Source organism: Podarcis raffonei, chromosome 8 (assembly GCF_027172205.1).
Source record: "Podarcis raffonei isolate rPodRaf1 chromosome 8, rPodRaf1.pri, whole genome shotgun sequence".
In the NCBI taxonomy this organism is placed as follows: Eukaryota; Metazoa; Chordata; class Lepidosauria; order Squamata; family Lacertidae; genus Podarcis; species Podarcis raffonei.
This window is the reverse complement of record NC_070609.1, coordinates 27,933,780-28,205,994: the sequence shown is the minus strand read 5'-3', so window position 1 is coordinate 28,205,994 and position 272,215 is coordinate 27,933,780. Positions and strand designations below refer to the sequence as shown.

Below are 272,215 nucleotides of genomic sequence, written 5' to 3'. Positions count from 1 at the left end.
AGAGCACTAGAGTTCCCGTGACTGTGGGTATTGCCCCTCTAACAGAGGGGCGCCTTCAGATGCATACCATTTTCCATGAGCAGAATTTCCTCTCTATCCAGTGGGCAGTTCCTCTTCACAACAATCAGAGCTAGAAACATGCCACTGTTTTAAAATTCACAGGCAGGAAGAGTTCTTGAAGAGAAGTCATTCAGGCTCTTCCCCACCCCATCACTTCTCTATTACCATAGCTCTGCCATTTTCCTTTCATTAAAACTCATCCTTGTTTCTACTACCATTTATTATGCTGCCTGGGTAAAGAGGCTTCAAATTTGCATTAAACATTGATCTAGGAGAGTGGGGAGCCAGGCATTCTGGCTTTCTTCTAAGCCATGCCCAAACCTGGAGATCACTGCACAGAGCCACTTGGCCTTTCTTCCTTTCTTCACCACCACCACCACCTGCTCGTCTTCTGACTGCTACACTTCGATCTCTAGTATACCAGTTCCATTCACAACCAGAAAGGTATAGATGAAAATGTAGAGCCGGCATGTACGCAGGCTCGTTCCCTTTCTTACATCTATAATGATTAACAACATATTAAAGTGTCATGATTGCAGAGTTTCTGTGAGATTCACTTACTATACCAGGCATACTACAACTCACTTTTGTTTTAATGTGGAAAAAGATGGTTCGAGTGCTGGACTACAACCTGGGAGACCAGAGGTTGAATCCCTACTCATCCATGAAGTACACTGGGTATCCTTGGGTCAGTCACCGCCTCTCAGCCTAACCTACCTCACAGGGTTGTCGTAGGGATTAAATGGGGAGGAGGAAAAGTGTGTATGCCACCTTGAGCTCCTTGGAGGAAAGGCAGGATACAAATGTAATAAAAACAAACCAAGCAGTAATGAACAGGATAAATATCTGGAAGTGTGTGAGGACCATGGGGGTTTTGCACTCATGCAGTACTTAAATATTGAGCATTCACACATACCACATCTTCAGAATCAGGGTCCAGGTATATAACCACTTGGTTATAAGAGCTTCATGTAAACGATGACATTATATTGAAAAACCGCATATCAGCTGGATCCCTGACACTTAAAAAGTCAATGCTTCCCAAATAAGTCTTTGCTCAGACTTGACATGGCACTAATAAATGATAGGCCCAACAGACTGACTCATGTTGCAGGGTGTGATGTTTTGTGTTTTTTCTTGCTTTTGTGGTGGGAGCTGGCATGTTCCAAGGACTATTTTGCACTAGCATCTTTAAACTGATGGTGTCTGGCAGGCCATTTGCTGCAAGTTGTTCACTCATTTGGCTTGCAGTGCCAGCTGAAGACCACTAGAGGGCAAGATGGATCAAGCAGCAAGTTCGAGAAGATGAATTATTTATATATGGAAGGCATTTATTTAAAGCTTAATATCATTAGCATCTCTAAACTGTACATAAAAAACCATAGAGAATAAAACAATAAAAAGATCAAGTGTAAAACTGAACATAAATCCAAGCTCTTGCCTGAAAATAACCTGCTGAAATAAAAAGTCCTTGTCATATACCTGAAGTCCAGCAAGGAGCATACCTTTCTAATCTTGACTGGAAGGGAGTTCCACAGGATTGGGCTCACAACACTGAATGTACAGCTTCTAGTATATAAAACAGGCTTTCAAATAAGTTCCACTCGGAGTAGACCCATTTAAATTACTGGATTTAAGTTACTATGGCTAAAGTGTCCACAATCCAGCACTTATATAACGTATATTGAATTGCAATCAGAAAACATCAGTTAGCAATGCAATTCCAGAAATCAATTGAAAAACAACAAAAGCCATTCATAAAGCAGTGATCCATAAAGGAAACATCAGTAGCCACAACAAATGAAACAGATGCACACATGAGATCTGTGCCTCGACACTAAGGACATTCCACAAAGTGAGTAGTACAATGGGAAATTCTACTCATCACAGCCTGTCACACCTCAAGAGCTGGATAATCTGGACCAAGGCCTTGAGCAATGAACAGCATGTGGAGAGGAACACATGCAGGAAAGCAGGCCCATGCGGGGGGGCAGGCAGCTGTGTACATTTGCCCCTGGCCTCGGAAGGCTAAGCTGGCTCGGGAGGCCTGCTAGGGACGGACAGCTTTTTTGTTTTGAGTTGTATTTTCTTCTAACAAGGAACTCGGCTACATTAGTAAAGAAACAATGATTTGAATGCACTATAAACATGCAATACCAGATGGCGCTTTTGTAAACAACCACAAGGCACCGTACAAAAATGGCAGCCAGCGACCACAAATAATCCATAAATATTGGTTGGTAAAAACAACCTTCATTTCAAAGGCCTGTCTAAGTAATAGGTTTTTTGGAGATGTCTCAAAGAAGGCCAGGAGGATTCCTGTTGACACTTTACTGGCAGGGAGTTCCACAGGGTAGGACCTGCCACCTTAAAGGCGTGATCCCTATTAAAGGCTGACTGAAACTCGGAGATATGGGGAGCCCCAAGAAGTGCTCCATCAAAATACTGCAGTGATCAAGGTGGAACATAAGGAATCAGATGGTCCTTAAGGTATTTTTGGGCCCAGGTGTTTTGGTTCCTTTGTGAATTAACCTTAGAATATTGAACCTGTTCCAGAAGCAACTTGACAACCAGTGCAGCTCTCAGCATATCTTAATGGATATCGTTGGCTGTTAGCGTCATAAGAAAAGCTACTCTCTGAGCTATATGGGACTTTAGTCAGTTGCCTACCATCATGAACTTCCAGGCACAAATCAAAAGATTTGATTCTATGTTTTCTTGCTCATTTTTGTAGCTGAAAAGCTCTGTTTCTCTCCTGACTATTAGGGCATTGTAGATTGAAAAGAAAACCTTCCTCCGTAAAGCTACTTGAACACCCAAAACCTACTTATATGGAGGATGCCTGGGGATTGCTTTTAAGTGCCGCTGGTGTGAGTCAAACCTATTTTCTTTCTGCTTTTATTTAATCAGAACCCACCGACTGTGCAATGGTCTAGCTCTACTGAAGGTTGGCTGGAATTCCAACTTAAACTAGGGCTACGTTAAGTACAACTAAATGCAGCGCTCATGAATGGATCAAGGTTGGGGAGAATTGTTATTATTCAGATGTTTTGGTTTCTTTTTAAGAATTTAAAAAGGTTTTTCACTGTAGGACCTGAATTATTCTCAGGAGGGAGCCAGCTGCCCAGCAGAAATAACGGCATACATACAAGTACATAATGCATTATTTGAGATTAAAAGGCCCACACCTGAAAGTTGGTGGTTATTGTGTGTCCATCTATGCTAGTGTAACACACCAGCACATTGTTCTAAACCAGGAATGGGGAACCTGAAGCCGTCCAGATGTTGTTGGAGTCCAATTCCCATCAGCCGCAGCCAGCGTGGCCAATGGTCAGGTATTTCTTATTAGAGGTTACCGCCCACACACTTCTGCTGCGCTTTCTGCTTGTGTGGTGGCACCTCAGTAAAACCTCATCTTACTGTTTATAGCAGAGTATTTCCCTGGTGGCAGATGACAGGAACAGTAGTCACAGACAAAGTCCTCAGTCAAGAGCTTCCTTTTTGCTTGAATGGTTGCACAAGCATTTCTCATAAAATATATACAAACTATTTACATGCCTTCTATATCTCTCCAGCACAGCATAAACTCAGCATGTATGTGTGCTTTCCTTGTGCTGAGATTGCATCTCTAACTGACACCAATTAAGCCTTGAGTGCCACTCCCACATACTGAAGAAACTTCTGGAACGCTTTTTAAAGTTTAAAGGAACTATTACTCTGTTTCGTGAAGAATGTATTCCTAACATTTCTTTGATTCCATTCATTATTGCTTCCCATAAAATGTCTCATAGTCAACAGAAACCATTTTGGAGCAGACCTCCTGATGAGATGGTATCAGCAGGAAGCCCTCTTGATTGGTTGGGTATATAAGGGGTGAGGGGATCTTTTAGGTATTCTGCTCATAAGCTTTGTGCACCAGAACCAACAGTTTGCTAGGAGTTGCAGTCCAGCAACATCTCCAGAGGCATGAGCAGTTAAATGGCAAAAGGCACTGGGTGAAAGAAGCCAAACACTTATAAAGTGTGATCTAATAAATCAGAGGCAAACATTTTTTTCAGAGAACGTGCATTCCTCTTTCCTTCGCCAACAAGCCAAAGTAGCTACCAACAGCGCTTAAGTAAATTTAAGCAATTCTAAAACAATAAGAGCAGGGCAGAGGGGACCCATCAAAACAACAACCCAATAGTGGAAAATAATGAAGTAAAACTAGCAAGAAGATAGCAAAAAACTCCAAAAGCAAATACAGTGGTACCTTGGGTTAAGAACTTAATTCGTTCCAGAGGTCCGTTCTTAACCTGAAACTGTTCTTAACCTGAAGCACCACTTTAGCTAATGGGGCCTCCTGCTGCTGCCACACCACCAGAGCACAATTTCTGTTCTCATCCTGAAGCAAAGTTCTTAACCCGAGGTACTATTTCTGGGTTAGCGGAGTCTGTAACCTGAAGCGTCTGTAACCCGAGGTACTACTGTAGTAACAAACAATAGGCCAAGAGCAACATACAAATTTGTTACCAGGTGCTGAAAAATAAGAAATGAGGAGGCCAAATGGGTTTCTCTTGGAAGGGACATTTCAAAGGAGAAGGAGAAGGAGAAGGAGAAGGAGGAGGAGGAGGAGGAGGAGGAGGAGAAGAAGAAGAAGAAGAAGAAGAAGAAGAAGAAGAAGAAGAAGAAGTCACACCTGAAAAGGCCCTTTTACATTTGGGGTGACATAACTCCAGCCTGCCTCCTGGCTTCCTAGGAAGCCTCTTGCCAAAGAAACATGTCTAGGTATTTCCTATCCCTCTCAGCACCAACATCTACATCACTCCACCTCCAAAGTTGAGCCACCCACCCCTCTGCCCCCAATGATCCTGCAGATTGTTAATTGAGGTATGTGAAGATTGCTACATGCCGGATCAACCTGTGGGTGTGGCTCTTTCAGGCTGCCTGATTAGAGCATTTGAATTCCCCATCCTTTGGGAGAGTGTCACCAACCTCCATAGAAATACCTGGGATTGGTTGTGGGGGAGCCCAGGGCATGGTTGGTTGCCTTTGGTTGACTGCAGCAAGATTTGTTTGCGTGTGTGAGGGGGGTGGGTTGTTGGGTCAAGTTGGCCATATTGATTTGTATGCTGTTGGTGGGTTCTTGTTGTCTTGTTGGGCTCTTTCTCTCCACCTCTCCCAACCTTATACTGTATACAACATTAATGTCTCGCATCACATGCAACTGATCTGAAGAAAAGACTCTATGACCTGAAAACAGAAACAATGCACATACAGTGGTAACTTGGGTTAAGTACTTAATTTGTTCCAGAGGTCCGTTCTTAACCTGAAACTGTTCTTAACCTGAGGTACCACTTTAGCTAATGGGGCCTCCTGCTGCCGCCGCACCCTCACCGCACAATTTCTGTTCTCATCCTGAAGCAAAGTTCTTAACCCGAGGTATTATTTCTGGGTTAGCAGAGTCTGTAACGTGAAGCATATATAACCTGAAGCGTATGCAACCCGAGGTACCACTGTACTTTTGTAACCCAAGAAAATCTAATCAATCATTCTCATTCCTGGATCCAGCCTGGTAGTGGCCCACTAAAGATGTAAGGAAGAAAACAAGGGAAAGGGGGCTTTGAGCCAGAAAACAAATGGGTAGGGCCCTCCCCTCAACTCTTAGATAGTTAGAAACACAAAGTTTGCATTTTAGAGCAGAGTTTGTTGTGATGTGACCTAGAAGCAAAGCAGGAAGATGGAAAGCAGAGAGGTGGAACAATGATTGATTACTGTTTGAATCTAAGGCTGCAGCTATGGGAGAAACTAGACTGTCTTGGGGTGTTAATGCTGTGAACCCCTCCACTGTAGGGTCAGGTTGTATAAATGTGTAAAGAAACCATATATCATAAAGACACCACAGTCTCTGCTGTGCTTCACTCCCAAAATGAAACACAAACCCTGGGTAAGCACCTGAAACCCCAGGAATCTTACACCGCTCAGAGATTGGGATTTTGTGTTGTTCTGACATTTTTGTTTCGACCTGCTTCCACACTTGGGTGAACAGGTCTTTGCCAAGGGAGTCTACTTTGTATTGTTTAAGAATCTAGCTGCTGTCACTTTTTGAGTTGTTTTTTAAATGTTTTTTAGCTGAATTTATTTTGCACATCACCTTAAGACATGTGGAAGGCCCCGGTGGGCACAAGTGCCACATTGGCGACCCACAGATATAAAGCAATAAAATAACAAGAGGACCTTTGAGAAATGTCAGTGCCCTCTGAAGAAGAAACAGAAACCAATTAACAGAAACTAATTGGAGATGCTCTCTTCCTGAGCAAGTTTCAGAAGCATTGTTAAAACCGGCTTTTGGAGGTTGAGAAATGAGGAAATGCAACTGGGGTGGAGGATTTTTCGCAGCACTTTGCCCCACTATAATTTGGCTGACAGGGGCCAACCCTACAATTAACTGCAGTGAGGCCACCTGCCACCCCAGGAAGCAGCAGTGGAAGTCCCCAGCCACTCCTATTGAGCCCTTCTGTTAGAGGACAGAGCGGAGTGTGCCACATGGCCTGTTTTCCACCTCCCAAGATAGCCTGCTTCCCTCAGGTGCGGTCAGAGCAGGAGGCTGTCCCATTGTTGATGTGGGAGTAAGATTCAGCTGCCAGTCCAACTGGCTTCTGTATGCAGAATGCAGGACAGAGTGGGTGGGATGCCTTAGGCAGCCAAACCTCTTGGGCCAACCTGGAGAGAAGTTGAATTTGTGGTTCTGCAGCAGGGGTGGGGGACCCCAGTCCTAGGGACCCACTGTGGCTCTCAAATACCCTCTGTTTGGCCCTCAGAACTATTCCCAGGCCCCACCCATCACCAGTCCTGCTTCACACCCCTCTTTGAGTGTTTTTGTTTGGCTGCAGTATGTCCTTGAACTCTGATAATGCCTTCTGCTTGCTTGGAGGGCAGAGAAAGGTGAGTGAATGTGAGTAGAAACCACCCAACCATACGAAGGCAAGATTTACACGCATTACTCCACCTGCTTTAGCATGTGGCCCCCGAACGGTTGCCCAGAAGAGAATGTGGCCCTTGAGCTGAAACTGGGCTAGAAATGCAAGCCCTATGAATAAATGCCATTTTTTCCACTTGGTCTGATGGTCACTCTGAACTTCTGGTGCACTGTGCCCTCCTTTCCTCTAGAGGAGTGTAAGCATATGGCTGCTTGGGATAGGGTCTGCTGCCCTCTCTGCTGCCCCTGGATAAAAACAGGAGAGTCGTACTGTATCGGGCTGAAGGTCCAACTACTGCAGGGCTGTACAGGGCCCTGCAGGGTTACATGATCTCACCCCTGGGTGAATTTCAAAGCCCTCTGCAAGCAGCCTTTATTACTTAGTTAGCCAAGGGTCAGGAAGCCCCAAATTCCATTTGACCCTCTGACTGCTCATTAAACTATGTTAAGAATAGAACCCTACAAAATCCAGATCCTATGTATCTGAGCCACTACGATATTATAATAGGCCAAAGCTGTGGGGTAGTGCCTGCAAACCAACCAACCAAGATCTTGCTAGAAATATTTGGTAGCAGTTAAGCCTGATTAAATTAACAACCATGCTAAAAGAATAGTGACAACTATCAAAGGCAATTAGATAAATGGAGTCTGTTAACTATTCATGTGAAAAGAGAATTAGGAATATCAAGTGTTGGTGTGGATTATTTATTTTTATAAGCCCCAATAGTGTAAAACAAGTGAGAGAACATATGTTTGAGTCTTTGTTTTAAGATACTGTAATATAACTGTATTATGAAATGGTTTGGGCATTTGAATTTTTATACATATTAAAATAAATATGGAAAAAAACAACTCCTTCTAAATGCAAATGAACATTGCAAATGAAATTAAAATACAATAAATATCTGTTAAAAGCAGCATAATTTCCAGAAAAAACCAAGTTTTTATTTTATTATGTATTTTATTAAAGATTTTCTTGGTTTACAAAAGTATGTGCAATGTCTCTCTCTCTCTCTCTCTCTCTTTTTCCCCCCAAGTAACATTTTTTTACAGATCAGTTTCATTTGTTGAGACATTAGGAAGAAAAGGGGGAAAGAGGTGGAGAGGGGAAAGGTGAGTGGCGGTGGGGTTGGGTGGTGATGTTTTTATTATACTTAATATATATGGGGTTCCAAGTTTTTATTTTAAGAATACCTCACAATAGACCTCACATACCACACCCCTAGCTGGTGGTGGGAGAAAAATTTGCTTCAGTTTGCATACAAAGGCAAACCTACCTAATTATTGGAGAAATCAGCATTCAAATGCTGTGAATTTTCATGAGGCTTTTAAAAACGGATTGCAGACTGATGTGATGTGGAAATGCGGAGAATTGAACTTAAGTCTGGAAAAACAAGAACCTGAGAGGAACTGAAGCTGACAGAGTCACTCATCCCTATCCATAGGACAGGTAATCCCCAGGCAATCATTTGTCAGAAAGCAAACATCTACAAAAAATACTGTTTAAAGTTTAACAGGATACACTGCTTAACTTTAAAGACCCACACCTTATTCTTAATATTGCTATAAGGCCCCCCCCCCACCGCATCACCCTCTTCTGTGGCACACACATTCACTCATGTGGTTGGAGTCACCATTTGCCTGAGGGGGGAAGTTTATTTGACTAAAACATCACACACACACACACACACACACACACACACACACACCACTCTTTGATCACTTGTGAGATGCTCTTCCTTGGTCCTTCATGCACCATCACCAGGTGACACAAAATGAGATTATATTGTCACACAAAGTGCATGAGCAGCAAAAAGAAACTAGAGCTAGATCTTTCTGATTCATTTCCTCTCTTTATAGCTAGCTACTGAATGACTTTTATTATGAATGACTTACTTTAAGACTGCTACAAACAATAGCATTTTGTAGAACCCCCCCCCCCCTTATGCCTTCAAGATATACTATATCAGTCACTTTAAGAATAATAATATTACTGGATGTGGGTGGGGGTGGCTGTGTCTTTGCTTAGACTTGCCTAGACTTGGTTACAAGTTCAGTTGCAGTAGGTGAGTAGGATATGGAGATTAGAGGGCTATGCCAAAGGCTTACAATGCATGTGTAGATGTGATGTGAATGCCCAGGTCCATGGAGGCTGATACAAACACCATTTATGCTACCAGGGAGATGCTGTAGCTCAGCGGTAGAGAATGGGACCGCTCTCTCGTGTGCAAGATTAGCTCTGTTGATGCTTCCAAGTTGCCAGGAGATGCCATGAATAATTGAGTAAGCTGGAGGGCAAAAGTAACCGTAAGCAGGTAATGGGGCGGAGGGCCTGAGGGGTCCATTTCAATCAAACCATCCTCATTCTGAAGTCTGGCTGATCATTTTTCTGTGTAGGGATTGGGAGCAGAATAGGCATAATTTGCACCAAGGCTGGATACTCTGGGTAAAGGTTACTTGTGTGTGAATGTGATATGTATGTCTGTAGAATGAAGATCAGGGCATAACTTGAGCTGAAGCTCAGTCTTGAAACTTGTTTTGCACACCATAGCGCTATCTCTTTAAATTGGTCCTCCTTGTCATTCGTAGCAGATTCATGCCAAAGCTACTTTTGATAGGGTATTAAGAGTGCAGGCCTAAAAGAAGTGGATACAGGGATAAACTGGGAAGTGATATGCAGTGGTTTCAGTTACTCCTGCTTAGGCTTTGTTTACAGTCTCAGTTGCTGTGAGGCATGTGGGTTGTCCTAAAAGCCAAAATGGGTCCAACTGCATTTCATAACTCTGCTTTTGCAGAATGTGCACAACAACTTTTCCATGACACAAGCTTCAGAATGCCTACCTTGCAAAAATCTTCACCGTGATCAACTCCCACCTGGAAATCTATGTCCCCACTGTGAGAAGATGTGCGATCCAGAACTGGCCTTCATAGCCACCCATGAACACACTGTTAAGTCCAGGGGTCGGCAAGGTTTACCTCACCTGGGCCAGTTCCCTCCAGCGGAGATCCCTCCATGGGCTGGATTGTGCGTGCGTGTGAGCATGTGTGAGCGCGATTTCCAGTGTCGGCGTCTGCACAGACCCAATTTCCAGTGTTGGTATTGGTGCAGACACGATTTCTGGCACCGCGGAAGCAAGTCCCCGCACCACGCTGTGCCGGTTTAGCGCAGCGCACGGGGACTCGCCGAGTGGGTGGCTCGGTTCGGGGGTAGTTCGGGGACCGGTTAAACGACCCTTGTGGGCCACTTGTGGCCCATGGGCCTTAGGTTGCCTACCCCTGGTTAAGACCATATTCATGGAAGGCAATCTTACTCAGTTACGAGTGATTGCCAAAGAGACAAGACCATGTAAAATTACCTCTTTGCCCTCTTCTTCCATTTATGAGAGAACCGTGAACCATTACAAAGTTAGACAGTTAAGCTGAGGCTTGAGAACCAGCGTTGGTACCTATTTATATTTTTGATAGCTCTTTATCACCTGCCCTGAGTCGTCGTTATTAAAATGGGGCAACTCAGACCCCAAAATATTTTTGAATTAAAATATGCCAAGTATTGTGAACACTTGCTCAGTTGACACTCCAATGGACAGCTCTAGAGGGTCAACTGTGCTCCCCCACAATGATTTGCAGCTCTCTGGGGGATTCCCAGATACCTATTATTTGCATCTTTTCCCTACTTCTGTGGGAAACTGGCAGCTAAGGCCCACCCCACCCAAACCCATCAAATGTAAAGGGGAGAGGATGCTTCCATCTTTTCACTGCCTCTTCTCTTTGATTCAGGGGTGTGTGTGTTGGAGTTGACAGATCTTCTACTCTGTTTTTGCCAGCCAGACATGCCCCACAGCTCTTCTGAGACTCCCTCACCACGTGAAAAGCCTTGTATGCTTTTGCATTTAACTCAGCAAGAAGTAATAGCAATGAGAGGGAAGAGAGACAAATTGAGGCAATAAAGAGAGGCTGAAGAAAGAAGAGGGGAAGAAAATACAGGCTGGGGTGCAGACCTTTGCTTGTGTGGAGACACAAGAAAGCACATTGTTTCCCCCTGCTACGTAGAAAGGCTGGCCCTGGCCTTGCTTACAATGAAAAGCAGACAAAGAGGATGGAGAGAGAACAATGCAGGGGGCTGCAGAAAGGAGAGGCCAGAAGTGGCACGGGGGGGGGGGGAGGCAGCTAGCGGATGGCAGCTGGAAGGCAGTGATGGCCACCAGCTTCAATGGCTTTAAAAGAAACTAGACAAATTCATGGAGAGGCCTGATGACTGCTACTGGCCACTATAGCTATCTTCTGTCTCCATGGTCAGAGAAGCAGTATGTTTCTGAATGCCAGTTGCCAGGAATCATAAGGTGCTGGTAGTAGTAGCGGGTTATAAATAATAATCAGGGGGCTCTTTGTATTTTCTTTTGTTAATGGGTGAAAACAAAGACCCTGGATTAAAATGGAAAGTCAAAAACAGAGTCGGGGGAGTGCTGGAAACTGTGTGGCAGCTAACTAGTGATTTGCTCCTCTGAGGAGAAATATGCAAAAGCAGGCCTTGGTGTGAGTCGTGATCCCCTGGTTGTAGGCCTAGCCTGTGGCATCACTTCGAAATGCTGCGTTGAAGACAGCCATCTTTGTGTTTTTTTGAATTCTGCTATTATGAGCTCACTTGTGGAGGGCCTGGCAGCGAACGCTGCAGCTGGAAATGTCAACTCCGTTACTGTCAAGAGAGACAAGAGTCCCAAATGCTGTAGACAATGCGATGTTGGCAGATGGGGACAGGAAGACTAGATAGGAGGGAGAGAGAAGGGGAGAGAGGCATTTGTCAAAGAATTACCTCATGCCAGTTCTCTATTTCTCTCTCTCTCTCTCTCTCTCTCACACACACACTGTTATCAGTAAGCCTCTCACTTCAAGCCTCAGTTTCATTTGGCTCAGGATATTTAGGGAGCAAAAAACCCCATGGGATTATTCTTGAGAAGTATTTTATATAGTAATTAAAAAAAATGTTTACAGACCACACTGTTATTCAAAAAATGCAGCAAGGTGGTACCTATACAACACAGTAAATTATAGCAATCAATAAGAACAACATCTAGAAATACCGGTTGGGAAAAACAAATTTCACATTTCAAAGGCCTGACTGAATAACCTTGTTTTCAGGTGACATCTAAAACAATGGTTCCCAAACTCCTCATACAGCTTGCAGGCCACTTAAAAATTGTTGAGGGTCTTACAGGACTACTGAATTTGTCTCCATTGCTGTAGCAATTGCAATGTGCTGTGCTATAGGCTACACTATTTTAAGTGGCATGTTAATTGTTTCTTTTATTTCTTACATGGTATTTTATTACAATTTGAATTCAATAGAATTCAGATTTTAAGTGTTCTTCAGAGACAAGCCTACGAACCAGCCGAATGAAGCTTGCAGACCATCAGAGGTCCCCAGATTATAATTTGAGAACCCCTGGCCTGTATGAAAGGCTAGACAATTCCTGCTGAGCCTCTATTGGCAGGGAGTTCCACAGGGCAGGGCTGGCTTTCCACAGTCAAGGCTCAGTTCCTAGTCAAGGCTGATTGAACTTCGGGGGTATGCAGGGTTTATTCCAAGCTCCCCCCCACTAAAGACATTGTTAAATTTTTCACAAAAGGCAAAATCCCACAAAATGGGAGTGGTAACTTGTGAAGGATAAGAGCCTAAAACCGAGGACTGTCCATGGTAAATACAGAGACTGGCAGCATTGCAGAGGCATTTGCAACAGACTTGGGCCTGAAGGGGCACAGCAAGATGGGAGAAGCTCAGCATGTTGTATAAGCCTATATGCCTCCTTCACATTTAATGCAAAGATTTCCCAGACAAATTATTCAGGAAAGACAGTGGGATTTGCTAGGGGAAGAGGCAGGCCTGCATTAATGCTTCCATCAGCTGGGAGCTCCTGCTGGGCCTTGATGCCAGGGCCCCATGCCCCTAAAGAACAATACTCTCTTTGTGTCTACATCTCCTTGAGTACAATAGGTTGCTGAGCCGAAAAACACATGTTTAACTCTGCCTTGCTCCCTGTGGGAAGCAACAATGGCATCAACGCTTTCCCCAGCATGGTGCCTGCTGGATACTGTTGGACTCCTACTCCCATCAGCCCTAGCCAGCAAAGCCAAAGATCTGGGATAATGGGAGTTGTAGTTCACATAATATAGAGGTCATCAGGTTGGGGAAGGCTGCTCTAAGGATAGCCATATGTGTCAGTGGTGCAGCACTGATAGTTCAAAGTCCAGCTGCAATGAAAACTCATTTATTTGCTTGCAGTCTTTGTTCATTGAATTCAGGAGCTTCACAATGAATAAGTACTTGTATTATGAATGCTGCCAGGTCAAAGATTTATTGACCCTTCTTGGAGAGGGGGCCTTGCGCCCTTTGAGATAATAAAAATATGAGACGAACCCTGCTGGAACCAAGGGCCAACCTACTCCAGCATTTTGTTTCATAGCAGGCAACCGGATGCCTATGAAGTGAAGCCCCCAAGTAGGATGTGAGTACAACAGTGCTTCCTGCACTTGTGATTCCCAGCAACTAGTATTCAGAGGTGCACTTCCTATGATAGTGGAGGCAGAACCAGTGGAGTTGACTCCTTAGACCATATCCTTATCAAGATCTAGGCTTGTGGGCCAAATTTGACAGGTGGCTGGGGCCTGCGCTGAAATTAAGGGCTTATTCAATGTCTGCCTGGCACAAGACATTTTGCTGCCTAAGGCAAGGACAAGATGGTGCCATTCCATCTATACAACTGGAACAATGTCCTCCACTGCACCTCAGGGCACCAGGCTGTTTAGGGGTGTATGAGAGCTGTCCTCTAACAGTAAGGAATACCGTAAGCAGCAGGCTTGGAAGAAATGGCTGTTGGGGGAGGCACCATCATTGCCCTCAATCATATACCACCTGAGGCGTTTACTTCACTCTGCCTAATGGTAGAGCCTGCTCTGCATAGGCCTGCAGCTGTGGGGCAGGGCCTGGAGATTCGACTTCTGTGGAAGGCCTGAGCCTCTAGAACACCGGAGATTCTAGCAGACTATTCTTAACTTCTGTCCAACCCTGGCCGAGATCACACTTGAAATCTAGATTCCACATTTTTGTTAAGTTTCATGTTGGAGAAAGTCAGCACTGCCTGCCCTCCCCCATGCTGCTGCTTTAGAGTGCAAGAGCTGGAGAGTGGATCCGTTGAAAAAGAAAAGGTCAGGCTGATAACAAGAAAAGAGCTCAGTGGATGTCAGAGAAAGTGGGTGGAGAGCTTATACAGCTGGCCAGAAATAATCTGGCTGGTAGCCACTTGGTATGCCAACACTAAACAGATCGTTCTTAAAAGCAGGGAAACAATTCAGAGTGTATATACACCTGCCTGTTAACACGTATGTGGGTCACACTGATCCTATTTTTCAGTGTGTGCTTTTGTCCACTTTTTTCTACACTTGTGCACTTTCAATTGAACTCCAGTTCAATGGTTCCTGTTCACACTAGTTGGTGGTGCATGATGGGATGTATCGCGCTGGCTGTTGTTTGCTCCCCACAACTAGTATTTCTCTGCTTTCCCTGAGTCCTGGAAAGTTGAGGTACATTGTGAGCATGCACATACTGTAGGTATTTCTCTGCCTGTCCACAGGGCCTTTTAAAATAAGTATTTTGATTGAAATAGAAGTTTCACAACTCAAGAGTTGGTTGCCAAAATGTGGAGAACTGAACTTAAGCTTAGAAAAATGAGAAATAGCAAGAAACTGAAACTGACAGTCACCCATCCCTAACTTTCAATATAGGGTTGTGAACGAAAAGCAGTTACTGTTTTGCTACTGAGTCCAGCACTAATCAAATTAGATTGCATAGGGAAGGATTTGCTCATCTCACAGGTATTACAGCAGCTGCTCTGAGCAATTTTCAACCTCAAATCCTGCTGTGGGATGAAGGAGACACAGGAGGAAGTTGGTTTCCTGCCCGCCTTCTTTCCAAGCACAGGCCCATGCGGTGGCTGGTCGCAGACATTAGGTCATTGGGCACTGCACCAGCCGGCTTGCTCTGGCAGTCTATGCTTGTCCCTCCCTTATGTAGGGAAATAAAAGATTTTGCTTTTATTCAAAATAGAAAAGCAAAAGTCATACTCCCAAATTAGCACTGGGTGTGGTATGAGCATGGTTCATGAGAATGGGTTGAGATGCTAAGGCTTGATACTGCTATGGTTAAATTTGCTAGCAGATTTATAAGGTTTGTGGGATGGCATCCATGAACAGTCAGGGGGCAGCGAGTGAACATCAAAGATGAAATGGGACACTATAGTGGTTGCAAGTCAATCAAAATATTATTTGTCACTCATATGTGATCCTACTCCCTCTGAAATTGCATCCAAACTGACACAAATAATTGTATTCAATCTTAGTTATGCTCAAGTAGGCTAAAGAGAGTGGAATTAATGTACATTAATAAAGAAACAATTCATCATCATCATTATTAAATTTGTATACTGCCCTTTATCTGAATATCCCAAAGCGGATGTCAAGTTTCACAAATGGGCCATGTTTCTTTCTTCCTAATGCAAAAGATTACTGTCTTAAACACCCATGTCCTACTCTGAGGTCTAAGTTCCAGAGATGCTGGAGTGGTAGCTGAACCGTTCAGAATGATAACATTTACAGATCAAGCTGAGAACAAGGCTTTTCAAAAAGAAACAAGGAAAGAAAGAAGGAAAGAAAAAGGACAGCATTCTACCAGGGAAAAAGGACCAGAAAATAGGGATTGTGCCTGGAAAATCGGAACAGCTGGAGCATGTGCATGCAGCTGTATTTGCTAAACATAACTCACAATTATCTTTAAAAACCTATTCTACACTTAGGGCATAGTCTTGTCCTTAAGGCAGAGGTTTTCAACCTTTTTGAGTCCACGGTTCCCTTGGCCGACTACATTATTTCTTTGGCACCCCTGTGGGGCTCAGGAGTCCAGTTATGTCACCACTTGCCTGCAGAGCTGGCAGCCTCTCACCCTTTTTCAAACACCCTCCCTTGTAGAGTGTTCCCTCAGCCTCCCCCACCCTCTCCTTGGGAGTACTCTGGGCAGCTGCCCCTGGTCTCTGAGCTGCCCCCTTCCCGCCCCAAAGGGAGGTACAGTGGTACCTCTGGTTACGAACGTTTCAGGTTACGAGTTCCAAGCTCCGCTAACCTGGAAGTAGCTGCTTCTGGTTGCAAACTTTGCCCCAGGATGCGAATGGAAATCGTGCGCAGTGGGAGGCCCCATTAACAAAAGCACACCTCAGGATAAGAACGGTTTCACTGTACCCCCTCAGACTGTCCCGCAGGGGCCTGGGAAGCACATCTTGGACAGCCCCAGAGGCACCATGGGGAGCTTGTAGCCAGGGCTGCTGCAACAAACAGTTGTGCAAGCCTTTGTGCAAGCAGAGAGGTGAGAAGGCATCAGAGGAGGAAGGGAAGAGGGACCATCTTCAAGGCATCCCAGGGTGCCACGGCACACTGGTTGAAAACCACTTGCCTTAAAGTGTTGTTATTAATTAGTATACCACCCTATACCTTCAGGTATGCTGGCTGAAGAGCATAGCGATGGGGAGGCAGTTGTGTGCTGCCAGATGCTGCTGGAACCCGTTTCCCATCGCCAGGGGCTTTGGGATGCTTTGCGGGTAGCAATTCATGAAATAAATAGTAACAATAACGGTCTTAAGTCTATGAAAGCTTATGCACGAATAAATTTGTTAAGAGGCCACAAGGTTCTATGGTTTTTGCTGCAAATGACTGGCGCAGCTATCCCCCTAGAAATGGTTTGATTTTGTGGATTTGTTATTTTTGTTAATCTTTTAATTTGATACTGATTCTGTGCCAAGTTATACATTAAAACGGAAGGGTATGAATAGACAAACACGTGGACTAGAAACTTGTTCCTGAGATTCATGCAAGGAGACCTTCACCCGCACCACAGCCCTCGCTCCTTCGCATCGTAACCCTCCCTATCACCAGCCAAGACAAACGCTCCCCCTGCTCAGCAGCGCGCGCGCACAACAAAGTCAAGCCACACCCCCTCTTTCCCCCTCGCCTGGGTTTAGTCGGGGAGGCTCCCCACTACAGTCACGCCCCCTCTTTCCCCTAAAACACGCCCACCCTGCTCTGGCCACACCCACGTCCATAGGATCAATAAGGTGCTTCTCTATCGTCAGAGTCCCGCCTCTTTGCCGCCGGGGGCGGGTTGATGTCCTAAGCCACGCCTCCTTCACCGCACAGGCCCCGCCCTGGCACCCGACAAATATTATCAGGCGGCGTCTTCCCAACCTTCATCCGTCTGTTTGTTTCCTCGCTTGCTCCCTGCACCCCTCCCGGCGGTCTGCCACGCCCCTTTCGCGGCTCAATCCCCGCCCCTTAGTATAAATAGGCGGCGTCTCTCGAAACGGCTCCTCAGTCGCGGTCCCGCCTTGTTCGACGGCGCTGAAGCCCAGGAGGCAGGGAGAGAGAGAGAAAGAGCGGAATCCGCGGGGCGCTCCCTCCCTCCCTCGCACTCGCCGGCGCGCTCGCACAAGCCGTGAGGGGAGTCAGACGGGCAGGCGGGCGAAGGACCGGCTGAGTGAGTGAAGGGAGGAGTTTTCTCGCTTGCTCGCAGGGCGTCGCCGCCGGTCAGTTTCCACGCAGAGCGGGTGGCCGAGCGAGGAGGACAGAGCATGGCGCTCTCGATGCCGGTCAACGGGGTGAAGGAAGAGGGCGACAAGCAGCCTCTCATCGAGCTCTTCGTCAAGGTAAAAGGTGCTCCTTGGGGGTGGTGTGCTTCCCTCCCCCCCAGCCTTTACTAAGCAGCCCCCCCGTCGGGTAGTGTGTGGTTCATCCCTGCTCCTTATTGAGGGAGTCGACTTGACTCGCCTTACTCCACATCGCCATGGTATTTCTCATGCACGCTCCTGGGTCCACTCTATTATTATTTAATAATCCCCGGGGGGCTTTCAAAGCGGCTTACAAAACATTATGGCAGTAGAAGCCGCATGCAAATTTGGTGCCTGGGAACAGAAATAGCGCGAGGTGCCTCGGATGTGTCATTTCTTGTTCTCATCCTTGGTCTTAACCTTCAGCTTCTACACACTCGGCGAAAGAGCCCGTTGAAGATCTCTGAGGCAAAGGGAGTGGGGGCTGAGCAGCTGGCTTTTAGTCCATGGTGGGGGCCGCTCCCTCTTTTCCTCGTTGAGGGAATCGACTTTGCTTTCTGCAATACCCCGCAGCAGTTCTCAATCTCAGCATTTCACTATGGCGTTCCCTCTCGCCTCTCCAGGAGAGGCTGCTGGGCTGTGTCCAGAACTGGAGTTTGGGGAGGGGCAGTCTGGTTCTGTGCGTGGGTATTTGGAAATAATTCCCAGTGAACTCAGCGGGACTTAACTTCCAAGGAAGTGTTCAGTGGGTTGAGTATAAGACAAGGAAATTGTGTAAGTAGCAAAACAATGTGTGTTGTATCGACAGATTCTCCTCGCCCTTCCACACAGTCATCTCTTCATTTCTGTGCCTTTAAACCTGTTGGCTAGATACAGATTATTCCATACTTTATTATAGAAATGAAGACTAGAACTATATAAATAGCATGGGTACTGATCAGCCTGACACTGACTTCTCATATCCCTCTTTCTCTGTGGGTTCTGCTGCACATTCTTCATAAAAATACAATTCTGTCGTGCAATTTTTCAGTTTGGTGATGGGGTCGGAAAGCTTTTCCCCTGCAGGTCTTTTGATTTTGTGACATGCGTCCTTCCATCCCAACATTCCTCAGCTAATCCTTAGTTGTCTTCCAGTCTAACCCATATATCCCCTGAAGGTTGTCTATACAGTGGTACCTCTGGTTATGTACTTAATTCGTTCTGGAAGTCCGTTCTTAACCTGAAACTGTTCCTAACCTGAAGCACCACTTTAGGTAATGGAGCCTCCTGCTGCTGCTGCGCAATTTTTGTTCTTATCCTGAAGCAAAGTTCTTAACCCGAGGTACTATTTCTGGGTTAGCGGAGTCTGTAACCTGAAGCATATGTAACCTGAAGCATATGTAACCCGAGGTACCACTGTACTTGGTTTGTATATTCAGTCCTCTTTCCTTGTTTGATTTTGGGCATCCTTCGCATCATACATGATGATCTCCAATTTGAAGATCCTATTGTCTTGTTAGCTTTTTTACAGAGGGAGGTCCGTCCCCCCCTGCAGCTAGCCCATCCAGGCACTACCCTACCTACTTCTTTTCAAAGACTCGGTAGCTGTAGACTTAGGAACCAGCTAAATCACATATGTCATAATCTGCAAACTACTTCTTCCAATTTTTATGATGTGTTGATCACTATGTGCAATATTCTGAAAGAGACTCTGGTGTTGCAAAGTTAAGTTATAGATGCAAAACTTCCTTCTTTCCATTCAGTTTCATTCTTCTGTTTCCTGTTCACTTCCCTATAACAAGTTAATAGTGAACATCATTTCAGAGAGGATAAATACTTGGTTCCATAAACATTTCTGGTTTCCAGTAGGGTCGAGAGTACATCAAATGATATATAAAAATGGCCTTTGGGGAGTGTGCTTTGGTCTCAACCTTGCCTTGTTCAGTTTTACCAGATACTCTGGCCTTAACATTCACTAAAACTTTTTTATTATGAGAAGTGTATTTTTCAAAGCAAGAGGTGTTTCCAAGTGCTCCAATAATAAAATCTTCCTGTTTTCTGCATTCTTCCCTGCTTCTGTAATACTCATTCTTAGCTCCCTCTCACTCAGAGCAGAAGTCTTGGGCTGGGAATAAGAGGTGGCAACTTGACTGAATCTGGATGAAGTCATTTTCTTTTGAAATACTACTTCATACAAGCTATGAATAGTCCATTACTCAGTTGCTGTTGGAGATAGTGTAAAAAGTGTTTGCTTGATTTCTTGCTTCTACTTCTGCAATGCTGGTTTTTTGGGGGGGAATAATAAGGAGCTACATGGGATCATTTTAAAAGGCATGGTTCTTTTTAAATATGAAGACACATATTTTGGAGTTTTGAGAGCTTTTGACTTGTAAACAAGAGCCTTATCGCACAATCTGTTCCACACCCTTATTGTGATCGGGGATGTACCAGCCCTGAGGAATCCAGGGACTGGAGGATCACATCTTTTACATCCCTTCTATTGTGGAAAAGTGATAATGTATTGAAAACAGGAATATCCTCTCATTAGCCTTCTTTAACTACATGTCTAGGCTCGTCTCATGACTTTTCAGGGGCTGGGCAATGATTTTTAAAATTTGAATAGAACGTTGTGAAAGCAGCTTTGATCATACTAGCTATGAGAAGAGTCAGCTGGAGGAATGAGTGTTCTCATAATTTCCAATAAGCTATGAATTGTTTGAATCTTCTGTGACACATTACCTGGACTGGCCCATATGAAGAATTTGGCAATGACTGTATTCGGATTGATGCAAATCTTAGCTTAAGGTTGGAAATGCATTAGTTTAATGTAGCTGCTTTACTTTTCTCTCTTGCGTGAGTGTGGAAACAAGCCAAGAATTCAGTTGACCACAGCTTCCTGGTGCATGTGAACTAGTAACCATGGTTTATAGCTTCCAAACAGGCCAGAATAAGGAGCCATGGTTTGGATTTGATATCCCGCCTTTCACTCCCCTTCAGGAGTCTCAAAGCGGCTAACATTCTCCTTTCCCTTCCTCCCCCCCAACAAACACTCTGTGAGGTGAGTGGGGCTGAGAGACTTCACAGAAGTGTGACTGGCCCAAGGTCACCCAGCAGCTGCATGTGGAGGTTTAAAGTTGGCTTCCATATTTTGGATTGTTGGAAGCCATTGTCCATAGTTCCTGGTTCAGATACATCAGGAAGCTATGGTTAATGGAGGCTTCCTGGTTTCCTTACTTGCAGGAGCAAGGAGGAGCAAATGGCTATGTCTGGATGCTATGTCTGGACCCAATAGTCATTACATCAGGCTGTAGCAGAGGAGGGAGGAGAAGTGAGTCAGGGCCACTACATCAGTGCAGCTGAGAGACCAGCAGCTTCTGGCACCTGTGTCTCATCTCCTTGAATTAACAAACAGCTGGTCATTAGAACAACTTGTAACTAAGAACATGAAAACAAGCAAATTCAGGTTTCATCCTCCCAATCCATTTTCTCTTTGTGTTGATCATTTCAAGCTTGAATACCAGGTTTATAAGCTGCTCTGCTAGCCTCTGGCTGAAGAGTAGTATAAAACATTTTTTAAATAAATGAAATTTGTGCATATCTTTGTTCATTAAGCTGAGACCATTTGAGTGTTCAAAGGAAATTGTTACAAGTGTTCTAAGTCAAGTTCAAGATCAACTTAATTATACATGTATACAATGCATGGATTGAATCTATCCTAAGCAAACAGTTTATTTCATTGGGAATCTGTACTAATACCTTTGTTTAAATGCCTGTATCAGTGTGAGCGGCACACAAAGAACAGCAGCAGCCAGGCTTAAACTCGGGAATGAACACGTTAAGTAAACCTTGAACAGAATTTATAAAACAAATTTATACAAACCAACTAGATTTTTTTAGTGGATTATATCTCTAGGGGACCAAAACAGATGGAAGTTGCTAGTTTCCAACAAAGTGGTTAAGCATAATCATTGCAATTTCTGTAGTGCCTGTGAAAGAAAAATATTTACACTGGTGCTGCTATAATTCATGGCCTCTTCCTGCTCTAAACCATGTTTGCAAAGCAAACTAGATGCATAGTTGAAATGCAGCATTGCTTATAGCACTTATGTTGGTGGTCTGCAGTAATTAATAACTTAAGTTTGTGCCTTCAGTCAGTGCCTCTGGTCTGCCTGAAGTCCATGTTAACTTGCAGTGCAAATATTTGCATCTTAGTGCTGATTAAACAGAAGCAGTTAATAGATTTCATTCCCTAAGAGCTTCCTAGCAAAAGCGCATGTATAATTGATAAAGCAGAGTTGCTTCCAATGTCTAGCAGGGATATTTAAAACACCTAAATAGAACCTTGTAGAATTAAAGGCTTGCATATAATGAATATGCGGGAAATATTTTCCTGTAGCCTGTAGAATGTTGCTGAAAAGCTAAATTCCAGTATTGCCCTTAATAAGCACTGTGCAGCCTGGATGGCTATTGTCCATATTACAACCTTGTGAAGGTAGATCATTCTCTAATCCAGGAAAATACCAAAGGGTCTAATAAATTCTTGGTTGAACAGATTTAAGTGCAAGTCCAAATCACTGTCCACCACATAAAACAAGATAAAAGAGAGCAATCCTGGGCCCCTCAATAGGCAGGCAGCACAAAAGTCTCTGGGTTGCCCAGGAATAGTATAAATGCAGGAACCTCTGCCTGCTACTGTTCAGGTTCCACCTTCCACACTTGTGAGCTGAAGAGCCTCCTCCCCTAATTAAAATTTGAGTATGGCCACTCAAGGCCCTGGGCTTGATGCTTCTCACTCCCAAATATGTGACAACCTGCTTGTGTTTCCTAACCATTTCTCAGTCAGGTAAAGCATTTTTATTATTACAAGATTATGCTTTAGTGAGAGAGCTGCACCTGGCATGAGGACGGTGCCTAATGGGATTATTTTGATGGCAAGCCAGACCTCTTGATAAGATTATCTTCTGACAGCAATGCTAGAAATGAAAACACACTGCTTATTTCCTCTCTTGGTGTTTCTTCCATGATTCTGGGATTTATTGTTATAACAAATGCAATTGGTAATATATTGGAGAATTGGAGAATATATTGTTATGTTGAAGTTCAAAAGAAGATACAATTTATGAAGGATTTGGACCTCAGTGGGCACAGCTGCAAGTAGCTGGCTAGGTCAAGTGCCATTATCCAGACAAGGGGAGAAAATACAGCTCTGTTCTGTTAGTCATGCAGGCACACTTGGTTGGTGTCATCTGGTATTTGGTATTGACATTTCAGCCACACATCAGTATCAGCAGAAACTGTAGGAAAGAACCCAACTTCTCACATACGTCCCAGACATTCATGAAGGCAAGGTGGGCAAAAGTGCTGCTCTGTTTTGAAGGAATGTCCAGAGTGCCATATGTGATGCTTGTACAAATGTCAGTGGCAGGATTTGTCTATTTGCTCCTGCATAAAGTCTTTATTTTTGGTGGGCATCCCAGATGTGGAGAACCTCTGCAAAGTCACTCATGAGTAGTTCCATTAACTTCCGTAAGTCTTAACATACACCTGAGCTATGTAGAAAGGTCTCCTGATTGGTTTGCACACATCTATATGCATATAATTTACTTCTGAAGTATGCAGCCGATAGTACATTATGTTTGTACCAAGCTTCTACAACTGTGATCTTTTTCTGACTGTGTAGATCATGGCTTAAGCACTATTGGCCAAGGCTGGCTTATGCCCTTGCTTTGTCTTGCAGCTGTCAAGGAAAGGGTAAGTTTTGCCAGTGAGTATAATTAGAAGTGGCAGCAAACACAGTTTGGGCAGGCTGGAAACTTGGCTGTTCATCTTATGTGAATTGATGAAAAGTGGAGCACTTGTATAAACTGGCTGGCTCTTCTTTGAAGAGTGAGCAGGAGAGCCCATGGCACCAGCTAATCTTTGTGGGCAGCTTGAGATAGTATTGGTATACTAAATAGTCATAGTTGAGAAGGTACTGTCACCTGAAGTGCCTCAAGTTCCAGGTCAGGACTTCTGGAGGAGGGAGCCAGGCTTTTAAGGTCTGGCTTGGAATTTTTTCACCTTTTGACATCCATTCCTGACTTTGATGGAGGAAAAGCCTATTACACTATGCTCACCTGCAGCATCTAAATTAGTCATGACTGAAGCTATTCGTTGTCTGAGTGTCTTCAGCGAACAAGGCTTGGATTTGTGAGGCTCTCTGGTTGCACTTGTTTGGTGTTTATAAAGCAATACATCTAGCAATACAATACTGTCATAGTGAAGTTACCATACAGGAGGTGACTGGAAACAGAATAACATGGCTTGTCCTTATCTCCATAACCCAGTCCTTGCAGAAACAGCAAGTACCAGATCCTGTATAAAGCATATAAATGTTTGAGAAGACTGCTTATTCACAATGGTTTGCATTTTGAGTGCTAAGCTGTAGTTTCCTTTATGAAGAACCTAGTATTAAATTATAAAACCGTATAAGTTATAAGCATGTGATGTCTTATTTCCAGGTTACCTGAAAGTTGACTTGTAGCTTACATCTTTCAGTACTCTTGTGTAAGAATTTCTATTTGCAGAGTAGCTGTGTCTAGTCTCTTGCAGGAAAAAAGAACGGTGACTTATGGCACCTTTAAAGACTTAAGCGTTGGAACCCATGGTGTCAAAATCAGTGGAACAGGCTTCTTCCTACATATCAGAACTTCCCCACCCTGTCTTTCCTTGGTGTGCCACCCAAACTCTTCTTAAAGAGTTAGAACAGATTTGGATTGAGGAAAGGAAGAGGAAGTTTCAGTGTATGGGGGAAAGTTCCCTCACATAGTTTTGGATACTGTCCCAAGACATCTAATCCATAAACATTTATGCTACAATAAATTTGTTCCTCTTCATTTTGGTGCAATAATTTCAGGTGCTTGTGAAACCTTTTAGTTGCCCTAGTTTGTTCTTGCCAGCCTGAAAATGCAACAAATGACTAAGTTTATTCAAATCAGCCATAAAACTATGTAAGTTTCCTTTAGATGGTAGGTTTTTTGGTGTTTTTGTGTATGATCTGTTTGATATGAGCTGACAGTAGTACTTCAGCAAATTCAAAGAGCTTGTGAAGCTGCGAAGAGTTGCTTTGCTCTTGGTATATCCTGCTTTAGTGTTCCTATTTATAGTAGCTTTGTTAATGCAACTGAGGACTCTGTCATAAGCAATTGTTTTTACAGGGCTTTGAAGATGAAGACAATGTTTTCATAGAAAGGGTTAGTTTACCTTTTGTTTGCGGTGCAAATATATTAGACTTGTGCAAATATATTAGTAAAACAATACAAATGAACAGTATTTAGGTGTATGTCATTAACATATATAACCAGTATAGTTTTGATGAGAGCTGACCTACAGTGGTTTGTTTATATCTGGTTTCACAAAATAGTGCCCTGAAGCAGCTTAATAATACGATACAAAATCATGCAGTATCAAATAAAAACTAGACTGCAGCATAAGACAAACTCCAGTAGCTAATGAAAACAATTGCTTACATTTCCATCAAGGAGGGAAAGCCATCTTTAAAAGGAAACCCTGAACCAGGAATGAGGAACCTGCAGCCCTCCAGATGTTGCTGCACTCTTAATTCCCAACAGTCCCAGGCAGCACAGCCAGTGGTCAGGAATGATAGGAGCTATGATCCAATAATATCTGGAGGGCCACAGGTTCACCACCCCTCGTTTTAAGCCATCTCCCCAAATGCATGTAAAGAGCTAGCAAGCTTTGGTAAGGAGTCCAGGGCTGTCATGAAGAAGGCCTTAGATTGAGTAGCCCATAGTGGTGTCTCTGTCAAATCTCAGTGCACAGTAGGGTGCATATAGGAGGATATATCATTTGCTGTATTCATAGTAAGCAGGACTGCAATGGGTTTTAAAGATCAAAGGCAGCACTTTGACTTGCCTGGAAACATAGTGGTGTTCTCTCCCATTGAAACCAAAGGAGCTTAAGTGATTAACTTTGGCTGGGTCATGCCCTTACATTACTATGTCAAAATGTCTTGTGAAACTAAATAAACCTTTACACTTTCTGATATGTGCTTATGAGGTTAGAACAGATGCATTTTGATGGCATTTTATTATATTCAGTCTTCATGTTTGTATTTAAATTTTCAAGCTTCTTTTAATAATTGAGGGCTAGAGAACATGAACTTTAAGAGCCCTGTGTGCTACACAGAAATGCAGAGAGGGTGTGTTTGGATTCTGATGGTGCATTTTGTCTATTGTTCCCCAGTTGAATGCCCTGCTCAACCAAAGAGTAACTAGTGAAAACAGCATTACTTCTCATGACTGCAGGCAGTTGGAGCCTAGGGAAAACAAACTTCCTAAGTCAGTGACTTAATTATAATATGTCGTCCAAGTAGACAGTTCTGTTTTTATTGTGGAGCTGCCTCTGTTCAACTGCTGACCTGGAAATGAGTTTCTTAACCGTATGATTGCCCAGGAGAACTTTGTAGTAGTCTCATTAATTGATTGTAAGAAATTACATTGAGTTTCCAATTTCAACCCTAAGCATAAATCAGACTCACAGTTAATTACAACTTTCTGCAGTTCTTCTCCCTAAAGTCATCATTTAATCTTTCCATTGTTGGCTAAACAAAGGGCAAGGAGGTTTCTTTACTCGGAGAAAGGAAGTAGTGGTATGTCCTGGACTTGACATCCATATTAGGCATAAACTAAATATAGGCGTAGAACTCAGGAGTGAAGTCACATCTGTGAATTTTCAAGACTGCCATGAGATCAGCCACAGTTGTTGGATGGCCTTCTGCCTCTTTCCTCTCCTACTTGAATGCTTTTCTCTTGCCATTAATGTCCACTAGTTTGTTGCATACTTTGTGGGTTTATTTTAAATAAACAAAAGTAGTTTAAAATATTGAATTCTGCTAAAAATAAAGCTGAGCCAAACATGGCTTTAAAGTGTCTAGAACACTTTTCACTGTACAAAGCTTTACAGTTGTGAAGCTAAATAGGTCAGGTTGATATACTGTCTTGCCAAAGGCCACCCAATGAACCTTGTCACTTTATTGATTTAAGTTTGGGAGTCCTGTGCTGCTGTGTACTGTTAGCTATTTTTCTGGTGCAAGAGAAGTGTCTTTAGAGGCAGAAGTCTTTACCTTCCTTAGCAAAAATCTGACTGTATTCTTTTAGCTTCTAAGGGAAATGGTATGCAGGTTTTTTCTATATATAAAAAACATGAATACACTCATGCTCCTTTTCAAAAGTACTGTTGGCATTCAGATGGGTGCTACTGATAGGTGTTTGTAGCAGTTGCACCAATATATGGGCACATCTGTTGCTGCAGTGCTGATTAACACATCTGCATTTTCTTAGTTTTTCTAAAGTAGTGCTTTGACATATTGAACTGTTCTGACTAGGCACTGTATCCTAGGCGCAGAACGCACAGTGAATATGAGTACTTGAGGCTGTGATGGTTCAAGAAAACTGCCTTTGGGTATCTCAGAATATTTTTTTCTGTACAGAACTTTGCATCTAAACTAATTCATGAAAGGTATACCATACTACAGTGGTACCTCAGGTTATATACGCTTCAGGTTACATATGCTTCAGGTTACAGACCCTGCTAACCCAGAAATAGTGCTTCAGGTTAAGAACTTTGCTTCAGGATGAGAACAGAAATCGTGCTCCAGCTGCGCAGCGGCAGCAGGAGGCCCCATTAGCTAAAGTGGTGCTTCAGGTTAAGAACAGTTTCAGGTTAAGAATGGACCTCTGGAACGAATTAAGTACTTAACCCGAGGTTCCACTGTATTCTGTATTAGGTAAAACACATGAAATAACTAAAACTCAATGCCTTAAATGTTTTAAGACTACATTTTACTTGTCTTTTTTCCTATCACCCATATTGATTCCAGGGATAGCATACTACTCACAAAAGAATTAAATACACTAGGCAGACATCAGTAAAATGATAATTAAAAGTGTTATGCTGAAACTGAGTTCAGATTTTCTCTGCCAATTTCTCCCTAGATAGCTACTGGATGAAATCCTTTATTTTTATAGCTCATCCCTCCAAAGTCATGGGAAAGGTTTCTGTTATCTGGTGGAAGTCACTTTCTTAAATTGCTAATTTTAATTTAGCTCTGATTTTTGTCCTGTCTTCACCAAGGGTGAACTAAGGATAACATGCTGGACCTAATCACAACCAGTTTGTCTTTAAAGGTTCAAACTAGATACTGTAATGGCATTATGTTACTGCCAGTTTTATTTTCAATTCTTTTCCTAATGATCTCTAGCATGGAATTTGCCTTTTTCACAACTGCCACACACTGGGTTGACATCTTCATCAAGATGTCTGCTTAAAACATAAAAGACTCCTGTTGAAACTAATTTTCAGTCTAAAGTTGGTTTTAGTTGAAATTCTGTATACCCACATACTTACATTTTCATGAGTTTGCAGTAAATTAATAATGTATTGTCATGTCTAGCTTTGGCCTAAGCAAATGACTCTCCCAAGAGCAGTAAACCAGATTGATCTGCTTATAGGTTCCGTAATAGTTTAGCCTTCTAAATTATTCTTTGTTCACATAAAAAGATTGTAGAAGACCTTCACAAAAGATGTTCTGATATTAAGAAAGCTATAAGGCTGTATGAATAATTGGCTGTATTAATAATTCCCCCTCCCCAATGCCCAGTGGTTCAGGGTGGTGGGAGGAAATTTTCCTTCTCTTCCAATATGGAATTGTAAGCTTCTCTTGCATTTGCAGTGAGTCCTTGGAGGGGAGGGGGTTGTGCTACTGCCAAAGCACATACTGTACTGTGCTAACTAGCTCAAAGGAGCAAAGTTCTTGGACAATAGCTCTTCAGAGCCCTTGGTAATGTGTAACATTGAATCCAAAGTAGCTCTTAAATATAAAGCAAATTTGACAGCAGACAACCATTTTGGCAATTTCATAATCTTTCCACTTGGAACACTGCAGTGTTTGAACTTGAGCTTGGTAACATAAAAGGAGTCTAGACAACTGCTTCATTATACTGCAGAAATGTAGCTCTTCATGGCAGTCAAAAGCCAGATATACTCTGAGGCATTGTGGGACTTCTGCAATGGTGGTAGACTGTGCTGTTGCCATTTAGGTAGGATTATGGAGCGTTGATACTCATAACCACCTTGTGAGCTACTTTAGACGTGAAAGGTATTTGCTAAAGGCCATTCAGTAAGCTTCAAGGCTGAGCTGGAAATATGAGCTCAGGTCCCCACCAACAAACAGGACTCTGGGTACATCCTGGATGGATGTACCTAGGATGAAGCTTACTATAAGCATTTTTATATCACTTAATAAAAAATGGTTTCCAGAGTGCCCCACAAAGAGAAACTATAAAACATTCCCTGCTCTCAGGCTTGCAGCCATGATGCAGAAGGAAAAGGGATTGCGAGGGAGGAGGGAAAAAGCAAGCTCAGGCACTTGTTCTTAGTCAAAGCTCTAGTAAGGACTAGGTGGAATGTAAACAGTTCAAAGGAGAGGAAGAGCCAGAAGTTGCTGGGGTCTCAGCAGGGCTGATGGTTGTAGTAACCACCCCTGCAAATTACTGCATCATACCTATTATCTAGTGTATTTAATAAACATTGTTAACCTGTTGTCAATAAAGCTTTGGGGCTTCTATGAAGTGGTGTTCACTGTTAAACTACTTATTATCTAGCCTGTGCATAGCACTTCAGATGTTACCGAAGTGAAGTTTTAGAAGTGTTACTGTAGAATTTAGATTGTAATATTGTAGGTATACTCCCACTAGCTCCCTTTTGATACAGGATATCATACAAAACTGAGCCCAAACACCAATTGAAATGGATCTTAAAAACCCAGTTTCATCTCAGAGTGTGTGGAGCTGGCTTGAACCCACCCACCCAATAACCTCGCCCAGGAAAGGGACATTAGTGACTGTCAAATATTCCAGATCAATGGAGGATTTCTGAAGGAGAAGTCTTCCCACTGCCTCTTTCAGTGCCCTTTCCAATGAGGCATTAATAATCTCTCTGGCCCAACTGTTTATTCCCTTCCTGCTTAATTTTACCAGTCATGAGGGCAAAGGGCAAGAATGCAAGGGGTTTCCTGCATGTATTCAGGTACCTTGTTGATATCCTTAATACGTACTAGCTGAAACTAATTTAACAATACTGGATCCGAAAGTACTTTCTTGTTGATGGCTGTACTATTCATGGTTTTGCTTCCTTAGGTTAATTTATTCTCCTAAATTGCTTTGAGACTTTTTTGGGGTAGAAAGTGATGGATTATGTAATAATATAAATGTATTTTATTTTACAAACCTGTGTTTTTAGAGAAATTCAGAACAGCAGTGGCTCATAAAAGAGGGTGTGGCAGTGCTGCATTTGAGTTGTGGTTGAAGCAAGGTGAGGTCAGATGGCCTCAGGGTTGGCACCTGTCCTGGGAGGATGCAGTGAGCCTCCTTCATGAGCCACGAGCAAGCTTTTTTAAAATAAATAAATAAATAGCTGATTTTCTCTTGAGACATAATGCCAGATGTTGAAGAATCTCTGTCCAGGATGGCTCTTGTTGGTTTTTGAAGGGCTGTTAGTTGTGCACTGTAGGAGAGCTAGCTGTCTTTCCTAAAGAGTGTTTCCATTGTATTTAACATTTTCTCCCAGTAATTGTATTTCTGTCAAGAAAGTGCACTCCATACAACAAGTCTAGGGCAGCCACGAGTGCTCATCAGAATCTTCCACCAACCTAATGAGTTTAAATAAAGATAATATGGTGCAAAATATCTCAGCAGTTTTGTATATTTCCCTCTACCAAGAATACAAGCAGATATAGCCTCATTCCCCCCTCCCCCCCCCGACTGGAAATGCTAGCTTGGTATAGCGTAATAGTTTTGAGAGCAGTATCACACAGCAGGGAGTAAATGACTACTTCCTGCAAATGTTATTTTAGTAGATACCCCTTCTATCTGAAATGTGTGCCATAAACATATAGCTGATTGTGTATACACCAAATATATATTTTTAAAAGCCTAAAGGAGAAACTGGGGCTCAGTTCTTTCATGTAGATGCATGTAACATTACCCAATAGCTCTTTTTAAAACAGGAAAAGCCACTTCCAGAGGAGTGGCAGGAGGAGGGTTCGCTTTCTTTGTCCTCTTTCCTCCTATCCCCATTCCAAATGTCACTTCTCATCCCCTGTGGCTTTTTGAAAACGTGGGTCCCAGTTGCCTCTGTGCAGTGTCTACTTGGGTCTTGATACACAGGTTGATTTGGCCAAGCAGTATGTTAGATGTATGATATTATTGTGTGTCTATTGCTGTACTGGATCCTGACAATGTTGTAAGTTCTCTTTTCATAATGTGGATAAATGGTAACTCTCCAATGAGATGGATTTGCACAGAGCTGAACCTTGGCAGGCAATCTTTCTGATGTTGTAAAGTATCCATGCAGCTTGCCATCTGTTTCGCTATAAGGGCTGGACCTCTGTTCTTCTAACCTTCAGCTTCCATCTTTCACATTTCAGCAGAGTTCTTGGATGCTTTCAGGAGTATTGACCTCATCTGTCATGAACTTGCACTTTTGTCCTTTTAAAGGGTCTATTGACTCTTTGACTGTTTGGAAGAAATGAGATAGATGGAAGCAATTAGTCTCTTGAAAGCTTGGTGTGACACACTGGCTGCAGAACTGAATAGTGGAACTTGGCACCATCAATAAGTTTTGAGAATCTAAAAATCCATGGTATGAGCAAGTGGCAAGAAGTGCATACTAATGATCAGGAATAGGCGTAGGATTGAAACTTAATAGACCGAAGTTGCTGCAGTCTTATCTAGTGAATTTTACTGCTGTTTATTTGTATTTGACTATAGGGCATGACTAAGGCAACTGAGCAAATGGGCTCTCTGCTCCACTACCTCATTTGCTTTCACAGTAAGAGGAAAATCGCTTCCATTGCTCTGCGGTGATAATAATTTGTAAAAGTTAAAGAGAAGATGCACCAGTCAAAGAGTAAAAAGATTTATTGTACTTCATGAATTATCAGGCATGTACATGAAACATGCATTACTTTATTACCTGCTTTAAAGCAGGAGCAGAGGGCTGCATAAGACCAGCCCCTGGATAAGTTGCAGTGTTTCTGCCTTATATGGCTAATGCTCTGTTTGAAACCCTTGATCCCTTTGTGGGATGTGGAGATGATCTTGGCCACAGGCACAACTATGCATTGGCATCCTGTTCTACTGAGTAGAGCCTAACTGGCTCCCTGTTTTGCCAGTATTGCTTGTCTCCAGTGATTGTGTGACTGGAAGACAGATTGTGCAACCCCTTTTTCTCATTCCCTGCACTCCCAAAAAGCCTCTCCAGGCCTGTGTTGCACGGGATCCTGAAACTGGGTGGAATAAACCTGTGCAAGCTTTACGCTAAGTCACAGTGCCATGATTTGATGCCACCAGTTAGGAGACATAAAACATAAAATCTAGCACTGGCTTTGCTAGCCATATGTCCTGATCAGTTGGCTGCTGAATAGAAAATATTAAAATTGCCAGATATCTTCTTCAGTGTGGGTGAGACGCAGTACTTGAGAAATACTTTCCACCCTTTTGTCAAATACCTTGGCAGGATTACCCTGCCTTATCAGAAATGCTAAACATTTTATTCTTGTTAAGGCATCATTTCATGGCATTCACATTCTTGGTGAGCTAGCATTTGGAAGTGAGGTGGGTTTTTGATTAGGAAATTCAGGAAATTTCTTCCTGGGTTGAACAAATTTTACCTGTGATTCTATTTTGTCTCCTTGATGAAGTTGGGAATGCAGAAGAGTTTCTAGGGTAGGGTTTAACTCATCTAGTTAATTGAGCTTTACAGTTTTGTACAATGTAGAATCTTTGAGCTTTCATCACAGCATAAAAGGCAAGACCCTGGCACAAGGCGGAGGAACCCTCATGGCAACCTATTTTATTAAATCATCTCTTATTTACAAAAGGTTTAAAATGACTAATAAAGAAAAAACAACATATATGTTGATCTTTAAAATGTAATAACCATAAGAACAGCAGAAAAAACCAGTAAAAGTTCACTAAACTCACTAATATCAGAGACCTTCCAGTGATGGCAGTGTTAATATGCTTGTTACACATGATTGCTTGTAAAGTTTCATACTTTTTAAAGTCTCACGTTGCACATCTTAAAAGCAAACACCCAGTGTTAGCGAATTCCCCCACCAATACTCAAGGGGTGTAACGTAGGCTGGGAGAAAATGAGCCGTCATAGATGGTGAGGAATTTGAACTTGACAGTTGCATCTAATTCAGTGTTCGTTCTACCCATTCAAAACCTTCAATAACTTTAAAGCCCTATACAGCTCAGGACCATAAGTACGTCAAGGACTGCCTCTCTCCATGTTGAACCTACTTGGACAGTGTGATCTTTAGCAGAGGCCTTTCTCTCACCTAGTCAATGCTTGGAGAAAAAGGTTCTATCTGTGCATGCCAATAGGAAACAGGCCCCATTGTCTGTGTGCAGTCAAGCCCTGCCCATCAGCTGGCATCAGAGGTGATATCAGCTGATGGACAGGTTGGCGTGGTTGGGTGGAAAATAGCCTCATGAGCCAAATTGGACCCCCTGGCAGCCCAAGGTTGGCCTGTGGGCCACAGGTTCTCTACTTCTTATTTAAAACATTTATATCCCATCCTTTAGCAAAAAAAATATCTCAGTGACGTTCTTTGCTTGTTCCTGCTTTTAATGGGAGCATCTGGGGTGAAGATTGCCTGCTGCTTTTCATATCAGTGACTGCACAGCACATCAGTCTTTGTACTTTCATAATATTGAGAAGCTTCCAGTTCCTGTGCAGGGGGTTCACCATCTAGGACAATATGAATATGAAGTGGGAGAATCAAAATGAGGGTGAGGAAGGTTTTAATGGGAAGTCAATGCAGAAAATGTGAGGCTGTGTTGGACCCAGAATGCATTGCTGACCCCAGAATGCATTGCTGACCCCTGCTTATTAGCTCCTGCTGCAAACCAGTGTGCAGCAAGAAATTCTACTGCTCTAGATTTCCCCCATTGATAGTTCAGTTCTAAAGGGTCACACGGGTGTCTTAAAAAAATTCCCCAACCCATTGTGGGAGCTGTTTTTCCATATGTAGCTCCTGTGTATAACTGGTAGAAAATCTATGTGATCTATCCATTAACATAGATGGCATCCAGTTGCAGAGGTCTCCCCCACCTCCCGCCGAAGCCAAATTTTGCTTATAGAGATATCATTTTCATTATTATTACTTTAGTATTATCAGTGCTTTCTTTTAGGGGGTACTCAAAGGTACGCAGTACTGGGACCTCTTTTGTTGTTGTTGTTGTTGTTGTTAAAAAGTGTGGCACTGACTGTAACAACTTCATGGTGAGTACTGGCACCTCTTCTATTAAGAAAACAACAACAGATTAATTAATTAAATTTATATACCACCCTTCATAAAAAGATCTCAGGGCAGTTTATCCTCTTCTGCTCAATGAATTGAACTGGAGTCAAGCACATGTCACTGTGGTTGCTGCTGAAATCATTTGCTTGGCCTGTGTTGTCTTAGTAACATATGGAACCTCTACTTCTGTACTAAACCATGTGAGGAGGGGGTGGTGAACACGTGGAAGCAGCAGGACTCCCAAGTTTGAACAGAGATTTCCCAGGAAGTCTTCAGATATGCCCCATTTTCTTTTTATTGTCCACAGTAGGAAAGACTTCTGCAAGTGGGTTGTATTTACTCTGCAAGCATAAAACACTCTGGAAAATGGGACTATTAACATTATTGTCTCAGATCTCTTATAGCTGTCGCACAATTTCTTACAATTATGTAGCTCAAATGGCTCATTGAGTTCTCCTTTTTGAACACCTTTTACTGAAATGTGCAATTGATTCTAACTACTTGAGAACCCCTGAAGACTGCCGAAATTCTCTTTTGGGTGTTCTCAGGCTTCCAAAACTCTGGTTTGTTTTAATTTTTGTTCAAACATACTTTTTAAAAACTGCTAGAATTTTTTTGTTGGCATTTTCTCCCCAGAAACTGATGCTAACAAGCTTTATACCTGCCATGGTTGCAGGTATCCTGCAAAAATGGCTCTTGAATGTAGACAGAATCAGTTTTGAGTGCTGAAGCCAATTTTTTCTTGGCATGCCTGTAACATTCTTCTTATGGTTTGTGCTCAAAGTACACTTGGGGAATACAGATGGGGAAAAGGCTTTCTGAGTTCATAAAAATGCAGTGGCTTCCTGAAGGCTTCATATCTGGAACTAGGTCTGGATTATATTTTGGATTCAAGCTATTGTTTTGGTGAGAGGTTTCCATATCTTCTAAGACATTAACATTAAAGGAAAATGCTCATTTTAAAGAATTTAGTTAATGGGTAAATAGTGATCAGTGCAGGGCCAATCATAGTCTAACCCTGAACCTGCCTGCCTTTCTCTTCTTCACAAGGGGGCTCTTTGATAATGTGGGGGTTACCATGGAAGGGATGCATACTTGCAATTCCCAACCTGTGTTGCTTTTTTCATTTCTCTTCTTTCCCCCTTTGGCCCTTGGGACTGTCCTCGGGCCCTGCTTTGCATCCTCCTTGAGTGGTTTTGCCTGGCTAGGATGTTTCCTTGAACTCTGATTATGCTTCTTGCTTGTCTGGACAGAGGACAGAGGTGTGTGTGTGTGTGTGTGTGTGTGTGTGTGTGTGTGTAGAAATAAGACTAATACTCAAAAGTAAAACTGCTGGGCCCACTTTTGTTTCTGGCTCCACTTGCCATTGGCCTGTGGTCCCTTGTAGGTTGTCCAGAAGGGAAAGTGGCCCTCAGACTGAAAAAGATTACCCACTGATGTAGGTAGGAGCAATTGTATTGCTATTGGCTGCCTGGACCTGCTGCCTGGATGTACATACTGTGTATATACTGGGGAACAGGAGTTGGGAAATGTGTTTAGATGTCCCATTGCTAGGGGGGGGGGAACCATAGCTAGGGCCTGATTGCTTTGTGCCAAAATGAGGCGGTGCAAGAACTGGGCTATATCTTTTATTATTAACTCCATGTTTAATATTTATTTTCTGGCAGTATATTGATGATGGAACTTCTGGAAGAATCTCATTGTAACATAGTGTTAATTAGTATTTAGAATTTTAGCTCGCCCTTTCCAGATTATTCAGGAAAAGTATTCCATCAGTATTGCACTAAGTTAATACTGTTTTGGAAGAGTGCTTCTTGGAAACTATTTCACTTAACAAGTTTCAGATTCCAGAGATTCTCCAGAATGCTTTACATCTGCAAGCTGTTAGCATTAAAATAACTCCCTCCCTTGTGTCATCCTGGGATACAAAAGTGCTGCTGTTCTTAAAACTACTGATGTAATTGTTTATGGGTAAAGGATATTTTGTCACGATGAAAAATAATGTGTTACGTTTGTGGGTTGTCAGGTGCTGTGTTTGTCACCTGTTCCTTTGCCTTCCCTACCCAAACATTCGTAGCAGTATTCTCTTCAGTTACCCAGATATACTAGAGATGGCAGTAATTAAATTTGGAATGAGGAAACACACTAAATCCAGATTTGGCATTGTTTTGCTTTTTGCCATGTGTCCTATCACCACCCATGTAGGAACATAGGAAATAGCCTTGTACTATATCAAACCACTGGATCCATTTGACTGGAAGCCAGTATTTCAGGCAGGGGTCTCTGAGCCATACCTAGTGGTCTTGGGGATTGAACCTGGGACCTTCACCAAGCAAATGCTCTAGCACTGAGCTATGGCCCTTTTTTCATATTAAATTTTGAAGTTTTGCATCATCTTATTAGTCCAATTCTAATCTCATCCAGACAATTGGATACACTACAGTTTGCTTTTTAATAAAAGGTTTGCTAACCAATGGCTCATTAAAGCAGCTCTGTATGGATTTAATAAACTTCGTGTTCCCTTAGGAATGTAGTAGCAGCCCATTTCCCAACATTGATCAAGAAGTACAAGGTAGTTCCTGAGAAGCAATTTGTCTCTTGGGATATCAGTAGTAATCTTCATAATGCCTTTTAATAAACATGTGAAATACTTTGGATTAAAAATAGAACAGGAGGCATGATGGGTGGATTAAGGCAGACCTGCTTTCCCAACATGTCACTTCAAGGGGGAAAAGTTAAAATGGAACGAAGACCAGTTGCCAGTTAAGGCCACCTGCTAGAGCAGAGGTGGGCCATCTGTGGTTTTCCAGATGTTGAACTTCAGCTCCCATCTGCTTCAGTCAGCATGGCCAATGGCCAAGGATGATGGGAGTTGTAGTCCAACACCATCTGGAGGGCCATAGGTTGCACACCCATGGGCTAGAATCAGGCAAAGGCAAACTTGGCCCTCCAGATGTTTTGGGACTACAACTCCCATCATCCCTAGCTAACAGGACCAGTGGTCAGTGATGATGGGAGTTGTAGTCCCAAAACATCTGGAGGGCTGAGTTTGCCTATACCTGGGCTCGATGATACTCCAGAGAGATCTCCTTAATCTGGTGAAGCAGGCTAGACTGTTTTGGAGCTTTTTTAAAAAAAGAGAGAGAGATTGCCACTGAAGTAGCAAGTTTGTTTGTTCTAATTGGAAATCTAGAAAGCATTTTCTAAAGCTTTATGCCTTCCTCCTCTTGACTCACTTTGTTGGGGCATCTAGATTGTCCTCCTGAAATCACTTTATTATTCAGGCACATCTGGTTTGAGCAGCTTATTCATGCTACTTGTCTGGATAGTAGTTTGGAAGTGGTTACTTGGAGCTTATGGCTTTATAGAATAGTGTGTGTCAGTGCATGCAGAGAGCACGGTTTGGACTAGATTTTCATGCCCTTTCCAGCCCTTTGGTTTTGGGAGTTGGAAATCCCTGGGTGTTCTTGGCACAGTCATAGTAATTTTCCAGTCTCTGCCCATTTCTTCTAAATTTGTCAGAGGCCTTCATGTTTCTGTAAGTCTCACTTCCCATTTCTCAGTTGCTGGCTGCTTTTTTGCTTCGGCGAAAGCTATCTTTATACAGTGTGGATTTAGACAAATAAGCACATGACCAAAGCAATGAATACCTAAAATAAGGCTTCAGATATTTAGACCTACATCACCGGGTGCAGAGGCACCACAGTATGGTCTGAAAGAAGTGTGCATGTGTGTGTCGGAGAAGCAAGGGCTACCATGACATGACCCCCCCCCCAGGTAAGAGTTTCTGGGTCACACAGTTGAGTAGGCTTGCCTTCAGCACAAGTTGTGACCTACTAAGCAAAATGCAGCCCCTCAGACATGTATTGTGGTTTGCATGGTGCTCTGTATACCTGTTTTGCATTCTTCGGCAGGAACCAAACCAGAAGGTGCCTGGAGGCTTTTCTGAGCTGTGTTTGACTTGGTGGGTCACAAGTTTCACCAGTCTTGATATTGATGCATGTAGAAAGCTTTCCGTCTTTGGACTGTCCTCTTGGACTCACTTTTCAGTGAGCTAACTAAGGCACACTGGTAGGCGGTGAGCTTTATCAAACTGCTTTTTAAATTCTAAAATACTAGTATTACACGCACAGAAATATAGCAGGTTTGGTACAAAAATAACAAAGAACTGGTAAAAAGGAAAGAGAACTCCTCCTTGCTACTTTCCCTCTTTGTTACAAAGGCAATTATGAAAAGACTGCCACATGATATTCCAAGCCCACAGTTTCTCTTAAGATAAGGTAAGTCAGTTTTTCTAGAATAGCAATTTGCAAAGCTGCCTAGCGCCAATGATTCACGGTTATATTGGCTGAGTCCTTCCCACCTTGTGATACCACTAAACAGGCAGATATCACCAAAGGTTTCAATATTAAATTAGAATTACTATCTAGCAAGCTGCTTATTGAGCTGAAACAGTGCTGATGATAACAGAGGCTTCCTTTAATCTTTCAAAGGCGTAAACTTTTTAGTCTCTTCTCTTGGAGGAAATGCTACACAAAGGGCTGATCCCTCCCTCTTTCTCTTGGGATGAAACTACTTGTGATGCAACCTTCTGGTCCTTACCCTATCTACTGAGTCACCTGTTCTAATTATGGGCAGTGATGTGGGATGGAAAAATTTTCAGTGATTTATCTTTCCATTTCACAAGTTCATTCATAACAATGGATGGATGCCAATTGCAAATACAATAGTAGATAAGTCTGGCAGTTTCAAAGTTCTTATTTTGCTTCTTTCTAGTAAAGAAAACTAAGTGTGCTAAATGAGATCACTCTTGGGGGGAGGGATGGGGAACTTCCTTCAGCTGAGGGCTGCATTTCCTCATGGGCAATCTTCCATGGGGCCACATGCCAGTAGTTGGCATGGCCAGAGGCAAAAGTGGGCAGATGGCACACTTTAGTACAGTAGGCTATATTCAATCCATTCTAAAGCCAGTGGTTATCCAACTTCAGGGACACATTCAGTTTAGGCCAAAACACTCAAGGGAGAGGGTGAAGCAGGACCAGTGAGGGGTGTGGCCCAGGGAGACTCCCAAGGGCAATATTTATTTCTAGGCCTGAGGCTTCCTACCCCAACTCTAGGGGATCTTTCTAGGGAAAATTTCTAATTTTCTGATGGAAAACCCCTTTTAGTCTATCTTGGCAAGCAATAATTAACCCTGAAACTCATACAGGTGGTACCTAACCCCTAGGAAGCTGGCAATGATCCATCCTGGCACCACCACATTGCTGGAGGCACTGCCTCACACTTGGTACATATCTCCACATGTGGTGGGAATGTATGGAAATCCAGCCTTTTTGGAATTCGATATTCCAAGAAATTGATAAAACAACAAAGCAACAATTAGAAGTCAAGCCAGAATTAGCTTTATTAAATATAGTTTAAGAAAACAATCTGGATTTATATAATAAAGAATTAATAAGACATTTATTACAAATGGCGAGACACAATATAACCTGACACTGGAAAACCCTTTCTGGTACAACGATAGACATTTGGTACAAAACAGTTTGGAAAACAGCCCTCCATGAGAGATTCACAAATAACCTACAGCTGACACATGGACAGATAAAGAAAAAAATGACTTTACCTTGGTGTTTACCATGGTTTAATTTCATAGCACATGCCAGTATTCCAGAAAATGAACAATACCCCCACATCAACATTTGGCTCAGTCTGGTTGATCTAGATTTAAATCCCCCCCCCCCGGTTCATCAATAGACCAACACTTTATATTGTGTTGTTGGTAACATAATAGGAAAGGTGGCTTTTACTCATACTTAATCTAAGCACAACCACAAGGGCTTCTGATTAGGTTTTCAGCTGTTCAGTGTTGAATGTTATCTGTTAACTCAGTTCTATCCTGTTCCCCATTTGTTTTTGTTTAAACCAGTATACGAACAAACATTAACTATTAATAATGAATCATATGTTATGGATATTACTACTAATGTTTATGCTATTTTTGTGATATACAAATAACATGAGAAGACTTGGTCTTTTATTTGTATCATTTGTTATTCCTATGATCCTTGTTTACAAAATCCAGTGAAAACTTTTTTTAAAAAAATCCTGATGCAAATTTCCCCATGCAAATTACCTTCAGTTTGTAAATGAATTTTTTTCAGTTCAAAACTGTTCTTGAAGCTCACATTACTGCTAATGGGTGACAGAGAATGGATCTGGACATCTGGTGCACTTGTATTAATGTTTTTCCCTCCTCTTTTCGCAGGCTGGAAGTGATGGTGAAAGCATAGGCAACTGCCCCTTTTCTCAGAGACTCTTCATGATTCTTTGGCTGAAAGGAGTGGTATTTAGTGTAACAACAGTTGACTTGAAAAGGTAGGAAACATGACACTCCCTTACATTTCTATTTTATATCTGGTTATCTTTGAGAGATTTAAGTAATAGGGTCTTCTTTCCTACACAGCAGATTCTAGCTGCTGCTGCTGGGAGATAAATCCTGTGCGATTACTTTCTTGACATCTTGAAGATTTATAAACCTCTGTATCGGAGAGTTAATATCAGACATAATAACTGAAGCAAGGATATGTTATGTGGAAAATTGGAAGATGTAAAAGTACTGTGGTACCTTGGGTTAAGGGCTTAATTCGTTCCGGAGGTCCGTTCTTAACCTGAAACTGTTCTTAACCTGAAGCACCACTTTAGCTAATGGGGCCTCCTGCTGCGCTGCCACTGCATGATTTCTGTTCTCATCCTGAAGCAAAGTTCTTAACCTGAGGTACTATTTCTGGGTTAGTGGAGTCTGTAACCTGAAGCGTATGTAACCCGAGGTACCACTGTACTCCAATTCTCTGAATAACCTGCATGAATAGGTGCTGTCAAAAGCTAATGAATTATATTTCTTCATCTGCACAGCCTCTGTGGCATATCCTTTGTAAAAGGATTTTGTCTTTACACCTCACAGAGCTACAATTCCTAGCAGTCTTAAACTACAGTTCCCAAGATTCTTCCTCTTTTTTAAAAAAAGAGGAACGGGAGAACATGCTTTTAAATGTATGGTGTGTATGCAGGCTAGGTTTCTGTGGGGGTAGGATGGTCATGAAGGAGGAAAGCATGCCTTTTTATTCTCCCACCTTCCCCTCCTATTCTGTATAGCACTAGAGAGTTCAGGTGTGGGCAACCTGAGATTTGAATCTTTTACTGCTATGTAGTGTGAGATAGAGGGGTGGTCTAGGAAGGATGTCCAGTATCACTTTTTCTTCCTGAAACATCTCTGTATAGTTCAGAAAGGGCTCAAGCAGACCAACTGCCTCCCTTTTTTCTTCTCCTCCCACTTCTCTGACCCCCACCACAGCTGATTGAATGGGCTCTTAAGTCTACAAAAGCTGATGATGCCGTAACAAAATACGTCAGTCTTTATGATACTTACAAGACTTGGTTGTTTTTATTCTTCACATCTTGTATCTATTAGCATGCAGGATAGCTCAGGTCAGTACAGCATGGGACTCTTAATCTTAGGGTTTTCCGTTCAAGCCCCATGTTGGGCTGAAAGGTTGCTGCATTGCAGGGGTGTTGGACTGGAAGACCCTCATGGTCCCTTCCAACTCTACGTTTCTGTGATTCTATCTCAGCTGCTCTTTAATAATACAGTTCATTTAGAATCTCTTGCCCATCCAACCCCACTCTCTTGGGGCAGATTTCAAAAAGTTGCCTGTAGAGCACAATGGGAAAATTGAGGCTTTTAGTCAGCAGCATGCCTCTCCTCCACCTCCCTGCCAAAGATAGCATCCTGCCTCTGGCATTGAGTGTGAATCTGGAAATTCCACCTTTAGACAATGAAGTGAGTTACTATAGTATTCCTTCTTTAGGCTCAACTCTCTGGAAGCTCACAGGTCCTTTTCAGCCTGTGTTTCCTTCAGAAACTTTTTCCTGCCTAGAGGTTTTGGGTATGTAGAACCCAATAGCTTTTTGTGGGTGGGTGGGGTGACCCTGCTTTTGTTTCTAAATTGATAGCAAACTCAGCTAGTTGAGTGCCTGTTGAAGGGAATGATGACTTGGACTTTAGGAAAATAGCTCAGACTAGTGTGGTTGCCTGCCATGTTTGTACTTCTGTGCTCATTTCATTGAATGATATTTTTATTTAAGGCATTTATAACCCACTTAATATTTTTAAAGAAATGTTACAATCTTAATAAGGTAGCTATTCACAACTGCTCTTCTGCTATGTATTATATTACAGCTCTGTTAATGAGGTTCAAAACTTATTTTTCTTTTGCTAACGAGATCAGGATTTGGACTTCACATTGTGCTGGGCTCTTCCCGGTACAAAAGTTCACAAGCAAGCAATTGTGGGGCACAGGAAAAACTTAAATCTTGCAAGCTTGTTGTTCTGTGACATGCTTTTTCCTTTGTGCAGTCTTGATAAATATAGCGCTGCTAACAAGAGGTTATTTCCAGTTAAATTCTGCTAGTAGCTAAGGCCACAAGCAAAAATATGTGTGGACTAAATGGAGACACACTTAGCGCCCCCCCCAAGTGCTCATAGGTTTTCTGCTTCTCTGTAGTCAGTAAAGACAGAGGCTTCATTCTTTTCCCTCTTCAGGAATGCAGCTTGTGTTTGTGTGCAAGAATTAGACTTCTTTTGTTGGCCAGAGCATAGCTGCAGTGTGCAGAATTTGTTCGAGAATGCAGGGCAAGCTTTTGGCTTTGATTTTTTTTAAAAAAAAATTGCTTGAGGACTACTTTCTTAAAAATGAACTGAACCCCCACCTCCAAAACCCTGAGCAAGTACTTGTCAGATGGTGTTCCAGGAAATCCTGGCATTCCCCATAAGTCTGGAAGCTTCTCTGTCAGCAGTAACATTCAGGAAAGCATGCATGATAGTTTACTTACACTTTACTACATGTTCTTTTCAATGTACATGCTGTATTCTAGGGTGCATTTGGCATGACAAAAGTGCTAAAGTGGAGGCCAACAGGCCTAGCAAGCTGAGAGTGCTCCTAGCAGGATCCCTTTCCAAGTTGCAAGGAGTCTTTGGCAAATAATGAAAGGTTGGTAAACAAAATAGGAACATAAGAGCATGCCTGCTGGATCAGGCCAATGGGGCATTTAGTCCAGTAGCCTGCTCTTAATGTGGCTAAGGAGATGTCTATGGGATGCCTACAAGCAGGACCTGAGTACAACAGTCCTTCCTCTGCATGTGATCCCCAGCAACTGGTCTCCAGAGGCATACTGCCTCAAACTGTGAAGGGAGAACATAGCTGTTGTGGCTTGGGGGCCATTGATAGTCTTGTCATAAAGTTGTCTAATCTTTTAAAGCCACCCCAGTTGGTGGCCATCACTAAATTGAAGCAAGTTTCCTGAAGGTAGAAATCTTGAAACCAGTTGTCTAACCTACTGACTTGGTTCTGTCATTTAGTGATGCTGCTGAGGTGCAGAATTGAGAGGTTCAAAAATGAACTCTTGCAACCCCTGAGCCCATGTTAAGCAGAATCCAGACACCTGATACGAGTCTGACTCTTAATCGGTCAGCCCACATGATTACGCACTGCTGCTGTTGCTGAAGTGGCAATGGGGAAGAATTATGATGAGTCCACGGTAGACCAGTTAGTGATTAGAGCAGGGGTCAGCAAGGTTTACCTTGCCTGGGCCAGTTCACTCTAGTGGAGATCCCTCTGTAGGCTGGATCGCCTGCCCGCCCGTGATTTCTGGCATCTGCGCCTGCGCAGACGTGATTTCCAGCATCTCTGCAGATGCGATTTCCGGTGCTGCAGAAGTGAGTCGTTGTGCTGCGCCGGTTTAGCGCAGTGCGTGGGGACTCACTGAGCGGGTGGCTCGGTTCAGGGGTGGCTCGTGGGCCAGTTAAGTGACCCCCATGGGCTGCTTGTGGCCCGTGGGCCTTAGTTTGCTGACCCCTGGGTTAGAGGAACCATATCCTCAATGGTTCCTGATGGTTAATGGTTAAATGCTCAACCAGAGGTTGCTGGACTGCAGCTTCCATTTCTTCTCTCTTCACTATGCTGACTGGAGCTGATGGGAGTTGGAGTCCAGCAACAACTGGCAGGCCACAGGTCCCCCTACCCCTGCTGTAGACCCTAATGGAGCCTGTCCCACCATCAGGTTAAGATCACTAGGGATTATTGGTGGAGGGATGTAGCTGTAGGTTTGTGGAGAAGGAATTGCCCAACTTGGGTCTGAGGTTAAGCAAGTTAACTTTGCATCTGTTCCAGTGCAAACCTAGTGGAACTAGTCTATTACAAATGTACAACCTGTCCCATAGGCTGCCTTTTTATAACTCTGGCCAGCCTATTGTCTGGGCATTTGTCCAGTGAATCTTAAAAAAAAAAAAAACCACCACCAAGTGACGCATGCTATAATGACTCTCAGCTTGAGCCACTCCCTCTTTACTAGCCTGAAAGAAATGGAAGTTCTTTTTACCAGGGTATTTATAGCAATGTTCCATAGGTCACTGTTGTTTGTTACTTTTTGGGGGCTTAGCAGCCTCCACCCGAGACACACAAAACTTGCTTTTGTCCTCTTTTGGCCATCTCTGTCTTATACTTCACTCCGAGTTGGGTAATAGCCCAGATGCTTAACTATTTTATTAAGTCTCTTTAAGAACTGGCCTCTTGCTCCCAACTACTCCAGTCCATCTTGCTTGCCTCAGGTGAGAGCCAGTGTCATAAGAGACAGTGGATGTGTGAAATCCAGGTTCAAAGCCCTACTTGCTTCATGGAGCTCCCTGTGTGGCTTTGAGCAAGTCAGTCAATACCTAGGCTGAATCTGTCTCACGGGGCTATTAGAAGACATTGGGGTAAATCCTGTATCCTTCTCTGAGCTTCTTGGAGGAAGGGTGGGGTACAAGCTTGGGGCTTTTGTTGCATGTAAATCAGAGCAGGGTTTCCAGTATATAGAACAGTGTTCTTGTTGAGACACGACAGGCACCCACAACCTGCACTTTGCAGAAACAATTGACGACATTTCTGTCCCAACCAGCTTTCCCAGCTGGATGAATATGTCTCTGCTGTGGGTGTCTGCTTTGTATTGTTTTTAAATTTATCTGGAGTTGTTTTTTGTATCTTAACTGCTTTAGCTGCTAATATTGAGTTCTTTACATTGTATGTTGAGGTGTATGTGCAATGCCATAAATCAGGCATAGGCAAACTCAGCCCTCCAGATGTTTTGGGACTACAACTCCCATCATCCCTAGCAGTCAGGGATGATGGGAATTGTAGTCTAAAAACATCTGGAGGGCTGAGTTTGCCTATGCCTGCCATAAATAAACGGTAACTGTGTAAATAGCCCACAAAAGTTGTAAACCTGTCTATATTTGTTGTTGTTGTTGTTTTTACTCACCTGTTAATAGGCTGCATGCTATGCTGGTCACAGAGGAGGATTGGCTGCCTCTTCCATTTGGGGCCATCCCTGGAGAGTGTGTGTGTGTGTGTGTGAATAGGAGCTACTTCCCCAGCCCTGTACCTAAGGCAATGGTGGGACCCACACACTGTGAGTTCCCCAACCTACCACCACCACCACTTGGGGACAGCCTTACCGACTAAAAATGAAATGTAAGCTACTACCTCTGAGCAGATGAGTGAAAAATAATTAAAACAAAAATGACCTCCTAGCAAGCAGACTGATGGAGGGGATGGAGGGGTCCTACTCCATCCCTAGCCAGCCTGCTGCATTTCTATGATGGTTTTGGCACTAGAGGCTGTTTGTCCTTCTGCAATTCTCACAGAAACCATCCCTCCTCCACTGCCAGCTTGCTCACTTCCTTACATGGAATTCAATGCAGTCTCCCACAATGAATTTAAATTGTTAAATACAAGGCTGGTATAGTGACAGTGGTATAGTGACAAATCCCTTCCCATGGATGCACAGAAGACGAGTTAGTAGTTACATCATGGCAGTTGTGGTCCATACAGCTGCATCACTTGCAGCATGGGTGGGAACGCCTGTTAAATGGATGTGGTTTCAGCTGTGTGCCATAGGAAAGGCTTAAAGAGCACTCGCTTGTGGGAGTAAGATTGGCCTCCAGGCAGGGGAGGTTTTTTTGTCAATGGGATGAGAGTTGGCTCTTTCAGGCTCTTGCACACCTATTATGTATACTAGTATCTGTTGGCAGGCAGACTGGTACAAACTTTGCAATGTCTTTGAATTAGGCTGCCAGGCTAAGACATCATGCACACTTTTGATTAATATGATTACTCGCATATGCTTATTTTGCATTCTCTCTCCTTTCCTTAAAAACGTCCTCTACCTCAGCCAGAACAGTACTAGACTATCCCTAGAGATGCAGGGTATGGTTTTGCTATGCTTCTACATAACAAAGTTGGGAGCCACCCACACGGCCTGAACCTACGGTGTTAAACTGGGAGCTGACATTGACCATAATGCTCTGGTGCAGAGTGACTTTCTGTTGTTCTCTGGTTAACACCCTAAATGCTTTGCATTGGAAAGCAGAGTGGAAAGACGCTTCAGTTTTATGCCAGGTGCCAGAAGGATTGGTTTGGAAAGAAGATGCTACAGATTCCTAATAATAATAAATAATAATAATAAATTTGACATCATTAGCACCAGATGTGTTTCGCTAAAAGCTCATTTAGACTGGTGCAAACATGCAACATAAACAGGTGTGGCCAACAGGGAAGAAGGGGTAAAGGAAACTGTAAGGAAACTGACTAGTTCTATTGAGGATGCTTAAGGGGGATTGTGACAGCAATAGGCTTAATTTGCCTGTTTTTGGAGAGGGGGTGTAGTTTGCTAGAAGCCCCACCCCCTTTCAGAACTTGTTTTGACATTTGCTGAGGGTTTGGTCTTGCCTGCTCCCAGAACAGAATGCACCCTTCACACCTGAAAGGTATGATTTGCCACTATTTTTCCCATTTGAAAAGAACCTCCTCTAACCAATGGGAGAAATTGGAGGAGAGCCACTCCAGTAATTTTCTGTAATTATTGTGGGTGTACACAGCAGTGTTTTAATTGAAGCTTAAGCTACTTAAGGTATGAAACTGACTCACAAATCTCTACAGCTTTGGGAGAAGGACAAATTAGGAACACTTTGAGTGTGTGCACACAGTTAAGGGCAGGTTTGTGGCAGCTGAATGTTCTGCTCTTATTCTCTGCCATGAAACAAAAATCTGGGAGAGGCTGAATTGGGCTAGCCACTAGATGGATCAGTGGTCTGACTCAATGTAAGGCAGCTTCCTGTGTTCCTGAATTACTGAATAGTGGTTTTGGTGTAACATTGCACAAAATTCATCTACCAAGAAATGGCATGACTAGCGTGTAAAATAAAGGCCTATTATTGCTAGGCAATACTTTTTAGGTAGGACCAACAAAATTGTCTCCCAAATACTACTGAGTAAGCTTTGGAGTTTTCCAAATTATTAACCAAACTAGCACTCGGGAGGTGGAGGTGGAGGATATGAAAATAAACCCTAACATGCAAAAAATTAAGATGCTGGGTGGAATCCCAAGATAACAGTTGTAGGATGCCTGAATTAGTCCAGTCTCTGATAATACTTGTGTGTATCCGTTTATACCTGGGATCCTGGGGTGAAGAAGCAGTGGCTGATCAGCACTTTTTGATAACTTAAATCTAGCTTTGGCATGGGACACCTTGTTTTATGGAGAGCCCTGTTTTCTCATTCTTTGAAAACTCTAAGCAGATGGGAATAATGGCAAGACATCAAGCTGTGGCTGTGCTTGCTTTCGAAGTTTCCCCTGTTCAGAGGAGAGGTCTGGTGGCTGCCTTGTGTTGATTCTTTTCCCCTTTTAGTTTTGCTTGTTAGTTTATACATCTGTTCAGCCCCCCATGGCCTTTCAGGCCATTTGTTGTACCAAGCTTCTGCCTGTCCTGCTTGCTGCATGTCTCGTTCAGTGCTAAATTCTAAAACTGGTTTTGTGTGAAGATCTTGTGTGCTTCTGGCTTACTAAAATACTGAGTTAATACCCTGCAAAGTGCAGTGCTGAGGTCAGTTCATGATTGACTGAGCATCCCTCACCGGACCTCAAATGTGGGAAAGTCAGCTAAGCTGGACATGAAAGGCTGTACTTTTGTCTTTTGCATCACTGAGTGATTGCCAGATTTTTACCACTGGAATGATGGTGGGGAGGTGGTTCTCTTACGCCAAATCCATGCCGGCAGTTCACTTTACTGGTAGTGCTGTCTCTACAGAGTTTTCCAGTGTAGGTGGTACAGGTCAGATGGGCATTGTGCATGTGCCTCAGATGGGCAATAATCCAGGGCAGTGCTAGACATTATTGTTGCAGGAAGCATCAGCTAAGCTTTATTGTGGTGTTAGCACAACATGCAAAAGTGTGGAAGCAAATGACATGTGTATATACATTATTAAGTGCCCAACTATGTGCACGTGGAGAAATGCAGCTTAATTGGGGTCCCCCCAAAGGGATATATGTAGGGACTTAAAGATGCGTATATACACAATTTACTTCTGCCCTTTGCATGTTTGCAGCAGAAAGTACTGATGTAAGACTGATTCGCTTTGTGAGAACCAGAGTTATTTAGCAAAGGTGGAAAAGGCCACAGCAGTGCCAACAGCTTCCTCCAATGTCTGAGGTTTTGCCCCTGCCTCACAAAACTGGAAGCAGCCACCTGCTGCAGGATGTTGACTGAAAATCCTATTCAGGTGTACAGTATAGCCTGCCTGTTTGTTCCCAGTGGTTAAAGGCAGCTTACCTCTGTACAGGCTCCCACTCTCTACTCCTGCTTTGATCTCCTTTTAAAGCCTTTTTACACCACTGAAAATTGCAACCACAACAATAATGCTCCTTTCACTATGTCCACTAACAGCACCTTTCCTCCAATAACTCCCATATCCCCCCTTTTAAAAAGTCCAAACTTCTCAGTATCTGTCTGATCTCACTGTCACTGAATTCCCCAGTGCACACAAACTTTCAAAGTAGTTTGCCCCTTCATGTAATTCCTTTAAGTCTGTGTTAGGGGAAAGGAGGCCCAGCCTGCCCCAGAAGGAAGCAGGCTTGATGGCAGCTGAGTGTCTGCTTTGAGGAGCCTGGATTGCTTTCCCCCTGCAGGTCTAACTGCCACTACAGTCTCTTGAAATAGGACTGTGCCAAACAAATCCACACTTGCCCTGGGTGGTGAAATTGTTTTGAGCTAGGAAGTGTTACTGTCGGTTGGAGGGAAGATTAATGGCTGGAGCATAGTAACTAAATATTTCCCCTAGAGGAGTAGCTCTAGTCCCAAATTTGATGTCACAACCTGCTATTGCACATTTTGTTAAATGTGTTTTGGCTTAACAGACCAACCCCCACAATGGAGCTCCTCTCCTCATGTTAGCCTGCTTGTGTGCGTAAGTTGTACTTCCTGTGGATCAGAGATTAAGACAACAGAGCCTGTATCAGCAGAATGCAGTCTTTATGGCACCATACAGATGTGTTTAGGTGTAGGTGGGTGGAACCTCAAAAATCCAGTTAGCCAAAGCTGTGCCCCCGCCATGAGCCAGATAGGATGCATCACGTTAAATGTTACCTGCATGCATCTAAGAAATGTGCAATGCAAGACGTAAAGCGAGCTTATGGGTGAATATGATACGTCCTATGGAAGTGCAAGCACAGAGAGCTGATCATAATTTTGCTGATTTTTCTCATACAGGTTTATAAACCGTTTCCCAGCTTGAATAATAAAGACATTTCTAGCTTTCCAAATTAGTTTGAAGATTTTACTACGTAGTCCTTAAAAGTAAAATTGTGCAGCATATCTCTGGTTGGATACGTTGTGCTCTATCAAACCTGCTGGCAAAGTCCTTGGAGTTCTGGATTCCCAGCGGAGCCACCTTCTACCTCAGGGACACCCCCATGTCTTAAATTGTCCTAATTTATCTCAGGTTAAAAATGGTTTCCCCAGAGTACTTGGGCCATAACTGCCTTATGTCTAAAAGAGGATTAGACAAATTCATGGAGGGTAAGGCCATCAGTGGCCAGTAGCCAGGATGGCAGCCCTCCAGGATGGAGGGGAGAGTGCTGTTGTGCTCAGATCTAGCTTGTGTGTGCTTCCTATAGGTAGCTGGTTTGCAACTGTGAGAACAGGAAAGCTGTACTAGACAGCCCACTGGCTTGATTCAGCAGGCTCTTATGTTCTTGATAGCACTAACCATGACCCTGCCAGAATTGCTCAACATACTGAAAGTTTTAATGTAGACAACTCTACTCTTGCAGGAAACCTGCAGACCTTCAGAACTTGGCACCGGGGACTCACCCGCCCTTCATAACATTTAACAATGAGGTGAAGACGGATGTGAACAAAATTGAAGAATTTCTTGAAGATGTCCTCTGCCCACCCAAGTAAGTGTCACTAGTGAGGGGACGTGTATTGCAGAAAGCTGTTTTGGTGGTGGTGGTCTTTGCCAGTTCTCAGGATGGTACTGCTTAATCCTCTATATTGCTATGTACTCTTTATGCAAGTTAGTTGCAAGCTTACTTCATCAGCAATAAGAGATGGCAACTGTACATTATTACAGGCTTAGGGCCAAAAAGCTGTTCCTACCCTATGGTATCTTTGTGCAACAGAGGCGAAATGCATAGGATTTCACATTTCTGACCATGGGGTTTGCTTCAGCCAAGCAGGTCATGCAGCCACACCAGTCAGCTTCTTCGTTGCCTTGACTCCCCCCTTTTCTTCCTTCCCATCAAACTTCTCACCAAACCCCTGGGCTATTGCACTCTTGGCATTGCTCTTTCCTGCTAGAGTGAGCAAGGATCGGATCCGAAAGTTAACTCTTGGTTAAGCATTTCTGTGACCTGAAAATTATTAAACGCAACAGACTGGCAAGCAGGTCTGAACAGAAAAGAGTCTTTGTGTCTTCATTCCCTTGTAAAAGGAGAGACTAAAGGGGATTGATGATTACCAGCAATTGCCATCTTAAAACTCAACATGAAGTTGGCATTACTGATATTGCCGATACTTGGGATAAAACCAAGTCTATCTTCTTAGTTTAAAGTCTTGTTTTCCACAATAATTTTCCTTAGCATTTACAAACTCTTTAAGAGTACGTAGGGGTGTTCTTGTTCTGTTTGAATTTCATAAGGTGAAATGCAGTAGTTTCCACTAGTAACCAATTCACTGTATTTTTCTTTTCCAATATGGGTCCACAAATTTGCCTGCAACTGGTATCTTCTCTTTAATTCTGGAGAAGATCCCCTGAGATTTCTGTCCTCATGCTGAACTTTGGACAGACTTTGAAGGCAATGAGATGCCTCTCTGCATGGTCTGAGTGATTTCCTCCCCCCTCTTCATCCTTCTACTGCCTCATGGGAGGGAGGGAGGAGGGAGTCTCCCAAACCTTGTGTCTCAAGTGGCACAGTGCCAGTGACATCTTGCAGAGCTTTGAGGCTCTCCAGCACCTCTGTGGCTCAGAAGAGGAAGAAAAGTTTGGATTTGATATCCCGCCTTTCACTCCCCTTCAGGAGTCTCAAAGCGGCTAACATTCTCCTTTCCCTTCCTCCCCCACAACAAACACTCTGTGAGGTGAGTGGGGCTGAGAGACTTCAAGAAGTGTGACTAGCCCAAGTCACCTAGCAGCTGCATGTGGAGGAGCGGAGATGCGAACCTGGTTCCCCAGATTACAAGACTACCACTCTTAACCACTACGCCACACTGGCTCTCAGCGCTTGCATAGCCTGATTGCTGGGAGAGAAGGGAAAGAATTTGCTCTCCCAGTCACACTGGGCATTAGAGTTGTTGGCACACCTTCAAAACACACCACAAGCCCATGTGGCGATCACAAACGGTGACTGGTTGTGAGGGTCAGCTAAAATGAGTGGACCCTAGGATGTGAAGGTGGGTATTCAGTGTGCTGGTTGATAGCTTTTTAGAAATCGGTCACTGTTTCACAACTAGCTTAAATCAGAATTTTAGCTGTACCCATATTTATTCCAAGGTGAGTTGAGCAAGGGATTATCCCCCTTTTTAATGGAATAAATACTGAAATTGTCTCACTATGTGCATATTGGGACTTTCTGGAATATAACTTCAGCGCTAAACATGTTTCTGAAGGCTTGTCAAAAATACAGGCAGATCTGGTACTTGGACAAAATTCTAAACGGTTTGCTGCTCAAGTAGCAACGTATTTTAAAAAGTTGCATCCATTTAAATATTTCTCAGGGGAGGGCAGAGCTCCATGTGCTAACTCTGCAAATCTGTGGAATTCATTACGAGGGTAAAGCAGCATTTCTAAGCCACCACACTTCTTGCATAATGTAATTGGCCACTGCTTGCTTTGGCAAAATTTCAGATGGCCTCTGACACTGAATGAATGACTCCTGTGAGTTCAGGCAGATGGAACTCTCTCCCATGTGCTCTGGGAAGGGCACTGGAGCATTATGTTTGTTTCTTTCAGGTGCTTAACACAGGAACAAGGTTGTAGTTATGCTGCCACTGTGCTCTTCCCAGCTTGCAGGAAGGATGAATTAAGTAGCTACAAAGCGATGATGCAAATATATGCCATCAGTAATAAAACATTCTGGAAGGAAATATGCCCAACTTATATGGTACAGTGCCATGCTGCAATTGAAATCACACTGTAAATTCATATACAAATATATATATATGTATATATGTTTCTCTTCAGGTACACAAAGCTTTCACCAAAACACCCAGAATCAAACACTGCTGGAATGGACATCTTTGCTAAATTTTCTGCATTTATCAAGAATTCCAGGCCAGAAGCAAATGAAGGTAGGGAATCTATTTTTGAGTGTGTTATGTGGCATTAGCTCTCTTTGCTATCCATCTCCCCCTTCAGTTTCTTAGCTTGCCCAAGTAGAGGTTTTTCCGAAACACAGACTGCCTTAAGGGCTAACGTCATGTTTTGCAATACAATTCAGCAAAGCCTTGATTATCTTTCCTTAGAACTGCTTCTGCAGTAGCAGAGAAGTGGGGGAGCAGAAGGTGCTCAATCTTTTTCCTGTGCCTTCTGTGTTCCAAATTACCCATACTGCTCCCACCTCCAGCCCCCGTTGCCACCATAAGCTTTCAAATGCATGTTTACAACTCTGCAAAGGAAAAAGTGACTGGTAGCAGAGAACGTGCAGTAATCAGACAGAGTTTAACCCCCTGGCACATGTCCACTTCAGATTGTCTTTTTCTGAACTAGCATTTCAGCAAAATAAAAAAAAAAATGGAGTAGGGGACAGTGTCGTTGGTGTTTTGGTGCATGCATTTGAATAGAAGGTTTAGTGAGGCTTTTAAAGGCTTCTGGACCAGGCATGGGAAGTCTGGTCCCCCCAGATATTATTGGACTCAAATTTCCCTCAGCCCCAGCCAGCATAACCAACATCTAGAGAGCCATAGGCTTTCCTGCCCTATTCTAGACCTCAAGGGGCTGAAGTGGGCGATTCCACTTCATTAATGGCAACGGGACCAACATCTGTATGGCTGCCCTGCCGAGACTGTGTTCAAGAGCATTGTTTATGACTTCTGAGTAGCAGGTGAGTTCTAGAGCAAGGCCAGAAACCTTCTGCCCTCATGTTTGGAAGTAAACAAGGTATGGCTCATGCAGCCTATCTCAGCTCTAATTTCCTAAGTCTGGCCAGTGCTGGAGTCCGAGGCATCAAGTAAAAGCTGGCCCTCTTGCCTGGTGGGATGAGACCTCTGTGAATGTACTTTTGTAGCCAGAGACAAAGGGAAGCATATATCATCTCATGGAGGCAGATTTTGGGTGCCATTGGAGGCTGCTGAATGGTAAACTTCATTTGATTCAAACATGGGGCACCACCCCAAAAAACAATAGTCAGGTGCAAGCCCTATTGAAATGAATGAAGTTCTATAGGACCCTGTGAAATGTTGAGCTTTGTGGTTTTTGTACATGGCCCTTTTCTCAGATAGTCAGTAAAACTGACACACCTAGTTTGTGTAGTCATGAGCAGCCAGTTGCTTCTTATTTTAAAGGCTAAGGCTTGTAGCCAATGTTAGTCCTACTCAGAGTAGACCTACTGAAGGACATTAATTTCAGTGAGTTTCCTCAGCCCTAATTTTTATCCTTGAAATGGGCAAATACGCTTCCTTTGTCATTATGCCTAAGGATTGTCCTTCCATAGCTTCTGTCTTTCACTCATCTGGAAAATACATTATGGTCCTTGGAACTGACTCCCACCTTTTGAGCAAAGGCCCAGCTGTTTCCTCTCTCCATCCCTTGATTTGAAGTTCCGGGCTTTTCACATTTAAAAGATGTGCCAGCTGTCTGCATGTGCCTCATGAGATTTTTGTAAGTTCTGCTGACAACAATGGCCCATTACAGTTAATCATAAAATTGCCAAAGCTGCTAAAAAGCGTTGTAGTCATTGTTTGCGCAACCACCTTGCTTATGCTTAACAGCCCTGTTGCATTCTGAGAGCAACTGTGTATCCTCAAGATAGTCATTCACATCTATTTGTATTCAACAGCACATGCTCATCAAAAGCTAGCAACTTATGTTGCATGGAATTGGAGTTGTTGCCTCTCCGACTTCTGTTTGAATTTTGCACCATAAGTGCCTCTGGCCAGCTCTTGATAGCTATAAATTGGGCTCATGCTGGAACTGCTGTCCAATGATTATTATTTGGCTAGGGGTGTGGAGAGGAAACCCGCATTAAAGTGAAATTGTACAGACACGAAGCATAGAACTGCTTCTGAGTGAGTATCAAAGAAGCCAATTCCATAGAATCTGCTACTACATAACTAAGTTCCTGTGTTTGCAATCTTTTGTGTAGGTTAAAAGTTGCACATCCCACGAAGTGTGTCTGAAAAGAGAGGAAGCAGGTCATCTTTTTTCCAGCCCTTTGGCTTATCTTGATCATGAATTTTTAAAAGTTGGCTAGATTATAATTTGATAAGTCATCTAGAACATGTGCACATCCATTTGCAGTATTGGTTCAGACAGTTAATGTCTTGTTGCACCTTTTTAAAGACAAGTGGATTTATAGTGATACAACCTTAAGTGTACTTGAGTCCCTTTCATCAGATGCACAAAAGGAATGTTCAGTTTGCCTGCAAGCAAATATGCACAGATACAGAAGGAAATACTGAAATATGAGCTCAGTAGGCTGTAAAATGTGTTCATATGTGCACCCGCTTGCTTAGTCTTATGTATTCATGTGCATCTGTTCCTGCTGCTCTATTTTTTCATGGCCATGTGCCCCCACTGTCCACAGCTTTATACGTAGGTGTATTTGTCAATTGAAGATAACATTTATTGCATCGGATGAAGTGGACACTGGTCCACAAAAGCTCGTGCCAAAACAAGTTTCTTTAATGTGCCACAAGCTGTAGTAGACCAATCCTCTGATAGTAAAGAGAGAGGTGAGCAATGGAATCTGAAAGACACTAAGCAATAGCCATGTGTAGGAGGTGGGCAAGGCACTAGACTAGAAAAGCTGAGGTTCTTAGGGATGCTATGATCTACACCAGGAAGCAGATTTTGAAAAAAATTTAGCTATGATGAATACCCCCAGCCAGCTTTTTCCAAGGGCCAGCTTTCCATCATTTAGGAAATCTTTCCTCTATCCTGCCCTTTCCTATCTACTTTCCTTTAACTCAGGGGTGGCGAACATACACTCTTCATGATGCTGGACTCCAGCTCACATCAACCCCTGCCCACATATCCAGTGGCTGGGGATGAAAGGAGCTGGAGTCCAACACCATCTGAAGGGATCCAGGTTCCCCGTCCCTAGTTTAGCCTAAATCTGTCCTTTGTGACTCTTGTGAAAATCTGCAATTTTTCTAGCTTCAGCTCCCCACCAATAATTAGTGAGTTGGCTGGATAATTCTATACTCATAATTTTTATTGCCTGGTGTACCTGCCGTTGGCATTTTCTCTGAAAGCTCTGCCAATTTTTTCCTCTTGTATCAAACAGTGTGCTACCCTTGGTGGTCTAAAAATGGCACTTAAACTGAATCCACAGACCTATAGACCTTGGATTATGTTTCCTGCTAGTAAATGAGAAATCTGTGGTTGCTAGGCGACCTTTTGCCACAGGGACCTCATACAGCAGCTCATTGTAAGGAAACAATATTGACAGCAGTATCTTTTCCATGGTGCATTTTTTTGGTGGCTTTTGTACTCGGTTACAGTTTCTGCTCACTTTCTATCTGCTTTTTTCCTTTGTGGCCTGTAAAATACTGTGCTTAGGGATGGACTGGCCATGTAAGTTATTGCTTAAGTCATTTGCAAGGCTGAGCTACTGATGAGGATTTTCTCAGGCTCACCTTTAACCCTGAATATATCAAATAGTCCCAGCTCACGTATGCCCTGTGCTGGAGACCAGCATTCTGCAGTTTAGCTATCTGTATTTTGTGATCTGTGGAAATCATGTGGAAATGCGTGTTTTATTCTGCATAATTCCGCTTCTGTAGTCCTGGGGGAGGAGCTGTATAGGGCACTGAAGTCCCACCCACTGGCAATCCTTCTCAAGTCTTCACAACCACAAGGGCTAGAAGTTTATTTTTCATTAGAGATTGTTTTTAAAATTTTGCAGCAAGTATCTCATTCTGTGGCTTTTCTGGACTTGCATGGAATTGCAGCATACACATAGCCATGATTACTGAAAATAAATCCTGATGGCACTGAGCTTTGGGAAACAGATATAGCTAGACATTAGTTGGAAGGCAAGATGAAGGCACCGGTACAAGTAGGTTAATTTCCAGAATTCTGTGGAGTAGTCTTTGGGTACGGCAACCCTCTACTGACTCTCTACTTCACTTGGTTTCAGATGATTTGCTTTGACTATAAGCTGGCCTGTTTCTTCACTGTTCTGCCAAGTAGTGTCCTTCAGCTTGCATGCCCAATGGCTGCTTCTCTTCTGAATTGGAGCAGGTGGGGGGAGTATTGCACACACCCAGAGGAGTTTTGCACCAAATGCTCCAAGGATTCTCCTACTCATCGAAGATATTGGGGGGGGGGGGAAGGCTACTCCTGTGGAGCTTCTGGGAGGGAGCCATTGTCTTGAAGTCAAACTTACATCAGCATTGGCTCAAAACTGGAAACAACACTGTTGTGACTAACACAGAATGCATGCAGTAGATGGGAGAATTCCAAAGCAGACAATCCCACAGAATGGCTCATAGTTCTCATTCCAGGCTAAGGGCAATGCTTCTCTCTGAACTGCCATGCAAGATGTACAGAGGTTAGTTGGAATTCATCTCATTGCTGCCAGAGCAACTTTACTCGATGGCACATTGCTCCCACTATGAAATCCGATCTGGGGTTTGCTTTTTCTACATCTTGCAGACCTTCCTGGGTTCAGTGGAGGCAGAGCTTTAAGGGTGTAAAATCTTGTTTGCCCTAGCCTGTAGAAGCAACAAAGCCTTCATTACTTTGATTCATTAGTACTTGTAGACACGGGGTTTCTTTTGACATTCTAAAGTTTAGAAGTCATTGCTTGGATTGTCTTAGAGAAGGAGCATTGCTGATATCCTCTTTTTGCAGGGTTATGTAAATACTTCTCCAACCCTACATTCTTTTTATGGCCTTTCAAACAGGCGGGGCAAAGCTCTCTTTCCTGTAAGGAGAGAAATGTTGGTGAAGACTGCCCTCTGCTGTTACTTCAAGAACTAATATGCAACAGTAATGGAGCTTAATGTTGATGTTAGCCACTCTGAGCCCGGCTTGGGCGGCGGAGGGCGGGATATAAATAAAATTTATTATTATTATTATTATTATTATTATTATTATTATTATTATTATTGAGCAGAAATTGAGTGCTTCATCAGGGCTGAAAGGGCCACATTCTAAACGGCACCCCAAGTGAACAGATTCTCCATTTTTTGCTTGGTGGGTGATTCATAGATTGCTTGGCGCTGTTTCCATTGGGGGTTAGGTACATAGGTTTCAACTGTGATTGATTTATCCAGCACCATCTGGCTTTCCTTCTTCCTTTTTCACTGGCTAACTCTTCCAGCCTTGGAGAGAGGCCTTCTGAAAACTCTGCAGAAGTTGGATGAGTACCTGAATACACCTCTCCCTGATGAGATTGATGAGAACAGCATGGAGGATATCGCAGCTTCCACCCGCAAGTTTCTGGATGGTGATGAGATGACGCTAGCAGACTGCAACTTGTTGCCCAAACTACATATTGTCAAGGTGGGTGGAACTACCTTGAGGGCTAGTTTACATGTGCACACATTTGGCGCTTGACTCAACTGAACGAGATAATTTCCTGTAGTGGCAAATGGGCTTTGGGAAATTCTATTGGGTGCCTGCACACCTACAAGTTGCCACTGATGCTAAGCTTCCTATTCATTTTACAGGGAAGGGGCCATACCCAACCCAAGTTGCATGCAGAAGGTTGCAGGTTCAATCCCTGTCTTACACTGTGTCAAATCACTGGCCCATCTATCTCAATATTGCCCACACTGATTGGCAGCTGCTGTCCAGGATTTCAGTCTCTCCTAGCATTACATGGAAATGCCTAGGATTGAATCTGGGATCTACCACTCTACCTCTGCTTTTACCACTGAGCTCCACCCCTTCCCCTGGATTAGGCAAGATGGACAAGTAATCTGACTTGGTATTAAGCAGCTTCCCCTCTCATTCTTATATGCAGACAAGTCCGATGCTATTTTGTGGTTCTGGTTGCGGTCTCAAAGCACAAAAATTATGGGCTGGTCCAATCTCTCTTTGGACATTGTAAAACAGCTGTTCTTCCCTTTCTTTGCTCCTAGGTTGTGGCCAAAAAGTATCGCAACTTCGATATTCCCAAAACAATGACTGGGATTTGGAGATACCTGACAAATGCCTATGGTCGTGATGAATTCACCAACACTTGTCCTGGAGACAAAGAGATTGAATTCGCCTACAGCGATGTAGCTAAGAGACTCACTAAATAAGCAGTGTTTCGCACACATTTCATAACGAAACGCTTCTTTTAACAGACTGCTCCCCTTTTGTCTTTTTAAGATAGTGATTTACTTTGCATGTACTTGCAGTTATTCAGTGTTACATTGGGTAGACCAGGTATTTTTTCTCTTTCAAAAAATGCAAACCAATGTTATGCCGTTTGCTTTGTATCCTATAATAAGCAAGCTGAGCACAGCAGTTAATGTTGCAGTGAAGCAATTCTGGAACCTGGCCCAGAACTGCTGAGTGGGACCCCTGCTTTTACTACCTGGGCCTGCAGATCATGAGTCTCAATTAGGTAGGACAGCCATCTTACATAGTCCAAGGAACCGAGTGGTAAAGCTTTTCCTGGATTGAGCATTTCAGGTAGTGGGAGTGGAGTGCAAGTTTGAACACTTTCCCTATATTAGAAGGCACCGTCTCTCTCTTGTCTGCACACACTTGGCTTGTTGGGGAGATGGCTTCAGCATGTTCTTCTCCGATAGAATATTTTAATGCGCAGAATTTTATTCATTGCAGAGTGAATACAGCCTCCGCAGCTCCAAATTTAGGTGATTCAGCCTAAGGAAAGGTTGTTGTTTTTTTTACCACTTGCTTCTTCTGATTATATAAAGTGGCCTTTAAATCTCAAATTGCATCTTGGGATTTTCATATTTGTTTAGGAAGCACTTCTTGGTGTGATTTAAGGATTATTTATGTATTTTCGAGATGCTGTTGCATACTTTAGTTCTCCTGAAACACTGTACCTGCTGGTCTGTCTGAACAGTGCACCAAAGCCTCTTACTGCCTCACCGAAAAGAGCTACACGCAAAACCTTTGGGCAAGCATGCCTGCTCATGATGAAAAAGGCACATTTCAACAAGTTCAAATGCCACAAGCTGTGACCCATAGACACCAGGAACCGAATAAACTGTGTTCTTGGAGGTGACAAGGGTTCACTGCATATGCTTGCATTGGGGGGTGGAGGGGGAGTACATAAGTCTCCAACTGATTGGATCAAAAAGCAAGACATCTTTATTGGATGAAGCACAATAATCCAAGGCCATAATAGCAAGTTGCTTTTTTTTTTTAAGGCACTAGGAGGCTTGTCAATATGTGGGATTTATTTCTTAAATAACATCATTCCAAACCTGAGCTGTCAAACAGCCTAAATATGCCAGATGTTTCTACTCAACATGTAACTACTCTTTTATGTTGCTAGCAAGAAATGCTGTGGTTGGGTGCCAGGGGTGCTTTCTTCTCACTGTGCTAATGTCAGATTCCTGCAAGTAACTATTTTTTATTTTTAAATATGTGCAAGTGGCCTTTAGATACCAACTGTTTTGCCTTACGTGCATAATTCCATATTGATGATTTTCTCCTTGGTCGTTTGTAAGTGTGGAATGTGGAGTTCTCAGCCCCTCTTTCAATTGTTTCTCCCTTCAATAAGTCACATCTGACTGCTGCATATGTACCTGATCTATATTTTTTCACATCACAGTCATTAACACATTACAAGGTCCAAGTTGTGTATTTCTAGAACAGCACCAAGGAATAGCACTGTAAAAACAAAAATGGTTTGTGTTTCTGACTTGGGTTTTCTTTAATAAAAGGAAAGGCAAGGATTTGAGGCATGGAGCAAACTTTCTATTTATTTTAAATGCCATCAAAGACTACTCCAGCCAATCAACACTAGCCTTCTTGCCAGCGTAGCTTTTGTAACTTTTACACTGGAATGTACATTTTTAAAGCACGTATAAGGGCTCCTGTTAACAGACTTTCTCTCAGCCCAACTCTGTACATACTTGCTCAGAAGCGAGTTGCCCTGAGTTTGGCGTGGTTTATTCCCAAGTACACGTGTGTAGCATTGCAGCCTGGCTTACTCAGCATAAGTGAGAGCATGGAAGAGGATTAGGGAACCTTTTTTTTTGTGTACAAAATTTCATTTCGGTGAGGGACTTGGTGTTAAGAGCCTTAGGTTTGTGGTTTTTTCTTCTTTTAAATCTAAGAATCATATTTACATTGTGATCTGATCCAATAAGTAGATACATGATTTCAATAATAGCTTTGTATTTGTTATACATGCCTTTGTGGTGCCTTCTTTCTCTTTGCCAGTATTCACAAAAGCCAGTCTTAGGCTTAAGGGTGGCCCCAAAGCATCCTGCAGCTTTGAGACAAAACACTAGAAGGTAGAACCTTTTCTAGCATGTTTGTACCTCTTAGTTTAATTTCACTGGCCTGAAATCTGCTCCAGATTCTTCTTCTTGCTGATTTTGCCTTTAAGTCAGTTGACCAGCTTGGTGTACACATTTGGGGGGTAAGGTACCCAAAGGGTAGAATTGTGTTGTACAGCATGGTGGATCTTATGCACAGGGTGGTTGTCCTGCTAATGCCCACACTTGTTTGCCTTCCAGTTGTCATTTTGCCTGGCAAATTTAAAGTTTCAGATTAGAAGGTAGGATGACCAGTGTGACCAGATGGGATTCGAGGAAAAAGATGGTCAGATGTGGGCCATTAGCTCAAATTCTTGCCAAGTCACTGTCCACATAACCACCTCTTATGTAACTGCTATTTCCCCATCTGGTTACTGGATCCATTTAGTCTGGAACTGGTGCTTGGTGGATTGTGTTTATTTGAAAGCGTACCTTTAATGAGTCATGAAATAACTCTGCACCTCCCAACAGTATCAGTCAAAAGGGAGGAAGCAGCCTGCCAATTTATTTTAAATTACACCACAGCACAGGACAACCTTTATCATTTGATGCTGATTATGCCTTAATACTGTTTGACGAAACCTTTCCGGTTTGAAATGTAGGCAGTAGTTGAATCTTATGCTCTTGATTCTATTAAGTTGGAACAGAGAAGTCATTTGGAAGTACAGTATATTTTACAGAGAAGCATTATCTCTTCCTCATTAATATTGATGTGCATAAATGTTCTTTCGTGTGACCAGTTATCCACTTGGTGTGTAGTAGAGGCAGTTTCTCCGACAAGATAAGGTGCGTAATTTGTGGTTGCAAGTGATCAACCATTTGGTTAACTTTAGCAGCCCACATGGGTGAAAGCATTCAGTTTTCCTCTTGAATGAATAAAGAGGTGGGCGTGTGTTTGTGGATGGGGGGCTTCTGTCATCAAATGGGAAATTTTTTTATAGTTACGTTTTTGCAACAGAAATGTGAAAGGAATTCCCATTAGCTAACCTTTGTTTAGCCTATGAAATTGGTAGCATTCATAAACAGATTAACTTTCTGGAAGACAGAGAAAACCCCAAGTTTGACTTAACGTTTATTCTTCCAAGGTTGGAGAGGAGGGAGTGTGGAAAGACATGTGTTGTACCTACTGTATTTATAGTTTGGGAACTTGCCTAACCTGCACAAAACTGAAGAGTTAATGATCTTGCCACTTGCCAGTTTCTTACAAAATTGATATTTTTTATGTACATATGCATTCTTAACAGAATTTCAAATATTCTGCTTCTAGCCATCCAAAATAGCAAATGTAGGTCTAATTCTCACAGACATTCCCCAAACCCACCATCCTCAGACTTTTGAGCATGGGATGAGAGTTGCATGAGAACCATAAGTGTGAGCAAGAGCAGCTCCTTGTAGCAATTCCTTAAATGTTCCTCCTGTATTAACGTAACTTCCAAAATGCCTTTCCACTCCTATAGCCAAAGATGTTTTAAATTCCCATTCTAGTTGTCAGTCTAGGAGCATTTGAGGAATCACTCCTTTGCCTAAACCCGGGCGGTGGAGGGTGGAATCTGTGGCCCTCTTGATGCTGCTTGATTCCCAGCTCCCAGTAGCCCCAGCGGGCACAGTCAAAGGTCAGAATTATGGGAGTTGCAGTCCAGCAACAAGGCCACAGCTTCTCTCACTTTTGCCCTAAAAATAGGCAGGAGTGTTAATATTTAGAATGATTGAAGTCATCTCAGAACTGGTATGCCTGGGGAAATTCTGTGCATGTATTATTGTTAGCCACAGGATAGTTGTGCCATTGAAAGAGCCTGCTGGCTTGGACCACTCTGAGAGGCAGCTCCTACTGAAGGGGAACATCCCAATTGGCTGCATCTAATGTTACTCTGAGTGCAGAATGCTGCCTGGATTCTGCTTCACAAGTAACAAGAAGGGTTGAGGTGGCCCTGAAGTCCTTTGTGCAAACATAATTCAGGAGGAAAAGTCTTTGCCCTCGTCCTATGCCCTTTGATGTCATGACACTATGGATTCCAATGTTTTGGATGATGCATTGTCCACATGCTCTCTGTTGGGTCATATTTGTATAAGATAATTGGCCATTCTGCTTATTTTGTTTATAGTGAAATAGAATTTATTTTTAAAAGAAAAGCTGTGGGTTATATCCAGTGTTAGTCATGCTCCATCAGAGAGTAGACCCATTGAAATGAATGGGCATGATTAATTTGGGCTCACTCATTTCAGTGGGCCTACTTTGAGTAGCACTTGTAGTGACTACAACCCAGAGAATTAAAATTGCATGACTTATATATCAAGAGATGCCTTTTTAACAAGGTCACTTTTGCTCAGCAGGCAGAGCCTTGAGGAACAAAGAGAACAGGTGGAACACTTCTCTCAAAAGTGTGCAGAGCGTTTGTGAAATCATTACACTTGTCTGACTCGCACACGAACCAGTGTGCCACATTCTGGGCACGGAGGGGTAGGAAAGCAAACCTCAGGTTCCCCACCTCTGTCAAGTCCTTCCTCTGGGACTCCAGCTCTCATGAGCCCCAGCCAGCACAGCTGAAGATCAGGCCTCTGTAACAAAAGTATTTTCTGTGGACTCGGCTCAACATGCATTTGTGCACAAATTTATTTTGTATGTTATCAGCCTAAAGCTCATGGGCCACAGAAATTGGTCTAGCCTATCTTACAATGCTAGAACTATGTGCAAATATTAACAGTGACAAAGAGAAACCAGCTTAGAAATCTGGCCATTCTAGCCTACCAGTGTCTAAATGTAACACACAAAGGTGTTCTAATTCATACTAAAAGTGTTATGTATAGTGGGGGGCTACACATGAGAGCTGAGGTCTGGCTTCATTCCCTAGTGCTTGAAGCATGTATATTCTTTGGGGGGGGGGGTGTGGAACCTTGGTTATCACTCACATGCCTACCTGCCTTTCTATGAAATGTTGCTTTAAGAGGCAATGCTAAATCAACTCTTCATTCTAAAAACGAATAACTGTCCCCTCCCAGCTGTGACTAACAGTAGACATTTTATCCCTTGTTGAAACCACAATTGCTTAGATACAGTCAAGTTCCTTCTTATCCTTTTGAACATACCTGAAAAGGTTGTTCTGAGCAAACCGTGTTTTAAAAATATATATCATCCTGTTTTATCTGCTCAACTGTTGCATCTGGGTGGGCGGGGGCACAGATTCCCAGAATGGACAGGGCATTGATTTGGCATTTGTACAGAGATACCTGGAATCTCTTATGATATATTGTAATATGCTTCTCTTTTCACTTTTCTGGAATATCTTTTACAGGTATACTGGCAAACTGCTGGCAGCTGTTTTAAAAAATAAAATTTATATTTTTCACTTAATATGATCTTGGCTATTTCTTCTCTGGATTTCTGGGGCAGGGGCTATAGCTCAGGGGGTGGAGGGCATGCCTTGCATGCAGAAGGTCCCAGGTTTAATCCTAAAATGGGAAGGGCTCCTGTCTGAAACCCTAGAGAGATGCTACAAGGCAGTGTAATCCAGCTTTCTCTAACCTAGTGCCTTCTAGATGTTGCTGGATTCCAACTCTCATCAGCCCTGACCACCAAATGACTGTAGCCATTACTCCGAATGACTGTAGTTTGCAGTGCCTCAGCTCAAGAGAGGTCTTTCCCATCACCTACAGATGTGATTCCCTACAGATATTGCTGGACTACAACTCCCATCATCCCTGGCCATTGGCCATGCAGGCTGGGGCTGATGGCAGTTGGCGTCAGCAACATCTGGAGGGTGGAAGGTTGGTTTAGGTTTAGGTCAGGGTTTCTCAAACTTGGGTCTCTACTGTTGTTGGACTACAACTCCCATCATACCTAGGTTTTGGGACCCAGTGGTCAGGGATGATGGGAGTTGTAGTCCCAGCAGCAGCTGGAGAACCAAGTTTGAGACCCACTGATTTAGGCAATACCAAACTAGATGGACTCAAAGGGGGCCTGCATCAATATATGGTAGCTTCTTATGTTCCTACATCTGTTTTGCTAGCTTTTGAATTTGAGCTTCAGATGTGGGAAATTTATGAGATTGACTTGGAAGTTGAATTTGAAATGAACATTTTGAAGGAAGCTGTTTGCTCAGAGAACAGCCAAGAAACTTGCACATTAGCTAAGAATTTATCTCTATGCTGCTTTATAGCAAAAAAAATGGCCCCCACGGTGGCTCACAAAGGATGATGCATACCCACAAAATCAAGACAACAAAATCTTAACATATCAAAACTAAATAAAAACAAAAAATCCAAATACATTCATGTTCCTGCCAAATGTAGAGGGCAGTCCCCACAGATATGCCACAAAGAGCAGGAGTAAATCCTACAAGAGGGTGGTTCAGGGCAGATGGAAAAATGCTCTCCTTGGTAGTCCAACACAGTCTCTCCCCTGCAAGTGAGTTATCCAGGCACAATTTGAACAGCAGGATTGGGGAAACGCCCCCTGCAACTAGTGCTATGCTTTCATTTGTCCTGTAGGTGTCTCCCTCCACCATCTTTCGAAAACACATATAGAGCGTCTAGAGAAGAGCACCTGCTTTGCTTGCAGAAGGTCTCAGGTTCAATCCCTGACATCTCCAGGTAAGGCTGGGAAAACCCTTAGCTGAAATCCTGGATAGCTGCTGCCAGTCAGTGTTGACAATACTGACTTGCTGTAAGGAAAACACCTTTTGTTTCTCAAGGGGGATATTTTAATCTAGCAGCTGATAGGAATCTCAAAGTGACCTGTATGTTGTATTTCTGCAAACCTTGGGGTTGCCCTGAGGCTACTGAAGCTTTCGTCTTGTGCCTGCGTGGTGACGTTCTGGCTACAGAAGGGTCACTGCTCTGAGAATAAGTTCACTACTGGTAAAAGTAATTGAGTCTAAATAGAAAACAGCGCACACAGAACTCAGCTGTGAAGGCTGCCTATTTTGCCAGCAGAAAAGTGAAAGAAGTCGTACTTCTCTTCCACACAGCACCTAAACTATGGAATTTGCTCCCAGAAGATGCAGCGATGGTCACCAGCTTGGATGGCTTTAAAAGAGGATTAGACAAATGCCTGGATGATAAAGCTACCAGTGACTGCTAGCCGTGATAGCTGTGCTCTGCCTCTGTGGTGCGAGATGGTACGCTTCTGAATACTAGTTGCTGGAAACTGCAGGAGGGAAGAATGCTGTTGCACCCTTTGCCGCAGTATAAACCCTGAAGCAGGCCTGGAACGCAGCCGTTGTAAGAAGGTTCTTTCATTACAGGCTCCAGGTTTTCAACAGAAAACTGTTCTGAGGCTGGCACATAATTGAAGCCAGGAGGGGAGAGAGAGCCACGTCTGAGATGCACTTTCTCGAGGGTTGTGGCTTTCTGGGCACCTTTTGAAGTGGTTCTTCGTACCTGTTACTTTAGAACCTCATCCGAACACCATTTCAAAGCCAATCTGTTGAAAGGGGAAGACCAGAAACCGTGACCCTTTTTTCTAGATCTTCCATCAGCCTTTTTAGATATGCTGTGTTGCTATGCGTATGCTGTGTTGCTTTTTAGATATGCTGTGTTGCTAGATATGCTGTGTTGGCTTTGATAAAACACCTTCATAGTCCTGATGAAGCAAGCTCTCATGGGTGACCTTGGGCCAATGGTCCGTTTGACATGTTGCACTAAGGATTAAACCCTGTTTTATGTTAACTATGACTTAAGATGAACACCTAGCATGCCGGGACACACTTCTCAACATTTGGAAGGCCACAGGTTAACCAACCCCAGTATATAGGATAGCACATTTGCCCCCCTCATACCTGATCACATTTTAGTACCTGACCGTGCCACTCTCTTGATCCAGCCCCACTTCATAGGTGATAGCATAGATGACTTTAAAAGGGAATTAAGCCAAGCCAAGGTAAATAAGCCTTATAAGTGGTTACATGCATGATGGCTGTATGCAGCCTCCAGCTTCTACCCCTGCATATCAGTTGCTTAGAGGCAGCAGTGATGGATGGCTATTGCACTCATGTCCTGCTTGTGGTCTTCCCAGAGGGGTTGGATTGCGCACTGTAGGATGCTGGAAGGGAAGTGAGGATTGGTCTGATAAAGTAGGACTGCTCTTATATTTTACGAGATGCCCAAGGTGCAAAATTGCCTGTGACCAAGACCCATCACTACTTGATTGTAGCCCATTATCAGCAAAGCCCTCACTCCCAAAAAGGGGGGTTCACAGAGCAGAAAGAAACAAAGGGCAAACTGGCACTGCTTTTAACTAACTACTCTCTCTCTCTCTCTCTCTCTCTCTCTCTCTCTCTCTCTCTCTGTGTGTGTGTGTGTGTGTGTGTGTGTGTGTCTTGCCAACCACTCCCTTCTGATGCTGGAAGTTTTCCAAGGATGGAGAAAAGGCAAACTCATGATCCTTTTGATGGGAGGCTTGTGTTCTTACCACTGGACACACAGATGAATAAACTGGTTTCAAGACAAAGATCAAGCAAAGGAACTTCAAAAAGGAGAATGCCAAATGACATCTCCACATCTTTGGTGCTCCAGGCAGAGGGCTTGGTGGGGCATCATCAGAGTTGTTTTTTTGGTCAGGTTTTCAAAACAAGGATTTTGCTAAACCAAGGCTCTGATGGAAGCTAGATTGCCCTTTGAAGCAAGAATGGTGCAACTCTGGGAGACAGGGGCAGTTTTCTCTGGCTTCTTGGCCCTGCAGCCTAAAGAGTTGGGGGATATATGTACTTGTGTCTCATCTGTATATGGAGGTGTAGAGAGGCTTTGTGGAGATCCTACAGGACGGGAACTCTAAGCCTTCCCAAGAGAGGGTTTCATGTTCCATGAGACTCTGCTCTGGATGACATGACTGAACTTACAGGATTTGGATGGTGGAGTTTCAACAGAAAAATATGTCCCTCCCTAAACATGGGGCTTGTCTTGGGCCTTTGGGGCCACAACCTGCCAGGCGTTTTGTCCTGGTTCCATTTTGGCCTAGCACATTTTGCCCAGGCATTGGTCCCGAGGTGACAATGGTGAAAGAAAACAGCCACCTACCTCTATGTTCATTGGAAGGGCTAGTATGGGGAATTCAGGCAACTTAGCAAGGCTAGATTGGTTTTCCCCACTGCACCCCCATAGCTGCAAGAGTGGAAGCTGGTGGAAGAGTTTGTCACCTTTGAAAACAAAACAGAAATTAGTTTGGCAAATGTCGTCTCGGCTGTGTGTCATGATGGTTGTACCCCTGGGGCCTGACTTGATTCATAATTAGGCTTGACAAACCAAAACATTTACCCACCCGCAAACCAGCTCAATTTTTTGCAGCCAATTTTGAAGCAAAGTCAGAGCCTGCCATGTTCCTGAGGATGGCGGGAGTGCAGAAGGGTCCAACAGTTTTCCTGCCCCTTATAAACAAAACAAAAGCTTATGTGGTGGCAGCTGCTGTTGCTGCTGGTGGAAGGAGAGCAGGGATATGGGAAATCTTCCCATTCATGTAAGGGCTGCCATCATGATTCTGGAGGGGCATTTGGGGTGGGTGGGTTGGAGAATTCCAACGAAAACAGAAATTGGGGCAGAAATCGCCGATCATAGAATTGTAGAGTTGGAAGGGGCCCAAAGGTCATCTGCCCTGCAGCGATGTTTGCTTATTTATCACACGTCCCAACTGGAAATGAACCCAGCAAACATGATCTGTATTCACTGTTCTTGCTTTCAGTCTGCAAATGATACGGAATTGATTACACTCAACACACCATTTGCATTGTATTTCCCTCACATTGAAACGGACGAGGGAATGGCAACAGACTTTACCTGATTATATAATTTCGCCACAGCAGACAGTGAGACAAATAACATGTCTTGGTAGAAGGTGAGCTACAGTGGAGCCTGCTTCCATCCCCATGGAGAGCCCAACTGCCAGTTCCTCCTGCCCCCCTGCCTAGAGCAGAGGATTCTGGAAAGATGGGCCTGGTTCTTGGGGGTGGGCAAGCCCTCCCATTCACTGCCCACTTGTGGGTGGGAAAGTGACTTCCGAGCAGATCCCGAGGGCTCTGGCACACATGCTTGCCCAGCCTTGTTCTGGTTTTATAACCAAGAGGCGAGCAGTTGGCTGCGTGTCAGGATGGTTACAACAGCTCGCCTTTCTCCACGGGGAGGGTCTCTTGCTGCCGGAGAGCAGTGCGCCCGATGTGGCAGGGTTTTCTTTTGAAGTTCCTTTCCACCCAGCATCCTTCTTGCCCTGAACAGCTTTCATCCCTCGCCAACGCTTCCCCAGTGAAAGCTATTAAAAGGGAAACACATTATGTGCTTGATGTGTTTTTCTACCTTCGCTGTTAACATCTCCTGTGGTGAGGATTTCATAATGCTGCCCAAGTCATTGCAACGGATGAGCAAAAAGGCCTCAGTCGGGGCAAGTCCAGGCAAGTTGGAGGGAGGGCTGGAGCAGAGTTATGCATGGGAAGAACTGGGTGGCGAAGGGTTTTTATCCCATCCTACTCAGAGAAGACCCATTGGAATTAATGAACATGACTAATATCATTTTACGAGGGCTGCTGAGTAATGGAGACAACCCACTAATCCCCTGCTGAGGAGGGTAGAGGTTCTGTAGCTATGGTTCCTATGTTGGGATGGAGAGCTACACCTGTTGAATGGTGGCCTGTTTGGAGTTCTTTAAGTTTCTGCCAAAACTATTATTTTGGCAGATTATAATACATAATTATAATATTATGTATTATTCATTTATTTTGGTTAATTCCAGGTGGTTGTTGGTTTGGGAGCGGTGCTCCTTAGGTATGCAATGGTTTTTTTTCCAGGGTCCACACAATGTTGGTATAAAAATGCAACTCCACCCTGCCATTTAATCTGCACTTACCCCTTTCTAGGGAAAATAAGATCAATAAAGGAATGCCAAATGGCCTATTTGTGATATCTCAGCTGCCTGTTTCCAAATCAAGTCCCTGTCCGGAAGCACTCTTGATGTTAAGGATTTATATCTGGCTTTTAAAATTTTTTAAAAAGAAAAAAATCATTTCTGATGCAGCATACAAAAACAAATCTACATAATGGAAAGCAGAAACCGTGTGAAATTACAACAGCAGGTTAAAATAGCAAGAAATAAATTTAGAAGAGCTCAACGCAGTATATTGCCAATTCAATTTATTCGATGTATCTATGTATTACTGAAAAGAAGTCTGAAGCTATTTACAGTACAAGGGTGACAGCATACAAAATATGCAATAAAAATTCCATAAAATGAAACAAAGTCTGACACATTTGCCATCTTTCCTCTAAGAAGAGCCCTGCTGGATCAGACCAAAGTCCTATCTAATCCAGCATCTTTGCTTCCACAGCCACAAACTAGGTGTCCCAATGGTATTCTGGCCACTTCCTTTGCTGGGGAAAGCACTAAATGATTGGAGAAGACAGGGACACTTTTCACTATTGTTTGCATAGCTTTTTCTAAGCAATTCCTAATGTTGGATGTTTCACTGTGGGTAAAATATTTCTTGAAAAAGCCTCTCACAAATTTTGGCTCATCCCTTGTATTTTTTGTGTGGATGCAAGCCAAGATATGGTTGGAAACACTCTCTCCAATCCGCAGGGAAATTTGAGATGAGCCAACACAGAGATGAGCCATAGGGTATCTGCCTTGCATGCAGAAGGCCTCGGGTTCAATCCCTGGTCTCTCCAGGTGGGGCTGGGACTCCTACTTGAGACACAGGAGGTCCACTGCTGGTCAGTGTAAACAGTGCTCCATGGGCCGGTGGTCTGATTCAGTATCAGGCAGCTTCCCATATATTCCCTGAGGTAGAAAATCCACACGGTTTTCATCTCTGTTGACAAAAATAGCCCCGGGCCACTTGTTGCCTTTTAATAGTGCCCTAGAATCAAGGCTGGCTTCCAGCAGTTAGAGGAGGGAGAGGTTACCTCAGTGGGTGGTTTTACTTGATGCAATCACTAGTGAAGAGCTCAGATTGGAGCAAGTGCATGCACAGTAGTCAACAAGGGCAAAAGGTGGCATAGATTTCCATAAAATGCACATATGCATGGCAGCCCTTCAAACAGAGGTCAAAGAGAGGACTGTCCCTCTGTAAAGTAGGAAACATGGCTACCTTAATCACTCTGCCATCACTTTTCTAAGCCTCACACTGCTACTTGCGGTGTAGCTTTTGAGACCATGGCACCTGTCATGTGTGCAGCTTAGCTGATTTTGACCGGATTAAAACATATTTGTTTTGCATCTCTAGCCATGTCTCTCTCTGTGTGTGTGTGAGAGAGAATAAGGAACAACAAGACTATTGAGTAGGATATCCAGAGGATGCCCACAATGGAGACAAAGATCGGACTTTGAGGAGGAACAAATTCTGAGGTAAGAAACCAAACTGGGTTTCAATTTGACACGACACCAGAAAGTCAGGAGAAGATCAAAGGGATTCCCTCTCACTCCTTATAAAATGCTCTTGTGTACCACTTATTCACTAGCTGGAAGAAGGGTGGGTCCAAGCTGACCGCACCGGGTGCTTGTCAACAGATGACTTGTGTTTGCACAGCAGCAGCTGAGAGAGGCCATCAGACAAGCAGGGTGAAGTCATGACTTTGTGAAATTAGTTTTATTATTATAATCGTTTGCACAACACCTTATGAGGATGACTCCCATTAATCCTGGGGGAGGGGAGGGGGCAAGGAGTGCAGCAACCTGGTGGTTCTTGTTCTTGGAGAAACTGGAGGCCTGTTCTTGTGACCACAGGGAAATGTTAGCCGTCCACAAACAGGAGGTAAGATGGGTTGGTTGGGTTAAGCCTAGTAGCCACTTCAAATCGGCCTTAAGTGGTGGCAAACCAAAAATGATCTGTGGGTGGTGTCAGGCAAGGCTGGTTAGTGCCCCAATGAAGCTTCTGCTCTGGGGTTAGGGATGAGATCTGTCAACTTTGGTTTCTCTCAGTTTTTGATTTTGCTTTCTTTAGGGTTTGTTTACAGTTCCACAACAGTGTGTGATTTTTATTTGTAAAAAACCCCCACAAATATTCGTCAGTATTTTTGTGTGAATTTCTCCCAATATGCACATGGTTTTGCGCAATTTTACCAAGTATTATTCATTTCTAGATCTTATTTTCACTTACCTACGAGTATATTCATTTTATACACATTTACTCACCTGGCAAATTGCACTGTAGAATTTGGAGAAGTGTCAATATTGAAGGATGGTTGTGTTTTGGTTTGCACACAGTTTCAGGAAGTGTGAATTGCGGTAGGTAAATTTGCTGCTAAATGTGAACTGAATCAGATTTCTCTCCCATCTTTACCTGAGGTAAACAGAGGCTTGGAGGGTGGGGGATGTGATAGTGGGAGGAGTTAAGCCCCTCCTCATATGTCTGTATCTTGAGCCTCAGAACTCTTCCCTCAACTGTTACTTTGAAAAACAACCAGGCACCACCACCCCATTTTTCACTATTACCCTCTCAAGCAGGACGTGAGAGGGTAATAGCCCTCCCCTGCTGTTGGTGCCCTTTGAGGGGAAGTTGCAACTCATTCCAAAATAGCAAACACCAGAATATAGGCCTCAAACTCCACAGGGACATGAGCTGTGGAGGCTGGTTCATTAGGGTGAATGAGGTACTGTCCCACCAACCTCAATCTGCCTCAGCCAGTCCCTACCTGCCTGTCTATCTTTCTTACAACCAGCCCAGGAGGTATAATTGGCTGTCAGCTTCCTCCTCCTTAGTCTCCATGTTGCCCTCATAGGACTCAACAGGGAAGAGGACGGGGACAAAACCGTTGGCTCTGCCTATCATTGCCCCTGGTTCCAAGCACCCTTGGGCTCTCTGCAGCCTGCCCTGTCAGTCCCAATGGGCACCAGCCCACCACAGCTGCTTCCGATGCTGGAGTTTGTGTATAGCCATCGTGACTAGTAGCTGTTGACCAGAAGAGTCAGATGAGGTCCTCCTTGTGTCTCTCCGGTTCTCACACTGTGTTCTCAGTGATCACATGCCGAGAGGCATGTCAGTGAGGATGGAGGCCTGGGAATCTTCTGCCACATTGAAAGGGGACATTGTTAACTGAGGGTGGGAATCAATGTTACGCTCACAATCTCATTACACACTAGTTCGCATCCAAAGTCTTTCTAGAAAAAAAGAGCCACATTGCACAAATACAATATGGTACAAGTTCCGTGGCAGGAAAGCCTTATAATTCTCCCTCTCCTTGCAGAACAGGTTTGTACATCTCCCTGGAACAGCTTGAAACAATAGACGTTTATGGTTTTATCACATCATCTCCACAACAATGGGGCTTGTGAAGTCTAGTTAGTGTCATACCCAATGCCCAAATTTAATCTAAGTTTGAACCTAAATGCATTTTATGTAGAAGCCATCTTGGTTAACGTCAACAGGATTTAACGCTAAATACTGATCCCTCTTAGTTGTGCTTAAGGCAACTGAAGTCAACCGGATGTCAGTTCCATGGGCCTCTAGACTTCAGGTTTCAGGACAGCACTGCCTGCTTTTGGGACCAGATTGGCTCCACACCTCCCAATCAAAGTTTGCCTTTTGGAGATGGAATCCATTGAAGTTTCCACTCCTGCTACCACCTTCTGACACAATGGATTTCCTGAACTTAAAAAGCACACCATTGCCCCAGAGGTGATGCTGTCTCCCCTGCAGAAAAGTTGTTTTTTATGTTGTCCCCTTGCCCCAAATTACATAGGCACAGGATGTTGCAGTACAAATACTGTTGCAGCTGGGAAGTATGCATTTTAAAATAAGTACTAGCAAAGGCTTTAAGTCATCTGCAAAGTTACTCAGAGAAGTCTAAAGCAATCCTGATAAGAACAGCTGCCTGCAGAGGTCACCCTAAGCTAGAAAAACCATTGAAAGGGGCTTGCAGCATTGATGCATGGGGGAAAGAATGTGTTTGATGCTTCCTTAAAGCCACTTGCCTAGTCAATGCTGGAAAATATTGCATAGTTGTACCTCCTCCATTCTTCCTCCTCCCTCACTTTTTACACCAAAGTGTTCAAAGCAACCTACAGGTAAGGATGGGCAAATCTCACAATTTCCATTTCTCATTTTTCCAATCTAAAGTTCAGCTGAGAATTCCCCCCCTTCATCCTTATGAAAATTAACCAGCGAATTTTGCCTGATATATACAGGTTTATATGCAATTTCAACTCATACAAACTTTTTATTTTTGCAGAGTAACGTTCCTTAATATAATGCATTTTTCAATGTTTCTTTCACAAATATATTCATTTTTATGTACACTTTATGCTAGTGTTTGCATTTTTGTACACATAACTTGAGTGGAGAACTGCACTGTAAAATAAGGAGAAGTGTGAATTTTGAGACATGGCTGTGTTTCAGTTTGTGTATTGTTTCAGAAAGTGTGAATTAGGTAGGTTCACCTTTAAATGTGAACTGAATCTAATTTCTATCCCATCCCGACACAGGTGTTTCAAAGCAACTTAATCAGCAACATCTTTTGCAGCCTGGCTTGATTTTTAAGGGTCTATCCATGTTGTGTACCTGTACCACATTTATATAGGATATCCATGTTTCTTACTATAGAGAGTATAGACCTCTATCTGAAGGGCTGCCTAGTTTAAGTCCAGGTGAAAAATAAAGAACCCAAAGGAAGAGGAGCAAGAGATTTACACCTGGACAGCAGACTGAGCAGGCACACCCAGGACACCTGATCTCTCAGTCTTCCCCACTATGGTGAGATGGATTGTCTTTCTATTTGAATGATAGTAATTATTTCTAAATGTGCACCTATACTTTTAAAATACCACATGCAATTTTGATGCAAACCTGTGCCCTCTTGGTTTGTTTTTTGTTTGTTTTTGGCAGCGCATCTTACTTTTACACCTGTTTATCTCCCGGTCACAGTCTTCCCTGCTACGGTGAGATGCATTGCATTTCTATTTAAATTGTGGCAGCGATTTATAAATTTGCATCTAAATTAGCAACTGAGAACTTTTGTGCAAGGCCCACTTATCAGTTCTGGCAGTAGCAGCTGTGGCCTGGCGTGGCTGCAGGGGAGTCGGGGGGGGGTCATCTTATGCAGGCAGCAGATGACAAGACCCTTCTGTCAATTGTGCAGGATGGCAGAAAATCCCACAAAAAAATTGAGATGTCCAGTCCCAAGCAAGTTGTGGTCTGCCCTCATTCGCACTCAGCGGATGGCCAATGAGTATACAAGGCCTGGCTATGGAAGGATTCAGACAGCATACTTGGGGCCTGGAAGGAATTTTTCCTGTAGACAAATTTGGCATCTCTGGAAGTGTTGCCTACCTCATAGCTATTGTCACAATTTGTTGGCAGAAAAAGACGTTGGGCTGGAACCTGGCAGAGGGTATTCCATAGGGCAAATTTTCAGAGTACCCCTTTAAAGAGCTCTAGCAGGACAGATTGTCTCCAAATGCCCAGACAGGGGCTAACGGGGCATAGAAGTCCCCAATATTGTGTTGTGGAATTGCCTGGAATTGATTCTTGTCATAGTGTGATCCTAAAACTGAGGATCAACCCTGAAGGAATAATCACCCAGTGAATGGGTTGAGTGATTCAGGATACTCACCCAGTTGCCTGTTCCAAAACCTATTTACATCTGTAATCAATAAAGTTGTGGCCATTTTGATCCCATACTTTTTATCCTGTAATTTCCCCTCCTTGGTATATCCCATTCCCAATGGCTTGGGCACACTGCACCTGGTTTTGCAAACCTCTTTCCACTTTTTTTGGCAAAATAAGTGGCCAGCCTAATGGTAATTCAGGGTCCTTGAAGTAACTTCCTGAAGGTTAAAGTTCAACAGGCAAATAACACTGCTCTGTTGGCTGGGCCAGAGCAGGACACCAGACTCCTGGGGTTAATAGTGGGTCTTGCCAATCCAGAGGCACTATACTACCTGCCAATCATAGGAACCAGTATTGCACTTCTCTATTCTTCCTTCTGTGCTTGAAGATAACTTTGAGGCTGGATATTGTGCAGAGTCCCAAAGAGCTTACTAGGTGACTAGCTTTTAAGTTCCAGCCTCAGGCAATGCTGTTTGTGGTCAGACTACAGAATCCCTGACAGGGAGGGTGTTGGACACTGGGTGAGCATTCATCCCTGGCCCATTAACTCTACCATCTAATCCTTTTGCCATATCCTAAATTAATCCTAAAGTAATGAAATTTATGTGTTTATGTATGTATATATTAAAAAGGTATAACCAGCTTTCCCTCTGCATGAAGATGTCCAAAGAGGCTACCTGGATCAACCTTTATTAAAATATCAAATAATATCAAGACCAAAAAAAAAAAAAAAGGCAGTGATAAAACATCAAAAACTAATAACGAACCAGACAGGCAGACTGAAACAAGCAAGAACATCGAAGCAGCAGAGAAGTCAAATGCTTGCTGAAGGAGGGATGTTGAGGAAGAATCAAGGAACACCAGAAGGAGAAAGCTTAACCCTGGTTGGGGGGTTCTACATTTCTGGTACTACGACGGAAAAGACCCCGCTGTCCTGTTGCTACTGCACCCATCAGGCCTCACCATGGTCACGATTTTAGCCACACCATGCAGCAATCTGCATTAAGGCCCTATCTGCACTCTACATTTAAAACAGTATCATACCACTTTAAACAGTCATGGCTTCCCCTAAAGAATCCTGGGAGCTATAGTTTCTTAAGGTGCTGATAATTGTTAGGAGACCTTTGTTCCCCTCACAGAGCTATAGTTCCCAGAGTGGTTTAAAAATCAATCCACCTTCCCAGGTAATTCTGGGAAAGTGGTTTGGTTGCGCTATGAGGAAAGGGTGTTTGGGTGATCTGTGAGGGAAGGGGGTTGGGGCACAAGGTGTGAAGGGGGGAAAGTTGGCAAGGGGTGATGGGAAGGCAGGGATGGCAAGCAATGCAAGCAGGGCCACAATCCCTAGTAAGATGAATAGACTCTTAAGAGCAAGCCTCTCAATTAGCTTGTTCAGTTTAGGAAGGTGAAATTCTGTTGATGGATGTTGTACCTACGTGGATGCTTGTTTGTTAATGAAAGATCTGTTCTAAATTACAGTGGTACCTCGGGTTAAATACTTAATTCGTTCCGGAGGTCTGTTCTCAACCTGATACTGTTCTTAACCTGAAGCACCACTTTAGCTAATGGGGCCTCCTGCTGCCGCCGCACCGCCGGAGCAAGATTTCTGTTCTCATCCTGAAGCAAAGTTCTTAACCCGAGGTAATATTTCTGGGTTAGCGGAGTCTGTAACCTGAAGCGTATGTAACCTGAAGCATATGTAACCCGAGGTACCACTGTACTACACTGAATCTGGAATTCCATGTTGAAGACAGCACGTGGAACCACCAAGAATGAAATACATTGCTTGAAGATACTATGGATTCTCTGAGGGCTCCATTCCCTTTATCTCCCTCATATGAGGCAGTTGAGAAATGGAAGAAGTTTGAGCACAGCGAGAGGGAACACATATTCCTTTATTTCTCTCTGTGCCTCCTCTTGTTGCTCCACAGCACTGCAAGTGCCCCCTTAAATGCCATCCACTTCACCTGTCCCTTCCCCAATTCTTCTGGCTCTCCAACTTCCTTCCCTTCATTGCCAGAGTCCTAAGACCGTCTCCCCACAATTCCTCCAAATGCCACAAATCCACAACCCAATTCCATCTTCCCCTATTCCTCCTTTATCTTCCCGTCTCCTGGAGATGAAAGCTGTCACACACAGAGAGCCGCCCGCCCTCCCTTACACCCCAAGTAATTTACTACAGACATGAGTCCCCTCCTCTTCCCCTCACCTCTGCCTTTTGAACACTGGCAAACAGCCAATGAAAACACTTTGATGACGGACTAGAGCAAATATAGTACAGAGAAAAATATAAACCCAATGTTCTCTGAGGATGATATTTTGTGTTTTTCTTAGGCGGCACACTGAGTTAATGTGAGTCCCCACCTACAGTCTGAAGTGATGCAGCCCAGATGCAGGTTTACTACCATAGCTGCTGTTTACGAGAGCCAGTCCTGTGCCAACTGAATCCGTATATATCATCTGTAAGTGTTTGACAACTCTTATCTCATTTTTTCTAATCTCGTAGCTTCCTCTTATCACACAAGCACCGAAAGAAATCAAGCCAAGATGGCAGCAGACCTTTGACACAAGAGAACCGTTGCAGATAATTGCTCACTGGTTATGCACTCTTCCCTATTTTATTTGCAGGTGTGCATATTCTGCGGCTGTACTGAAGCATGCACAGGTATTTTAGGGTCACAGGAAGCAGCCTTATACAGAGTCAGACCATTGGTCTATCAGGCCCAGTAGTGTCTATTCTGATTGACAGCAGCTCTTCCGGGGGTTTTTTAGGCAGGAGCCTCTCCTATCCCTACCTGGAGATGCCAGGGATTGAACCTGGGATCTTCTACATGCAGAACAGATGCTCTGCAACTGGCATACAGCCCTTCCTTGAGGCCCAGGCAAGCCTTCACCAACCCGGTGCCCTCCAAATGATTTGGACAACAATTCCCCTCAGCTGTAGCTTGCACATTGGTGAAGAGGATAGCTCCAGACTTAGTCATACATAGGGTCAACAAACAGAAATCAGTGGGCCTTACCCAATGGGGATGTTAAATGCCAAACTTTATTCAGTTAGATTTTGATACACTACTTTTAATGGATTGTATTTTTATGAATTATTATGAATCAGTGGCATTCTATAGACTGAGAAATAGCAGGGTGGTGTTATATAGTTTACCAGTTTTTTTTCAACGAATCCTGGGACACATCAATTAATTAATTAATACACGTTCGGGAGGTTGAGGGGTGGCTGCCACCTTGACCTCAACCACCACGTTTCCCCTTCCTCCGAGACTTCTATCTCCTTTCTCCATGAGCCTGGGCAGCCCTTGAGTTGTTGGTTCTTTGGTGGTGGTGGTGAAGCAGTGTGCGGTGGGTCAGGCATAGAAGGTGGAGAAGGAGGGCCAAGAGCGGCAGCAGCGGTGAGGCTTGGGCAGCGCGATGCCTCTCTTCCCATCGGAGCAGCCCCAATCCCATTCCTACTTGCGTGCAAGCAGGAGGGCCGGGGGATTCCTCAGCTGGGGAGGAAGGCTTCCCGTTGCCTAACTGAGAGATCCCTGCCCCCTCCTGCTTGCACGCAAGCTCTGATAGGCAGCGTGAAGCCTCCCTTCACAGCTGAGAGATCCCAGCCCCTCTCCTGCTTCCATGCAAGTAGGAGTTGGGAGGCTGCTCCGATGGGCAGCATGAAGCCTCCCTTCACAGCTTAGTTGCTGGGGTCAGGGAAGGTGGAGGCAGCCCGGAAGCTGCATCTTAGAGCCTCTGCACCACCATCATATGGGGACTTCCGAGCAGCTCCTGAAGCCAGCCAGAGACAACTGCTCTGGCCTGCTGAGACTACCGCTGCTGCGTTTCTCGTGGACATTAGATGAAATCCGGGGACATTCCGGGGATGGAATTTGTCCAGGGACTTATTTGCAAATCCGGGGACTGTTCCTGGGAAATGGGGATGTCTGGTAACCCATATATATTTGTTTTGATGCAAACTTTCTTGAGTCTAATGTTCAAAGAAAGGCAGTGCATTAGTAAACTTGACACTGACATACATAATCAGTGGAGTTGGTCTTTAGCAACATGCACGCCACCCTTCCAACATCTCTTTGTTCTCCATTGATTTAACCTCAGGGCAAGGATGGTAGGAATGGGAGGGTGCTCTTGTTTGATCTCAGAACTTGTGGCTAACATGTGGGAATGTTGACATATATTAGGAGATTCAGCAGTCGGTAGACTGTTGGTGCTGTGCTCCTCTGCCAAGATAAAGGATTGCTCCTGTAGGAGTGTTGCCACATGGCTCTGTGAAGCAATCCGGATGTGTGGAGGTTTCCATTTAACTAACCATACATCCATCTGTCATTACAGCACAGTTGAATTAGATAATGAAGCAGATGTGGGTAGCAGGATGAGGCCTGGGCATGTTGTGGTCAGAATAAACATGCCTGATTAGGATGGCCACTTAAGCATCACTGAAAGAGAGGACAAAAAAGGACACCAATTGGCTTGATTTGCATATGCTAATTTATAGGCATAGAGGCAAGAAATGGAAAAAATAGGGGGGATGGCTATAACTTAAATAGAAATAAAATTCATTTCACTCTTGCATTGCATTTTATTTGTAACCTGCATTTCTCCCAAGGCAGCTCATAGCATAATTTAAAACAGATACAACTAAAAACACTCTCTCTCTCTCTCTCTCTCTCTCTCTCTCTCTCATTCTCTCTCTCTTGTGTGTGTGTGTGTGTGTAATAAAAACAGCACTGAAAACACTTAGAATCATATAACACCCCAAAACAAAATTAAAACAGATATGAAAAGTGTGATTTTCGAAGGATAGCTGTATTTTTGTTCTTGTATTGCTTTGGATGGTGCAAATTAGGTAGATTCAATCAAAACAGGGGGTTTGGATTGAATTTCTCCCCCATCCCTACCTCAAGCGCAAAGGAAGACACTGCCCCCTCTGCGGTGCTGTAGTTGTAGCAGATCCACATGTTTAAAACACATTCAATGCACACTTGAAGCACATGGCTCCACCCAGCAAAGACCCCTGAGAACTCATGTGCTTTAAATGTGCATAGAATGTGCTTTGAATGTATGGTGTGGGTCTGCCTTAAGATTCAGCTGCTGGTCCATATGATTTTTGTATGTGGAATTGGGCCAGCAGCACATCCTTGACTTCAGGAAGTGAAATGTCTTGGGCCTGCTCTGAAAGCAAACCATGCATGCTCCAATCTCAGAATGAATTTAAGAATTTATCCCAGTCTCAGCAAAATTCAGAAGTAGTTCAAGGCAGCACAGAGCCAGGGGACAATAAAGGAATGGAACTGGTGAGGAGGGGTTGCTCTTATCCCTATTCCCAACCTTCCACCCTCTGGTTAAATAAATTGAAAAGCAGTGAACCCTGAAAACAGCGTCCAAAATCAATTCCACCTCCTACTCGCCCCCCTTTACAGTCTCTATTTGTGAATATTTATTTTATGTTGCATGGCCAAATAAATAAAATAAAAATCCAGTGAGGGGCCAAAGAAGAGAATGAAAATAAAGAAGAGAAATAAATTAGGAATAAGAATATTTTATGTACTGTATTAAGTCTCTTGGGTGCAATGAATCATCCAGCAATCCGTCTAACAAAGAGGACTCCAGAAAGTCTAGGGAGAGAGACTGGAGACTTCGTGAAATATGGCAGAAATTGAACCAAAATGTGCATACAGAGGACAGATGGAGCATGAAGACTGGACTCAGTGTGTGACCCCGCTGCAGATGTAAAAATAATGCAAGGAATTAATGAAACCAGGAATATTTCTGTTAGGGCTGCCAGCTTCAGAACCTACAAGGTTCTCCTAATTTACCAGAGATATGACACCTTTTTTTCAACTGGAGGACCGCATTCCCGTCTCACCAATCTTCCAGGGACCGTATGCTGTTAGTGGGCAGAGCCAAAAGCAAAAGTGGGTGGAGCAATTATTCAAATTATTTTATTAAACAAAACATATATAGCAGTTGGTTGCAGCAAAGCCCCTAAGCAGTTCACAAGAAGTATTAACGTTATCGATGAAGCACAGTTGAAAACAATTGAAAACATTTCAAGACAATTAACACCAACAACAAAAGAGATTAAATCATATCAATATATAGGCATCTGGATAGGCTTATGCAAACAGAAATTTTTTAAGCAGGTGCTGAAAGAGTACAGGGGAGGTGCCTGCCTGAGGTCAGCCGGACGGGAGTTCCTCAGTGTAGGCGCTGCCACACTAAAAGATGGATATCTCACAAATGCAAAAGGAGTGTTTTGTGGTATTTGTCGTACCACCAGTTTGCCAGATCGAAATGATTAAGTTGCCACCTATGGGATAAAGAAACCCCGCCAGTAAACTGGTCCCAGTCTGACGAGGGTTTTGTATACCAATAGTAATTGGCTACTTAATTATTGGTATCGTTAATGTAAATGTTACCTTTCTGCAGTGGACTAGTTTCTACACACACTTCCTTTCTCTCCTCTGTTCAAGCAAGCCACAGCCGTTATCAGAGTTCAATGACTCATTCCAGCCAGGTATGAATCCTTAGAGAAGAGGTATGGCCTGGGCAGAAATCCAAGGGCCAAGTAGACAGGTCTGGAGGGCCACACTGGGCCTGAAGTTCCCAACTACTGTCCTATACTGCAGACCAGGTCTAGGGAACTTTTGGCCCTTCAGATGTGGCTGAGCTACAACTTCCATCAGCCCCAGCAAGCATGGCCAATGGCCAGGGGTGATGGGAGTTATAGCTCAGCTACCGCTGGAGGGCTACACTGAATGCTACTAGATGTGGCTTCTTACATCACAAAGCAGAGCACTTGGATTTCTTTGCACTTATTTTGCACATGTGAAGAGACATTGTTTTTGGACTGCATTCAGAATACCCTCCAATATTTCACAGGTGAAAATAGGGACTTATCTGTAGCACCCCAATTCTCAAATGAAACAGCGTTATCCAAGAGCCCCATCCCAACGCTTATGGATCTAGGGCTCCTTTACGTGAGATGCTTCATCCTGAGATGTTTGCACAAAGCTGACACAGGAGATTAGATTATAACTGGGTTTTACTGAGCATTTGTTGTGGTTTGTTTACAGGGTGGTTAAATGGCAATGTGCATTCATCCTGATTTTCTTGCAGGGTATCTACACATTTTCTTGTTAGTCATTTGTCCAGCCTACACCTTTCATGTACCCATCAGTTTCCAAATTGGAAGAAGTCCTTTAAAAAGAAGAAGCCAATTTGTTGTCCTACAGTGACAGAATACTTCAACTGCGCAAACCTAAATTTCTAGGATTGCAATTGAATCCCTCCCACAAAACATGGACAGTGTGGCAGGACCCCTAATCTGCTTGTTTAATGCTCTATTAGTTGACTTTGCAAGAGCCTGTATCCAATCAGTTTTAAAAGATGGTGGTATGTTCTTTTGAGACCCCATGTGGTGTAGTAGCAAAGCATGTTTTACCAAACAGTGATGGCCTTTGGCTTCATTTCAAAAGACATTTGCAAGCAACCATCAGTTCAGATAACCGGCAAGAGCAATCTGTTGCTCCCTCAGCAGACTGCTAGGGGGAGGAGAAGAGACAGAGACAAAGAGGGAGTGGGATGGTTCCATCCACAGATAGCAATGTGGCCCTTGACAGAAAAAAGGTTGCCCACCCCTATACTAGTATATGAGAGAGCTGGGTTCAAATCCTCCTTGAGCTCAAATCCTGAAACTCACTGGGGGACTTTGAGTCAGTCATAATCTTTCAGTCTATTTTCTTACCTCACAGGATTGTTATGAGAGGAGGGGATACCATGTACATTGGCCTGAGCTCCTTGGGGGGTAGTGGAATTAAAATGTAGTTCATATTGTCGTCCTATAGTAGGATATCAACAGTGTGACTTCAGTGACTGATTCACACCTCTGCTTCTTTTTTTGTAAACGCATAAAGTATTTAATAGTTTGGCTCTGATAAATACCAAACGAAGAAATTCTGTGCGCCCCAGAATTTCCAGTGCTGGCACCAAAAACAGGTTCTGGAATAAGCTCAGGTATTGATCATGCCCAGTTTAGCCATTTAGGAGACATTGCAGAATCTATTCCCAGCCCCCTCAGTTTTCACTGGGATGGGGACTTCCTATAACATTGGACACAAACTCACATTTGTTTTTCAAAAGTGGGTTACCAAATGGAGCAATGCTTGCGCAAAATCAATTATTTTATCAGCTAAACTGTCTGTCAGAGGGAAAAGGCAACACTGTCCTTGCCAAGAGGTGGAAAAGGGTATGACCAGATCTGGGCACGTTTTCATTCACAGTTACAGATAGGTAGCCGTGTTGGTCTGCCATAGTCAAAACAAAATTTTTTTTCCTTCCAGTAGCACCTTAAAGACCAACTAAGTTAGTTCTTGGTATGAGCTTTCGTGTGCATGCACACTTCTTCAGATACACTGAAACAGAAGTTGCCAGATCCTTCTATATAGTGAGAAGGTGGGGAGGGGTATTACTCAGAAGGGTGGTGGGAATGGGTGATTGGCAGATAGCTGTGATGAGCCTGTTGACGACTCTTAACGACTGCAATAGGTCTTACAGGAAAAAGCAAGGGGTGAGAAGGTGAAAAATGGCTTTGTCATGTATAATGAGATAAGAATCCAATGTCTTTGTTCAGACCAGGTCTCTCCATGGTTTTAAGTTTGGTAATGAGTTGCAATTCAGCAGCTTCTCTTTCCAGTCTATTTCTGAAATTCCTTTGTAGTAAAACAGCTACTTGGAGATCTTGTATAGAATGTCCTGGGAGATTGAAGTGTTCTCCTACTGGTTTCTCTGTCTTGTGATTCTTGATGTCCGATTTATGTCCGTTTATTCTTTGGCGTAAGGTTTGGCCTGTTTGTCCAATATAGAGAGCTGAAGGACACTGTTGGCATTTGATGGCATATACAATGTTAGACGATGAGCAATTAAATAGTCCCGAGATGGTATGTGTGATGTTGTTGGGGCCAGTAATGGTGTTGTCCGGGTGTATGTGGCAGCAAAGTTGGCATCTGGGTTTATTGCAGGCTCTGGTGCCAGTGTCCGTGTTACGTCTGGTTGTAGTATTATTGTGGGTTAGGAGTTGTTTAAGATTGGGTGGCTGTCTGTAGGCAATGAAAGGTCTTCCTCCCAGAGCTTGAGAAAGAGAACTGTCATTGTCCAGGAGAGGTTGTAGATCTCTGATGATGCGTTGTACTGTTTTAACTTGGGAGCTGTATGTGATGACTAGAGGTGCTCTGTTATTTTCTTTTTTGGGTCTGTCTTGCAGCAAGTTCTCTCTGGGTATCAGTCTGGCTCTGTTGATCTGTTGTCTAACTTCATCTGCTGGGTATTTTAGTTCTAAAAAGGTTTGCTGTAGATCTCTTAGGTGAGAGTCTCTGTCTGTAGAATTGGAACAGATACGGCTGTAACGTAGTGCCTTGTATATTGTATACAATATATTGTATATTGTATATAGCCAGGCACTACATTACAGCCGTATCTGTTCCAATTGTTCCAAACATTGTATATGCCATCAAATGCCAACAGTGTCCTTCAGCTCTCTATATTGGACAAACAGGCCAAACCTTACGCCAAAGAATAAACGGACATAAATCGGACATCAAGAATCACAAGACAGAGAAACCAGTAGGAGAACACTTCAATCTCCCAGGACATTCTATACAAGATCTCCAAGTAGCTGTTTTACTACAAAGGAATTTCAGAAATAGACTGGAAAGAGAAGCTGCTGAATTGCAACTCATTACCAAACTTAAAACCATGGAGAGACCTGGTCTGAACAAAGACATTGGATTCTTATCTCATTATACATGACAAAGCCATTTTTCACCTTCTCACCCCTTGCTTTTTCCTGTAAGACCTATTGCAGTCGTTAAGAGTCGTCAACAGGCTCATCACAGCTATCTGCCAATCACCCATTCCCACCACCCTTCTGAGTAATACCCCTCCCCACCTTCTCACTATATAGAAGGATCTGGCAACTTCTGTTTCAGTGTATCTGAAGAAGTGTGCATGCACACGAAAGCTCATACCAAGAACTAACTTAGTTGGTCTTTAAGGTGCTAGTGGAAGGAAAAATTTTTTTTGTGTTTTCATTCACAGTGATTTTTATCTAGGGTATCAGCAATCTTTGATTCTGGATCATATGCTCTGTAGAGAAAGGCCGTAGCTAATGATTTAGAGGAGACCAAAACTGGTTACATAATCTGGACCTGCGATGCCGTGTAATGGGGCTGCCTTATCTCATCGTTCCACGGAGGTATTTTAAGATAATGCTCCAAACTGTCCTTATTTTGAAGGCAAAGCAGGCCCTTTTCCTGAAAAACAATCTATGGTTCCTATTATGCTGTTAGTTTTGCCTTTTGTGGATGCGTACTAACAGTTTTGCTATTGCCACTTTCTGGAGTTGTTCATAGCATGAGAACTCAGGGGCACCCAATGACCTTGAATGTGGGAATATTCAGGACTGGGAATAGAAAGTAATTCTTCACACAGCACAAAGTTGTGGCCGGAAAACTAAAGAGCCAGCCACTGATGGGCACCCTGAAGCCCTCCTTCTTCTACCGGGCTAAGGAGCCGAGGCGAAGACGCTGGCTGGCTGCCGCAGCCGCACTAACCTGTTGCTGTTCCCCACCAATTCCTCAGGTTGGAACTAGCATGGATAGCTCAGCGAAAACAACCAGGCAATTCAAACAAAGCAAAACTAGGAAGGATTCTTCGCACCGCACAAAGCTGTTGTGAGGATAAAATGCAAAGGGATAAGAACCATATATGCCACCTTGAGATCTTTGGGGAAACGTGGAATATAATGTAATGTAACAGTACTAATAATACGAATGCTGCTAACAATTAAACTTTGGAATCTGATCCCAGATGAAGCTGTGATGGCCATGAGCTTGAATGGCCTTAGGATGATTATTTTTTATTTTATTGCTTTTATATCCTTTCCTCCACAGAGCTCAAAGTAGCACCCATGGCAGTGAAAACAGGGGTGCAAAGTGGGGCTGTGGAATAGAAGAAAGAGGGGGCTCCAGAAATGGGGTTGGGAAGGTGAAAGGAGGGTTTAGTACTTGAATGGGGTGGGAAGGGGAAGCTCTAGGGGGATAATGGGGAAATATTAGGAGGTTGGTGGGTGGAGCAAGCTGAGGTTCAGCCTCTAGTAAAACTAATAATCACAAACTGATGTAGAAATGTGGAGAATTGAACTTATGATTGGAAAAATAAGAAACTGAGAGAAACCAAAATTGACGGTTTCACTTATCCCTTGTCTAGTGAAAAATAATATTCAAAAATGCACTATATTAGAAAAAATATGTTTTGCATATATGCATAATAGGCAAAATTGCATACAGTGGTACCTTGGGTTAAGTACTTAATTTGTTCCGGAGGTCCATTCTTAACCTGAAACTGTTCTTAACCTGAAGCACCACTTTAGCTAATGGGGCCTCCTGCTGCTGCCACGCCGCCCCCGCACGATTTCTGTTCTCATCCAGAAGCAAAGTTCTTAACCTGAAGCAATATTTCTGGGTTAGCGGAGTCTGTAACCTGAAGCGTATGTAACCCGAGGTACCACTGTACTAAAATTGGGAGAATTCCACACTACACACTAAAATGCTATTTAAGATTGGGAGTATTAAATCAATGAATTTAAGATTTAGAAGCTGAGAAACTGAGATGGACAGATTTGCCCTTCCCTACTCAAGGCTCCCTTCAGCTTCCTGAGGAGCAGATCCTTCACGTTATCTGCGAGAGAGAAAGCAGCATTCTGCTCCTCCAAGTTCCACAGAAACCCTGCCCACACAAGACTCTACCAAGAACTTGACTTCACAGAAACCTCCTCACCACCCACACAGCCTCAGAACTTGCCGATGGTGCCTTGGAGACAGGATCCTCTTGCATGGCAACTTCCGGCAGCTGCTATAATTTTGATTGATGGATTGGTTGCAATCATGTGGGTCTCTGTGGCACAAACACCCACAGGCATGTACGGCTGCTGGGAGGAAGTTGAGGCAGCAAGTGGAGCTCTTTGTCCAATTTCCCCCTGAGGAGAGGAGAGCACCTTAGAAGCTAGTGATGCTGGTGGTTGATCATACCATGTGATGGAATGAGATGATGAGTTCCCATGGGGGTTTTCTATGTTATACATTATATAATAAGCAAAAAAAAATCTATAGCTATATCACTGTTACCCTATTCTTGGGAGTGTGATTTATTTTAGACGGTTTTAAATATTGTATCTTAAATTGTTGTAACCCACCCTGGGGCCTTATGGTGAAGGGCTGGTAATAAACTGAAACAATAATTTGAAATCACTGTAATCATAACAACGCAGAAATCATAACACTTAAGAGGGGGCTGTACCTCAGTGGCAGAGCATCTCCTTTGCATGCAGAAGTGCATAAATTCAATCTCCACCATCTCTAGGCAGGGCTAGAAGGGACTACTGCCAGTCCTTGTAGACAGTACTGAGCTCAACAAATCAATGGTTTGACTCAGTACAAGGCAGCTTTCTATGCTTCATAACACTGAATTGGTAAGCTGGTAAATTTCTTAGGTGGTCGATGCTATGTGGTGGGTAGAAGATGGGTAGAAGGATGAGGCTGTCTGCATCACACAACTGCCCTGCTCACCTGAGCTAGTCTGATGCCTTCCTATCACCTATGTTGAGTGTAGACTTAACTGCCAATCTAGTCAGCTTTGCCTCAGCAGCAAGACGTCTTGTGCCAGCGCTGTGGGTTGGCGCTGTCACATATGCTATCCAATAGGCACCCATCACAATCAGTTGTCTCTTGGTTCAAGCTGAACCCCTTCGAAACCTGCTGAACAGTGACCCCTATGACTTCCCAAACTGGGCCCAGGATGAGAAAAAGATGTATGCACATTCTGAAGGCGGCATGGCACAATCAGACCGCCTCTATTCCTCTTCTAATGAGTTCTCTTTGCTAGGATAGGTGGTGTGATTTACTGTGCCATCGGAAAGGAAACCCAACCGTTTTGATGAAGCGAACATCACACATGCAATGGGAAGGGAGAACGTTTCATCCCATGTTCTCCTTTTTATGGGCATAGCATCCAGGCATTGAGAAGTGTGTTAAGAACGCAATGGGAGTCCTGTTGGATGAAGCCAATGGCCCACCTAGTCATTCTCACAGTGACCAACCAGGTGCCCCAATGCAAAGCCCCCAAAGTAGGACCTGAGTGGACCAGCCCTCTCCCCTCTTGTGATTCCCAGCCACTAGGAATTCAGAGGTATACACTGTTATTTCTGTCAACTGCATCAAGATATTAGGATGTGAATGGGCTTATTTTTTAACTGAAAAGCTTGAAATACTGTTGTTTTAATTGTACACTGGCCAATGAAAGTATTAATAGCAGCTTCTTATGCGGTGAAATGGAGAACTCTGGAAGGGCAGGAGCTGCACTCGTATCCCCCAAGGCAGCATTGAGAGTCTGTAACCTGTCAGTTGCCAAGTATTCTCCCCCCCCCTCTATCCCCCCCTTGGCAATGGTTAAGAGTATCACCAAAAGGATTAAGCAACAAAGAAAATAAACAAATGAGAGAAAAAATATTATTTTGCAACAACATTGCTCATTCATGTATTGCGACTGATTCCTTTCCTTTGCCCCATATGTCTTTTTGTTACACCAAAAGGAGATGCAGACCCCCTTGGCTACTGTAACTCAGTCCTCTGGTTCTAGCGCAGGAAACTGCTATCTAGACAGTGCAGACCTTTTGGAAATGAGGAGAAAATGGCAGATTATGGAGGGAGATGGGTGGGCATTAATGAAAGTCCTCTTGTGAACAAAAGTGGATTTAGAAGACCACTCTGGTTTTCGTTAGAGGGGTGCACATGTTGTCAATTAGTATAAAAAAGAATGTGGTGTAGGTGGCAAGGAAGCCTTGAAATCCCACACTCTCTAGTCCAGCCTTCCCCCAACCTGATGCTGTCTAGAAGTTTTGGACTTCCAAACCAGCCCATCAACCCCATCCAACTCCCATCAGCCCCAGTCAATGGCCAGTGGTGGGGATATACCATGGATAAGGGATAAGGTGGTCTCTTTTTCGTATGTGCAGAGACACAAGAGGTGGGTGAATCTGATCGCCATACATCTAATCTGGCGCACCGTCACTATTGCCCATGTCCCTGGCACCATTTCATAAAATCATTGTTTTCTTTCCCCCTTTTTTCTTGTCTTGTCTTAATCTTTTCTTTTTTATCTTTATGTATGTATATATATTTGTATTTTAATTCAATAAAGATGAACTTAAAAAAAAATTGTCTTTTGCAATGGCTCCCCACCTTTGGAATGCTCTCCTCAGAGAGGTTTGCCAGGCTCAAAGTTTTAGCATCTCTTCACCTGCTGGCTAAGACTTTTTTTAAAAATACACTCAAGCATTTGAATATTTCTGTTTGTCTCTTGCCTGCTCAAAACAGCTGCCTACTGTTTTTTTGTGTGTGATTACTGTTGATCATTTTATGGCCAACAGTGTATACTTGGAGGAATGTCAGGTTCGGCTTCTCTGAATTTCTTATTTTTCCCATCTTCAGCTTAGTCCTCCACAATTCCATAGCAGTCTGAGAATTTTTAAAAAAGAAGTCCTAATGAAAATTAACCAGCTTTTATTACTGATTTCTCTTAATACAGTGGTACCTCGGGTTACATATGCTTCAGGTTACAGACTCCTCTAACCCAGAAATAGTACCTCGGGTTAAGAACTTTGCTTCAGGATGAGAACAGAAATCGTGCTCTGGCGGTGCGGCAGCAGCAGGAGGCCCCATTAGCTAAAGTGGTGCTTCAGGTTAAGAACAGTTTCAGGTTAAGAATGGACCTCCAGAACGAATTAAGTACATAACCAGAGGTACCACTGTATACACATTTGCATGCGGTTTTTCCCTAAGAGAATGCATTTTGCATGTTGCTACCACTAATATATGTATTTATATGCACACTATACTTTAGTGCATGCATTTTGTACACATACCTTGGCTAAGGAACTATATTGCAAAATTCGGAGAACTGCGAATTTCAAAGGATGGCTGTGTTTTACTTCATGCATTGTTTCAGAAAGTGAAAATTTGCCTTTAAATAAAAACGGAATCAAATTCCCCCCCCCATCCCTAACTTGGAGAGTTGTTTAATGCAACAGTTTTTATTTATTATTATTGTAATAAGTTTTTAAGTTATGTTGAGACCTTTAGGTATGAAGAATCATGTAAGTCTCATGTCCCCAACTCACCACAGGCCCCTGATTTGTAGTAATTTATAGTAATAATGGTTATTTTTAAATTTGCACTGAAAAATCAGTTTAGCTATGTCCACCCTGGGGTCTTTGGATGAAGGGTGGAATGTAAGTTTTAAATGAACGAACAAACAAGACAGATAAAACTAAATACTACTTTACACAGCACATACACCCACAGGAGCAGGGCTGTCTTAAGCCTAGCCGGCGCCGTGGAGGCGGAGGCTCCGGGCGCAGCGCTGCTTCGGCATGGCATGGCAGAGGCGGGCGAGGGCAGCAAGCTGATGCTGGGAGGCACCGCATCCAGCCTCCACCTCTTCCCTGGCACCCTCCAGAACTTGGCGCCCTGGCGTCCTGCGCCACTAGCCTCTATGGGTAAGATGCCCCTGCATAGGAGGCAGTGATGGCCAACAACTTGGATTAAAAGACTAAATAAATTCATGGAGAATAAGGCAATAAATGCCCACTAGCCATGATTACTATCACCTGTCTCCTCGGTTGGGGGCAGTAGTGCTTCTGAACACCAGTTGCTGGAAACTGCAGGAGGGAAAAGGGCTCTTGTCCTTGGCTCCTGCTTGTGGGTTTCCTATAGGCATCTGGTTGGCCACTGTGTGAACAGGATACTGGACTAGATGGGCCACTGGCCTGATCCAGCAGGCTCTAACCAAATCTCTTAGCTTTCAGGATGGCAGCTCCTGGTTTAAGTACTGCTAGGCCCAGGGAGGCCTTTAGAGCAGGCTTCCTCAACCTCGGCCCTCCAGATATTTTGAGACTACAATTCCCATCATCCCTGACCGCTGGTCCTGCTAGCTAGGGATCATGGGAGTTGTAGGCCAAAAACATCTGGAGGGCCGAGGTTGAGGAAGCCTGCTTTAGAGGAATCCACATCGTACCTTTACTGAAAGTGTCAGAATGCGTCATCCCAGAAACCACTCTCATTTTCCCTTTTCTGATAAGGATGGGTTGAGTTATTCTTGCAGCCTGCCAGGTCTTTCCTGCTCCTGCTCCTCCTCACCCTTGTAGGAGTTTGCTTCACCAACCCTTCCCAGAACCTTCCCCGCAAGTGACCGGTGGCTCACGTGCTGGGGTTCAAAACACAAACAAGCTCAGAAGGCCATATAACAGGCTGCACTTGATGACACCCGCTTTATACCCATTGTTAACACACATCCTCCCACGGCCGAAGCCAGTCTTAATTAAATTAATGTCAGCCAGGAAAATACTTTGAAATCCTCATATGAAAAGTGCTACAGAAAAAAAAATGAATATGAGCTTGAGCTGGGAACAACTGTGCTTTGAAAAATCATTAATGTGCCCTTTTATTGCTCTTGGTGCTGCTGTTACTTCCTTGGGCATTCAGCTGGGGCTGTTCTCTGTGAAGGAAAAGGCGTTTGCCTTCTTATTTTTAAAAACTAATCTGCTTTAATGAATGCAACATTAGCACAATTTTTCTTAATTTCTTGATGTAGAGTTAGGCTAAGGGCAATGTTGGGTGGCAAGCTCAGTGGGCATTGAACTTCCTGGCAAGGAACTCATCTTGGAAAGTGATGAAACAGCTTTTTTCTTTTTTAAAAAAGAAATCATTCAGAAGTCAAAATAAACTACGCCACTGCTCTGTGCGAAGAGCAGATCATGTGGTAACATGTGTTCCAGGACTGTACCACTTCAGACTCTGGGGTGGGGGAAGGATGTACAGCATTTCTTAATTCTTTGTATGAACAACAAAAAAAGTAAAAAATAAATAAATCTCTACACGGATTTTAAAAACAGCTTCATACCAAATATTCTCAAGTTTTGATTTCTAGGTCAAAAATAGTGCTTTTTATGCAATAGAAATGCTAGACTGCTCACATTCATCTGCTTTTTAAAATCCAATTGGGTATCATATTCCCCATAGTGAATCTCCTTTCTGAATTAGCCGTATAGTTAATCCTAACCAACCAGGGATCTTGCAGCGAATCTGATGACATCACAGTATTACATAGCCAATCATATTTGACTATGGGGGGGGGCAAATGAAGCCAATGCTAACTGAATTGGATGCCAAGGTGACCCTATCCAGTCAGAGATTACATAGTGAATGTTATATCACCGTGAAGCATTTCCTGCCTCTTGCAGATTGGCTGTGTTGTCAATGGATGCCCCGGTTCCTTGCCATCTTTAGCACTAGCTTTGTGGAACTGACAAACAAGGATTTCAAGCTGGGATCCTTTCAAGGTTCCAGGGTACACTGATGCAGCAGCAGTTAGATGTCGGGAAGAGTGGAAGGATATCCTTGTGTTTATGGGTGTGAGTAATTTGGTGGATTTGTACATGCACATTTGTGCATGCATGTTGTGTGTATGCATACACCACTATATGTGTTGTGTGTGTGGGAACCTGTCTGTGTGTATCTGTGACAGACAGAGGAGGCAGTTGTGGGGTTACACATATGCACACACAAGAGATTTCAAATTTACTTACATTTCTCTGCCGTTGTAAGAAAGGAAAGTACGGAACAGTCTTTCTTTTTTTAAAAAAAGGTTCTGAAAACATTCCATCTGTAGGAATCAAAGGCCCATTGAAAACGACAAAAACCCTTACATTCAAGTTTTTAATGAAAACCAAACTTCTCATTCACCATGTTTTTCTTTGTGAGGATTTCCAAGGGAATACAACTGAACTGTGGGGCTGATTTAAGGAACTTGGTTAAAAATGTGTCGTCCTCACCCAATTGGGCTTTCAGTACATTTGTGTAACCCCCGCTCCTGTTTTCATGATCTTATGATCCTTGTATTTTTATATTCCTCCCCCCCCAAAGCATTTGCACTGAGTACGGTTGGGATTTTAGTTGAAAATTAAGTTCAGCCCATGACTTGGCTGGGAAAAACAAAATGAGTGTCTTAGATCAGCAGTGGGGAACCTGTCTCTTCAGTTGCTGTTGGACTCCAACTTTCATCAACCCCAGCAAATGGTCAGGGATGATGGGAATTGTAGGCCGACAACATCTGGAGAGCTACGTGCATCCCTGTGCCAGATCTCTCTCCTTACAATCAGCATGAAGCACAAAATCCAAATGATGTCTTCCACCACAACCCCACCCAACAACTACAAAATAATGTTAAACAACTGATCATTTCTACTAATCTTTCTGCAACCTAGATTAAGGATTGTTCCTAAATTTCACAGTTTTGTGTGGATTATCAGTTCCTTTTAGTCAACAGATGGAAGCTCTTTGCTGTAGTTCAAAGGTAGCCAATATAGTGTTCTCCAGACCTTGTGGACTACCACTCCCATCATCCCTGACCATTGGCCATGCTGCCTGGGGCTGGTGAGAGTTGTAGTCCACAACATCTGGGGGGCACTATGTTGGCTAACCCTGCTGTATGTGTTATAGTTTTCATGAAAAAACCCCATTTTAAAAAAGTACTTTTTAGATCTGTTATACTGGTGCTATTCTCTGCTGCTGACTTTATTCTATTCCTAGCTTTATTCTGGGTTTAGATTTTATTTCTGTTTTGTATTTTAGTATTTTTTGGTTGTTATTTTACTTGTAAATGTTCCAGAGAACCTTTGTTATTGGATGACATACAAACATTGTAAATAAAAAAATGTTGCATCCAACTAAGACCCCATCTGCATTATATAATTAAAACACTTTTGATACCATGATTGTGGCTCCTCAAAGGAATCTTAGGAATTGTAGTTTGTTAAGGGTACTGTTTGGAGAACCTTTTCCCCCTCTGAGACATTTCCCAGAGTGATTTAACAATCAATCTCTCTTCCCATGGAACTCTGGGAATTGTAGTTCTGTGTGATGAATAGGGGCTCCTAACAATTCTCAGCACCCTTAATGAACAAACGTTCCCATGATTCTTTGGGTGAAGCCATGACTTTTTAAAGTGGTATTCAACACAGCAGACAATGAATCAAATTACTTAGTTTTTGTCAGAATGGAAACAACTCTGCACATGCTCTTGCTCTCTAATCCTGCTTGCGGGTATCCCATGGGCAACTGGTTGGCCACTTTGAGAACAGGATGCTAGACTAGATCGGTCATTGGGCTGATCCAACAGGCTCTTCTTATATTCTTAAAGCAGCACCACAACACTTTATAGAGTCATGAGTTTCCCCAAAGAAAGCGAAGTGTAGTTTGTTAAGGATACGGAAAGTTTATACAGTGGTACCTCAGGTTACATATGCTTCAGGTTACATACGCTTCAGGTTACAGACTCCGCTAACCCAGAAATAGTACCTCGGGTTAAGAACTTTGCTTCAGGATGAGAACAGAAATAGCGCAGAGGCGGCACGGCGGCAGCGGGAGGCCCCATTAGCTAAAGTGGTGCTTCAGGTTAAGAACAGTTTCAGGTTAAGAATGGACCTCCGGAACGAATTAAGTACTTAACCCGAGGTACCACTGTACTCCTTTAAATGTGTAGTGCAGATAGGACTTGTCTGGTAGCATAGTGATGCCTTTTCTTGTGTTTCTTTAGCCAAACAAGGAGCATTTCTTTGCTTTCTAGACTTAGACTTTTTGTGTGGGGTGTTGTTGTTTTTGTTTCTATGTAGGAACAAGGAGGCAGTGAATATCGTACATCTTTGGTGGTGTGAAGAGTCTGACTCACCTTATTTAAATCAAGTATCAAATCATCCTTCTATACACATTTGGCTGCTTCCGGCAGGAAACAAGACAGGACTGGGAAGTCCTAGTACACCTTGCACCAGAGCCGTAGCTAGGTGATCTTGCGCCCCTGGCAGAACCGTCCAGATTGCGCCCCCTAGCCACGTACAAGTTAGTTCTAACTTGTCCAGGCTGTATATTGTCTCCCTGGTTATTTAACCTATATGCAGAATTCATCATGCGAAAGGCTGGGCTGGATGAATCCCTAGCCGGAATTAAGATTGCTGGAAGAAATATCAACAACCTCAGATATGCAGATGACACAACCTTGATGGCAGAAAGTGAGGAGGAATTAAAGAACCTTTTATTGAGGGTAAAAGAGGAGAGCGCAAAATATGGTCTGAAGCTCAACATCAAAAAAATGAAGATCATGGCCACTGGTCCCATCACCTCCTGGCAAATAGAAGGAGAAGAAATGGAGGCAGTGAGAGATTTTACTATCTTGGGCTCCATGATCACTGCAGATGGTGACAGCAGCCACAAAATTAAGAGATGCCTGCTTCTTGGGAGGAAAGCAATGACCAACCTAGACAGCATCTTGAGAAGTAGAGACATCACCTTGCCAACAAAGGTCCGTATAGTAAAAGCTATGGTTTTCCCAGTAGTGATGTACGGAAGTGAGAGCTGGACCATAAAGAAGGCTGATCGTCGAAGAATTGATACTTTTGAATTATGGTGCTGGAGGAGACTCTTGAGAGTCCCATGGACTGCAAGAAGATCAAACCTATCCATTCTTAAGGAAATCAGCCCTGAGTGCTCACTGGAAGGACAGATCGTGAAGCTGAGGCTCCAATACTTTGGCCACCTCATGAGAAGAGAAGACTCCCTGGAAAAGACCCTGATGTTGGGAAAGATGGAGGGCACAAGGAGAAGGGGACGGCAGAGGACGAGATGGTTGGATAGTGTCTTCGAAGCTACAAACATGAGTCTGACCAAACTGCAGGAGGCAGTGGAAGACAGGAGTGCCTGGCGTGCTCTGGTCCATGGGGTCACGAAGAGTCGAACACGACTAAACGACTAAACAACAACAACAACATACATGCCACACATAACTAAGTGTTATTTTTATGCATTCAACAGGATTTCTATATGGTTACATCATCAAAACCTCATAAGTGATTTACAAATCTCTTCACCCAGCCCAGTGTCATGTTGGGGATGAAAATTGCCCCCTCCCTCCTCTTTATATGATCCCCCGCAACAATTTCTCAAATGACCATTACCTAGCACATATGTACCCCAGAACTGCCTTAGGCTGGAGGGGGAGCTAGTAAACTATCTGTCTTGTGCCCCATATTGTCAAGAGTTGGTGCCAGTCCTGTGACCCGAATAGGCTGACTCGGTAACATGGCTCAGACCCAGTCAGTATCTGGCTTCCACTGTTACCACTTTATGCTCTGTGTCATCATCTTCTTCTCTGGTGATCACTTGTAGCCAAGTAAGATTGTCTTCCATGACCATGGTCTTAACCAGGGGTCAGCAACCTTTTTCAGCCATGGGCCGGTCCACCATCCCTCAGACCATGTGGTGGGCTGGACTATATTTTTTGGGAGGAAATGAACGAATTCCTATGCCCCACAAATAACCGAAAGATGCATTTTAAATAAAAGGACACATTCTACTCATGTAAAAACATGCTGATTCTTGGACCGCCTGCGGGCTGGATTGAGAAGGTGATTGGGCAACATCCAGCCCACGAGCCTTAGGTGGCCTACCCCTGGTCTTAACAGTGAGTCCATAAGTGACTGTGGAGGCCAATTCTGGACCCACACATCCTTCCACAGTGGGGACATAGGTTTCCGGGCAGGAGTTGATCATGGTGAAGGTTTGCCAAACATGCCTTCCTCTTAGCACATTCCCCCCTTTTGTCCTGAGTTTGAGCACCTTCAAAGTCCATGACACCTTTGGTAAAGGCTGTTCTCCAACTGGAGTGCTTGCAGGCCAGTGTTTCCCAAGATTTGCCTTGAGAGAGTCTTTAAACCTCTTTTGTTGACCACCAGCATTATGCTTTCCATTTTAAAGTTCAGAATAGAGTACAGTGTTGAAAGCTTTAGTCAGGTCAATAAACGCCATATACAGGGGTTCGTTTTGCTCTGCATTTTTCTTGAAGATGTTGAGCTGGAGAAAATCATGTCTACTGTCCCCAGAGAAGGTCAAAAACCATTTTGGGATTCAGGAAGAGTATCCTCATATATTGTTAGGAGACAGTTTGCTAAGATCTTTGGAATAATTTTGCCGGCCACAGCTAGTAAAGAAATGCCTCGATAGTTTCTGCAATCCGTTCTACCACTTTTTAAAAAAAGAGATTGATAATTTTGGCATCTCTAAAGTCTGTTGTGATCTCCTCTCTCCCAGATTTTTTCGATGAGCTTGTGAAATTGTTGTGTAAATTCTATTCAGCCCACTTTGGACAGTTTGGAGCATTATCTTAAAGTACCTCCTTGAAACAATGAGATAAGGCCAGCCCCATTACACAGCATTACAGGCCCAGATTCTGTAACCAGTTTTGGTCTCCTCTAAATCATTAGCTACGGCCTTTCTCTACAGAGCATATGATCCAGAATCAAAGATTGCTGATATCCTGGATAAAAATCACTGTGAATGAAAATGTGCCCAGAGCTTGGCGCACCCTTTTCCACCTCTTGGCATGGACAGTGTTGCCTTTTCACTCTGACAGACAGTTTAGCTGGAAAAAAAATTGATTTTGCATAAACATTGCTCCATTTGTCATAGGAAATCCCCCTGTAATGTTTCGTAAATGGTCATGATCCATGCCTGAGCTTATTCCAGAACCTGTTTTTGGTGCCACAGAATTTCTTATTTTTCTTCTTTTGGTATTTATCAGAGCCAAAGTATTAAATATACAAGACTCCTGATGGCTTCGCTCACAAGGGTCATAGGAACGTGCAAGCCCACTCACCACCCAGTGAGAGGCTGTGCCTCTCAGTGCAAAATGGGAAAGTAGGAAGATTCCTGAGTGTGCATGCCATAGAAAGATTTGCTTCACTCCTTCCCTTTTCGCTGAATACTTTCTTGGTTTCCTTGTGCAGGTTGGAGACAGCATTTCTTGCTGCAGGGATAGCATAGTCAGGGTACTTGGTTGTCAGGGTTGCTGCTGTTTCAGCAGCCAAGAGTATCCAGTTCTACAGTAGTAACCCCACTCTACAGGCCTTGGATCACTTTCATGGTGATTGCAGCAGGGCTGACGAAGTCCAAATTGAGACCGTAACATAGTTTCTGGATCTGGGACGTGATCTTGTTAAACATGACGTGCTCATGGCGTCCATCTCTTTTGACTGTGTGCATGGCTGTGGCGTTCTCCTCCTTCTCCTCTCATCCATTTCTTCTCTGTGTAAGCACATGGGGAGGGGTTCCTAATTGATCCCCTCTTCTGGGAATGCTTAAGGATTGCTACCCGTTTTTGTTCCAAAATAAGGGAAATGAGGGCTAGAGCTGGGAAATGCCTCTCACAAAGGCCACACAAGTTGTTAACCAGAAATGAATTCAGGGCTCGCGACTCCTGCTGCTCGAAGGCTGTGTGTTTTGAGGAGGCCGAGAGGGAGGGAGAGAGGAATATATATTATTTTGGCTTTTTTTTAGAGAGAGGGAGCACAGATCTTTTAGGAAGGAAAAGCGACCAAGAGCTGGTCTCTCTTCAACATGAACCTCATATACGTTTCACTGTCTCATTAACCAGACCCTTTGGAACAATTCGTTCTTTGAGGCTGGTTTCAAAAAAACACCCAACTTTACTTTACAGCCCATTCCATTTATGACCCAGGAATAAAATTACTGTATCAGTTTCATTACACACATTAAAGCCTGGGTGTTCCATGATCTTTCCCCCCTTTTCTTTTTCTTTTTTTAGGAGAGAAAAAGAGCCCCTGAAAGGTAAACAATAATCATTGCCAAGCTGGAGAGAGAAGGGAGCAAGTAGGCCGCAGCCTCTTGAGGTAGGCGTTTAAATGAGCGTCACAAGTAGCAGCAGTCTAAAATGTGTGAATGATGTGGAGAAAGTACTAGCTTTGGACTCTGGATTTCCAGAAGACAGGGATGAGTGAATTTATCCATTTGGGTTTCTTGGGCCTTCTCATTTCCCCCGTCTTCAATTATTCACATTTTTACGCCAGTTTGTGATTTTTTTCTACTCATGAAAATTCATCAGCATTTCACAGTGAATTTCTCCTAAGGAACACATTTTCTTTCAGAGCAATTCCCCTCATATTTTTGTGTAAGTTATTTTCACTAATATATGCAGAGTTTAAAGGTAAAGGTACCCCTGCCTGTACGGGCCAGTCGTGACCGACTCTAGGGTTGCACGCTCATCTCGCTCAAGAGGCCGGGAGCCAGCGCCGTCCGAAGACACTTTCGGGTCACGTGGCCAGCGTGACGAAGCTGCACTGGTGAGCCAGCACCAGTGCCGCACACGGAAATGCCGTTTACCTTCTCGCTATAAAGCGGTACCTATTTATCTACTTGCACTTAGCGGTGCTTTCGAACTGCTAGGTGGGCAGGAGCTGGGACCGAACAACGGGAGCTCACCCCGCCGCGGGGATTCGAACCGCCAACCTTACGATCAGCAAGTCCTAGGCACTGAGGTTTTACCCACAGCGCCACCCGCGTCCATGCAGAGTTTACCTTACCCTAAAATGGTACACATTATTCGACTTGCAAATGGCACTGCAAAATTTGGAGAAATGCAAATTCTGAAGGAGGGCTGTGTATTATTTTGGAAAGTACAAATTAAGTAGGTTCTCCTTCAAATGCAAACTGAATCAGTTTTCCCTTCCATTCCTTGCTGCTAACTTCTGGTTTCAAAACCACTGATGGAGCCAGGATATGGGGCCAAGATGGAATCTGGCCAATGTTGGGGAGCACCAGGACAGAATCTAGATTTTACAGCTTACCTGATGGGACACATACTGGTTACCTGTGACAGATCATAGTTTTATTGATGAAACCAGAAAAAATATGTGTTGGCTAGCAACTTTACTCAGAAATGAAGCTTATATTTTTACTTACTTAAAATAAATAATAGTAGTTGAAGAATTACCAGAATATGGCTGAAGATATGCATTTTTGTTGTAAAAAGCGAGATTATGTAGTTATGAGCATAGCTGTCTCACAAACGTATTTTTCAGTTTTGTATCAGCTAGGGAGAAATACTAGGATGCAGTGTGCATAAACAATGCATTTATTGGTGAGAATAGCATGAAAAAATGCATTATATTATTGAAAAAGGCTTTGGAAAATTATTTTGTGTAGATTTTTAAATTGTATATATTAGGATAAGATTGCACTAAATGTTCATGAAATTTCATGAATAATTTTTGTTTGTTTATGAATAATTTAAGATTGGAAAAATATTGGAAAATATTTAAGGACCTTCATGTATCTTGGGAGCACCAGCATTTGGAAACATTTCTGGCTAATTTTTTGAAAGAGAAATAAAGCAAGCAAGCAAGCAAGCAAGCAAGCAAGCAAGCAAGCAGAGACTTAGGTCTAATTGCATGCATTGCTTCCTAAAACTGGGAACTTGTAAATATAAAATAAAGTTGACTAGAGCTCAGGGATTACTGGGTCTCGAGCTGTGCAGTGCAGACACAATTTGAGACACAACCAAGAGTACCTCCTTGAGTTTGCTGTCATTTGAGTGTAGCACTGAAACTACAAAGCTATGCAGAGACTTTTTGGTGGCTGTTCTGCCATTTTGGATTTTTCTTTTCTCTGGTGTTGCATTTGAAACAGAGCACCTTCCAAAAAGCAACACAATCTTTTCTAAATGTCTATCAAGGCTAATAAAGGATTCCTTTTAATTGTGTATTTTAATTTAGACATCTAGTTAATCTTTTAAATCTTCTTTTATAGCTTCTGCTTTACCACGCTCGTTTATCTGCTACTAACCCTTAGGGTCAGGCAGATTATGCATCTAAATAAACAAACAAATTAAAATGCTGCTGCTGCTTCTTTTTCTTCTCTCTCTCTTTGTAGTGCAGTTAGGGGCCACAGGGCTTTGTAACTGGTCTGAATTTTTTGTGTAAGCTTCTTTGCACCGTTGCCCCAGAGTGGTAAAGTCTTTTAAGGTAGCGTGCTTCAGATTGTTAATATGAGCAAAGCCCATATCCAAGGAATGAACCAAGTGAAAGAGGACAAACTACAGCTCTCAGTTAATTAAGAATGAAATACAGTCATACCTCGGGTTACAGATGCTTCGGGTTGCGCACTGCACTGAACCCGGAAGTACCGGAACAGGTTACTTCAGGGTTTCGGTGCTTGTGCTTGCGCATGCATAGAAGCACTAAATCGCGCTTTGCACATGCGCAGAAGAGCTGAATTGCGACCCGCGCGTGCGCAGACGTGCCACTGTGGGTTGCGAATGCTGCAGGTTGCAAACGTGCTTCCCGCATGGATCACATTTGCAACCCGAGCGTCCACTGTATACTCGGAGTCCTGTAGTGATTTCATGCTCTTTACTGCAGCTTGTAAAACAGTGATTGAAATACCCCCCAAACCTCAGGCTTTTATATACATATTTACATAATGAGTCCTGTCTGATTGGCTTTCTGCTTCCCTCCTGGAGCCTGATTGGTCTTTTCCTGCAGGCCAGTCAGTTGTTGCATTCTACGATCCTACCAGCATAATAGGCTGGTTAACTTTCTCCTGGAGCCCGATTGGTCTTTTCCTGCAAGCCAATCAGTTGTTGCATTCTAGGATCCTACTTGCCTATTGTTCTAGGATCCAAGCTTAGTACATAACAAAGAACATAAGAAAAGCTTTGTTGAAAGTCTGTTTAGTCCAGCTTTGCCACAGTGGTCAGCCACATGCCACCAGGAAGCCCTCAAGCAGTACAAGAAAATGGCCCTCTTCTTAATGGATGGGCTTGCAGATTACTGAGAGGGTGTTGGTGGCAGATAAGAGTTTTTGCATGTTAAGGACGTTGGAATGTGTGTCATGCATTATTAACAAGGAATTGGAGGAAATACATGCATCTGTACTTCACAAGCACAGGCTTTCTACCATCTGATACTCAGAAGGTATACTGCCTCTGAACATGGGGTTTCCATCATAGTTAACAGCCATTGGCAGACTTCTCATCCAGTAAGTGGTGTAATGCTCTCTATCAAAACATCTCTAAAAGGGCTGGCCAGTGTGGTGCCCTTCAGATTTTGGAGAACTACAGCTTCCATAATCCCTGACCCTTGGCCACGCTGGCTGGGGCTGATGGGAGTTGGAGTCCTACAACTTCCGGATGGCACCATATTGACTACCTGTGATCCCTAAGAACATAAGAGGAACCTTGCCAGAGCAGTCCAACAAAACATCAACAAACAAGTTGTACAATGGGGTGATAGTATTCTTCATAAATACAAGGCATATATTGTTTATATACGTTTTTAACAAATGCTGTTAACAGTTAGCAAGGAAGACAAGTATCATACAATAAGGTATAAAGCCAAAGGAGGAGAGATAAACTAATATGGTCATACGGAGAAATGGAGCAAAGGTGTGCTTCCTGGTGTGGGCCTTGTATTGCAAATGGGTTGTTCAGATCTGATTCCCCCCCCCCCCGTGTGTGCCTTTGGGCTTGCACATATACCTGTTTCCCCCCAGTTATGAATATTCATTGCTATTCTGCCTTACGTCAACTGAACCAGTGGGTGGAGCTTGATGGAATGTACCCAGTATCTTTTGCGTCCCCTCCATCGCTTCTGTCTCTCCTTCAAAACAAAAACAGAAAGTGTGCAAGAACAAATGTTACTAGCCTTGGTTATAATTGCTCACAATATGCAAAATGGAGGCTTCTGCTTTTGGATGGATGCCTTTGGGAGGGGGCCTGCATTTCCATGTGGTTTTTAATTATTATTATAATACTGAGGTCTTGCTCAAGAATGATATTTGCCACCTGACTAAGGCTTGCAAAGGAGTGATAAAGAGGTGTTGTGCAAGACCTCGGTATTATTATTTTACTTTGATTACAGTCTCCAAAGTAATCTCCCAGATTTACTGGGTAGAGATCTTGAGAAAGCAACTCCTTGATCCAGTTGTTGAAATATGAATGGGCCTTCAGCAAGCAGCAGTTGGTGAAAGTAGGCACGCTTGAATCATCTGGGCTGCGGGAAACCAAAAGGGCAGGTTGTGCTTAGGTGAGCAAATAGAAGCAGGGAAGTCGTACTAGGGGCCACCCCCTGAAATGTTGGCGCATGTGACAAACTACAGTGGTACCTCTGGTTACATACTTAATTCGTTCCGGAGGTCCGTTCTTAACCTGATACTGTTCTTAACCTGAAGCACCACTTTAGCTAATGGGGCCTCCCACTGCCGCCGCCGCACGATTTCTGTTCTCATCCTGAAGCAAAGTACTTAACCCGAGGTGATATTTCTGGGTTAGCGGAGTCTGTAACCTGAAGCATATGTAACCTGAGGTACCACTTGTATTCCAAACATCCCAAAGCAGTGGAGGCTGATCCTTTAGGATGAGTGGGACACTGCACCACCCATCATGGGGATCCGCAGGATTTTTTTCTGGCGGAGTTGAAGTAAAACACTGAAAGTGGGGAGCAGCCTAGCTTTTCACAAAAATGAAAAGAAGAATAGTGTCAGTACATTTGCCTCGTATCTCAGGTTCTACAAATGCTAAAGCAAGTTGTTGTTGTTTTTTTAAGAAAAGCTGGGTTGCCAACCAACCTCATTCTGCCTGCAGCCAGTCTCCACCTGCCTGTCTTCTTATTAACATCCAACCCAATGGCTGGTGCAGCTTCTCAGCTTCCTTCTCCTTAGTCTCAGTGTTGCTGCCCTTGTAAAACTGAACAAAAACAGTATATAAGTTGGGAAGAAAGGAACAGAGATATTTTTGTCTCTGTTCAGGCATTGTAGGCTGGACGTGTGCAACCAAACAGATGAGAAACTTCCTCAGAACGACACAACCAATCAGAGAAGGTGGCATCTCGGCAATAGTCATGCCGTGCTGCCTGGTTGCTAAGCAACATCCCCCTCCCTCTTAGCTGACTTACTGATAACAGAATTAACCCTTAAGGTACAAACTGGATGATCCCTGGACTGCACTTCTAACAGTTGTTGTTGTTTGCTACACTTCTATCATCACCTCAAAGAATCAGAGCTTGCTCTTGTGTGGCTTTCTATGCATTTTTACATTTTCAGGCCAACCTTCCTCTAATGAGCTCATAGTTAACTCTGTGAAACAGAAGGCAGCTCTTGAGTTGACTTTATGTCAGGTTTGGCACTTCTGTGTGGTCATGTATTCCTTGCTGTACCTGTAAATCAGGAAACCACAGGGGATGTATGATGTGGTTGCTTTCCAGGCCACTGCTTTTGGCTCCTAGCGACTGGTTGTGCTGCCATAGGAAGTAACCACGACATTTCAAGTATTGCCAGAGTGGCGTGGCCTACAGTTGTGACACTCAAGCAATGCAAGAACTAGTCCAGATTAAGGACGACTGAATCTATCAATTTTGGCTTCCCTCGTTTCCCCCATCTTAAGTCCAGTTCATCTCATTTCAGTTTGCATTAAACAAATTGCATGAAATCTCAGTGCATTTTCATGCATATTTCTCTTAATATATGCATTTTCTACACAATTTTGCCTAATAAATGTATTATTGCAAGCAATTTCCCCTAATTTAATGCATTTTTGTATATTATTTTCACTTTAACATGCATTTCCGTGCACACTTTCCCCACATTTTTTTTGTATGCATGTTCTGTTTGGCGAACTGCATCCCACTAAGATAAATTCAACAGAGTAAATAATTTTTGATGGAAGTAAAAGTGGAAAACTGATTTGGATGGTTATAGTAAAATATGCAGGAATTTATGATCTGTAAAATGAACCATGGAAGGAGAAAAAGGGAAGTCATCGAATATTTCAAAGTTTGCAAAATGTTTATTTTGAAGTGTAAAATTGAAAACTTAATAAAAATTATTATATAAAAAAAATGCAGACCAAATAAAACCCTCAAGCATCCTTAATTTGAACCCATGTAAGGAGGATTGTCTTGGTTCGCCAGGATTATTCTGGTTCACCAGAAGCGACTTAGTCATGCTGGCCACGCGACTGGACCTAATGGTCAGGGGTCCCTTTACCCTTTACCTTAAGGAAGAGGTGGGTTGATACTTAACTGCAGTCATGTTTGTCTGCTCCATCAACCCAATCCTGGTCACCATCACACACATAAAATGGCTCAATGTTCCTGTGATCAGGACACTGGAACTGACCAGGCTTACGTGTCTTTGTGAAATATTAAAAGTACAGGGGTACCTTGGGTTACAGACGCTTCAGGTTACATACGCTTCAGACTACAGACTCCGCTAACCCAGAAATAGTACCTCGGGTTAAGAGCTTTGCTTCAGGATGAGAACAGAAATCGTGCTCCGGCGGTGCGGCAGCAGCAGTAGGCCCCATTAGCTAAAGTGGTGCTTCAGGTTAAGAACAGTTTCAGGTTAAGAACGGACCTCCGGAACGAATTAAGTACTTAACCCGAGGTACCACCGTACGTTTTATTTTGTATGCTGCCTTGGGAATGTTGCTTAAATATTTCCAAGCAAGTAAATAAATAAATAAATAAATAAATAAATAAATAATAAATGCAAGACCAGCTGCTGCTTCTGTTAGCCTCAGTGAAAGTTTTTGCCATTGCCTATGGAATTGGGAATTGCACTACAGCTGACTAATCCCTCTCTCTTTTTGCTTCCTTTTCCAGACCAGGTTCTGGCTCCTGTGTAAGGCTCAGGCAACACAGCTGAGCTCCACTGTATGATTAATCCTTGTATTTAATACAGCAGCAATCAACCTTGTTTGCACTGTTGGTAAGTAAAGCCGTAAGGCTTGTAATTAAAATGCATTTAATTACTTGTATGGTTACTGAGGTGAAGTCTCTCTGGATTTTTACACCGTTGAGATCAGAATCTGCCCCCTTTTTCTCACCACTTTTTTGTGTGGATAAAGTATAATGAGCAGGTAGCATCTTTCAGGTGGAGATTTCAAAGTAATTCACAAACCAGTCTTAAGGCGGATGCTTTGGTGTGGGAATATCATTTTAGTTCCATTTCACAGATGACAAAATATCACTGAGGATACACTTGTAATTACTAGAGATGCATGGAGCCCTCGTGAGAATTTCCCCTAGTTTTATAGATACACTTCTTGCTTTCCCCCAAATGTTTTACCTGAGCCAGAAAATAAAAAAATGTCTTGAAGCTTTATGTTAGGCAAAGTTTGGTAGAAAGTTATATTTGGGCATAGCCCTCTCCCCCAAATCATTAGCATTCTTGAAATTATTTGGATATTTCTTCTGAACAAAATAGTCCAAATTAATCTCAGGGTTTTTTCTGCCGCAATATTTGTTAGCAGCTCCAACACATGCCTTTTTTCTCCCCTCAGATAATCTGATTTCATTCAATATATGCCAAGTCATTTATTTCCGTGTCTTCTTTGCTTCTTCTCACTGAGGGAAAAAATTAGGCCCCATCTGCACTATACATTTAAAGCAGCATCATTTCACTTTAAACAGCTATCCCCAAAGAATCCTGAGAGTTGTTGGGCAAGCCCTATTCCCCTCACAGAACTACAATTCCCAGAGTACCCCGGGAAGAGGGATTGACTGTTAAACCACTCCAGGAACTATAGCTCTGTGAAGGGACTGACAATGCTCTGCACCCCTAACAAACTACACTTCCCAGGATTCTTTGGGGGAAATCATGACTCTTTAAAGTGGTATGATGGTACTTTAAATGTATAGTACAGATGAGGTCTCAAGAGTGTGACAGAGTAAGAGGCACCTGCTTTCAGCGTGGCTTCACCCCAAAATTTCTGAATAGGTTTCTGTTTTGTGCATTTAAAAATGGTGGTAGCTGTGTTGGCCCATTTGAACCCCCCCAAAAAAGTTGTAATGCGCTTATTGGAACCAATCAAAATGTCATAAACTTGTGAGCAAGTTTTTGAGATCTCCAGACCTCTGGTCTGATAAAGAAATCTGGAGAACATGAAAACTCAGCCACAGATTTGTAGCAAAGCCCGTAATCTGCATGGAAAAGGTTCACAGCTCAGTCCCCAGCGTCTCCAGTTAAAAGGGTCAGTTTGCAGGCGAGGTGAGACCCTTTTTCTGAGAGAGAACCTGGAGAGCAGCTGCTGCTCAGAGAAGGCAGGACATGGACGCAGTGTCCCATCATCCTTGTTCAGCCCCCACCTGCCCACTGTCTTACTTATATCCAGTCCTTGACTATCAGCTTGTTTTCCAGCAGGGGTGGGGTGGGTGAAGCTGGAATTCGTTTGCTCTGCCTGCCATTGGCCTCTAACTGTTGGGTCTTCTGGCTACTGCCCTACCAGTCCTAACAGGTACCAGCCATCAATGGATAGATAGGTGGACAATCAATCTGACCCAGTGAGAGGAGGTATGTCTCCATGATGAGGAAGAACAGCTACAGGCACAGTGTCGCTTGAAGGGGGGGCGTCTCTGTCAACAGAAGGAATTGCAGGAGGGGGTGGGGGAGAGAGATAGAAGAAAGACATGGGCCACGAGAGGAGCTAAGCTGGCTGGTCTGGCGGTTTCTCCTTCCTGTTAACATCTGATACAACATATTCCTATGCCATTGCCCATTTTGTGATTTTTGGGCTTGCTCTGAGCATAATTCCAGATTGGAAGGAGACAAAGTCAGAGCAGTGACTCATTGAGAGAGGCAGTGGACAGACTCCTAATGGCTGTGGGGTGGCTGGTCATTCTTACTCTTTCAAACGTCAGGAGTGACTGATCAGCCCAGCTGCACCTGTGACAGAGGCATGGCAAAATTACAGCACACCCCCCCCGAAAAACCCCCAAGGGTGATTCAGAGGTAGCAGGGTCAGAACTATGACTCATGAAGGGATGTGGCAGGCAGCCTCTTCTGTGGATAGGTTGTATAGGTTCACAGCTGTTACTGCTTTACTTAATGCATTTCTGAACGCAAACTTGCAGTTCTAACATAACAAACTGCAAAATACTGTTTCAGTTTGGTGTTGGGTTGGGGCAGAGGCCCAAACCCTACTCATCAGAATGAGCAGGAAGATTAACAAATGCAGGAGTGGTGGCTTCTTTTTTAAAATAATAATAATAATAATAATAATAATAATAATAATAATAATAATACCACCTCACCCATCTGGCTGGGTTTCCCCAGCCACTCTGGGCAGCTCCCAGCAGAATAGTAAAAAAAAGTAAGTAACTACAATAATATACATTACCATCTTTTAAAACCTAAAGTTCATAATCTAAAATTGCCCAGTTGCACTACTGGTCACCCACAGAACAGCAGCGGTCACCCCATAGCCCTCCCCATCTTGTGTTGCAGCTGGGCCAGCTTGACTTGGGCTGGTCAGGGTGTGTGGCAATGCTGCGGCTTCCATTATCATCAGGGCAATAATGAAAATTAATATGCCGAAAGCTCTATGGTAAAAACAATTGCAGGTGTTGGCACTTTTAGGTACATCTGACTCAGCCCAACACATCTTCAGTCACCTAAACCATACGTGTCCTCTTCCACACCTCCACTGCAATCCCTTTAATAAGGAGGGCACCGCTGAGATCTTTTGTGGGTGCTGGTGAGTGAGTGATCTTAGGGAGGAGGGGTGAGATTTGAACCACCTGTCCAATCACTGAGATTACCCAGAGAAGCGCTGTTACTTGTCCCCCAGGTTACAGAGGCCTGACTGGCATCAACTATAAATCAGGCATTTAGTGTTATCAGTCCCCTGCTGTGGAACACTCTTCCAGCAGTGATTCGGCAGGCATCTTTGTTTTGACTTTCAGGCATCTCTTGAAAACAACCTATGCAGTTGTTTAATTTTTTATTGAATAGCCAGTCATTTTATTGATTGCTGTATAGCTTTTAAATGTTTCTGCCTTGCTGTGCACCACCCTGATGTTATGCGAGAAGGTAGTATAGAAATACTTCTATAAATAAATTAATTAAATACAGTCTTGGAAATAGGACTGCATAAGTTACTAGACCCTAAGCAATTCTTCCCCACTTTGCCCACTAACTAACAACTGTGGCCCATTTATGGACAAATATCTTGCCATGCTTCTCTGACTTGGAGGTGATTCATATTTGCCAAAGGTGAATATACGAGTTGCTGTTTTTAAGCCTAGATTATTATCGCTGCAACTAGCAGCTCATGCCACGTATCTGATTGGACAACCTCCATTCTGACATTTTAATTACCCCCTTTTTCCTTGCAACCCTTCCCCAGCATAACAAGTTTTTGTGTGATCAGATATCACACTGGGAGTCAACAGTTTTTCAAAGGGAGTGCTGTTTGGACTGGTTGCATAAAAGACAGGGACAGAGTTAAGGTTATAGGGTATAATTTCTGGGTTTTCCTAGGAAGTGTCTATGCATAAGACACAAGTGCCCACTGAAAGGAGGGTGGAAATGGTAAAATAAGCCTCCATTATACTCCTCAGTATGATAAGAACACATACCAAATGTATGGGCTACTGTTCAGTCCCATAGGGCCCTCAAAGTGCTTTTCAAAACAAACAAGCAGCAGTGTTGGAACACAGGAATCTGCCTTATACTAAATCAGACCTACTAGTCTATCCTGCTCAGCAGGCAGTACCTCTCCAGGGTTTTAGGCTCTACTTGGAGGTGGTGGGGATTGAACTTGGGACCTTCCGCATGCAAGGCAGATGCCCTCCCAGTGAGCTATGGCCCTTCCCTCATGAAAGACTCTGCCCCAAAATTAGTATCTCACCCCCTCATTGAAAGTGGCAGCACTGGAAAGCCCACAGCGGTGGAGGTGCCATTGAGGCAGAGGTCCAGGGTCCCACTCAGCCCCCCAAATGCAGGAGTACACACAAGACCATAAATTATGAATCTAAAATTATCTACCTGCGCCACTTTGCAGGGGAAGGGTCTCCCCTTGGCCAGCTCATGTTTCAGACCATGTGTAAGCATTGAATAACACAAACATGGCTAATTATCCATCACTGTATTTATCTTGCTCGGGCTGAGTTTGACCAAGGAACAGAACTTTTGGAACTAGTTGGTTTTTTTGGGGGGGGGCATTCCCTGTTTCCCACCTCCATTCTCCAAAGGGAGCTGGTAACTTTATTTACTTAGATTGTGTGAGCACTTTGTGGGCAATTCCTGTGGGGTTAGCAGTATAAGCAGAAGAGCTAGTAGGTGATGCTGTGCAGGGAGCTCAGAGTTTGCAAGCAGGGAAAGAAAAGTGGCTAATGTTTTACCTCTCCCCATGTGGCATCTTGGCTCTGTGTTAATCCCATATGGTCTCAGAGTGCCTCCCTTTTTTCCATTGCAGCTCAGGCTTGCAGTCTGGGTGTGCTTTTGGACCCTGCAAGCCACGAGTGCTGTAGCTCACTTTAGGCTGGTGAAGTCACACGTGCTTTATGACGAGGCTTGATTACTGTAATGTGTGGAGCTGTCTTTCAAAGGGGTTTGGAAACCTCACAGGAATATCGGAAAATGTATTATACTGAATCAGACCATTGGTCCATCTGGTTCAGTATTGCCTACACTGAACTGGCAGCAGCTCCCTAGGGTCTCAGGCAGGAGACACTCCTAGCCCCACCTGGAGATGTCAAGGATTGAACCAGGGACTTTCTGAGCTATGGCAGAAGCTAGAGTACTGGCTGTTTTTTGTTTTAATTGTACCAACTTCATTGGCTTCCGTTCTTCTTCTCAGACAAGTTCAAGGTGCTGGTTATAACCTTTAAATGTCCAAATGACTTGAGGCCTGCGTTCTTTAAGGACCATCTTCAAATAAGTTGAGGACTGTTCCTTCTGCATGATTCTGTGTTCACCTACTTAGGTTGCCAGGAGTAGCCTGGCTCCATGTCTCACTACTGGCAGAAATGCAGTTGTACAACATCAGGGATCATTAAGGGTTAGTGTGGTTATTGGTCTGGCTAACACCAGACTTTGCTTAGCTAGATGTTACAGTCATTCGGGAGTAAACTGTCCATGTTATAGAAAGACTGTTGAGATTTGACAGTTGGAGGAGTTGGAGGGATAAATACTTCTGAAGGAGGCTTATCTCAGTATGTGTGGTTGAATATTATGTCTCATTGCTCTCAACTAGACCTGTAAATGATATTCTCCTCAATTTATATACTGTTTTTGTTCAGTTTACCCCAGTAAAGTATATCAGTTTATTTTCTTTCTGGATTAAATCTGTTTCATTCAAGTCACTCTATTAACTGAGGATAGGTAAAAGAGGGCTTTCTCTGTTTTGGTACTCAGGCTATGAAATTCCGTTTCCTATCCCCCTAGCACACTCGTTGATAGCATTTATGCTCAGTGAAAACTGCCTAACTTCAGCAGTCCTTTGGTATGATTAGTTAATCTGTTATTTATCTCTGACTTCTAAAAAGTGTGTCATCTGCTGTTTTATTTGTTTATTTGGTTTTTCAAAATGCATTAACCAGTGTTGTTTGGACATTCCAGTGATGAAGCAGAAAGATGGGATATAAACAGTTTGAATAAATAGATAAGTCTGCTTACCTTCAATGGTCTGGCAGTGTTGTAGCCATACAATGACTTTCTGTCACACTCTGGGGCACCTGGTCAGCGCGAGAGGCCTATGGACTTTGTTTGTGGGCCAGGCTGCAAATTGTAGCTTGTCTGCTAATTGACCAATCACAGGCAGGCTTAGTGGCAAGCCTTTCCCAGAGGGTGGAGCCAGCTCCTCCACCCAGTTCATCACAGGATCTCCCACCTATTCTCCCTTGTATATTAGACTTCTTGTTTGTGCTTGAGTTTGCCATGGACTTTATTGGCTGCTGTGTTCGGGGCTGGGCAGGAATTTCCCACCAGACAAATTGGCTCTGGTCTGGTGGTCTAGTGTCACAACTTTTGGCAGTTAGGCATTGGGTAATCCGTAGTCTTGGTTGGAGGGGAGGTTGTAGCCTCCACCTGCTCCTCCAAGGGAGAAGGCATCTCTTCAAAAGGATCCGGGAGGAGTTCTGTCCAGTCTCCTGGGTGTGGGCTAAGGATATGACGATCCATTGAGGAGTGTTCCTATTTGATGTAGCTCATAGGACTCTCCTTGGTACCAGGTTGACCCTAAGGAACACTTCCAGCAGGTGGGCTGGAAGTCAATGGTTACTGTATATCCGATACCTATATCACAATTGTAATCGGTAAAGTTGTGGCATTCTTTGACCCCTAAAAGTATTGACCTTATTTGTCTGGTTATTGCATTGAGGTGAGAGCAATGGATATCACGGTGCCTCGGCCTGCAATCAATATCAGGAGGGATATCATGGTGGGAAAATAAGAATTCTCAAAAATTAATGTTTTAAAAAGCAGCTGTTTCCTGGTTCTCAGAATGTGGGATGGGGAAGCCAAAATCATAGGCTAATAATAATAATAATAATAATAATAATTTATTTATACCCTGCCCATCTGGCTTGGTTTCCCCAGCCACTCTGGGTGCCTCCCAACAGATGTTGTTAGACTGCAACATGCATCATATCTGACCATTAGCATAGTGGGGGTTGTAGTCCACCAGTATCCAGATGACACCACATTGACTACCCGTGTGTGGAACTTTGAGAATATAGGACACTGCATGGGCTCATCACTGACTGGCAACAGCTCTCTGGAATTTCAGGCAAGGGTCTCTCCAAGCCCTACCTGAAAACAACAGGAATTGAACATGCAAAACGTGTTCTCTACCACCAATCTGCATCCCTTCCCACAAAGCCTAGAATACTTTGCTGCTCTCGCAACTGAAGGACTCTGCCTTATTATGGTGCCCACTCAGTTCCACTGGCTCAGTGTTCACATCCCTCTTTTCTATAAATGCCCACATACTGATGTACACACATGTTGACTCAGAGGCGATGCAAAAGCTTTTTTCCTTGTGGCTTTCCTTAGCTTTCCTAATTAAAAACATCTATCTTTCCCATCATCTCGTGTGATTCAAAAGTCGAGTTAATGAGAATAATTGTTCTCCATATTTCCCTATCATGCCACTTTGAAGTTTTAAAGTTACTTTCATTCTCTGCTGCTTAGTGAAAATGAGTATTTACTGTAGCAAGCTGGGCAAAATCATGCCAAAGACATGTCATTTCCATCATTTTTATGTCTTGTCTGTACACTGCCAAGAACAAAAGATCCACAGATTAGCAATACATTTTAATTTCTACTGTCTCTCTCTCTCTCTATCTCTCTCTGGCTCTCCAATCTGGCAGCCCGGCCAAGTCTCCATAAGGCTTCTTGGGCATGAGACACTTCGCTTGGATTTCCCCGGCTACTGTCAGGGAATTAACATCTTAAAAGTCAACTTTGTCTGCATTGTTAAAAATAATTATTCAGCCACGTCCCTCATGGAATGATGCACATTATGTACTTGGGCTTCTGGTGATGAGCGGGTGGGGAAGATCTTGAAATGTCAAGTATCAACAAGTTTGAGAAGAGATTACTGGTACCAAATTGGAGCCTGCTCAGGAGATGGCAAGAGGGGCACTTGTTTCTGCTGGGTAGTTCTTTATCACAACCCCTCCTGTGGCTGTTTTTCAAGTGCTCTTGAAAATTCATTCACCACTTCAGTGTTAATTTCTCCTAATATACATTTCTATCTTATATCCCAGCTTGGTAGGCTCATTTTACATCAACATGATGCTGAGCCTTTAGTATCACCAGCCCAGTCTCATGGAATGCCTTCATTCAGCAGGCGCCTTCTATTTTATCCTTCGAATGTTTGCAGAAAATGTTTCTGTGCCACTAACCCTGTGCAGACAGCATCTTCTGTGATTGTTAGCTGTTGATCTGAGATTTTAAATTTTTGCATGGTTTTTATTTTGTGTTTTAAATCACTTTGATTTTCAATGGCATTATGGTATACAAGTATCCCCCCCCCAATGAAACAACATTTTGGTTCCCTAATGTAATGCATTTTGATACAGGCAGCAACCATATTGCATGAGGGTTCTGTTCCTGCACCCTCCCCACTCCCTGCGTCGGCAGAGTGTGCGTAAGCACAACCTGCCCCATTTGGTCCTCGGTTCTGTTGGTGGTTGCACATCAATTGATCATTTCTGTGTTTTGGTTTGCATTTTGTTTTGGTAGTGCAAATTGGACAGTTTATAGCAGATCAGACTGTTTCACCCTCTAGTCCAGTGTTGTCTACTCTGACTGGCAGCATCTCCCCAGCAGCTCAGACAAAGGTCTTTTCCATCACCTACTAACTCAGGTATGGGGAATGTTTGGCCCTCAAAGTCCTGCTGAACTTCAACTCCCACCAGCCCCAGCAAGCATGACCAAATGCTAGGGATGGTGGGGTTGTAGCTTAGCAACTCTTGGAGGACCAAAGGTTCCTCATACCTAAGTGTGGTGGTGTTATTTTGCAGGTGGCACTAGACTTAGTTGTGCCTGGGTGGGGTTGTTGCTGTTTCATTCTTGTTGGAGAGAGAGAATAAAGTCAATTGCATAGCTTCTTGGCTAGTGTATCCTGTGGGCCTTCCATGACAAGTGTGCTGCATACCACTCAACCATCCCGGACACCCTGGAATTACAGAAACCATTACCGGCTTCTGATTGGTACCCAGAATGTCCAATTTTTTGGTCTGGCTTTCTGCTGTGAGTCAGCTGGCTTGTGCCAGAGCTCTGGACCGAAAGACACTCGCTCTGGTGTGAGTCAGCTGGTTCCTGCCAGAGCGCCGGACCAAAAGATGCTCATTTTTTGGTATTGCAAGACAAAAAAAAGCTTATTTTGCGAGAGCGCAGGATCAAAAAACGAGCATCCTAGTTTTGGTCCCCAGGATGTTGGAGGGTAGGGTGGTGTTGTGCTTAGAGTGTAGGACCTGATAGACCAGGGTTCAACTCCCCATTTGGCCATGAAGCTCATCACCTCTCAGCCTAACCTACCTCAAAGGGTTGTTGTGTGAATTAAATGAACCATGTACTTCACCTTCAGCTCCTTAGAGGAAGAAGTGGGATATAACTGCAACAAACAAAAGTCTCTGCAGAGGAACACTTTCCCAATCCCTTACCTTCATGCAAGGAAAACTTGAAGCTTCTTAATTTTGCAGGACTTCTGTTAAACGCACAGAAACCAGGACAGAGAAAAAAGACCAAAAAATATATTGCAACTTAGGAAGTCCAGGGCTAGTGAAGTTGCCAACTGATAAGAGAAAAACATCCTGGGCTTCTTCAGTGCTTTTAAGGATAGCTTCTTCTACAGAAAAAGAATGCCAGCCAGCAAAGCTTTCTGGTTACATGGAGGGAGATCACATGCTTATGATTGTGGATCAAGTTGCTGGTAAACGGAGAAGAGCAGGGGCTGGTGAACAAGTTGGCATCCCATATAAACATATGATGCATGAGTCTGCCTAATGATGTCCTTCTGCCACACCTATGAGTTGCAGACTGGCTAGCCCACCCTAGAATTAATTGAGGAACACTGGCTCCGAGCATTTAATCCTCTGCTGCAAAGCTAAATAATTGAAACTCTTTCCTCAGGCATCCCTTTCTCTCTGTGTGGGAAAAAAAATCTCATTACTGCACCGCTGGAGTTTTGGGGCTGTTGCAGAACATGACACCTCCAGGCTCTCCTCCTTCCCTTGATGATTCAGAAGAAGCCACCCTCTGCTGCCCTTCCAGAGATCAACTTCTTCTCTCTAGAAATGTCCACATTTGCTGGTTGGCAATTCTCCCCGCCCCACAAGCCACTGACTCAGTCTGACCCCTGTGGAATAACTGCAGTTATTAGAGCTGCTGAAATGGCAGCGCAGCATTCAAGTTCAAAGGGCCTTGATGTGACTCCCTTCTGAGGCAAAGCTTACATTGGCTGACTCGTGTATATGGAGACAAGTCTGTGAAAACTTCCCTTGAGAAAGCAGGAATGAAGAAGAGGGAGGGAAGTTCTAGCTGAGAATGAAGTTGAAGAAACCATTCTCCCTCAAGGCACAAAGTCCAGCCTAGTCAGTGGATTTGAATGTAGACCCTGCTAGTGTCCCTGTTTTCCAGGGACTGTCCCAGATTTACAAAAGGCGTATCGGTTTCTGATTTGATCCCAGAATGTCCCGCTTTTTCCTCAGGGCATCCCTATTTTCATCAGAGAAAATACATTGTATATGCATTTTTGAACATTTTGAGCATAACTTGGCTGGATAACTGCATTGCAAAATTTGAAGAAGTACAAATGTCAAAGGATGACTGTGCTTTGCTTTGCATATTGTTTTGGAAAGTGCAAATTGGTTAGGCTTGTCTTTGAAAGCCAACTGGATCAAATTCCTCATTCCCACACCTCTATAATGAGGTCAGAGAGAGGTGACAGATTTTAGGGGATGGGGCATGGTGGTGAAGTGGCAGAGGAGAGAGATGTGTGCTGTATGTCATACCGCCTGCCCTGATCCCCTTAAGGTAGCCTGCTGCCCTCAATCTGGTTGACTCCTATACAGTGGTACCTCAGGTTACATATGCTTCAGGTTACATACGCTTCAGGTTACAGACTCTGCTAACCCAGAAATAGTGCTTCAGGTTAAGAACTTTGCTTCAGGATGAGAACAGAAATTGTGCTCTGGTGGTGTGGCGGCAGCAGGAGGCCCCATTAGCTAAAGTGGTGCTTCAGGTTAAGAACAGTTTCAGGTTAAGAACGGACCTCCAGAACGAATTAAGTACTTAACCCGAGGTACCACTGTACATGGAAAGGGGAAATGGGGCATTTTCTCCTTTCCTTCTTGTCCTTTGCCTCAGCCAGCAAAATGTTTTGGGCAAGACATGACTAGATGGACTGGTAGCATGTTGGGGTGATGGAATGAATTACACTGCTTCAAAATGAAGGTGGGGTGAAATCACAGTTTCTTGAAGATTCTCCTTGCTTAAACTCCCTGCATATAGAAGCCAGCAAAGTACACAAAAAAGGGCCAGAGCACCCCTTTCAACTTTGTGTTTGTTTGTTTGCATGGATTTGTCTGCTTTTAGTATGGTAGCATCATTTAACAGTTGAGACCTTCACCAAGGTGATATGGCCCACTCTCTTGCCTCATTCTGCTTTATGTGTAATAGACCCATGATCTTTAAGACGTCAGCCTGTAGGCGGAAGTTCACAACTTGCTAATGTTTCCTAGCATTAGAAACGAAACAGAAAACCCTCCCTGTGAATAGGAAAGTAGCACAGCAAGGAATTGACTGTGCTGGCCCCTTTCTATCTAATGACCCAGTTTATCATATAGGGCAGCATTCAAAGACTATACCTCGCACCTGCAGCAACCCAAGGTGGCCATCTCCTTAGCTCCATGGTTCCTAAAGGTTTTCCCCCACAGACCACTGGAAAATTACTGGGGACTACTTAACAGCTTTTCTGCCATTCTCTGCAATGCTCTGTGCTTTGAAATTGTATTTTTATGGCTTCCTTGATTTCTTATATGTTGCATTTTACTGTACTACAATTTGAATTGCACAGAATTCAAACTGTAATGCAATAAAATAGCTCAGTTGGTAGAGCATGAGACTCGGGGTTGCGGGGTTTGAGCCCCACATTGGGCAAAAAGATTCCTGTTCTTTCAGGTGGCTGGACTAGATTACCCCCGTGGTCCCTTCTAACTCTACAGTTCCATGATTCTATAAGAACTCAAGCCATACAAGTAGAATTAAAAAGCAATCTGAATATTTAGTTCCATCTTCAAAAAACAACAGCCTGCTGCGGACCACCTGTATGAAGCTCACGGACCACGGTTTGGGAATTCCTGCCTTTGGTTTGGCAAAATATATTTTCTGATGCAGAAAATATAAGGGACGTGGGTGGCGCTAAAGGGACGTGGGTGGCGCTGTGGGTAAAAGCCTCAGCGCCTAGGGCTTGCCGATCGAAAGGTCGGCGGTTCGAATCCCCGCGGCGGGGTGCGCTCCCGTTGCTCGGTCCCAGCGCCTGCCAACCTAGCAGTTCGAAAGCACCCCCGGGTGCAAGTAGATAAATAGGGACCGCTTACTAGCGGGAAGGTAAACGGCGTTCCGTGTGCTGCGCTGGCTCGCCAGATGCAGCTTGTCACGCTGGCCACGTGACCCGGAAGTGTCTGCGGACAGCGCTGGCCCCCGGCCTCTTAAGTGAGATGGGCGCACAACCCTAGAGTCTGTCAAGACTGGCCCGTACGGGCAGGGGTACCTTTACCTTTACCTATTTTCTGATGCTGACAGTGTGGATTGCTTTTTGGGACATCTAAGATGGCAGCCACCTGGTGCCAGCTGGAGCTCAGCAGACTGTGCAGCGGCATCAGCAATTCTGGGCTGGGTGGCAGCAGTGGAGGCCTGATTGGGTGGGGGCTCAGGAGGTTGCCATCAGTGGCACAATATTGAGATTGAGGACCCACTCTAGCCTGGGGGTTTGGCACATGGGAGGGGAGCAGCTCCTGAACTGCCACACCTTGCAAAGTCATATTTAGCCATCTCCAGTTGGTAAACCAGTGAACTGGGAATTAATTAAGAAAGACTGCTTAACCCAGCGGTTTTTAAACTCTCTGGAGTAGGAAGCCTAGCTGAGCCAAAAGCTGGCGGATAATGGTACAGAGAAGGTTTGCGAAGTCCTTCAGTGTACAAAAGGGAGCCTCTGATGTTTCCTTCTGCCCACTCCCCTCTAATTGCCTCTTTCACTCTTAAATCAAGCTCCAAGAAGCTCGGATCAGCTTGGAACGGAAAGTTCCTACAAATAATGGTCACACCCCGGGGGAGTGTTTCCTCTCCCAGAAGCTGTGATAAAAAGGTGGCTCTGTGCTGTGTGGCTGCACTAGAAACATATTTCCGTTAGTCAAGACTGTGAAGCAAAATTCTCACCGTTTGAGTGTTTCTTGTGGTTTCTTCTAAATGCAGCTATGGGGCATGCAGCAGTGCGCAGAAGGAGGGTCGAAATAATTGCTAGGCGTCAGAGAGAACTCTCATTTTGAACTGAGATCCCGAGGCTCAGCAGCACATGGACTGTATTTAAAGCACAAAGAACAGACACACACACAAGGCAATCTGACCTAGGCTCGGGTTCACAAAAATGTCCATTAAAAAAACAAACAAAAAAACCAGGCCTGGGTTCTGTCATGTTCCTAGTTCTCATGGAGGTGGTAAATCTGGGTGAGGGCTGTATTTGAATTGCAGGAAGGAACTTGTGTGATTTAAATATTCCTCCATATAAACAGAGTCCCTGAACATAGAAAACAAGTATGCCTGGATTCTACTACGCATGTCCCCAGGAAATCTTAGGGAAGTGTGTGTGTTGCTGAGGTGCTCAGATCCTGCTTGTTGTCCCTAACATGGGAATCTGGTTGGCCACTATGAGAAAGGATGCTGGATTAATGGGCTATTGGCCTGATGCAGCAGGCAGGCTCTTCTTGGCTCCTCCTACCCCTCTTCATCCTGCTTGACATAATTGCTGGCATTTGGACAGTGTAAATAACAAATCTAGTTAATTTGCACTGGTCTCTGCCTGCCCTCCCCCTGAAGTCCAGGGTGATGTTTGGTCAGTTGGAATTAATGCCTCAAGTGTGGTGAGATAAGAAGTGGTGAAATTATCAGCCTTATTTTGCCTCTGCACCTTGGTCTTTTGAATGGGGTCTGCCACTGCCTAACTTGCTTACTAGTAACACACAGCAAATTGAGCACATTTGTTCTAATCCTGTACATGAAAGCAGCTGTTTTGTGCATGGATCAACTTGCTGGATATGGAACTGCATTATGTACTCCTCATCTGGAATGCAGTACGCGCCCCCATGTGATCTGTATGGCATGATGTAGATCAGGCATGGGTAACCTTTGTCCCTGCAGATGTTGCTAAACTAAAACTCCTGTCGTCCCTGGCCATTGGCTATGCTTGCCATAGCAGATGGCAGCTGTAGTTCAGTAACATCTGCAAGGACAAAGATTCCCTACACCTGATGTAGATACTCAGTGGCAAAAAGCTTCAGGCTCCTCTGTACGGTACCTCAGATAGATGACAACAGGCTTCAGTAGAATCCCTTTGCCACCCACTACCCCCATCACCCCAACTAGAAAATACTCACTGGAGCCAATACTTCCCATGGTTTTTGCATCTCCAGTGGTTCACCATTCCTATCTACCTTGCAATGTGAAAATGTGCATGCGGTCCACAGTCCCATCCCACTGGTCATGTGCAACAGCACAAACAGCACAAATGTCTCAGGGGTCCTTGGATTGCAGGGCTCCATTTATCACAAGCTCCATCTCCACCTCCTTGAGCCCCCTTCCCAAAGTCAAGGGGAACTACCATGGAAAGTAGAGGGTCTGGGTCCCTGTAACAACCCTCCCTAGTTATTCTAGGATTTTTTAATGGGGGAAATGTGGTGAGCAGAATGAGTCTGAACTTTTAATCATGCTAGGCATTCAGCCATCAAACAGCAGCAGCAATACCACCCAGAAAATTATTTATTTAATGTATTTATATCCCGCCTTTCTCCCAAGTTGTGATTCAACTTTGAAAGATAATACACTGCTAGTCTGATGTACTGCTATGACCAGAGGCATACTCAGGCTCTCTTGTGTCTTTGGCAATGAGCTATATCAGTGCTCCCTTTGCCTTGGCAAGGAGATGTATCGGCATGGAGAGGCGTGATTGTTGTGCCTATCCCTGGCCATGATTGCCACCTTTTTTCAGACAACAATGCAGAAACTTACGGGCATTTGCTCTCCACCAGAAGCCCACTCCTCAGTGCAGTGCAATGGGCATGTGGAATCTGGAATCATACACATGATTGGTGAGGAATTGCATCTGTACATTCAGATATCCCCATTCACTTCAGTGGAAGGAGCATCACTGGGTGAGAGTCAACAGCCAAGAGCCAATTTCTCCATCAGTAACCGTACATTTATTTATTCCACATGGCAAGGCATTAAAATGATTACACGCAACACCTAGCAATATCATCATGTATATCTGATAAAGAACATGGACCTTTTATTTGTCTTCTAGGAAAGGGAAATGCACCGCTGACCACTCTGCTATGGTTGGCTCAGCTCCCAAGAATCTGCAAGACGAGGCTGATGGAATGAGAGGCCATTTTGCTGTTGATGCAGAAAGCACAGGTGGAGAATCTCCATTTTGCATCAAGTGAGAGTAGCCGCCCAGGTGGAAGGGCAAGAGGTGGCAAGGTAAGCTTGTTCAAACATACAAAAACCAAACACCTTTCCATGTTTTCACCAAACTTTGGTTTGGGACTGTTGAATTTTGCAACAGAATCTGCATCCCAGATGGTTAGAAGTGCTACATGTAAAAGAAGTAGGGCAGGCTACATTTCAAAACAGAGCTGCCAGTAAGTAGGGGTGGAATACTGTGCAGACCCTCACCTTTTAAATATTATCAACACATTTTAAAATATTCATAATCAAAATCAGCTCCTTTTAAAAAAGGAAAAGGACAAAAGAAAGGACAAACAAACCAGTCTCTGTTGTGTTAAACACAGATTGCAGAGGGGTTTTTAAAAAAAAGAATTCTAGTCAAATTATTGTTCTGTTTAAAAAGCAACCAACCAATGAAAAACCTTCTGCACACAAGTTCTAAGAAATAGGATCCTTCAGCAACATATTTTTAAAAAGAATTATATTATTATAACAAATAAAGACCAAAGTAGATTTATTCTTTTTACAGTTAAATATTCCTTGAACCAAACAAAATATTTTACTGTACAAGCAATTGTGCATTTCATTTTTTTTAAAAAAAGAAGCATATTATAGTGCAAAGCATAAAATAAAATAAAATCCTCCAGGTCAAATATTTTTGACCCCTTTCATAAAACACATGTGTTTTTATTCACACCTGTGCATGACAATCCATCATTAACTTGAAAGGGTTGGGCTGACAGAGGTTGTACTTCCTAATGTGGTTTACAAGTGCATATCGAGAACACACTTGATAGTCCTGAATGTTTTTGGTTTTCCTCTTTGAGAAAAACCATCAAGGCTCTATTAGAGGCAGCAAGCAGTTACTTAAAAACAAGCTCTCACCAAAACAATTTGGGGTTGTTCATTTTACACCAGATGCAAATATACATAATGGGCTTGTCAAATGTGTGATGAGCCATGTTAATATGTAGTGACCTATATAGGATGTGGTTTAACATGAGCACAGAGGGATGTTTATAGAACCCAATAAAGTCCTCTGTTTTTTCCTCCCTGGACATACACTCCCCCACACACCATAGCACATTGGCCATTATTCCAAATGGGGAGCATCAACTTCCTGCGTCTTTCCTTCTACCAACGGAAGGGCTGTGTGTGTGCACTTGATTTTATTTGGTCTGGGCTGTACAATGATGAAGGAATTGCAGTCTCCCATTTGAGGTCAGTGGGGTAGTAGAGAGGAAATGCGGGGGAGACCTTTTCAGAGCTGGAGTGATGCTGCCGTGTGCTGGAGCATGGGTTAAGTGATGGATCCAACTTGCTTTGTGGAAGTGAATGAAGTGATAACAAGGCTTTCAAGTTTGCTTGTGACAGATTAGCATAGAGGAAATCAGAAAATGAAGAACATAACCAAGCAGAGGTTGGAGACTTCTTGCCTTTTCTTTGATAAGGTTTCTACTTCATGCTAGCGGTTTAAATTATAATACCTCTTTGCAGGATTGTTTGCATTTCTAATAAAAAGCTAAAGGTGCATTTCAGCTGGTGTAAGATCTTTTGTTTAAGTTCAGTGTGTTTTGCACTTGAATCTAAGCAATCAAAATAAGCACCACCGGATTCAATGGAGCTTACTCACAGGAAATTCTGCAGAGAACTACAGTCATGCTATTCCTAATAAACTGGGTGTTTGGATGCTCCCTAGGCGGGTGGCTTTGGGAGCTGACATGATGGGGTCTGGTGCTTCAAAATGTTCCACTGCACTATTGTTTCATGTGATGCCGAGCATGTGCAGAGGAAGGAAGAGTCCTTTATGCCCTGTCATGATCCCACTATGGTGATGGATCATGCCCTTTCTTTTACAACCTCTCTTAAAATCAGCAATAAGATACTTGTTCACAATACCTGCCCAACTAAAAGCACCTCTTGTCAGAACCCGGGCTGCATACCTAGGAGTTTAAAGTGGAACAGTATAGGCTCTAAACATAGATGTCTACATGGGCTTCTGACGATAGGAATATAGGAAGCTGCCTTATCCTGAGGCAGATGACTGGGCTCCAACAAACTCTGTATTCTATATCTGGCAGGGTTTCAGACAGGGAGTCTTTCACAGCCCTGCCTGGAGATGCCTGCAGGGACTTCCTGCTTGCCTAGCAGATGCTCTACTACTGAGCCACAGGCCTTCATCATGATCTGGCACGCACTGTGGTGGTAAACTGGTGTCTGGGTCATACCACATCAGGCTGCTGGTCGGGGCTTCAATGACTGAAGGCTCCTCTATACCAAAATATCCCATCTGTATAGAACACAAGGAGGATGTTCACAGGAAAGAACAGGAGTGTTGCTGCTAGCCTTGGCCCGGACAGTGACAAGCTCATTAGCATAGGAATATAGGAAGCTGCCTTATACAGGCAAGTGCCTCTCAAGTGCCTCTCAGTTCTTTCAATCTTCAGTTCAGTTCACCGCATTTCCACATTAGTTTGCTTTCACCAGCGTATGGGTGCTCATTTCTCCGAATACATGCATATTTGCAATTCAAATCTCGTGATGCACACTTCCCCCAAATATACACATTTCTGTACACATTTTTTGATTGGAAAACCGAATCACAAAAATCAGAGAAGCATGGATTTTGAAGGATAGCTGTGTTTCAGTCCACGTGGCGTTTTGGGAAGTGTGAATTAGGTAGGGTTTGCATTAAAATGTGAACTGAACTGGATTTCTCCCCCTTCCCCAATACCATTTGGTTCATTTAGCTCATCGCTATCTACAGTGACTCTACAGGGTTTCTAACATTTGTCTTTCCAAATCCTTCTCAGTTAAAGCCTGAGATTGAACACAGGATTTTCTGCAGGCAAAGCATATACTCTGCTGCTGAGCTGCACTCCTTTCCTTCTGGGGGTCACACAGTCTGTGCATGCTCTGCTGCATGCCCAGTAGGACTGCTCTGTGCAGCTGGCAAGCCTTGGTTGTGTGGAACAGACCTATAGCTATTGGGTCTTTTCAGACTAAAGGTGTGTCTTTTGAAAGGCTTCTGGAGGAGTGTGGCCAATGGCACCATCAGTGTCAGGGGAGGGCAGATTCATTCCTCGTTTATTCACTGGATTGTGAGGGGCTTTTCTTGTGAACAGTCCTTAGATGCTAGGTTCTAGTCAACCTTCCCTCTGATTAGTGATGGAAGGTTCTGTCAATTTTGGTACTCTCAATTTCTCATTTTTCCAATTTTACATTCAGTTCTTCATATTTATGAAGCAATTTCTGATTTATTTTTTTTAATCCTCGTGAAAATCCATCAGCATTTTAGTTTTGACTAATGCACATTTTTCAAGCAATTTCCCCTAATGCATTTTTGTATGTTATTTTCACTAATAAATTAATTTACACACACACTTTCCCATAATATATGCATTTTTGTAATATTGTTTGGTTGCAGAGCTGCATCACAAAATTCAGATAAGTGCAAATATTTACGGATGACTGCATTTTGGTTCTCTTATTGCTTCAGAAAGTGCAAATTTGATATATTCAACTTTAAATAAGAACTGAATCAAATTTCTCCTCCATACCTATCCCCGATATGCTGGTTTTCTGCTCCCAGAAATGCTTTATTTTAGTGAGAGACCATCTAAATGTAAGTCCCCAGCAGCAGTCTAAAGTGGTACACCTCAGACACAGGTTTAATATTTTAATGAGAACCAGAGCTTTGGCCTTGGTAGAGTACAGCATGCACAGGGCAACTGGGTGATGAATGCATAGGCTCATAAAGGAAGCTGGAATTATACCATTTGTCTGTCTGGTGAAGACGAAAGTCTAGATTCAGCCCCAAAACTAGAGAAGGGCTAATTTACGGATGGGCTAAATTTGGTTCCTCTCATTTTCCCCAATCTTAAACTGAGTTCTCCACATTTCTACAGAAGTTTGTAAATTCTTTTTAAGTCCTTATGAAAATTCATCAACATTTTACTCCTAATTTCTCCTAATATTGTCTATATACACAATTTTGTAATTCAATTCCCCCTAATTGCATTATATTAGGGGGAATTGAATTACAAAATTGTGTATATAGACAATATTAGGAGAAATTCAGAGTTTTTGCAAGTTATTTTCACTAATATTAGCATTTTGATGGACTCTTTATGGATTTTGCACACATCACCTGGTTGGAGAACTGCTTTATAAAATTTGGAGACATTCAAATTTTGAGGTATGACAGTGTTTGGGTTCTTGTATTTTTTCAGAAAGTGCAAATTATGTAAGTTCACCTTTAAATGTGAAATTGAATTTTCTCCCCACCCCTGCCTACATCTAGGGGCATTGGTAGGGGGCCCAGGGGGTCTGAGCCCTGGGTCTTTTGCACTTGGTCCCAGATCTCCACCTCCTTCCCTCCTCTTTTCCCCCCTTAAAAATGAAACAAAAACAAAGCCTTGTTTGATGTTGCTTCTTGGGCAGTTAGCTGAGTATGCTGCTGGTAACACCCTATGCATTTACCATCATAATTTGCTCAGAAATTTGTATCTCTGTACATAATGTATCAAATGCAAATTTGTGCCAGGAACCTGTTCCTTGAGTACCTAGCAAAATCCCTGCCCACAACCCACTCAGGAACAGATCACCAGCATGATTCCAGCTGCTTTTACTGCTTCTGGATCACACCTGTTGTGATACAGTATGTGCTGCCATTCATGACTCCTCACCCCACCAACTGAATCTGGTGTATTCAGAGAGGTGGTTAAATGGCCAGATTGGTTCACAGCTGGCGTATGATATTTTGGTAGTATAAAGCAGGAAATTCAAAATAGCACCCTTTCTCAGTACTAAATTAACTGCAGTCAAATCTGAGAAGCTCCTCCCCCTGGCGTACGAGCCCTGCTAAAAGATTAAGCAACTGCATTCACCTCAATGGAACTTGTGTAGGAGAACTTTCCAGCATATCCTGACATTCCAGATTCACCACCTGATGTGACTACCTTATGCTGCCTCCTGATAAGGCCACCACTGAATGGTAGAAAGAGTGCGGTGCAGGGCATGGTGACATTCTGGTCCTGTCCTTAGATTAACTTGGCTTTACATATCTTTCTCAACAATATCTGAAGAGCTAAACACATTCATTCATTCATTCATTCATTCATTCATTCATTCATTCACTCTTAAAATTTCATGACCTTTGAGATGATTGACTAGGGCTTTTCACACTCAGCCACAACACTACAAAGGAACAGAGCATTTCCAATCTGTACATTCCTATGTACATTGCATACACAATCGAGATTTGTCAAGAGGAACTTTAAGAAGAGGGAGGGAGGGTTTTGTCTGAAATGTATACAAAGTTCAGCCCATCTCCAGTCTCCATTTGCTGAATTAACTTAACAACCTATATTTTCTACAAGAGCAATGTGATGCGCATTAGGAAAAGTTGTAGACAGCTCCTTTTCGTTATCGCCTCCTTTCTAATGACCAACTAACATAGCACATGTTGGGCATTTTAATTAATTTTAAAAAGGGTGAAAGGCATCTGGTTTCCTAGTCCTCTTTCAGTACGGTCTCCAGACAGCTTCATCCATCCTCCCGGAAGTTGTCATGGCTGTAGGTGAGTTACTGTGGCTGCCATCCGCCTCAACGCCGTCATTCTGATTGGCAAGGCTAGGATTAATTAAGTTATTTCCAGCTGATGCACTTGGGCAGGAGGGAAGCATCCTCGTTGGTGAGCGCTCTCCCCCCGCTACCATGGAGAACTGGTATGACCCGGATGATGTGCCATAGTACAAGTGGTAAGGGGAAGGGTTGGTCTGGAAAGGTCCACTCTGGTTTTGGGTGGAGCTGGGGTATGGTGGAGGAAGGTAGGTATGGTGGAACCGAGTGGTGGCGGGCATGCTGGTCATGCTGATGCCACCAATTCCAGTGGCGGAAGGTGAGGCTGTGTAAGGGAAGGCTGCCGACATTGCACCGGGGTAATGCATCCTGGTCTCGGTGAAGCCTGGTAATGCAGAAAAGGACCGGTCAAACTGGCGTGGGTCAGAGAACGGACTCAATTCAGATGTACCTGGTTTGGGGGAAAGAGAGAAAGGAGAGGAGAGAGAGGGTGTTACTGTGGGTTGGAGTTTTCAGCCTTCTCCTGGAACATGTGGCACAGCTCATTTTGTGAATATAGGTCTGGGGTTCCTGTACTGTGGTCCACCACCTACCAGTAGTCCACGACCTGCGTTCAGGTGGTCTCTGCCATGTCTGTGGATTTGTGGTTGAAGACAAGAGACGGCATATCCATTACATTAAACATTCACCTTGGTTTTTAATTGTATTTTTATCGCTTCTTGGGTTTCTCATATTGCATTTTCTTGTATGGCAATTTGAATTCTGTAGAATTCAAACTGTAATGCAATGAAATGCAATATATAAAAAGTAAAAGAAGCATTAAAAATACAATGAAGCACCATACAGAATCTTGTACAGAGTGTTATAATTGCCACATCCGGCAGTTCTTAAAAATTCACAATATAATTAAAATCAGCAGTTAAGCTAAAATTACATGTGGAAACATACGGATGGTATTCAACTACCATGTCCTGTCAGTGCACAGATTTCCATTTACACAATGGGACTTCCCCCCTTCCTCTCCCACAGCCCTCCCCAAATCTGCTCCCAGGGGGTTGGAAAAGTCCCTGAAACAGATTGAGGGGGCGTGCGGGGAGATGAGGAGGAGAACGTTCTGTTGCACAAGCAGAGATCCTTGCACAGGTGGAATGTTCACATAGCAATACATTGAATACTACCCATTAAGTGGTCAGCCAAGACTCGGAAATTTCCAAAAGCTATGTCCGCTTTTACATGTTTCATGCCTAAACAAAAAAGTTTTTAGCAGGCTCTGAAAAGAGCACCCTGGCCTGATGTCGCTGCAGAGAGCCCACAAACCCTCCTTCCCACTGTAAGATTCTATGAAATCAAGTTTGCATCACATTGGGGATAGGCAATGGCTGAGCCTCTCTGTATATTTATAGAAACATACCCCACCTCCTCCCAATTTGTGAAGGTATCATTTTAGTGCAGTGCGGTCCAGTCCAGGGCCCTCAACTCAGATGTGTGGGCGTGTGTATTAGTGATACGCTTGCTTCTATTCTAGCTTTTGGCCAGCACAATTGTAAACACAGAAATAAAATTGTTTAGCTGTTCTCTAGGGCTGTGTAGTAAATAGACAGCACAGCCCTCTGACAGCGAGTCCCCAAGCTAGTCAGTCCATCTGCTTTGGCACACATATGCACACACAAACAGAGCAATGCGGAGGGAAATCTGGAGTCTATGCCAGGGTCTTCTGAGGCCTTCGTGTGGGTGGTCTGTTTGTGCTGATAGGCCCAAGGGACAGAGCTGATAAACACACAGCTGAAAGCTTGCTTACTGTAGGTCATGCTATTACTGGTTGGGGTTTTTTTGTTGTTGTTGTTGTTGTTTTTTGCCTATGAAGGCCTAAAAAAAGAGTGAAGAAATGTAATTACTATTTTTTCTGTGCAGCAATATTTAACTGCGGAAAGACGAAAATGGCTGATCCAAGATGGATGCTTTCTCTGTCCCCACAATTCCAGAAACTGCCCTAACAGTTTAATTGAGGTGACCATCATTCATGTGGATTCCTGTTCTACATTAGCCATTTTAGGGCATTCACCCTAAATGTGTGAAGCAGAAAAATGCAGCAATGTTTGTTGGCCCTCCTGCTTCTGCCGTATCCTTGTCACCTGCCCTGCTGCCTTCCATGTGTCAGGCGGGGAGGCCTGAAGAGGAAACCTGCTTCTATGCATGAAGGCTCCCTGGGTGGTTTAGAATTCGGATTCCACAGGGTGTGGGATACTTCCTCATGCACAGGTGTACCAACTTGAACAACATATGGGGGGGCAGGTAAGCCCCGCCACACATAATCACAAGATGCACACCATCTGAATGGCAGTGCCCATCAACTGGGGGGGGGAGCCCCCTCAAATACTTTATGGGGGGCAAAGGGACATTGGCCCCTAGGTGCTGGCTCCTATGTTCATGTAGATCAGACTCCTTGACCCAGAACTTGCTCATTCAATATGTGGAAGAAGTCAGGTCCAGGGTGCAGGGAGCAATACAGAGGCAGGCACTCTCTCTTGCCTGCAATTTTAATTGAATGATGGGTAGAAAGACTGAATAGAGGTATTGTCAGTCTCTATTTCTTTGCCTAATGCAAATAGATGGGATCAAATGAATGCATTGATACCTGGTGATTCCTTCAAGACATACTCAGCCTCCAAAGATACAGAAGTAATGTGTCAAGGAGTTGCAGCCAATCACAAATCCCCTTTTCTCTTGCCAATGGGGACTCCCCACTCCCGCTGGGTCTGAGCTGCATGAAGGGTGGGGTGATGGTGACAGAAATCTCCAGTTTTATCACAGCATGGTAAAGAGGTAAGCCTCCATTCCCCACATTTGACATTCTGATAAATAAGTGCCTGCAATTAACAGAAAACAACATGCTACATACCTAGCAAATATCTAGTATGGCCCTTCTGGAGAAAGGGAACTGGGTGTTTGCTATTTGTTCTAAGTAGGGATGGGTGAATCTGTCAATTTTGGTTTCTTTCAGTTTCTCATTCTTCCAACCTTCACTTCCTGGTACTTCTACATCAGTTTGCAAATATGTTTATTTATTTTAAAAAGTCATGAAAGTTAAGCCACATTTTAGTGTGAATTTCTCCTAAAATAGATGTTTTGTAAGCATTTTTGCCATATATACAAATTTTTGAAAGCAATATTCTCTAATGTAATTAATTTTCATATGTTACTTTCACTAATATATGCCTTTATGTGTTTACATTACCTTAATATGTGCATTTTTGTACACATTAGTTGGCTGTAGAGCTGTACTGAAAAATTCAGAGAGCTGCGAATTCTGAAGGCTTGCTCAAGGCCAGGGGTCAGCACCGTGCAGCCCATGGGCCAGATGCAGCCCACGAAGACCGTTTTACTGGCCCACGAGCCACCCCTGAACTGAGCCGCCCACTCGGCAAGCCCCCCATGCGCTGCGCTATATCAGCGCAGCACAGCGCAGGGACTCGCCAAGTGGCGCTGGAAATCGTGTCTGCGCATGTCCAAATGCCGAAAATCGCTTCTGTGCAGGCATGATGTTCAGCAGCGCCAGTCCAGACCACAGACAATCTCTGTGGGAGCGATCCGGCCCATTGGCTGGTAAACCTTGCTGACCCCTACTCAAGGCCTTGCGCTTGGGATCTTCTAAAGGCAAAGCATGCATTCTCCCAATAAGCTACAGCTCCCCTCCCAACATATTTAGGGGTGAACTCAGGTTTACTTGGGGGAAGGCCAGAGCTCAGTGGTAGAGCATCTGCTTTGCATGCAGACAGTCCCAGGTTCAATTGCATCTTCAGGTAAGGCCAGGAAAGCTTCCTTGTCTGAAACCATGGCAAGCTGCTGCCTGTCACTGTGGACGGTACTAAGCTAGATGGGTCAGTGGTCTGACTCGGTATAAGGCAACTTCCAACATGTCTATGTACCATACCTGTATTGTACCTTTCTCCCAGCTGGTAGCAGCTTGGGGAGGGGGGAGGATTGAAATTGGGTCAATGGAATTGCCTGTATCGTGGTCCTGATCCAACCTGTCCCCCTTCTGGGATGATTTTAATAAAAGAACTAGGTGTTAAAAAATCCCGTCATGGGCCTGTCATTTCACTGCTAGTTTAGCCCTTAACTTAAAAAGGCAAAAAGCAAGGAGGAGCGGCAAGACCTGAGACTGATCTTGAGAAATAAATACTTATGATAATGTGATGTGCCCAACATGTTTCAACAATTATTTTCCTTGGGGCAAAAAAGACGTCTCTTATCTTGATAGCAGCAACCAAAGCAGTGCGCTTGAAGAATGTTCTTTTATTGTAGGGCATCTTTCAAGCAAACTGTTTCAGCTGGGCATATCCTGTGTTATAATATTGCTCCCATCCTCCCCATTCACTAGTCTAAGATATTGCTCATACCTTTTCCTCTCTCTCTTTAATTTTTTGGCTTTTTGGATGTGCCTCCCTTTCCTCTCTCTTTTGTGATGAACTTCATTTCCTCGGCTTGTGGCCCCTGTCCAAATCCCGATCTACATTTTGAGCTGACTCATGTTCTCATTGGATCCCTCCTGTGCTTTTGCTCCTGCGCCCCATCCCATCCTCCTCCTCCTTGGCGATGCAGCATTCAGGAATTCCAGGAGATGGATATCTTGAAATAAACGGCAGGCAGGCGCCATTTGCTGCTCGACAGCTTGAACACAGCAAAGGAAGGCCTTTACGCTGCTTCATTATATTATTTCATGTTGCCATAAATAATATTCCATAAAGAGCAAATTCAAATAAAAAGCTCAGGGCACATTTCCCCTTTTTGTTTTCCTCCCTAACACACTCTTAAAGTTTTTAGAGAGGCCAACTTTTATGAGTCTGAGCTTGCACCGCTTGGCAATTGCTGCCCGCTGCTAATATAAAAGCAACAGTGTAAATGTGTTAATTACTGTTGGCTTGCAAAACAAAACAAAAAGGAAGGGGGAGCTATGTAAAGATGCTTGAGGTAGGCTTTTGGTCTAGGCATTTCTTCCTGCTGCATGCAAAGAGGAACACACGACAGCTCCTGGTGCTGCCAAGAAAAGGGCTTCTTTATCAAAGTGAAAAAGAAATACAGCTGAGAAATATATCGACCAATGTTGCTGCTGCTTCTTGTTTTTAGATAAAGCAAGCAAGTTTCTAATCCTCATGAGTTGTGGTCTTAAAAAAAATAAAAATACAAACATTATTCTGATCAAATTTCAAAAACTTTTTTTCAGCCAGCTAAACCACACATGTAAGTTTGACATGTTTTAAAATATGTGTTTTATAAAGTATATTTCTAAAGTGTTGATCTTTTTTATTTCTAACATCTGATTTTATCATAATTTTAATGTATATTTTATGTAAGCTGCTTGGAGGTTTTGAAGATGAGGTGCTTTATACATTCTATTAACTATACATACATACATACATACATACATACATACATACATACATACTAGCTATGGCTAGAGAAGTTAATGACAGAGCTCTGGATGGTTATTGAAATCAAGGCATGGTCGGGGAAGGTGTGCTTCTGGTTATCAGATGCTGGAGACAAGCGACAGCTTTGTCCAGCATGACACTGCTTCAAAGTAAACCTGGAACGTAAGAGGCTGTCTTATGCCATGTCAGACAATTGTTCCAGCTAGCTCAATATTGTCTACACAGGCAAAGGGGAATCTGTGGCCCTTCCAGGTGACGTTGGACCACAACTCCCATCATCTCTGGCCATTAGCTATGCTGGCTGGGGCTGATAGGAGCTGAAGTCCAACATCTGGAGGGCCACAGGTTCCCTTTCCCTGGCTTACACTGTCTGGCAGTGCCTCTCCAGCCAAGGGGCAAAACCTTCTACAGGCAAAACATGTGCTTTGCCGCTGGCTAGCCACTGCTGGAAACAGAATGTTGGGCTTGATGAACCTTTGGGTGGATCCAGCAAAGCAATTTTTCATGCCGTCCCAAGCTCATCATCCCAAGCAGAACAACATTCATAAGAACATAAGAGCCAGTTCCCCAGGTAGTCCAGCATCCTGTTCTCACAGTGGCCAACCAAAAACCTATGGGAAGACAGCAAACAGGAACTGGGCGCAACAGCACTCCCCCCTCCTCTGGTTTCCAGCAACCTGTTTATTTTAATTTCTACTGCACAGCACTAGACTCTTTCAGGCACTTTAATATCACTAAGTGAGGAGGAAGAAGAGGAGGATAAAGTTGATGAATAGGTACAGTCCTGGGAGAAAAGTACTACATGATTTCCCCTGCATATTTTGAATCAGTCACATTAAGGAAGCAATTGGAGACTGACTCCATGGGAGAACATGCCACAAGCAAACTCAGTGAGTTGACAGTGTCAGCAGTGTCAAATAGTAATTCTTTTGCTGGTCTGTGTTAGGCAAGGTTGTAGGGGAGGGGTGAGGGGAATATATTATTATGGGACAATATAGGCTCTAAAGCAGGGCTAGCCAACATGGTGCCCTCTAGAAGTTGTTGGACTCTGGCTCTTATTATGTTTCACCATGTTGACTGGGGCTGACAGATGTTAAAGACCAACAACATCAGGAAGGCACAGTGTTGATTATTTCTGATCCGGAGCAGGAATACTATTCATTAAGATATATTTAAAAGTGTGTGTTCTTTCACAAATGAAAGAACTTCTCTGGATTTGAGGTCACTTTTCTCACACAAGGCTTTTCCACAGGAACCAACATTAGGCTGCCCCAAGCACCAAATCTTGAAGGGGGATAATGGCAGTTTGAAGGCAGAGCTGTGTGGCTTCCTCTGCCTGCCTAAAACTAATCTGCTCAGGTACGGTGAGGAAACTGTCCCATTGCCAGTGTCCAAGTTAGATTCAACTATTGTTCTGATTGGCTTCAGTACATAGAGTGTGGTGTGTGTGTGTATGTGTATGTACATGCGCCATCTTGTTTGCCTCACAAAGCAAACTGTCTTGGGCCAGCCCTGTCTTCCACTAAGGCCACATCCGTTTTATATTAAAAGCAGAATCCTACCATTTTAAACAGCCATGGCTTCCCCCAAAGAATCCTGGTAACGACTGTTAAGAGTCCTGAGAGCTGTAACGAGATCCCCGATTTCCCTCACAGAGCTACAATTCTCAAAGTGGTTAAATGGTTGGTCCTTCTACCAAGGGTACTCTGGAAATTATAGCTCTTTGAGGGAAATAGTAATCTAAGCTCAGGACCCTTAAGCAACTACAGTTCCCAAGATTCTTTGGCGGGGAAAGCCAGGACTGTTCAAGTGGCATCATAGTGCTTTAAAAGTATAGTCCGGATGTGGCCTTCATCATAATCAGCCCTTCTATGAGTGGAAAAGGCTTTCTGGCTAAATAGGACATCTTTGAACATAGGAGCATAAAGAGAGCTCTGAAGGATCAGACCAAAGGCCTCTGTGGTCTAGCATCCTGTTTTCCATTGTGGCCAACCAGATGCCTTAGGGAAGTTCATAGCCAATTGTTCCTCAACCATTATATGTACTTAACAACAGTGTTAATAAGTGACAATGTGCTGCTCTTTAATGGTGCCTTAAGACTGTGGCCTGGAGTTTCTGCCTTGCTCTGCTTCACAGTGTGGAGCAGAATTAAAACCTCTTGTTACTCTTGTCATCTTTTCACTCCATCTGCCACTATAGCTGACAATGTCTCTTTCCCCCCACCCCGCTCTTCCACACACACACACACACACACACACACACACACACACACACGCTGAGCAAGAACCCACCAGTTAAATAATAATTTTTAAAAACGCCACAATTTTTTTATGGTTTCACCTCTGGAAAAAAATACTATGGGCTGACTTCTAGATTTCATCTGCTCCCGTATTGCTTTCTTGGGGGCCCTCGCAATTCTGAGGGCGAGTATTTTCCTTGTCGTGCTGCCAATCAAAATATTTGAAGGAAATGTTTATTTTCTTCTCAAAATCGCACCAGCTGCTGCCTTAACTGAATAAGCCCATTTAGAGGTAATAATTTAACCATTGTGAGAGCAAACCAAGGGCCCGCACACTCCAAATATCTGACCCGATCTATCAACGGAAATGGCAACACTTTGGATCAGGGAACTGGGAAGCAAGAATTTGTGTTCAACCAAAGGTCATCGTTCCGACTAGCGTAACACTGTTGCCGCTTGGGGTTGGCCACTCTCTCTGCCTTGTGGTGGTCAGTGATAACAAAAACAGAGTCCCAGTTTGCAACTTGCCCTGATTTCCCCACCTCCTATTTCACAGATGCTGGTGACTTAAGCAACCTCAACTTAGGAGCCAAGCAGCACGCAGATGTGTTTTCAAGCTTCTCCGTTCGCTTTCCTGGTCAAACAACCAAATCCAATAAAATGTCATCTCTGTTTTCATACCAGCCTTGGAGGAAACCCGACTTCACAGATTCCAAGAAGCAACAGCTTGAAGAAAGCTAAATTTTTCCGGGTCTTCCCTCTCCCCTTCTCCCAATATAGAAGCAAGCTAAGTGGAAGGGGCCATTGTTTCAGACAGCAGTACAACTAGGTGATTTTTAGACCCTGAATCCAGACCCTCCACACACAACACTTAGATGAACAGGTGTGAACCACACAATTAGCATTTATCTTCCCTCCACAAAGGGCAAGTGTGCATAAATGTGTATATTTAGTGAAAATAATTTCATTTGAAAGGAAATTGCTTCCAAAAAATGTGTATTTTAAGCAAAACTGTTCACAAGGACGTTTAAAATAATCTTCCACATTGCAAACTGATGTGGAAATGCAGAGAAATGAACTTAAGATTGAAAGTGTGAGAAACAGAGAAACCGAAATTGACAGATTCACCCATCCCTACTCATAAGTAAAGTGACTCATAATTTCTTTCTCAAATGGAGATGTTTGATCAAGCCTTGAAACATTAAATCTGCTAGTTTGGGATACTTCAGTTTCTCATTTTCCCAATCGTAAGCTTAGTTCACATTTTTGCATCAGTATGCTCTATAATATACATATTTGTAATGAAAATTTGTCAGCATTTTAGTATATACTATTTGCATGCAATTTTGTCTAATATACTGCTATTTTGTATGTTATTTTCAATAATATATGTTTTTATGAACACTTTATCTGAATATCCACATATTTATACACTTTATTTGTTGAAGAACTGAATCACAAAATTCAGAGATGTGCAAATTTCAAAGGATAGCTGCCTTTGGTTCATGTATTCTCCCCCATCCCTCAACGAGACAAATCAGATCCAGCAATTCATACATTCCTAAGATATATATTTGCTTTTCTGGCTTAAGCTATGATGATGGATAGGATAAACATGGGAGATATTTAACACCCATGTATAAATATAGTTGGCAAGAAGGGTTATGGGCAGATGTGTCTCCCTGTGCCTTTATTTCCAATCCTTCACTCCTTCAGTCCTTTTCTGTCTGTCCCTTAAAACCTCTTACAACATAGTCATATTTTCTAAGTGTTGTAGCATTTAACTGATGGTTCACATCCACTAATGTCTGAACCATTTCACTGAGTAAAACTTAAGACACCTACAACAATAGTAAAGGTGGCATCCAATGCCCTTGTTCCGTTGGCACAAGGATTTGTTTCTGCAATGGAGCTTCCCCCATCTCCTCTCCCCTTGCATGTCCTCACCCTCTCCAAATCTGCTTCAGACGACTGGGGGAACCACTAGACCAGATTTAGAGGGGAGGAGAGGAGGAAAAGTTTCCTTTCACAAGTGTAAATCCTTGCACTGGCAGGACAAGGGACTTGAGGCTGCAGTATTTAAACAATTAATGGGTTAGGCTAATGAATTTTAAAAAACATTTAATCAATTAAAAGGCAGCCCCTGATTAATCAAGGAAATAATAATAATAATAATAGAAATTTATCAGTGCAATCCTACACATGTCTACTCAGACGTACACCCTGCTGAGTTATGTGGGAATTTCTCCTAGGCCTCTGTTTTCGTCACTGGTTCTCCCACCCACCCTCCCCCAGTTCAGGGTGCTGCTGATGCTCCAAGCATGCTATGGTGCTATGGACTATGTCGGTCGCTGTATTTCGGGGCTGGGCAGGAATTTTTCTATTTGGCAAATTGGCACTAGCCATTTGGTTTTTGCCTACCTCATATTAATCGTCACAACTTTGTAAGGCGGATATGCTTTGGGTAAGCTTATATCTTGGATGGAGGAGAGGTTGTAGCCTGTGCCTGCCCTCCATGCGTAAGTTTCACAGAAGTCTTTGATTATTTAACTCATTTCTTTCTCATGCCACACAGACTGTTCTACTAGGGTGCAACTGGGTTGCACTATCCTAAGGGTTGTTGGTTTCCCCAAAGACTGTCACACTGAAGGCTGAAGCAATATGTCTCTGTATATATAAGGACCAGCTTGAGTGGGTGTCCACAAAAAGTTAGTGGCTCATTGTTCGTGTGATTAAGGTTAATTCCATAGCAAATTTCATTTCTGTTGTTCAAAGGAGCATCCAGGAACAATCAAACCCCTTGAGGAGCCTAGAGGAGGCTCTTCTGAATATATAATTTAATATCTGGACTCAGTTCAACTGTTGTAGCTCAGTGACTAAACCCACAAGGCAAAAAGCAGGGTGAGGAGAGCTTTGGCAGTTCCTTCAGAACAAAAAGCCGCACCGCACCTCCCTCCACAGAAGGGAAGAATTCAAAGCTGATGGGGCCAACTTTTGAAAACAAATGTCATCAAGCTGGCTCCTCTGTGCATATATCCAGTGCTGGCTCTTAGTCATAGTTCCCTCACAACAGCTTGGAGGCTCTTACTTAGAACAAAAAGTGAGGTCTTTGTGACATTCTTCTGGTATAATAATAATAATAATTTATTATTTATACCCCACCCATCTGGCTGAGTTTCCCCAGCCACTCTGGGCGGCTCCCAATCAAGTGTTAAAAACAGTACAGCGTTACATATTAAAAACTTCCCTGAACAGGGCTGCCTTAAGATGTCTTCTGAATGTCAGGTAATTGTTTATCTCTTTGACATCTGATGGGAGGGCGTTCCACAGGGCGGGCGCCACTACTGAGAAGGCCCTCTGTCTGGTTCCCTGTAGCCTCACTTCTCGCAATGAGGGAACCGCCAGAAGGCCCTCGGCGCTGGATCTCAGTGTCCGGGCTGAACAATGGGGGTGGAGATGCTCCTTCAGGTATACAGGACCGAGGCTGTTTAGGGCTTTAAAGGTCAGCACCAACACTTTGAATCGTGCTCGGAAACGTACTGGGAGCCAATGCAGATCTCTCAGAACCGGTGTTATGTGGTCCCGGCGGCCACTCCCAGTCACCAGTCTAGCTGCCGCATTCTGGATTAGTTGTAGTTTCCGGGTCACCTTCAAAGGTAGCCCCACGTAGAGCGCGTTGCAGTAGTCCAAGCGTGAGATAACTAGAGCATGCACCACTCTGGCGAGACAGTTCGTGGGCAGGTAGGGTCTTAGCCTGCGTACCAGATGGAGCTGGTAGACAGCTGCCCTGGACACAGAGTTAACCTGCGCCTCCATGGACAGCTGTGAGTCCAAAATGACTCCCAGGCTGCGCACCTGGTCCTTCAGGGGCACAGTTACCCCATTCAAGACCAGGGAACCCCACACACCCACCCGCTCCCTGTCCCCCCAAAACAGTACTTCTGTCTTGTCAGGATTCAACCTCAATCTGTTAGCCGCCATCCATCCTCCAACCGCCTCCAGACACTCACACAGGACCTTCACCGCCTTCACTGGTTCTGATTTAAAGGAGAGGTAGAGCTGGGTGTCATCTGCATACTGATGAACACCCAGTCCAAACCCCCTGATGATCTCTCCCAGCGGCGTCATATAGATATTAAAAAGCATGGGGGAGAGGACAGAACCCTGAGGCACCCCACAAGTGAGGGCCCAAGGGTCTGAACACTCATCCCCCACCACCACTTTCTGGACACGGCCCAGGAGGAAGGAGCGGAGCCACTGTATGACAGTGCCCCCAGCTCCCAGCCCCTCTAGACGGTCCAGAAGGATGTTATGGTCGATGGTGTCAAAGGCCGCTGAGAGATCCAGCAGAACTAGGAAACAGCTCTCACCTTTGTCCCTTGCCTGCCGGAGATCATCAACCAGCGCGACCAAGGCAGTTTCAGTCCCATGGTGAGCCCTGAATCCTGATTGGAAGGGATCCAAATGGTCCGCTTCCTCCAGGCGTGCTTGGAGTTGTTCAGCAACCACCCGCTCAATCACCTTGCCCAAGAATGGTAGATTTGAGACTGGGCGATAGTTGGCCAAATTGGCCGGGTCTAAAGATGTTTTTTTAAGAAGCGGTTTAATGACCGCCTCTTTCAACGGGTCTGGGAAGGCTCCCTCACAGAGGGAAGCATTCACCACCCCGCAGAGCCCATCGCCCAGCCCTTCCCAGCTCGCTTTTATCAACCAGGATGGGCAAGGATCAAGGAGACAGGTGGTCGGTTTCACTTGTCCAAGAAGCCTGTCCACATCCTCGGAAGTAACAGATTGAAATCGATCCCACTCAACTTGACTAGACAGAACTCTAGCACTCTCCCGCCCTGGCCCTGCTCCCACGGTGGAGTCTACCTCCTTCTGAATCTGAGTGACTTTATCTGCAAAAAAACTTTGCAAAAGCATTGCAGGAGATCTTGGGGTCCCTACCAGGCCCCGGTGGTACAGGTGGTTCCGATAGATTGCAAACCACCTGAAAAAGTCTCCTGCTGCTGTTTTCTGCAGATGCAATGGAGGCGGCGAAGAAGGCCCTCTTCGCCATCGCCATTGCCACTTGGTAGGCTCGACGTTGAGCTCTAGCCCGTGTCTGGTCTGATTTAGGTAGGTCATGGTGCTTCAGAGCTGAGCCTACTGCTAGGCCAGAGATAGGTAATCCCAGGCCTGGGGAATGAATGCAGCCCTCCATATCTCCCTATCTAGAGCTGGCCAGTGTGGTGTCCTTATGCTCAAAGAAAGCATACAATAGATAGGTACAAACTTTGGTCACAGCCACACTATACATTTTAAACACTCGCTGGATCATCACCTTGTTGTGGTGAGTGGGCTTACACATTCCTATGACCCTTGTACGGTCAAAGGGGAGGAGCTAGACAAAGAATGATCCAAAAAGTCCTCAATGGCAGAACAGGCAGAAGATAACAAGTGGCATGTTACAACAGCTGTGAAGGCAGAAGAAGGCTGCAGCAGATAATAATCTACTGGTCGTCGTGATACGCATGCCATCAGAATAGAGCCTCACTGCGAAGACTGTGCGTTGGTCAGCGTGCACTGAACTACACACATAAAACAGATTCACACATAGACATCTTCCAAAAACCCATCCCAAACCCAGGACCGTGAAATCTGGAAGCCCCTAGTCTTGAACTGGCACATGGGCAGTGGATACAGATTCAGTCATTCTGACTCAAGACTCTTAAGGACCATCTGTTTTCAGAGTTCACTGATAACATTGAGGAACACTAGAGGAAGCTTAAAACATCCATTATTGTAGCTTGTGAACAAACTATTGGATATCAAACCAAGAAACACCAAGACTGGTTTGATGAGAATGACAGTGAGATTGAACACATTATTGACAAGAAAAGGAAGGCCTTTCAGCTCTGACAAAGAGATAGAAACTGTGCCACTAAGAAAAAAACCTATGCCAGTGCTAAGGTTGAGGTTCAAAGAAGAACCAGAGAACTAAAGAACACCTGGTGGGGAGAAAAACCTCAAGAGATCCAGCACTTAACCAACACTCATGATACGCAGTGTTTCTTTAAAGCCACAAAGACTATCTATGGGGCAATAAATCATGGCATATGCCCCCTACACTTAACAGATTGTACCACACTTCTAAAAGATAAAGAAGCTATTGCATTGCGCTGGAAAGAACATTACCAGCATCTCCTTAACCGCAACTCACCCATAGCTGCTGAGGTCCTCTCACATATTCCACAAAAACAAATTAGAGATGAGCTTGCAGTATCTCCAAATCTAGGAGAATTGCGTACAGCTATTAACCAAATGAAAAACAACAAAGCCAGTGGACCTGATGGGATACCTGCTGAAGTCTTCCAAGTGGGTGGAATTGAACTTACACAACAGCTTCACAAGCTCATCGAAAATTTCTGGAGGAGAAAGGAGATCCCAGCAGACTTTAGGGATGCCAAAATTATCAATCTCTTTAAAAAAAGGTGATAGAATGGATTGCGGAACCTATCAAGACATCTCTGCGGATGGCAAAATTATTGCAGGGATCTTTGCAAACTGTCTCCTAACAATATCCAAGGCTACCCTTCCTGAATCCCAAAATGGTCCATGAATCCCTTCTAGGGGGACAGTGGACATAATTTTCACCACTCAACAGCTTCAAGAAAAATGCAGAGAGCAAAAACTACCCTTGTATATGGCACTTATTGACCTGACTAAAGCCTTCAACACTGTAAATCATAACGCCCTGTGGACTGTCCTTCTGAAAATTGACTGCCCAGATAAATTTATGAACATCCTTCAGCTCCTCCATGATCATATGACAGCAACAATTGCAGATAACAATGGCTCTCAAAGTGAACCATTCACAGTCGGATCAGGTGTTAAACAGGATTATGTTATCACACCAACTCTATTTATTATTTTCATTGCCATGATCCTACACTTTGTCGAAGGGAAACTCCCCACCAGAGTAGAAATCATATATCGAACAGATGGAAAGCTCTTTAATCTGAGTAGGCTGAAAGCAAAGAGCCATGTTATCGTTACTTCCGCCATAGAGCTTCAGTATGCTGATGACAACATAGTGTTTGCACACTCAGAGGATGACCTCCAAACCATCATAAATATCTTCACAGAAGCTTACGAAAAGCTTGGCCTATCGCTCAACATCCAAAAAAACCAATGTGCTGCACTTTGAGGTTTAAAGATTCTCTCAAGGCAAATCTAAAAAAATGTAGTATAAACACCAACAATTGGGAAACACTGGCCTGCGAGCTCACCAATTGGAGAACAGCCCTTACCAAAGGTGTCATGGCCTTTGAAGACGCTCGAACTCAGGACAAAAGGGAGAAATGAGCTAAGAGAAAGGCATGTTTGGCAAACCATCACCGTGATCAACTCCTGCCCGGAAACCTATGTCCCCACTGTGGAATCCAGTACTGGCCTCCACACTTATCTACGGACTCACTGTTAAGACCGTGTTCATGGAAGATAATCTTACTCGGCTACGAGTGATTGCCAAAGAAGAAAGAAGACATTTTAAACATATTTAAAGGACATGGCTTTCTCAAAAGGATCCTGGGGACTGTAGTTTGTTAAAGATCCTGGGAATTGTAACTCTGTGAGGGGTAAACTACAGTTCACAGGATTATTTGGGGGAAGCCTTAACTGCTAATGTGGTATAAATGTGCTTTGAAAGGATGGTTTCGATTTGACTGATACCTTCCTAGACAAAAGCTGAGGAGAAATGAAAATTCTCCACACTGTTTGTTGGCAGGGAGATACATGTGTGGGTGCATTTTGCTGAATATTCTTGGGGGAGATATGATGAAATTCTTTTCTGAGAAATTGCAGCTCAGTTGCTGTCAAAATGAAATTCTATTGTTAGTTCATGTTGGTGGATGAAGGAAGGGAGAAGGGACCAGAAGGGGCCAAGCCCATGATCTCCTTTATCAATGGCTACACCCACACCATACAGTTAAAGCACATTTATACCATTTTAACAGCTCCCAGGATTCTCTGTGGTAAGCCATGTGGTGTGGATGTGACCAATATTAAAATAATAGTAAACAATATTTAAACCGGATTGATGGCTGTGTTAAAAATTCGCAGCCAGGGAAACTTGGAGGAGGCCATTTTGCTGATTATTTCCCAGAGGGAGGACTAAAATTCTCTAGCAGTTAAGAAAGAGCTAAAACAAAACAAAACAAGAGCCAGAAAATTATTCTGTGAGAAATGTTGGCTTTGCCCTACCCTAGACATTATTCTGGTGATGAGCGCTAGGAGGCAACTGCCTGACCTGCGTGCGCCAGAGCCTTGTGTTCGCTTTTTAAGGCTGAGTCAGTTGTGGTTAAAGAAAAACAAATGGGGCCCTGCAACAAAACATTTTGTGTGTGTCCTGGGAGCCTTTAAAGCTCTTCCTTCTCAGGGATGAGGCTGCCCAGAGTAGGAGAGCATCCCCGCCTGAGAAGAGGGAGCTTTGAAGGTGTGGACTGGGCCAGCTGCCAGTCACCCAACCGTTTGCCTTCACAAGCTAGTCCCTTCCTCGTCCTCTAAGCTTCCTCCACTCCATCCCTCTCTATCTTGCACCACATTCAGTCAGGAACTACTTTTGGAAGCCTTCCAAACAAGCCCTGGAGCCAATTTTGTTTAATGGCAATAGATCTAGGTGTGTCAGGCACCTGCTGCATGCATGTATAGTTGCTTTTTAGCATTATTTAAGTGTGTTTGGGGGGGAGAAGTCCTTTGTCCCCCCCCATATTTCTTTTTGGGCTGACTGCAAACCTCTAGGCTTGATCAAGCCTGCTGATACACCCACTTTGCGCACGAATGGTACCATTTTTGCAAAAGACTAAAACAAAACATCATCAGTACTCTGGTCTGAGCATAAGAAATAGAGGAAGTTATTGTGTGTATGGTGTTTGTGTGGTTGTTATTGAATGGTATGAGTGCTCGGGGGGGGGGGCAGAAGCAAGACTATCATATTGGTTTCTCTCTGTTTGTACCTGACCTTTCCTTCAATGAACTATGTGGTGGCTGAAACAGGGCTCTGCTCTTTTTAATCCTTGCAGAATCTACTCAAGGTTAGTAAGTGGTTAGACTAAGAGACTACCGTACTCAATGCCACCCAGGAAAACTATGTGGTCTCCCCAGACCATGACCAACACTGGCGGCTTCAACTGTTTTAGGGTTTTCAAGATGCTGCATATCACCCCGAGTGTGGCTTTAGAAAGTTGTAACTTATTATCGCATAAAAATGCTAACATCTACAACATTCTGGCTTTCATGAATCTGCACCCCCCCCCCAAGGGTACACAGTAACGGCACCTCTCTCTTTTGTCATTAAAAGGTGTGATGCTTACTATAACAACTTCATGGTGAGTACTGGCACCTATTGTTATTATTATTAGAAAAAAAGCACTGCCCCCACCCCTACGTTTTTTGCCTATACTTGGGCAAAGCAATAGCGGTAAGTCACAAGGTGTCATTTCAAATTTCCCAGATTGCCCAAAGCTGAGTCACTCCACTGCATTGTGGGAAATATAAATGGTATCCCAAATGTCCGCTGCCACAATGAGGGTCAGCATTTAAAATTTCTCACACTGCCCCATGATGCCTGATGTAGCGGGGCTTTAGGCCAAGCATCCCCAAACCTGGCCCTCCAGCTGTTTTGGGACTACAACTCCCATCATCCCTAGCTAACAGGACCAGTGGTCAAGGATGATGGGAATTGTAGTCCCAAAACAGCTGTAGGGCCGAGTTTGGGGATCCCTGCTTTAGGCACTCTAGGAAATGTAGAAAGGGGACAGAGAGGTGCCTAGTCTGGGGAGCTTCTAGGGCACCATCGGCTAGGGCACCCACAACTGCCCAGTGTTGCAAGTTACAAATGCTAAATGCTAAATGCTAAAAATTATCCACTGACTTTACATTGTACAGTATGTAGTCATTTGTTCTGCATCAGTCTGTTCTATAGTAGCTACTGATGTGCATTTGCATTATTATGTGCATTTGTTTATTATTATTATTATTTATTAAATTTGTATAATACCCTTCATCTGCAGATATCTAGGCGGTGGGTTCATACTGTAAATTGACAGTTCCCTTAATTTTAACCCCAATAATGTTGAACACAACATATAATCAGTTACATCAGTTAATCTCACAAAAAATATGGTTGGTCTTAATATGGAATAGTTGCAATGGTTCAGCAATATTTGCTCTTGGAGCAGACTGTGGTTGGTTGGCAGGGGAAGGGAGGAAAAGTTCATTGTTCACCAGATATAAGCACATTCACATGTGCTTTTTAAAACAGGCACCCCAGAATACAAGGCAAAATAGTGGTAGTGACTCATGAACTTCCTGAAAAATAGGGAGCAAGACTGAGAAAAAGGACAGTTGGATTAATACACATTCACCCCTTTCACCTCAATAGAAAGACTTGTGATCCAGCCTATAAAGTACTATAGTGAAGTGAAGAGAGCAAATGCAGCAGAACTGGGCTAGTAAACACCACCAGATGACTCAAGCCAGCCAGCCAAGGCACACCCTACTTATTATTGTTATTTTTTTTTCATTTATGAATTGCTTCCTATGAAACACCTCAAAATGACTTAACAATGAAAAGCAATTTAACAATCAGCAATAAAAACATATATAAAACTATGTTGACATATATTAAAACAACTTCAAATCCAATATAGATCCAGATAATAATAATAATAATAATAATAATAATAATAATAATAATAATAATAAACCTCCACATAAAAAGGCATGTTTGAAAAGGAAAGTCTTCTATAGCTGCCATAGAGACGACAGAGACAGCACCTCTCTGGTACATTAGCAGGAGAGAACTCCAAAGGGTAGGTGCCACCACACTAAAGGCCTGGTTTCTGCATTGAATGGAACAGACCTCCTGATGAGGTGGTATCTGCAGGAGGATTCTCCTGCAGAATACAGTGATCACTTGGGAGATGACCTTCTGTTTGTTTGGTTGTAAGTTGCTTTGGGTTGCCCAAGTAGAAGTAGTAGTAGTAATAGGCATCTTTGTCCCAAATTATATAGGACTTTGTACACCAACCTTGAATCTGGCACCTTGAACTTTGCATATGCATGCTGCTGTGTGGCTTAGCCAAACTAAGAAAACCAAACCCGTATTCAGCTCCACTTATTGCAGCAGGAGGACCATTTGCAGAAAGGCCTGAGCCTACAAAGGAACCAAATCTGTTTACCTTGGATCTGACTCTGTGCTTGTGTCCCAAAGTGTCCAGGAGCAGTCAAAGATCCTCGGGGGTTGGGGGTGGTGGGAGTGATCCTCATTGGGTGCCGCAACCTCTCCAGCTCCCCAAAACGATCCCCATAGGTTTTGGTTTGCTCTTCAAGCTTCTGTCGATGCCCTGGAACAGCAAGGAAAGCCAACAAGTACATTCAGTACGGAATCAACTGGGGCCAGGAGGCCCGTGAAAGATGAGTCTAGACTAGAGACGGAGAGCCTGTGGCTCTCAAGATGTTGCTGGACTACAGATGCCACAATCCCTGATCACTGACCATGCTGATTGTGGCTGATGGGAGTTGGAGTCCCAACAACATCGGGAGGGCTGCAGGTTTCCCATTCCTCATAAGGAAGATGGACATTTTGTTGCAGGTCTCAGTTTATCCAGTTTATATTTACAGATATGTTGCTTATGCTAGAACAGTCTTTGCCAACAGGGAGCCCTCCAGGTATTTCGGATGACAACTCCAGCTGGCTGAAAGGAATTGCAATCCATAGCATCTGGAGGGCACCAGGTTGGCAAAGGCCATGCTAGAATATTTTGGGCAGCAGTCAGCATAATGATTATCCTTTTTGCCCCCTGCCTCCAGGATGTGACCAATTCAGAGCACAGTGGGGGAACAAAATGCAACCAGAAACAACATGCTACTGAATTTGCCCTCTTCGTGTCCACAAGGATGTATTAAACTATAAACGAATGCTATTTTGCATTTGGCACACCATGACATCATGACATGAACACGTTGGGTCCCCAGCCCGCTTGCCCAATAAGAAGATCTGTATCACTACATCAAACACATGAAATGTTTTCCATATGGAAGGATAGATGTGAATCTGATACTGCAGGCAGTAATAAAAAGCACGCTGGTAGTTTGGGGCGTTTTGGCGCAAGGCGGAGATGCTGAAAAATGCAGCATGGAATGCTGGAACCGTATCCCTTAAAGGAGAGGTTGAAAGCTGCTCTTTCTGTGTTCAAATCCCCACCCCACCCCCGCTCTGATGAAGAGAAGCATTTGCTTTGCAGTAATAAATAAATAAAAGCAAAAAAATCCACAGCATTTGGGTGCAAACCTCTTATTTGAAATGGAGGAACATGACAAAAGCTCTGGGCAGCTGGGCACACATGGTAAATGTTGCAATCCAACATGATGTGAAAGGCACCACATTGGCTATTCCTGCATTTAGTGAAGATGATAGGTCTCCCAGGGTAGGGTTGCCAATTGGGCAGAAAAGAACTGGCTTTCTTAAACCTCCGGGACAGTTGTGGTGTTTTCATAAAAGCCAAAACAATGCAAAGTTAAAACCATCATACAACATACAAGCACAGTCAGCATTAAGTTATACAGCTGGTGTCCTTTATCATTTTTTGCTTTATATATTTTTTTCTTTTCGAAAATCACCTGGACGCTTTGTGGAAGGGCAAAGTCTTTTAAGTTCAACCCATCAGCCAACCAACCAACCCAAAGCGGCGGCTGCTTTCTGTGATGCACACGCCTTGTAATGGCCTGTTTGACATTCTCTGCTTCCATTTTAAATGGGCAAAATTTAGCAGAGTTTATTTATCTTTCTTGGGCAGTGGAGGATCCCTGTCACTCTGACAACAAGGCCTGGATTCCCTTTTCCTCCTTCACCTTTTGCAGCCAGCAGTTGCTCATTCATCCTTAACTGCTTTAGGGAAGTTTCATAATTTCTGACAAACAACTTTAGAGGGCGGAGAGGTATGAAGTACACTATGGATGGAGAATCTTCATATGTTGTTGGACTAGAGGTTCTTCATAACTCAAGGGGCAGAGTGTTTGTCACTTGCAGTCACTGCTTGGAAAGAGCTGGGCTGCTGCTGCTGCTGCTACTGTTTCCTGCTCTCTGGCCTCTTCTCCTCTGCTGCTTCAGCATTCCTGGGCTTCCCTGCGTTGCCTCCAGTTGCCACAGCAGGGGAAGTGGAGTGGGGCCCCAACCACTTTTTGTTTTCCCTCAAGCAGCAAAATGTCCTGGGCCGGCCCTGATATGCTTGATGTGAACGTTTCTTACGCCATTGGTCACACTGAGCCATTCCTTTGGTTTCCTCTTGCTTTCTTAAGATACTGACCCTATTGACTTTTCCTGCCCTTGAAGCAAAGAAAAAAGTGTGTCAAGGCCCCACCCTCAGTCACTGGCTTGTATATTTTGTCCAAAGATTTATACCAACTCCCTAAAGCAGCAAGTGGGTAAGCATATTCAGCAATTAAGAGGGATAGAAGGGTCTTTGGCCACTTGATGAATGGACCAACTGTGAAGACCAACTGTGAAATAATCATCATTATCCTCAGTCTGTCTCTCTGCCTCTCTCTTTTGATGTGTTGGCTGAAGTCCAGTAGTTTGGAGTGAGGAGATGTGCCATGTTTACTCGATTTCCCCTCTTTTAAGTCATGGGAGAGCTCCCACAATTTGATCCCAACTCTACGGATCAAACTAGATATGATGGTGGTAGTCATACTGGTTAGTTCGTAGGAACACAGGAAGCCATCTTATACCAAGTCTATCGAGGTCAATATTGTCAACACTAACTGGCAGGAACTCTTTAGTGTTTCAGACAAGCCAGTCCCGTTCAGAGTTGCCAAGAACTGAACTTGAGACCTTCTGCACGCAATGTGTGTGCTCTATCGCTAATGGAGGGTTCCCCTCCTTCAATCAGACCTGCCGTCAGCACCTGGGAAGGTTGGGCAAATGTTGGGATTGATAGAGAGGGAGCTAGAAGGAAAGATGGTGGGTGGCTGCAGCTTTCATCAGCGTTTTGCTTTGCAACATACCACACCACCCTGTAGAAATTAGGAAAAGGGACCCCTGTCTGCTGCCTGGTAACCAGTTGCAATCAATAATTTAATGATTCCAACAAAAACAGAAAATAGAGTAGAAATTGCTGCAGTTCCCATGTTCATCTGTGGCCAAGAATCATTTCGGTGAATACCATTGGTGTTCGTCTATATTGTTGCTGGGGTTTTTTAAAAGGCCACACATTATAACTAATGTCTTTTGATGTTTCCCTTACATTGAAATGAAATGTAAGTTATGTAAATTGCATAGTTATGTAAGTTACGTTAAATAGCGGACAGGGAGACAATAAAGTATTTGGTAGAACCTGAAGTGCAGCAGAATGCAAACAGTGTTGACTGTGAAAAATAGAAGTCGGAACGGAAATTGCTACCTTCTTATATTATTAAATATTAACAATAATAGTGAGTACTATTAATAGAAGAAAAAGGAACCATTTTCACTTAAAGTTGTTTCCCTTTATAACAGAGGCTGCTAACTTCCAGATTCTGGGGTGTGGAGCTCTATTATTCAAATAGGAATATAGGAATATATTTTGTTACACAAACTGATTTCCTCATGGCTAGTTAAGTTCCATAATAAGGTAGCCACGCCTCTAGCAGAAAAAGACCTCTCAGTTGTGAATGCAACCTCATGCCTGCCCAAGAGACCGCATACAAAACCACAAAACAGAGATGGAACATTACAGCATGGAAGCCTCTCATCGCCTGTAACTTTTGGAAAGTAATTTTCTTTTCTGTCAGCAAAACTTCTCAACAGGATTTGATTAACATTGTGTAGGCTTGCCACAGCGAACAGTTATTGGCTTGAGAAGTGGTGGTAGAAATCCATCCTTGCAGGCTGCCAGTTAACCTTCCCTGAGGAAGTCACACTTTCCCGATATGAAGATTCGGCTATTAGAAACGGAGGACTTGTGGCTCACTAAATGGAAATGGCCCTGATTGGTTATTTGAATACTGATGTACATGGGGTGAATTTGCTGAGAGATAAGCATTAATGAGTAATGTTAATTACTTGACATGCATGTATCAACAACAGCCCCACGCTGCCTCTTCAAAGATGTGATCATGCATTGCAGATGTGGCAATCGTAGACACTCGTTCTCAACCGGGAGAATCACAAATAAATTAGGGATGGGAAGGGCCTATATTGAAACAAAGCTTTGTGGCATGTGCTGATCTGCAGGTCTATCTGATGTAGCTGGCAAGACTCGGTTCCTTGGCTGAGTCCTTCTTTCACTTCAGTTGTTTTCAGTGGATTACTCCTGATTTTACACAGTGATAAGATTCCCTGCCCTGCTACATCTGCCACACCTGGGATGATTCTGGGAGAGCAGCTTGCTTTGCTCTCTGCAGCTGCTGCAGCTGGAAGCAGGAAGTGGCCAACTTTTCAACTAACCCTTGTAACTAACCCTTTAACAGCAGCTTGATCTGTGGCTATGCAATGACAACATTTATATTTATCCCATCAAGCATAGCCTCTAATGGCACAACGCATAGGCCAAGCCATTTTTTTCCTGGTTAGTGGGCATCCCAACTGACTAATGGTTTCAGCTGAGAGCAACTGGACTCTGGGCGAGTTTACACATGCATTTTCAACATTTAATGCCTTGCTGAATTAACAAATATCATTGTACATTAACAATGAATTAACAGAAAATCTGTATTAGACCAGATGGAAATTATGTGTGGTGACAGGAAGATACTACTTCCCATACTATTTAATTTGTGATAGCCCCTTAACATGTGCAAATCCCCACTAGGAACAGAAGGACCTGTCAATTTCAGTTGTCTCAGTATTTTCCAATCTTCAGTTCTCCACATTTTGCGCCAAATGGATTAATATATATATATATATATATATATATATATATATATATATATATATATAAAAAATGGAAATTCATTAACATTTTAGTACAAATTTATCCCAATAAACACGGTTTTATATGCAGTTTTAAATAATGTATACATTTTTGGAAGCAATTTCCTCTAAAGCATATTTGTATGCTGTTTTCACAAATATCTTCCTTTTTATGCATACTTTCCTCTTATATGTGCGCTTATATAAGCACTGGTTGGTTGCAGAACTGCATAGCAAAAATCAGATGAGTGTGTTTCAGTTTGCATAATTGTTTTGGAAAGTGGAAATTGGATAGATGTGGCTTTAAATATGTACTAAATCAAATTTCTCCTCCATCCCCAGTCACTACTGTAAACAAGCCATGAAAAAGTGTCAAGGACAAGCAGTAGGCAGATGTCAAAGGTGATTCAGAAATCTTGAAGCAGAGTCAGGAAAAGTAGTACAATTAGGTAATTTTAGACTCTGGAATCTGGACTTAATGGTTTTACACTTCTACACTTTATTGTTTTGGACAACAGTTCCCATCATCCCTGACTACTGGCCAGCTGATGGAAGTTGGAGTCCAAAACATCTGGAAAGCACCAGGTTGGTGAAGGCTAATTTAAACAATGGTACAGTATCAAAATTTAAAACTAGAGAAATTCTAGCTTGGAATCTGACCATTAAATGGGAAAGGAAGAAGAGTGCAAGGGAAGCTTCAAGACCAGCTCCAGCTGGCCTGTCTCCTCCTTGGCAGCCACAGAACCAACTAACTGCAGCTGATGCCAACTCCTACTGTGGCAGGACTGGTTGTTTCGTTTTCTGAGCATGTGCTTCTTTGGTGTTGTTAGCAACTTTGGGGACTCTAGTTGAAAAGTGGGATATAAATCTATTAAATAAGGGTTTTTTTAAAAGTGTTTGGGTGTTTGGGAAGCATTGCCCTCTGAAATGGCTTTAGACTCCCTTTAGGGATATATGCATGCACCATCTAAAAGCAAACATAAAGTAAGCTACTTTCTTCAGAGCTATTGCTCAGTGCAGATACGCGTAACGCAAATGTAAGCAGAGGGAATTGGTCATTTGATTAAAACCAAGGGAGCCAATTAACTGAGATTTCCATAAGCATGCGTTAGTGACCTAATCATTCCTAGAAACATTTCCACACAGCATCAGCCAAAGCATTTGTTTCTGGGCAGTCCTACGTGTGCCGAGTGGGCTCCAGGTTAAAAGCTGAGAAACTGGGAGACAGTAAACAGGGAAAGAGATGTATAGGAAACTGCATGCAAGCTATGCCTGATGAAATTTCCTTTTCTGAACTGTTATAAAAGGTGTGGGGAGCCCTGTCCTCCTTTGCACCTGACCATCCAACAGAAAACTGGCTGATGAAGTTTTTACTGGGGTGGCAATTAAGCATGCCAGTGTGCCAAAACGGCCACAAGGCTATCGCCTACAATGATGTAGACCTGTATATGGGTGTTGCTCTATGCATATGTAGCTGAAAAAGAACCATTTGGAAACAGGGGTCTCCCAATCTGTAGCATTATCTATTTTGGGCTGCTCACCAATGTGGAAAGCAATGAAGTTCTTTTTTTAAGGTCTGAAACACAATGTAAGGCTGCCCAGGCTCAAAACATGGCAACCTGGATCTTATTGCTCAGAGACCCCCCAATAGCAATCGACTTGAGAAGCAGAAAGGCAGGGAGCCTGTAGGTGGCACTCTAAGACAAAATACAACTCATGTGAGCTATCAAATACATAAAAATAATGGCAATTAGAAATATTGGGCTCAGTCCAGTGATGATCCTCATGGCAAGGGGACCTTGCAAGGGATTGTGGATGTTGCTAGGGAGGTGTCTAAATTTGCACTGGTCTGCTCCTGGCCTTACTTTGACATGCTAGGAGTGCATTCTATGGATTGGTTATTTGTTCCCTGCACGGTGGGATTCAGTATGGGATTAGGTGAGGTGATAGGCATGTAGAACAATTATTCCGCAAGTCCAAAGTCACAAGTGGGATTCAAATGTATTCCAGAAAATTAGGCTTGTGCAATTAAAGTGGATTAAAGCACTCTGTCGCCCTGGCTCAATAAATCTACTTTTTAAAACGGCTTTTGAAGTTAAGAAAGTAACAGAGAAATTTTTTGAAAAGTGTGATAGGAACAAATGATTAATGGTAAGCCATATATACACCCCACAAGCAAATCAAAACCAGTGCTGATTGTCACCTAACTGCACTTTAAACAAAGCAGAGGAAAAACTCAAAAAATTCTGGGTCATAGTCTAACCCCTGTGTTAGCTTTTTGTGAGCAAATCAGGATGGATGTTCAATAAAGACGGTAATCTAGAGGAGCCTGTTGCTTTGACCTGATTATCAGATCAGAGTTATTTAGCAGAAATGAATATATTACTGACCATAATTATTATTAATAATTATGGCCCATTATTAACCACCATCCATTCTGAAATTATCCATGCCCCAAATCAGGATCTACAACATTTAACCAGTCCAGCAAACAAGCAAAAATATTAATCAGCTAAAGCTTTAGTTGCTACATTGATAGGGATGGTCACTTTTCAAATGACTAATGTAACTGTGCCTTAAAGTGAACTTCAAGCAGCAGTTGTTTTGTTGTTGTTGTTACACACCTTCACCAGCAGTTCCCAGGGTGGGTTAGAATAATTAAACATTAATTAAAAAAAAATACAATAACAGGAATAGAGTGGGCCCCAAAAACACACATCTCAAGTGTCAAACAGTGCTCACTTCTTGTCTTTTGTAGGTCAAGCTGCTGGTTAAGGTACAAGAATGAGTAAACCAACCAACCCCTGTGTTGCAAAATATGAGTCAGCAGTATCAAAAGCAACACAATGGCCATCCTGTTGCTTTTGATATTGCTGGTTAAAGTACAAGGGCACTAGACTTTTTATTCACTGATGCACTTTAAATCTCACCAGCAATGTGACTTGTTAGTTGTATTCTTGCACACACCCTTCCTCCCAGCGATCATCGCTGCTGCCATTTTACTTTGTGATTTCTAGGTAGTCCATTTTCTTGTTGTGTACAGGCAACGCCCAATTTGCACGGGGGTTGCATTCCAGGTTATCACGCATGGCGGCGGAGTGCGCATAAGCCTATTACACCTCGTTACACCCTGTAGGTTCCTAGGTAGGACTGGGAACAAATCCCGAGCCCCTAGACATACATCAAAACTGAAAATATTGGGCTCAATCCTTAGTTAACGCCTAGTGCAGACAAAACTCAGTTAGTGGGCCAATGGGTCCAACTCAGTATAAAACAGTTTCCTAACTGAGCAATGGAGGGATGCTGCATAAATAAACAGGATGGGCTATTCTCTCCCCCCCCAAAAAGAATCAATTGCTTAATTTAGCTATGTACACGTTACTGTTTATTCCAGCTCCGCTGCTCTCCCATCACTGGTGTTTGAAGCCACACAATGTTAGCCACAATCCATCTGTATCCTGTAGCTTCTTAAGAAATATTCCTGACTGGTGTCCTTTCCCTCAAACCACCTGCCATGTGATTTGCAAATGGAAGCCGTGGTTACACTGAGGTGTGTACATTTCAGGCAGCTGTTGCACATGAGCAGATGACAGACAGCACATGTGTGAATTGTAGTTTGGCATGGGCAAACAAACAAGGTAATGAAGAGGTCCTTGCCCTCTTGCTGGTCCGTACAACAATGTAAGAAAACCATTTGAAACTCAGTGGGGAAAAGCAAGCTCATGGTGTTTAAAGCTGCTGCTGTGTACATAGCCTTTATTTTGTTTTTTAAAGCAAAGGTTGATCCATAAGAAAAAACAACAGCAGTCTACTTAATGAAGAATTCTGGAGGACCTGAAAACTCGTCATTTTGTGGCATTTTAGTTTGTCCTAATAAAAGTACTGCTCAACTGTGAATTGTGTAGGTTTTTCTTTTTCTTTAAAGTTGTTTTGTTCTGCCATGCCACAGTAAGAAGGATCAGATGAGAAAAATTTAACATGTTCTAACAACGTGTGGTTACTTTTGCTCATTAAGCTGCGACTGATCTAATACTACCTTACAATTTAACAAGTGTACTTATGTTGCAGGTTTCGTAAAGTACAAATTTATTCCAATGTAGATGATTAATAAATGAAAAAAACCCACATTTTAATCAGTTAGCGCCCTACCTTTAAAGAAGGGGAAAACCACAAGGAGGGTAAAAAAGCATGTGAAAGGAAACTGATGCCAGTCTTAAATATTTTTTGACTACTGTCAATCACACCTCAGCACCCACAATGACTCCCTGGCAGTCTCTTCTGTGGCTGAGCCTGTCTTACCATAAGGCCGCAATCTGAAGAACATGTACTTGGGAGTGGGAGGATTGGCAAATCTGTCAATTTCAGTTTCCAATTTTTCCAGCCTTAGCTTTAGTTCTCCACATTTGCATATCAGTTTGCATTCCAATATTACTTTCTCCTAATATACACATTTTCACATTGTTGGATGCAATTCTGTCAAACATTTATATTTTTGCAACCCATTTCCCCTAATATAATATAATATAATATAATTTTATTGTCCTTTTCACTAATAAATGCATTTTTGTGCGCATGTTACATATACATGCATGTTTGCACATATTACTTGGCTGGAGAAAAGATTCCCCACCCTTGGGGCTACACAGGGGCAAATAGCCTGACTTGGCACTAAACAGCTTCCTATTCTCATACCACATTCTGTGGCACATCAGTGCTCCTTGAGTAGATAACAAGTGTCCTGCAAGAATGCAAGAACAGAAGGCTTCTGTGAGCCAAGGTGATCCATCCCCAAAAGGCTGCTTCTTGTGACTCTGGATTACTCACTGCTCTGGCCTTGCCCCCTTCAAATAAAACACTGTTGAGGCAGACAATTCTGGATGAGTGCATCAGTCAAGAACACCTGGCATGAAGGTCCAGCAAAACATCTCACCTTCAAAGGAGGAGGTGGCCAGTTGGGCCCCTGTATGAGCCATTCCTTAAACTTCCAGTCATCAGGCACGCTCAATTTAACTTATTTATGTCCCGCCTCTCAATGCAAGGCGCTTAAGGCAGCTAATTACAGTGACTAAAACAATGATTAACACAATAAAGCAAGACAATCCCAGCACCAAAAATAAAAATCCTACATTAAAAACTGCAGCCATAAAACAAGAATAAGAATGACAACAAAACAGCTGCAAAGCAGCCAGCAGTAAACAGAAGTTAAAAAGTGTCAGTGAAAGACTCCAGAGGACATCAGAGAAGCCTGCTGGATTGGGCTGAAGAGTAATTTATCCCAGCATCCTGTTCTCACAGTGACCAAGCAGATGCCCAGGCAAGCTCAGAAGCAGGACCCTCCTCCTCCTCCAGCTGACTGAGGTTGGTGAGGCAGTGCCCCATTTGCCCTAGGGGTCCAGCTCATTTCAACAAGTATTAATGGTTCTGCTTTTTCAGTTCTCCTCTGCCTTCACATTCTGTTCTGCATACAAATTTCCTCCTCCTGGTCTTCATATCTATCCGTTGATACTCCCAAAGACATCCTGAGAGGGAATCAAATCCTCCTGTGTACTGTATCTCACTGGAAAGACCAGTGATCTTTCTTTTAGTTCACATAAGCAAGGGAAAGTTTTGTAGTCTCTCTCTCCCCATGAGCCATGAGCAGATCAAACACACTGCCAAGTTGCCATTCTTCTAAAGAAGAGATCCAAAGGAGGACTAGGTGAATAAGAACTAATTAGAAAGTTTGAACCTATTAACTGAGTTTAACTAGAGACAATGGCTACCAGTCCCACTACTATGCTAAGCAAGTTGATTTGTATCACCTCCAAACTAACTGCCATACTGAATGGTCACTGTGCTTATTTTGCATACATTTAAGTTCTCGTTGAATTGTCAAGAGACTCTTGTGTATCTTTGTTATTTTAAACCCATTGTTTACAATTCCCTTTCCCCCCGCCATGTTACACCAGTGGAAAGCTGTCAAGGCTGCATTCTACAATGCGTGTGGCTAGAACGAAAAATGGACAGGGTTAGACACACACATATACCCCACACACGCCAAACTACTTTCCAATGAAATAGGGACATGTATTTTAGTTCTTAGTAGCTCTGCTTAAGGTTCAGCTTCCTTCCCCCCACCCACAGAAGTCTCCATCATCACTCTGTCTGTCCTGACTATGCACAAGATAAAAAGAACTCTGCAATTTCAGAAGAAGAATGAAAATAACACCAAGGCACAGCTGAACTGCCAGCGCTGCCTTATTCAAAGCTCTAACTTCAAAATGTGATTGCATTCTGGAAATTGCACGGGGGCAACGGCAAAATGGATGGACTTTTTTTTCATATTTGCAAGGAACACAAGTTCACCCCGTGGTTTACAGAAGCACAAAAACAATGGGGCTGGGGAATTGCTAAGACAGACCCCGACCCCCAAAACAGCTCAGTGAGGATTGATTATGCTCAATGGGCACAGAATGTTGGCTGGATGTTGAGAAAGAAAAAGCCACAAGCAGTTGAGGTGGAGGCAGGGAGACAGAGTACGGAATGGAAGATCCTGGAAGAGGGCATGGCTGGCTGGCTGGAACCCTGAACAGGTTCCTTGACACTCCAAAATTTTGCTGCCGGTCACACTTACAGTGTCAATAATATTGGTTGCTTCATCTCAAAAAGGGCATCACAGCATTACAAAAAAGTACAGAAAAGAGTAACTAAAATTATCAGAGCACCTTCCTTATGTTTTAGTTGGATACAAAGTGATTATGGAACAGGGATATAATAGCTCCACTGTCAGAGGCAGTATTTCATAGAATCATAGAATTGTAGAGTTGGAAGTACCCTGCAGATCATCTAGTCCAACCCCCTGCAATGCTGGAATGTGCAGCTCTCCCATACAGGGGTTAAACTTCCAACCTTGGCACTGTCAGCACCATGCTCTAACCAGCTATCCTTCTCGGAATACCAGTTGCCGAGTCTTGCAAGTGGTGAGAGGTGCTGCTGCGCTTAGCTCCTGCTTGCAGGTTTCTCACAAGCATCTGATTGGCCACTGAGAGAACAAGCTGATGGACTTGATGGGCCATTGGCCTCATCCAGCAGACAGGCCCTTCTTATGTTCTTTGAGGTTTTAAAGCAGGGAAGGGGAATCTGGACTAATCCGAAGTGTGATCTGCCCATCACAATTTTTATAGCTTTGAAATCATGGGTTATATAACTGTGTCAAAATGGGACTGTTTTGGGGGCTGTGTTTGTTGTAGCACAAAAATGTGCCTAGACAAAAGGTAAGGTGGGCAGGAGCCCTTAGCTCCGCTTGTGTGTTCAGACTGGGGCCTGGATGTAGTTAAAGCAGAGCTCATTTCCCTAGCCTAGGCATGCCATAACTGCAGTAAAGCACCAGAGGCTGTGAACAGGGTTATGTTGGGAGAAGCAAGTAGGGGGAGGAACGTCCTCTGTCTCCCCTGCTTTTCAGTTACTTTGAGACTCCTGGCAATTTGCCCTCTGAGTTTATGGATGGGGAAAGTAATGAACCAACACATGAACCATTTAGCTTAATTGTTTGACCCTCATGTAATCATATTTCTTTGAGGTAATTGAAACATGCTTCTCCCCCGTCCCCCCTTCACTCCCCCCTTTCTTTTTAAAAATAACACAATATTAAGAAAGCCCTAAAGAGCTGCACTTTGTTACTAGTAATTACCAAGGAGTCAGAATTTTGGCCAGACTTGATAATTGTTTTTTTCTGGAGGGAGGAAAAAAATTCCCAAGCTAGCAAGGAAACAGCCAGGCCCTATGTTTTATTAAGCCAGATATTTCATGAGTGCTCCAGAAGCTGAAGCCGTTAAGGCTTGAAAAATAATATTAAACTGGCCAACGGACTGATCCTGTGCAGCCTATTGTTGTTACTAATAGCAGTACTGCTGGTCTCTGTTCTCGGGGCTCTTTCTGCGTGTGTGTCCGCTGCAACCACAAAAGCATATGAAATTCCTGAGAACCCAAACCTTCTTTAAAAGACGTTTCTAGCCCTTATGCGTATGAATGGGGGAGAAATTCATTTCAGTTCACATTTAAAGGCAAACCTACTCGTTGCACAATTTCCAAAACGATATGTGAAGTGAAACACAGGCATCCTTGAGAATTTGCAGTTCTCCAAATTTTGCAGTGCAGCTCTCCAGCCACGTAATGCACATAAAAATGCATACACTATATGTGCTGTGGATATGCTCTGAATTCTGGGGGGGGGGGGAATAAGAAACTGAAACAAAAATGGACAAATGTGCCAATCCCTTCTTGCGCATGCCAGTGCATTGCTGTGAGTTTGCTATCTGTCAGTTAGGGTATCCGTGGGTTGTATCCAATGAAGATATACTCAAGAGTAGGCCCACTAAAATTAATCAACCGAAGTTAGGTATGAGCATTAATTTCGATGAGTCTACTCAGCATAGGACTAATGTTGAATAAATACAAACTCATGTGTCCTGTTTTAAAGAGGTTGGGTTGTTGTTGTTTCTTTAATTTGAAGGGACCTAGGGAGTTGAAAGCCAAAAATGGAAAGGGGGGGAAGGGTGGGCCCTCTCTGAAATCAGCTGCCTAAAGCAACAGCTTCATGTTGCGTCATGGTAAGGCCAGCCCTGCCTGGTAGGTGTTTCTGTACAGAGATCTCTGAGGATGCTCCTGTACCTGAAAGGACCTTACCTGTCTCCACCTGCCGTCACTTTTTCTTCCTTCAAAGCCTTCCTCAAACCTCCCAGGGCACTCGAGTGAGGCTCAAGAGGCCTGTGCTAAGTCTCAGGCTGCCCAGTTTTGAGGAGAGTGACCATATAGGAGTGAATTAGCTCAGATACAGAAGAAGAAGAAGAAGAAGAAGAAGAAGAAGAAGAAGAAGAAGAAGAAGAAGAAGAAGAAGAAGAAGAAGAAGAAGAGGAGGAGTTTGGATTTGATATCCTGCCTTTCGCTCCCCTTCAGGAGTCTCCAAGCGGCTAACATTCTCCTTTCCCTTCCTCCCCTACAACAAACACTCTGTGAGGTGAGTGGGGCTGAGAGACTTCAAAGAAGTGTGACTGGCCCAAGGTCAGCCAGCAGCTGCATGTGGAGGAGCGGAGACGCAAACCCAGTTCCCTAGATTACGAGACTACCGCTCTTAACCACTACACCACACTGGCTCTCAATAGAATTTGCATGCTGAAAAATGCACTGGTATGAAGTGGGTGAAAAGGAGGGATGGGGGAGAAATTCAAACGGTTCAGATTTTAATGAGAAACTACCTAGTTTGCACTTTCCTGAAACAATACGTGAATCAAAAATGCTGTTGGTGACTGGCCCAAAGTTACTCAGTGGGCTTCATGATCGAATAGGAATATGGATGCTGATCTAACCACTCTAACCACTGCTCCAAATTGGCTCACACGTTTGTTAGTCTTTCAGGTAGTCCACAAAAGCACAATCTACCATAAAGGGTTAATTTTTAAGACACTCCATAAAAGCATATGCCTGATAAGCCAGATCAAGAATGTCTCTACCCCCTGTGGACCACATTAACAAGTAAAAAGGTAAAGGGACCTCTGACCATTAGGTCCAGTCGTGGCCGACTCTGGGGTTGCGGCGCTCATCTCGCTTTATTGGCCGAGGGAGCCGGCGTACAGCTTCCGGGTCATGTGGCCAGCATGACTAAGCATCTTCTGGCGAACCAGAGCAGCGCACGGAAACGCCGTTTACCTTCCCACCAGAGCGGTACCTATTTCTCTACTTGCACTTTGACATGCTTTCGAACTGCTAGGTTGGCAGGAGCAGGGACAGAGCAACGGGAGCTCACCCTGTCGCAGGGATTCGAACCGCCGACCTTCTGATCAGAAAGTCCTAGGCTCTGTGAATCACCTGGTGTTAGATGAAGCAGCTTCAAAGGAAGAATGGGAGTGACCTCAGGTTGAGCTTCTTCCTTTGAAGCCCACCTACAATCCAAGCCATGGATGAAAAGAGATAATAATAATAATAATAATAATTTATTATTTGTACCCCGCCCATCTGGCTGGGTTTCCCCAGTCACTCTGGGCGGCTTGCATAGAAACCAAAAAACACTAAAATATCACACATTAAAAACTTCCCTGAAATGTTCCTTTACAAGGACAACTCAGGCTCAAATTTTCCTTTGTAGTTCAGCTTCAATTCAAGCCGTGGGTGCAATGGAACAAGCTTCCTTTGCAGGCGTGGCTCAAATTTGAGTCGTAGCTGCAAAGGAAGAAAACAAAGCACTCTCAGGTCACATCCACACCATACTCTGCAAAGCATTTGTATACTGCTTTAACGGTAATGCTAACGAATCCTGGGAACTGTAAGTGGCTAAGGGTGCTCACCTCATAGACCTACAATTTCCATCACCCTTGACACATTACAGTTCCCAGGAATCTCCATGGCGGTTAAAGTAGTATACAGAGGGTTTAAATTAGGGCTGCATGCTCCCCCCCCCCCCATGATTTGGAGCCTGATCTGGTCATTTGAAATGGCCACATTATGACCCAGGATCGACCTGCCCCAGATCCAGGCCCCAAAGGTATTTGGGAGCCTTGCACAGTGTTTGCTGAACATTAAAACCCCTTTTTTGAATTTGGTGCCTTTTTCTGTCACCACAGAAGAACACAAAAAGATTCCACATTTTAATAATAATAAGAGTAAACCCTACACTGAAATGTACTAGCGGGTGGAAAGGGAGAATAAGGAACGCATTTAGAGTGGGTTTACTGCTGCCACATCTGATGTCAGGTGATGGATGGGGAGCGTGGTTTGGGCACAACCACACCACAGGCCAAGTGGGAGACATGGCAGGTATAATGAGCCCCCCTCTGGTTTATGCCATCATGAATTGGCTAGTCTTTAAGGGGCCACAAGTAAGACCTATGGATTTCAAGGGTGGAGGGGAAAGAGGCAGAGCTATTAACTCAGAATATTTTCTAGTGGTGTGATGACACCCTTCCAAGTTCCTGGCAGGATCTGAGAACAGCCAGCAACTGCTGGGTGGCTTGTTGGGATGCTGCCAAAACACGCAGGTTTACATCCTTCATAAAAAGTGCTGCTGATAAGAGAGTTGCTATCTCACCCTGACAAGGGAGAGAGATCTGAATAGTAGAAACCTGAACAGAACGTGGGACGGGGCTGACATTCACACTTACGGTTTTTGTGGGCGTCTGGAACTCCTGCTCAATCAAAGTTGTGTGCCTAGACTCATAAGTATGGAGCAAGCTTCATTGTACACATGGTGACAGGGCACATGGCCCAGGCGTCTGGATGATCAAATGTCTGGATGAAGGAGACAGCCCTGACAAATGGCTGAATATAAATGAGTAGATTGGGAAAAATAATCAATTTGCCACACACACAAACATGCCAAGTTGTGGATGGTTATAAACCATCACTTTACATTTCCTACCTGAAGTAGCCTCAGCCAGGGCATTGTGGGAGATTTTAAATGGTTCAAAGCTACCCACTGCTGGTGTTAGGCAAGTCCATGGCTTGGGAGGGCAGGGATTTTGCTAAGGGCTCCTTCAAATGTGGCATCAGCTCTCATACTTTTGCAGTGGACCAGAAACTATAGTAATACCGTTCTCCTCACAACTTGGCAAGATCACAGAGACTTCTGCTCTCCTTGTTTTTCTTTTTGAAAATATAATTTTAACCACTAACCAGGGCACGTGCTGCTCTTAATTGCTTTTATTTAAGCCAAAACTATCTTGAAGAATCGATGATTCTGGCGGGTTTCCAACTTGCCTGACTAGTTTTGCTTGCTATCTTATCACAGCCCCCCACCCCACCCCTTGGGGCATTGGTGTCCCAGGAACTAGGCCTGCCTATCCTCTGACTGACAATAGCCACACCTCCTCTCTGGCAACCATTTTTAGGGTTGCTAAGTTACCTGGGTTACTCCTTCCTGTCTTGCTTTCTTATTGGTTTGTCTCTGTCCTAGCCAGGTTTACCTTGCTTCATGTTGGCTGCTGGTACAGGGCTGGCACCAGCTACCAGCATCCCTGGGAAGCTGTTGGGTCCACTGCCAACACCCAGAGTCAACTGCCAGGTATTGTTGCCTGCAAAGTGACTTCAGGAGATAATCTCCTGGAAAATGTATATTCTAGAACAGGCTTCTTCAACCTTGGCCCTCCAGATGTTTTGAGACTACAATTCCTATCATCCCTGACCACTGGTCCTGCTAGCTAGGGGTCATGGGAGTTGTAGGCCAAAAACATCTGGAGGGCCGAAGTTGAGGAAGCCTGTTCTAGAACTACTCAATAAACTTATGTCAGTTTTATAGCATGTTAATTGTAACGCCTTCCCTCACGATCCTCGGCACTGTAGCCTGAGGAGGGAAGATCAGGATGGCTACTTACACATTGCCTCAAAAGAGGCCACAGATATGCACAAAATCTGCATATGTTACTTTATATGGATAAATGCAAAATTATAAATTATTACCATAATTTAAAGAGAAATATAATCTACCTCACCACAGTGGGTACTAGTCTACAGGTGACCTGCGTATGCCATCTGTCTGCTGTCCAGCTATGGATGGGCAACTTCAAGGTCCCTCCTGCTCTCCCTTTTGTAAACCTCCAAATAAATAGGCATCCCCTCACATTCCATGTGCCTCATTCTGCCTAATGGTAGGACTGGTCTTGAAACTAGAAAGTCTCCATTTACCTATTTTTCCCACTTGATCCAAACCAGGAAACTATGGTTAAGAGCTTTGGAACAAGCCAGGATATGAAACCCTGGTTTGAAATTGAAAGCCTTGAGCCATGGTTTCCTGGTTTAGATAGAATAAGAAACTATAATTAATTGAAGAGTTCCTGGTTTGTTTGCTCCAGCTGCAAAGGGAGCAGTGAAAGAATTGAGTATGTGCCCATGAGCCCCATTTATATCTTGCCTTTTTAATATGCGGTAGGATGATCTGGATGCAGTCCATTGTAAGGTAACAACAACAGTAATAAATAATAATAATAATAAGCACAACAAATTATCTGAATTGCCTTTTCTTTTGAGTTTTTCCCCTGTAAAACCTTGAATATAGCCATGAATTTTGGACCCTGCTGAATCTCAGATTTATGAAATCTCTCTCCCCAGGCAGTGTTGTTAGATATATGAGAATCTTTTAATACATGTGATAATCAAAGGTCGGTGTGTGAGGCACAATATGTTGTTGTACCTTCAGATGCTAATATACATGAGAATCCAGCAATGCTCAGTGCCGCGTTTGCTTTGGTGCCAGCTGTTTCAGGGCAGGCTGCCTGGCAGCAGTTCTTAGCGTGGCTGGCAAGCTTCCAGCAAAAGCAAGAGCTGGAGAACAACATGCTGAATGTTCCCTCTCTTCCAGAGCCATCATTGCCCAACCAGGGTTGGTTTGCTACAAGACTCTAGGGACTTGCCCTCAGCACCCACAAGGCTAAGAACAGGGGAAAGGAACTGGCAGCCCTTCAGTCTCTAGGTCACCAACTCATAGGAACATAAGAGGCTGCTGAATCAGGCCAGTGACCCATCTAGTCCAACATCCTATTCTCACAGGGGCCCACCAGATGCCTCTGGGAAACCCACTTCCATCATCCCTGACCATATCCATGCTGGTTGAGGCTGATGGGAGCTGGGAGTCCAACAATAGCTGGTGACCCACAGGTCTTCTAGCCTTTGGCCTAAAACAGGTGTGAAGAACCTTTGGCTTTCCAGATGTCATCACTGTTTAAATTTATAGCCCATCCTTCCTCCCAAAGGAGCCCAGGGTGGCAAACACACAAATGAGAACACATTTAAAAGCAATTTTGCTACAGATGCAGACAGGGAACGATATCTACTTAAAAGGCTTGTTGAAAGAGGAAGGTCTTTAGTAGTTGCATGTCTAATATTCGATCACAGAATTGTAGAGGTTGGAAGGGATCCCAAGGGTCATCTTGTCCAACCCCCTGCAGCGCAGGAATCTCAACTAAAGCATCCATGGCAGATGGCCATCCAACCTCTGCTTAAAAACCTCCAAGGAAGGAGAGTCCACCACCTTCCAAGGGAGTCCATTCCACTGTCAAACAGCTGTTACCACCAGAAAGTTCTTCCTGATGTTTAGTTGGAATCTCTTTTCTTTTACTTGACTCCATTGACTTGGGTCCTACCCACCCACCATAACAGGGGAAAACAAGCTTGCTCCATCTTCCATGTGACAGCCCTTCAGATATTTGAAGATCACTATCATATCTCCTCTCAGTCTCATATTTTCCAGGCTAAACATACCCAACTCCCTCAACTGTTCCTCATAAGGCTTACTTTCCAGACCCCTGATCACCTTGGTCACCCTTGTCTGCACACATTGGCCAGAACTGGATAGTATTCCAGGTGTGGTCTGACCAAGGCAGAATAGAGCAGTACTATTACTTCTCTTGATCTGGACACTATACTTTTTTGATGTAGTCAAGAATAGCATTAGCTTTTTTGCTTCTACACTGTTGACTCATGAGCAGCTTATGGTTTCCTAAGGCCCCTAGATTCTTTTCACATGTACTACTCGCAAGTCAGCTGTCTCCCATCTTGTATTTGTGCAGCTGGTTATTCCTGCCTAACTGTAGAACCTTACATTTGTTCCTTTTGAGTTACTTTTTGTTCGTTTGGGCCCAGTTGACCAGTCTATTAAGGTCATATTGAATCCTGATTCTGTCTTCTGTGGCATTAGCTTCCCCTCCCAGTTTGGTGTCATCTGCAGATTTGATAAGCGTCCCCTCAATTTCTTCATCCAAGACGTTGAACAACACTGGGCCCAGCACAGAACCTTGTGGCACCCCACTTGTCACTTTTCCCCCCAGGATAATGAGAAACCATTAGTGAGCTCTAATGGGGGAAAGAGGATTGGAAAAAGTGGAAGTGTTTTTCTGCAATACTGCATAGAATGGGGACCCCACTGTTCTTTAAACTAGATTAGGAGCAAGGGGCAGTGGCTTATTGGGGTGGTTTGAGATACTCCTCCTCTGAGTATATGAAAGAAAGGGGTTAGAGGTTAGTGTTCGCATGTAAGAGCTCTGAGCAATTCCCAAGAATTTTCAGGCTTGGTGTGGCGGGACTTCCAAAGTGATAGCTTGTCAACATTGAGCTCCTCACCCCACCAAAAAACAAACAAACTTAAAATGTGAAGCAGCACATGTGTTTTGAAGGCCATTTCACGTCACTCGACCAGAAGCTTCACAGACACAGTGTGTTTGGATGCACAAAAATGGGCAAAGAGACAAATGCATCAAAGCACAAGGCGATGCTCTGATCCCTTGGCAATGGGTGTGGTATGAGAACAAAGATAGACAGGATAAGATACAGAGGGTGTGGGCAGCTGGAATTGAGGTGTGTCTGCCTTGGTCTCTATATTGCTGCTGTAGGAGCTGGTACAACATAAAGGGTTTTTTAAGCAGCGTGGGTTTGGGATGGCTACATTATCTCTTTGCGCTTGTATATGCTCCTTAGTAAACGAGTTAGGTAGGTCATTCAAATCAGTGTGCTTGCCAACACTCACCCTTAACCCACCTTCATGTGTACATCTTGTAAGCACTACATGAAATTAACCTCAGGAACACTCAACTTGAGATCTTGCGTGGCGATATATTACAGGCCATGTTCCTCTGGCATGAATGCTTTCCAAAAAGCCTTGCTGCTCAGTGGTGTCATCAGGGCTTTGCAGCAGAATGCCAGGTGCCCACTCAGAGGAATGAGCAAGATAGCTTCCTGGTGAGTAGGGCTGGCTTACCATCTAAAGGTGGCTGGGGCAGTGGATCAGACCATTGACTCCAGTGTCCCAAATTACCCATTAGCTCTAGTGCTGCTGCTCAAGGGTGTTCTCTACCCTTAACACTCAGGGTTGTCACCAACAGGATTCAACTCAAAGTAGACCCACGTCTCAACTCATCAGAACAGGCCGGCAGAACTTGAGACTAAATCAAGGTAAACCCAGCCCATCAATAAGGATGGGGGATAAATTCATTTCAGTTTGCATTTTAATGCTAATCTACCTAATCCACACTTCCCAAACCAACATGTGAACTGAAACAGAGGTAACTTTCAAAATTCATACTTCTCTGCTTATTTACCAATGAGAGCTAAAACACCATCATGGATAATCATTTTCATTTCTGTATGCAATAAAGTTCCTGTAGTGAAGTTTGGAAGTAGGTTGGGCAAAGACAAGCTAATGGAACGAGTGGAAAGGAGCTAGACAAAACCACAGAACTAAACCCCACTGATCATATCTATATGCTATCAACTGTAATTTCGATAAGAAAGCTTTCATTAATCAATCACTTTTATCTGCTCAGAACATCAGCCATGAACTCATTGAACAGCAGCACTGAGAGTTTGGCTGGCATGACCATGGTGAATAAGTGCCCCCTAGGGATTTAACTAAAGAATGTTCCTTGATAGCTGGGAATCTCTTCCCTGCTTTTGGAATGTAATATCCTTAGGATTGCAGAAGTGGAGGAAATAATGTTCACTTGCCTCGTCCACTTGCCAGGGAACTAAGGGCTACTACTGTGGTGTGCATGAGACAGAGAGATTTCATGGGGTATTATCACAACCTGTCGATTGTTAGGTACAGTGGTACCTCGGGTTAAGTACTTAATTTGTTCTGGAGATCCATTCTTAAGCTGAAACTGTTCTTAACCTGAAGCACCACTCTAGCTAATGGGGCCTCCTGCTGCTGCTGCAGCGCCGCCGGGGCACGATTTCTGTTCTCATCCTGAAGCAAAGTTCTTAACCCAAGGTGCTATTTCTGGGTTAGCGGAGTCTGTAACCTGAAGTGTATTTAACCCGAAGTACCACTGTACTTTGAGAATTATTCATTTGAAAGGTGAGGTATACATCTGCTCAATAAACAAATAAGGTAACGGCTTCCAGCTAGGGGCAGGAAAATGGCTTTGGAAAAAGAAAGCGAGTAAGCTGAGAATTAACCGGAGGTGGTGAAGTACTGCTGGTGCAGGGCCTCTGAGAAGTTGGCCCAGTGCTTTTATTTTCTTGGGTACTCATTACCGGCACCCCTCCCCATGTTGAATGTGTGGCACTTACTGTAACAAATTCATGGTGAGTACTCACACCTTTCCCCCCCTTCTTTTCTTTTTTTAAAGCACTGTGTGGGCCTATAGCTCTTAGATTTACTGCCCACTGCAGAATCGTCTATTTCCTTCCCCCAGTCCACAGCATGTGTGCTGCTCCGGGTGCTGGAGCAGCTAACTCCGCCTCTGAGTGCACTCTCCCTCCCTCCCTCCCCTCTCTGATTCAAGTGAAACTAAACCCTGTAGTGTTAGTCCTGTGTTCCCACCACTTAGTGATGTGAGAAACAGTATGATCACAGGTTGAAAGCAGCGTTGTTCTTAATCGCTGCTAGCTTCCTCGGCCATCTCTGGATGGTGGCTCTGCCATCACTGTCCCTTTCCACCATGCAACCTTCCCCCTCTTTACAGGGAATCAACTTGAGATTCTAGGGGAAAGAGATAAGGCCCTCCGGATGTTGCTGGGCTCAGACTCCCGTCAGCCCTGGCCAGCGCAGCCAGGGATCAGTGATGGTGGGAGTTGGAGAGCAGGCAGCATATGGAGGGGCGCAGGTTCCCCAGCCCTGCTAAAGACACTTGCTAAAGTGGATGAAATGCCTCTGCAGAGTTCTGCATGCCACTCATAGGTGCCAGGAGAGGAAAGTAATAAATCTCTCAAAGGAAAGAGGAGGAATTGGCCACCTTGCGATACTGTTTCAATCGCCTCGTCTAAATTAACCTGGGATGAATGATATATGTCCAAAGGGGCCCTGCTCCAAAAGGAAAGCAAAACATACACTCCTAAGTGGGATAATTTTGTTCATTTTTGCAAACAGAAGCCTGCCTGTTTGTCTCCTTATAGACACACACACACACCTTGCTGGAGGGGGAACATCCACATTTAATCAGGCTTTCCAAGTGCAGCAGTAAACATTAAAAACAGACTTTATTCTGGAGCTGCCTTAACAGTAAACAGGAGATATTTCAAGGTAATTCCTCACTGCTCCTCTTTACTTAGCTCACACACATGCAGACAACACCTTTCCATTTCTCTGGCCTTTTGTACAACCTTTAAATAGATCATGAAGACTGTAAGAAAAAAATAAATTTAAAAATCCCAAGCATTTTATTGCTGGCTCCCTCTTCCATTTAATTGTATCTGTTGCTGTTTTTAATAAATGTTATGTATTCTGGATTGTATCCAGCCAAGTCATATCCAAAAGTAAATCCACTGAAATGAATGGCTTATGTATAACATTAGTCATACTCAGACTAGACCTATTGAAATGGATAGACATGGCTAACTTTGGCCCATTAATTTCAATGCGCTTGCTTTGAGTAGAACTTAGGTGACTACAACCAATGGGTTCAAATTAGTCAAGTTTATTTCTTCCATGGTCTACTCTGAGTATGACTTGTTTGGATGCAATCCAGAATATGTAGCATATAATTAAAGCATAAATTAATTCGGTCCATTAATTTCAATGGAACTACTTTGGGAAGAACTTAATTTGATAGAACCAAAAGGGTTCAAGTTAGTCAAGTCCATTACTTCAACAAATCTGTTCTAAGTTCAAAAAAGTCTGGGGTGAGGAGCCAGCAATGCAATCCAATAAAATGTTTCATTCATTAAGTCTTCAGGGTCTACTACTCAGCTATTCCGCTCATATGGTGGAAAACCACATGTCTCCCCAAAGCTCACAAGCCTTCTTCCACTTGCGCCCCCCATCAGGGGGTGCTGAGAGGGCTCTTGCCTCTGATCCTGGTCATGAAATACCATCATGATAAGGATGAGGGCATCTGTCAACTTTGGCTTCTCTCCATTTCTGATTTTTTCAATCTTCAGTTCTCCACATTTCCACACCCACTTGCTATTTTTAAAAGTCTCCATGAAAACTCATCAGCACCTTTGTGCGAATTTCTCCTAATATACATGTCGGGCAACATCATCATCATCATTTATTATTATTATTGTCTGTTAGTTTGCTGCTTTCAATGCCACCTTCAACTCTGCTGTTTCACTTTGTCTCATGATACGATCATAGGACCACTTCTTGGGTGGGGTAGGACAGCTGGACAGGGACATGTGTGTGTGTGTGTGTGTGTGTGTGTGTATTAGTGAAAACAACATACAGAAATACATTATATTAGGGTAAATGACATTGCAAAAATGTGTCTACTTGGCAAAATTGTGTACAAAGTATGTCTATTAGGAGAATTTCACTCTAAAATACCAAATTTTCATGAGAAATTTTTAAAATTGCAAACTTATGAGAAAATGCGGAGAACAAAAAATTAGAGGCTCAGAGAAACAAAGATTGATTAATTCACCCAATCCTGGGTTGCATTCAGCTAAGTCCTACTTAGGGTAGACCCACTGAGATACATGAACCTAAGTCGTGTCCACTCACTTCAGTGGTCTACTCTGAGTGGAATTTGCATTGAATACTATCCCCTAAGTCCAATACATCTGGAGGGCCCTACATTGGCTACCCCTGCACTAGGTCACTTGGATAGTCAGGCTTTACATCCTGATATCCATTACCGAGCCCTCCACACATTCAAAACAGATTGTCTTTGAAGACTACAGCAGAGGAGGAAACTGTAACGCCGATCAATTAGTCAGCATAATTAAGAGATTAATGGACTGATTGCAGATCAAACAAAACCCAAAGCACTTATTAATCAGATGTGGCCACCTGGAGCCTTCCACTTGCATCATCAACCAGCTCCTGCAGTTCCAATCCTGTTTCCTCTCTGTTACTTAACAAGAAGCATTTGGGAGGTTACATTTCTGGGGCTGCTTCTGCAAGCTGGGAGTACAGGCTAGAGGATATGGAAGATAGCATGTGTTTGTTTGTTGAATTTATATCCCACCCTTCCTCCTGAAGGAGCCCTGGGCTGCAGTGTAGACTAATGAAGTTAATGGACACATCTAACTTAGGTTCACCAGTAGGCAGAGGAGATGAAATGCAATAACTGCTTCTTTGTGTCCTCATTAATTAATCAAATTTATATCCCACCCATCCAAAGGAGCCCAGGATGAAAGCGTATCAGTGATAAAACAATTCAATAACAACATATAAAAGCAAAATGCTTTTAAAGGCTGGGCCAAAAGCTTTTTGCTGCTTTGGGCAAAGTCAATTTTATCCCCTCTGGATGGGGGAGAAGTTTGATTTTGTTTGCATTTTAATGAGAAATGATCCAATTCACCGTTCTTGAACCAAAACCCAGACCAAAACACAATTATCCTTAAAATTAACACTTTTCTAAAATTTGTGGTTCAGTTTCACCAATCAAACAATGTGTACAAACAGGCACTGTGTTCAGGGAAAGTGTGCATAAAAATGCATATATGTTTTTGAAAGAAATGTACAAAAATTCATTATATTAGGGGAAGGTGCTTGTAGAAATGTGTATATTAGTCAAAACTGCATACAAAAATGTGTGCATTCAGGAAAATTTACACTAAAATGCTGAGAATTTTTCATGGGCATTTTAAAAAAAATGGCAAATTGCTGCAGAAACATGAAGCAAATATAAGATTGGGGGGGGGGGAATGAGACACTGAAACTGACAGATAGATTCACCTCTAGACCCATACATTACATATATGCACAGCCACTTTTATGTGTCTTATCATATTACTTCCAACATACCTGTATACTGACATATTCTTCCTGTGCTTAAGAGCCTGAGACCCCACGCCCCATCACCATGGCCATGCCTAGTTCCTTTGTGGCAGGCCACACTCCACTTATTTAACTGCTGCCTGGGATAAAGCAGAAACTAACAGCTACCCTACAAAAGATTATCTAAATTCAAAAATATACCTTGGCAGCTGCAGGGTGGGAAATGGCAGGCTGTGCCCTGGACTGTATGCTCCTTAGATGTCCTTGCATATACATGCATATCCATGAAAACTAGAACCATTCAGTTGGGGCCTTACAGGCAATCTAATCCAACCTTCTGCAAGCAATCCAGAGCATCGCCCAAAAAGCAGTTCCCCAGTCTCTGCCTGAAGCTCCCATCATACCTCTAGGTCAGGCATAGGCAAACTCTGCCCTCCAGATGTTTTGGGACTACAACTCCCATCATCTCTGACCACTGGTCCTGTTAGCTAGGGATGATGGGAGCTGTAGTCCTAAAACATCTGGAGGACTGAGTTTGCCTATGCCTACGCTAGGTAACTGTATGGGCTTCTCTTTTTGCCAGGCTTGTATTTAGGCCTGTTTCATGCACTTGAAGTGTTGCTGTACTTTTGTTTTATTTGCTTTTACATGTTTTTATATTGCTGCTTTATTAGTTTGTATTTTTGTTTTAGCAATCTCCTTTGTTTTTGATATTGTATACCGCTTAGAGATTTTAAAAATAAGTAGTTCATCAATGCTTTCGAATAAATAAATGGTTCCACTGCCTAACTGCCCAGCTATCGAGACATTGCTCCTAGGCTGCATATGTACCATATATTAAAAGTACATCCACCCACCCCTGAAATAATAATGGGAATGGTAGTTTACTCATCACAGAGCTGCCTTTCTCAGCACCCTTCAGTTCCCATGATTTGCTGGGCAAGGGCATGAAATATGCTTTAGATGCATGGCATAAACGCAGTTCAGAAATATAACCAATGGAGATGAGGGGAAATCTAAAGAAGAAGAACTCTAGCAGCTCAACACTAGCACACTTGGTTGACAGGGTGAGGCTGTTGTTGCCTCCCCAAAGCCATGTGCTAATGCCAGTTGCAAAATTTCAGTCAGTGGAAGAAGAAAAACCCTCTTTTGGCACATGAAGGTATTGGCACAAAGCTGGGTTACCCACAAGCTTAAACTGACAGAAACTCATCTGATTAGAACAGGCAAGTCCAACATAACAGCAGCTCATCCGCCTATCACAGAGATCTTTACTTTCTGTCCTGTGATGAAATGTAAAAGAGGAGTAGGGGATGATTCACAGTTGAATTTGGGCCTGTGTTAACAATTCTGCTAAGGAGATGGGCATGGTGTCCAAAGGCAGGCCACTGGTTATTGGATTTTAAGGGACTGCTGAGTACCTCCTGATTCCTAGGAATTTAAAAAGAAGCCAGGACCAGATGGGCCTTGGTCAGATCTTGCTAGTGTGCTGCTTACATTTCTAACCAAAACGGCATTCTGTCGTGAGAGTGGGAAGTGTTTCAACAGGAGAGAGTCAAAGGAGCCAGGAGTTCTGCTGGAGACTCCTTTAACAGCCCTGACAAAGTATCCAAGAACCTCTTTTGTTAGGGAAATTTCAGGTCATGGCTTCCCATGGGAACTCATTGTTAGACGATCTCCCTTAAATCTTCTGAAGGGGCAAAGGCAGATTCACAGCCCCCCCTAGCTAAAGGTGACAATTTCCAAAAAGAGGCGTGTGGGGAGGGAGGCTCAGTAGAAATAGCCAGGTAGCTACCACACTGCCCACCTCACAGCATCTGCCACCTGAAGCAATTGCCTCACTCTGCCTGATGGTGGGCCGACTGCCTGCATAAGGTCCTTTCCAATCCATTTTATTTCTGCAGTTTGCAGACAGGGTTCCATCACAAAACTAAGCCCCATGTGATTAGCTGCCTCTCACACCACCATCAGCAGCTTGCCAGGTAGGAAGGAGCCACTATGGTGGTAGCTGCTGCTGCTGCTGCTTAGCAGGGAGAAACAAGACAGTGGGGAGGTTGGTGCAGTGCAGGAGTACCAGCAGGAGCATTGGATTTGTTCCTCCAGTGTGATTGCACCGCATCAACCTCTTTGCTGCTGCATCACCCCTCTCCCTCCCAGTGAGCAACAGTGACCCACCTGCTGGGAAGCTGCACCTCAGCTGCTGAGCCACTTCTGACAGTGTACAGTGTAGCAGTGCGCAAGGCATGATTTCCCTTGATCATGTCTGTGCGTCCCATGCCAGCAGAGTTCCATCAGCGATGCGGACACTGGTCTCAGAAGTGTTTCACAATGAGAGGCACTTTTATATGTTACCCAGGCAAAGCAGCCACACCAAGTGTGGTGCCACAGTGGCAATCCGCCACAACTTGGATACCTAAAAGCAGCAAAAGGTTTCATGCACCCGCAAGCATTAGCTTGAGAACTGTCGCCCGGCCACACACTTCTCCTTCCAAGGAAAGACAACAAACTTACTTCTTGGCTCCCGGGGTCCATCAACAGTCACTTTAATGGCACGGTGATAGGTAGCAACCTGGGTGGGGTTTGTGAAGACTGTAATTGTCAATGTAAAGCTTTTTCCTAAAGACCAAGGGAGGAAAAAACAGAAAAGAGAAAGCACACATGAGTCCAGGTTGTAAGTGTATGGGATCCAGGATATAATGGAAGGGTGCAGAGCATGGGCACCCTCAGGGCTTTTTCCTGGGGTGGGGGGAGTAGAATACTGAAAGGGGTGGGAAAGGTTAGTCTCTCACCAATTTGAGAAGAATAACGCCTATACGTTTTTGCCTCATATCTCAGGTGCTTCAAATGCTAGAAACTTACTCCTTTTTTTAGAAATGAAAGCTGGGGATCTTTGGATCATGATTCACCCAGGAGGAGAGCAACAGCCTCCCTTGCTTCTACCATATATACCCGTGGTAGATGGGCAGCCATGTTGAAAGCAAGGCCTGGCTTAAATTTAAGCAAGGGCTTACTAAGGCTGCTTTGCTTTGCTACTACTGTTTGAACAAACCCCCTTGCTGTTAGGATCTGAGGCTGCAGAAACAGCTAGAGGGGATAAAATGAACAATCTCAAATTATATTAAGTCACTCGGCAGTAAGCTGAAAAAATTAGCAACTGGTCTCATAGTATACTTAATAATAATAATAATAACAACAGAATTTATACACCACCCTATATCCAGAGGTCTCAGGGCAATTCACAGAATAAATCAAAATATAAAACCACAAAACACATAATCAAAATAAAAACAACAATCCAATAACACCCCCAAAACCCACATTTTAAAAGGGCATAGGATGTCATATCACAGTGCACAGCATCTAAACACTACTAACACTGATCTATGTTTTCAGAAAAGTCACAAGATGCAGCCTTCTTTAGCCTGTACCACTTCAAAGTTTAGCTGGGGGGGGGGGGCGGGGAAGCAGGAGTGACTGCTGGATTGAATCATCATCTGTATCAAGAACTTCCTCTCAGTAAAAGTCAGCATGTGAGGGTTTTAGTCTAGTTTTCTATCAAATGTGCTACATTTCTATATGCAGGACTTTATGGCCAGGTGTGTGTGTTTGGAGGAAGAAGTATTCAGCTTCCTGGCTTCCCACCTGAACTCTGGATTGGCATAATCCTAGGAGGGCTGGGTCTTGAAATTTGTTTGCTTATTTATTTAAAATAAAGGTATAGGAGTAAAGGAGCAAATACAGCCATCCTTCATACTGTTGTTTACTGTAATATAGTAGTTCTGAACAGCCCAAATCTGGAAACAAATAAAAACACTCAGGAGCACCTGTCAAGCCAAATAGCTAACATTTACTATAAATAACCATCCTATAAGGGATGCCAGTATTACTAAACTCATTCTACAGGTGAAGAAGTGAAAGCACAAGCACCTGCCTGTGCTTGTAGCTGAGGCAAGTTTTTAATGTTCTTGGCCAACATATGCTCCTAGCCACTACAATTACACCACCTCTCTATCACGTGTGATGTGGGCTTTGCAAGGGACAGTGGTATGAATTCCAGGGGAGAGGCAGAGTTTGCCCTAACCTTTCCAAAATGTTAGGAATGTGGAACCCCTGACTCTCCAGAAACCTTTGGATTCCATCTCCCATCAGCTCCAGCCAGCAGGGCCAATGGTGAGGGACTGGAGTTGTAGCCCAACAAAATCTAGAAGGCCACAGACTAGCCACCATGGTGTGGACCTGGAGCTGTTCACTACCTCCTGAACAAGAAGCAGAACTCTGGATCTGTGAGAATCTGGATGGGTACCAAAGATCTACTAAAACCTTGCTTTCAACCCACAAAACCACAGCTTCCTTTGTTGACTACATACAATCCATTGCCAGTTGGAGGTGCACTGATAGCATCGCCAGACTGGCTGGCTGGCTATGGATCATAGCTGAACAAAGGCAACTGATAACGGGCATAGCTCCTGCCAGCATCTGTGACAGTTGGTGAAACATAACCCAGTTTCACCTTGGTGACCAGAATGAACCAGCAGGAACCTTGGTGATGGATATCTTCAGGGGACAACACCACTATGCCACTATGGTGATTAGGCCTTAGGTGATTAGGTCTGAGCCAGAGGTTGCCACAACTAGGCCTAGGTCTTGCCTTGAGTACCAGCTCAGGTCACAGCATGTGAAATAGGCCTGCCTCTGGAGCCCCGGTCAGGCATTCTGCTTGTGTGTAAACCCTACAAATGAACTGGGAAGTGCGGACAGGTATGTGCCATTCCGCATCAGCACCCCTTCCCCCCTCCAGTTGCTGTGGGCAACTGTGTGGTTCAGGGAAGGTCACAGAGTCTCGCTGTCAAGTGGGGTGGAGCTGTTACGCTAGCTTCCTAGCAGGCGAGTTGTTGCTGCTTACCAGAAGGGAGAAGGGAAGGGGCAAGCTGGCAGGGAGGTTGGCGCAGTGCAAATGCACTGATAGGAACGCCATATTGGATCTGCATTCGCACTGTGCAGACTGCCTCACCCTTTCCTGTAAGCAACAATGACCGAGTTGCAGGGAAGCGAGAGTGGCAGCTCCGCCCCACCCAGAGAGCTGCGTCTGTCTCAATGCAATCTAGAACATCAATGGAAAGGACCATAGCTCAGCGGGAGAGCATCTGTTTTCCAAGCTGAAGCAGGTCTTAGGTTCAGTCCTCGGCATCTCCAGAAAGGGCTGGGAGAAACCAGCTGAAGAGTGGTGGGGAAAGCGGCATGGGGCACGGAGCTGAGTACGCTTGTCCTCACTTCCTTTGTTCACATGAAGAGTTTATGAACAAGGAGAACACCCAAACAAGAGTCAGGTGCATGGGTTTGGGTTGAGCAAATCTGTTAGTTTCAGTTTTTCTCAGCTTCTCGTTTTTAAATCTAAAATTCAGTTCTCCCCATTTTCACACAATTTTGAAAGAAGAGGGCCTCATTAAGATTTATCAGCATCTTCGTGCAAAATTCTCCAAACATACACATTTCTATGCAATTCTGTCACACGCACACAATTTTCCTTAGTGACATTTCTGTATGTCATTTTCACATGTATATGCATTTATATGCACATTTTATCCAAGTGTATGCATATTTGTACACATTACTAACTACTTTATTTTGTCTTGATGTGGGCAGTCTGTCCCCACTTAGACTGAGTCACCTTCTTTAACTGGTCCTCCTCTGCCTTTATCACCAGTAACAGCTCATTGGGGACAGAAATGAGGCAGGTGTAAATATTTGTATTTGCACAATATCCTATTGAAGTTGCTTGCCTATAAATCAAGTATGATGGGAAGAAGTTGTTTTATGGACTATTATACCAAGTGGTCCATAGTCCCTGAAGAAGGAAGTCAAATAAAATAATAATTTTATTGTTTATTGCTTATTTAGGCTGCAATTGTGTGCACACCAACGTGGAAGTGGGCCCCTTGGAAACCGACATGGCTTTCTTCTGAATACATAGAATCAGTGCTTTTTTTCTTAAAAAATGTTTAGGAGTACTCTCATTTTGACTCAAGAAAATCACCATTTTATAGTTGAAATTGGGGAAAACAAATACAGTACATGGACAAAAGTACAAAGATTCACAAAATGCTTAGGGGTATGTGTACCCCCACCCGGGGGGGGGGGGAAACACTGCATAGAATTGCACTGTTAGACTTCCATCCCACTTACACATTTTAACTATGTGATCCCCTCACCCTGCCCACATTCCTGTCTTAGTTTTTTACACCATTTTGGACAAGGGCGGCCATTTCTCTTTTGTGCTGCTGCATAAATGTTACCTCATAGTGTTAGGCTGACAGTATTGTAGTGCAGCCTTTATATATTTGTACCCAGGGAATTATTGAGATCTGTAACTATTGAGAGTATATGTGAGTATGGGTGAATGTGGGCAGGTTGTCTGAGGTAGAGATGTGTTAGTGGATGTGGATAGTAAATGAGTGTAAGTGTACTGCGTGAGTGAAATTCTATGTTTAGGAGTCTGTGTTTGTATTGTATTGTATTGTATTGCTTGTATTATTTATGGATTTTGCTCTTTCTCATTCTGTATTTAATCCTTTGTTATCTTTTCTGAGGAAAAGCCGTATATCAATACTTGAAAACAACTAAATAAAATATTTCAGCAACGCTGCATCTCCAGGCAAAGAGCAGCTCCACCTTCTCTATGCATGTTAAAGGCACAATACTGAAGTTTTGGATATTTCCCCCATTGCACACAGGCTGTTGCACACAGAAAAATAGCTCATCAAGGAAAATGTTAGGCTGAACCTGATTAGCTGGCATGCTAGATTTCTATGTACAAGGAGACTTCATGTTCACGTGTGTGAGCATTCAAACATGCATCCCCCAGGGAACACACATTTGTACACCCCCAATCTTACATGGTACAGTCCACAAAAAAAGTTAGCACTTGATCCTGCTAATTACAAACACTGGCATTAACAACACAGTGGACAGCTGGTAAGCACATGTCAGGCAGCCTCTCTAGCTTCCTGTGCTTAGAGCAGATGTAGGGGACCTTAAGCCCAGACCTTTTTTTCTGGAAAAAGAGGTGGTGGAACTTGATGAGCACCTACCCAAAGTTGCTGAGCTCTTTGTCCCCACTGCCACTTTCGGCAGCCACAATCGTCACAGCAACCCGATCATCATGCCACACGGCCCCAGGCACTGTGCCCCAACCTAATAGAGCTGCCGGAATGCACCAAAGAGGTGCCGGAACTCCAGTGCGTTCCAGCTGAAAAAAAGCCCTGCTTAAGCCCTCCAGATGTTATTGAAAACAACTACCATCAGTCCTAGCAGGCTAATGGCCAGGGAGAATGGGATTTGTAGTTCAGCAACATCTGGAAGGCAAATGGTTCCCTACCCCTGATTTAGAAGAAAGCACAACCAAGGATATCATGAGGTTTTCAGGAAGCACAGACTCCCAGAAAGGCTATAGAAGGAAAGCTACCAGATATTGATGAAAGAAACTCACAAAAACTCATCCAACTCAAAAGTGAGAGTGAATGCAAACAAACAAACAAACCTTGCACCTCATCCTTGAGAATTTCACCTATGTTTCCTCTGCCCTTCAATAATTTTCAAATGTAGGGGGGTTTCCTCGTTAATTGGTGGGAAATCATTGCAAAAAAAAAACAACAACAACCCAAAAGGTAAAAGACGTGTTCAGGACAGCACTATCCTGTGCAGAATTAGTCTACACTGACAGAAACAGGGACTTATAGCATGCAGAACAGAGAGCCCAAACGGGAAGTTTCATGCACTTGAAGACAAAAGACTTTTTGCTAACCAAGAGGCTTTAGACTCACGTCTCCTAGTTTGAAATCAAACTCCTCACAGGCTTCCCAAGGACTCCAGACTACTGTAATTTCTTATCCCAGACATGGAGACCTGAGTAGGGGGGTTCCTAATGAATTCAAGAGTCAAATTCGGATGGAGCTATGTACAGTTTGGAAATTTGTGTAAGGGGGATGGAAAAAAGGGGAGGGAGGGAGGAGACTTAAAGCAAATAATTGAGTACAGAAATGAAAGCTTAATTCATAAAAGCAAAACATTTTTCCATTCATCAACCTGCAAGCAGTTATGTGGGGGAGATTTTGAAAGAAAGCCTTGCCTGCCACTTAGGAAAGGAGCCAATGGGAAAGCGGAAATGCACGAAAGAATGTAAACTATTTGGGTTTCATAGAGAGCAACAAGTAAACAGTTATTACATGCAAATCATTCTTAAGATCACTTGGGCCTTAATGCAGAGAAGCCAAAAATCTCTTTGACGGTTTGCATGTATACATTCAAAAGACTGGCCAGCGGCCGACACAGTTATAGTGCACCACTTCCTGTAGCAGCAGCAGCAGCAGCACAGGCTGAAACACACCATAAGATCGGCATCTGGGCTGTTCATGCAACATAACTTATGCAGCTACGGTGTGGCACTTCTTGCAGAAGAACAGGCACATGCTAAACACAATAAGGTCAGCATTGGCATTGGCCCTGCAACAGATCTTTGCAGAATGAACATTGGGGTGGGGGCTTGGAATCCCACCTGCTGGCCTCACTCTGCCCTCTGTGCATTCATCACAGCTTCTCTGCAGGGCCCAGCCATGTGTGCTTGTAAGTTGTACAGTGGGAGCAGGCAGAGCCTGTGGCCCTCCAGATGTTGCCCGGTCAGTGGCCCTTCTCTCCACTTGTGATTCCCATACTGCCTCTGACAGTGGAGGTAGAACATAGCCATCATGGCCAGTAGCTGCTGCCAGTAGCCTTATCCTCTATGGATTTGCCTAGTCCTCTTTCAAAGCCATCTATATTGGTGGCCACCATCACTATCTCTTGTGGGAGCAAATTCCATATTTTAACGATGCAACGTGTGAAGAAGTTCTTTCTTTGGTCTGTCCTGAATGTTCCAACAGGAGGTTCTCTACCCATTTTTCTGGGAGGTGATGGAGAAGATAATATGTATATTTCATTTTTAATGCCTCCAGCTTTAAACTGCCTCTGATCATGGATGTTCCATTCAGCTATCCTGGCTAACAAGTAGGTCCTGCAACAAATCATGGCTTGTAGTCTGCTCCAGACTGGTCAGGGTCCCACCCAGCTATCCCCTCATTCAATTCCTCATGAGTTTTCCATTCCGTCCCCACTGCCTCAAACAGCCAGTCAGCATTTTGTGCCCACTGAACATGCTCAGTCCTCAGTGTGCAATTTGGAAGTGTTTCCCCCCCTTTTAGATTTCTTCCCCTCTCAAAATTTGTTGTACTTCTATAAAACTTGGGATCCCCCCGCAAGCCTGCTGAGGGATGAGACCTTTTTCATTACATACTGCTATTGGAAGACTGTTTTGTTCCAGCAGTCTTTCATTTTATGGGGTTGCTTTTTAATTTAACTGATGATGAAGAAGAAGGGAAGAGTTTGGATTTGATATCCCGCCTTTCACTCCCCTTCAGGAGTCTCAAAGCAGCTAACATTCTCCTTTCCCTTCCTCCCCCACAACAAACACTCTGTGAGGTGAGTGGGGCTGAGAGACTTCAAAGAAGTGTGACTGGCCCAAGGTCACCAAGCAGCTGCATGTGGAGGAGCGGAGACGTGAACCCGGTTCCCCAGATTATGAGACTACCGCTCTTAACCACTACACCACACTGGCTCTCAACTGAAAACCCAGTCTCGCTTTTAAAATTATTCTGTACTCTTTTTAGGACATTGTGTTGTTGTTGTTTTAAAAAAGTCATTGTAAGACAAGGGTTTCCAAAGATTTCCACCTCATGGACCATGTGAAAACAGCTGTAGGTTGGGTGAACCACTTAATGATTTTTCTGCCTGTTGTAGCCATTGTAATGGACTGCCCTAGAAGCTGTATGATTTTTTAAAATTGCATTTTTATGGCTTCTTTTTATTTCTTATAGCATAATTTCCACAGAATTCAGATTGTAACGCAATAAAATAGAATATGCAAGAAAAGAAACCATAAAAATGCAATTAAAAGTTAATATGAATATTTAATGGAATAGATGTGCTGTCTCCCATCTTAACCACAAATCCACAGACATGCCATGGGCCACCTGAATGAAGGTTCTGGACCACAGATAGTCCATGAACCACAGTTTGGGAACTCCTGTTGCGAGGCACACTGTGTGGTATATTTACACAGGATGAAATGTTCTAATAAAGAAGCACAATATGTGGGGATAGTGTCATGTGTGGATATCCTCCAAGAACTCAGCCACCTTTTAAAGCCACCTCTAAATTCGTTATCAACTCATTCATCTCCAGTCTCCTTACCTCGGCCGCTCCGTCCAACAAAGCGAAGGTCGTTAAACCTGGCCACTTGGTTCTTCATGACCGCAGAGGCATTCCGGAGCTCCGCTGAATAGTTCTCATCGTTACCGGCCATGACAGTAACCACAGTGCCATCAGGCACGTCTCCAAGGGCAACCACCTAGAAACCACCAGCAACAAGAAATGGTTGAGTTTAGAAACACAGGAGCATAAGAAGCTCCCCTAATGCTATTGGCTCATCTTAGCTCAGTACTGTGTCTGCTGATTGGTAGCAGCTTTCCATGATTTTGTGCAGCCCTAACCTTGGGATAGGGACGCGGGTGGCGCTGTGGGTTAAACCACAGAGCCTAGGGCTTGCTGATCAGAAGGTCAGCGGTTTGAATCCCCGCGACAGGGTGAGCTCCCGTTGCTCAGTCCCAGCTCCTGCCAACCTAGCAGTTCGAAAGCACGTCAAATTGCAAGTGGATAAATAGGTACAGCTCCGGTGGGAAGGTAAACGGCATTTCCGTGCACTGCTCTGGTTCGCCAGAAGCGGCTTAGTCATGCTGGCCACATGACCCGGCTCCCTCGGCCAATAAAGCGAGATGAGCGCTGCAACCCCAGAGTCGTCCACGACTGGACCTAATGGTCAGGCGTCCCTTTACCTTTAACCTTGGGATGCTGCGGGTTGAACCCAGGACTTTCTGCATCCAAAGCAGATGCTGTACTGCAGAGCTAGAACTTTGCCCTCAAAATTCCTTGCCCAACCTCTGAGGGGCATTTCAATACGTTTTGGCCCCTGAGACAAAAAAAATCCATGGTATGCATGTATGATGCAGGCATCTGCAAAGATGTAGTAGTTAACATAGGGAATATACTTGACCAATGCATTTCTCTTCCACGGGTCTCAGGCTGCAATCCAGTGCACACGTCACTTGGGATGCTTGAGGAATTTGATCTCTGTGAATCCTAGTATGCACCGGCCTGATCTCCACCTCCCAAGCTAATGTGTAGATAGGAAATTTGTTGCCTACCAGTTTTTGTACTTCCTAAATGTTCTGCATAGGATGTATTCGTCCATACAAATATGCATGTGTTTTTAGCTTTTAATCTGTTTCAGTTTAATGTTGGTTTTAATTGTACGTGCTATTTTTCTGTAAGTCTCTTTAAGCTACCTTTTGTATATAAAAAGTTGACTGATAAGTGCAATGTGTAATGATATATATGAAAAATACATTTTGAAATGCATACTTTGAGAGTTAATGCATTTAGAAATGGGTATTTTTTGAGAAAATGTGTTTAGCAATGTATATTTCCAGAGAAAATATATTTAAAGTTATATACTTAAAATAAAAATTTTCATACAGGTTTTTTTTAAAAAAAGAAAATGTGGATTAACGCAGAAATGGGATAAAATGGGTTTATATATATAAAAAAATACAAAACTGAAAGAGACTGGAAAAAGACTGGAGTTTGGCAACTTGGAAGTACGGTAAATCAAACTGAACTCAGAGGGCTGTACTTCTGGGTAAAACATGCATACGATCATGTTACAAAAGAGCAGAGTCACTTCTGAATAAACCTTTAGAAACTGAAATACCGGTAAGTGCTATTATTATAGTATTTCTCAGACACTTGGAAAACAAGGCTGTAACACGTATAGGTATACCCACATAAACAATAAATATTAAGGCAGTGCATTTATGTTCAATAACCTATTTTGCTATCACCTGGGCTGTTGACCAATTCCAGCATTTATTATTGAGCGGTTCAAAATGGAAACAAATTTCCATATTATCAAATCTTCACTGTTATTTCATTAAAATGTGGGATGAAGTAGAAGATAACTTGGGGGGGGGCATGATCTAGTCAATTGATTTCAGTGGGAGAGAATGAAAAGTGTATTTAATTCTCCAGTGGAAATCAATGGTGCTTTAAAAGCATTTGACTTCATTCTGGATCATGTCCTTACAGTTTAAAATACAAAAGCTATCACTTCCTGTTAGAAGCAAAGGCCACTCTTGACAACGTCTCTCTTCATTCCCTAGCAGAGTAACATAAAAGGGCCAAAATATGCTCAAAATAGTAAGCTGAACTCGTAATCTGTGAACAGGCCAAATGAATTTAACTATGTCTAAGTTAATTAAGGAAGGATCTGGTCCAGCCAAAATTAAGTCCGTCAATTACATTGGGAGAGGTAGAAACGTCTCCTCGCCACCACCCTTGCAATCCATGGGGCTTAAACAGTGTAATCCTAGGTGATGTACAGATTTAATAAAATAAAAGGCTTAACTCAGAATGAAGTCCCACTGTGCTTGATGGGGCTTACTGCCTATCAAGGATGCACAGGATTGCAATCTAAAAGTCTTTGACTGAATAAAGACCAACTTAGCAGCGATTGTTAAACTTTGGAGGAGGGGCTGTAGCTTCATATGCAGAAGGTCCCCGGTTCATCCCTCAGCACCTCCTGGAAAGGTTGGGAGAGATCCCTGTCCAAAAACCTGGAGAACTTCTGCCAATCAATCCAGATAACACTGAGCTAGACAGGACTGATGATCTGGCAAAGCCAATTGTTATAAATTATTATTAATCTTTTATCAGACCATTAATATAATAGCATTTTACAAAGCTTCGTAAATGTAAGCCCCAAGGAGCTTCCTGTCTTAATTTTAGCCACATAGGACTTTGTTTTGGCCACAGTTAGGTAACAATAATCAACACTTAGATCAATAGGAAAGAAGAGAGTTTGACTTGTGCCTGGGATCCATGGCCTGGAATTTTGGGACGAGAGAGTCTGCCTAGTGCTTTTGAATTATCCCAGTGCTCTGGCACACATCATTGGCCAGAATATCGGAAGGTGGGAGCAAGTTTCTTTCTTAATGAGCCACAGACTGGGCAGAATACTCCCTGCATGTTTCCCCTTGTAACTCCAACAGTAAAAGGGAATAGAAACATATTTTAAATGAAAGGTTATGCAGGACAGGGACATTGTTACAGAGGGGCCCAGGGCCGCCAACTCATTGTCACTGGGTTCTGGGTGTCCTGCTCCTCCAACCTCCTTTTCTTATAGGGTGGCTGCAAAGCACAATGCTGTTGAGACCTCAGTCACTCAGTACCTCAATTTGCCCAGAGGCAAAATTGTTGCATCAATCTGTGCCCCCCTGAGCCTATTATGTTCCTAGCAATGCCTGTGGTGTGGGAGAAGGAGGGGGAGCATGCAGCATACCTGGCGGGTCATAGGACTCCTTTTACTATGACCCTGATACTGCCCAAAATGTAGACTTTTTAAAAACCATTTTAATTGGGGGGTTTTAACAAATACAAATACAATAACCATATGCTACTCTTCTTTTACTGTCCCTATGGATTTATTCCTAACAGATCAACAGAACTACCAGTGTCGTTGCTTTTAAATATAAAGAGGGAATTATTTTAGGATGAAATCCTTAGGTGGATTTCTAAGGGAACAGAAAAGGGTGGGTGTTCTTTTTTTTTACCCTGGGGGTTTGGGTTATGTGTTGCAAGAGGTTCTGGGTTTTGTGTTTTTTGTCAAAGAGAATAATTTACTTGTGGAGTGGAAGAAGGGAAATGTCTTTTATTCTTTTAAACATTGGTATTTTAAGCTTTTAAGGCTGCAACCCTCTGTTGCCTTACTTATTGGTGGGTAAGTTCCATTAAAAAGTACTTTCTTCCGAACAAACACAGAGGATAGGATTGCACCTTCCTGCCTCATCAGAAGCAGGGTTTTCATTTGTGCCAGGACCCGGCCTCTTAGTTGTCTTGAAAGCATTCCTAAACATGTACAGAGTCCATTTCCTCTACAACCCAGAATAGAGTCTGAAACAAAAATCGATTGGGGGAAGAGCTTCTAGACCAGAAGGCGATGCATTCAGGCAGAGTGGAATCCCTGGATAACTTTACAGAGATTAATCACAGATGAGAAGGGTATTATTATTATTATTATTATTATTATTATTCAGAAACGTTAAACCAGAGGAGACTAGTGCATTCCTCCTCTCTATAACGTCAGGACCGTTCTCTGGAAGAAGGGTGGGACGGCTCCGTAAACAGCACTGGAGGTGTGTGAGAGAGACGAAAAGATCCTCCGTGCCTATTTTGAACCTTATGTTCCCCAACGCGCGCATTGGGGTTTTGCTACAGTTGTAATTGGGCAGAGTCTTGCCGGAGGCTATTTTGTACTAACACCTGTTTGGCAAAGAAACTAGCTAATCTGCGGGGAAGGAACGTCTCAGTCCTGATGTAGGGTAGAGACTGCAACACTATTATTAATATTATTTTATTTTTTTTAAAAAAATCACCCACTCAATAAACAACATGAAAGGTCTCCGACCTGGCTCCTGAGGAAGCGCTTGCTTAACTCGGAAACGCGCAGCCTTGCCATTTTCCTTTCCTTTTTTTGCCAGTGTTGGTTGCTGACCCAAGTTGACGAATCCGACCGCAGCGAAGCGCTTTGAAATCCCAACTAGATCAGCTGGGCATCTCAAAGGGCTTCAGTGTAGGCTGTGTTATATGCACCATCAGTTCATCTCCACTATCCCTCTGAATCTGGTTTTAACAGGCGTGGTAATTTGCTTTCATCTTACTTAAGGGGGGGGGGAGGGGTGGTGTTTATTTTTTGAACTGGGTAAACTTCAGAACATTGTGGCAAGCTCGGCTGCGGCCGCATCCTGCGCACCTTTACTCAGAAGTACTGCAACCCGCCTTGAGTGCACTGGGGCTTACTCCGGAGTACGTGTGCATAGGATCTTGGTCTTTGCTTTCCTGAAAAGAGCCGTCCAATGCCTCGTCGGCATTTCAGAGCGTCTACGGATCTAAACCTCAGGATAAATAGCATGGGCGCGAGTAGCGGGGGGGGGCAGGGATGGGCAGCTGCCCCCCTAGATCAAATAAAACAATAGAAATACTTAACTGACCAATCACTACGGTTCTGCCCCTCTAGCAAAAGTCCCGCCCCCCTCCTAACAAAAATCCTGGCTACGCACATGATAAACGGCTAATACAGCCACACACACCCCAATCGAGGAGGGGGGATGAAAACGAAAATTTTATAAAGGGGGTAGGAGGCTTTTTAAAAGGTATCAGTGGGTTACAGAGCCAACATTGGACCTGCTCAGAGTACAGCCCTTGAAATTGAATGGGCACGACCAACTTAGGTCCATTAATTTCAATGGGTCTACTCTGAATAGCATTTAGTTGGAAACGAGTCGTGCTGTTTTGCTCGCCTTCTGCCCCCCCCCCCCCGCAGATGACGAGATTTCAGAATACGGTTCCTGTGTGTCCTCCTCCCTTCGTGCGTCGGTGGCAGGGAGAAAATGATAATTATATCCCTTTTAATTAAGCGATGCTGCAATAGAGATAATTTCACTTAAAGTGTTTTTCTTTTTGTGCATTTAATCATCGATGTCGCCCTTTTTGTTCGAGAGAGCCTCCTGCCTCTGGTTTCGGAAGAGGAGGGGTGTGAATTGGAAACAACCCCATTCATTTTAACAAGAGTACACCCAGGGAGAGGCCGGGGGGGTGTCCCTCCAGAAACCAGTTTCTTCTATCTCGGTGGAACCAGGCCTTCGGATGGCGAATTCTCGGAGCAAACAAAATCGTGGAGGTCAAGCCTGTGCCCGCTTACTCAAAAGTAACTGCCGTTCGAGTCAACGGGCCTTACTCCCATGAAAGCCGGGGAAAGGGTTGCAGGCCGGTTCGAAGAGGAGGATTTACTCAGAAGCTAAGTCTCACACGTTGAATGACAGGCCCCTCTTGGAAAATAAAATTAAATGCTTCCAAACAAGTGGAGGTTTTCCACCGCCCCTCCCCTTCTTCTGAAAAGGAGATCAAATAAGACAGACAACGCCCTTTCCTCCAGTGCATTCCTCATCCACGTGGAGATCCGTTTTCCCAAAACTGAAAAAATGGGCACTGTTGACAGCCTCACAAGATAATCCTGGAGCACAGGCATCTCTCGTTTCTTTTTACTGCAATAGGCAGTATTTCAAATAATTTACTTGCACCGTGAATTCACACGACGGCGTGTATAACCCCCCTCCATTATATGGGTCTAATAATTTAGCCTGCAAAGGATGCCAAGCAAATCTCTCGCCTTTCCACGGCCACTGCGCGCGGGCAGAGCAGGGTTCGAGGGTTTGCTTTTAGTTTTATTTCTTTGTCGATGTTTCTTTTTTAAAAAACAACAACAACAACAACACGCGGAGGTTGCCCCAATTCGACGTAGTTTCCCTGGGAAATTCATGTCTGCTCGGTGCGAAGGGGTTAAAATCTTGAGTAAGGTCAGGCTAACCGAGAATCTGCAAAGTTGCAGCTTAGTCTCAGGTCCACAGAAATGAACTTCCGCTGTGATCACCCATGTTATAAGCCTCTGCAGAGGAACGCTGCCTCCTTTGCTCCGATGAATAATTTGGGGAAAGGGAACCCACTGAATTCAATGGGGCGCTCTCCCAACCCCCAGGCGCCCAGAGGTTTAAAAGTTCTCTTCTTAACTGCTCCAGCATTCCGATTTCCATCCTACAGTTTAGTGCTGAAACATGTGCAGAGATCTACTGTACTTTCATTTCGACCGGGTTTTCCTTTCTTTGTCTGATCACAAATCCACAATCGGAGGAGACGTTAAATTGTTGTGGTTTGTTAATTTCCTTAAGCGATGACAGATATCTTACTAACGCGCCTCTCATTTGCGTGCGCGCTCTTCTTTTAAACAAAATCTATTTCTCTCCTTTGCTTCTTTCTGCCTTTCACGCTTCTCTGCAATTCCCAGCCTCTCCTCCTCCTCGTTGTCACCCTTGCCCCCAAACACGTTGTCAAAATTTAGCCATACAGGAACACTTTTCAGGTTCTCAGTGCCTCCGGATAATACTAATAAAGGGACAGCGCACTGTCGAAGTTAAGCATTGCTTTCTATGCGGGCGGGTAGTGCATCCGCAAGCCCCGAACGACACGTGCTTACTCGAAAGTTAAAGGCCACGGAGTTATGGTCCTTGGACAAGCATCCACGGTGCATGCCGACTTGGGAGTGTCAGCGTCGCTGCAGGTAACCTGGCACGCGCCTGAGACCCAGCGTGAACAAGGGCCGCTTAAGGACCAACTCGCCATGGATTCAGGATCCCAACCTTCGGCAGGTGCTGAAATCTCTACCACTCTGGGCATGGGCATGACTGTGCTGAAGGAACGCCCAGTGGGTGCGATGGGGCTTATTCCCGGGAAATGGGGCTGGAGCCTAGAAGAGCTTCGCTTGCGGCTGGATTTGACGGCTGTGCAAAATCTTGGGGGGAGCGAGAGAGCGCGCGCTTGCTTGGCTGCAAGCATCCCTTACATTTGAAGCGCGCGCACACACAGGAATCCTAGCAACTGTAGTTTGTTAAGAGTGCTAGGAAATGTAGCTCTGTAAGTGGTAAACCACAGTTCTCAGAATCCTTTTCGGGGTACTTTACTTGTATAGTGAGTATGCAGCTAATGTCTGGAATAGCTGAGGTGCTGTTGGATTACAAATCCCATCATTCCCGACCATTGGCTATGTTGGCTTCAGCAGATGGGAGCTGTAGTCCATCAACATCTGGAAGCCACCGCATTGTCTGTTCCCGCAGTACGTGGTTAAACCATGCAATTTGCTGGCGATGGTTACCGCTTTAGATGTACGTGACACAGTGAGGAAGGGGAAAGGTCTCTCTGTGGCCATCAGCTAGGACAACTACCTGGAACTTCCGCGCTACAGCTGGACCATATTATTCTGCACACCATCTGCACTGATGTAAATAGTAACCACAATTCATCTAACAACCCACCAGGAATTCAATTACTTGAAAGTATTGAGGTTAGTTTTGCTACACTTTTATAAACGCCCGTGTAAAAGGATCTTGTAGAATAATAATAATAATAATAATAATAATAATAATAATAATAATAATAATAATAATAATAATAATCCCATACACCTAGCTGGGCATAAACCTGAAAACAAAACAGAAAAGGATCTAGACCTCAGGCAATCGAGGCCTTGGCAATGGAGTTGAGATCCAGCGGAGGCTTACTGGGAAATAAACGCCCCTAGAACAAAACGTACAAGCTCAATGGCAGATCAGAAAAGAGTGGTGATTTTTGTAACCCTTTGAGAGGCAAGGGATTAAAATTAAGAAAGAATTAAAATAGCTGTGGCGAGATCAGCAGCGGAGCAAACGCTTATTAAGAAAGATAAGAGGAAGGGGAAAGGGAAACAGGATTGATCAGATACCGCTGGGTTGCTCTGCTTTTTCCTTGAAGATTACATCTTCCTCCTCCTTTGTTTTTTTTGTTTTTTAAACCCCAGTTAGTTAATTAGCCTAAACTCCTTTTAAACTTCAAAGTTTCCTGATCGTCGCTACTAACTGAAGGGAACATTCAGAGAAGAGGCTGGGCGCCTGGGGGCAAAACAACGCTGAGGAAATGTTGCTTTTTAAAAATTAAAAATAAGCGCATCACTCAAAGTCCCAGGAAGGGGGGGGGGGAGGCGCACAATGTAGGCCAGCTTCATTACTGGGTGGAATGAAAAGCTGGGACACAGAAAGAGGTTTAGGCGGGGGGGGGGTGATCCTGGGACCCACCAAGTTGGAAGCTGTAAGTCTTCCAAGGGGACGAAGAGGCTCCTGTGGTTTTCAGGGCTTCTGAAAGCCCGGAGCAGGCTCCAAGGGGGCTTATACACCGGGGGGGCACCGACAAGTTTGCTGACGAGCAAGAACCCAACATGACTTGCTTCCTAGTAAAAGAGGGCTTAGGAGACAAGCCGCATTCAAACCACATCGGATCCGTTTCAACGATGATTCACGATGGCGCCTTCCAAGTACGCGGGGACTTTGCAGCTGAGCAGGTCTTTGCCCCAGGAGAACACAACCCCGAAAAGCAGACATAAGGAGGAAGGGGCAGAGGGATTTGAACCCTGATTTTTTATAACTATGCAGGCAGGCACCGTGAAGGAGGAGAGTGCCCACCCGTTTTAAATACTCCATACACCCTGAAGGCAAAGGAGTCAAAAGTATGTTAAGGAGATACCTAAAGTCATTATTAACCTGCAATTTGCTCAGAAGCTGTGCCGCTGATTTCGATTAAATTTAGTTCCAAATACCTCGGGTGTGCTTGGGACCTGATGCCAGGCTACATATTGCATTGTGCGCGCGCATGCACATAATAACTCTTCTAACTTATCTAATGGCAATCTATCTAAATGCAGTAATCAGGGCTTCAACTCTGCCAAACTACTGTATTTTAAGCAATACAGATGCCGGCGCCCACGAGGACCAGAACCTTAAGACAAACCAAATGCCGACTCCCCTCGGGCATCTCGCCTTCTTCAAAAAGTTGCCTGGAGTAAAATGGGGCTGCTCTGGCCCGAGGATTGCAGAACAGCAACCCCTGCCATTTTTAAATAGCAAAAACGAGAACTGAGGTGAATTGGGGAAGGGCAGCAGCCTTCGAATAGTCTCTAGAGAGCAAAGCAACATTTCTGACTGAAGCAGCGCAGCCCAACATTTCCTCGGAAGGAAGTTCCATTAAGCACGCAATGGGATCCGGCGGACTTCAGTAGAAGCCCCTCCGACGATCTGGAGGGATCACTGGTTTTTGCGGGATATACTAATTAGTAGAGGGAAAGAGAGCTCTTGGGGGGGGGTGTGAATAGGATAGCAGGGTTTCTTCCCTAGAGAGCCGGTGGCTGTGGCGGTTACTACCACCGCTACTACTTCTACGTAACTACGGTGCCTTCGGGGTTTGCAAGCCACAGCAACATTTCTCTTGGTTAAGAAAATGCGCCCAAGGTTACGGCCGATCATATTTAGAACGAAGCAGGTATTATCACTCAGGTTTGGGGATAAGGCTTAGCCCACACCCTACTCTTTAATTCGAATCGGACATCCAGTCCGGCTAGAAAAAGGATTTTCGCTTGATTTTATTTAATTCTTTAAAGGGGCTATTTCGTCCTCCGTACCCTATCATATTCAAAAAACCCCGAGAGAGAGCCATCCTCCTTTACATCCAAAATCCAGAAGTGACGGCGGGGTCAAATCCACTGCGTGCGAAGAGCCTGCCTTTAAGGACGTTGCTTTCCCGATTTCTAGTAGGCTGCGGTTGAAAGGATGGGGATACATTATTTAGAACTGGGAGGGGGATCTCTAATATGCGCAAGGCACAAGGGCACTCAGCTCCGATTTTAAAAGCCAATGGTTTCGGGACTAGAATCTTTACTATTACTGACCTGGGTTTTAAAAAGTTTCTTTCAAAAAACAAAAAACAACAACCAACACAGTGATCTATATCTCCATACCCAGTTTGCATTGTATTTTCTTATATTGGAAGCCAACTGGAGCGTAGGTAGGAGGCGAGAGAAAAGGAATTAAATACATTCAATTGACACTTATTGGAGGTGCTTTAAAGCGGACTGTGCGTGAGTACAGAGAAGTGGGTGAAGACTGGGGGGGAGGCCTTTGGATATAAACAAGATTTGGCATTTGACACATGGGGAAGGGCCCAGTTCCGTGGCAGAGCGTCCGATGTTCCATCCCTGGAAACTTCACGTAGAGCTGGGACAGGTCAGTGTCTGAGACAGCAGAAAACCGCTGCCAGTCCGTGCAGACAGTGCTGAACTAGATGGACCAATGGTCTATCTCAGTAAAAAGCTTCGCCGCCTTTTGCTTGACCCCTAAATCACCCGGATTCTCTTGCCCAACACAAGTAACTGTGGTCGTTTACACCGGACCACGTTTACTCGGAAACAAGTTCCCCTGTGTTCCATAGAACAGGCTCCCTAGTCAAGTGTGTTTCGGTTTTGCAGCCTTAGGCTGAGGCCCTCGCAGTGCAATCCTATGCACCCCTGCTCCGAAGTAAATGCCATTGAATTCAATGGGGTTAACTGTCAGGTAAGCGAGCAATAGCATTGCAACCGGACGGTGGAGAGCCTATGAGACCCATGAGCCTGGACTCCCAGCCAAGCCGACTGCAGAGGTATTCGGAGGCATTTATAGCAATGCGATCCTATGCCTCGCTCCACAGAAGTTAGTCTGGCTGCGTCCGATGGGGCTTAGCTCCCAAGAAGCAGAACCGACGCTTAAAACTGCGGGCTCTGGCGAGGGTTGCGGTTTCATGACTAAAGAGCACTCGCGCTCCCAGAATTGGCTGGTCGGGGCACTCTCTGGTTTGGGAGACGCGTCTGTACAGCGCCTTGCACACTAAGGGGGCAACACGAGGGTGACTTCGCCAAGGGGGAAAGTTTCTGCTCCCCCACCCTCCCCCCTCCCCTCCTCTCCCGTTGCCCTTTTTTCCGTTAAACCACTAGTTCTCCTGGGCGCTTGGGAAGCTGGCTGGGCAGGAAACATCTGCGCGCCTCTCTCCCACCCGCCCCTTTCCATCTCCACGTCTATCTTCCCTTTCTCTGCTCCCCTTCTCCCCTCCCCAGCGCCCTCGCTTTCCCTCGGCTTACCTTGAAGGCCACGGGGAGCGTCTTGTTGCACCTCCAGTGCGAAGGCAGGACGGAGCACAAGAAGTTGGGGCTGTCGGTCCTCACGAGCTCGCCGGGGTGATCGGCCAGGACGTCCACCACGGAGCGCGCCTCCGGCCGGCTGCGACTTCCCGGGGCCGGCGCGTTGATGGCGCCGCTGTTCTCGCCCATCTTGCTGCAGGGGAAGGCCGTGGAGGGAGGTGTGAAGCGCCTGCTGGTGCTGGGGTCTACGGGAATACGCATCACAACAGCGGGCGTTAGGGGGGCCGGGGCGAGGAGGCCGCAGCAGCCGAGAGGCGAGGGAGGCGCGCGGGGCTGCGGAGCGGGGCGCACGCGGCCAGGTGCCCAAGAGCGCACGGCGGCTGCCCGCTCCCCGGCGGGGTTACGGCCCCAGCCGCTCGGCCACCGCGAGCCCACGCTGGGCGCCCCCAGTGCAGACGGACGCCGCTCAGGGGACGAGGCGCAACTTTCGCCAAGGGGCTCCTTCCTCCTGGTCTCGCCTGGCAGGCGGCGAGCGAAGGCGGCCTCTCGGAAGCTTCCCCCAGGGTCGAGAAATCCGATCCGGATGCTGCCTCTGCCTCCGCCGCCGCCGCCCTCCCCTCCCGCGCAAGTCCTAAAGCGCAGCCCGGATCTCGGTGCGCCCCGGCGGGCGGACGGCAAAGCTACCCGTGGGCGGCCAGAGGAGCAGCCAGGGAGTCTCTCTCGGCGCAAAAACAAGCTGGCTCCTCCTGCACCGCGACTGGAGCGCGCGACTCGGCGTCCAGCTCCCTGTTTGCGGCCTCTTCCCTCCAGTCAAAACAAACTGGGATCAGACAAAATAAACTTCGCATCGAGCGCCGCAGCGAGACTTTGCCGAGCGCCCAAAGGCAGCGGAAGGGCCCGCGCTCCCTTGCGCCCCGCTTCGCGCCTGCACTGTCAATTGCGCGCTGGCGAAAGAACCTCAACAGGTTGTTTCCCTTTTCAAGGATCGTTATTCTGCATCCATTTCCTGCTGCGCCTGGCAGTCGCGTGTAACCCTAGATCATCTCCACCCACTGCCTGCTCTTTCCAAACTCCTCTTCACGCTTCTGAAACCAGTCAAAAACTGTCAGCGGTTACTGCGGGGTTTTTTACTTTATTTACTCAGAGGCTGGCGCGGGAGGGGGAGGGACGAAGCGTGGTGGAATGGCAGCGGGGACAGCCAATCAGAAAACCGGGGGATGGCCAAGCCTGAGAAAATGACAGAGGAAGAGGGCGCGGCAGGAAGGAGGCGGGCCCTGGCGAAGCCACGCCCCTCGCCTAGCAGTCCCGCCTGCTCTCTTTTCAAAAGAAGAGAACACGTGGGGACTCGGACTCGGTTTGTTTGGATTTTTCTCTCCAAACTTTATTCTGACGGTCGGAACAAATGTGATTTCTTTTATATTATTTGCAGCCTCAAAGGCGATCTGATTTTCAGACCGAATAAAAAGGAAAACCAAAAGAATTTAAGGCGATGTAATTGAAAGGGTTGGTAACTAATTTTAGATAGGCGATGAATGGGTCAGCCCACTCTAAGAAACAAAACAGAACCTCCAGACTTGCTCAAAGTCCCATCCGAGACGTCTGGTTGCTGAGAGTGTCCGTTCCAAATAAAGCTGAAATCTTATACACACTAACTTGGGAAGAATCCCGGACGGACTGCATGGGATTTGTCAATAAAGATCGAATTGTGTGCCTTCACCTCAGAGAATTACACCGTGTTTAATATGCAAATAAATGCATATAGTATCGCGGCGACCTCAGTCTAGAACCTGTCAGTCTCTTATTCTGCACTGATCTTCCAAATACAAATTAAATCCAGCTAATTCGATTTAATGCACAGCCTTCAACCTGTTTATTTAACTAAGATGTTAGCCCACTGAGTTAAATTGGGTTTACACCCGAGTAAGTGCGCCCGAGATTGCATCGTGTGACCATTATGGCTTTAACGTGGTTTATTCTTCTGTTTTCCTCTCCAAGGCTTCAGACCCGCAACCTCACCGCATTGCTCTCTGCAAGCAAGTGCCCCTGCCTCCCACCCACAAGAAGCCGGTGAGTCCTTGACCGGGGGCGGGGGGGGGGCGAGGCAATGGAAACCCACGGAGCTGACTCTTAATCTAAAATAAACATCTTTACAACTGGGGGCTGGGGAGGAGTTGAGAGCCTAGTTGCATTTCTCACCCACCTTTAAGGAAATAATAATAACTACAAGGCAACCGCATACTGCCAAATCCGATGGAGGGAGGGGCACTTTCGGAGGCTGCTTTCACCCACCCCCGAGCGTGTGATCTCGGCCGGCAGTGGTCTGGGGATGGGAAATGCTGGCCTCGGGTGTTAAGAAATGGAAAATTATAAATATACCACAAGGCAGGAGAGAACATCAGTGTAGCGGGTTTTTCAGTGGCAATCCACAAAGCCCAATTTATAGCCACTTCAGAACCTAAGCCTTTCTAACGTGTGTGTGTGTGTGTTCATAAGAAGAATCTTGTTAGATCCACGTCGTAGTCCTATGTTCAGTCTCTCACAAGGGCCAGCCAGGAAGCCCACAAGGGCTACAACCTCTCCCTCCCGTGCTGTATTAACCATGGAGGTTCTCTTCATATTAACCATGGAGATTCTCCTAGCCAAAGGCTGTCGTTGACAGATTTCGGCTCCTCCACGGTTTTGTCTCCTCCCCTTTAGAGCCCTGCAAGCCTGTGGCTTTCACCCCACCTTAGGATAGTGAAGAAGCGAAGAAAGAGAAGAACAGCCACAAGCCTGGCCACTGGTCCCTTTCTAGTGCCACGCGGTCCATTTCTGATCTGACTCCCTAGCAATTGCGCCCCGTCGATGGGGGACTCAAATTGGGGTCTTTCTGGAACAAAGCGCGTGCTCTAACCACTGAACCGCAACCCATAGAGAGCCCATAGAGCTGCCTTTTCCATAGGCAGCTGCCATCCAGCTCAGTAGCGCCTTTTCTGCCTGGCACAAGCTCTGGTTCAAAACTGAACTGGAGACCTTTCGCAAACAAAAAGGATGCGCTTTGGCACTGGGCTTGCAGAGACCGTTTCCCGCAAACTGCCTGCAAAGCCTCTCCATTCGGAAGCTGCTTTACCTTGGCCTCATGCAGCTCAGTCGTGCCTATTCGGGACTGGCAGCATCTCTGTCCAGGATTTCAGACGTGGGTCTGTGTGCCATGTCTGCAGGCTGTATTTGGAGATGCCTGGCTTGACCCCGGGGCGTTCTGCTTACGAAGCCTGCTCTCCACCACTCAGCTGGGAAAACCGCAGCAGCGGGAGCGACGATAGCGCTAATGAAACACAATTACGCGGCCCTTTGCGCAACGGTAGAACAGTAACATGCCCCGAGGGATATACAGTGAATTTTATTTCTTGACAGAAGAGAAGGCAATAGAAGGGAGGGTATCAAGAGTAACAGGGGGGCGGGAATCATATGCATAGCATCCGTTTAGGCGTCATCTTCGTTTTACGGATGAGAATGAAAAAGTTAAGCAGTGTCATTTGAGCGGTGACCGGTGTTATTGAATCAGGGTACCGCCAACAAGCAACAATTTAAGAGCGAAAGCTCGCTTTTCTTTACACGAGAACATAAGAAGAGCCCTGCTGGATCAGACCAAAGGCCCATCTAGTCTGGCATCTTGTTCTCAGTTTGGTCCTCCACCTCTGAGAAGCGATCGGGCAGAGCCTGAGAGCACCAGCGCCCCTCCCCATTTGGGATTCCCTGCACCAACTCTTTCAGCCAACCGTGGCTGGTTAGTTTTTAGCCACAAGGACCTCAGCTTTTCTCCAGACCCTCCCCCTTCCCTCTTCCAGCTCCGCAAGCGAATTCTGCTGCAAACTCGCCCGTTGATTTATGCTGCACCAACCGGTTTCTTCCGAGGAATTCGGATCAATGCAATACCTAACTAGCCTTAACCTTAATCTTAATCCCTAACAACACCATCATGCTCATTTATTTATTAAACACACAGTGCACTATCAATACAGATGCGGAAACGGGCCATCTGAAAGGACCCATAGATATTTTAGTCTCTAAAACCCAGAAGACTGCGGTCGCTTGCAAATCGAGCCATAATAATTGATTTAACGTATCGATTTCTAAATATTTTCTCTCTTTTTTAAAAAAGACAAGTAGATGCTCGGGATTCCTGTGTAGGGACTGCAAAATAGGGGACAAAAAGAACACCCAGAGACAAATCCTGGTTTTAAAGTGATTAGACCCCGGATCCGGATCCAAAGCACGTATTGGCGGAGGAGAACGCTTACTCACTCAAGGATTGGTATGAAAATGAAATGGAACTCCAGGGCCGTTCTGGGGGGGGGGCGTTCTTCATGTGATGTATATCTTGCCATTGGCAGAACGAAGAAAAGAGGACGCGATTAATGTGGGGAAATTTGGGTCTGGCTTTGGTTTTACTTAAACTCTGAGCCAAAATGTATTGGGGAGAATGGTAGTACAAATACTTTCAGGAGTTTGCCGTTACGTCATTTGAGTTAATTTGTTGACTTCGCCCCCGCAGCAGATAGAAAATGAATGGGCCCGATCCAAATAAAGGGAGCTCTTTTTAAAGACCTTTTCTGGGCTGAGTTAAGTCGGTTCTATTGAAATCAACAGGTCTTAAATTCGAGTAGAGGCGTAGGGTCACATTGCATGATGGAATAGATGCCACCCCCTGCCTCTTTGCTCCTATGCATGTTTACTCGGAAGTATATCTCAACGCCATCAAATGAGACTTGTCCCCACTTACGCAGCTTCTATTGAAACAGAAGGGACCTACAACCCGATTCTACTGACGTTTACTTCGAAATAATCCTCTTGTCATTTCAGTCGGATTCGCTTTGAATCCGAATAAAAAGGTTTATCAAGGAAAGCCTGAAAAGTGCTTTACTATGGCTGGATCGTGGCCATCGTCTTTCATCCGATTCCATCCCACCGCTGACTTGGTTTTCTTTTTAAAGCCGTTCACCTTTGTAAACCCCATGACTGAACTAAGTGGAACTTACTCCCGAGTATACACGCCTAATGGGAAAGTGTTTCTCAGAAGGCAAAACAAAACATCATCACAGGAAATTTTCCTTTTACAGTTCTGCCGTTTTCTACTAGACCTATATGGAAATTTTAAGTGGGATCAGCGAGCATTTAGACAGACCCGCGTTATTTGATTGTATCACGAGGCCATCCTCAGCGTGTTTATCAAGAAATAAATCCCTCGGGCGTGGTCGGCGTCTCGGGTCTCAGGTACCTGAAGGCAGCCTCACCCAACGCAGCGGGATTTACGGAGTGGCTGCGGCGAGGCAGGACCCCCGGCTCTTACTCCATGCCCGTTTGGGCTTCCTTGCTTTTTAAGGATTTGAGGAAAGGCATTTTCAGCGCACTTGATTATACCTTGTGCATAAAAAAATCTAATATGAAATGAATCCGCGGACAGAGAGACAGTTGGTGCGTCGTGTATTTTATAACACACAGCGCGCGCACATTTGTGGTTTTAAAATACTCGATTGTGCATTCGTTGGAGGCCTTTTAAAGAAGGCGCCTTGATTCAGCTGAGAAATCAGCATGTTTTTATTCGTGCATTTAAAAAAGTCAATGGATTCAAGTTTAATATCCAGCCTTTCCCACCGCAAGGGATGCATCAGAGTTTAAAGCCGCAGCCCAATATAGACACACTACCCTGGGAAGCCGCTGCCACTGAAATCCGTTAGGATTTACTTCCGAGTAAATATGAATACAGGGATCGGTTTCCGAAAGTGCTGGCAGTTGACTGGAATTGCGCCTGAAAGGCATGGCGCTGACCCGCGTTCAGGAGCGTTTGGGCCACGCGTGTTTACTCGGCGGTGTAAACTCGACTGACTTCAGTAGGCTTACTCGCTAAAGAGGTCTGAGGAGAGAAACAGCCCGATCCTAGTATGGTTACTCAGAAGTAGTTTGGGTTGTGGCTTGCTCCTAAGTGCAGGGCTATATTTTATCAAGAAATAATAGAGGCTAGGGAGAAAGTCCCACATTTATTTGGAAACCCATTTATGTCTGTGGGGCTTCCTTGCCAGTAAGCGTGCTTAGGATCCAGCTGTACACTGGGTGGGAGAAGGAGCCCATTCTCGGGAAAAGATCCTGGAAATGTTTAAGGGATATTAGGAGGCGAAAATCCAAAACAGCAACAGCGAAAAAGAAACCCTCTCTCCTCTCCTGGTTCCTTAGTTTGACTCTTGAGCGGTTCTCCGGCTTGGACTGTAAATCCTTCCCTTTTTAGGTGAAAAGCTCGAGGTTTGTGTTTGGAATCTCTTGGCTACTTCTGGCGAGGTTACTGCTTTCTTTGTTTCAGAGATTTGACCGTTTCCACCGCGACTGAATATGTTTAAAAGGCAAAACTAACTGGAGAGCTTTTTCTTTCTTTCTCCAGGCAATGAATGAACATCCAGCGAAGGAATCGACTGTAAGCGATCCACAGACTCTGCTCAGGAATTCTCTGTGTTTGTGTATTTACTTGTCTCCTTGGAGGGGAAAAAACAACCAACCACCCAAACCTTGCTTTAAAAATGGCTCAAGTTGCTTTTATAAATGGGGATTTAAAACCAGGAGGTATTATCTGCAATAGCTGCTACGTGAGATGTGCCCCCCACCACCCCAAACTTGGGCGTTTCAGAATCGAGACCACAAGTGTGCAGACTGGTTCAAGGCACTGACTTTGGATCATTCAGAAAGTGTGGCATCCCGAGAGCCAGGATGCACAGCGACGAGAGTGCTGGATTAGGACCGGGGAGACCCAGGTGCTCAAATCCCCATGCGCCACGAAGCTCACTCTGTGACCTCAAGCCAGTCATTCTCTCCCAGCCTAACCTACTTCAGAGGGTTGCTCTGAGGCTCAAAGAGGGAATTTGCTGATGAAGGGCAGCTGGTGTCCATTGGGTATGAGAGGGAAGACAGGGAACCCCAACAGCAGATGGAGCCAGAGCCAACAGAAACAAATTCTAGTTTGGTCCCCATCTGCTTCCCTGCTGAGTTCTACAAGGGCAGAAGTGTGACTAAGGAGGGGGCAGAAGATGGCAGCTTATAGGAGGGGAAACAGGCGGATGGGGGCTGACAGAGGTTGGTGGGGCAGTGCCTCATTTGCCCTGGGACCAGCCTCCCCTGATGTAGGCTAGGATCTAAGCAATAATAAAAAATGAACCACTCTGATCACACTAGTAGAATTATCCTTTCCACTGAGCAGGCATGCTTAGATTCTTCATTAAGTATGGGTAGGTGGGTGTGGACTAAATGATGCAGAAGATCCCTTTCCTGCTCTAAAATTCTGTGATTCTACTCCAGGAACATAACAGGTGTGCTCCACTAAGGGTGGAAAACACAAACTCTACACGTAAACCTTTTCTATTGTTAGAATGGAGTGTGCCTCTTATTTTAATCTTAATTACAAAAAAAGTGCTGTTAAGAATTTTGGGGAGAAGGGCACATTTATCCAGATGCTGTAGGGTTAATAAATATAATATTATCCGCCAGAAATCAATCCTATATGCGATGTTTTAGTTTTTGGCCACTAGTAGGCGCTTTAGCCACATCTTTCCAGGCTGATGTTTCTCCTTCAAGCTGTTAGCTACTACAACAATCCCATGGGTATTCAAATCAAAACCTGACTGCCAGTGGAGGTTTTCAGAACCCACAGCCAGTTTACCTCCCACCAAGTATACAGTGAAAAAGCATTAAGCTGGCACCCACACAGGCCCCTCTTCCCCCTAATGCTTTTCTACTGGATTTTCCAAAGTTACAAAAAAGACTTTGTCTGGTCTTTCCAGATCAGAGGGAGTGTAGCACAGTGGCGGAGAGGCTGAGCTGTAAATTGGGGAGGTCTCCAGCTCAAAACTCGCCTCTCCCATAAACCGGCTAAGTGGCTTCAACCTGACATCTGTAATATGGGGATAACAACACTGAACTGCCTTACAGGATTATTGTAAAAAAAATGTATGCCAAATCTTTTCATCAGGCTAAAATATTACACACACACACACACACACACACACACACACACACATTATTCCTGTTCAATTTCTGCAATTGCTGGTTTTTTTAATAAAAGTACCTTGAAATCGTCCACTCGCTTAGTTCATCAGTGGAGCTGGAAAGGTCAGGCTCTCATATAGTTTTCTTTGCACCATATTCTTAATCTCTGACTCTGCCCAATTTAGGAACAGAGTCACTGGATTTTTACCAAAGTGTCAGCCCTCCACTTTAGAGAAAAGTGCAGCTAAAATATGGGTAAACTGCTGTCAGATCTAATTTATTTTCCAACGAATAAAGCTCAGAATAATTGGCACAAATTTGAAGTATATCTGGCTACGATCTCCTAATCTTTTTATTGAATGAAACGATTAAGTTCCATTCATGGGCCAACTGGTAACTGTGGGTGTTTTACTTTTTTCTCTGCCCGTCTGTGTCAGGTTTCTCCCTGCTTCTAAGGGTCAAAGTAGGTGCAAAGCTGGAGGTGTGTGATCATACCTCTGCGGTGGGGGGCAATTCAGACTGGAACCACAGTGCAGGTGTCTAAACCTTTCCCCCGGTGCCGCTGCCCCAGGAAAGGTTAGAACATTTGGGACTTTTCAGATTAGAAAAAAAGGTGACTACGGAAGGGACGTGATAGGAGACCATAAAATGATGTGTGGAAAGAGTGGATGGGCAGAAGTTTTTCTCTCTCCCTCATAACATAGGGACATGCAATGAAGCTGAGTGTTTCTTCACAAAACACACAGTTAAACCGTGGGATTCGTTCCCACAAAAGGCAGTGGTTAAAATAGGACTGGGCCAAATTCACAGAGGATATTGCAACCCTGGTGTGTGGTGATTTTTTTTTGAAGGGGAACAGTTAGGGCCAGAGGTGCCAACTTGTAAAGGCGATGGGGGTGGGGGTGGGACAGGGCGAATCGTGTGAGCATCGCACTTCTCTCCCTAAGCCGGGCAGGAGCTTCCCAGGCTTTGGGAAGGAGGTGCCAGGCTTTACCTGGAGCGTTTAGAGCAGCAGTTCTCAACCTGTGGGTCCCCAGATGTTGTTGGACTACAACTCCCATCATCCCTGAGCTCTGGCCGTGCTAGCTAGAGGTGATGGGAGTTGTAGTTCAACAACATCTGGGGACCAACAGGTTGTGAAAGGCTGGTTTAGAGGAATAGCCTAGTCCCCCTCGTCCACTGACTGCTTGCCACTGTATGGCTCTCAAAGGCTACTAACCTTGATGTTCCACCTCCACTGTCAGGGGCAGTGTGTGCCTCTGAATGTGAATTGCTAGGAAGAACATGTGGGGAGAGTGCTGTTGCACTCAGGTTCTGCTTGTGGGCTTCCCAGAGGCATCTGGTTGGCGTCTGTAAGAACAGGATGCTGGACTAGACGGGCTTCTGGTCTGATCCAACAGGCTCTTCTTCTGCTCTTAAGTCACATGATTCCTCGAGAGCTATTAGCTCTGTGGGAGAAAAATGTCTTCCTCTCCTTGACAAACCACAGCCGGTGAACTGATGCAGCGTAAAAGGATGGCTCCCCTCCCTCCACACCTTGCTCAAACCCCTTCCTCAACAACTGCTTTCAACATCATTTTGTTAAAAGAGACATCTTATCTTTTAACAACATGCCTGCTGTATTTCTTCATTTCACTAAGCCTTCCCAGACAAATAGATAAGCTATGAATACGCTTTTCTCAAAGTTTTGCTGATTTTATCTGTGTTTCGTCCATAATTATTTAATGCATATTTGTTTTTGTGTTGTTTTTAACAAAATGAAGATATTATCTGTGTTTTCTGGGTAATTTTATGGGCTTATAGTCAAAGATAGCACTAAGTAATGCTTTCTGTCATCATAAGGATTTCTTCTTGTACAATGGAACTCCCCCACCCCTGTGCACCCCCTAAATCTGTTCTGGGTTTTTTCCCAGCCCTCCAGAGCAGATTTGGGGAGGATGTGGGGTGGATGTGGGGTCCTTGCGGGGAGGGGAGAAATGGGGGAGTTCAGTTGTGCAAGTGGAAATCCTTGAGCTGACTGAACTCATTAGCTAGATACCGCACATTATGTATACCCGAGAGATTTTTCTGATTAAGAAGTTTATCAATGTTTCTGTATCCAAGAGCTTGGAGATGCATTGACACATCTCAGGCAGTATTGACACTTTGGTCTAATTGCCACACACAGGAGTGTCTCTCTCAATACAAATGGCATATTGGGAGTGTTAGCTGGGACAGCAGCAGAGGAAGAAACGATTAAACTCCCTCTCCTTTCCTGCTGTGATACTTATAATTATAAGTCCTTACTCTTTCTTAGTGCAAAACCATGCATATTACATGCAAAAGCTCTGCCCGGTGGCAGGGCTGGATTTAGGTTTGACGAGGCCCTAAGCTACTGAAGGTAATGGGGCCCTTTATATGTCCAGCTGTTCTTTGTCAACAACGAATTGTCGCTGTTTTTTGTGTTGAATATACAGTGGTACCTCAGGTTACATACGCTTCAGGTTACATACGCTTCAGGTTAAAGACTCTGCTAACTCAGAAATAGTGCTACAGGTTAAGAACTTTGCTCTAGGATGAGAACAGAAATTGGACTCCATCGGCGCGGCGGCGGCAGCAGCAGGCCCCATTAGCTAAAGTGGTGCTTCAGGTTAAGAACAGTTTCAGGTTATGTACAGACCTGCGGAACAAATTAAGTACTTAACCTGAGGTATCACTGTATGCTATATGGTAAATTATGGACCTAATAGGTATCTAAAGCCATTTGCACATAACAAAATATGTATTTTATCAAAGTAATTGTTGAACTGAAATACTGTTGTTTTGGTATTTTTGCTCCAAAGTATCAGGAATTTAAAAGCAGAATGTAAAGCAGGAATTGTAAGCCTTTCTGGAACAGTAGGCACATTTTGAATTCTGAGAGTATGCTGTGGGTGCCACTTACAAAATGGCTGTCATTGGGGGGGGGGCACGGGAAAACATAACATGGATGCTGTGGAGGGCATGACATAACACAAAATTTGAGAGACTATAGAAGTCCCCCCCCCCCCCATAATTGTACTTCCACACTAGAGAAGGCTTAATCTGCCACACAGCTATTAAAGGCACAGGAACCCTGTCCCCCCAGCCCCAGTGCCAACCCTATGCCATACAACTATGTACCCATTGACCTGGGAGTAATCCCCATTAAACACAGAGACTTACTTCTGAGTAGACATGCATGCCAGTGTACTACAGATTTAGTGAATTCTTAATGAGTCCCAGGTCTTTAGCTCCTGCACAGCTATTAACATCCTGTCTAGTTAGGTCCCTAAAAGTGCTGAAGTTTGGGCTGGATTTTGCCCATTGTGTACTTACTTTTTTTGTAAACCTCTCCCCCACTCCACCTTGAGGGCCTGGTTTTTGGTCTATGGAGACAGGATATAAATTCTTAAAATTAATGTCTGCATTTAGGTAATAAAACACTCCAGTGTTTGCAAACAATGCTCCCTGAAGTTGAGCCTGGAAGGCAGTTAACCAGCCATTGTAATTTACAACCTCTCTCAGTCTGTAGAGGCAGAGTGATTCTGATTTGAGTGCTCAGTTCAGTCCCACCCTTAAATGCACACCTTTGAGCTACAGGCAGGGAACTCTCAAAACTCTCCACCCTATTTTTGGCAAGAGAAAGCGAGGATACCATTTCACACAAGTTTCTCCATGAGGCAGAGAAATTATCCAACATTTTTAAAGGCCTGGGGCTCACCAATACCAGTGGCAATAGCGCCATTTATCCCCACACCCCAGGGGCTGGGGACCCCAGCAATCTTAGGCACTATGGCCAATGGTCAGTCAGGGTGATAGGAGTTGGAATCCAGTTAATATCTGGAAAGCCACAGGTTCTCCACCTGTGTCCTAAAGCTTTTTTTCCTTCTCAATCCATTGCAAGTTGCAACAGCAGCAGCTGCACTGCCAAGCCGGCCACCTTTTTGCACCCCCCACAATGCACTGGTTCTAGCATCCTTCTGATCCAAAAACTATGGCCCTCCAGATGTTGCTGGTCTGTAACTCCCATCATCCCTGACCACTGGTGCTGCTGTTTGGGGCTGATGTGAGCTGGACACAAATTGGGCAGTCACAGACTCTGCGGTATTGGGCAGTGGATATAGAGAAATGGTAGCTTGATTCAAAAATAGTGGAGAATATTCAGAGAAAAGTTTCCGGAGTGACCTTTTTTCTTAGGGGCGAGAGAAAAGATCTCAGAGATTTTAATCACAAAAACGTCTTCTATGACATTTCTGTCTGGGACTGGGCTGGGGAACTACCCGTCTGACCCAGACTTTGCAATACACCTCAGACTTCCTCCAGTATTCAAAGCCTGAGTTTTGTCAATGAAAGGTCTTCACGCTCCTTTAATTCTCAGGCAATTTCCGAAACTGTTGCAAGGCAGTCAACATGTCCAAGATCAGTGTGGATAGATTAGGCCCTTGATTATGATAAATATGTGTAGTTAAAAATAAGTAAACGAGGGGTGGGTGGGTCTTTCACTGAACTGAAAAATACAGGCTTGGAAAATGAGTTTGTTCCTTTCCAGAGGGTTTCCTCCATCCTCTCACACCCAATGTTGTAAGTAAGCAAGCAAGCAAGTAAGTAAGTAAGCAAGTAAGTAAGTAAGCAAGTAAGCAAGCAAGCAAGCAAGTAAGTAAGTAAGTAAGTAAGTAAGTAAGTAAGTAAGTAAGTAAATAAATAAATAAAATTCAAGAGCAGATTGCATCTCCCCCTCTGCATTATTAAGCCCACTTCTTGGTATTTTGATATTTATACATCTGGAATCATTACCTGAGAAATCAAAGACAATGCTACCACTTCCTGTTCTTTTTTTGAGATGACTTTTAAAAACTGTTTGTGCTCAATACAGTGGTACCTCAGGTTAAGTACTTAATTCGTTCCGGAGGTCCGTTCTTAACCTGAAACTGTTCTTAACCTGAAGCACCACTTTAGCTAATGGGGCCTCCTGCTGCTGCCGCGCCGCCGGAGCCCGATTTCTGTTCTCATCCTGAAGCAAAGTTCTTAACCTGAAGCACTATTTCTGGGTTAGCGGAGTCTGTAACCTGAAGCGTATGTAACCCGAGGTACCACTGTACTCTTTTGTAGCTAATTTGAAGTACAACGTAAGAAAAATAACTTCATTCTTCCCCTGCTTAATTCTGTGCCATGTCCCCCTCTTGTCCGCTCTTGTTTCCTTCTGTTTGTAAGCTCCTTAAGGCAGGGACCTGTCTAACCCATTCTTCCTAAAGCGCTGTGCACACTGATGCCATGATAGAAATTTATTAATAATAATATATGCACTACACACAGAGAGACACATTTCATACCACTTTAACTGTTTTGGGTCCTCTCCCCACAACACACACACCAAAAAATTCGAGAGATTATAATTTGCTGCAACGTGGGCAATTCTGTACTGGAGATTCCAACTCCAGAAGCCCACTTAGAGAAAGGGACAGAGAAAATTCCAGGAAGGTTGAAAGGCTGGCTTGTAAATATATTCGAGATTTAAGTTGCCAAAGCAAAAGAACAGAGCGCAACAGTATTTGCTGTAATTACGTTTTAAAATATGAACACAGAAAACTGTTAGGCCCCACCTGCACTTTTCATTTATAGTAGTATTATATCACGTTGAACAATTTTGGTGTTCCCCAAAGGTTCTTGGGAACCAGTTTGTTAAAGTTCTTGAGAGTTGTTAGGAGACCCCTATTCTCCTCACAGAGCTATAATTCTCAGAGTGGTTCAACTATCAATTCCTCTTCTCAGGGAATTTTGGGAAATGAATACCTGGAGGTGGGAACAGTGGTCTGAGCTGTTCAACAGTGGAATGGACTCCCTCAGAAGGCGGCAGACTCTCCTTCCTTGGAGGTTTCTAAGCAGAGGTTGGATGGCCATCTGTCATGGATGCTTTAGTTGAGATTCCTGCATTGCAGGGGGTTGGACTAGATGACCCCTGGGGTCCCTTCCAATGCTACAATTCAATGATTCCATGAACTCTCAGAGCCATTATCTCCCCTCCCTCTGCAGACCAATTTTAACAATGTTAATAATGCCAAGTGACTCCTCTTTTGTTGTGCGGTTTGAAATAAAATTGTGCAGATGTAAAGCCCTGACAACCAGCTGGCTGTCCAGGCTTAAAAGTACAACACAAGGTGCGATGCAAGTCAGCAGTTAGAAGCTTCCAATGTGAAAAATGTGGGTTCAAAATAAGTGCAAAATAGCAAGGAGGAAGCCTTTGCTGGGTAGAAAAGAAAAAGCAAAGAAAAAAGTAAGGACATACCACTTAGAGGTTTTTTTTTACTATTAAATGTTTTATAAAATGTATAAAACAAATAAAAATAAAAACTGAAGCCCCCAGAGGAAAGGCCTCCCCCACCCCCGCCTGAATATACACAGAGAAACAAACTGCTAGTATCAGGCTAGGAACTACAAACCTCAATCCTAGGACATGATGTAAACCAGAAAAGTATATGGAGCACAAGTAAAGGGCCCTGCTCTGTTTTTAACTTGTTGAGATCAGTCAGGCACCACCAGGTGGCATCCTCAGGTAGCTGCCATCCACTCCCCCTGCCTTTTCCTGTGACTCAAGGCACCGTGGGCAGTTCTGAAGATGGATGCCTGGCACTCATAAGCACATAAGGTGAATCAAGCCAAAAGCCACCTAGTCCAGTATCCTGGCCCGCAGTGGCCAATCAGATGTTCGTGGGAAGCCTGCAAGGAGTGCAACAGCCACCTGTGGCTGTCAAGGGTCTTCTGCACCCCAGCCACTGCAGGTATTTTAACTGCATATTCAGGTAGAGAAGGGAATGCTGATTGTCTGAAACCCTGGAGACCCACTGCCAGTCAGTGTACACAGTACTGAGTTAGATAGACCAATGGTCTGACTCACTATAATATAGCTTCCTAATGCTCCTATTATGCTGAGAAAGTGACTCAGGCTGTGAAGATGACCATGGGCCAGGAGTAATGCACAAAAGTAGAAGAGTTTCATAGGGTAACTATGGCATTATTAAATAAAATTTCAAAAGCTTGCAACATCAGGTGAATTGCCCATCCAGTCTAGAATTCTGTTCTCACAGTGGCCATCCTGATGTCTATGGCCAGCCAGCATGCAGGACCTGTGTGCCCCAGCACACTCTCCCCCTGCAGTTTCCAGCAGTTGGTTTTCAGAAGCTTACTGCCACCCACAGTGGATGTTGAATATATCCATCAGGGTTAACAATAATTGATTGCAGGATCTGCAACGAAGGATGCAACTAGAACATCTCTAGCGGATGACTGTCCAGTCTCTGCTGAAACACTTCTAGTGAAAAAGAAGAGCCCACCGTCTCCCAAGGCAGCCTGTTCCAGTACTAAGCAATCTTTGCCATTTAAGCCCAAATCTACTTCCCTGCGGTTCCCATGCGCTGGTTCCATCCCTGCCCTCAGAGGACAAATCTGCTCCAGCTTCCGAGTGGTAGCTCTTCAGATACTTGAATTTTGCTATCACATCTTCTCCTTCTCTTCTCTAGGCTAAACACCCCAGGTTCTTTCAGCTGGTAGTAGCACAGCTGTGGAGCCATACCTCCTTACAGTGGTGTCAATATGCCCTACTGAACTGGGCTGGGACAGGGTTGTGTGGGTATACTGGCAGGAGCCTTGGATAGGCTCGGCACCCAACCTTGTCACCACCTGCCCCATCCCATCCGCATCCAGGTACCGTATTTTTCGCTCTATAAGACACACCAGATCACAAGACGCACCTAGTTTTTGGAGGAGGAAAACAAGGGAAAAAAATATTCTGAATCTCAGAAGCCAGACCAGCAAGAGGGATCATTGCGCAGTGAAAGCAGCAATCCCTCTTGCCGTTCTGGCTTCTGGGATAGCTGCGCAGCCTGCATTCGCTCCATAAGACACACACACATTTCCCCTTACTTTATAGGAGGGAAAAAGTGCGTCTTATAGAGCAAAAAATACGGTAAGTTGTGGTGACACTGATGTCAGGAGAATCTGGTCCATTAGGGGAAATGGGGCAGTGCCCCACAAACCTCAGTCTGCCCCAAGTCAGACTTCTCCTCCCTTCCTTCTTACTCACAACAAATGACCCTGGTTGTCAGCTTCCTCCTCCTCCATACTCTCAGCATTGTCCTTGTAGAATTCAGCAGCAATGAGGATGGATATAAACTGAAGAGATTTGGCTCTGCCCGTCATTGGCCCTGGCTGCACCTACTGTTGGTCTCCCTGCATTCTGCCCTACTAGTTGCAACCGACATCAGCCATCAGTGGTACTGCCCCCCCCACCACACCAGTAGCCACAACTGTATTCCTCATAGGGCTTCCACAGTTCCTGCCATTTGAACATGGGCCTTCCCAGTGTAAGTCTGACTCTCTCATCCACAACACTGCACTGGATCCATCCAATTGGAGCTGAACGTTCTGAAGCGTGTGTGGCAGTGCCCTCAACTCCCCTCCCCCGAACTATCTGCACCAATCTGACAGCAAAGTGCATTGTTCCCTTCCCACCCCCTCCCAACTCGCCAAAGTTGTGCCCCCCTTGGTTGTACAATCCTGCCCCTTTCCTGAGACTCACTGCCTTCAATCCAGCACAAAGGCCTGACTGTTCTTTGAATATTTATGACTCGTTTTTATCTCATGCCATGCATACAAAACATACTTGATTCCTTTCCGAAGTTCTACCCACCCCACCCCTTCTTCTTCCCCTAGTGCAAAGTCTTAAAAACATGTGGTTTTTATTGCAGGCAGGAATGAATAACAGCATTCCTCCAATTGCCACATCAAATGGAACAGTAATATCCATCCGCATCGGGGCAAAAGCTGCCTTGTTTCCTATTTGCAATCGAATCCTGAACTTAATTAAGGAGCACAAGGAGAGAGAAAGAGACAGAAGGACATGATAGGCACAAGGATCTCTCGTGTGTGTGTGTGTGTGTGTGTGTGTGTGTGTGTGTGTATCTGAATGGATAGATAGCTTTTTACCTTTCCCATTCTCCAGCTTGCCTTTCTTCCAAGGCATTTGAGGTGGCACATACGGGTTCTATCCCCCCTCATTTTACCCTCACAACAACCCTGTGAGATAGGCTGGTCTCAGTGATGGGCTCATTAGGTGCTCACTTACATGTTGCCAAAAGGAGGACACCACTTTGTCCAAAATGTGCTTATGCTGATTAAAATTGATAGGTGCAAATGTAGAAATAAAGGGTTGCATACAAAGTAATCCTACTCAAGAGTAGGCCCATTGAAATTAATGGGCATGACTAACTTTGGTCCATTAATTGCAATTGGTCTACCCTGAGTAGAACTTAGCTGGCAACAACCGAATGATGATATTTAGATAGAAATGCAATCCGTCTCGCTACAGTGAGGAAACTGCCTGCCTGCTCAATCTTCTCTCTGGGTGCTCAGTACAGATGGACAAGTACATCAAGGTCCCAGCTGCTCTTTGTTCCTAGGGCCCCTCCATATGTCCTTTATATTGTGCTTTCATGACAATTTGTGCTCATCCTGGAGGTCACATGTAATTCTGCTTTTAATACTGTTTGTGACTCTTAAAGTTTCAGGGTGGTCACACTGCTTCATTTCCGATCAGTGCATATCCCTTAACTTCCTGCTGAAATTCTGTATCTTTCTTTAACACAAATGTTGCAGTATACTCAAAACATCAACTATGTAGCAGCACTGGGGCACCATCACAGAACAAACTAGAGCAGAATAAACCCACAGCTAGTGCACTCTTGTTGTGCCCAGAACATATTGCAGAATACACCCACAATAAAAAGCAGTCTAGAGGAGCCCTGAGAATTATTTGCCTTTAAATCAGATTTGGACCAGACAGCGCTTCAAACAGAGGACTATGTGTGGGGAACTTCAGACCCAGGGGCCAAAGGCATCCCTCCAGACTTCTCTATCTGTAATGTGTCAATACATTTTAGATATAGATCCTGGTATAAGAGCCAAGAGTTGAGGAAGCTTCAGCCCCACAATAAAATATTTGAGGGAGCTGCCCCCCCCAAAGTTTATGAGCACTGCTATTCAAATGGTGTGTGCGTGCACAAAGCCTTATGATCTCTTATGTGGGGTGGGGCTTATTCCCCCCCCCATATTTTATTCCAATTGGCACCCCGGAAGGTAAGGTGGTTTAAAGACATGAGTTACTAAAGAAAGAGTGAATGTAGTGCGTGTGATATGCAATTAGTTCTTCAGGGTCTTCAACAGCCCTTGGACTCTACTCAGATAATGCCCCTCCCCAGATCTCACCCCCCCCCCATACTTCCCCAGCTCTGCAACTGCCTCCAAAGATTTTGCTTGGCTGGAATGTGTCACTGAACTGTGAAAATACCTTTTGCTTCCCAAGAGGGAGGGTGGAGGATGGTGTGGTCCACCAAATCTTTTGTACACATTGCCTGGCCGGAGAACTTGATTGCAAAATGTGGAGAGAAGTGTGGATTTTAAAGGATGGTGGTTTGCTTAATCCTCTGTTTGGAAAGTGCTGGTTGGGCAGCTTTGCTGATAAATGTAAACAGAACCAAATGTCTCCCCCATCCCTGCGTGGAGGTGAGATTATATCTAGTCTTTACAGAACATTCATTCTTGTATATTTGGTAGGGTGATTATATGGCAGGGAGCATTGTTCCTGCATTCATCCTGATTTGCTGGATATGTCTACTTCATTCCATTAACCATTCATTCACCTCAGCTTTCCAATGCATTTCCACGTCACCTCCCTAACTGGAAAAAGTCCATTCCTTTTCTAAAGAGTGCATTTGTTGCATCAGGGTGACAGAGCACTTTTTATCCACTTGAACTGTGCAAACCTAAAGTTCTGGCATACCCTTGAAACCCTCCTGCGAATCTGGAAGCTTCCTATGTTCATTTCTCCCCACAGTTCTATTGTAATCGTACTCTCCATTCTTGCAGAACAGATCCAAGGAGGAAACTCACCCACCCACCCACACTCAGATACATGACCTTGGCTCAGACATTTGCTCCTGAGAATTTAGGCACAGGAATTTGTGATGAATTTTTAATCAAACACTTCCTCTAGGTCTAGGTCACCCGCATTGCTTTCTTGCAGCACAAGCGAATGGGTTCTCCTGATGAAATACCAGCTGAACCAATTAAGTTTTAAAAAAACAACAACAAAAAACTGGTAAGGTTATTGTAGATGAAGTCATCCTAGAGAACAACCATTCGAAGGAGACGCTGACCTCCCCAGCAGTTCCTTTTCCATCATCATCATGGCAGGGCTGGCCCTTGACTCTAATCCTTATTCTCAATTAACCTTGTGTCAGTGGGACAGGGGGCTGCCAGCAGGGGAACAGAAGCCATCCTGCTGAGAGACTAAATTCAGTGTTGCTTTCCACTCTGCTAGTCCTGACCAACAGAAGTGGCTCCATTAGGGCTGTTGTGGCATTGCCCCAACAACCTTGGCCTGCCCTCATTCAGCCCACACCTGCCTGCCTTTTTATGTACATCCAGTCTGGGGGGGTGGGGGCACTGCCTACCACCTTCCATCTCCTTAGTCTCAGTGTCACCCCTGCAGGGAGGAGGATGGGGGCAACCTCTGCTGTGCCCTGGAGCCAATGAAACAATATTTTATTTTATTTTTTGCAGGGGGAGTCTGTGGGTTGGAATACTTTGGGGGGTTTTTAATGGAGAAAAATGGTTTTTGGATAATGAATAGTTGATTCTGTGGGAAAGGTAAACTACATGCGACTGAAAGCAAGTTTCCTCCACATTCTAAACTGGTTTTTGTGTGTGTGTTTTGTTTTTTCGGCAGTGGACGTGTAGGTGTAAACAATACATGAATTCAAAAACGTATGATGTGGTATGGAGCCAATCTTGTTTAAAAATCAAACTTGGATCCTCTTAGGTGTAAGCTCTTTCCTTGTCCATAGATGTTCAGATAATCATTTGTTTTTTTTATTTAGAGAGGTGGCGGCACTGGCTCTCGACACACGTACACTATCATGACATATGTTTCCAAATAAGTGCTGTACAAGTTGTATTGTGATGAAATCAGCCTATTGTAAAAAATTGTAGCCCTACCAAGTCAAAAGTTACCAGTCGCCACAGCTTTCCGATTATAAGCTGGCAGACAGGGACTGTCTTGCTTTAATCAACTGTATGTAAACCACTCTGAGAGCCTCTTTGGCTGGAGAGAGGTATGAATGCTCTAAATAAATAAATAAGTGGGTTTGCAACAAGTGGCTGCACGCGCCTCCTGTGGAACCTTCCAAGCTCTTCCCTCTTAGGCCACGCTGGTATAATAGCAAGTGAAGAGTCAGGTGCACTGAGGTCAGTGTTGGCTACCCTGAAGCCCATGAGCCATATCCAGCCCCCCCCCAAAGGGTTTTTGTGGCCCTTTAAGACCCCAGAAATTTGTTTTATTTGTTTTTAAAGAAAAAATAGCTTTAAAAATATTATTGACTGCTTGTGTTTGTCCCCTGTTGTGATGCGATCGTGACAAAAGGGTTTCTTGTGCCCCTAGTCCCCCCCCAAATAAGTTAAAGAAATGTATTTGTATTATTTCAAAAACCAATACTGATGCTGAGTTGTAGACTCAGCTCTACTCAGAGTAGACCCATTAAATTAGGCGAAGACACATCTATTAAGGACCATGGGTCTAGTCTAAGTAGCACCAGCATTGGCTACAACCCTGTATGTCTCTTCCTCTGTCCTCCTTTTCCAACCCACTCCATTCCATTCACGCTCTCAACTGGTTTTCAGATTTCATCTTTGGATCTCCTGCACCTTCCCCAATATATATGCATGCTCCTACAGTAGCTGAGCAGACTACAAAATGCACTGCTGGTTTTAGTTTCCCAGACATCTATATATTACAACTTTCATGCAGATATGTGTCATGGGCCTGCATGTCTTTTAATTATCTAGCAATCCCTCAGCCACTGGTGCTGAGCATACTCGGTCCTCATTGGGCTGTTTTGGAGGTTCCCCCCTGTATTTTATTGTCTTTATATCCCCACTCCTCCTCTCCACATTTTTTTTGGGTTAAATTAGCCCCAAATCCCCCAAATTGGTGAATGAGATATTAATATGAAACAAATATAAAATAAATTTGATTAATCAAGACAATGTAAAATAGCAAAACCACAAAATAGCCATCAGTAACATTGGATAAGTGTTAGGAGACCAGTTATCCCTTGTACCACGAAACAAGAAAAAACATCAATCAAACCATCCCTGTCTCTCAACCCTAAGATGCACACACTTAAAGTACACACTTCCTTCGCATCTGTCTCGCCTGGGAGGACAGGTTCTACCAACTGACTCTCACCCTGGAACAGAAAACACATCTCTTCCCCAAGACAGTCAACAAGTCAGAAGAGAAGCAGACATGAACACAGTCTTTGTCTATCGGGTGCTCTCCAGATGTTTAGTCTGGATAATAATGGACCTTGCACACCAACTGTCAAATAATATCACACTACCATTAAACAAACCTGTGCTATTTTGCTGGAAAAAGAGGTGCCAGAATTCACCACGAACACCTCCCTTGTTCTCTTATAATTGCAATGGCACTCACCCAAGAGGTGCCAGAACTGAGTTCCAGTGAGTCCTGGCTGAAAAAAAGTCCAGAAACTATGATAAAATGCTGTCTTAAAGACTGTGAAATGCCAAATTTAATCGTAGCCATCATTATCATCAGCAGCAGCAGCAACAGCAACAACAGCAACAACAACAACAACAACACATATACACTGCAATTGCATACCAACTCTTAGACTAGGGATGGGTGTGTGTGTGGAAATCAACCCAAGAGCTGCATTCCCTTCTGGTCAAGCTTCCAAGAGTCACATGTCAGTGATGGGCAGGACCTAAGGCAAAAGTAGGTGGGGCAACCCATGGAAATTTTACATTTATACAGCACACTAGATGTTACACACACTCACACAGCCCTCTATGCTCCATTCAGACAAGCAAGAGACATTATCAGACCTCAGTGACATATTCCAGCTAGGCAAAAACACCCAGGGCATGAAGCAGGACATGGGAAAGGTGTGGCCTGGGGGGAATGGTGTGGCCTGGGGAGAAGGGGGTGGCCTGTGGAGAGTGATGAGGGCTAGACAGACAGAGTGGGGGGTGCAGTCAGCTCCTGGGCCTGAGGTTCTCCACACCTGCATTTGTCTATTACATCCAGCAATTTCATACTGCCTACTTTTTGGCAGTACTTAACAGCCAAGGTGAAAGTCTTCATTGTTGGAGGCTATTCCACACCACCTACTAAATGCTATCAAATAGTAAAGGCCATTGTATAGCAACTGTCAAACACCCACTGCCAAATATCAAATACTGCAATTACATGCCAGTTAGTGAATATATTGAATCCTCAGTGAATACTGGACAATTCTTCAAATCTTCACAGAATGAATATTCAACATCAAAACTGGCAGAGAATAATTTTTGGGAGCAACTTCATTTTGACTCTAGTCTGCAGCCAAGATCTATTGGCAACCATTGCTATGCAGGAAGTGGTCCGGAAACAGCCATGTAACCACATGACAAACTTGTTCAGATATGAAAGTAGACACATGGACACCACATGTTGATTGGATCACATGTTCTGCACCCCGGGTTATTTGGGCAGCGAAGAAAACGAAATACACCACTGAATTGGAGATCTTCAGTAGCTTCGTATGTATAAGCAAGGCTATTGACAAGCAATACTATGCATGAACAACTAACCCAGATCTTAGACTGGGCAGTTAGGGATGTGAAGGACACCATGGATCTACCACAGGCTTCAGGTTCCAAACATTTATGTGGTGTGCATGTTTTTAGAGTCTTTGCATCTATCAAAGGAGTCCACAACTGTTCCCCAACATTCACACAAGTAACAAATCAAACCATAACATCACAGGCAAATGCTGCTCATTAAATCTACCCAAAGGCTTTTTCCTATACTATGCTGAGGTGGACTTCTGAGGTGTGTAGTGGGGAAAGCCTGCATTTGGAACCATGGACATGCAGCAGTTCTCTTTTATATCATTTAATTGCGCAAAAGTGATACGATCTTTCAAGGCTAGCGGAACTGAACAGGCCATATGAGCATCTTTTGAAATCCTCCTTACAGCCGTGGAAATGGAATCAGGAGCACCTTCTGAGGACCACACTTCGCATTACATTAACCATGGACTGATGCTTTAAAGTGCACAGCAGAAGATTGCTGTTTTACACACACTGTCTGCGTAGGGTGGCCAAAGCAGACCAGAACCCTTGGATGGGGTCAGGGTGGTGGTGGGGAAAGGCCTTTGCCCCCCGCTGTGGTCTTCAACTGTACAGAGCCCACTATGCCTCCAATTTGCATGGGGAAAGCTCTAGTTTTCATTAATCACACATTTTGGTGGGAGCATGATAAAGTTTGGGACTACAGTCAGGGGCAAAGAGTTAAAGCTGCCTAAGGACCCATGGCTGAGTCCCAATCCAGATTGAGGTCTCTGCACTGGTCATTTTTTGTAAAATAATTTTGCACTTAAGAGGCTGAATGGCATCATTTAAGTACGTGCTGTGTGAAGAAGTACTTTCTTTTGCCTGTCCTGAATCTTTCAACATTCAGCTTCATTAGATATTCCTCAACTCTGGTAGGGGCAAGGCAGTGCTGAGGTAGGCATGGTGCAAATGTGATGATGTTGCCACCCCCTTGTCCTTGTCCTTCCCCATCTACATCCTGGTATGCAGTAGTGATGCAACTAGAGGCTGGTCAAGTGGGTGGTGCAGCCCCACCTACTGAGTCCTATGAGCTACTGGTGGGAGTTGGACACCAATGAATTTGGAGGACACCAGGCTGGTAAAGGCTGATCTATTTGTTTCCGTCTGCTTCTTTCAAATTGTGTTTCCTGCCAAGCCATATTTGTGACTGGGTGAGGGAAGTATTGGGCTCTGTAATCAAGCTGGCGTACCTAATACCCCACAAAAAGGAATGAGTGTGCAGTCTGCCCTTCCTCTGCTTCAAACCACAGCTAGAAATGCCACCACAGAAACATGGAAAACTACCATCCTGCCTGGTAATTGTCTCCCTCGCTCCCAACATGCCAAGCTCTCAAGTGCATGAAGCTGCCAGCTCCATCCTTTGCCAGCCTCTTGCAGTGTAGGTTAAACCAAAAAGAAAGGCAACTGGGAACACAGATATGCGCATGAACCCAAATGTCAGACGTATCAGTTTATAACGTCAAAGTTATCAGTAAAAGCTGATTGGCAAAGTATCTCATTCTCTCTCTCTATTTTTTCCCCCCAAATCAGAATATTTTGTTCCAGACAGATACATGGTGCTCTAGGATAGTAGTTCTCACACTCCATCCCCCCCCCCACCACCACCACAGACCACTTGAAAATTGCTGGGGGCCGCTCTAACATGCTCTCCAAAGTCACTAAGAAACCCAAAGCCATAGTCTCATTCTCAACAAGTTGGAGTGACTTTATTTCTTTGGTTAATTGGTTGTTTTTAAGGATAGTCCCTAAAATGAGCTAAATGTAAGAAAAACACAAAAATATAATGTAGAAATCCTCCTCTTCTGCGGTACCTGGGATTTGATGTTATCATACATTGATGTCATCATACATTGTGATATATATATATATATATATTGTTTATGCTGCTTAAAATTTTCTTCTCCTTCACCACCAGCATTGTCAAAAATCACTGCTATATCCTGAAAATCACAGGCCAAAAGCCAGGCTGCTGAGAAAAAGGTAAAGGTACCCCTGCCCATACGGGCCAGTCTTGACAGACTCTAGGGTTGCACGCCCATCTCACTTAAGAGGCCGGGGGCCAGCGCTGTCCGCAGACACTTCCGGGTCATGTGGCCAGCGTGACAAGCTGCATCTGGCGAGCCAGCGCAGCACACGGAACGCCATTTACCTTCCCGCTAGTAAGCGGTCCCTATTTATCTACTTGCACCCGAGGGTGCTTTCGAACTGCTAGGTTGGCAGGCGCTGGGACCAAGCGACGGGAGCGCACCCCGCCGCGGGGGTTCGAACAGCCGACCTTTCGATCGGCAAGTCCTAGGCGCTGAGGCTTTTACCCACAGCGCCACCCGCGTCCTTAGGCTGCTGAGAAGGGACCCTTTAATTGGTAAATTGTTGGGGGGGGGGAATTAGTAGACTGCATCAAGTGCCATATTAGAAAAATCAGGCACTCTAAGGCAAGGGCCTTGTTACTCTCCTCAGTAAATCCAACCCTGGTCAAAATGACATGAATTTCCAAATAAAGCAATTACAGGGACAACAGGTACCTCAACAATGTCGCAACCTTAGTGCAGACCACTTGAACAGTACTTGCAGACCACCAACACTCCACACAGACCACAGCTTGAGAACTCTGCTCTATAATTTTTAACACCAGAAGTTCACACAAGGGATTTTCCTGTGTGTAGCACAGACATATATTTGCATGTGTGTGTGAGAGAGAGAAAGAGAGATTTTAAAGCAAAGCAGCAAAAAAACTGACCTGTAGATTCAGAACAGTCACACATAGCATAGGTCTCTTGGGACTGTATCACTTTGGCAGAATTCACATTGAGATTTGCACTGCTAAATGGAATACTTGAATATCTGAAAATTCATTTTGAACTGAGAACTGTACAAACATTCAGGACCCAGATAAATGGGCAAACAATTAAGCTCCAATCTGTACCGAAGTCCAAAATGTATGGAACACTTTCACTTTGGAAATGGCAAATATTATTTATTTATTTTTTAAAGAAAAATACATTTTGGTGCACCTCTAGAACCTTTTTATGGTTTCCTGGTTGTCATCCACCCTGGTGGAGATGTTCAACAACAACACCATGCCACCAGGCTCCAGCAGTCGACGAGAGGGTGTGTGGAGCAAATGACTCCATTGTGTTCCATTTATACTTTACAGTAACTTACGTATCGGCGGCACCAGCCACACTTAAAAAACCACCAGCCTGGCTGTGATTGAAGCTCTTGGGTGGTTCTGCCATGAATTTCAATGCAAAGGAGCTCGGAGGCTCCGCCAATTTCCTCTGTACTGGCAGCCTTGCCGATTTCTATGGAAAAAGTAGACGCACAAAACACGCACACACATATATCAACTTTGCTGCTGGGTAGGTTTTTCTGAAACTACCTAGCCCCAATAAAAAGGTGTTTAATTATAGGGTATCGTGTAATTGGGGAACAAAAGCAGCCAGTAAAATACAGCAACATACAAAAGAAGCTCAGAGCAAGGAATCTCATTTGGTGGAAACACATCTGATTTTCCCGTTAGGCCCATTTTGGCCAGCTTCATCCTCATCCATTCCCCTAATGAGGGGAAAAGGCCTCACCCATTCAGGAATCCCCTGCTAAGGACTTTATTCCTGACTTTTGAGTCAGAGAAATCATGGCACTGAGCTATGTCCTTAAATTATCCTTTTGCATGTGCTTTGAGTTTAAAGCAAGAGAAATCTGCCCCTCTACTGTAAGGTCTATCCCTCATTTTTTTTATTTTTTAAACTTGGTTTATGGTGTCTGGACATGAAAACAAGCAGCATGGAAATCTGGAGAAGGTATCAGAAGATGATACAAAATGGGTGTGGGTGTGTGCGCACTGTTTTGTGATGGGAACTAGCGCAGGACAAAATCCTACAAAATTCAGAAATAGTTCAGTTTATTTTGAGACCAACTCCAAGCCCAGTTGGACCCTAGCATACTCCCACTGATGTCTTCAAGATCACAATGGAACACCCTCAAAATGTTGCTGAACTACAACTCCCATCATATTCTGGCCACTGCCATACTTTATGGGGTTGATGGGAGTTGTAGTTCAGCAGCATCTGGAGGGCCACGGGTTCTCCACACCTGGTGTAGACTGCACAAACCCACGTGGACATCCTGTTGTGCCACAAAAGAGAAACATAAGCTGCCTCCCCTTATCCCCCTCCCCCACGTGGTGTTGACGCTGTTTTGCTCCTTCGTCATGAGAACCTGAATCGCAACAAGCCCCTGTCAGAAGGAAGCCTGGCCTGCTGCAATATGCGGGGTCTGTTCCGAGAACCCTCACATCGTTCCCATGGAGGGGGAAAACCACTTCCTCTGTCTGCGAGCGCAGCTACCTCATTTGGAAAGTGACTGATGCACAAGGCAGAGTAGGGGAGACGCACACTTGGCTTTCAATCTCAAATACACAAAGGCTGGGGATGGGGTAAGAGAGATGAGTGGGAGAGATAGACACAAAACAGGTGGAAGGGGATGAAAAAACACATAGACAAAAACTTCCCAATGAAATTAGAGTCATCTTGAAAGCTGATGTCCCCAGAACATGGAAGGTGAGATTGCACGTAAGGGAGTGCTTAGGTCAGATGGAATCTCTCTGTATTTACAGACTCTGAAGTTGTCACTTAGGTTTTGATTTTATTCTTACTCAGAAGGCTTCCTTTGCCTCCAACCCGACCTACCCTGACCTGGTCTCCATTCTGTCACCATTTTTGTCTTCATCAGAGGCGGATTTAGGGCACTGCAACCGGTTCTGCTACACTGGGTGCCAAGCCTACGAGGTGCCACAGGGCATTGCAATTATGACATAGTGAATTCAGCAGAACAGCAGGCGAGAGGCGAAGGGGCATCAAATTTTGGTCTTTCACAGGGCACCACTGAAATTTAGCCTTCACCAACCTAACACCCTCCAGATGACTTTGGACTACAACTCCCATCAGTCCCAGTTGTGCAGGGAATGTGAGAAGTTCCTACAATGTCAAGAGCCAGGGGAAATCAATTTTCCATGCCTCCTGATGCCTGGAAGCCACAGCAGTGTCTAATGAGCAACAGGCAAAAGCTGGGAGACCTTACAGCCAGCCATTGCATTAGAGATGGAGCGTATAACTTTGACAGGGTCTGAGCTCAATAATTCGCCAGGAGTTTGTGGCAATCTGAATTTAGGGAGCTCATTTCTAAGCTCCTCAATCCCAAACATCTTAACCTTCCATTGTCAAATACCTGGCTGGCCATACTACAAGTGCAGGGGTATGTGAATTGTGGGCTGCATTTGGCTTGGCTGTGCAGAAAGTTGTGAAGGCCTGCACTATATTTTATGCCGCCTCTTTACTATGAGAGCTCTCAAGGCAGTGCTACAAATCAAATCAAAACATTATATAGTACCAAAAATAATTAAAAGAAACCCACCAGTGAGACAAATATTAAAATAGCCCCCAAGACGCCATCGGGTATCCTAGCCCACCAGGGCTTGTTTCAAGTGTCTGGGTTCCTCTCAATGTCTCTAATGTTGGCGGTTTTCAGAAAACAGCATCTGCGTAGTATAAATGGGCCCAGGCGAGAATAATACAGACCAATTCACCAACCACATCCTGAGAGTTTAAAAGCAGCTGAGTCATTTTCAGAAGCATTTGGTCTCACAGACTTTTTTTTTTTTTTTTGATGGCTGCAAAGGTTCTGTTGGGCTCAACACAACTTTGCAGTTTGTGAATCTTGGGTTATAAGAGGAAATGGCAGAGGTTTTGTGCTATACAAAATGCTGACAACTAAGCCATTGAAGAAAGAGCTTTTGGTAGATTCATAATCTGCCCTTAAACCGACATGTTGTCTGTTTGGTGGCTGTGCGGTAACAGCCTATGCATCTTTATTCAGGAGAAAGTCCCATTGTGTTGATTCCTTAGTAACTGCCTCTCCAGGCAGGTGTTTTATTGTGAATGTATTCGGCAACATACTCTGACACATGTCCTATCTCCACTATACATTTAATGCAATATCACAGCACTTTAACAGTCTTGGCTTCTCTTGGCTTCCTCTACAAAACCCTAGAAACTGCAATTTATTTTTAGGCTTATTAAGGCTGTTGAGAGTTGTTAAAAAAAGGTAAAGGTAAAGGTAAAGGACCCCTGACAGTTGAGTCCAGTTGCAAACGACTTTGGGGATGTGGCGCTCATCTCGCTTTACAGGCCGAGGGAGCTGCCGTTTGTCCTCAGACAGTTTTCTGGGTCATGTGGCCAGCATGACTAAGCCGCTTCTGGCACAACGGAACACTGAAACCAGAGCAGCACATGGAAACGCTGTTTACCTTCCCGCCAGAGTGGTACCTATTTATCTACTTGCACTTTTTGGTGTGCTTTCAAACTGTTAGGTTGGCAGGAGCTGGGACTGAACAATGGGAGCTCACCCCATCACGGGGATTCGAACTGCCGACCTTCTGATCGGCAAGCCCAAGAAGCTCAGTGGTTTAGACCACAGTGCCACCTGCATCCCTGAGAGTGGTTAAAGGTAAAGGTACCCCTGACCGTTAGGTCCAGTCGTGGACGACTCTGGGGTTGCACGCTCATTTCGCTCTATAGGCCTAGGGAGCTGGCATTTGTCCACAGACAGCTTCCAGCTTCATGTGGCCAGCATGACTAAGCTGCTTCTGGAGAACCAGAGCAGCGCACAGAAACACCATTTACCTTCCCACTGGATCGGTACCTATTTATCTACTTGCACTTTGACATGCTTTTGAACTGCTAGGTGGGCAGGAGCAGGGACTGAGCAATGGGAGCTCACCTCGTTGTGGGGATTCAAACTGCCAACCTTCTGATCGGCAAGCCCTAGGCTCTGTGGTTTAGACTGCATCTGAGAGTGGTTAGGAGACCCCTATATGCCTTCAAGAGCTACAGTTCTCAGACTGGTTTAACAATAAGTCCTAGGGAACTCTGGAAATTGTCACTCTGTGAGGAAAGGGGTCTCCTAACAATGCTCAGCACACTTAACAAACTACAGTTCCCAAGATTCTTTAGGGGGAAACCATGATTGTTTACAGTAATATGATACTGCCTTAAATCCTAGTGCAGGTGTGACCACAATAATGGTGCGTTAGTGGCGGATTTATTCTGCTTTTGTTTGTTCTGTGATGCTTCCCCTCGTGGTTGCTGTCTCGGAGGTGCGAAAGCACAACAGAAGTGGGAGAAAAGTAACATAGAACATTTGTCATATAAAAAGTTACAGGTTTTCAGCAGCATTTTATGGGGCACACACTGACTGGAAACAAAGCAGCATTTCTACCCCAAAAGGTTTGTAGGCAAAGGAGTATTGAAAGCAGGATTATGTATGACCCCACCACAGTAGCAGCATGAGCACAAATCATCATGAATAAAAAGGATGTCTGGAAAGGCCCTAAGAGTGCTTTGGAACTGCAATGTCAAGTGAAATACATTTGCCAAATGTGCCTTTCTGAGGTACTGGAGGAAGCACGAGGGCACTTCCATACTGCCTCTGTTTTGGGGGGTGGGGGTGGGGGGTGGGATTCAATCACATTCCAGCAAATCCAGGCTGTGCAATTCAAAGTTCTTTCCCTCAAAGACTCATTGGATTTAGTTAGACTTAGCCAGGCATGTGAAATATAATGATAGTATTGGGATAGTTTGTTTGGGGACAGCTTTCTGCAGCTGTAGCAGGAGGGGGTAAGTACTGCTGAACAGATAGTCACTGTTTTCTAAAGTCACTGTCCAGCCTTTGAATGGAAAGTTCCAAATTTGAATTTGCCTTGCGAGTATGAAATTATACAGTACCTCAAAATTCAAGGGGTGCGTCTGCATAGCCTGATACTTTACTCTGAAGTAAGTCCCACTGAGTTTAATAGGATCTACTCCCAAGTATGCATGCACACGTATGTAATTGCGGATTGGGTGGGGGAGCAGGTATCCAATATGAAATATGTCATAAGCTATCAAAAAACCTAACAGCCATTGCATATTAGCTATCAAAAGCTGTCAGATACAACGCCCACAATGCAAATGTTGGCTGTTGCAGATATTCAAAGGAACTCTACTGTCCTGTAATTTAGGCCCATTAGATCTTGTTCTGACCTTTTGGGCAGCAGCGAATGAGTCTTCACCCATTTGAATCTCAGTTTTTAAACACCAAGTAGCATTGCACATTATCTATGCACATTCAGTTGACGTACTAAACAATTCTGGATAGGTTAGCATGCAATGATCATTAATATTTGAAACTTGACAGTTTATGATATTTTGATGTTTTTGTAATTTTTACATTATTATTTTTTGTTTGTTTGTATTGTTTTATTGGTTTTGTTTGTTTGTTTAAGGTGTTATTTTGTTCTTAGGGGGAGGGGTCAGGGCTGCCGGGGAGTGGGCCCCAGCCCACAAAATGGCTGGGGCATGTTCCACAGGGGGGGATGCACTGGGACAACCGATCTCGGTGATCACGGGTAGGAGGAGGAGTTACGCTAAGACTAGACCACGTCATTACAGAGGGGGCAGGTTTAGTCGTTGTCTGAGGACTATTCCTGCCTCCGGGTCTGGTCCTGACCGGATGGATACTAGAATCAGCAAGGGATACCCACATGACCTGAAGGTGCTGCTGTGCAATGCCAGGTCAATGATTCATAAGACCACTGCCATCCATGACTTGATCATGGATGGAGGACTTGACCTGGCATGTGTAACAGAGACTTGGTTGGATGAAGCAGATGGGCCTGTCCTTGCCACTGCTTGTCCACCAGGTTTCTCTTACGCACAGCAACCCAGGTCATGTGGGCGGGGAGGGGGGGTTGCAGTGATTTTTAGGAAGTCATTAGTTTGCACCAGGCGTCCTATTGGGAAGACCCAGTTTTCCGAGTGCATGTTCTGGAAGTTGGGCAATAGGGGCAGTACAGGATTCCTTTTGGTGTACCGACCTCCCCGCTGCACCAAGGATTCCCTGCCCGAGCTGCTTCAGGTCGTGGCGGATGTTCTCCTGGAGACACCTAGCTTGGTCGTCCTAGGGGATTTTAACATCCATGCCAACACGACCTTACAAGGGGCCGCTCGGGACTTCGTGGAAAGCATGGCCTCCATGGGGCTGTCCCTGAATAAGTCTGGCCCAACCCATAGCTGCGGACATGCCTTGGACCTGGTGTTTACCTCTATGGATGTTGGTGATCTGACACTAAGTAAAAGTGAAACGAAAGAAGTGCCATGGTCAGATCACTTCCTGGTGCAACTGGACTTCTCTGCGACCCATCCCCTCTGCAGGGAGGTGGGACCAATTCGGATGGTCCGCCCCCACCACTTAATGGATCCAAATGGTTTCCAGAGAGTGGTAGGGGATGCTTTATCCCATGTTGATGGCCTTTCAGCTGATTCCCTGGTGGCCCGCTGGAATGTGGAGTTAACCAGGGCTATTGACTGTTTGGCTCCGAAGCGCCCTCTCCGATTGCATGGAGCCCGGACAGCCCCGTGGTTTTCCACGGATCTGAGGGCAATGAAACAATCGTTGAGACGGCTAGAGCGCCGGTGGCGGATAACTCATTCCAAATCTGACCGGACACAGGTTAGAGCTCAACGTCGAGCCTACCAAGTGGCGATAGCGACGGCGAAGAAGAATTTCTTCGCCGCCTCTATTGCATCTGCAGAAAACAGCAGCAGGAGACTTTTTCAGGTGGTTCACAATTTAGCGGAACCACCTGCAACATTGGGGCCCAGTACGGGCCACATGTTCTCCTGCAATGATTTTGCAAAGTTTTTTGCAGAGAAAATCGCTCAGATTCGGGAAGAAGTAGACTCCACCGTGGGAGCAGGGCCGGGGCGGGAGAGTGCTAGAGTTCTGTCTAGTCAAGTTGACTGGGATCAATTCCAATCTGTTACCTCCGAGGATGTGGACAGGCTGCTTGGACGAGTGAAACCAACCACCTGTCTCCTGGATCCTTGCCCATCCTGGCTTATAAAAGCTAGCCGGGAAGGACTGGGCGATGGGCTTCGTGGGGTGGTGAATGCTTCCCTCCGTGAGGGAGCCTTCCCAGACCCGCTGAAAGAGGCGGTTATTAAACCGCTTCTTAAAAAACCATCTTTAGATGCGGCCACGATGGCCAACTATCGCCCAGTCTCAAATCTTCCATTCTTGGGCAAGGTGATTGAGCGAGCGGTTGCCGAACAACTCCAGGCACGCCTGGAAGAAGCGGACCATTTGGATCCCTTCCAGTCGGGATTCAGGCCTCATCATGGGACTGAAACTGCCTTGGTCGCACTGGTTGATGATCTCCGGCGGGCTAGGGACAAAGGTGAGAGCTGTTTCCTAGTTCTGCTGGATCTCTCAGCGGCGTTTGATACCATCGACCATAACATCCTTCTGGACCGTCTTGAGGGGCTGGGAGCTGGGGGCACTGTCATACAGTGGTTCCGCTCCTTCCTCCTGGGCCGTGTTCAGAAAGTGGTGGTGGGGGATGAGTGTTCAGACCCCTGGGCTCTCACTTGTGGGGTGCCTCAGGGTTCTGTCCTCTCCCCCATGCTTTTCAACATTTACATGCAGCCGCTGGGAGAGATCATCAGGAGGTTTGGGCTGGGTGTTCATCAGTATGCGGATGATACCCAGCTCTACCTCTCTTTTAAATCAGAACCAGTGAGGGCGGTGAAGGTCCTGTGTGAGTGTCTGGAGGCGGTTGGAGGATGGATGGCGGCTAACAGATTGAGGTTGAATCCTGACAAGACAGAAGTACTGTTTTTGGGGGACAGGAGGCGGGCAGGTGTGGAGGATTCCCTGGTCCTGAATGGGGTAACTGTGCCCCTGAAGGACCAGGTGCGCAGCCTGGGAGTCATTTTGGACTCACAGCTGTCCATGGAGGCACAGGTCAAATCTGTGTCCAGGGCAGCTGTTTACCAGCTCCATCTGGTACGTAGGCTGAGACCCTATCTGCCTGCGGACTGTCTCGCCAGAGTGGTGCATGCTCTGGTTATCTCCCGCTTGGACTACTGCAATGCGCTCTACGTGGGGCTACCTTTGAAGGTGACTCGGAAACTACAACTAATCCAGAATGCAGCAGCTAGACTGGTGACTGGGGGCGGCCGCCGAGACCATATAACACCGCTCTTGAAAGACCTACATTGGCTCCCAGTACGTTTCCGAGCACAATTCAAAGTGTTGGTGCTGACCTTTAAAGCCCTAAACGGCCTCGGTCCAGTATACCTGAAGGAGCGTCTCCACCCCCATCATTCTGCCCGGACACTGAGGTCCAGTGCCGAGGGCCTTCTGGCGGTTCCCTCATTGCGAGAAGCAAAGCTACAGGGAACCAGGCAGAGGGCCTTCTCGGTAGTGGCGCCCGCCCTGTGGAACGCCCTTCCAGCAGATGTCAAAGAGATAAACAACTACCTGACATTCAGAAGACATCTTAAGGCAGCCCTGTTCAGGGAAGTTTTTAACGTGTGATATTTTACTGTATTTTTGGTTTTTATGGAAGCCGCCCAGAGTGGCTGGGGAGGCCCAGCCAGATGGGCGGGGTATAAATAATAAATTATTATTATTATTATTATTATGAGATTTTATATTTAAAACCTGCCTAAATCAAAACAATCTACAGGTGTCAACAAGTCTCAAGTATTTCAATTGTGAGGCCCCCCCCAAAAGGGGGAATCCTAAACAAAATGCAAATGTGGATTTTGAATACGAAATATCTCAATAGAACTTTGAACACTATGAAGGTCTATCTGTAGCACCCAGTGGGTTGTTGAGCCCTGATGATAAAAGTTATCCAAATCACTATACACATAACTTTGTTACAAACATGACTGGCAACCACATTTGCTCACATCATGCCAGACAAACCAGGACCATCTGGTCACTTTATCTGTTCTGCATTCCCTCAGCTGTGCTGAACCACCATGGTTGATTCCACAGAGGGAGTTGCTTGTCATCTGTTTTTGAGAAGCTTCCAGACAGGTCCTAAATCATCTTCTTCTCTTCCCTCCACAGGATCAATCCATCTTGGCAATTGTTTACAGCCCTGCTGAAGGATGTTTTGCTATGTCGCTTCCCTATCCTTTCAAAAAGATGGGATGATGCCTTCTGGCGTCTAATGCCTACCATGTGCAGCGGGGGGCGGGACCCTCCCAAAAGCTTGCAAAGAATATGTAACACATTTCTTCTTTCCCCCCTCAAGCTCTACTTGGCCAAAACAGTTGGACCACAAACACTGATGACACAATCGATGAACGCTGGGAGATCAAGCCCAGAAATCATCGGGAATTAAGGCACTCGGTACAGGAAACGGCTGCTGCCTCCCTCACCCCATTAGAACATAACGAGGTGATGAGAGGCTCATGGATTTACATTCGGCTCCCACACGAGTGCCAGCACTCCAACACGCCAGCAGGGTGCCCTTAGGAAAACAGACTCCCTGACAGCCAATCAGGGTCTGGGAAGTCGGAATGCAGGGAACGGACAGGAAGGCGGTGGTTGGTGATGCAGAGAGGCCTGTTCCTTTTTCAGCCATGCACTCCATATCTCCCCTGGCAGAGACCAGGGTCATGCTCTTGAAACTCAGGCAGGAGTTCCACAGGCTTGGGCCCACGGCACTGAATGCAAAGCTTCTTTGGGGCAAACCAGCCAGTTGGGCAGGGCATAAAGAACGAAATTATTGTTACTGTTCTAGTCATTATGAGTAGTGCATCTGAGCCATGGGGAACCGCAAAAAAGAGACTCATTAAGAGAGCTCAATGATTGGGAAGGTACTGAAACGATCAAGTGGTCCTTAAAATATCCTGGACTCTTCTTGTTAAGAGCCTTGTAAATTAATACAAGAACCTTGATCCAAGCCCTGTAACATGAGCAAATGCAAACTTTTAAGTACTGGAGTGAAGTGTTGGTGGGAGTCTGTCCCCATTAACAGTCTAGCTGCAGCATTTTGCACTAGCTGGAGCCCCAGGATCAAACATAATGGTAGCCTCACACAGCATGCATTGGAATAATAGTGTCTTGAGATTATCAATGCGTGTATCACTTTTGCCAGACTGTAGCTGCACCAGCTGTAGCTGGTAAAAGGCACCCCTAGCCACTGTGGCTACCTGAGCCTCAAGTGACAAAGACATTTCCAGGGTCACCCCTAAACTACAAAACTGTTCGGAGGGAGGGAGGGAGGGAGGGAGGGAGGGAGGGAGGGAGGGAGAAACTCCACCCAAGACAGGAAACAGTCTCTGATGCATTGTGAATTTTTGAGATAATATTTACCTAGAACCTTTTTGGGTATTGGCAGTCATACTGGTGCTCATGGGCTCTGCATCATGGGCTCTTTCCACTTCTATGTTTCTATTGTCTATGTACATAGACTCTTGATTCATAAATATGTATGGTGGGAGGGTTGTGTTAAGTTAAGGCTTCTTCCCATACTGTGTGTAAAACCTACATGCTGCGGCCATATGTGAACCACACCAGAATGATGGAACATCACCATCCTTTCTTGATTTTACTTCTACACCACTCTCCCTATATGGTTGTCCCTCTCCTTTTCCACTTTGAGATACTGACATGTGATCCAGAGAAAAGGGAAACACACAAACACACATATATGCAACATTGAGAGGGTTTCCGCTTTCCGTGGTTAAAAAGAAACTCAGGAATCCATTAAAAGGATGTTTTGCAGAGCGGGAATCCTGAGGTAGTGTGGTGAGTTACTGGAAGATTATAAAAAGAAACCTCAGCCTGAGTACATTGAAGACACACATACACACAGCAGTCAGTCAGTCAGTCACTTCAACAAACAACTTGAAACAGCTCATTTTGAGAGACTTCGGAAAGGGCTCATTGGCCTCCCTGAAACCATCATCTCTGAATTCCTTCATAATCATCGGTATCTGCAGATTCTCTCCCACTGAAAAGATGACTTGATAACATCTGGCATGTGGTATACACAAGGCACCTCTACTCTACAAACATCTATCAATTTTATAGCAGGTTAGTTGTCCTTGCTTCTCCCAAGGATCCTGGGAACTGTAGTTTGAGGAAGGAAGCCTAGGTTGGCCAAAAGAGAACATTCTCACTGGAGGTGCCATTGGGGATTTAAACCTGGGATCTTCCACATGCAAAACAGGTACTTTTCCAATGAGCTGCAAAACCTTCCCTCTGAATGCTACCCCAGAAGTGTATCTCTCTGTGTTCAGTGGGATTTACCCTCTGGTGAGCGTACTACCAGCATGCAGATCAATTCAGTTGACGGTGTGTATGCTGTTCACCAGATGTGTAACAAGATCAGATGCTCTGTTTTGCAGACATCAAAGCAAAGGAACCATGTAGAACAATCCGACATTTGGGACATTTCCCAGGTGCTACTCGTGCTGGGCTAAGCTAATTGGACTTGTGCAACATGCGTACCACGAGGAGCTGCCACAGCAGCCTGAGCTACAAGCTGTGCATTGACACAATCACAAAACATTCCACAGCTATAATCCAGGCCACATCTGCACCAATCTTTTAAAACATTCTAATCTCTTTAGGAGTCATGGCTCCCCCCAAAGAGTCATGGGGACTGTACCTTGTTAAGTGTGCTGAAAGGTCTTAGGCGACCCCTAGAGCTAGAATTCTCAGAGTGGTAGAACAATCCCTTTTCCCAGGGAACTATGTGAAAGGAAATAGCAATCCCCTAACAACTCTCAACACTTTTAACAAGCCACCGTTCCCATGATTCTTTGGGGGAAGCTATGGCTGTTCAAGTGGCATCATAGTGCTTTAAAAGAATGGTGTGGATGTGGCCCCAGAGACAGGCGTGGAATGGGTGTACACACCACATGCAGTGGGACCCTTTTCAAACTATGTATCACAGTCTCTGAGAGCCAGTGTGGTGTAGTGGTTAAGAGTGGTAGACTCGTAATCTGGTGAACCGGGTTCGCGTCTCCGCTCCTCCACATGCAGCTGCTGGGTGACCTTGGGCCAGTCACACTTCTCTGAAGTCTCTCAGCCTCACTCACCTCACAGAGTGTTTGTTTTGGGGGAGGAAGGGAAAGGAGATTGTTAGCCACTTTGAGACTCCTTAGGGTAGTGATAAACTGGGATATCAAATCCAAACTCCTCTTCCTCCTCCACTTCTATAAAAAGAAATTGTTTGGCTCTTGGCAATTTTTGTTGTGAAGAAAAACCTTGGATTGGGCAGATATAAAGATCCAAAGGAATTCTGCTTATACTCTCCAAGAGTGAGCTCAGTGCCCCTGAGCTGACAGAAGGAAGGCAAAACTGTAGGTTGCTCAGGGCGCTGAGAGATGTTAGGAATCTCCTCAAAGTGCTGCAATTCCCAACATCCTTAATAAACTACAATTCCCAGGACTCTCTGGGGGAAGCCATGACTGTTAAAGTGGTAAAAGAGTATTTTATGGTGTGTATGTCTCCTGAGTCTATTTTAAAGCCTGTCTATTTTAATGCCTGTTAATTTGTGTTTTATCATACTGGGCTTAGTTTGAAACCTTATTTGTTTTATATTTTCTTATAGTTTAATCTGTCAACTGCCATGAGTTTTGTCTGAAGACAAGGAGGGATAGAAATCTTTAAAATAATTGAATAACTTTTGCTGCAAAATCTCTTACATTTTGCAATTTCACATAACTTTTGAGCTTTTGGATGCAGGGCCCCTCCACCAGTCCTTTTTAATGTGTATTCATGATTATTTGTACTCATGATGGTTTTGGGACCACTGCACATGCTTTCAGTACCATTTGCATTTGCAAAAGCTTTGGGGCGGACATACTACTACATTTCCAATTAGTGCATGTCTGTTAACTTCCTGCTGAAATCCTATAACTTTTTATACCACAAATGTTCCAGATCAATTCCTGTCCTGCTTTTGTTGCACTATGTGCCTCTCCAGACAGCAAGGGTGCAATAGCAATGGGGAAGCATTGCAGAACAACTAATAAAGTGGAATGATGTGTGGAAGGTCTTGTATAAATCCACCACGAATGCATTATTATTGTGTCAATGACATGCTGCAGAACACACCAGCAAAACAAACACCAATCTGGAGGGGCCCTCAGTCAGGCCGCAGCGGGAGGTTTAATTTTGTTGTCAACTACAACCCTGGAATCCAAATGTGGCAATGCTGCCTCGAATCGGCAGAGGTCTATACTAGATTTCAGTGGGAGCAGGAAAGCGGCCGACTCAGACCAGCAGGGGAAAGAAACACGCCAAACAACCACAATGTCTAGAAAACAGTCAGTGTGAAACCGATGACTAATCGTCTCTGGGTGTAATTTCAGTTCACTTCACTGATATTCGCTTCTGAAACTTTGCAGACAAAAGAAGAAGAGCAAGTCGGCTGGGGTTAGTCACAGCCGTTCCCGAGGGAAGGACTGGGAAGGTCACGCTAAAAGGTGAAAATGAGAGAGGGGTGGGGGGAGACCTTAGCAATCAAGGTCAGATCTGAACGGTATATGCGCCAGTTTAAGAGATTTTGTGTTCAGCGTCTTTAATTGCAGCAGTTACAGATTTACAGTTCCAGAATCAGGCCTTGTGCTGCTGAATCGGCTGTTAATAAAGAGCCAATGTGATGTAAAGTGGGGATCTAGAGGCCTTTGCTTTATTCTGGGTAACCTTCCAAGGGCCATATGGCAGCATCAAAGGCAAAATGTAAATTATTCCAGTGGCCCCGACTTGTGCCTCAGATTATGCGTGTCCAGTGGTGCTCATGACATCACATCGCATGCATTGCAATGGCGCTTGGGAGCCCCGGAAGTCGCACCCGAGGCCCTGCGAAACCTCAGACATGACTTCTGAGGCCCTGTGAGGCCTCGGACGCGACTTCTGGTTCCTTCGTGAGGACCCGAAAGTCACATCGGAGGCCCTGTAGTGTGGGTGCCTGGCCACCCAGGACCCCCTGGAGTTGGCGCCAGTGCTCTGTACAATAGGCTAGTTTATACCCACATTCACACACACCTCTGTTTCCCAGGCAGGCAAGAGGCATTTTCAGAGTTCAAGTACACATTCCAGCCAGACGCAAACACTCAATTAGGGTATGATGCAGGGACAGTGAGGGGTGTGGCCTGGAAAGAGTTCTGAAGACCAGATAGAAAAGTCAGGAGATAGAAAAATAGTTTTCCCCTCAATCTGCCCCACCCCACCCCCGTTCCTCCTGTGCCTCCTGCTTTCTTAATGGATCATGAACTTTTGATGGCTACTATTCCTCAACCCCTTTTTTAAAAAAGAGGGAAAGAAGTTAAAAGAGTTGCCAACTTTTTACCCTAACGAGGTTCTTGTGTCTTTAATGAGGTTGCCAAATTTTACTGGTTGCCACTGCTTCTTTACCAGTAAAAATTGGCTTATTAGGTGACATTTGCAGGAAGTGTCGTCAGTTCCCATTTTAATAAAAACTACAAACATGTTAAGCAACTCATGGGCACATAGTCGCCACTCCCCTTGAACTAAAACAACAACCTGTTCCCCAAAACATGCAGCACAAATGGAGAAACCTTTCCAGTAAAACCATCTCAGTGAAGTCAACGAAGAAAAATGCACAATACCTGTCAATGTGCCAGAAACTCTTGTCAAACAGTGCTTTTTCAAAATAAAAAACAGTTTGCTTTTTTCCCCCTACTGCAAATTCATCACGGACTGTTCTGAATCTTGCCTCTCTAGCACGGCAAACTTTCAAATCCTTCCGTTGAACCATTTTCTCATTATTAGCCATAGAACCTACTGCCCCACTTCCAACTTCTCATTGTAATAGACTCACCTCAACACAGAGCCACAGCTGTGGCTCTAGGATTCAATGTACAGAATGGTTTTCTCAAGTCTTACTTGTTATTACTGACTATGGTTCCGTGTTTCAGTCCTCATGAGGGAATCAGTGGCCTAACTCACAGGGTACTTGTGAGGATAAATAAGATACCAGGTAAAACTGGGAAGGGTGGTGGCCTAGTGGCAAAGCATTTTTCTTTATGCCTTTTAGGAACATTTTTGTACGCTTGCATTCTGAAGTGGTACAGTCTCAGCAGGATTATATCACCAGTGGTGGCCCCGGGGGGAACGGGGGACAGGACGGAAACAGTGATGTCTTCCTGGTGATAATAGTGCTTGTTGGGATGGTGGATTTTATTTATTTATATATTTCAAAAAATAGATACACTGTTTGATTGTAAAAACAAAACAAAGCATTTTACAATTGGGAATGGGAGGGGGGAGAGAAGGAGGCAAGGTTGGGAGAGCTCTGGGTTGGCAGTGGCACCATCATAGATGCAGATTTTGTTCAGGAGCTACAAAGGTATATGGAGCATCTCCAGTCACTAACACGTTTGAGGTAGAAAATAAAATATGGACTAAAAAGAAACGGGGAAACTCCTCTCCCATGCAGCAGGGTGAGTTATTTTTGTACTTCTGATCTCTATAGGCTCAACTGCTATTAACTTTCCTTAAGTTCTGGATGCTGTCTTTGTTGGGCCATTTTGCTTTTTTTAAAAAGAAAGCATTCATTTGCCTTTCAATATACAAAACTATATATTTCTATGTACCTAGGAAGTATGCAAAACGCAGAAACTGCTACTTTTGGGTGGCCGTGTTTCACTTCCAACAGGCAGGCCAAACCCACCAACTTAGTCATTTGAGAGAATGATGTGCAGATAAATGTGCATTCCACAAGAAGTCAAAAGAAAAAACTGTGCACTTGAGAAATGAAAACTTAGGCAACAAGGGTGAGATATGATGCTGACAGTAGTAAAGTACGTTTCTAAGCATGTAAAATATACCTCTTTAGGGTGAATGAAACTTATTTCTCTAGCATTCAGCCAACTGGCCTGGATGGAGGGAATGTAACTTCACATCGGGGAGCAAATTAGCATAAGAAGATAGAACAGAAGGAGGACCCTGCTGGATCACACCAAAGGCACAGATAGTCTAGCACCCTCTTCTCACAGCAGCCAACCAGATGCCTATGGGAAGCCCATAAGCAGTGCCACAGTCCCCTTCCTTGCTTGTGATGCTCAGCAAATGGCATTCAGAGGCATGCTACCTTCAACAGTGGAGGCAGAACCATTATGGCTCGTTGCCTTACCCTCCATAAATCTGTCTAATCCTCTTTCAAAGCCGTCCAAGTTGGTGGGCATTGCTACATCTGGTGGGAACCAATTCCATAGTTTAATTATACAGTGGTACCTTGGGTTAAGTACTTAATTCATTCTGGAGGTCCGTTCTTAACCTGAAACTGTTCTTAACCTGAAGCACCACTTTAGCTAATGGGGCCTCCCGCTGCCACCGTGCCGCCGCTGCGCGATTTCTGTTCTCATCCTGAAGCAAAGTTCTTAACCTGAAGTACTATTTCTGGGTTAGCGGAGTCTGTAACCTGAAGCGTATGTAACCTGAAAAGTATGTAACCCGAGGTACAACTGTACAGTACTTTGTTTTGTCCACCCCAAATCTTCTGACATTCAGATTACATGTGCAGCACAGGATACAGAGTCAGGGCTGCATGAGGGTGATGAAAAAAAGAATCACACCAACTGCTTTTTTTAAAGGGTGGGGGGTATATGTGTACCTACCCTAAAGCAGTTTTGTCTTATGAAATTTGCTCTGCGATTTGTACTAATAAATTCCGGAGCTGTTAACTAATAGCATGACTAATTTCCTTGCAAAAACATGGATCCGTCAGTCCAAGGGCTCTGGACTTACATCTGTTTGTATTTAAATGTGTACCCCACTATGGACTCAGCATTTAATAACAGTAATTACAGTAATAAATAACAAAAGACATAGACATTGGTGAGAGGGGTGTGTGAAAAAATGGGCAGTTTTAAAAACAGTGGAATTGTTAATTGCTTAGATTGATCAATTAAATACATTTTAATCAGTTTAAAAGGTATACCTGATATATATATATATAGTGTACCTAATTAAAAAACTTAAGATAGGAACATTTTAAAAAACAACTGTAAATGGAAAGCACTATCTGAAGAGGCATTCCATCCCATTTGTGAAAGAATGTGGAGTGCCTCTTCTAAGATGATGCTTATCCAAATTCCTGCCTTGCAGGGGGCTGGACTAGATGATCCTCAGGGTCCCTTCCAACTCTACAATTCTATGATTCTAAATACAATTTTGCTTTCTCTCTTTAGAAGAGAGACAGAGAACCTGTGCCATCCAGATGTTGTTGGACCCACAACTCCCAGCTAGGTTGGCCAGTGGTCAGAGATGGTAGGGAAAATCCCCCATGATATTCTTGTGGAGAAACTGGTAAAACGTAGGCTGTACAAGATAGCTGTTAGGCAGATTTGTAGCTTGTTGACTGACCAAACCCAAAGAGTGTTCACTAATGGTTCATCATCATCCTGGGGGGAAAGTGACAAATAGGGCTCTGTCCTGGGCTTGTTGTTGTTCAACATATTTATAAATAACTTGGGTGAAGGAATTGAGGAGATGCTCATCAAATTTGCAGATGACCCCAAGTTAGGAGGGGTAGGACCCGGACCAATAGATTCAAGTTACAATAAAGGAGATTCCAGCTAAACATCAGGAAGAACTTTCTGACATTAAGAGCTGTTTGTGGACTCTCCTTCCTTAGAGGTTTTCAAGCAGAGGTTGGATGGCCATCAATCACTGATACTTTATTTGATATTCCTGCATTGCAGGAACTTGAACTAGATAACCCTTTGGGATCCCTTCCAAACTCTACAGTTCTATGAGCTGTGGACAACATCTAGAGGGCCACAGGTTCCCTATTCCTGCTTTAGGATAATAATTCCTCACCCCCAACCTCATTTGCAAAAGTATGCAGATTTAATCAACTAATATTTCTTTAACCAGATGAAAGCCCTGCTTTTTAGCTTTAAAAGGATCTCACCAAGGCTGAACAAATTTGGACACAGCAAGCCAAATATTTGATGACCTCCCCTCCCCTCTTCTTCTTTTTCTTTTTCTGCAATTCTGGGTAAGCAGCAAAAAACAGGAAACCCCTAGTGGGCTACCATATATGGTTGGTGGGTTTCATTTGGTTTGGGAGGTCACAAGTCACGCTAGCCTCCACAACTACTTCCACCATTTTATATGCAGCAATGCACTCTGTGTTTGGGCCTTTCTGGGGCTAAATAATATATATATATATAGATGAAGGGAAGGGACAGACTTGTAAGCTTTCCGATTATTATTTTGGTGTGTGGCACGGGTGTGTGGAACAAGCTCAGTGGACAAACGCCAGAAAATCTCAACTGTTTCCTCGCTGAAGAGGTCACCGTGGAAGTGGATGAAATCTGTGGTTAGCCATTTGATCTCTGCCTGTAAGATCATACTGGTGGGCCGTTGTTTTCCTTTGCCTCTTGCGTTGCGATCCCCAGGGGCATAACCTTAGCATTTCAATTAGGGTAACAAGGCAGTTAAAGGGAGGTCTTTCTCTCCCCCCCCCCACCCCGTTCTTACAGCAGCAGCCGACAGTCTCTGACACAGAGCGGTGGTTGTTTACAAGACATATCAAGATGGGGGGCGGGTGGGGGGAATGTTCCTACTGAGGCAAGGAAATCGTCCAGGACTGTGGGGAACATTGAGTGATCACAGGAACTGGTACATTTCTGCACCTTTTCTCTCCATGGTGGTGGTTTTGGTCACATAGGGTGGTCTTGCAGCCTGGACGATTTAGGAGTAGTTTAGAGCTAGAATCAACAAGCGATTATTAGATTCCATGCCAATACTTTAAAAATTACTGAGGTCGGCATTTGGTGGGGTGGGAGGGTGGGAGGGATTTGCTTCTCAAAACATCCTTCAGGAGCTGGCAAGCTGCTGCTAGGATCTGAAACCATTTTTGTATCTCCCTTTCCAGGTGGTCCCTCTTCTGCGTTGGTAACAAAATGAGGGGTGGACTTTTTCAAAGCTGGGGTGCAAAAATCCAAGCGCCTGGTCGTTATTACAACCCAACAAAAATTGGATCTGGCACATAGGTTGCTGAAGAGAACAGGAAGCAGATTTCTCCAACCGGTCGAAATAAATAAAAAAAAATAAAAAATTGTCCAGTAGCACCTTAGAGACCAACTTAGTTTTTATTTTTATTTATTTATTTCGACTGTGTCAGACCAACGCGGCTACCTATCTGATTCTTCAACCAGGTTTGACACCGTATGTGGGACATGAGGAAAACCTGAGGCTCATAGTTAGAACACATGCTTTGATTGCAGAAGGCTCCTCAGCAACTCTAGGTCAGTCTGGAAAGGCTCTTATCTTAAACCCTGGAGAATTGCTGCCAATCAGTGTTGACAATACTGAACTAGATGCAGCAGTGGTCTGGCTCAGTATAAGGGCACTTTCTGTGTTTCCATCTCATCCTCCATGTTCTCCTGCCACTGAGGAACAGCAGAGGCTGTAGGAAGCATGGAACACTTGGTGCCGTGGGGAAGCAAGAAGGGCCAGCCAACAGCCGAGAGACTATGACAAGAAGGGATGGAGGAGTCCAGGTGTTCTTAAAGGTAGGAGAAAAAATGGATTCAGTTCACATTTAATGGTGAACCTCCTTAATTCACACAACAATTTGTAAACCTAAACACAGCCATCCTACAAAATTTGCACTTTTCCAAATTTTGCAGTGCAGTTCTCTAACCAAGTATTGGGCAAAAGACACACATACTAAAGTGTGCATAAAAATTCATATATTGGTGAAAGTTACAATAAAAATGAGCTATACTGGGGAAACTTGCACTAAAATTCCAAAAAAATAAAATAAAAAAGAGAAACTGAAATTTCAAAAGTTGGCTATGTTTTGGTTTGTGTGTTTTTTGCAAAGTGTAAATTAGTTAGTTTTGCCATTAAATGCAAACTGAATCAAGTTTCTCATTCATCCCTACCAGAGATCCACAGACCCTAACAAGCAATAAGTGAAAACAAGCCATCGATAGAAAGGTAAAAACACTAGCCCTTTGCTCAGCACTCAAAAGTTAGTAGATTAGGTATTAGGTGGATTTCAAATTGCAGGGAATTTTTGCACTGGCACAGCTACCTATATGCTCCTGAGTACAATTCAGGCGCTGGTTTTAACCTACAAATCCCTATATGGCGCACTGGAGGTTTTAAAGAAGAGCTTGGGTGGCCATCTGTCATGGATGCTTTAGTTGAGATTCCTGCATTGCAGGGGGTTGGACTAGATGACCCTTGAGATCCCTTCCAATGATTCTATGATTCTAGTACCCAATATCTAATGGAATGACACTGCCAACTTGAACATACCTGGACCATGCATTTGTCATCCAAGTGCCCCCTCTGAGAGAGGTTTGGAGGGTGGGAACAAAAAAGACTCCCTTTTTAGTTTTGGCTCCCCATCTATGGAAGGCTCTCCTCAGTGAGGCCCACCAGGCACTGATATTAACATCGTTTTGGTGTCAGGTTAAGACATGCCCCCTTTTTGTGGCTTTTGAGGGATTGTGATAACCATATATTACCGCTGTTTCTGTGGCTTTTTCCCCCTGAAGGGGGGGGGTACAGTGACTATGAGGCCTTTGCCCCACTTCTATTCATTTAATTTCTGCCTTAAGTTTAAATAGAATCTTACGATTTTTGAACACGCTCTTAGCCACTTCAGCCCTGAAGGCTGAGAAGGGGGCTATAGATTGAATAAGCAAATAATAACTCCCCAGCATGAACCAAAAAGGGGGAAAATATTACCACCCTCCAATAATGAAATTCAAGCAAAAGTTAAATGAAATTAGAAGCAATTTGGGATTCCAGTGAAAGTACACAAATGTTTCACAGCATCCACAGACTTCCAGCTATGTGTTCTGCATCCAATGGATACATGTAACCTTTCAAAGAAACAAGGATCTCTTGCCTTAATATTCAACAAATGTTTTGCAATTTGGCCCCGTTCCAGTTTTTACCATAATCTTTTTTTTCCCCTTCCCTCCCCCCTTCCCTTAATAAAATTATGTCTGAAACAAAGATGTTTATTGCTTTATGAGTTCCTATTCATATGGAAATTGAGTTCAAGATGTGCTATTTCTATTTTTTTCTTTTAATTTTTTTTTAAATGAATGATCCTAGTTAAAACCCAGCATTTATTCATCTTGCTTGTGGAGGGAAAATATAGATTAAAAAGAACTGTACAAATGTTTTTTATTTTCCTCCTCTTATTTGCTTGCCATACGTCTGCCTTTAATTAGCAGCACGGAGTACAAAGGCTATATTTATAGTGCCACCATCTTGCAGGGGATGATACGACGCTCTACCACATGTATTACTAACCAGACTCCACTGCAATTTTGCACTTCACGATGCTGGGGGTGGGGGAGCCAGTAATATATTTGTCAATCCTATAATCTTCATGAATTGTTTATTGCTCTTTATTCTTATAAACGGCTTCAGGCATAGTTCCTGTGCTAAAGCAGCATTTCATTTCATTTTTGTTTAAAACGTAAGTAAATAAATACATAAAATCCCATGTGAGATAAATGGTTGTGTTTCAGCATGGCAAGGGAAGAACTTGCAACTGAATAAGTGTGATCTACAGCAGGAATGCGGAAGAAGCACAAGAGTGCCCCCAACCACTCCTTATAGCACAGGTGGTGTGGTAGAATTTTGTGTTAATTTATTTCATTTAGATATTTTCAATACCCCTCTTTCTGTGCCAGACAACCTTCTCAAACGGCTTCATAGTTAAAACCAGGCATCCCCAAACTCAGCCCTCCAGATGTTTTAGGACTACAACTCCCATCATCCCTAGCTAACAGGATTAGTGGACAGGGATGATGGGAATTGTAGTCCCAAAACATCTGGGGGGCCGAGTTTGGGGATGCCTGGTTAAAACCATATATATTCAATTAACGGCGACATCAACAGCTAAATCGGTGGTCAGGTTGCCGTGTTACAGAGCACAACCCTCTACTTGAAGAGGACAGTCCTCTGTTCTAAGGCTGCCCAGTCCAAGTTCAATTCAAAAAATAGTCCCATAAGAAGCGACATCAGCAGGGCCCTTCAAACAGTTACCACCTGAACGGCGGAATGAGCCAGGCAGGCACACATAGGTCACCCGGTCACAAATGAGATGCACTTTCAACTAAATTAAAATAATTATCTGCAAATTTGCACATATTCATTAGCATATGCCCTTTTTTAATGCAACCTCATGTCCTCTCTTGTCCTCTTTTTGGCAATACATTTACTTTTTTGGCAATGTGTACATAGGTACCCTATGATCAAATGCCAAACAAGTGGGTGGGAGGGTAAAGGTAAAGGTAAAGGTAAAGGGACCCCTGACCATTAGGTCCAGTCGTGACCGACTCTGGGGTTGCGGTGCTCATCTCGCTTTAGTGGCCGAGGGAGCCGGCGTTTGTCCGCAGACAGCTTCCGGGTCATGTGGCCAGCATGACTAAGCCACTTCTGGCGAACCAGAGCAGCGCACTGAAACGTGGGAGGGTAGGTGGGTGCAAATATACGTCATATTCCAGCCTTCTTCTCAAAAGGAGCCCAGGGTGGCAAACACTTCTGAGATAAAAGCAAATACAATCTAATTTTTTTAAAAAAATACTGTATCTAAAACATTTATAAACATCTAAAAACAAGCTATCTAAACCAATTTTAAGAAGAGATGTAACCAAAACCTGTGCCAGGAGAGGCTCACTGAAACAGAAAGGTTTCCAGCAGGCATCTAAAAGTGTACAGTGATTGTGTCTGCCTAATGTCAATAGGCAGGGAGTTCCAAATCCTAGCTGCTCCCACATGTAAGAATTGACTGCTTGCAAATGTGAGTTGGGCATTGCCTGGCACTTGCAGATGGCGCCAGTTCCATAGATCAAAGTGATCTAAGTGGCACGCATGAGTATCTTATACTCAGTGCTTTTTTTTCTTTTTAAAAAAATGTTTATGGGTGCTCTCATTTTGACTCAAGAAAATTTTATAGTTCAAACCAGGGAAAATAAATGCAGTAAATGAACAAAAGCACAAAGATTCACAAAATGCTTAGGGGTATGCGTACCCCTGCGTCCTCGCAGGTAAAAAAGTACTGCGTATACTCTTACATACTTATAATGAGCACTGGCGGAGGAAGAGGAGTGCGGGGGGAGCGCACCGCCCCCGGCAGCACGATCCCGGTGGGGTTCCATCATGGCTGCCCCACCCCCAGGACGTGCGCCAGCCCCGCCCCCGCCTTCTCTCCACCCCCCGGTGCCGGAGCATGAAGCTCCACCACTGATAATGAGTGGGGGAGGGGATTCAGGATTAGAGGATGTGTGCCTTGATTTTTTTTAAAAAAGTCACTTCCTCATGCAATATGAGGATATTTCAGGAGGAACTATTCTGGCCACCATAGAGGCAGTACTACTATGAAACGAATGAAGCTTAAGTTTCAGGCCCCTAATCCCGGAGGCACCCCAGAAACGACTTTAGTCCTCATTGCTTAGATTTTTTGGGGTCTAGTAGTCCCAATGTGAGTCACATGATATAAATATATTAAATACATACATAGGCAGATAGTAAAAACAGTACTTCTAGTGGAAGGTGCATCCTTCCTTTGTTTTTAGATCTTGCACACATACATCATGGCTGGCATCATCCCCAAAGAGGCTTTCTTTCCTTCTTGTGAGAAAAGGGGAGATGAGAAATTCCTATGCACTTGTATGAAATATAATGGGGGTTTCCTGTCATCACTTGCTTTTTTATTATTATTATGAGAAAGAATAAACTTAGTAAAATATAAAGTAAAAAAGAAGAAAATTAACAGCAACCAAAAGTATTCACACAAGTAACAATATCTGATTAGCATACAGTAAACATACAGTCAGAAACTATGCATTTTTTTTAAGCTTCCAAATTCATTGGAGACACCTTTTTAGCTAAGTAAAAGTTCCTAATAAACCAATCTGACTAATTCATTGATTAAACATTGTAATCACACACAATGTTCATCAGGTGCCTGTGACAATCTTATGAAAATGTGCCCACATCAATAGTAGCAATGTGGTCCGTGGTGCTTATTTCCTTCAAATATATCTTTGAAGCACTACAGAAATGTCTTTTTTTGAACAGAGACAGTGATGGGGGGGCACTATGTGTACCACAAGCAATGACCACTTTAATAACACTTCCTACATCCATCCTCAGAAGTGCTCTAAAGATCTATAATCATGTTCCAGCCTAAATTCACTACTTCACACGCCCCATATGTGAAATATTCATTTTACACCCAAACAAGTAACATGCTGAAAGCTGTGTAACTCCCACACATCATACTGAGATTCTGTGTTTATCAACCCAGTTATACTACCAGCTGAGAGTGGCTGGATAAGTAAACCGAGTCAACACTTTCAGTTCAATTAATAATAATACTTAGCATTTAGATAGCATGATGTAATATTTATAAAAGTATTTCCTACGTGCTTGGCATCGTACAATTTGATTTGATTTTTTAAACGCTCTGGGTTCTAGCACAATATTATTTCAATTGTTTTTAGGAAGAGGATAGAGAAGGTATATTCAAGTAGCAATCAATACAATTTTGAAAGAGGTTATTGCCATAAACCCCAAAGCATTTTTATCACTTCTGCTTGAATTTGCTGTTACACATGATGACGACGACCACAGCTAAAGTAATCTGTGCTGTATACTTAAAAAGGAAGCAAATTACAACTGATTGAATGCTATGTCAAACTGGCAGATTTGGCTATCATGATTTTGCAGCCAAAGACTTTGTAGTACTAACAAATGGCTAAATGTTCTGGGGACAAGAAAGAGAATGAGATAACTGGTAATCTTTGATTTGTAATTATATATTCCTTGTTGATGCAACCTTAAGAAAGCATTCTTACATATCACTAAGTCATAATCAACCTAGTCAATCAAACAATCAATGATTTTGCCGTGCTAAAAATATAAAAAGCAAATAAACAAAGGAAGTCCGAAGTTTTGACCACAGGTTCTCAGTCACATACAAACACAAACCCCGATCGCTTTCAAGGGTTCAAAGCACAACTTCACTGCCTCATGTACAAAATCCTTACTACAACAGGGTAAGGTTAGTTCAGTTTTATTATATCCATATTATATGTTTTTGGGGGTGAGGGGACTGAGGCTGAAAAATGGATTTGAGACAGTGAGCTGGGTGACCTTAGAGGCACCTCGTATGTTCATAGCAGAAGCGAGTTTCAAATTGGGGACTCCCAAGTCAAATCATAGCTCTGTGTTTTAGCCACGATGCTATACTCACTTTCAATTACTCAAAACAACTTTAGGCTGGACTGGGTAGCTAACAGACTGAAAAGTATATAGGCCAACAGGTAAGTTTTTCTGTGCTTTTTAAAGCTGAAGCTAATTGTTAACTGAATGAAAAACATGGCTGATTTGTTGAGATGAAGAAACAGTTTCAATTTCAACCTTTAAATTCCGAGATACAAACTTTACATCAAAACTCATTGATGTAAGAAGGTGGGTAGTTTGCTGTCACTTTTCTGACTTTTCTACACCAAAATATCTCCACCAATACTCAAAAATTATGGCTGAGATTCAAAACTTCTTAGGTCAATTAGAAACCCACAGTTTGAACTCTGAATCTCAGAACACAGATTGGATGTCCTAACTTTCGGCATCCAATATATTAAATTTATTTGGAATGCATTCAATGTTGAAAATAGGGCCATTTCAATTGAATTCAAATTTGTACTATGCAGTTGTGGTTACATTCTACTAATGCTCCAATTACATTATCAGACAGGTGCCATCTCTGTTTTCTTCTTGGCACCTATTGAATACTTCCCTTTATCAAGAAGTCTTTTAAGTGGAGATTTTACCTCATTCTAGATTTGTATTGGATTTGTTATTTTATAGAGGATTTTTAAAAATACATGCATTTTTACTGTTGATTTATTAATTGTTACACTGCACCAAGATGTTTCATAAGAAGCTATTAATAAATGGCAATAAAGGAATAAACAATGCTTACAAAGCAACAAATTCTTTTGGGCGTCATAAAATGTACCCAGAGTTTCTCCACTGCAGTATCTGCATAATAGAGTAAGAAATCTGAGCATGTTTTGTGCTGTGAAAAATAATTTTTAAACAGATATCTTTTGCAAAAGCCAACAGAGCTGAAAAGAGGTTTTTTTAAAGGGCAGGGATTAAATGGTCAAGTGGTTAGAGCATCTTTCTTATGAGAAAAGGCATTTGGGGCTATGGGTTCTGTTTTAAGTTAACAAAGGCAATAGAAACTTATAAAAGTATGAATGGTGCAGAGAATGTCCTGATAGAAGTCATACTTGAAACTGAGGGACCTTCAAAACAAGTTCTTTCTAATTTTAGTCAAAACAAATAACTTCTTTACATATAACATATAATTAACAGTTGGAATTTTCGAGCTTAATATACAGCGGTGGCCACATGCAGGGGCATGAGGTGACTCAGAAATACAATAAATAAATGTATATTGCTTTTTACTTGGACGACTGTGTCAATTTCAGTTTCCAATTTTCCCAATCCTACAATCAGTTCACTATACTTCTTTATCACTTTGCAGTTGTTGTTTTTCAAAACCCTCATAAAAGAATTGTCAGCATTTTAGTGCAAATTTCTCGTAAAACACACCTTTTAAAATGCAGTTTTGCCTGATGTGCACATTTTTACAAGCAGCCTTCCCTAATATACTGCATTCTGTGTGTGTTATTTTCACACATAATATGCATTTTATGCACACTTTCCCCTAATTATGTACTTTTGTACACTTTTTTTTAGATGAACCGGAAAACCCCCCACTCATTTGGTAACAGTCAAAGAAGTAAGAATATGCAAATTATCTAGGTTCTCACTAAAATGCTAACGCAAATTTCTTCCCCCTCCCTACTTTTCACTAGAATTAGCTAAATCCATGATCTCTCAACGGCTTTTTCTGCCATGGCATGGACCTGCAACAAAACGATGTTGTGTGGACCTATGCCTTCCAATAGTCTTGCTGCTCAGGATGTGAGCAGAGAATTCCTTAATTCAATTATTCCGACCCCTGTTTTTCCACTCCTCCCATTACTCCTCCCAACAGTCAGCCATCATTCTGTGGCTTCTGAGCATGCTTGGGGTTCTCATCAGGTTATTGTGGAGGGTTCTTCCCCCATTCCATTTCCCTGCTTAAGGGCTTTTTTTCAGGGCGGGTACTTCTGCAAACCTTGGGATTTCTTCAAGCTTGCTGATACCGTCCCTTTTCTTGTGCGTGAATGGTGTTGTTTGGTTGGACAAGAGCACAATTCAAAGTGTTGGTGCTGACCTTTAAAGCCCCAAACGGCCTCCGTCCAGTATACCTGAAGGAGCGTCTCTCCCCCCCCCCATCGTTCTGCCTGGACACTGAGGTCCAGCACCGAGGGTCTTCTGGCGGTTCCCTCACTGCGAGAAGCAAAGCTACAGGGAACCAGGCAGAGGGCCTTCTCGGTAGTGGCGCCCGCCCTGTGGAACGCCCTTCCAGCAGATGTCAAAGAGAAAAACAACTACCAGACTTTTAGAAGACATCTGAAGGCAGCCCTGTTTAGGGAAGCTTTTAATATATGAATGACTATTGTATTTTAATAGTTTGTTGGAAGCCACCCAGAGTGGCTGGGGAAACCCAGCCAGATAGGTGGGGTATTATTTATTTATTTATTTATTTATTTATTTATTTACGGATTGCTAAAGAGAACCATCACTCTCAGTGGCTTTGTGCCCCTGAGTGCCTGATGTTGCAGGTGAACAAAGGAGGGCTGTTGTGAGATGCTGGACTTGAGGGATTTCAGCCTGATCAAGGAGGGCAGTTATTAATGTTGCACAAATCCATAGTTAGATAGAGGGAAAGTGGCATTCAACTATGTTCTACTCAGAATAGCTGCATTTAAATGAATGGATTTATGTTATGCATGCCGATTATTTTCAGCCAGTCTACTCTGAGTAGGACTAGCATTGGCTACAACCCAGATAAAGCATATACTACTTCTACTTATTGATAGCATTCTCCAAAAGAAACCTAAAGCCCACAAATTCACAGATATGTGCCCAAGATTCTTCTTACACTTTGCTCTTTTCCAAGAAAAAGATGCGCTCAGCCAGACAACAAGCCAACAAACACAGCTAGGAAACAGGGCAAAATTGGGGGCCAAATTCCACAATATTTTGCTGGTACTTTTCCTCAGAGAATAATATCCAAATACACACTGAGTAGAAAGGAAGAACAACCTCCTGCCTTCTCAGCTTTAAACTTGAGCAGTTCTTACTGGATTCAAGTCAACCCAATTTCATGGTTGCTTTAGGGTTACCTCCTCTGTATCTGCCAGGCTTCCTGTCCTTATAAACTTTTAAAATGTTGCTGGGTATGTTCTAGGTACAGGAAAGTTATACCGGTTGGACTTCTGTGTGATATGGAGGTGTTAAAGGAGCAGAAAGTAAAGGTGTTCTTCTTGGGTGTCTTGGGAGCCTGAGTCCCTGGTTTTTGCCATTGACACAGATCTTCTGCCCCTTCTCCCTCTTTAAACAATGTATTTTTAAAACTTTACAGGGTAGCTGGGTGATTTGCAAAGTGAGACTCCAGATACCCTCCATCTTAATTTGCCTGGAGGGAAATTTGCTTGCCATAGGTAGGGTTCGGTGAATCTGTCAATTTAGATTTCTCTCTGCTTCCCATTTTTCCAGTTGTAAATACTGTTCTCCGCATTTCCACATATTTTTTTGTTGTTGTTTAAGTTCTCGTGAAAATTCTTCAACATTTTAGCTTAAATGTCTCCTAATATGCACATTTTTTCATGCAATTTGCCCAATATAAATATTGTTTTTCAAATGACTTTTGCCATACACACACACACACACACACACTTTTATCTTCTTTATTGAAATCCATATATATCATACACGATCTTAAATACACGTACAAAGAAAAGGTAATAGTGATAATAATATTAACTTTTGCCTAATATAATGCCTTTTTGCTCATTATTGTCACTAATGTATATACTTATATGCACACTTCACCCTAATATAGACATTTTTGTCCACATTACTTGGCTGGATCTGTAGTTCATGCAATCCTACATGTTAAGGATTACTCATATGAATAATTATAAAGGATTCAAGAGGGTCTGTGGTCCCAGGAGAAAATATTGGGTCCGGCAGGTAGGGATTAGTGGAAGGGGCTGGGGGCCGAGTTAGATGGTGACGATGAGTAAAATGAGAGTAATATAAAAATGGGCTAACCAGAAAAAAATGACAAATGAAGATGCTGGATAAGACAAAAGCACACCAAAAAAATCCTTTAAATAAATAGAGCAGTACACAAGCAACAAAAAAAGGAGGACAGCAAAGCTAAACTATCAAAAGATAACTATGAGTTGTCCTTTTAAGTTGAGTGAAACAATTGGTCTTTTGTGGAGGTGAAAACAAATTGCAGGAAGGTGTTGTTGTTTTTTAATAAAAGCACAAGGTGAGCTGAAGAAAAACCTTCATTTGGCAAGAACACTGACGCTGCAAGACCCTGGGGCACAATACCTCCTAAGGAGACAGCGCTCAATGATTGTCCTAAGTAGAACTTATTTTAGGTGCAAAAGTAGTTCTCAGAACAATATTTTTAGGTCAGTTATATGAATTCTGCAAAACACTCCCCCCCCCTCCCAAGTTTAGGTCAAGTTAAAAGGTTGTTTGCAAGCAGAGCGAAGAAATGAGCCAACTCTGAACTAGGAAATTCAAATAGCAAGAGATGCAAAAGTTCCTGCAAATTCAATCCCCAGTCTTAACTTTTCACCTTGATTTCAATAGGACCTAAGTGTAAATTTCGTCTTGATACAGCCCAGTGTTGTTCTTTCCTCCCTCTCCTTTGCAGAAGAGTATTATAGAAACTGACTAGGAAGCTGATCAGCAACAGTCTGAGAACAGGTTTAAAAAAGAAAGAAAAAGAAAGAAGCACAATTTCAAAATCACACAATTAAAACTAATGGAACTCGCCACCAGCAGGCACGGTGATGACCACTGCTTGAGGCGGCTTTTAAAAGCACGATGAAACAAATTCATAGAGAAGGAGGAAGAGAAGTCTATCAATGGCGAGTAGCCATGTTGGCCCTTAGATGGAAGCATCAGACACTGTAGGCAAGCAAAAGTGAAGGATAGGTTGACTACTTGCTCTGTTTGTGAGCTTTGAAACGACCCTAGTGAACAGCTAAGGGAGACACAATGTGGCGTTGTTTCAATATTTGGTCTGACCCAGCAGAATTCTTTATGCCCAGGGTGAAGGATTGGCTCAGGGAGACAAAATGACATAAACCAGAATTTACAAAACCAGACAACATGCTCTACAAACCCAAAAAGAGCTCTAGAACGCTCTCCCCGCCCCCCATGGGGTCCTTATTAAGAGGAATTCTCAGAATAATTTGTGACATGATCTGGGGATGGAGGAAGGGGAGAATGGGCTACCCCCTCTTCCCACACTTTTATTTGGTGGGTGGGTGTACACAGGGGGCCTTGAAGGTGCCTAAAGCATCTCTTTGGAAGCCAGCCAAAGAATACAAAATGGTCACATGAATTTGGAAAGATTCAGAAATAGGAGACAATGAGTGATTTTCAACAAAGTTTTACTCAGAGTAAACCATTAAATTAAGGGGTCAACTTAGTTATGCTCATCAGTTACAATGAGTAAGTCATCATGATTACTATTAGCATCACTGATGTTATTATTTTAATTCATTTAAAACTTAGTTGAATACTACCCAAGATTCTTGCTAGTTCTTGTACAGGGATTTTCCTTGTCTATATTGACTGTGCATCTATATTTCTTGCTAGTTGTTTGGATAACTTGATTTAAAAGTAGGGTTACAAATTTTAGTACTAAGTAAGTTAATAAATACAATATTCTGATGTGACATTTCCCCAAACGTTAGACTGCATTTAAAACCATTAGGGTCTTCTCCCAGAGAAAACTGGTTTACAATCAAAAGACTACAGAGCCAAGAGCGGGATGGGTGCCTTGAATGAGGGCCCAACATCTGAGGACGTTTTCCTGTATATCCCATTCCCATTTCAGTGGTTTGTGCTGGAAAGCCTCCTCGGGGATTTTCGTTAGCAAGTAATGTGGTCAGTTGCTCAGCTGGTCCAAGTTTTTTGTGTCCTCAGCAACTAAACCCCCCTGATGGCTTCAAAGGCTGAGTCAGTCTTACCAGCCTTTAAAGCTCTTCTCCAGTCTACCTCCACTCCACCTTAGCTGAATATTAAGCCCAGATATAATATTAAAAAACAGACACTCGTAGGGTCTGTCTAACAGTTTAGATGCAATCAAACCATGGTGGGAAATTTGTAGATGCAAAAACCATGAACTCAACGAAACAGAAAACTGCAATCACATCACGTTCATAGGTTCAGATCCATATTAAGCTGCAGAGATGAGTTATGATGACTTATTTCATCGACACTTAAGTTCAACTGACTTACTCTCTTGATACAACCTATAGACTTCAGCTGACTATCATTTTTCTTGGCACTTGAGAAGAATGGGAAGACAGCATCCTTGATGGAACACACACATCCACAAAGCCCAGGCACCAAAAATAAATTGGGAAAGCACAATCCAGAAAGAGGTGGAAAGTTTACCATCCCCTCCTGCCACGGATTCCCCTTAAGCATCATCCAGACATAAGGGGGGGGGGATTTTTCCCTCTACCACCCGGTTTGCAAAGAGCGAACATCCAACTGAAGATGTGCCAATGGGATTATTAAAAGAGGCTGTAAGTTTAAGCTCCCTTGAGTGACAAACAACGGCGTTTCCTGCCTCGAAGGAAAGGATGAAAGATTTGTACTTACCACGCAAGAAGGTTGAAGAATAGGTTGTAAAGGAATCAAATATGCTGTTGGAAGCCATGACCCAAATCTACGACCCAGATTGTCTTTGAGCCTTACACTCCTTAGGAAACAAACAAAAAAGAAAACCATAAAAAGTTTAAACTGAAATGCAAAAAGAAAAGTGAAAAGGGGGGAAGAGGGGAAAAAATCAAAAGAAGTTTTGTGCCTGTTTATAACCAAGAATCCGATTCCACTGCAGCACCACAGGAATGTTCAGCCACAAGTTTCTCAATAGAAGCATATGCGCGCCGGATCGTCATTAGGATGAAAGGGGAGGGGAAGGCAAACTAAGCTTTCAAAGAGATAGACACACATACCCCCCAAAAAGGAAAAAAAAACAATATAATGTCTTGGAAGTATGGAAAGCAAAATGTATGAATGAAACACTGAATGAATGAATGAATGAACGGAACTCACCTTATGCAGATCCAAAACACACGGCTGGTGTGGAAAAACACGAGGAGGAGGTAAACCTCCCTGTCGAGGTTCGGGTACTCCTTCTAAATTGTTGATTGCAGTCTGCTTGTGGTTCTGTGGTTGCCTGTGAGGCCTGAAAGAGTGTTATAAAGTCAACCCTACTTTCTGAGATGCAGATGACTCTAAATCATTATTTGTTAACTGGAAGAGCAGAGTCACCTGATCTGTGATGTCACCACCAGGCCCTGCAATATCTTTGTGGGTTCTTCTTGGTTTTTCTCTCCCCTTCAAAAAAAATTTAAAATTACTGGTTTAGAACATTTTTGGTTCACAGGAGGCCTTGTTGACTCATTCACAGCTTATAACAAATGGCACTGAGAAGAAGCAGAATTTCAGCTGCTATGGGATTGGGCTTCCTTTTTCATGAATTGATGCTGTTGCCCTCGGAAAGGGAGTCAGGAAGAGCACTGCAGGTTTCCGATTGAAGTCGCCGCCCATTTAATATTCAGTGGTTTTCGCTTTCCTAACTGCTTTTTTCTCTCCCACATTTACCACTTGTCTGTATCTTGTTTTATTTTTCTCCCCCTTTTGGCTTTCTAAGACCTTCAGCTCTACGAGTGACTATTCTTGCTGCCAAGACTAGTTCCATATGTGTTGATGGGTGGTTCCTCTTCAGAGGGATTTTCTGTGAATTAGTATTAAGTAAAAAATATGGAGCACATGCAGCAGAATAAACATCGCAGGCTGAAGAGCAGGAACGGTGGCCTTTTAAAAGTGCAAAGCACAGAATTTACAGGCGCTGCAGTAACTTGCAGAGCACATGATCTGAGTGCAGAAGGTCCCTGGTTCAAATCTTTGGCATCTCTGGTGAAAAGGGATAGTAGGAAGCTGGTGGTGGGAGAAAAACATTCTGCGGAATGCCCTGGTGAGCTGCTGTCACTCAGAAGAAAGGACACTGATCTAGATGGCTTGAATCAGGCTAAAGCAGCTTTGCATGTTTACACAAATAAGCAAATAAATAAAGAGCAAAATCACTTACATAACAGAGACAAAATCTTGATCAAGAAAGGTCTTGATAACACTTTACTGAGGAAATGGAGCAAAACAGTGTATAAACTGAGGAGAAATAAATACAGTAGTACCTCTGGTTACATACGCTTCAGGTTACTTATGCTTCAGGTTACAGACTCTGCTAACCCAGAAATAGTGCTTCAGGTTAAGAACTTTGCTTCAGGATGAGAACAGAAATCGTGCTCCGGCGGCACGGCAGCAGCAGGAGGCCCCATTAGCTAAAGTGGTGCTTCAGGTTAAGAACAGTTTCAGGTTAAGAACGGACCTCCAGAACGAATTAAGTACTTAACCCGAGGTACCACCGTACAGAGGTTTCATAGTTCAGGCCTTATACATAACAGGGAGGCACACAATCATATACACAGAGAAAAACTCCCTCAGAACTACACAGCCAATAGATAGCTCAGTGAGCATTATGCCACTCTGCATGGTTACTAAGCAACACCCCCACCTGTCCCCCATCCTGACTTTAAGATTAACAAAATTAAGCCTTAAGTTACAAAATGAATTATCCTTCCTGATGTACATTTGCAATCGTTCATTCGGAGGTATGGGGAAGGAACACAGGAAGCCACATTACAATTAGTCGGACCACTGGACTATCTAGCTCAGTATTATCTACACTAGCTGGCAGTGGTTCTCGGGGGTTTTCAGGCAGGGGTTCTTTCCAGCTGTACCTAGAGATACCAAGGAACGAACCTAGGACCTCCTTCATAAAAAGCCGATGCTGTACCACTGAGCTAAGGCCCTTTCCCATATGCAATTGTTATAGATGCACATACTGGGAATACGTTGTAGGCTCCACTTTCCTGTTAGCCCTGGGCCCCTCCGACTCTTAACCCAGGACTAGTTCCCTGCTGCCTATTACTCAGAGTCAGTCCAAAGCTAGTGACTTCCCATGGATAAAACAAACTGCATCTGGGGCTGCATCTACTTGGTTTGTATGCTGAAGTGGGAGGGGTCACCCTGGAAGGCTGGAAAACAGAATATCTGCCTGTCAAGTTGAAAACTATCACCCCAGGGAGAAAGGTTCTAGCTGAGCCCTTTGCCTACTATGGTTGCTGGATCAGGTCAAATGCTTATCTACTCCAGGTCTCTGCCCTCACAGTGACCAACCAGATGCCCACAAGAAGCCCAAAAGAACCTGAGCACAACGGCACTCCCACCACCGACATAATTCCAAGCAACTGATATTCAGAAACATCGTGCCTCTGATTGTGAAGGGAGAATATAGACATCATGACTAGCAGCCATTGATAGCCTTATCCCCTGTGTATTTGTTTAATCTTTTCAAGTCATACAAGTTGATGGCAATCGCCACCTCTTGTGGGAGCAAATTCCAGATTTTTACTAAATACATTGTGTAAAGGTGTACAGTGGTACCTTGGGTTAAGTACTTAATTCATTCTGGAGGTCCGTTCTTAACCTGAAGCACCACTTTTGCTAATGGGGCCTCCTGCTGCTGCCACGCCACCAGAGCACGATTTCTGTTCTCATCCTGAAGCAAAGTTCTTAACCTCAATCACTATTTCTGGGTTAGCGGAGTCTGTAGCCTGAAGCGTATGTAACCTGAAGCGTATGTAACCCGAGGCACCACTGTACTTTCTTTTGTCTGTCCACAGTCTTTCAAAATTCAGTTTTTGTGGATGTCCCCAAGTTACATGGATGACACCCTGTATCAACTTGCAGAACCCTATCAGCCCCTCCCTTGCATTTCCCATAAAGTAAAAAGCCCCACATGTTGTTACCGTCTTCCTCTCCTTGCTTGTTCTCCAGTTGCAGGTAATCATTTCTTGCCAAGCATAGGGAGGAAGCATTCAAAAAAAAATTTTACCCAACAACAGTCTGAAGTGGTAACACTGTCTTCTTCTACCTTAGCATCCAGTCATCTCATTCTATCCCATGAATTTTTGCAAAACAATTTCTTCTTAAATAATGCAATTTTGTAGGTTACCTTCCCTAATATATATATGTGCATTGTTATGCACACTTTACTATAGAGTGTGTGTGTGTGTGTGTGTGTGTGTGTGTGTGTTTACATATTACTTGGCTGCAGAACTGCACTTCAAAATTTGGAGAAGTGCAAATTTCCAAGGATGGCTCCATTTTGGTTTCTGTGTTGTTTCGGGAAGTGCAAATTAGGGATGTCTTTAAATGAGAACTCAATCAAATGTCTCCCCCATGCCTAAATTAGGCACTGGCCTGCCACTGGCATGAAAGCAGACAGACAGACATCTGCTCATATGCCCATACCAATTTGCATGTCTCTCCAGCTTGTGTCCCAGACAAGTTCTGAAGAACTACAGCAGCAAAATAAGCAGAGAAGCAAAGGCCAACAAATAAAGCTATGGAAAGTCCATTTTTAGTCATTTGGGGGAGGGGTTTCTGTCCAAACTGGATAGGAAGTCACAGCACATTTTAACAAAATTATAAAACCATCAGACAAATTTGTTAACATTAACAAATCTATTCAAATAAAATAGAACTTCAAAGATGAATAAATACTATAGTCCTTTTTTCAAATCTCTTGGCTTTGGCTGTGGCTAAGTCATGAACGTTGCTATTTCTACAAGGGAATCAAGGTGCTGCTAACAGATGCGTTTCATTTCCCCACCCATCCTCCTAAACAACTCTGTAAAAAGATAAGGCTAAGTTAAAGACTTGTGAACTTTGTTGCTGAGTTAGGAAGCTGAGGGCATAAGAATATAGACTAATTCTGACCCTAGAGTTAAGTCAATTCTCCAAGGATCCTGGCCTGAAATAACCCCAGGGCTGACTCTACATCATTTCCTTAAAGCAAGAACTTACACAAACTACAGGTGGAAAGCACTGTTTTAAAAGAAGCATCTCTTTGTCTCTCACAAGGAAGGAGTGCCTCTCCCATGCCTGCTATGATATTATCAATGCTTCACCTAAAAAGCAAAAATGCTTCTTGCTTCAAAACCATTCATTTTTATTCTCATGCTTGTGTGTGCCTTTCAATATATAAAAAATAATTGGGGAAGTCTACAATAAAGCTTACAATAATAAAAATGCAATAAAACACCATAAAGCATATGGTCTGTAAATATATGGAAATCAGTGACTAAATGCAATCCTATACAAGTTGTGTCAAAAATTCATGTTGAGCTCAGTGGGATTTACTCCCAGGTCAAGGTGTATTAAGGCTGCAGCCTCCTCATGAAAATAAACCAAAGAAGTCCTGTATTTTATTGCCTGGGAGGAAGCTTCATAGAACTCATTGGGACTTAGACCTCTGACTCCAGAGGTCTGCTGGCTGCATTGCTATTTCATTAATTTGGTGACAGGCCATAGTCTTCTCTAGCAGTGGAAAACTTGGGGGCCAAATGCAGCCCCCCAGACCTCTCTGTCTGGTCATTGGGTCTCACCCCAGGCCACATATCCCACTGGACCCACTTCAAAGCCAAGTGGTTTTGGCAAGGCTGGAATATGGCCTTGAACTCTGAAAATGCCTAGTCCTTGTCTGGGTGGAGGATAGAAGCTTGCTCTATGTAAGTAACATTTACATTTGCATGGACAAGCGGAGTCCCCCCAACCCTAGGCGACTCCCCGAGCGAAATAATGACTCAAGACAACGTGCTATGGGATTAAAATTGGCCACAACTTTATAAAGTTTCAGATGTAGGGAGACCTTGGCTCAGGCATTGGGCGTTTATCCTTCCCAGTGCCCAGCCAGGGATCTGTGGGACATCAGGGTTATCCAGAATGTGTGGGGATTGGGCTGGCTCTGGAGAACATATGTTCAAGCAGAGAGCCCACCCCCCATTTCGCAGCCATCGCAGGGGAGAGCAATGACAACCTCTCAGCGTATGGCCAATGCCTCCCCCAATGCTTCAGCCCCCCCCCCATTTAGGGAAGATAGACTAAAGAATTCCGCCCAAGGCCTGAAACTGCTAAAGTTGTGATGTTTTGCTACGGGGAAGGCAAAACCTGCCAATGCAGGAAAAATCCTTTCCAGCCCTTCAACAGCAACCATGACTTAGCAGCGCCCGCGTACCTGTGGAGAAGAGGTTAACCTGCAAAAGAAGGCTTAACTGAGGGAGGGCAGGGTGGGGGAAGCTCTGGAGCCAACTGACGATTCCCAGGTAAGATGCACCCTCTGTTGTGTGAGGAGGGCGGTCCCTCCCCCTACCTGGCCAATCCCCTGGCAACGCCTCCCCAGGCGGGATTGGGCAATTGGCTGAGGTAGGCAGAGACCTGCAGGTATCCAGCCTGAGGAGTGCGAACCCAGCCCATACTGCCAGGAGCCACATGGGATCGGGGGGGGGCCTTCGTGTGACCACACAAAAGGCACCCCCCATTTGATGTGGGGAGTGGTCATTCTTTCTCTATCCATCACTGGCACGTGGCCTTTAGAAAGTTGTTCAGAAGGGAATGCAAGCCTTGGGCTGAAAAACGTTCCATGCCCCAGGTCTTATGCCTTGGTTTTGAGGGCTGAATAGAGCAAAGAGTTGCCACCACTTTTTTCTGTAATTATTTTCAGGGAAATTATCCTCCGTTTCTACAGAACAGGGCTCAGCTGTTTAAAAGGAACTGAAATAAAGTAGGGATTGGCAGAGGGAGAGGTTTACACTGATGATTTTATAGCAACAAAAAAGAGACGGGGGGGAGGAGGAAGGGAAACAGCAAAAGAGCCTTTAGACTATCTGGCCATCCCTCGACCATCTGCCTCAGAGATGCACAGAGAAGGGTCTATGAGACTTCACAACGTTTCCTTGTCTCCTGTTCAAACCGCAGCGCGAACACTCTCAGGTCCCTACTTTTCCACATTGTATCTTCCTGGCTGGCCATGTAACACCGGAAAAAATGCCGAGCTGCAAGTCATGTTCACGACTCCTTTGATAGGCCTTAACAGACAGCCAAGGGAAGCGACGATGACGGGGCAGAAAATTCCTCAAACTTTGCACAGCGCTGTGAAGCAGAGGTCATGTCTCTCCTCACCTTACATGTCCAGAATGCATAAAACCTCAAAAATGTGTGGGGAGGGGAATATGGGGGGAGGGAACAGCAGCAGAGTTTCATTTTTAAAGGGTCCTTCACTCAGCAATATTTATTGGAATTCAAAATTTAAAACACACATGTGCAATGTTTATGTATTTGATTCTCTGTTCATTTAAATTGATTTATAGTGGACGCTCTGGTTGTGAACGTGATCCGTGCGGGATGCACGTTCACAACCCACAGCGTTTGCAACCCACGTCTGCGCACGTGCAGGTTGTGATTCAGCGCTTCTGCACATGCACAACCGCCGAAACCCGGAAGTAACCTGTTCCAGTACTTCCAGTATTATTTTAAAAAAGATATTTATTGAGTTTTTCCACCTTTATACATTAAAAAATAAAAAATAAACAAAAAACAAAAAAGTTAAAAACACATAAAGTTTACAATCCTTATTTTCAATAACATATTTCCCTGACTTCCCCACACCTCCCCTTCTTATATTCCAATTCAAATTGTTAATTCAACAAGTTCTTTTTTTTAAAGATATTTATTGAGTTTTTCCACCTTTATACATTAAAAAATCAAAAAGAAAAAACAAAAAAGTTAAAAACACATAGTTTACAATCCTTATTTTCAATAACATATTTCCCTGACTTCCCCACACCTCCCCTTCTTATATTCCAATTCAAATTGTTAATTCAACAAGTTCTTGTCCCCAATTTTTGACCTTTTTATATTTAATTCATTTTTTAAAAAACAAACCAATTTTTAACTTATAAACATCAGTATTTAAACATCAGTGCTCATTCTTAAAACTTTTTTCTAAAGTCGACCCAAATTCCCTTCCACGAATTCCCCAATTTTCATACGAATAGCAAAACAGAGTAAAAGCAAAAACAGATTATAATTCTGCACCCTTTGGATTCCCAAACCCCACCCCCCCTTTCCCGGTTTCAATCCCCAACAAATGTCCATCAGTCTTAGTCTACTATCAGCCTGGAGACCTCACGTCCGAGGCTCTTAATTCTCTCTCAATTCCTCTCTGCCAGTTTTTTTGGTAGTCCTTAATATTAAACACCAGATCTCGGAGAAGCTCTGTCCCGATAGGGTCCATATTTCTTCCAGCCAGACCTCCATACTTAAAAGTGGAGCCTGAATCTTGTTTCTTACTCCTTTTAAGTCCAAATGTCCCAAAAGCTCCAACTTTCACCTTAATCAAATTTGTAATCCATAGGTCTTCAGATCTCCACATAAGGAGATCTCTCCATTCTTCAATCTTCAATTCAAAACAGATTTTCATCATCCAGTACTTATTTTCCTTTGTAGCCATCATGTCAGGCCTCTGGCTCTCCTTTGTCATCTGCAACATTACATCTCCTCCTTCCTTTTCCTCAGAAACAACATATATCTCTTTCTCCACACTCTCAAATCTTTCAAGTTTCTCTTCTTGTCCAGCTGCATGGACTTCATGAGTCAAGTCCTTATCAAATTCAATGGATTTGTTTAGTGTTAAGTCCAGAGTTGCAACATTTGTAGCCAAAACATCAATTTGGCCTTGTAACTTTCCCAAGAGAAGAATCACTCTGTCCAATTTAGCTTGAATTTTTCCTCCTTCAGCCATTCTTGTAATGTCCCAAAATCCCCTCTAGAGGGATTTTGGTTACTTTATCTTCCTTCCAGTTCAAATCCAAAAATCAAGTTAGTTTGTATCAGTTCTTCCTTGTTTTCAACAAAATATAACCAAATTGTAGCAAATATATCCAGCAGAGATAGCAGAAACAAGGTTCTCTTTTTCCTTCTTGACAGCTAATTTGACAGCTGTCAAACTCTTCTATATCTCCTCAACAGGCTCTCTTGCGGATCACTCCCGGGTCCGGGGGGGGGGGTGGCACTTCAGCTCTCAAAATTAGCTCTTATCCTCCAGTGAAATTACTTATACTGCCAAATCGTAAAATTAATGTCTTTTACCCAATAAAGAAGAAGAAATTCTCTCGACCTTAGTTAGCTAGTCCTTGCTTTAGATTATTTATAAGACGGGGAGACAGACTTCCTGTTTGCGCCTTCCCCGATCGTGCCTAATTCAAAAAAAAAATTTTCTTTACAAATCCAATTTCCGTATTACTCACGGGTTGTTGCTTTTAGAGTCCAATTGTTCACAAGAAGAAGTCAGCGCTCTCCGACCATGGCATGCGGCTTCACTCCGCAGGAGAAGCAGTCGACTCTCAGCACCGCGCCACTCACCCCGTCCCCCGTTCCGAAGCCTTTAAAAAGGCTCCTTCGCGGGTCGGGGGGGCACAAATGGTGCCCGCCGAGTCACCAGGTTCACAGGCTTCAGCGCCTGTGATTTCTGAGGGTCCCCGCGTCGCTGCAACGGCAAGACCCGAATCCTGCGGAGCCGATTCCCTCCGGAGCTCGGAGGGAATCCGCCATTAGCCGATGGCGCTAACCCAGAAGTCGCACCTTGTGTGATTTAAAACCTTTTCCCGTAGCCACTGTGGATGGAGTCACCAGTATTGTATCTACGTTTATTTAAATGTGAATCCGTTTTTTTTCCAGCCCACAAAGCATCCTCCCGATCTGATTTCAGATAAAATTTCAGATCCTCAAACAGATAACTCCCTCCCAATTCTTTTACTAGGTAGTTGACAGAAAAGTGAGGGGAGAAGAAACACACCCTCAGATTGTTGTTTAAATCATTCTGTCGGCTTAATCCTACATACAGAAGGTGAATGCCCTCTGGAATCAGTTACCAACTGAAATTAGGTAAGCATCTAGTATCTTGATATTAATTGAATATATTTTTGTTTAAGATGGCTTTCCCTGAAGTCTAACCCAGTCCTTCTATTGAGTATCAATAAGGAGGGGGGAGAAATTCCATTCAGTTCACATTTAAAGGTGAACCCGCCTAATCTGCACTTCCCCAAACAATATGCAAGCCAAAACACAGCCATCCTTTGAGATGCACACCTCTCCAAATCTTGCAGTGCGGTTCTCCAGCCTGTAATGTGTGCAAAAATGAGTCATTTAAAGTGCGTGTCAAGATGCATATATTAATGAATATAAAGTGCAAAAACGCATTTTGTTGAAGTCAACCTAATATTACATAGAGTAGACCCATTGGAATGAATAGCAATGACTAACTTGGGTCTGTTAACTTCAGTGGGACTACTAGGAGTAAAAGTTAGTTGAATGCAATACATTATATTAGGGAAAATAGAACTGCAGGCATGTATTTTAGACAACATTGCATACAAAAATGCCCTGATTGCACCACTAATTTCAGCCCTGAATGCACCACTAATTTCTAGCACTAATTCAGAACCCTTTGCTTGCAAGCAGTGGTGGGAAACCTGAAGCCCTCCTGAGGTTGCCAAACAACAGCTCACATCATCCCTAACCATTTGCCATGCTGGCTAGGGTTGATGGGAGATGGAGGCTACAACACCTGCTTCTTCATCTCAAACATGTGGAGAAGAGACAGGTGAGGCAAAAGGTTACATATTCCCAGGTATTCATCTATGCCCTCCTAGGAAGGCCTGCCACTTAGAGCCTGTCTGGTGTATGTCCCCAAGTCCCCTGTCCATGTGGTACAGCACTGGTGTAATTGTAGTGACTAGGAGTGTGTAATGGCTAAGAGTGTTCAATTCTTTCCTCAGCCACAAACAAACCAAATGGTCTTGGGCAAGTGTTCTTTCGCCCCTTCATCTGCAGAATGAGGATAATGATACTCTCATGTGCCTTATGAGACAGTTGTTTAGAGTACAGTAAATGCTAAAAGCATTTAGTATGATAGGTACTACTGAATTGCTTTTTAAAATTGTTTCCTGATCTGCGCTGTTTAGAACTGCTAAACTTTGACAGGCACAAACCTTACCGGGATTTTTTTGGGTCCTGTTCCATCTGAAAGGTATTTAAGGGGTTGAAGACTTTGCTTCCATGCAATTGTGTGGGTTTTTTCCTCCCCTTTCTTGGCAATGAAATCCCCTCCTCTTTGGTTAAATCACTGCATTTTTTTCCATGGGTGTGTCTTAACAAAAACTAAACACTCCAGTTTTGCTCATGGAGTCAACCCTAAGGGCTTATTATGTGGTGTAGAAATTGGTGGGTATCCCATATGTTATCCATATACTGTACCAGGGAACTTAACATGGCATTTAACAGCTAGTCCCAAATTTCACTCTCTAAATTCCATACACATCTCTAGATGTATAACAGATCTGCTCACATATTTATAGCCCATACCTATGTAAGGTTACTCAGAAGTAAATCCCTACTGAGGTCAAACTGTTTACGTCAAAATTTCAAATATAGCCAGGATAAGACCAGATGGGACCAGCAAAAGCATTTAAAGCAGGAATGGGAGGCAATGGCTTGGGGATATTTGCAGATTTAGGCTGCAAATCTCTTAACGCCTATGTACATACATGGGACTGACTCATTGAATTCCATGGGGCTTACGCGTGAGCCTCTTAGGCTTGCCGATTGAAAGGTCGACAGTTTGAATCCCCGTGATGGGGTGAGCTCCCATTGCTCTGTCCCAGCTCCTGCCAACCTAGCAGTTTGAAAGCACACCAGTGCAAGTAGATAAATAGGTACAGCTGTGGTGGGAAGGTAAATGACGTTTCTGTGCACTCTGGTTTCCATCACGGTGTTCCGTTGCGCCAGAAGCAGTTTAGTCATGCTGGCCACATGATCCAGAAAGCTATCTGTGGACAAAAACTGGCTCCCTTGGCCTGAAAGCAAGATGAGCGCCTTACCCCAGTCGCCATTGACTGGACTCGTCCAGGGGTACTTTATCTTTACCTAGGAATTGCTGTGATCCTTTGTACACTTATTGGGAATAGAGATGGAAAAACAGAGCTTTCTGTTTCTCATTTCACCAACCTTAAATTCAGTTCGCAACATTTCTGCAGCAGTTTGAGATTTATTGATTTATTTAAATCCTCATGAAAATTCTTTAGCATTTTAGTGTAATCGTCTCCTAACAAACACATTTTTGTATGCAGGTTTGATTAATGTACATATTTTTGGAACTCGATTTCCCCTAATATAACACATTTTTGTATGTTATTCCCTTTTCTTTCTTTTTGGTGTGTTATTTTCTCTGGTTATGGAACAACTGATTGGTTCAAAATTGGGAAAGGAGTACGACAAGGCTGTATATTGTCTCCCTGCTTATTTAACTTATATGCAGAATTCATCATGCGAAAGGCTGGGCTGGATGAATCCCTAGCCGGAATTAAGATTGCCGGAAGAAATATCAACAACCTCAGATATGCAGATGAAACAACCTTGATGGCAGAAAGTGAGGAGGAATTAAAGAACCTTTTATTGAGGGTGAAAGAGGAGAGCGCAAAATATGGTCTGAAGCTCAACATCAAAAAAACGAAGATCATGGCCACTGGTCCCATCACCTCCTGGCAAATAGAAGGGGAAGAAATGGAGGCAGTGAGAGATTTTACTTTCTTGGGCTCCATGATCACTGCAGATGGAGACAGCTTCTTGGAAGAAAAGCAATGACAAACCTAGACAGCATCTTAAAAAGCAGAGGCATCACCTTGCCAACAAAGGTCCGTATAGTTAAAGCTATGGTTTTCCCAGTCGTGATGTATGGAAGTGAGAGCTGGACCATAAAGAAGGCTGATCGCCGAAGAATTGATACTTTTGAATTATGGTGCTGGAGGAGACTCTTGAGAGTCCCATGGACTGCAAGAAGATCAAACCTATCCATCCTTAAGGAAATCAGCCCTGAGTGCTCACTGGAAGAACAGATCCTGAAAATGAGGCTCCAGTACTTTGGCCACCTCATAAGAGAAGAGAAGACTCCCTGGAAAAGACCCTGATGTTGGGAAAGATGGAGGGCACAAGGAGAAGGGGACGACAGAGGACAAGATGGTTGGACAGTGTTCTCGAAGCTACCAGCATGAGTTTGACCAAACTGCGGGAGGCAGTGGAAGACAGAAGCGCCTGGTGTGCTCTCGTCTATGGGGTCACAAAGAGTCGGACACGACTAAATGACTAAACAACAACAAATTTTCTCTAAAATCATGTTTATGCATACTTTCCCCTAATATATGCATTTCAGTAAACAGAGCAGCTTCGGAACATTTTGGAAAAGTGCAAATTTCAAAGGACAGTTGTACTTGGATTCACAGATTTTTTCAGAAAGTGTAATGTGTAAATGTGTAAGATTTCAAGTAAGATTTCAAATGTGACAAATTCAAGTAAGCTCTCAGTTAAAGATGAACTTCCCTAATTTTCACTTACATAATTCAATATATGAAATGAAATACACACATCTTCGGAATTCTCACTTTTCTGAATTTTGCAGTGTAGTTCTCTAATCAAGTAATATATGCAAAATGCATACGTAATAGTAATGTGTGCATAAAAATGCATATATTTGTGACACTAACAGACAAACAGGCATTCTACAACATGTATATTAGGTAAAATCAGTTTGCATTCATAAAGACTTCTTTAATGCAAATTGATTTGGTAATGTGAACAAGACTGTAAAAATGAGAAATGGAGAAAGCAAAATTGACAGATTTAATGATCCCTACTTCTAAATAGGCATGCATCATTGCATTGCAGTGCTCATAAAGTCACCAGTTACGAGAAAAAATATTTTGATTACCTAAAAAGGTGCCTCAGAGAACTGGGCAGTAGATTTTAATATTTTTAAAAGTCATTTTCAATATAAATACTTAGAAAATAATCCAAATTGGAAGTGCTATTTTAGGAGATTCATCCCTGCCTTTGAGAGAAAGCCTCCCCAAAGCTTATTTTTTTCTGTGACCCATGCATGCATCAGCTTAAAGCAATGAGGCTCTCCTGCCCCCACTTTCAAAGTCTTTCTTCTTCTTGTCAAAATCAAATTTACACTGAGTTAATAGACTGATGCATCACTTGACTGACTAAACACATAGTTTATCCTAAAATTCCTTTAATCAGGTAACTCACAGCCCTATTGAACCAAACACAAACTTTTTAGAAATCTCTCCAGATTGGCTTTTTAAAATGGAAGGAAAGAAGCAATATTGCTATTTAAAATTCCCAGTTTATATAGACCTTAAAAATATACTTTTACATTTTTTCATACAGTTGGTAAGTTGATCAACAAAGGGTATTTAACAACAAAATACATACAAAGTTGGTAAATGGAGACTTTCTACTGAAAACAAAGAGTAGATTTTTTTTTTATGTTACAAAACAGGCGTGCCAAGGGAGAGACTGGCGCAGATGAGTCTGGGGACAGACAGTTTGCTGTGGTTGCCATCCTAACCAAAACGCCACAGGAAACCACTAAGTCTAAACAAGAGATTGTCATTGTGCCAGGCCTTCTCTGCTTCCCAAAATGGCAGGGAGCCAAACCTTGGAGGGCCTGATGTTCCCTGGGTGTTAGGACCAGCTTCCTGGGGCATTTCCTCTCCAGCCTTGTCCTTTCAACCCTAAAAGCAGGGATAGGGAATATTTTGCAGCCAAAGGGCCACATACCTGTTTGGGAAACCTGAGAGCAAGTGGTGGCTGGAGTCAAGAGCAAAAGCAGGCACAGCAATGAATGTGAACATAACCTTTGTACAGTGAGATAGCTTCTAGACACCCACCCACCCTCTCTGTTCTCCATCCAGGCAAGCATTCCATCCAGACACAAACACTTAAGGAAGCTGCAAAGCAGTGCAATGGGAGGGTGTGTGTGAACTGGTAAGAATCCCTAAGGCCGGGCAGAGAGGCCTAGATGGCCACATTTAAGCCCCAGAACCAACATTCCTCACTCCCACCTAAAAGGTTTGGATTCACAGGGGTGAGCAAACTTTTTCAGCAGGGGGCCGGTCCACTGTCCCTCAGACCTTGTGGGGGAATGGACTATATTTTTTTGGGGGGCGGATATGAACGAATTCCTATGCCCCACAAATAACCCAGAGATGCATTTTAAATACAGTGGTACCTCGGGTTACATACACTTCAGGTTACAGACTCTGCTAACCCAGAAATATTACCTCGGGTTAAGAACTTTGCTTCAGGATGAGAACAGAAATTGTGCAGTGGTGGTGCAGCGACAGTAGGAGGCCCCATTAGCTAAATTGGTGCTTCAGGTTATGAACAGTTTCAGGTTAAGAACAAACCTCCAGAACGAATTAAGTTCTTAATCCGAGGTACCACTGTAAAAGGACACATTCTACTCATGTAAAAACATGCCAGACCGTCCCAGACCATCTGTGGGCCAGATCTGGCCCCCGAGCCTTAGATTACCTACCCATGGTTTGGAAGGAAGACTCACTAATACTGTAGAGTCCTCTTCATTATGGTGGCCACTTATATATTGGCAAAAAGAGGAACTGTTTCACGAAAACAGATGACAAAAGAGGAAAACAGATTTGCAGAATACTTGCATATGATAATTTGTTTATATTCTTTTAGCTTCAGAAACAATTACTGTTGAGTATAAATCTAATACATCTCACCACTGTAGAGAGCTATTTGCGTAGATCTGCCATGGAAGTGATATACATTTGATCTGAATTCCCCCAATCAACAAAGCAAAGAGTGTCTGTCCTCAACGTGGGGTTCTGCAACCCAAATATGTATATTAAGGGAAAGTGCCCACAAAAATGCACATATCAGTAAAAGTAACATTAGGCAAAATTGCTTGCAAACATGCATATATTAGGCAAAAATAGGTTAAATATGTATGAAAATGCATGTGAATTTTTGTGCAGACTTCAAAACAAATCCACAAACTGATTTAAGAATGAGATGAACTGAATTTATGACTGAATTGAATCAAAACTAAGAAGCTGAATATTACTTATTTGTCCATCTCTACAGCAGGGTGGGAAAGAAAGGCTGACCTGGCAAACTTTGTGCCTGCTCACTCTGCTGTCCAGTTGCTAATTGGTGATGGACAATTTCAAAGCCCTTAATGTTCCCTTCATTGTTTTTTTATGTTTAAATTGGTTTGGGGCTAGACAGTCTTTCAAATGGTCCTGACCGAGCAGTATAGTGTTGTTCAGGAAACATTTAAACCTTGTTCTGAATGCCCACTGCCCCTGCTTTTATAGATCACATTAGAAGTTTTGAATCTTTCATACTAGATGGTATTGTGTGTACACACAGCCTTGCCTAACATGCCCTAGTGGATGCTCGTCTCCCCACCCCAGCTAAGGTAGCAACTCACACATTGCCAAAACTTAGGCAATCATCTGAAAAAATTATCTGGATAAATTTGCATATGCCAAATTGATTGGATAGATGCAGATTTAGAAAGTAATTGGTTGGTTTTTTAAAAAAAATACAATACTGTAGTGAGAAAGAGTGATGAGGCGAGTTGCCTGTGCCTGTTCAATCTGCTGTCCAGCTGCTGCTAACTGTGGGTGGGCACCTTCAAGCCCCCCCTACTCTCCCTTCTTAGGTGTCCTTATTCTAGGGCTGGTCAGCCAGATGGGCGGTGTATAAATAAATCATCATCATCATCATCATTATCCTCTTTATTATTATATTTTTCCCCTTGCTGGACCCCCTCCTCTTTGTCACCACTGCCTGTTCATTCCTGCTCTCCCAATCACATCACTGTTTTCCCATCTCCTTGCTTTTGAGGTTCCTTGTGTGTCTATCAGTAGGCAGAGTGAAGCATCCACCTCAGTCGGCTGATTTATGCCTTAATAATTGGACCGGTATGGAGATTCTCGACTGGTGGGGGAGGGAGGCACCATTTGATGCTCTGTCTCAGGCAGCAAAATGACTTGGGCTGGTCATCCTTGTATGCTTGGAAAGGGCATGCTTGGATATGGGCCTTAGCAGGTGCCCAAGACTATTGACCTCTGGTGGTCCCAGAGTGGTTTAAATAAAGAGAACAATTTAAACAAGTACGATTAAAAATAATAAAATAAAAACCACAAGAAACAACAGCAGAGAACCGCAGTCCTCGGAAATCTAAGATAATTCATTCTCTTTCTTGTTTTCTCTTTTTTAAAAAAATCTGCTTGGTAAAGATTACCAAGGATACAATCGTATAAGCACACTTACTTGGAATATAAAAAACCAATAAGGCAGGTTGTGAGAGGCTTGCTGAGGGCAGACTGAGGATGGCAGGAAAGTGCCCCATTCACCCTCATTGACCAACATTCACTGGCTACAGGTTCCCACCCTGACCAATGTTGAAAGGCTATAGATGTTGGAGCCTTTCAGCTTAGAAGATAAAAGACAGGCATGAAAGTATATATTAAAATGCTGGCTGATCTGAAGGAAGCAAAGAGAGAAAAGAAGCTCACACCCCACCCTTTGATACTAGAATTTGGGGGCTAATGCCATGAAATTCGGGTCTGACATAAAGAAAACACTGCTCCGTTTACATGCCACACACTTGACACATGGCTTTCATTACCACAGGGGCTGGAGATGGCTTCTCTAGTTTAGACTGGCGGTTTTAGATAGATCAGAGACATGCAGGGAGGAGAGCTCAGAGAGTGGCTATTCATTCACCACGACAACTAAACAAGAGTGGGTGCCTGGCAACAGGAGAAAAGTTACCTCTATCATGGCCCCCCACTTCCTCTCCCCAGAAGACATTGGTGGGAGCTGTTACCTAGTAGGAAGGGTGGCTCTAAGGAAGACCAAGAAATGCTACTGGAGCAATTCCCATCATCTCTGACTATCGGCTATGCTAACTAGGGTTGATGGGAGCTGTAATCCAACAACATCTGGAGGGGGACAATATGTTATTTTTGTTCCCGATACCATACCTGAGTGTCATTCTATTATGAGAATTCTTTGTAACCTGCTTTGGGAGCCTCTCGGGGCTATAAATTAGGATAACAGTATTTTTCTCTTTTTTAGTAGGAACAGGCTCACACTGATGTAAGTTTACATGAAATGAGTGGTTAATTGGACCACTCTTTACTTTATACAAACTGTATATATAAAATACTTTTGCAGAATGCTGCTCGCCCCTCAACCAGTCAACTGTGAGAATATAAATATGCCTCCTCCCCAACCAATAATATAATAAGCATAAGCTTGCAAAACAGAGAACCTATAAGTCTTCATCTTTCATTTCTTTCTGTCAAAGACTGCTTCCTTGCAGCAAATATTGTTCCTCCTCTCTGGCCCCTTTCCCTCCATAAATGGTAGCGAGCCAGAATGAATCCTCCAAAAATCATAATTCGGCCTACAAACATTTATATGGACGCTTGTGGCAACATAACAGTGATCACCATGCCTCGCTTCAAGAGGACAGGAGGCGATTCAGTAGCGATCCGTCAGCTCTGGTTGATTCACCGAGGAAAAGGAGAATTACAGGGCCCACTGGAGATACGATGAGCCAAATTCCACACTCCTTCAGGAACTGTTCCATGCAATCACTGAGCATGTTAACATATCGGGCGCAAAGCTCACAGGACTGTAGCAAAAGCGTATCACAGCCCTCCTGCTTTGGGCTTTAAATACCATCTTCCTGTTTCCATTGGAAACCATAGCAAAACTTGCAACACAGAGGGTAGAGGGAGAAGAACAACCTTAGCAATCAAACTGTAGTAATATTGTTAGTGTTGAATATAATAAGAGCCCTACCAAAGACCCATGTAATCCAGCAGTCTCTTCTCATGGTGACCAACTAGATGCTCACAAGCAGCACCTAAGCGCAACAGCACTCTCCCTACTGGCAATTACCAGCAACTGGCATTCAAAGGCATACATAACACAGTGGGGGAAACCATTGGTGGAGGAAGAAGAGTGCGGGGGGAGCGCACCACCCCGGGCAGCACGCCCCCTAGGATGCGTGCCAGCCTTGACCCCGCCTGCTCTCCACCCCCCGGTGCCAGAGCATGAAGCTCCACCACTGGGGAACACAACATATGCAATGATGGCTAGCAGCCTGATCTTCCATGAATTTGTCTAATCCTCTTCTATAGCTATCCAAGTTAATGGTCTCCATCACTGCATTTGGTGAGAGTGAATTCCATATTTTAACTATGTGCTGCCCAAAGAAGTCCCCCTTTTTGTCTGCCCTGAATCTTCCATCATTCAACTTTATTGGATGTCCCTGAGTTCTAGCAGTATGAAAAGAGAAAAAACTTATCTCTGTCCACTTTCTTAACACTATGCATAATTTTATGCACTCCTATCATGTCTCTCCGTATAGTTAAAGCCATGGTTTTCCCAGTAGTGATGTATGGAAGTGAGAGCTGGACCATAAAGAAGGCTGATCGCCGAAGAATTGATGCTTTTGAATTATGGTGTTGGAGGAGACTCTTGAGAGTCCCATAGACTGCAAGAAGATCAAACCTCTCCATTCTTAAGGAAATCAGCCCTGAGTGCTCACTGGAAGGACAGGTCGTGAAGCTGAGGCTCCAATACTTTGGCCACCTCATGAGAAGAGAAGACTCCCTAGAAAAGACCCTGATGTTGGGAAAGATGGAGGGCACAAGGAGAAGGGGATGACAGAGGACAAGATGGTTGGACAGTGTTCTCGAAGCTACGAACATGAGTTTGACCAAACTGCGGGAGGCAGCGGAAGACAGGAGTGCCTGGTGTGCTCTGGTCCATGGGGTCACGAAGAGTCGGACATGACTAAACGACTAAACAACAACAATCATGTCTCTTCTTCCTCACCTTTTCTCTGAACTAAGAAGCACCAGATGCTGTAACCTTTCCTCACAAAGAAGCAGGCCTGGCATTAGTAAGTGGTTTTCTGGGGCAGCTGCAGAGAGGCAATTACCGCTCCTGACAAGGACTGCCTTTCCTGATGTTCTGATGGGTAGCAATATAGTTGCTCACAGTGGGGTGTGTCAGGGACCCCAGGTTCCACAGCCTCACTTATCACATGTACATGTGTGTGTGCTTCTTTATTTATTTATTTTCATTGCCACCAATTCCCTCAGAATACTTCAAAACTTCCTGGCAATGTGGCTGGGTTTGGACAAAAGATGGACTTAACCATTAGGGACAAGAGAAACTTAAACTTGTTTAATAAGGGGATTTTATATACACAAGGGAAAACTCAGGGCTGGCCCACCCATGAGGTGGAATGAAACAGCCACCTCAGGTGGCAGAATCCTGTGGGGCAGAGCCTCTATAGGAGCCCCACCCACCCCTGCTACCACTGCTGGGGTCTCTCTCTCTCACTGAACCTGTCACCTAGCATCCACTGCTAGACAGGCCTCTAACATCATAAGGCCTCATGACAGTCCCAGAGGACTGTTATAAAAAGTAATAATTTTGAGTGTCATGAAAGATAAGCAAACTGTTGAATATTTAATTATTATTGTTATAATTACCACCATTAACATCATCCTCCTCCTCATCATCATCATCATTCTTAAAGCCCTATATAATTTAGGACCCAGTTGCCTCTTGCTTTATTTTCATACCTAGGCTTTAAAATATATGGGCAGGCCTTTTTTGTCATTCCACCTCTTAGTGTAGCCCATGCTTTGGTGACTCAAGACAGCACATTTTTTGAGGTGTCACCCCAACTGTAGAATTCCCTCTCTAATGAGGTAAAGCTGTGACTGACATTGTTCTGTTTTCAGTGCAGCTAAGAACCAAGCCTACCTCTAGGCTTATAGCACCTTCAGATGTTTGCAAGGTTGCCACATAGGTGGTGCGTCAAATTTATTTTATGTTGCTCCAGAGAGTAGGACCCAAACCACAATGGGTTTGAATTATGAGAAAAAAGAATTTTCACTAAACAGTAGGAAGAATTTCCTTAGTGTCAGAGCTGTTCAGCAGTGGACAGACTGCACTGGAATATGGGGGACTCTCCTTCATTTAAGGCTTTTAAGCAAGCAGAATGTCCACCTTTCAGGTATGTTGCATATAGCAGTGGATTGCTTGCACAAAGCAGGGATTGAACCAGATGACCTTTGAGGTCCTTTCCTACTGTGAGAGTCTAAGCCCTCTCCACAACCATCAAGGCTACTGAAACAAAATGAGAAACCTTGTCACTTGCCTTCCTGAAGCTCTGTCTATATCCCAAGTTCCTGAAACAATACGCAGCTAGGTTCATGGGTGTGCAAGGATGATCAAGTAACTGACACAGCCAGGATTAGTTCTGGCCTTTTGGCCTGCTACTGTTCCAGCATTTCACAGAGGAACAAACCAGATGGGTCAGCTGTTTCCCTGTGGTCAGCAGCATGGTCAGCCAAAGAATTTTTGAAGGCTGCCTCAAGTCCTGCTGCTACATGATGCACTGCAAAGCAGACAAATGGCTCTCACTTTCAGCTTTGGTGTGTCCTGGTCAGTGATGGAAGACACTAAACACAACAGACAATTTGTATGTTTAGAAGCCCCTGGATTGGCTATCATACTCATATGACAAGGCTGGGATCGGGAGAGCAGAAAGAAGGAGCTCTGCACAGAGCTGGCAGAGAGCTAAATGTGGGAATGGAGGACTTATCCTTCTTAGCTGTATGCTTGTTTCTGAATTTCACATACTTAGGCCCAAAGGTGAGGAAGTACCGTAGCTGGGCTGGCCAGCCAAAGACCTTCAGCCTGAATTGGTTCAATACAGAATGGGGGTGAGCAAACCAAGCTATTCTTATACCCTCAACACAATTATAATACAGTTTATTCCAAGACCAAAATAGGTACCTGATGACATCCCTGGAATATGGCCTCAACCAGGGGTACCACCTTGAATAAAATATTAGAGGGGCCCAGGTAAGCCCCACCCCACCTAATCAATCACATAATGGGGCACACCCATACCATTTGAATTGCAATATCCGTGAACTTTGGGAGCCCCACATTTTATGGGAGGGTGAAGGGACCTCGGCTCCTGGGAGTTGGCTCCTATGGCCTCAATGCCTCCCCCCAACCCCCCAGGAACCCCCTATTCCTGATTTCAGCACCTCAAGCAACATGGTCCTGGTAAATGTATTTTTTCCAGGGCAGCTTTGCTCAGGTGACATGTCAGATGCCCTGGGGACTACAAGTCCTGGGGCTCCTGGTATTAGGAATTCATAGCGGCAATGATGGTGTTAGGGGTGAAGGGAGGTCCTCAGCCAGTCACCCTATCATTGCTGCCATAGTGATCACCAGGCCAGGTAAATGGGGAGGTGAGAGTAATGAATTCTTCTCCAGCTCAAGCTACAGACTAAGGCAGATTGGAACTTGTGGAGCCACAATGTTCACCCTGGAATGAAGACAAGCATTACAAGCCTTCGCATTCTGAACCAGTGGGATTGTGGAGTTTGACAAGGTGGCCTCCCAT

General features: G+C 43.9%; 2 protein-coding genes and 1 long non-coding RNA gene across 3 annotated transcripts; 2 read left to right on the top strand and 1 right to left on the bottom strand.

Moving 5' to 3' along the window:
- Nucleotides 1-17,371: 17,371 nt before the first annotated feature.
- CLIC4 (chloride intracellular channel 4) lies at nt 17,372-58,903 on the top strand. The gene is made up of 6 exons (XM_053398758.1): nt 17,372-17,757; nt 40,278-40,387; nt 50,213-50,338; nt 52,624-52,730; nt 57,929-58,110; nt 58,692-58,903. Exons 1-6 carry the CDS (start codon nt 17,683-17,685, stop codon nt 58,854-58,856), a joined length of 765 nt encoding a protein of 254 aa, XP_053254733.1. The 5' UTR covers nt 17,372-17,682; the 3' UTR covers nt 58,857-58,903.
- Nucleotides 58,904-98,526: 39,623 nt separating this feature from the next.
- On the top strand, nt 98,527-121,865 carry LOC128418749 (uncharacterized). Its single transcript, XR_008331755.1, has 4 exons — nt 98,527-98,827; nt 99,344-99,428; nt 106,194-106,299; nt 121,400-121,865. It is a non-coding gene; the product is annotated as an uncharacterized LOC128418749 (long non-coding RNA).
- Nucleotides 121,866-126,667: 4,802 nt separating this feature from the next.
- RUNX3 (RUNX family transcription factor 3) lies at nt 126,668-265,571 on the bottom strand. The gene is made up of 9 exons (XM_053398757.1): nt 265,470-265,571; nt 251,188-251,253; nt 250,969-251,101; nt 250,513-250,612; nt 193,081-193,325; nt 181,638-181,794; nt 173,868-173,972; nt 146,022-146,186; nt 126,668-127,579 (listed from the first exon to the last, which is right to left on the bottom strand). Exons 4-9 carry the CDS (start codon nt 250,568-250,570, stop codon nt 127,071-127,073), a joined length of 1,239 nt encoding a protein of 412 aa, XP_053254732.1. The 5' UTR covers nt 250,571-250,612; nt 250,969-251,101; nt 251,188-251,253; nt 265,470-265,571; the 3' UTR covers nt 126,668-127,070.
- Nucleotides 265,572-272,215: the final 6,644 nt, after the last annotated feature.

Excerpts from the sequence above, each read along its gene's own strand:
- RUNX3 (XM_053398757.1), bottom strand. The coding sequence starts at position 250,570 with ATGGCTTCCAACAGCATATTTGATTCCTTTACAACCTATTCTTCAACC. Across the intron at positions 193,326-250,512 it reads TTCTTCAACCTTCTTGCGTG|ACCCCAGCACCAGCAGGCGC; the intron begins GTAAGTACAAAT and ends GTATTCCCGTAG. Across the intron at positions 181,795-193,080 it reads CGCTCCCCGTGGCCTTCAAG|GTGGTTGCCCTTGGAGACGT; the intron begins GTAAGCCGAGGG and ends GGTGGTTTCTAG.
- CLIC4 (XM_053398758.1), top strand. The coding sequence starts at position 17,683 with ATGGCGCTCTCGATGCCGGTCAACGGGGTGAAGGAAGAGGGCGACAAG. Across the intron at positions 52,731-57,928 it reads CAGGCCAGAAGCAAATGAAG|CCTTGGAGAGAGGCCTTCTG; the intron begins GTAGGGAATCTA and ends TAACTCTTCCAG. Across the intron at positions 58,111-58,691 it reads CCAAACTACATATTGTCAAG|GTTGTGGCCAAAAAGTATCG; the intron begins GTGGGTGGAACT and ends CTTTGCTCCTAG.